Source organism: Dicentrarchus labrax, unplaced genomic scaffold (assembly GCF_905237075.1).
Source record: "Dicentrarchus labrax unplaced genomic scaffold, dlabrax2021, whole genome shotgun sequence".
NCBI classification, from domain to species: Eukaryota; Metazoa; Chordata; class Actinopteri; family Moronidae; genus Dicentrarchus; species Dicentrarchus labrax.
This window is the reverse complement of record NW_026136717.1, coordinates 14,459,552-14,664,230: the sequence shown is the minus strand read 5'-3', so window position 1 is coordinate 14,664,230 and position 204,679 is coordinate 14,459,552. Positions and strand designations below refer to the sequence as shown.

The following is a 204,679-nucleotide window of genomic DNA, read 5'->3' as shown; positions in this document are numbered from 1 at the left end:
GTGAAAATGCTAGCATGTGTGCTTTTGCACAATAAATGCATCACTAGACCTTCAGAGCATGTTTAGAAAAAATACTCAGCTGAAGGCAGAATCTTTGTAAGACACAATGTTATATAATTGTGCTATAAAATACTGGATTGTCTTATTTTAAATCTTACTAAAAACAACAACACATGCACATACAAAAGGCTTATTCTATTCTATTTACTGTATATATTACAATACGATTTTGTCTATGTATTTCTCATTCTATTGTATTTTATTGTATTTTTTACTACACTACCCTGTGCTGCTGTGTTAAATTGAATTTCCTCTTCTGGGGATCAATGAAGGTCAATATTATCTTTTCTTACAATACATGGCGGTTCAACATGGCGGACTCCACGGAAGGTAACCCACAGCATCTGTCGATAAAAACAGGTAACAAAAACACAACAATTCCTATTTTCAGGTGATTATACACTAATGAATATTATATTCCATTTCTGCCAATAGATCCTCCTGAATGTTACACACTGGACCTTTAAGGGTAGGAAAAGACTGCAGTTTCTATTTGATTAATTCAGTAAACAAGTTGTGTTTACTAGTTGTGACTGAAATCACTTTTCACTTTTACTGTATTAAACCAAGGCTGTGATGTTTCCCTTACCTTATCCAAGTGCTGTAAGTGTCTAAACATAATGATAATTATGCTTTAGGTCCAACAACCAGATATTGTAGGGTCAACAAATGAAGTAAACATTGAATATCAGCATTATGCGACTTTCTAGATTTTTTCAGATTAGTTGTACATAATTTCTAAGAGAGACCCTGTCTCTATTGTTCTATTGTTTTGAGTGTCAAAAGGCCTTTTTCAGAGCACAAATGTCGACTTGTCGTCATAGAAAAAAGCACAGGTGTTTCTATTAAAATGTTGACATTGAGCAACACCAGGACCCTGAAGCAGCTAAATGGGATTCAGCCATCATTCATTTGTGCTGTTGAACTGTGATGTGTAAAAGTGTCTCTCATGACAAAGGGAAGCTGAGGACAATTTACTCTTTAATATTTAACATGCATAACATACTGTAAATGTTTAATGCACACATTTCACTGCCTTCCTTAACATCGTGTTCTTCCAAACAATTCTTCTTTAATCGTCTCATATCCTGCCTCCTTTCCCTTGAAATTGCAGGGTTGTTTCTCTCTCCCTCTCTCTCTCTCTCTCTCTCTCTCTCTCTCTGGAAGATTTTTCAGGGTCGATTTGGTTCTCAGGAATGCAGCTGTGAATCTTTTCGGTAAGCTTAAGCCCGACTCTTGTGTGAATCGTGTCAAAACAAGCAGACATCACTTAGTCCACGAGAGCTGAGAGAGGCAGGCGGGTTTGGGGCCTCCACTGAGCTGTCCAGCCCTTAAGGTCACCTAGCAATTAACCTCTGACCGGGCAGCATGTCCCCGCCCTAATTTCTCAACGTGTCTTTTATTCTGTCATTTTACACTTCCTTTACATTTCTCTGCATATAGACTCCTACTTTTTTAAAAATTAGTGCACGGTACACTTTCATTTTGATGTTTTCCTTTCATTTTTGCTCAGCCAAATGGGGATAGTGAAGCTAAGAAACACCTGTAAATGGGTGGGACACAGCAGCGGGAAGAAAAACCTTAATTCATTCAACTTATATTTCTATGTTTCCGGTTGTCTTTGTAGCAAAAGAAAAAAAACAACAACATTAATTCTCACTGAAGTTGCTCAACTGCTGACTAACTTCCTGAATATAACCCCAGCAACAAGTCCATTTTACCCTTTCTGTCGTCTTGTTGCCTGCTGCTTTCCTCCTTTAACCCCTCTCTTCGTCTGCTCAGTCAAACTAATCCAAACCCTCCCTCTCCTCTCCCCCCACCGAGTACGCAACCCTTGACCCTGCGCACCTCTTTGAATGTCACATGACCATGCAGGTGTGGAGGGGTCTCTGCCCCGGCCAACCCCCAATTAGTGACCCTAATTAGTGAAGGGGCCCCCCTGATGGGCCGCTGAGCTGCTTTATAGGAGGAGGGGGAGAGGAAGGAGGGATGCAGGAAGGAGAGCAGGGGAGGGGAGGAAAGGTGGGGGTGGCAGGACAGTGATGCATTCCTAAAGGTCTGTGGACCCTCCAGAATCACACACAAACACATACGGTGCCTGTTAAAAGAAAAACAGAGCCAACGAGGAGCTGAGACTTCATTTGTTGATGCACAACAAACAGCTTTTGAGTGCTGATGTGGAATTGATCCGGTGCTCACTTACACACAAGACCTTAAACATGAGACTAGTGGGAAGCATCAGGTGCACATGAAAAGAAAACACATAACCCTTTCCTTTATTTATTCCTTCACTTAGTTTTGTATTATTTTGTTCATAAAGGAGTTTGTTACTATTTTACCGTTTTGTTTTTGTCAGCAGACAAATTTAGTTAATTAAAACAGTTTTTCTTATTCTGATTAAAAGTTTTTTATGTCAACACATAATAAAAGGAAAGAAATGAATAAATGCGGTCACAAAGACAAATATGATGAGCTGTGGTTATATTAAAGACATAATGAAATGTGTCTCAGAAATACTGGTTTAAATAAATGGTTTATAACACACTATAATGTAGTTACACGCAGCTATAAGGACATTTTAGGTGTTTATTAATGTACAGTATTCGTCAGCAATTATAACTTCTACAATAACATATTTATTGTCATTAATCTGTTTATACACCATCATCCACAAATACATTAATAAAGACTTATATCTGATTACAACTCATTTAAAGTGTGTTATAAATCATGCATTAAGAGTTAATATACTGCTTAAATAGTGGGACTTAAAATGAACTGTTTTACATTACCTCTTATTGTAGATTAAATATATTTTAAAACCTTAAAATACTTTTGTTGACATTTTTAAGACAGTGTGATCAGGCAAAATTATAATGCTTTTTTAACAAAGATGTTACAGGTTGTTTGGTATTAACATACCAAACATTAGTATGCTAATACTGGCGTTGGTATAAATCATGGTATTATCGACATATAAACTAACTTTTTTGCTGTTTTGCTACCAAACAGATGCAATTAATATAAGATAAATGTAATCTACAACAACATATGTACACTGGTACCTTGTAGTCGATGTGTGAGTAATTGTACTGAAATAGTGAAAAGTGATAATTGCTTAGCGTGAGCACTGATGCTAACACTTAGTATGAACTGAATTCCTGAGTGAATTGTTATTTCATTTTATTTTAAATTGTTCTGTTTCATTTTATTTTGTTCAAAAAACCAATATTTGCATTGAGTCTAGAAAAATCTGTTTCAAACAGGCACGAAGTTGTTGATCATGTATAATTGTTTGGTTTGTCGCAGAGTGACTTCTGCAGAACAAAATATCTTCAATACAAGTTTTCAGAAAAGAAATGTGTAATTTCAGACTAAACAGTCAGTCAGTTATTAGAGTTTAGTTGATTGTGTTGAGTTTCTGAGTTATTTTTAACTGATTATCAAGTTTATTAAGTGTGTTCTCCACATATGCTTGCTGTGCACTGACTAAAGAAAATTGTTAATTTGGAAATGTACCAATTGAACATTGTCTCCATTTTTCTTGCATTATTAACATTAGTAACAACATTTCTCTTCCCAATAAAAATATAGTTACATCAAGTCCAAAATATATATTATTAATATTATTTGTTTTTTACTGTCACCACTAAGTTAGCTTTTGTATTTTGAGGAAAATACAGCTTCTGCTCAGTATTTCTCTCACTGTTCGGCTGCGCACAGCGAGCTAAAGCACAATCCTAAACTGTTATTCTATTGGTTAATTTGGCTGCTGCCGAGAGATTACCAATTAAAACCACCAATAAAAACCCAATTAGCGGAGTTCTGTTGCTCCTCACTGGAAGCTGTTTACCACCACGGTTTCTTCCTCTGCCACAGGGCAGTTCCTCCAGCCATTGCCCTCCCAGCTCTCCTCCCCACCTCTAAAACAGGCCACCCATCTGGTCTCCTTTCTGCTGGTCCTCTCGCCTCTTCCTCACTCAAATAAAGGTGCCAATCACTATAATTGGCACCCCGCAGGTCAATTGTCCCGGCCTGGAGAAGTGCCCCTTGCTGAAGTCTGGGTTAACAAGGAGGATATATGTAGTGTGTTACCTTTACAGCTTAGTAAAACCTACACATGACTCGTTCTTTCTTTGCAGATTATTCTTCATTTGACATGACTTTGGGAAAGTTTTGGTAAGAAATCATCAAAATGTGATTTAACTAATACACATTTAAGGTTCGCCTTTTGAACACTGACACAGAGCATCAAAAGTGTCAAAGCATTAGCACCAAATACTTAAAGCACCACAAGTATAAATGTAGAATAGACCATTTCTGAATAATATGTATCATATTATTGGATGATAGTTATTGATTATAAATCACTTTAATGTTGTAGATGGTAACTGCTGGGTAGTTTGGGAATTCCCTCCAGGGATCCAGTCTTACCTTATCTTATCCTATAAGACGTCATAATTTATTATCAGTTATATTTTGTGCTATTAATCTGAATCTGCAAAGTAACTTGTAAAGTAAATAAATGTAGTTCAGTTAATGTGACTGAAGTGTAAAAAGCAGAAAATGCTAAATACTTTTGCACTAGAGATGGTATTTTATTTTTAATACCACTGATGTTTAAATCCGAGTTATACAGATGTCTTTACATTCTCTCTATGTTCTTCTTCTATTACAATCACAGCTTTAAATTAATGACTGTGTTGTTGTTCTTGTCTTGTGCAAAATTTACAGCTCAAACTTCAAGATCACATATAAAAGTTCCTCAGATGGAAACACAAAAATAAATTATCTAAAGGGACTTTCAGGCCCCAAATTAGTACCAGACTTTTAGTTTTTTGGAACTATTTGGTCGATATTGGATATGACCTGCTTCTGGCATATTTCAATATTGTTCAAACTAAACAATTTTAAGTTTCATTTTTTTATTTTATTGTAAAAAAAAAGAGAAGAACAAGGTCTTTTCTTGGCCATACAGACTCTGCTCTGATCACTTTATATGTAGTCAATAAAACTCGTAGTTTTGTATAAGAGAAAATGTTCTTTGACACATTTTTCATTCTAATAAAATACTTATTTTGTTGTGAAAATATCAGATTTATTTCTTGCAGACAAAGAGCAGAATAACGTGAGCCGTTCTGAAGTATATTCTCATATTTTCACCCAATTAATGTCCCAAGGGCACATCAATTCAGTCTTTGTGTACCACTATGCAAACCAAAACAGAAGTAAAAGTGCAAAGTATTTAAAGGTAATGCCTCCACAGAGAGACTTGAAAAGGTGAAATGTCCACTGCTTTGAGGTTTTTTTGCCACACTGATGGGAATAACAAAGAAGCCAAGGTTTTTAATAAAGCTGCGAGCAACCAAAGGCGAGCTCAAAACTCTTAGTGTGAATAGAAAGAGCGCAGACATGCAGATGTCAGTCCTGTTTGTAGATTCTGATGACTGATTAATAAAAAGAAACTCGTATTTTCAATGAATAGTCCTCTAAAAGCAGTTTTCCGATTCATTTCAAACACATCTTTGCGCTGTTATAAAATTTTTTTAAATAGATTATTTCTCTGATTAAAGTTTACAAAATAAATAAATAAATGTCCACACATGCATCTCAGATTTTAGGTTTCATGGCCTTGAGGCTTCTCACCTGCCTCAAGGCCACAAAATGAAGAAGAATCAAGGAAACAGAACACAGGAGGCAAATTACATAGACATATATTTATATGCATATGAATAAAAATACATATACATATTGTACAATATCTTGGCCGAGCGTGAAAACAGCTCTGTCAGCCCAGAAACAGAAGTAAGCCTCTTTAAATAAGTGCAAAATGTTAATGAGACAAAGAATTGTAAAGCATATATAAAGTCTTTTTTTCTGAATCTTCCTTCGCATTTTGTTTTTCCTGTTAAAATCACATGGAGCGGACATGGAGATAACTTGTGCAAAGACCCATTTATATATATTCATATATAAATTTATATATATGTACATAGAGTTTGTTCATCATAAGTAGTAGCTGGTGCCATTAGCTTGACATTAAGTAGCTTTTACTGCTTAAAGAAAGAAAAGTTATGGCCTATGCAGGACCTTGGCTGTGCATAAAGAAAAAGTAAACCATCAGTTAATTTTTTTTAAATAAAGGAACATTTCCAAAACAATCTCAAAAGGACTTTACCCATCAGAAAAATCACGACGGAGTAGCGCGAGCCACGCAGAGGGCCTTAATGCTTCTTGAGATGGTGGTAACCTAAACAAGTGCAAGATGTCACAGATTGCACACAACGAAAGCAAACGCTTCTGCTCAGCTGGAATGAGGAGAAACTTCCTGAAAAAATAAACTAAAGAAAGCAGAAGAAGTGTGGAACCAAAAGGTAAAAAACAAAAAGGCTTTGTTCAACTGATGCAAGGCTTTACAAAGTGTCTTTCTGTTGCCTGGAAGAGAAGCGGCATCTCACTTCTTTGACTGTCTCCCTCAAGCGGAACCGTGCCTCTGGTAGCTGCTCTAGGCTCGTCATGACTGAGCATACAATACAGTAACTGCGGATTTACATTACGAAACACCACCGTACAGTGACAGAATATGGAGCCAGTGCTGATTCTGAATGAAATATGGTGTGTGAGAAGATTTCTTTTGTAACCACCTAACCACAAAATCGTTTTATTTAACTGTCTGATATTCCCCTCCAGTCACATTGACAGACAAGTTTATTATTTCAGCTCAAAAAGGGGAACACAGACTGTGTTTTGCTTACGCCACAGAAGGAAAGCAACTTAGCAACAAGCAACACGACCCTGTTGTGAGCCAAGAAAAAAAAAAAGTGGGTTTGTGAAAAGGGTACACGGCCTTACACAAGAATCAAGCCTCCTGACCTCTCAGCTCCATCTCTCTGCTCAATATTTGATGCCCCAGCGTGTGAATTATGGATGGTGCTTATAGAAAATAATACAGTGTTCCAACAACAGCACAGGTGCACTGCTGCAAAGAGCCGTGAGTGGCTAACAGGGGTTTTTGCAGCGCTGCTGGGGTCTAAACACAACAACAACAAATCACCTGCTACCAGCCGGCACTACACGGGTGCAAAAAGGCCTGGTGAGCCGACAGACGGGGAAGTTTTCATAGGCTGAGGTCAGAACCTCTCCGTGCTCTCCACGAGAAATATATCTACAGCTGGAAACATGCCTGGCTGTTTCAGACGTAGCCTGCCCTTTACTTGTGAGTAGCTTTTTAAATTGATGTCATGGGATTTTTCTTAATAGATGTCGAGTCACCTTCAGCGGGCATGAGAGAAAGGGACCGGGAAAACATATTAAACCTCCACAATGAGACGAAAACCTAGAAATGAATAGATACATGGGGAAATAAGAGATGGAAAATGAGAGGCAGCACACAGACGAAAGACAGAAGTTATGAAAGGGGGCGATATCTCATCTGACACGTACAAATTGAGGGCAATCTGTTCGGATTGCAGGTTCTTGCAGGTGAATTTTGATTTTCTTTGGACAACAACGACACCTGGACAAATGGCATCATATGGGGGCAGAGAAAAATACTACAGCTGATCCTTCTTCTTCCCTCCTTCAGCCCTTTCCTGCATGAATTTCACATATGTTTTCTCTATCCAGAGCTGCAGAGAAATGTGTGTCTCAAAGTGGAATATTTTCAGATCTCAATGTCCATTTAGGTTCAGATCAATCAATTAAAAATGTAGCTGAAAAGAAATAACTGAGGGGTTTTCTGGCTTTGACTCTAAAAAATACCCTTTCTAAGAATAAATCAACTCTAACTAAAGCTGGGAAGGTTTTGGCCTGTTTGAGAGCAAAAAAAAAAAAAGGGGGGGGGGGATACAGAGGGAAGTGTAAAAACCTACAAACATAAAGTGCTTTTAAATGAGGGGCAAGCAGAGGAAATCTTTTCATTAAAGATGGAGCGAGGTAAAGTCTAACAGGAGGGCGAGCCAAAAGTTAATTCAAAGGGGAAACATGGAGCAAACACAGATACCAAAGAAAAATATCATTAAAAAAACCTAATTTTCAGGTGATTCTGCAGCTTATTGCATACTAAGCGTGTGCACACAGTAAATATTTTCTGTGTAAAAGTACATTGAGATTTCTTGTGGTTATGGATATGGCCTGATGACACAGTACCTCTGATGCTTATGATGCAAACCATGAAAATGGCCAACTAAAAATAAGACGAAAAAATAAAAGCATTGGTGTAAAACAGCAGCAGATTCTACAGGTGTCGTGGCTCATTGTGACATTACATATTCGTCCCAACTAGGGCTGCAACTAACTGATTAAACTGCCAATTATTTTCTGGATTCATCACAATTTTGAGGCCATAGTGACGTCTATTCAATTTACTGTAATATATGACAAAGAAATACAGTAAATCGTCACGTTTTAGAAGCTGGAACAGGGCAATGTTTGGGAGTTTAACCGTTGCAGGTCTAGCCCCAAATCTGATTCCCTAAATTAGAAGAATTCCAAAAACTCAGCCAGATGTTTAACTCTTCTTCAACTGTCTCCTAGACGTTTACTCAAAAGGGAAAGTGTGACATCTGTGAAGTAAAGACTGAAAAGTTAATCTGGGTTCAAAGGTTATTTTCTCTGCTTGACCTTGACTTGCTTCAGTGATTGGAGGGCACAAGTGTGGCACGTCCAAAGCTTAATCCATAAATGCTTTGGCAGAGTCTAAACCAGCTCTCTCACACATCTGTTCTCCTCTCTTCTCGTGTTCTTTTATATTAAACTATCGGATCTAGATATGTGATTTTTGCACCATTTGTCCAGATCCTACCACATATTATTTCATACACAAACACAACCAAATAAAGAATTTACAAAAACTACTGCTGGACACCAAACAGACTGATATTAAAATGCTACAATTCTTTTTTTTTTTTTTCTCTGTGTTTCTTCCATATTGTGATAGCACATTAACTAAAATCAAACATGGCCACTTGTACGGGAATATGTACCGAAATGTGTACAAACTGCTCTCTTTGAAATACCACTCTTTCTCCCTTCAGACGCTGATTCAGTCTGAACTATCCATGTCACGTTTTTAGTTTTTTTTTGTTGTTGTTTTTTTCCTGAACAGTAAATGAAGGCCTGTCTAAAGAGAAAACCACACACACACAAACTCACTGGACAAAAAAGTGAAGAGTCACTTGAAACCACTGCGAAGAGAGTGGTGATAAAAACATCTGTCTGTCAGGGTTCACACAACATACACACACGGCATTTTCGCAAAAATTCACAAGTTTTTTTTTTTTCTTTTTTTATGTGGGAGAGTCTCCTTCACATCACGTCCTTTTCACCATTTTGTGTCAGGGTGCCCAACAGTGCTGTGGCACAAAATGGCGTCGCAAGGAAAGCAACCTTGTCTTTTCTTCACATTTCTTATTATCCAGGGTGCTTTCTTTGCCCTGTACGCTCAAGTGTCAAACAGGCGGCAGTTTGAACAACTGGGGAGAAAAGTCCTTGTCCCCCTGGTGTCCTGAAAGTGGGACACATTACTTAAGAAACTGTCTTCTTCCCTCCCAGATCTGCCTCCTTCCTGTCCAGCCGCATGTACGGCTCAAAAGCTGAAGACCCGCAGCCGTAGGTGGATGTGAGTTCGTGATGAGCGCCCCCCAGCAGCGGCATGGAGAAGCAGAGGGAGTGCGGCGGTGGGACGCCCAACCGCGGTGAGGGCGGGGTGCCGCCCAGCGAGGGCAGCGACAGCCCAAAAGTCCCCCCTGGTAGGGAGCTGGGAGGGGTGCTGCTGCTGATGCTCGGAGAAGTGGAGGAGCCTCCGCCAGGACTGCTCAGCAGGGAGCCGTTGTGTCCCGGATGCGGAGGCCCCAGGAGGGAGTTAGGTGGTGGGGCGGGGCCCGATAGGAGGCGGCCCTGCTCCAGGAGGCGCAGGATGTTGCAGGTGGCCAATGACTCGTTCGTGGAGGAGGAGCGTTTGTCTGAATCCTTGGTGGTGTCCTTCTTCTGTTTGGTGCGGCGGTTTTGGAACCAAACTTTGACCTGTAACAACACAACCAGGAAGACAAATTCACGTGATCAGTTTTGGCCTCATGAAAACAACTCTTTCTGATTTAATGCCAGTTTTGAAGTGATTTTCGGTTTATAAAAAGGAACCACAAAGCTTCCTTTGCCAAAAGTGTTTCATAGCTCATGAGCTACCCACTCTGTTTACTTCTTTTTAACATCATAACGTGTGCAAATCACATCATGTTTCATCTTGCCTTAACTTACATGCCCAAAAGTTGTGTGTGGCTGACTTCTTTCTGACCTCTGCTTGATGCATCTATACTGTAGCATGTTTCTGTGCCCTCACTGTTGCGAGCGGTGAGCGCACGCAACACCTTAGCGGGGAACCAGCCACACACGCATAAATTCGTGCAGAACAAGGAGAGATGCTGTAATCCCCTGGTACCAGCCATCGGATCAACTCTGTTGTTTTTCTCTGCACATTTGATCATGGTTGGTCCCATGCACTTTACCTCCTCTCACACTTCATGGATCTAACAGGTTAGAAATGCACATATGGGGATGGACAGTGATATCCAGCAGAGTGGGAATATTAGCTCAGTCATGATGGAGACACAGAGAAATAGAAAGATACTCCTGTTTGTGTGTAGAAGGTCTAAAAATAGCCTCAGAAACTGGAGAGTAGATTCAATATATTCAAATGCAGCACAAATCGAGCTGTTGGCAGCAGAAAAAAGACAAAAAATCTTACTTTAAAAAATGAAAAAAAAACTCATAATGCTATTAACATCTGCACCATCGTCCTCTCTCACGGCAGCAACTTTCAGAGGTTTGCCACACGAGCCAGCACGCCACCAGCAGCAGATTGAGAAAAGCTCGGTGAACTCTGCCTGTCCTTGTCCACCATGTTTAATTGATGGACTGGCAGCGTAGCTTTAATGTATAGCGTGTGGAAAAGTTGGGGCTGGGTGGGATGTTGATTGGAGGGCACGGTGGGGTCACAGGAGATCGCTGCACGGAGAGAGCCCCCACTGAGAGGAATCGCACACATGAAAAATTTATACGAGCCTGACCGAGTTCCACTACAGCTGAATGGTGGATAATATTATAATAAATTGGTGTCATTGGGGAGAATTTTAAAATAAAATATTGGTACCGTCTTGACGTCATGATAAGAAAAAAAAATGCATAAAAATTGTCTCACAGTGAGATCAGAAACAGGTTTAGGAAGTTAGGAAGGTTTGCAGAACTTTCACTCTTCAGTTATTCAGTCTTCGCTGATGATTTTGTGAGGAAGACCCTGATTTTGTCATCCTGAGAATGAATTGATGATTTTTTTTCCATTTTCCAGATCTCTTCTTCCATTTTTAGTGGTTTAGTTAAGTTAAGGTGATTCTTTGGATGTGTGACAGTATCATGAACCATCACATTACAAGGTTAACATTAATGTACCATACATATATACGGAAGCTGAAATAAACCACCCAAATATATAACAAATAGGGCCTCACCTATTTGTTATACATTTGGGTGGTTTTTTTTCTCATTTCTGTACTTTTTCCTGAATTTTAAAGTAACATTTCACTGAATAACATATTTAAAATATGTTTGTACACATGTCTGGAGGGAATCTTCAAATAGGGTCAAAAAAAATTTCAGAAAATACAAAAAAAAAGCCATCCCAATTTCCTAAAGTCCAAGGTAATGTGTACAAATGTCTTAATTTGTTCCACCAACAGTCCAAACCGGAAACATGTTCATTTAACAACAATATAAAACAGAAAAGTAGCCACACTGACAAGCTGGAACAAGTGATTTTTTTTTTCGCAATTTCGTATCAAAAATGAGATTTACTTTGAGTATTATCCTCTGAGCTCTTTATTCGTTAGTTAAATCGCATTTAAATCACTCTTTCTTCATCATCCCCAAGTTTACCCAATGTTACTTTAAAAGTTATTTACACACACAGCGGACTTTCCGTCATCCTCTTCACGATTCTTTCGTAGAAATCCAGTAATCTAATCTGATAAGTGGGGATTGGCAGCAAACGACTTGAAAAGAAACTCCTGTAACAGCAGCATAAGCTTGTGAAGGTCCATGGCTTAATTTAATAATAATAATAAGTTTCATAACCATTTGTTGATTACACAACAGCCAGACAACACACGTAAACGAATGGATAAAAGGTACAATGCAAACACACAGCAGGACTATGTGAGCACACACACATTCACAGAGGTCACGTGTGACCTGAACACGCAGTGAGACAGTCTCTCTCTCACACACACACACACACACACACACGCAGTAATCGAACCTCTCACATGACCCCGTTTATCAGTAAGACCCACTGTTCTGTCAGTGGACCTCTGGGTGTCCAGATCCTAGTCGCTGTGTGGGTGTAAAACAACGGTTTGGGGTTAATATCACAAAGATTTTAAGGTTTCTAGATAAATACTTTTGTAGCTTAATCATGGTCCCGTAGTTCAATGCTTATCCAGTTATTTCCTGTATTGTTCCTGGATCACGACAAATTCACTGGGTTCAGTCAAACCACACACAATATTTGTTGTCCCTTCCTGTTTTGTGTAACACTTTTGCTGTTTACTGATTTGTTTCTGTGTTTCATCAAGTGTGTTTTCTCCCTCTCAGCCAATGTCTGCATGTTGGGGGTATGCTTTCTATGGAACTGTGAACAAATGGTAGCTCGAGGAGACAACAGGCTAACAAACTGTGCGTTTGATGGACTCTCACTGGGCATGTCAATGTAGAAATGCCATAATTCCAACCAGTCCTGACAATATGCCTACGAGCCAATCACAATCTGAAAGTCTGGCCACACCGACTACTAATAATAGTCGTACTGAACTCGCTCTGAACTCTGATACGGGGAAACGTTTTTCTGGTTATTAAGATCTGACCGGCATCATTGATTGACTGCTAGAACGAGACTAAGAATTAGTGTTTCTGACTTTATTTATTTAAAGTTAAGACACGTTTACTTCGTGGCAACATTATTGTCGGACAAGAACATCAATATTGGACGATGCTGCAGTTTCCCAGGGCACATTCAATGACGTTTTCTTACTTCCAGTGCCAAAGTCTTAAAAGCAGCTACAATGAGCTAGTGTCAGCTCATTGTTTAGCTGTCTGGCTGAAACTTACACTACCTGTTCAATCACCAAACCGCAGCCAGACACAGTTAGCGACTCGTTGGTGAACATGTTGGAGCATTTAGCTGCTAAAGAGACAAAGGTTCTCTCAAATAGTTGCTCAAGGGCACCTTGTTGTTTCCAAAGACAACTTCGACACTTCACATCCTCGATCCAACTTTTCCAAAGCACCTCAGTGATTCCTCTTATCCCTTTCAGTCTCTGGTGTGCTAACACACCACCTTCGTGCAGCTGGCATCAGCGAGCGTAAATCTTCTAAAAACACCAACATGACAAAGCGCTTGCCCAATCGGGTGACATAAGTTATAAGCCAAACGTAGCTGTGTTGATTGTGTGGTGCTAATCAGGCTGGCTGCTGTTTACTACACTACACTGTAAAGGCGGCGCTCAACAGGCAGCTATGGCAAGTGAGATCATAGCCTCAGCTACTGACCACGGCACAAATAATGGGATCGGAGAGGATCCCGCAGCTCAGAGAGGAATACTGACGCCAGCAAGTCTTACGGTAAAGACCCAAATGAGGCACAGAGGGAGATGGAGATAAGAGGGAGAGATGGCAGAAGGGTGGGATAAGCGGCAGAAATGATCTCTCTCTCTCCTTCCTCACAGTCTATATTTAGTTCGCTCACACACTTCCTCTCTAAGATCTCGGTCTTTTACTCATGCGCCGCGGCCTGCCAACATCTACATCCCATGGAAAGCTTTGACTACAGATGAGACACCCAACGAATCCCTCTCCTTTATCCACATTCTGTGGGTGTGGCTCAGATTTATGTTCACATCGTAGTCGTCCTATCTATTGCTCAGCGAGGGGGGGAAGCTCGCCGGTGTTTTACAGGGATTTTATTAGAGGCGGAAAATGATGAGAAGAAAAGAAAGCAAAGCTGCCTTTGGTACATCTACACTATTGGATGCAAATCCTTTTTAATGGGATCCCGGGTTCAGAGCTGGGGCAGAGATTACCAAGGGAGATCTGGATCTGGCGTGACCTGCATTTGCCCCGGCCTCGTCCTCTGCTGTACTCCGGCCTGCCGGGGCAAATGCAGGTCTCTCCAGATCCAGGGTGGGGCCCGGGTGAGGAGGTTAGGACTGAGGTGAGACAGGTGTGACAAAAACAGGGCAGGGAAGTTAAAATACACCTTATTAACTGATATCCATGTCATTGTGTTTTTAGGTCAAACATTGGATCATTACATAGTGGAAAACACTGACTGCCCTCTTTTCACAGCCTTTATTTAAAGCCCACCCCACTCAAAAATATGTTTTATTTCTTGTTCCTACAGTTGGATGTTTAATCTTCACTGTGCAGAGTTCAACTGCTGAAAGTGGAAAGTTTACAAATAGTTTGGAGCTCAATCCTGGTCAAGTATGCAACTTCTACAAGTACGATATAGAAAGCCACCAGTGCACATGTACTGAGAATGGACTGTACAGTAAGACATCTTGTCTCCAGCAGGAAAACTTTAGAAAAGAACAACATAGTCATATATTCCGGTATTTTTAATTAGGTAGAGTGATGTTGAAGTTCCACTTTTTTTACACATCAGACACACATTATTGTTCCAAGCAGACTATTTGTACACATGTCTGGAGGGAATCTTCAAATGTCAATAGATTTTATGTCAATTTAATGACATGGAAACAGCAGTCATTTAAGAAAAGGTCTGGTGTTATTGTCTATTTTTCTTACTGTCAATCACGTGAAAACCAGCAATGTGTTAGTCCGTCTCTTAATATCTTTATATGTACTGTATGGTTCTTAAATGGTTTAGTAATTTCCTAAAACAGCTGGGCACTGTTGTTTTTAGCAAACATTAATCAGACAGGTGTAAATAATGCATTTGTTGGGGACTATTTTAATCCGTGGAGGAATACACATTTGATTCTTTAGTGAATATTTATTGAAACAGGACGCTGTATGTGGGATTGACTCAAAATAAACTACACTGCTCGTGTTTATTGTAATGAAGGAAGCTGACCTGAGCTCTGTGGCACAGACAATACTTCTATTAATTCATGTTGGTTTTGGTCTTTCTAGGTGGTTTTTGACAATAAAAATAAAAAAATAATTCCTGCTGACAGCCTTATAATTTATTATAGTTCATTTTTTATATTGTTTCACATAAACTGCATCTGAAAGATATGACTGTGATCACTAATGTATTGACAATTGTCAATACATTTTTTATGATCTGCAAAGCAGCAGGAGGCGTAGGGGGAGATTTTTTTTTCTTTCCTTTTTCCTCTATTTTACCCTTTTTCTTTCCATTGTTTTCTTACTTTTCATATAACACAGTTAGTTGTTTAAACATGTCTGTGCCGCTCTGTGTTAAATGTGTGAAATCATAATAAAAAGTTGGTCACAAAAAAAGGAAAACTGCATTTTTCTTTTTTTTAAACAAGTGCAAAACAAAGAAATTGTGACGGCATAACATTTATGTGTTTATATGTGTAAAGAAGGGGAAAAAATACTTTAAGGGTAGAGCAGAAATATAATGTGATATTCTATTGATTTGAATTTAACTGCAGGCTTTTTGATTACTTTTGTGACGCTTGTATTTAATTTAGTTTTAATTTTCTTTTTTCCTATTCCCAGTAATTGTTTTATTTCTTGTTTGGATGTGATAAGCACTTCGTAACTGTGGTTTTGAAAGATGCTGCCTATAAAAAATAATGTTTGTTTACTTAATTATTACCTGATAATTTCAAGTAAGGCTAGGAGCTATGTTTGTGTGTTAGTGTGTTGAGAAAAGAAAAAAACATTAACAAAAAAAAAACGGAAAAATAAAAGAAATTGAACAGAAACTTTAACAATTACCACCCTGTATAATTGTAGGCAAGCAAAAAAACTTCTTTCACAATCCCTCCCTGCCCAGTTCTCCTGTTTTAGCTGATGAAGTGAGCAGCAGCAAAAGGTGAAGAAGACGAGAGTCACGTGGGACCTCACCGGACTAGATGAAGGACGAGGGCTACGAGACACAAGGCAGGGGATAAAAATGAAAGCATGGGGGTAAGTGCAGGCAGGGAGGGATAAATTCATAGTCAGGGAGAGATGATCAGGCCAGCATGCATGAATACACAAGCTGGGTGGGCAGAGGTCAGCCAATCAGAGGCCTGCGCTGTGAATCCAGACAGCTGCAAACAGAGCGGCAGGCAAACTGGGCGAGAGGTAGAAAGGTTAAGCCAGATCAAGACCCAGTGTACAGATCAACCCGGCATCCATATGTGTCTGTTCAATACATCAGCTAAGCTCCACCGTGTCTGAATGTGCCACCATGCCAAGTTAAAGATGAGCACCGGGAGAAAAATCAATTATTTTATATATTTATATTTGTTTGTTCATATGTTTTTATTATTGCGTTTCTTTCATTCTTGTATATACTTAACACTGTGTTTTTAATCACTTCTAAGCTTTACTGAGCTAAGCTGCAACGATGGAGAGCATTAACTAAAACATCTAAGTGATAAAAACACACTCTCCTGCCTGGCTGTGTAATGCCCATAATGCAAATGCAGGATTGTGGCGATAAAGTCTTTAAGAAGGACGCTTGGTGACTGTCTTTCACACCTTCTATGACCCCTCCAGCAGCTCCGTGCTCTCACTGTGACCCTGTTCAGACCCCCTGATCCCAGGCATGTGATGAGCAGCAGCACACAATGAAAACTCTTTTCCATGGAGATTGTACCAGGCGGACCAGTGGCTATTGAACTGCATGTAACAGACCAGTGGATACTCAACTGTATGTAATGCAACGGACCAATGGCAACCAGTGTGCGCTCGGCTGTATGTGACGGACCAGTGGTCGCCATTATTGAAGAAACCAATAAGTAACAAGGAAATGAGCTGAACCGATGACCTACTCAACTGTGTGTGATGGATCAACACATCAGTCTTTTATCAAAACTGCTACAGATTATATTAACAATCTCAGTTCCAATTATTTACAATTAAAATGATTGCCTTTTATAATGAAACTGGCTTCTGTTTTGGTTTATTTAACTTTTACTTTCAGGTCAATATAGCCATTTGACAGACCAATGACTCAAGAAAAATTGGCTTATTAACCTCGCAGAAAACGTGGTTAGCTAAAAAAAAAAAACAGTATTAAAACATATTAGTTGCTCTTCAGCAAGTCACAATTAAAACAAACAGGACAGGACTAGAAAATAGTGGTCTAACATTTGACAAACTTTGTGAAAAGCAAATATTTAAGTAATTTAAGACATTGTTTAAATAATTATTTAGGCGCTTGAAGCTGTATAAAAGTGTTTGGTCATAGGGACCAAATTTGACTTAATTACACCATTTCTTGGGTTATTTAACTGTATTAAAGTCTCTCAGGTCGGCTAACCAGTGTCTGAATATGAAGGTAGAGTTTATTTCCTGTCTGTGGAGTAGTTTACTTCTCTGTTAGATAATCTAATTCACCCTTTTCTTAACTGATGTTTTTGTCTCTTTTTTTTTTGCTCAGTTTATTCTGTTGTTCTTGTTACTATTGTGCCTTTCCAGACATTTGTGTATATAATTAAATGCTTTTATTGTGAAGAATATGGAAATTCTTGCCTTGTTGTATTGTCACACCTTACCACACTGACTTTAGTACTTCTCCTCCCAAATTATATATCTAACATTGTGGTGTTGGTTTTAAAGCAGCATTTAAACAATAATATAGGATGCATAAATATAGAGAATGTCAAACTTTGTAACGGTAGTTGGGTGGCACAGGGAGAATTTGGACTCATGATGTTATTTACTTATATCTGATGGCTGCACCGAACAAACCAGATTATGTGATTACAACAACCTTGGCGTATATTAGGTTCTTTGTCAGTAAAAAAAAAAAAAAAATGTATGTATTGAGGCATAAATAACATTGTAATGTATTAAAGCGTAAAGGGAATCTACAGTGGTAACACTCCCTCTTCAGCAATTACTTCTTCTTAAAGAAAAATACTGATACTTTTTGTTGCTAATCCATAGATCAGAAACACTCTGATGTTTCATGTGACATATAACAACCTGGTTCTGCTCTTCAAGTCGAGCAGCTCCTCCAGAACTTCCATCCTGAACCTCCATCATCCCACTCTGCCTCACACTGCACTCCTTACACCCTGTGCCAACACCATGACCTCTACCATCACATTGTACCTGACCCCTAAACCTCGAAGCACACCAGCCGTCCCAATCACCCAACCTTGCCCGAATAAACCCGATCCGGTCCTCCATCACTGCAGCACATGTCCGGCCAGGTTCAGCCGGGGGTTAACCCCGTCTTATAGAAGTGGTGGTAGATATGGCTGCCTAATCCTCCTTAGCAAAAGCACTTGGGACTGTTATGAGGCCTACCTCTTTCTCTCGCTCTCTCTCTCTCTCTCTGTCTCTCTCTCTCTCTCTCTCTCTCTCCCTTCATCCCTCCCCTCCCTCTGCCCCTCCCTCAGTGCATTCAGCGCCCTCTCTCCCCACGCCCGGGCGAACCCCACCAGGTTTAGATAACAGCCTTTACCTCCTCCCCTCACATACTGTAATGTCAGAGATGTGGCGCGCTCATCCGTCAAAGAAAAGCAGCAGGGGTTTGAATGTGGTCCATGACTTTTCTTGCATGTCCCCCCGCAGTCATCAGACATCATCATCCGACTCGATTTGGGTCTTTTCTACACAGCCTCATGATGCTCAAACCTCAGAGTAAAACCAACAAGGACATATTTATTTATTTTTAGGAATCTGATTTAGTTCTCACAGCTGGCAAAAGCAGAACAGAGGTCTTAAAAACCGGGTTTAACAATTGAGCCGCTCCATTTTTGATTTTCTTAAATGCATGATACTCTTTTATCCTCATGTTTTATTTCTGTGCACATCAAATCTATTTCATGTCTGTCCACTCTGGAGGAGGGATCCATCCTCTGTTGCTCTTCCTCATGTTTCTTCCTTTTTTTCCCCTGTTAAAGGATTTTTGGTTAAAGGTTATATATTTTTTTACCCTGAGGACAGAGGGTGTCATATACTGAACAGATTGGAATTGCCATTTGAGGATAATTTGAAATTCATGATTTTGGCAGTGCTGGAAGTAAGAACGTTTACTCGAAGGGATGTGAAGCTATATCGCGAGACAATTCAGATCCGATTCAAATCATTAAATGAATGATGATATCAATCGTGGTATCAGGAGGTTTTCCCTTTTATGAACAAAGAGAAATATGCAATGTTTTGCATAGTTTACATCCTACCTCAGAAATAATAAAGCTTCTATACGTCAAAGACGGATATACTTTGTAGATTTTGTTTGAGAAATTAAAGAGTCTGTTTCAGTTATAATTCTTCTTCAGTCTCATTTTGTTAAGAAAAAGAAAGTATTGTGATTTGTATTAAATCGTAAGTTGAGTGTATCATTACATCCCCATTTACTCAAGTGCTGTACTCCTACACATATTTGAGAAACTTATATACTTTATACTTCTATTCCAACACATTTCAGAGGGAAATACTGTATGTTTTACTCCACTGAATTTATCTGAGAGTCATGGTTACTAGTTTTTAGATTCAGATGAGTTTATAAAACATGGTGTGACTATAAAAACCAGTGTTTTTCCAGTGTATGTTGTTTTGTGAACACATGGTGTAGATTCTGCATTTTTCTGGCAGGTGTCTATAAACTCCCGTGCAGGTAATCTGCCAGTTTAATTGCATTACACATTTGCCTGGTGAATGACACAAAGTGGCTGCACAGACAACCTTCGACTACGCTGATTGGTCTGAAAACTGGGGGTCAGACTTGAGGCACTCAGAGTGTGTGTGCGTGTGATTGTGGGTGATTGTGTGTGAAAAGTGAAAACCTCTTGTGTCCAATTTTGCTGATTTTCACCTCAGTTCAAGGATTACATGTCCTCCATATGTTCTGGAAAATTACACCATCCTTGGCTTCACACACACACACTTCACGCTGCCAGAAGCTGATGAAACAAGTCAATTCAATCTGAGAGAGTGATTAAGGACAAAGGCAAATGCGACTTAATTGCTATTATGTTCCTCTGATTATCTAAACAGTTGATTAGATAATCAGAGCCTCGCTGGTTTCTTCCTGACCATCAGCGGACAAAAAGTTCCCCCCCGTTCTGAGGACAACTCTCTCGCTTTAGGTCACCGCAGAGTGAAGAGGAAAGAGTTTCTTTACAACACGAAGCCCAAACACTTTAACTGAAAGCACAAAGGCAGCAAGTGTCTGTCTGTCTGTCTGCGTCCCTTCCTATCTCTTTCTCTATTCGGAGTGTTTGAACAATCCCCGTACTGTGCGGCTGCCTTGCTGCTACATCTGCACAGCTATACGTCATGGCCGGCTCCTCTACGCTCCAGACAAGTGGCCAGACACCGTCTGTCTGGGCCGTCATGGAGAACAATACACACAACGAGGACATTCACTGTACGTAGACACATAAACACAACTTGTCATGTTGTCTCATTTCGCCTTGGCCTCCAGAGAGAACCACAGATAGATATACAGTACGTGGTATTAGACTCTTTTTTGTTTTGTTTTAGAGAGTAAAAAACACATATTTTTCAGTTTTATATTAATTTCAGTGAATCAAATTAAGCCCAGAGTGTATTTCCTGAATCTACTGACCACTAGAACAATGCCTAAATAATGTGATCATGTGAGGTCAAACCACACAAGCAGATGCAACTAAACATCTTAATGGGGGGATTTTAGATTTACAATTTCACAAGAGGTCATACAAGGGTCACCTAGTCATTATAAAGTCTGTCTCTCCGTCTAAAAGACGCATTACATGTTAAAAACAACCTAAAAACACACAAAATATGTGAGCAGGACAACATCAGCTCCAGGGGGACTGATCTGTAACCTCTAACCTCGCTGTCGTATAAAAAGCCACGAGGCAAAAAGTACAAGACAGCAACAAGAAGAAGCATCATCTAAAAGTTTTCACAGCCATCTCTAAACTGTGCTCGAGGCTGTTTGGTATCAAAGAAAGTATCCATCTGAGAGAGAAGACAGCAGGCAGAACATGAGAGGGAGTTTGACACTGATCTCAGATGACTTGCACACCTGTCGGGAGGTCGGTTGTGTCACAATAAGGTGGGTGGTGGTTTTAAAATCATATCAAGTAGCAGAGTATACTAACATTCTTATAATAAATGCCTTCATATAAAAGTTAAACGTGTCTAAACTTTAGCAAGGGTTTGTATATCTCTATAAAATGTATATATGTATATACTAACTGCAGGTAAATCCTAATTTTACTTTACAAGTTCTTGAGTCGGAAAGTGGATTCAGTAACATATGACTGATATACGTTTGCATGGATCTTAACCAGAGTTTATATAAAACAACATTCACAATCAAATCGTGGATCTCAGCTCAAGTTGGGCTGTTTAACTGTTGCTCATCCTCCTGTAAATAGATCGAAAGGAAAAGAAAAACCAAGAAAAAAACCTGCCAAAACAGAGCGAGACGAGTTGTTTTCTGTCATAAAAAACGAGAAATGTTGAAGAGCCTCTTCTGTGTTTCAAAGCTCTCCACAGGAGTTCAACTCCGTGTGAGCTTGAACTCTTCTGAGCCTCCACGTTAACATGAAAGTGAGTCTGAGTCTCACACACACACACACACACACACACACACACACACACACACACACACACACACACACACACACACACACACACACACACACACACACACACACACACACACACACACACACTAAATCACTAACACACCAGAGTCTGGATAAGAAAGTTGTGGGTGGAAGTGAGCGAGACCAAGGACATTTTTTAAAAACCACCATAAATACAAACACACGAGTACAAGCTGTAAATAGAAGCTGACAGACTTAAGTTCCAAATACATTAATAGACAAATTTCTCACCTTGTTAGCTAATTTTCCAAAACAAATCGCATGTTTGTGTGCATGGAAATTACATTAATTTAGCAAAAAAAGGTGTATTTATGCACATTTGTACATCCTTATCATCCTGAAAGTGGAGCATGTTTACCAGTTAGTTCACCGGGTACATCAGGAAGCTATATCATATCAGGAATTAAGAATATAAATAAATAAAACTGGTGCTTTCCTTCTCTACAAACACAAAACATGTCTTTGTTGAATATTTTTAAACTTGTGACGTATAAATATTAAGTTTGTGACATTTTAATCCACTTTAAAGCAGAAAAACGTCAAATAAAAAACCCAGTTTCTTCGTGTCAAACTTAAACAACCCAAACAGGAAAAAAAAGAGAAAATGTAAACATTTGCCCACATCTGTGTGTTGTTGTACCAGCTACACATTAAAGATTAAACATGATTCCGTCACTGAGCTCACTCCCATTTGCTGCGGGATTAAAACCAGTTTAACGCAGCCCAGAGACCATTAAATCTATAGCTTCTCCATGCAAGGGCTGCAAACAACAAAAGACTGATACAATGGCAGCGTATACGTCAGCTGCACTCAACTCAGGAGGACTGTGGAAGAGCTTAAAGTGACCACACAGCATGGTGTCCTAAAATCTCTAAAAGTCACACTGCTGAAACCAGTCGGAACAGGCGGGATGTGTCCAAGAATGTGTGAAGTTTGTGTGCAAGAGGAGAAAGCTTGCAGAAAAGTAGCAGAATAGAGTTTAAGGTGAACAAAGAGACACATCAACAAAGCCAAAAAAAAGAAGTTTTAGGAAAGAAAGACAGAAAAAGTATGTTGTATCTTGTTGTTAAAGCTTTAATTTAAAGTAGATTCACACAGTTTTCAGGCAGGAATTAGGAATTAATATTGTAAATGATCCTCCTCCACATCAATCAACCTAACATAGCTTCAAAATAAGAGCGGAAGCATCCTGAACAACCATGAGAGCAAACTGATCATAAAGGTAACTGAACTGTTCTGTGTGGTGTATCCTCTCTCTCACACTCTCTCTTCAGCCCCTCCTGCTGTGTTACACTGTAGCAGGGAGCCACCTGCCGGGATGAAGGGAGAGCTCAGAGCTGGTAACAGATTACTCAGTAACGTGTTACAGCAGTGGGATTACTGAATGCACGAATAGTTACCGCTTTCCTCTCACGATGGTGCAGCAACTAAAAGACAAAAAAACACGTTTCTACAGGCTGTTTTTGGTTTCTTTGACGCCTTTTCAAATTGATTTCAATTGAATTTGAATATGAACGCGGTGCTAATTTACGCATTCACAAATGTTTGGAGAAAAGTGCGCACACTAATGTAATTTACAGATTTTACATGACAAATATATTCATGTCATTAGTTCTGAAGGAAGTAAGGAGCGATATGAGGTGGATTGATTTTCTTCCAGACCAGCAGCACAGCCTCGGATGGGCTCCATTCCAGTTTTACGCACCGTTATGTGCTCATTAACCTGTTTTCATCTGTTTACTCTTATTTGTCCTGTTTATTGGACGCTGTGGGTCTTGGATTTAGTCTTTGCTGACTGAGCCTGAGTCAAGAGAAACGTTTTTGAGAGGAAATTGTGCGTGTTTTAGTCACTAAATACAAAAATACCATAACATTTGTGTTAAAGAAATACTTATAGAAGACTGGATTTAAAATACCATCGAGGTTTTTACGTTTAATCAAAATTATGTGTATCTTGGAGATATATTAACATTCCTAATAGTCAAATAATAATCTAAATTTTCAGTCGTTAGTCGTCTTCAGAAAACTCCATAAAATAACAATCTAGATTAAGATTTTAGGCCCCATTTTGCGTGAGTCCTTGCGCGTGAATATGGGCGTGTCTGTGTGTGTGTGTGTGCGTGTTTGTGCGTGTTTGTGCGTGTTTGTGTGTTTCCAATGTCTGCTGCCTCATTGCGTGATGAGTTTGAATACCTGACCAAACTAATTGGAGTTAGGCCATGGGTCAGTGACTAAATCCCCAAACATTGTTAAAAAACACTTAACGATCCAACCTCCCATATTACTGTAATTAGTATTTGTGTTTCATTCACAGATGAAGATGAGTGTCTCGTTTACACAAGTTTATAATAAAAGTTACGAGTAATCGTGCTTTGATCGGGGTTTAGGTTGCTGGAGACTTTGCTATAAAGTTCATTTGTTTGTGATTTTAATTCAAAACAAGTGAAATGATGTGACTTTTAACGTAATTTTCTGCTAAAATCGAGTCAAATCCATGTTAATGTTTAATATTTGTGTTGAATGTGAGATTAACGCAACGAAATTAAGTATTTAAAAGGCCACCGTTTTTTCTATATGTCTATTAAAATGCGACAGATTTATTAAGCGCCACTGACAGACACACACACAGCTGATTTTATGTTTTTACTGAAACCAGAATGCCGTAATTTCATCAGGGTGACAAGTTAATATTTAAATTGAAATTTTTATTGTGATTTACCCAAAAAACTTAAAGGTTTTTGTGCTCGAAAAGCATCGAAAAAAGCCCCAAAACTAGACTTTGTATCTAAAAACGAAGCTTATTCACAGTTATTCCGAGGAGAGGAAAGGTTTTAGAGAGATAGATAGATAGATAGATAGATAGATAGATAGATAGATAGATAGATAGATAGATAGATAGATAGATAGATAGATAGATAGATAGATAGAGAAAGAACACACTTTAATGGAGCTGCTTTTAAACCCAGCGGTCTTTAATCTGGAGATAAAAATTAAATTAGTTGCTGGAGACCTGTGAAAGCTTTGATCAGCGAACTAAAACCATCAACAAACACAGTAAGTCCCCTGAAAACCAGAAAAACAGCCCAAACAATTCGCTTAAAAAGACCTTAAACTTCCATCTTTCCTTTTCGTGGCCAGCCTTGAATGGCGCATTTGCTTAAAAATATGCAAACGCCACAAATAGAAAGGAAGGTAAGAATAAGAAAAGAAAAAAACTCCACTAATGCCAACTAAAAGCCTTTCGATCACGCGTAAAAGCTGCTTCAATAGCGCACAGCATTAAGAAATTTCAGAGCAAAAGGTTTTAATATTTCTACGCCATTACTGCGGAGACTTTTATTATTTACATTTTGTTCTCGCTTGAAGGTCAGGACAGTTTTCAGACGGTTTCATTCAGCCAATCATCTGCTGCCCTGCGTCTCCTCAGCAGCAGCAGCAGGAAGCTGAGGCCCTCCCATTAACACCCCTAGTGTCAGCACTAATGAGGGACACAGTGGCTGCTCTGTGTTCCCAAATCCACACACACACACACACACACACACACACACACACACACACACACACACACACACACACCTCTATGTTTGAGTGCGTTTTTTTGTGGTCACATATTAAGGTTGGTGTGCTCCACAGAGCTACCGTGGTGATGCGTAAAGTTCCTGCAGTAAAGTGTGTTGTTTTTTTTTTTAAAGAAGTGACGCAAACCTCCTGATGTGTATTTCCACACATTGTTGTAAATTTAAAACAAACAGACAAACAAACAAATTCAAGTACCTACTTTAATTCTGTGACTTTGTGGGTTTATTTTAAACGCTTTCTATCACACAGTCTATCACATAACTGCCTCCTTTTATCATCAGTGTCTTCAGACTGTTCCCTTCTTTTTTTTTTACTGGGAAGATGCAGCACACACAAGACATGTATTCTGATATTAACTTCGATCTGTACTTGAAGGTTATGGCTCTAATAGTAGCTTTAATGAACTGTAGGCAGGGTTTCTGTCGAAAATTAAATATTCTAAGAGTCTATTATAAACCCACATTGGGTAAAATATGGCTTTAAATATGACAAGATTTAATTTTCACATCAATTTATTTATATGTCTGTATTCCTCACAGTGTTCTTCATCATCATCATCACTGTTTACATTTATGATGTCTTATTTATTCTCCTGTACAGCACTTTGGTCAACTTTGGTTGTTTTTAAAGTGCTTAACAAATAAAGTTGGATTGGATTGGATTAGATTATACTATTAACAGAGTGTGTTGGCCAAATTCCATTTCTTGTTAAGATCTGCGCGCTTCAGTAGTTTGTGCCGTGATATTGTGCAACCCATTTTTATAGATAGATAGATAGATAGATAGATAGATAGATAGATAGATAGATAGATAGATAGATAGATAGATAGATAGATAGATAGATACTTTATTTATCCCGAGGGAAATTCAAGGTTGGCCTTCAAACACACTTCTTTAAATGAGACAGAAAATCACAGTTACGCATTTAAATACGCGGTGTTGTGTTGCCCCCTTATAGAGACTGTGTGTACGTGGTGACGCACATAATAAACAGAGAGGGGTTGGGCTCGTTGCGCTGCAGGAAGGTTTGAATGAAGCGCGCGGGGGTTAGGTGAGCGAGTGGCCACGAAATGTCTGCAGTGTTCAGAGGAGCCCGGATGGACAGGGACCGATGTACCGGGCAGCAACATGCCAGTTCCTTTCCACACAAACACACAAATGCAGAAGACAAAATGTTCTGAGGATTGTTGCTGCTGAGAGGTGTTTATTTCACACACACACACACACACACACACACACACACACACACACACACACACACACACACACACACACACACTCAGATACTGTGCGCAGATGAATCCAACAGTCCCGTGATGGGAAATGAGACAGATGATGTAGATTTTTGTGTCAGTCAGAGAGGTGTTGGCTGTGGTGTTGTATTCATTGGAACTGTGTTTTTAAATACGCTCCTATTTGTATCTGAATGTGAAGGAAATGTAACGTTTTTTTTAAAATGTCAGGCCTATTTAAAAACACAATGTAAGAATATACTATAGCCCTGTAGGGCCATAGGCTTCGTGCTCATTTAAGACCTTTATTGGAGCGTGCACACACCCCCGGGCCTTTATGGGAGGCTTTTTGTATCTGTGTGTGTGGAGTTTACATCCCAATTCAAATTTGTGTCGGATTGCAAACACACAGGATTTGGCCCCGGATATGCCCATTTAAAAACCCAGCTGGACAGTGCGTTTGGGCGGGGCAGCCCTTCTACTCCTCCTCCTCCTCCTCCTCCTCCTCCTCTGATTGGACCAAGGAGCCAATTAAAAGGCCCCAAATACACATGTGACCAAATTATGTTGAAATATTTGGCTAATGTAAAACGAAAATACCTAAAACACTGGCTTCGGCTACAATAATAAATAAAACAAATAGATACCAATACGGCCTACTTTATGAATTAATAAAAACATGCTAAATGCCATGCTAAGGCCCTTAACTAGCGCCCGGTTGCTTGGCTACTAGCCCGGTTGTCTTGCGCAATAATTTATTGTGTCATTATTCCTTTAATTATTCCTACAAATGGAGTATTGGCACCATTTTCCTTCGACTTAAGACAACTCTTCCTCTTACCTGAGTCTCGGAGAGATTCAGCTGCCTCGCGAGCTCAGTGCGCTCGCGGCCCACCACGTACTGGCACCGCTGGAACTCGAGCTCGAGCCGATACAGCTGTTCGGCCGTGAAGGAGGTCCGCGTGCGTTTGGGCCGGTCCAGGTCGAGGCCCTTCGGCAGGACGATCTCCCGGATGGTGCCTTTGGCGTCTGTCAACAATACAATAAATAAATTAATAAATAAATAAATAAAAACACAACAAACAACATTTTGTGAGCGAATGCAACGACAGCTACTCACAGTTCACACCTGAGAGTATTATTATTGATTACAATGTGATTACAAATTACTTTATCAGCAGCTTCAGGCTATGACAAACCGAGTCGCACACCTTTCTTTTAAAGGCTGGAGTGAAACGGGCCTCCGTGGTGCCAAACTGATGTAATATTCATGAGTTGTGCTATAGGCTAATGGCTTTAGAGAGAGAATAAAATGGATGGATGCGCGTCTGTGTGTCTTTAAGTAAAACAACCTTCATATGTGTTATTTTTAACACGAGGACACGGCCTGAAAAAAGGCCTTGTTGTCATAAATCACAGCAAACCAAATAAGACTAAACTGTGCTTCAACCTGAGGGTGTGGGAGGGATCTTGATATTGGCCCACCTCGTGGTCTATAGTCCATATTCAGGAATTTTATGGAATATTTGTAGAAATGTTGAGATCAATGTCCACAACTCAAACGCGTAAATGACGCACCGCCTGCGCAATGTTAGTCCACGTGACTGAAGACACAAGCTGCGTCAGTTTTTGCGTGCTAAAAAATGTAAAATATCTCGTGTTTCCAGAAAGTAAAAGTCAAATTAAAATCCTTCAATCGACTCCATTGCATCTAGGATACTTTAATGGAGACTCAGTCAGAAATAGAGGGTGATGGAAATATGCGCACGGGGAATTCTGCCAAGTTTTGCCCCAATTTCTGGGGGTTAGAGGCACTGAATATCTGTCCTGGTTATTTCGGGCTGTTAAGTGTTGATGAGCATAGCTTTACTTGTCTATGTGACATATAATTCACTCCAAACTACTTAGACAATAATTTAAAAGCTCCACTTTCAACTCCAAGGCTGTGCGTCATTATCCAAAACAACAACAACAACAACAACAACAACAACAACATAGTGTGTGGGTTCATGGGACAAACTATCATTAAATAGGGGACTTATCTTTTATTTCTTTGGTTAGCCGTGTCCGTCTTATTGGTGTTATTGTGCATTTTATTTATTTTTTGTAAAATCAGAACTCATTTAAATATAATAAAAATAAATAACATATATTATAAAGCTAATTAATATATTAGAGAGATATCCTGGATGGGGAGGGTCAGTCAGTCAGTCATTACACCCCGCCCTGGATCCAGAAGCCCTCAGGATATTGTCTATACTGTTTAAAATAAAGAAAAATAAATCACAATTCGTTGTTTTAATTTTGCTGTGAGCGAAAAATGTTGTGGGTTATTAAAGGCGTGTCCCTTTGTATTTTAGCCGAGAATATTTGTTCGTATTTATCACGTTCAATGGAAGCGCAGGCCAGACAACACCTCCTCTTTGTCCAAGGTTTTCAAGTCATAAAATATGCAATCCAATAAAATATGAAGAGCCCTGAATTAAATATGAAACAAAACTGATTGAACCGAAAAATCTATAGTGTTTCTATAGAAAGGACAAGAAAAACACTGAGAGTAAGTTGAATTATTATTATTTTTTATTATTTATTTTATGTTTTGGCTATAAAGGCAAATTGAACCTGGTCTAAAAGGTATATCTCCCCTCGTATTAACGTACTTTTAAAGAAGAGATAAACAGAACATTTGTAATTGAATAAGAATCAGTGCGTAAAAGGGAAACTGTGGGCTGTTTTTGCTACAGCAGAGGAATCAACATAGTTGATAAAACCCAGTAAATTAGTCAGTCCCTGGTCTGTATTAAACAGTTATTTCATTCTCGGTGTTTTAGGAAGTTATTCTGTTGTTTGGTTAGCCTACAAGCCTGGGCTACGTAATGAAACGAGAGTGAGAGCTCTCCATCTTTACGCACGCATAATGACTTTGCGTAATGTGTCGCCAGGCAAGTGAGGGTCTGCACCAGAGATACTAGAAGCCCCCCTCCTACTCCCCAGACATACAGCGGAGTGTGTTTACACACATTTTTTGGCCCCAAAAGAAGAGAGAGAGAGAGACAGAGAGACAGAGAGAGAAAAAAAAATAACAACAGTAACTGTGATGGAAACATTTGCAAGCAGAGGAGGGAAACCAGCGGCTGTACGCAGACCTGCTGACCTCTCGGTGACCCCGGCCTCTCTGCGGAAAAGCCCGAGCATCCAGACTCAGCTTCAAAAACAAATCCTGACACTGCAGGAGTCGCTCGCTCAGTAAAAACTGTACAGTACCTCCACCAAAAAAAAAAAAAACCGGCACACACCCTCTCCTGACCTTCTGCAGGCCACTTCCTCCATTAACGCAGCGTAATGACCGCATGTTTATCAGATGATTCAGAGGCTTTTACACAGAGTATACGAACTCCTGCCTGCCAGATCTCACATTTAAAAACATAGGGATGTGATCAGCAGTAAAGAAGAAATGTATTAATCAATAATAAACGTACACATTACCATTATAGACATCTATTTATACTGGAAGTGATCGACGCTCTGGTTGTTTTGTATTGTATTGGTCGATGTATTTATATATTTTTTTAATCTGCATCCACGTATATAATTTCTCTCCCTTTCGCCATTTTTCTTTCTCCGGATAAGCCGTTTACTATTTTAAATCGGTCTGGTTACTACACTTTATTTTCCTGTTCTCCGTTTAGAAGAGCTGCTGCTGTGCGGAAGAAACGCGACTAAACGTTCAATAGAAAGAAAACCAACCAGCAGCCATAACATCCGCAGCCTATAACCGAGAATTGATAGGCCGACATATTGATTCTGTCCTCAGAAACAGTCACACACACACACACACACACACACACACACACACACACACACACACACACACACAAGAAATATCCTCCACAAAAATACTAGTTGCAATTTAATTTGAGCCTTTTTCTTTATTATGAGATTCTGAATGGGAGGGAACCGTGTTGACTTTTTGTTCTTGGAAAGCATTTAAACAAATATCCCTCATGTAGGAAACTTCACAATGACTCCAAATATTCCTCATAATGCATTTTAAATACTGATTATTCCTATTTTTCCTCACCGAGGTTATACAAGTCTTTATTCTTCATTTATGTTCGGACACAATAATTACAAAAATCAAATAACGAGACAGATTTATGTGTTATATTTATGTTATTGGAACCCTTCCCTGCAAACATATAACACACATTTACTGAACAATTTAATGTTTTAATTATGTTGGTGCAATATATTTTATACATGTTTATACTTCACTGGTAGACCGTTTGCACTGTCACTGTTCACCTTTAATCCTTTAAATATACAGTAGGAAGAAACTACCTCTTCATGTTCATATTTATTAGCTTATTTATTTATTTATAGTTCTTTAACTTTATTTAGGTAAATAATTTATTTTGCTGCTGCTGGTCACTGAGAGTTAGCAAACAACATTTAGTTGTAGCCTACAATGATAAATAAAGTGTTTATGTCTTATATTTCTATAATTTAACGTGCAAAAAATAAATCAAACACAAATGTTTTGGGCTACTAAAAAGGACTGTAACACCACCTATAGCTTAATAATACAGAACTCAAAAATAAATGAACAAATTACAACAGATTTTTTAAATTCTATTTTAAGAGAGTTTATGTTTTCAGTGGTTTTATCTTAATTATCTGGAATTTTTTTAAAGAAGTCTCAGTCTTGCTCAGAGGCAGCTGGCCTCCTGCAGGAGGGCGTGGACACCCGGAATAATATTAAATTAAATATTATTCTGACGTTCAAGAATATAACGTTGGCACACAAAGGCTGAATTCACTGACAGTACACACAAACACACACACACACACACACACCCACACACTAACACCCACACACACAAACACACACACACACACACAAACACACACACTGCTTTATAGTGGCTGTTTAATGGAGAGCTACGTTATGATGTTTTCTATCTGCTCCTTTGTTGATAAAAGACTCAACAGCCTCGAGGAGTGAGTTTCACCTGATTATCCTCAACAGTTCAAACGTTTTCCTTTTTTCATCTCAGGTCTGATTTTAAACCTCCACACAGAGATGATGTGTTGTGGAGAAGTTATTCACTACATATGTGAGATAAATAATGAGCCAATATTTCATCTACTAGGTTCAGCCATTGTTTTGACTATTGATCTGACCAATAGACTTAATAAAGAACAAGAAGGGAGTTGTCACAGCTGATACAGCCTGGGACAAACAATCCTATTCACACCGATTTAATTTTATATTGTGATATCATTTTTATTTGAGAAGTAATACTTGCAGGTGTGGCCTGGTGTTACAATCATTTAGGTATCACGGAAGTGAAAGTAGGCTATTCATACCTCAGCATGAGTCCACCAGAGGTTTTGTATTGTGGACCACTTTGTTTAGAAATGTAAGTCATGTTCAGTCCAAGTTTTAGACACTTTGGGGTTTAAATAGACTCATGCCTGCCTTCTTTCAGTATATTATATTTGACATATATGACATTTTTTAATGTTATAGCTCATTTTTAGGGATTTTTTTTTTTTGTTCTTTTATTCTTGTAATTGCTGTGACTGTCAATACAGTGTGTGTTTAGCTAAAAGTGTCAGGTTAACTAATGTTGTACAGGTGTGTGAAAATAGTCTCAATTCCAGGTAACTGACAGATCCCCAGTCTCAGGATTAGTTTTACGCACAGAATAAATCAGTGTTTGGTTTGTATTCGTTCACTTACCCCTTACTAATATCCTCCGGCAGTAGTCAGGGTCCACTCCCAAAAGTTTGTCGTGTCCGTCTTCGCTGGAGGACGTCGGGGTAGAGGCTGATGTCCCCGGAGTGTCGGTGGAGCTCTGAACCGGGGACCGGCTCCCTATCTCGGAGCGGCACTTTGTCTCCATCCGGTCCGGACACAGCGGGTTGGGTCCACAGCGGTGGTTCCCATCGCCCATAGTCGTGGCCTGATCAAACATCTACAAGTCAGTTACACTCTCTAAAATAATCTCTCCCTCCGTCTGTCGCTGCTGCTCACCCTCGTCTTCCTACTTTCTTCTCCTCTTTGCAAGTGTTCTCCAGAGACGAGGAGAGCATGCCCTCCTCTCCCTCCAAAAAAAAAAAAAAGTAGATCCAGTTACAAAGGAACCATGAGGTCCTGCAACGGGACCGGGGTGCGCTTCAGGTGTCGTGGCATGACGCGCGGTCCGGAGTCCAAACCAAGGCAAGAGGGAGAGTCGGCTTTGGGGGAGGTGGGTGGAAGGAGGGGGGAAACCTCGGGATCCTGCTCTAACTATAGCAGCCAGGAGGTGCAGGAGAAATGCATGGTGCAGCCTGAAAGGTACAAGGGGGCAACCAGATCTATGGAGGAGCGGGGAGGTGCCACAAACACAAGCACACACTGCTCACCCACGTAGAAAAATAAAGTGAGAGGCGGCGCACACCAAAAAAAAAAAAAAAAACCACCTCACACAGCAGCACTGCGGTCACAGTTCACCGCGCACAAGCCAGGGAACAAAGTTTCTCCTGGTTTGTCCAAAGCAGCAGCCTGTTACTTCAGCCCCGGTCAGATGGAGCACTGCGTCTGCGGATCCGTGATTGAGTGTTGTTGGTGGTGAGATGGCCACATAAAAGGGGAGGGGGTGGTCGGTGGTCTTCTGCTTTTGGAGAGCCCACAAGAAAAGATGTCAGTGTTGAAACCCTGCAGGAAGGGGAACTGTCGGGAAATGGGGAAGTGGTCACATTGACTCCCAAATTAAAAAAGTCTCTTTGTTTGTATAATTTGCTTTACAGCCGAGACATCAGGTCTGAGCGGGGCGGCTGCTGCACCCTGCCTACACGAACAGAGGAGAGATGCTGCTGGTGTGTGGATAATATTTGTGGTGACACGGTAGACTTTACAGAGGCAGGAAGCCCGCGCGTCATTTCCTGTCCACGCAGGGTCGTCGCCGATTGGTCCGCCGGCAGAGGCACGTTTTGACAAGAGGATGAGCGGCGCTTGCAGACCGGGATCAGGCACGGAGACATGAGACGATGGTTTGTGTGCGCGATTCCGCTCTGGAAACAGCCAAGCGCTGCCCGGTCTCTCTCCCCCCCCCCCTCCCTCCCACACACACACACACACACACACACACACACACACACACAGCGGCCCAACATCGAGCGCTGGTCCACAAAACAGTGCAAACAGTGTAAAGGCGCACTGTAGTTCTGCAAGAGGTAGAAGCACCTCTGACCCAGTGAGGTAAAACTTATAAAATACATCTTAATCTCACTTCATGACCTTAAACATGAAAATAAAATCTTAAAGACTGAACTTAATAAACATGCATAGCTCCACTGGACGATATAGACCGATATAGGAGAGCCAATATTGTCTTTTTTTAATTAAATTTTAAATGTTAGATGTTAGATAAGTTTCTACTTAAACAGAAAGTCTGAAGTCACATTTAAATGTCTTTTACAGCCATGTGTTGAAGTGTATTTTTAAATATATTCATTAAAATGCCTGATGAGTTAATCGAATCAAGGGTGTAAAGATAAGTGGATGTCCTGTATTGTAAAACTGTTTAAGTTGAGATTTGGGGGCCATAAAAAGAACATTTTACTTTTCTTGTGCACTGGTGAGTCTCTCTCTAACCCTAACCTAGTTTACCTTGTACATACACTGATAAATCCACCTGCACTTTGACCTTATTTTAATCCTTGTGTCGTTTTGTAACATATGTCGTTTTTGTGTGTATAGATGAATTGTTTGTATACTTCTGTTCGCACACTCAAATTGCCACCTTTAAGGGACGAATAAAGTATTTTGAATTGAATTGAATAAATAGCTTTGAAACCTAAAATTCTGCAGTTGCATGTTTCAGAATCAACCTGCTGAGAACAAAATTACGGATAAAACGCAAAATATGTTGTTTTTTTAGCAGAATTGTCAATTTTGACAAGAAAATGTTCAAAATCAAAACACATCAGCCTAAAATATCACCTGTATCATCTAAAAATAAGACATCAGCTCATACTGGTGACAACCTGTTGCACGATAACATCCTCCAACACAATAACATCACAAACTAAAGCCTGAATAAAAGATCTAAACTCACTGGATTCAACAGGTGTTCCTCTTATTTTGACCACCACCTCCTCCTCCTCCTCCTCCTCCTCCACACAACTGCCTCAAGTCTTGTTTTATGAAATGTTGCTGGCAGCCTGCAGAAAACCTCGCCGCTCAATGAGCTGTTAACACATAATCTGCGAGAGGCACTGCGCGATAAAAGGAGCAATAAAGCGAGGTTACTGTGTGTATCCCGCTGCAGATAAAAAAAAAACAGCTCATTCACAGTCATTTACTGTATATATGCAGAGCCAGTCTTCATCCAAAACACCAGCCCACTTTCTTCTGCCAGCTTGATGTTGATGGTGCAGCCCGCAGTTTGTTGTGATTGTGAGATAATTTCGGTCGCAGGAAAAGACTGAAACACTGGGTGGAATTTCCTCTTTACAGGTGAAACATCTTTGAAAACACTGCAGGGGAAAAAGAAAGAGAGAGAGAGAGAGGAAGAGAAAAAAATTGGTTTTTGAGCGGGATTATATAATTATAGTTTTGCCTGTGTGTGTTTTTTCTTATTTTTCTTATCCGAGGCCCGTAATTACTGCTCACAGCCATGGGTCGTTACTCCTTTCAGCTGGCCTAATCTCACAGAGGATGAATAGAAACTGTCAATCAGACGCTGCACTCAGCAGCGAGACAAGAGGGGACTGATTGCTGCTGCTGTGCGGCGACACACACACACACACACACACACACACACACACACACACACACACACACACACACTTTTTCTTCCTCCTTCTCTCCAGTGTTTTCTCTCTCTCTCTCTCTCTCTCTCTCTCTCTCTCTCTCTCTCTCTCTCTGCCTTTACTGATGCACAACTAAAAACCCTCCAAAAGGCAGATTTTTTTTTTTTTTTTACCACGTTTAACTTTTTTTTCTGGAGACTGCTCATATTTTGATTTCAGTCTTTTTGGCGTTTTAGGAGACATTTTGTGTCAGTCGGTGATTGTTATTATGTATATTTATAGATTAAAAAAAAAAACATTTGTGGCTGCAGCTTTGGCTGCATAATACACCTCTTCTAATTCAGTCTTTCTTGGTAGCCTGATGCACAATGTAAACAGCTTAACATATAGATAGATAGATAGATAGATAGATAGATAGATAGATAGATAGATAGATAGATAGATAGATAGATAGATAGATAGATAGATAGATAACATGTAATGTAATGTAGTATTTTCCATTTTCTGCTGCTTTTTTACTTCTTCTATTGTACATTTTTGTACTTTTTTATTTGTTCTTCATCAGTTTCTGTTTGTTCTTCACACACATAAATATGGGACAAGATCAATATAGGGTAGTTATTAAAGAAAGAAAAATAACATGAGGTATATGGCATAAAATCATTTAATTAACAGCCAGTTTAATGTTGTTTAAAGATGTTTACATTACACCACATTGACTCATACACTGTATATTACACACACAAATGGTGAATTGCTACAGATTAAATTACCCAGAAGTGAATAATTGTTAAAATAAGCTTCATCTCAACCAGCTGCAACATATAAACAATGGTGTTTACATATTAAATGCATCAATCAGTTTGTTGTACAACAGTTTAAAAAAGGTAATTCTGCATTATGAGTGCTTTTGATACTTTATTATGCTGTTAATAGTCTGTACTTGTACCTGAGTGACATTCTAAAAGCAGGACAGCTCAGTTTAACATCATTTGACTGTTACTTTATTTCAACTTCAGTTTTAGTGAGCACATTTATCACTTCTCATTAATCGTCTGTCATGTTTTTTTAATTAATTCATCAGTAGGAAAAATTAATAACCACATTTCAATACTTTTGAAAAGTTATGTCAGTTCTCTCTTTGCCTTGAGGAGAATAATTTGATTATTGTGTAATTTAATGATGATCTGAATGCACTTTCAGCTTGAAACCAATGCAATCAGGGGTGAAAATCTGGGTCCTTGATTTGTTTTTCTACATGATGATCAAATCAAAACCCAGTTTTATTTGAATCATATTTCAGCTATATTCAAAATCCCACTTACACTACATTACTACAGATGTCCTGGCACATGATACTGATGCCTATAACCGGAGTTAAAAACCTCGCGATCCCCCTCTCTGCCTGTAAATGCCTGCAGGCCAAAAAGGGGAAAGAAAACAATGTTAGTTTGCACCACGCACCGACAGCCTCATCTGCGTGGCCCCCGTGTGCGGCTGGATTGCGGCCTCGTGGAGATGAATCTGATCAATCAGATCAATCAACAGAGATTACTGTAATCCCAGAGGTCAGCGCGAGGGCACCGGGCCACTCAGAGTTCACACATCCCACACAAGCTCCAGACAAATCTGTGCAGGAATGGCAAACATTTGGCCGCATGAAACTGGGATTTTATGTACAGATTCAATACGTTGTACTTGATTTTGATTTAAAAAAAAATAATGATTTAAACAACCAGAGTTCATCTTAAACACGGTAGAATTTCTATTTTATCACAACTAATGCATCTATTTATGATTTCCCAAGCTTTTAGAATATGCAGCAATACTGCAAATGCCACGAAAACTGTTGTGTGTGTGTATATTTTTAATAGCGGAGCGCATAATGTCACATATAAGCACTTACTGGGATGTGTGATCATTAAAATAAGTTGGTGGAAACGCGCTGTACCCGGAAAGAAAGCCGTAAAGCTGCTGCGTAAAACTGGACGCAGACGCGCCGACGTCTTTTGTGGGGATACTGAGAGAAAATGAGTGAGAATGCAGTTGCATTTATGGAGCTTTTGTTGAAATTAAACTTTTGGAAGGAGGAGGGGAGAAAATGTGGCGGAGGATGAATGTGAAATGTACGCAGGAGCGTGACGGACAACCAGCTTTACGCACCATTTATTGGAGGTTTATTATGCACCTTAAAGGACTGGCCTCGTCTTCATGGTGCATTCTCAGTCAGAATTTAACCTCTTTAAGTTTATAATAATAATATACATACTGCATTTATATTTTCAGTCTTGGTGTTTGTTCCTCTGACTCTCAGGAGATCAATAACTTCACGCAACTTTTGTTTACAGGCTGCAGTGAAGGTAAGATAACTGGAATAAGGTGAAATAATGTGGCACAATATGAGGCGCAATTTAACTGGCATATAAAACAAATTACACAGGACAAAAAAGGAAGCATAAAAACCTACAGAATTTATCATTTCGTTCAAAGAAATGGCAAAAAAAAAAAAAAAAAAAAAAGCCCGTACTTCGAAAGGACCATCGTGCAGAGCTGCACTTAATTTGAACGAAATTCAAGCCATTTTAGAAATATATTATTATTATATATTATTGTTAAGTAGCTACTAAGTGCTAATAAAAACTTGGCCCTGTTTTTTTTTTTTTTTTAGCGTATAGGCTATATCTGAGTATAATAATAATAATAATGAGCCTATTAGGTTTGTATTTATTGAGTCAGTGAAGTCTTCCGTCTAAAAGCTGCTGAGAAACACAAAATCAACTAAAAAAATGCTGATATAATATTTTATTTTACACTTTGAAATCATAGATAAACATAAAGAAAGTAACTGAACAAAATAAAGCAAAGTAAAACTGTGTAATTATGGTAAACAAGTAACACTTTAAAGTCACATAAAATATTTTACTTGTTATTTAAACTGCAGTTTAGGGTTCAATTTAATTTGTCTTTAAATTAATATGAATATTTTCTCTCTTTTAACCACCTGCAGAGCTCAAAGTTGAACTTTATTTATTTCCAATGCAAACCAACACGCGTTGTAACAAGCTCATAGTTGATGCCTGTTTACTGTTGATGAATCCTACTAACACTGCACACCGCCTCCAACACTACTAACAATAATCAAACTGTTTGTAGCCCAATAAAGAGACTGTAAACATGTTTCCTTCCACATCATACATTTAAAGCATTTTTTAGAACGACCAAAAATTTTTTAAAATAAAATCCCAATCAGTAAAAGAAATAATAACTGAGCAAGAGTGGGGGAAAAAAACAAATAAACGACGAAATTAAAACATATTTATTCCCTTTTTCGTACAAAACTGATCCCTCCGCAGATCCCCATCATTATCAGCCTCTTCTAGAAATGTTACAGGCGCTTAAAAAACAATAAATAATAATAATAATAAAAAAGGTTGTTTCTCGATCCTGCAGTGTAATAATGTTGCAGCAGCAGCGGTGCTAGTTGTGTCCCACAGGAGAGGAAAGGCTCTGCAGACTTTTCTTCTAACTTTTCCTCTTGATTCAGGCAGTTATTCGTGCTTGTGTCTCCCAAAACCTTATTCAAACAACCAATAATCATCTTTCCATGTCAAATGTGTAAAAAAAAAAAAATACAAAAGCAAAAGGTCAGTGTTGCTGATTACTGATATTCAGTGTTGCAGCATTTTAAACAGCAATAGTTATTTAAGGTTATTTATAAAAAATGAGCCAGAGTTAACTTCTCTTTTAAAGCTGCAGCTCTTATTTTTGAACCTTATCAGTAGTTTAAATAAAGTTTTAAATTAAACTTTGATTTATTTTCTTCATCATAATAGGATAGTCATGCAGCACAGCACACTGATATTGTTATTATGTCCCTAAATATTCATAATAATCTTTATAATGTGGCTTTAAAGGGAAGCGGGTCATTGAACAGTTAAAACTTCTTCTTTCCCCCACATACAGGCGGTTAGCCTGCCCTCTCTCGACAGCCAGTAGTGGAAAGAGTCCTGTTTCACTGTTACATGCTGTTTTAATGGAGTCTGAGTAAAGGTTTGTTGTTATTTGTTGCTCATGAAGCCCATAGTTGTTCACCAAACACCCCACAGATTTCACTCATGAAAGCCTTTTTGTAACTGAAACTCCAAGAGGAACCTAAATTCTGTATATATAAATATAAATATAATCCTTTATAAGCTTTGAATGCATTTATTCACATCAAATATTCCTTTATTTTCAAACAGCCGTGATTATTCAGGAAAAGAAAATGTGCATATTTGAAGCGAAGACTCTGCAGAGGAAGATAAATGCAAGTAACATAAAACTTTATTCTTTAAGGGCTCATCAGTAACACACTGATGGTTTCTATGTAAATCTAAAAGTATAAAACAGCAAAGGAATCTACACGATATTGTGATCATGAGAAAAATGTAGCAGTTAGAAGATAACATAAAAAAAAACTAATTTCAGTCTCTCTTATTTGTGGTAAACTGACAAGATAATTTTTCATTGGTGTGATTTCAAATATTCTTCTATTTTAAGTGACTCATAAATACTAAAAATGTATTTGTACCTGAATCAGATACAGTGACTGAACAGCAGGTCCAGTAAAATGGCAATGCATTATTGATAGTCTATTAAAAACAGGTTTATTCTCACACCTCTGGGGCTGAGTTAAAGTGAATATAGTGTTTTCTAGTAAGTTCAAACGATAATAGTAGTTTCTGCTCTTTAAAAACAGAACAGACTTGATGCTCTTGAGGTGAAACTACACAGCTCAAAGATACACGCAGGCCAGTTAATCTTGAAATAAACCCAAAGTCCAAGCAGACCTTCACATCCACCTGATGCGTTCATCGTGCATCCAAATGTTTTTTCGATCTCCACTGGATCCGCATGAAAAAGATATTTTGTGTAACAGGTGACATCAGTGTGGCGGAGTAGACTGCCACCAAGTGTTCCTGTGTTGAACTGACAGGAAATAAGAGACAAAACTCAAACATACAGACATTTTTTATTCAGTTTTTGACATTAAAAATATAAATCACACACACAGGGAGCAGATATCAACAAATAAACTGCTACATTCTTGAAACAGTAACCTATTGAGCACTTCATTTTTTACACTAAGAAGAAACAAACCGGACTTTGACCTGTATTACACACAAGCAAACATCAAATAAATCTATTTAATCTGCACTACACCAACAGCTCGTAGTAGAGAAATTACACACAGAATCGTTTCCTTTAAGGCTGATGTATTCAATCGGGTGTAACAAAAACAATAAAATGTTGATTCACACAGAGAAAATGTCATGATTTTGTAAAAAAAAAGAAAGAAAGAAAGAGGGAGACGACAGTGCAACGAGATCATGGCACTTTCTCTTTAAGTACAAATGTAAATGAAGAAGAGCGTCTGTCAACTCTCTCTGATCTGCACTCCTACTGTGATAACACCTGTTTGAAGCAAGCCATGGAAGAAGTGGGATTTAACACTGGAAACAACGTTACACTGGATGTTTATGGACGCTCCACACTGGTCTGTGTGTTGTGTGTGTGTGTGTGTGTGTGTGTGTGGTGGGTACAGTATGTGACGGGATGGTGAAACTACATCAGGCTAAATGAGAACTGGGACGGTACAACGAAAGGCACTTGTGTCGAATGTGTGTGTTCTGAAGGCTTCATGAAATCCCAACAAAGAGAAACAAAATCCTTCCCGAACTCTGCAGGACTGGTTTTCTTAAAGGAAAAATCCACTCAAAACACTTTAATGCAAGAATATTCTCATTGTTGATTAATCTAATGATCCTTGATTAGTGGATCTATAGTGAAAAGAATCAGTCCAAAAGCCAAAAAACATTAAATTTACAAAAATATTAAACAGAGAAACGCATCATTAATCGATTATTTTTTGTTGACTGTCTAACTAATTAATCGACTACTTGTTTCAGTTTGATTTTTCACCTTTAAAACAGCTTTCGGCTATGCACAGTGCGTAATATCTGTGTTTAAATCTTCTTTTTTTAAATTATTTTACTGGAAAGTGGCGAAACAAAACAACATGAATGAAACATTTGCAGCTTTACGGTGCAGAGAAATGTTTGCTAGACCTAAAACATGGACGCTAAACCTCAGATTTTGGTATCAGTTCCTGACAATTAAAGACAAAGCGCTTCTTTCTAGATGCACTACTTGACACAAATGTTTAATAATCATACCGGAGAAATCCACCACAGAAAAAGAAAAAGAAAAGAAATGTTTAGAGGCATTATTCTCTGTTTTTTTCCCCCCACACATACTCCTATTGAAATAAGTTCACACATGTTCTTTGGGATTTCCTGGGAAATGCAGAATAGAGCAAATTCAGTAGTAGTCAGGGCAGGTTGAGGGGTAACTAGGGGCGACACAATTCATGAAATTGTTGGATTTTTCCTTTAAATGGAGAAGTAGACCACACTCCATGAAACAGCCTTCAGATAGGAGGAGTGTTACACACAGTGGTCTGCAGTCCCCCCCTTCAGGTTAAACAGAGACATTACATGCTGTTAATCAGTTCCTCTCTTCCTCCCTGAATTGTGCAGATTTATTTATTTATTTTTGCTTACCTAAAGTTAAATTCCAAGCTACTTAATTAATAATAAAAAAAAGCCCTTGTTTACTCCCTCACCTGTTAAATCCACGTTGGGGTACAGTTTGGAAAAGAGTGAACCGGAGCACAAGAGGCAGTGAAAAGGAGCTGCACTGATATTCAAGGAGCGCTGCCGCCCTCTAGAGGTTCAGTGAGGAGAGTACAGATTAACAACATCACGGTGAGAGAAAGAGAGAGAGAGGAAAGACAAGACGTGGCAAATAGACAAACCGTCCGTTCAGATGCTGTCGATGGTGTGAAGGTCACAGCAGAGGAATGTTTTTTTTTTTTTATTTAAATTATTTTCAGCAGGCAAAACAATTCAACTTCCTCTGAATCCAAAACTGAACACTGAATCAAAACCCGAGGCTTGAAACATAACGTGGCACTAAAAATATCATCTGTGTGTGTACGCTGTCACTATGTGGGAAAATTACAGGTGTGTGTTGTGTTTAATTTAGTAGGTGTACGGTTCTATGATGGCCGCTATGTGTGTGAGTGTGTTTATATGAGTGTGTGTACAGGAGCTTCATCTTTAATCAAATCCTTGCCAGTCGCTCTGTTCGGAGTCGTACTCCAACTCCACCCCGATGCAGCGGACTCCCTCCAGCAGCATGGGTGTGCCGTGGTGACGATCTAGATAAGTGACAAAAGACGAGAGGAATAAAATCACACAAGGTGCTGAACTTTCAGACAAAGTGACTGGACGTCTACACAAGTACACAAGCATCAGATACCACCTGTATTACAACTCTGATACCATTCTAGTCCACCATCTTTCCAACAGTTTTCTAATATCCGTAATAAGGAGATACGGCCGGTACAGGAAGAACAACAACAGTCTGCTACCTTGGCCTGTCTGTAGTTATTGACCTGTATTGTTCATTCAGTGGAAATCTGCCACCACCACACTCTTATGTGGGTAGAAAGTGTTATGGCACATCTCAAAAACGTAAAAGGAAGTTAAGTGCTTGCCTCCTGTCTTTAACCCAACCAACTTCATTACGATCAATCAGAGACAATATTACCACAGAGAGAAACAATAAGATGAATATTTATATGCTTATGTAAGTGAACAAAAGGGGAAACATACTGCACAACAACCACGAGTGCTCATTATTAGCCGCAGTGGGATTAATGTTTGTACACTACAGTCATTAGTGTCTACTATTAAGAAATTAAAAGCACTTAAAGTGATAACACTGATCAAGGTTAGCTAGTTCCTAAAAGGTTCCTTAAAAAGCTCATAAAGCGGGAAAAAGGATCATCACTTTTCTAAACACGGTTGCAAAATGAAATAAACACATCAGGTTGATAAAATGGGTAAAATAAACAATGTTTTCTTGTGGCAGCATTTTGAATAAGCTGGAGAAGAGCAACTGACTTTTGGTTGAAATGAAGCTTTGAGGCTTAAAAACTGATGTGATCCTTTCTTTATTGTAACATTACATCTGAAAGTAAGTGACAGGGTTTGGTTCAGTCAAATATCGGCTGCAGACTGCAGGAATATAATCCATGCAGTGTTCACACACAACGTGGGTGAAAGAACTAACTGAGACGCTCTGTTTAGGGCAGCACTTCCCCCTCAACCCCCTCAATATGGGAGTATCAGATTACATGCGGTTCAAGGCCTTCCCATTCGGGGACGTGGGAGTCTTTCATTCAGAGGCCGTCAGTCACAAACGCTGCAGAGCCCGATCCTCAGGAGTTAAAAGTATTCACTCTGCACCGTTACAAACCGATCAACCTCTTCAGTTCTCTTTAGTACTGACTCATGGACCAGTTTTGGTGAATAGTGCGTTTACTCTGAATTTAGAACATACAATTAACACTTTAATAAAGGAACTTCTCACAGTGGAGCAGTTTAAACGGCCCAAAAAAATAAAAAATAAAATGTTTGTACGTCACTAGTGCAGCCATAGTTCACTATTCAATTTTGGACATGCGATGATGGTGAACATGTAAGCATTGGTGGTTCAGTGGTAGAATTCTCGCCTGCCACGCGGGAGGCCCGGGTTCGATTCCCGGCCAATGCAACACATCCCTTTTAACCCCTCGTTTCCATTGTGTAACACGCCGAGAGGACGCACAGACACACAATAGACGCTGTTGATAGTTCAAAAAGCCCCTACGATCATTAGGGTTACAACAAACAGCTATTTTTAACCTTAATAAATCAGTTTAGTGCGTTTTGATTTATTATTACTGATTATTATAATATATTGAGTTTTTTAATAAATGGTGTATATGCCCTTTAATTTTTTTTTTTTTTTTTTAATTGCCTGTTTTTTCCAACAAACAGTCCAAATCCCAAAGATAATTAATTTACTACAAAATAAACAACAAATCCTCCCATGTAAGAAGCTGGAACTGGCAAATACTTTTATAGTTTTCCTTAATGAAACACAAACAAACGATTAAGCGATTATTAGAACAGTTGTTAGTTTATATTTTACTCATTCAGTCGCTGATCGAAGAGCAGTCGCCCAGCTAAAGAATATCAGCTTAATCCTTTGATCTGGTCCTCATCCAGGCCTCAATTACACTCATACATCTGGACAGATGTTCAGGCCACGCTTTGTGGGTAAAAATAAACCAACACAACAGCCATTCATCATCAAACACACATACGCACAATTTCAAAACACACACACACACACACTAGCTGTACTATATTTACGCCAGCACAAATGGCACATACACCCTTTTACCTAATTCTCCATCTGCTGGCACAAATGCCAGCGTCTAATTCAGTCTTACTGACACTGATTTACGTGGAGATAATGCAGATTCATTACGTGCTTCTCTGCCTCAGGGAGCTTTACATCAGCAGAGGCCAGAAAAATAAAGTTACAGTGTAAGAGAACAATTATTATTACTGTCTTTGACTCATTCAAACTGCACCAAATGAAGGATTTGAAACTGAACAGATCAACTACATATGTTCTTGAGATTTTAAAAGAAACTACAATCATGTTTTTATTGGAAAACTTATGTAAACCATGTTTAGCTTCCTATTTTTAATGTCTGTTGGCGATGACATAAGTGCTGTGAAAGTGACTCTGACTCAAAGTAAAGAGTCACCAGCAGAGGGCAGCAGCAGCACACAAGTTCAACTTTTGGATTTTTTTCCTGTCACTTCTCACAAAGAGGCAGAAACAAGAAACTCCAAGATGTTAGGAATCAGCTGTTATTAACTTAATGGGCTTCAAAATGAATGCTGATTTTAAAAAGTGAGCTCCAATTAGTGTGAAATAACTTCCTAATAAAATACAACAAAATCGCAGAAATCTGATCACAAAAATGACATTTCTGAAATAAATTGAAATTATTATCAATTAGTCAGTTGACAGAAAATCTATTTTGATAAAGAATTAATTGTGAAGTAATTTTTCAAGCAAAAATGCAAAACATCTCTCGTTCCAGCTTCTCACTTGTATGTTTGGACTGCCATTTTTCATCTCTTTGGTGGACGTTTAAAGGTTCAGCGTGTATGATTTAGTGGCATCTAGTGGTGACGTTGCAGATGGAAACTAACTGTACACCGCTTGCGTTTGTATTTGACGACCTGGGAACGCAAAGTGTAGGTAGGACGGTACACAACGGACTCCATGTAAGGCGACCCGCGGCGTCTGTAGATAAAAACGGCTCATTCTACATTAACCAAAACACAATGAGTCTTATTTTCAGGTGATTATACACTATTGAAAACATACCTATGAGTATTATATTACATTTCTGCCAATAGATTCTCCTAAATGTTACACACTGGACCTTTAAGTCACATGCTTCATGATTTATTCACTAAGTCTGTTTTGCATTTTGTTTTCGACTTCAGCCAAGAGTTTTTTGGCAATATTTCAACTTTCTTTCAAAATTTCTAATATTTCCACTCTGGTTTTTAATGCACAAATTGAAAATGCATATAAAGAAAGTGTGTGGGAACGCACTTCATCTCCCCAACTGTCGAAAAGTTCACAAAAGGTCATCTCCAGGGTGCAGAGTGTCCTAAAGTAAACTGCATACGCAGGCACAGAGAAATGAGATTTTTACCACTTATATTGTAAAGTAAACTCACCCATGACTCGAGCGTGAACTTTGACTTTAACACAGACGTCCTCGTTGGTCTCGCTCAGCAGCAGCACCTCCTCACACAGAACTCCCTCCTGCTGCGCCATGTACTCGCACGTCACCTTCAGACCTCCTGGGAAACACAGAGAGAGAGAGAGAGAGAGAGAGAGAGAGAGAGAGAGAGAGAAATACAAAGAAGAGATATTGGATTTCCTCTTTATTGCAGAGCTGCCAAACACACAAACACACACACACACACACACACACACACACACACACACACACACTCACTTTCTTTGTCTCCCTGTGTGAGTTGATGTTTTGAATATGGATCAGACTGATACCAGACAGAAAATCATGCAGTTGAGAGAACACAATGTCAACACGATGGAAAAATACAGCTGACTTCTGAGTAAACAAATATATTAAACAAACTTAAACGAGCATCTGCCGCAGTTCATCACACACACACAGCTCCAGACACAGAGAGTAATATAAAGGGTGTGGCAGTAAGCTGAAAGTAAAGGTCAATAACCTGCTTCAGTTACAGGCATTTAATGGGCATGCTTCCCAGAAGCATGCCCATTAGAGGATCACATTAGAGGATCACCTTTAGCCCAAATTAGCAGGTTTAGTGGTCTAGACTCACACACATTCAAGTTCGCTGTTACTCTTCGAACAAAGTGCTTTTTTTAGCCCCACGCAGGTATCAGGTATTCAGGGTTCATCACGCAGAATAGCACAAGTGAAAGGAACTCAAGACCAACACAGGAAAGTGTTTGAAAGTCAGTTTTGCTTTTTTTATGATTCCTCAGAGACGGATTTCGGAGATAACACTATCTGAACTGTCTGTTGCTGTAATCCTCAGCCATCTGGTACTCCGTGCAGCCTTTAACAATGCCGCTGAGAATTACTTGCAAAGTATTTCACTTAGGTCCGCCTGCAACTAAAAACGGGCACACACTAGACTTGTTTGTGCATTTGTGTATTACACTCAGAATGAATGTTGCATTGTCTGCAGCTGAGGAAGATAATTCGAGATAAGGCACAATGTGATGTGATATTTTAAATAATGAATGCCATTTGAGAACTGTTTACAGCTTGTAGGAACTAGAGGAACATTCTCACAAGAGCAGATTGAAAATTAGAAAAGAGAGCAGACACGAACTTCTACTCTCTTCAACATACTGGAATAATAATATTTCTGTTCCATTTACATCTTGGCTTTAGCAGTACAGAGTGTGGGAGGGATTAAATGTCAGAAATTGAAAGCTTATTGCATATATATTAGTGTTTTAGGAACTATGTGACCATTACAAAGTTTGTCCACCAGAAAGTTGATTTTTTTAAACTGGAAAATGTCTAGTTCAGTTCATAATAATTCATGTTTGTGAAAAATGGTGCAAAGAAATATGATATATGCCATTATTGGACTTTTTAAAAAGTCTAATATTTCATATCAAACAGTATCAGTCGGGCTGCATTACTAAGAAATCCTTAAGTCTGGTGTTGACAAAGGATCTTATCCATTAGTGCAGATACAATAAGGGAATTTCGAGGCTTCAACAGTGGTTTCCAATACCTCTGCTGTGCGTCATCCCCTCTCTCTCTCTCTCCCCCCATTTCCTGCCATTCTTTAGCTGTCCTATCCAATAAAGGCAAAAGCCCCCCAAAATAAATATACATATACATATAAATATATAAATTACAACTGCCACGTGTGCTGTTACAGGGTGTAATTCCCACTAGCAATAGGGGGGGGGAACATGTGCCCCTCACTTTTACAGTTGCTGTTAATTTACTAAAATACCTCTAAACAGTGTTCTATTAGTGTCCAGATGGGAGAAGCTCTGAGTTGATCAAAATGTTAATATGCTTTTCAGTTATTAACGGGCACTCACAGCAATTAAGCTTTAGAGGAGTAGCGAGTGATTGCAGGTCATTTTTGCCCTGGATTTTGCCTCTCAGGCTTCACACACACACACACACACACACACACACACACACACACACACACACACACACACACACACACTTAACAAAACAGCCTCTTGTGGAACTCTGGAGCTGTATGCAGCCTAAAAGGAAGGCTGCAGACACTAGTCTTTATTGACAAATAATTCACCTAAAAAGAAGCTGTTTTTGGTATTATCACTACTACTATTACGGCATGATGTTCAATTGAATCCCTATTTGTTATTTGCTAGATGATTTTGGGGGGATTGAGAGCAATATCATTGTGCTTTTATTTAAGCTAATTAGTTGAAAAAGTAATAGGAACATAGGACACACAGTTCGAGTAGTTGGGTGATAACGGACAAATTTCCTCCTAAATTGATGACCTACCCAGTACTGGTCCTAGAGGTTGGGAACCAGTGCTAATCAAGTAGTAAAGCCAGTTTCCACCATAAGAACTTTCCCCAGAGACTAGGAACCTTTGGAGGAACACAGTGCGTTCCCACTTCAGGGACCAGCGTCTAAATTAACCCCCTAAAGAGTTCCTGCTCCAGGAGTAGATACTTTCCGATATATTTCAGCCACAATTTATAAAAGTCTACAGCTTAGACAAATTTACTGAATTTACAGACGAAAGCATACAACAGATGGACTGAGAAATTACGTGTAATAGCAGCCGTCACTTTTTCATAAAACAACAACAGGAAGCTTTTAGTGACACAGTTCTTCGGACTAAAAGTTCCTGGTACTTTGAGTGGAAATGCAGCTTAAGAGAGCAGCTTGTTTCCTTGTTTGTTAGAAATGTTCTGCTCCAACATTTTATATTTTGCAGAGGCTGTTTTAGTTGCACACTCTGTTGTGTTTATTCAGGTTTTGTTTTTTCTCTCTCTCTCATTATCTCTTACCCTCTGGTGCCGGTGTGATATCAGTGATCCGGAGGTGTGGACTGGGTACTGGTGCTGGACACACATCCTTCCCCAGAGCTGGGACCTCAGGCAAGGTGAACACTATTTCATACCGGTGCTGCGTCTTTAGGAAGCCAACCTACCATGTGAGAGAGAGGGGGGGGGGATATTTAGAAAGCTGAAAGGCAAAGGGTCAAGTAAAGATTTTGTGATTAGGAGGAAAAACAATGCCCCCCTTTCTCTCTCCCACAAACTTGGGAATAATCTGACTGTAACATAGGGAGAGAGTGGTGGGTCGAGAGGAGAATAATGGAGAGAGGGATTTATACAGAGGGGAAAAGGCTTTGGCTTGGCCTCACATTGAATAGTGTGAAGGGCATTACAGCTCAATAAATAAAGGATTAATTTTTATGAGTAACATGGATAAGTAATTCTCATAAGCACTACACTGTTGGGCTGGGTTTTCCTTGAGGGAGTCCTCTAATTGAAATCATTAGTTATTGCTCTGGTGATCTTAATCCCCTCACCTCTGCCAGATTGGCAATTTTTTGCCTGTCGGGAAATAAAACTAAATCACCTTCTGGATTTCACTCAACTCCAAAATCTTCCAATAATACTAATCCCATGTGAGTAGATTTGTCAGTAATTCAAGAGTTAAAATCGTATTCATGGTTTCACCTTCTACATCCGTTTGGAGGCTGTAGTAGGGGACTTTCCTAAAAACATGTAGGCCAACACGGAAGCCCCAGAAGAAGGAAGAAACTCTAGGTTTGTAAAGAGCAGAAATCTTATAAAAATAAGCAGTTGGCATGGATTTATCTGTGTGGTAGCAATGAATATGTTTGTTCATCTTCAGCACAACCACAGCTAGAGCTGCAGTTATTAGTCGATCAACAGAAAATGAACTGTACAGTCATTTCTCAAGCAAAAGCAGTCAAATATTCTGTGTTGTCAGGTTTTCCAATATAATAATCTTCTGCTTCTGTTTCTTATCATTATAAGCTGAATATCTTTTTTTTTGTGGACTGTTGCTTCAACAAAACAATCATTTGGAAGGTGTCACCTGTGAATTTTTGGCTGTGGTATGATTTTTTTGGTTCCCAATGTCAAGAATGAACTTTCATTCTCTCCATTAACGGTAATAATAATGTCCATGCTACTGTTTACCATCAATTATTCAAGTTAATGGGACTGCTAGCCACAAAAACAATTAGTTCAGAAAACTAATCAGCAACCATTTTCATGATTGATTAAACCTTTCCAAGTCATTTATTAAGCAAAAAACACTGAACATTATCTGGTTCCCAGCTTCTCAAATGTGAACGTGTGCTGCCTTTTCTGATTTATATCACTGAATATTGAATATCATTGGGTTTTGGGACAGCTGGTTGGACAAAACAAGTAATTCAAAGACTTTGGATCTGCATCTAGGAGCTAGTGATGGGCATTACTCACTGTTTTCTGACATTTTAGAATTAATTCATACAAAAAATCACCAACAGATGAATCGCTAATGAAAGTCGCAGCCCTATATAAGATCATCCATCAGGTTGTATGTCACTTATGTCCTGATACTGCTGCACACAGCACAATTCATGCTTTTTCAATTCATATTACCCATAGGCAGAAGCAAAATTTAAAAGTAGACTGGTCAGTAAGCGAGAGAAAGACCAACAGAGAGGCAGAGAGAGGGGATGATGTAGAGCTAGCAGCCTCATATATTGCAAAGAGAAAAATTCATGAGGGAATCACCACAGAGAGGAGTGTGGAAAGCCTCACAGAGGAGACAGGTAAAAAGAGAGACAGCGAGAGAGTGAGAGAAAGAAGGAGACTGCAGGGAAGTGCAAGCGAGGAGAGATAAACATAAAGCCCCTGCAGCTAGAGCTGCAAACGGCAGCTTCAGCCCCACACGACCCCTGGTTAAAGCAGTGTGCAGAGCAGAGCCTGCAAACAGCATGAAGAGAGAAAGAGAGGCAACAGTGAAGAGAACTGCAGAGAAAAACAAAAATCATTATGTGAGTGTAGCACCATGCATGTCCAGAGACTGTGAACTGTTGCTGAAAAATTCATTTAGTTTGAATTTAACACTGCAGACTTGGACAAAAAGAGGTTGAGAAAGACTTCAATGGTGCTGACCAAAACTGGAATGGAAATGTTTAAGTTAGTAAGCAATTTAAAGTATTTCTAGTTTACAAATCCACTGTGTGTATGTTAGGGCTGACCTGTATGATACGGAACTATTGCACTCTATGTCCAAATCAGGATTCAAATGCTTTGTTTTGTTTCTCAAAGACAGGTTAAAACCTGATCCCTGTGCTCTTGAGTGGTGGAGAGGAAATGAGGACTGTTATTCACAGCTGGCAACTGTAGTAGAGTGTTTGCTTTCCTGTTTGCATCCTTGACTCATCAACACCTTTGGAGTGCATCTCTTCTTCCTATGAACTTTAGACATTTCCCAACGTTGCCCTCGCTCACCTGAAATACTTTGTTTGGTTTAGGCAAGGGGTGGTACCTCAGTAGAGCAGGCAGGAGGAGGGGGACTCATCCGCAATGAAGACTGTTTTTGTGTTGAAAACCAAGTCTTAAAATGACCACAAACCACGAAAGTAAACTGTAACGGAAGCAGAGAGGTGTGATAGAAACGGAGGGCAGCGTGACTCCAGAGAGAGACACTGTGGTGTGCTGCGATTTTATAACTGAAACTATGAGCAGGGCGCAAAACTTTTACTTTCTCGGACTGTTTTCACATCACATTTGAATTAAAATGTGAGGTAAACAATGAGACTAATGTATTCCTGGGTTATTCTGACTGAAGCTACGAAGCCCCAGAAATGGTATTCTGGATAATCCAAACGACAGTAATGTGTAATTTCTAAAGAGGTACTATGTGTAACGCTGGAAGTTGGACACACCCAGAAAAGAAAAACAACTCAGCATTCATCCAAAACAATGATGCAATTCTTTCATCAACTTGAAGGGGAATACCACACATTTTATGAACTTGTACATCAAGTTCACCAAGACAATCCAGTCAGTATTTATGAACATAAGATTCTTACATGTGAGATGTCACTGGAAGGAAAAAATGACTCTCCATTGATTTCTAATTTGTGAGCTAAATTCTGGTTTACAGCTGTTGGCAATGCTGGAATATAACATTAATTTTGTTGTGACTCCAAATAGAAACATTCTTAAGCATTATCTAACTTGATTTACAGTCACAAGCAGGGTAAGCATAAATTGATAAACACACCAACATTACTGAACTTTCAGAATTATTGTGGTATGTAAACCCTTCGGTCTGATCTCTGTCAGCGCTCTGAGTACACGGGCCAAAAAGGTAATTGAGGGAACCAATGCAGACTGTATCAAATCAAATATACTAAAATAAGATTTGGGGTCAAATTTAATGGCTTTTATGTTGCATTTTATGTAGCAGGAACAGCTAGCACAGAGTACACTGTACCTTTACAGTCACTAGAAGCACATTCATGGCCATTTGTTCAAGTTTCCTTGTGGTGCTTCTGTAGTAGTGAAGCTAACAGCTCAGAGAGGCCAACCCCCCCATTATATGTATGTGTGTCTGCAAGTGAGTGGGATCAAGTCTGATGGTGCTTCTACAACTAGTTTAACAGACTTCCACTCAAAGCTGGGAGAGGTGAGCGGCCTCTAATTTTCTGTAAATGTCAGTATGTAAATAGGTTTCAAACTTGACTCTATGTCAGCATTGGCCTTGCAAGGTTCAGGGTGATTTAAAACAGTAGATGGTGTATTTTTATAAATTTGGTAAGAATTTAAATTTAAAAAAACACCTAAACCCCTTCAAAAATAAAAAATTTTTATTTAAAAAAAAAAAAAAAAAAAAAAAAAAAAAAAAAAAAAAAAAAAAAAATATAGCCTTTTTCAATTTCCATTGTTTCAATAAAGCAATCTGGTAACAATTATAGTTAATAGTGAATGTAAACCTACTGAAAAAAGTTCATAAACATGATCTGAAAGTTCATAAACACTTGCTTGGCTGCCCTGTGTCACGCAAATAATTTGAGTCACAAAAAAGTGTGGCCTCGGCAGCAACACCTCTTTAACTGATCTCTGTAGCACTGACAGCTGCTCATTTCCAAGCAGCTCTTCACGATCTTAATCAGACACCAGAACATAGACACTGAAAAATTAACAAGAATTTTGTGCCACGTGAACCCGCCTGCCGCATTTACACAAAGTTTGTGAAATTTAAATAACCTCCATCTAAACTGGTATTCATACAGCTGTTGTACGCATGCCGCTTCCATCCCACACACTCCCACCTCATCTTTGGTCTGTCTGCGAGGATCGCCAACCCACCCCAGCCATTTCCATAGCAACACCACCACCCCTCTCGGCTCCGCGATGAGCCACGACGCTGGGCTGACAGTATTCTGTGCCCACTCTCAAACACGCATAAAGAGCTTCGATAAACATGCACACACTCACACATAGAGGCTGCTCTGTAACTGTGAACAGCCAAGTTTGTAGTCCATCTACACACGCACACACAGCTTTTAAGCAAATTGATTTGGCTGTGAATTAGTTTCAAAGCTTGGAAAGGCTTAGTTACAGTGAGCATGTACAGAACTTTCCTTGTGGGGTTTTGGAATAACTGAGAAATAACAGAAGAGGAGGGCTGACCTGAAAGCCTTCTGAATATGTTTGGTGTCTGTTAAAGCAGATATACCATCTAAGTCTAGTGCACTCGTATATTCAAGCTGTGAAAGTCATATTTACATTTAAATGTGTTATTAAATCCACAGAAGAAAAGAAAAGAAAAAAGGACCGCCTGGGTTACTGAATTTCTCAACTAAAGCGAGAAGGTTGAGCTTATTCAGTGGCAGTGAAAAGGAGAGAACGAGAGAATAAAGACGGCTGAATTCATTCTGTAATATTGATATAAACGATTCTAGGACATTTTCTACCTGCAGGCAGGAAATCTTTTAAAAAGCCACTCCAAAAACATGAGCTACTTGAGATACACTTGATTTTGTGTGCCAACCACTCAAACAGAAACAAATCCATGACTTGTTAGATAAATCTTGTGGTCGGTCGTCTGCCTGAGTGTACGTCTTTTCTTGAACACTTAAATCAGTGCTTGTGAATTGCTTTCACATTAGGCACAATTATTCATCTGCAGACAATGTTCTCATTGTTAAAGTATTTAGTGTCCTCATCCAACATCTAAAAACAAGACTGCAGCCAAGCAACATCAGCACTCTAACAGGCTTTTTAGTGTATATAATGTCTACTATACTTACCACTCAAAGTTTAGCATGCTAACATCTGCTAAATATCCTTGAGGCTGAGAATTTGGTTAGAAAATGACCAAAGTAAACACAAACCAATGAGCATCTGTACAAAATCTTATGGCAATCAATCCAATAGTTGTTGGGGTATTTCTGTCTGGATCAAAATAGTAGAGCAACAGACCAACTTTGTATCCATACAACCATGCCACTAGCATAGTTAAAACCTGCACAGTTTCACAAATAAAAGAGGTCTTCGGGTACCACTGAAGTCTCAAAAGGCTCCTGAAGTTAAAACAACCTTCATGCCCATGGCTAAAATCCAGCCAAGGCTTTTTGCTGCAAAGTATTTCTCGTATTTCTCCTGATAATGTCACTGCTAATAATGGTGCAATGGTGGATGGTGCATGTTCACAACAATACCAATTTAAAAGATGTAAAAAGCTGTGAATAACTGCTTCTAGGACACGGTAGGATTAAAGAGCTGTAGAAAAAGAACAAATCTCTCAGAAATAAATGAGATATGTTTTAATTGTGCAATTAGACATACAGTGTTTCATCTCTGCAACCCTTCATTAGCATTATGATCATCAGCATCAACATCAATGTTAATTAACTCTCTACAGCTGAGACAAGTTAATGGTCACTGTCAAATTTTAGACACAGTAGTTAAGTTCTTCCACATCCTCCTAATATTACAGTTTAGTTTTTTTAAGTTTCGGAGCCTTTGGCACCTTCTGTTGCCGTTGTTTGGCTCCTAAGTTAAGCACCACTAGGGTTTAAGAGCTGGCAGCAGAGAACAGATGAGAAGTTTGATATCATTGTTCTCTGCCTTTATAGCCGACAGAGGAGATTAACGGTGATGAGAAAAGACTTTAATCTTCTCCTGGATATTTTGCAGATAAAAGCCTATCAATGTTCATAGAAACTGAGGGGACTGCTCCACTAGATCAAAGAGTTACCTTCTAATATATCTACTACCCAGGGAAGTCAAGCCCCTAATTATGACCAATTACAAGACGTTCAGGGTCAGTGGGCTATACAGTTTGTGAGTAGGTAGTGTTTGTTTTTCAAAAGAGAACTGAACTTATTTAATATCTGCTTCACAAATGATTACTTTCATTGCAGTAATACGTGTGTTTACATTTTTAGTATTGTAGCTTGGTTTGGCCTGGGCTTTTATTTAGATTGAGTACCACTAGATTGAATAATCTGAAGATCAAATGATATAAACTTGTCCTAACTGCCTCTGTTTGCTTATATTTATACAGTGTGTCCGGCGTTTATCCACAAAAATATTATTACACTGACAGGACAATTAACTTGGACTTGGATTAAGTTATCTGCTGTAGAGAACATGGTGTCCATGAAGCAGATGGAGACTGAATAATGTCTGCAGGCTGGGCAGAAAACTACCGCAGACCATTTTTGATCAGCATGTGACGATGCCAGATCATTATCTTATACAGAAACGCCCCCAAACATTTCCAGTATTTCAGTGCAACTTCTTCTAACTAAATTCATTCATGCCAGATCATTATGGGATAGCAACATTTGCAAGTACAGCAACACATTTCTAAACTTGACAACAATTAGATTAACATCACAGTTTTGCAGCTCATTTAAAGTCATGACTTGAGCTGCAGATGAAGGACCTTCAATAACAGTTAAACTGTTTTCATAAAACATATATTGATTATTAAAACCAGTTAGTTCTCTTGATTTGGGAGAGAATTTTTTTTTTTTAGTTTAGTAACTTACATCAACAACTTCAGTTATTTAAAAAAACAAACAAATGTGTCATAAAATTAATTATTAAAAAATATTTTGTCTATGTTACAACAATTCAACAAATTGTATTTACGCCCAGTTAACTGCACCTTCATAAGCTAAATCTAAACTAGCCAGACTAAACTGGGAATAACTATCTTATTATTTGACAACTATCTTGGTATTCTTATAATTTAACACTCCAATAAAGATCATAATTTTAGTAATAACTTCACTTAGATGTTGGCACAACTTGTGTCCAATGTTCAGTATTCACATGCTTGCTTTTTAGACTACAGCAGTCGGGTTCAAATAAAACCTCTGACTGTTACCATCCCTCTTGGATTGACTATTCTGCCCTGTGATCACATCACACAGCTGACAGGAACAGAAAACAGAGTACAAAATTGATTTATCTCAACCTCCGTCTGTCGGCCATAAACATTAAGCCCTCCCAGCTCACAGCATGTTATGGTGGGCCAACTGTAATATGTGACTGTGCTGTGATTGAAGATAACACTGATGGTAAGAGGTTGGAGCAAGGTCTTCTCTGTTACTGAAATCACAAATACATAGGGATGGAAATCGAGAAATGTCTGATCCATTGGAATCGTATGCCTCCGACCTTATCAATCCTGGCATCCTGGCGCATTTTAAAACAATAACGTCAACCTCATGCGTCTATGCTGAGCCGTGGTGGAAAAGAGAAGGAACAGCCCAAAGCTTGACTTCACTTCACACCAGCAATAGGCTGAAACACTTTCTATGCAACAAGGGCTTACATGCCAGGACTGTCATGTATTTGACACTCTACTCACAGGTGTAACTGAGTGACTGACTGATGCCCAAAATCTGTGTAGGCCTACTTTTTTTCCCCACACAGACAAATTAAAAAATAATCAACAAGGGAATTGATAAAGAATCAGACCAATAAGTAGAATCTATAATGGCATTGGTATCAATAAAATCTCACCAATTTTGATCCCTACAAATAGACCTAGACCTGAATTTCAAACAGAACCAACAGCAGAGACTGATTTTGGGGGGTGTGTTTGGTAGTGGTGCAGTAATCATCGTCATTATTAGTCATTTCTACTAGTATACCTGTTGCTATTATTATTGCTGTGCATCTTTGTCTCTGTCCTCTCTCTTCTTCTTCTTCTTTAATTTAATTAAGAAAGAGGAACAAGAAAACAGTCTAAATGTTCAGAAACACGTAACCCTGGAGAATATTAAACCTACAAGAAATGTTGTTATAAATGTGAAAATGTCTAACAGATCTTCTCGTCCACTGATGCCATCCAGTGTCAGGCTATTACTAGGTTAAACGCACCTTGACCATGAAGTTGCCGTCATCCTCCGGAGTCACCATGACGACGGAGTCATGCAGCTTTTCGTCGAAGTGAACATGTGATGGGGCTCCGGCAGCGGGGGGTTCCTCTGAGAAGCGCACGCCTCCTCCCTTCGCACAACCTGAGTGAGAGGGAAGAGCTGCTGAAGGTCGGACATGTACACAGACATTCTCACTGGATCCTTTTAAAGTGGGAAAGGACGCATTAAACTGCCTGTCCGCTCCTTTCAGTGATATAGTGGAGGGTACAGCAGAGCACTTTACACAAGCAATCACTCAGAGCTGTAGTGGTAGTCTGAATGCTCAGGGAGAGAAAGAGAGATCAAAGGTAAACAGAGAAAGGAGACGATAAAACAGAAGAGTTGGAGGAGAGAGAAAAAAGCCCAAAAATTTAAGAGGAGAAAAGGATAAAGAGAAATGTTGACAAAGTCTGAGACAAAGTAGATGATTTGGAGTGAAAAATGGTAGAAAGGTGATACCACACAGCCAATATATAATGGTGTTTTGGTAATATTTTTTATAAATACAAACAACTGTCTGATATGATGGAGTTTCCTCACTTAGCACAACTGCATAAAAGCTTTTTTGCTTTGCAACAGCTCGTTTAAATATTTACATATTGTATGTATGAGTATTGGCACCGGATACAGGCTACTGGTAGCTCTAGTAGATTTTAAACCCAAGAGATAAACAACAAAAAATACGGCCTTTTAAAGAAATTCATTCATGAAGGTGATCTCAGAGTGCTGGCAAATTCAATGTGCCATCAAACTTCCCTTTTCAATAAAATTAGATTACAGAGTCCCCTGTGCCAGTCTCCATGGGATCTCAGTGCCAAAATAAAGGAGCTAAACAGGTTTAGGCTTACAGGCTAAACATATTATTCCCTCTCCTATGACACCGAGACACACTGATATTTATTGTTCTTCTGCCCAGGCATTTATTCCCAGTGTAGGAGAATGGAAACTTCTTCTCAAAATAAAAAACCCTCCTCTCAAAGAAAAAAAAAAACCCAATAATTCTCTGTGACAACAAACAACTTGTCTGAATTTAAGCTCAAAGGGCTTTTGGATCTCATTATAGAACATCAATTTCCCAGACCTTAAAGGAAAGTAAAACGTGTAGAGAAGCTTAAAACCAAGGGATAGATAAACAGTACAAAGAATATGTTGTACTTATCTGCTATATTTAAACAAACTTTTTAAATGTTTATTAAATATTCTATTTACAGAAGGTTTTCCTTTACCAGCCACTGGGACTCATCCATCACTCACACCATTTTCCCGAGAGACTCTTTGTGTGTGTGTGTGTGTGTGTGTGTGTGTGTGTGTGTGTGTGTGTGTGACTATGACATTACCATATCCAGAGTCCCCCTGTGTCTATTTCACTCTCACTTCCTGGCCACCATGTGTCCTATTACCATCTTTCCAATTATTCTCAATTTATTCAAAAACTTCAAAAAGGTGCTTCACTCAGCAATATGTCCACCTTCCTGAAGCTTTGTTTTGTAGCCAATGTTACAAATTGCCAACTCTATCAAGTGCTGTGTGACAACGAAGGGTAAATATGTGTATCTAGCTCTGATTTTAAACACCTAATCACCTTCTGAAATAAAAATGCACTTAACTCTGGAAGCAGGTCTTTTGGCACTACTTCTCTGGCTCGTGTGTATTTGTGTCCAGACTCACAGGATGTGATAGCGAACACGCTGAACAGGTATCTGGATTCATCATTATTAATTCAGTAAGCTGGATGTGGGCTTAATTAACACTGGCTACAAAACAAGGCTGGTGCACAGCAGTCAAGCTGCAGATGGAACACAATTAAAATTTCTCATTTAAAAGACAGTGATGACTGGATTAAATCATTGTGTTTAAGAAACTGAAGTTATTACTTTAAATATACACTGACATAAGAGTTTTTTAATTATACCAACTTCATGCCTTCTTCTCCAAAAACTTAAAAAATGTATAACACGTTTCTTTTTCAAATATTAACTTGAAATGTCAAACTTCAAATTCAAAGTCAAGTCAAAGTTTTTACCTCCAATTTAAACTTTAATCAGGTATTCTTGCCAACTTTTCTTTCTTTTATGTATTTATACAAAAATAAAGCTTGAGATATGCCCTTCCCTTTATTCATATTTATTGGCAGAGGCATTTCTTCCTCTTCATATCTGGACCAGAAATATTCCTTGAAGTCAGCAAAACAGCAATTTTTTGCCAAAAAAAAGCATAATCTGACTTTCTCTGCCAACCCATGTCAGGTAAACATTAGATAAAACCGGTGCTGTATTAATTATTAAGATTAAAAAAGAAGAACCTGCTAATAATGTAACATTTATCCTGAAGATCAAACCGATAGAAACATAATGAATTTCCTATTCCAAAACAACAGCACATGAAGACTTTTTAATTAAATTACACATCGCTGGAACAATCCTTGCTTACTCTGAATCCAATAACGGAGACATGGAAGGGATGTAAAACTGTTCAAATTATGTTAAAGTTCATCATACCTCAGTGTTTGAAAGTTTCAAGTACATTTTAGTTAATACTGAAGAGTTAATTCCACCGTGTATAATTGCTCTAATGCACTTAATTGAATTCATATGTTAACATATGTCTCTGCATTACATGAAGCACATGTCCCACTTGGATCCAGTTCCATTACACTTTTATACGGACTCATATTAGAGATTAGAAATCCTTGCTATCAGCAATCTGGGTCACAATAATGAGTTCAGGAGTTACATAATGTTCCATATGTGCAGGATCACCGTGTTGAAATAGAAATTGGAAATGAGTGGTGGGGGATGTGTAAAATGTTGTTTAATATCTGAGGCTCTATATACAAAAGATATCCCAGAGCATCTTGCACTATTAACAATATATATGCAATGTAAAGTGACCTAAAAGACACTTTATGTCTTATTCCTATTATCCTAGACAGCGCAATTTCCCAGGTCTCCACCAAATCCAGATAAAGGATAACACGAGTCAGCGTAGGTCAATATCTGGAAATGAGTTTTCTTATCTGACTGTGTTTTCATGGAAAATTCCTATATTTAAGGGGGAAGTTATTAATAGGTGTTTTACAATTTTAGATTTTGATGCCTAACATTCTCTAGTTTCAGCTTCTTAAATGTGAGAATCTGCTGCTTATCTCTGTTCTATATTGTAATACATTTCATATGAACTATTAAAACAGTAATCTGAAAATGTCATCTTAGGCTCTGGGTTCCTGTTATCTATATTTTAACGATTGTTTAACATTTTATCAACCGAAGGATTAACTGACTTATCAAAGAAACAGTCAAAAGATTCAGTGATAATGAAAATGACAGTTATAAAATTATTACATTGCTACAGGATGGTATTTCTATCAGCTGCAATTTTAAAGTTATACAATAATTATAATTTATATCTCGCATGCTGGAAAATGTTTTCCACAGCCCAACAATGTATTTTGCCTGCCACAGTTTTGGCGCCACCAAAATATTTGTGAGACACTGCTCTAATTGCAACAGTTAGACCACAGCACTCATACTGCACTTCAGAGACAAGCTGATCTAAAAGCACCAAACTACTCACATGGGCGCCCTTTTATTAGGTGCACTTGGTGCATTGGAAAGCACTAGTGTTACTTTCTGCACTCTCGACACCTGTTGCCTTCAGTGCACCTCAAGTGAGCACCATCCTTGATGAATGGCACCATTAAAATAAAAAAATAAAAAGCTCCATCCAACAAAATTAAATTCTGTAGCAAAGTGGAAGGAATCAAATTCAAGAGCTTCTGACTCAGACCATGAGATGTTGTGATTTCCGCTGGCTCGCAGTGAAAGATTAAGTGAAAGACACTAAATAAGGAAAAGGTGATAAATATGAGTTTCATTATTAAACTTGATGAGTCTACTTTGTGCACAGTTTATGCAATCTCTTCCTGGTTTTTCCTTTGTGGCCAGCTGTGAGACAGTGGCTAAACCAAAAATTAAAAACATTTATCACCAAAAAAAGCAACTCCTAGTATGCATTAAACATCACACACCAATTAAAGTATCCACGAAGACTTCTACCCAGAGTAGAAAGACTCTTCTGATGACTGGATCAAGAGACTTAAGCTGTAAGTTCATCCAATCACATGACGGGAGAAATTATTTAAGGTCACTACTCCTGCTATACGAGGCTTTATGCATGAAGTCTAGAATTTCCTACAATAAGGCTCCATGACTGTAATTACGTTCACACACTGGGCTTAATAATGGCGGGCTTTCATACTATAAGCCAGTCTATCAGTAGTTAGATGTTAAAAGGGTACTTTATACCCTTTGGAGTTTGGAACATATAAAGAGATGTGGCTTTAATGTCTAAACGAACTTTCTTTCCAAAGTGAGAAATTATCAGTTCAAGAAATGTGATATTCAGCTCAGCTAATTTATTGCTTCCTTAAAAGGGAGAAATGCCCCGAAGCGGAGAGATTGCTGCGATACTGTGATTGTGTGTGTGTGTGTGTGTGTGTGTGTGTGTGAACCAGCATTACAGTCAACCATGTCTCAAAACATATGGTAGAGCAGCACACAGTCAACTCAATTGTCTCAACCAGCCATGATGTTGGTGGGTATAGCTGGTCTGCTTCTGCTAATCTTCTAATAATAATGATTCTTTAAGTCATAAAATTCAGAAAATGTATCTAAGCTTAATTAAACTGTCTATGTCCTCACTTTATTTTATTCTAATATTTGTATACAGTTGTAAAGAGGGAACACATTTTTTTTTCTTATTAACAACTCCAATTTCAAAGTTACTAATGTGCTCAACGGTCGTCTACAGATACACAGGGATTACCTGGATAATGTCACAATACTATAAGTTAATACATGATGGCAATTAATTTGAATTATTTCACCTAGTAGTTTCTGAGAAATTCAGTTTTTTCCTTCAGCCCGAGGCACGAATCACAGCTATAGCACATTCAAGGCTTGGCCCCATAATTCCTCCAAAGTTGAACCAGAAAGGAAATTCAGTGAAGCTGCAAATTATGTGATTTGCTTTGGAAAAAGGTAAGTTTTAAGCTACAGCTTGCTGTTATTTATTTTTTTGGCAGAAATAACTGAGTTTTAAACTCAGTGATCTGATGTTTCCTGCCAAAATGCATCAGAGTTGTTGTCTCTACTTGAATTTTTATGAACACAGTCTGAGAAAGGCAAAGATGCTCGTCTTGTATTGACGACTAAAGCCTAGAAGGTGAACAAGTCATCTAACTGTGCAATGTAAACAATATCATCTGCCTCCCTTTGGACCCTCCTACTACTACAGGGCTCATCTACATTGTCATCACTTTGGTTATTAATTTGTTGGGCAGCTGGTGGCTAACTTGTTTGCGCAGGAAAAACATATCTGTCACTGACACGCACTGCTTTATTTCAGTCCTTACTCTTTCAGCTCTGACTTTTCTTTACTTTTTTCACTATATATACACACAAACAGAATCAAAGCAGTAGCAGATCTCTGGGCCAAGACCCTGTGACGGGCTCATTATCGCAATACTGAGATCTGTGGCCTTTCCGATGGGTCAGATAATCTCAGACAAAGCCAGAGCAGGGACACACAATTACCCACACTTACTCTCTTCAGTAGTAGCAGACCCATAACCACACAGATGCATGTGCACACACAAATTAATATGCACTTGTGCATGTACACGCACGCCCCATTGAACTGGCTTATTTCAGATTAATCTCCATCTACTTCTGTCCCTCCACTAATCTGTCTGTCAGTATATCTGCCTCCGCTCTGCTGAATATTACAGTGCTCTGTTAGCTTTCTTCCCTGAACCCTGTCTAGGTTTTCTTCCTCTTTTGAGTCATCTCTCCTCCCACTGTAAATTCACAAGCTTCTCCAGCTGGTGAACACGTGAATTATTAAACACACCTGGGACTGGGAGCATTTGTAAAACACAAATTCAATTAAGTTCAATGCTTGCCAGCCTAACAGTCAGATCACACAAATCCATCTCTGTCTACCCTTCTCCTTTTGCATCTCTTCTCCTTCCTACCTCCTACTATTTAACACAAATGCATGTCAATGACACCCATAGAGTATGACTGGCTATATTAACATGCAAAATAAGTGATTACAAAGAAAGTTTAAGGTGACAGTTGACAGGAGTTGGTCTCATTTTACACAATGCTCTGTTTTCCCTGTTCACACTGAAAGTAATGACAGGCTGCTCAATTTCTCAACTTCTCCACTTAACAGAGGGTTTCAAAAATCTAAAAAAAAAGAACATGTTCAGATTTTTTTTACATTAGTGTGGACAACTGTCATGGCACTGGCAGATATATTTGCAAACAAGGAAACAAGAACAAAACCAAAGACTACACAATTGAAGCTTCTGAGCTCCCTTTTGTGAAATACTATTCTCCCAAAAGGTGGCAACACACTCCTACCTCTCCCTGTAAAAATAATTTAACAATACCTGTTCCTGTGACATTTCGGTCCATCCCAGACACATGAGAAACACAAAATGCCGCCAAAAACAAGTCAATAGAGATGCTCCCTTTTCACTGCCCTTCATTCAATGACCTTATCGAAGAGAACAAAGGCTTGAAGAGTGGTCCTTGAAGACAACAAGTACCCATACTCCACTGGGGACGACATGAAGCATATTCATAGTAGTAAAAATAACATGATGAGTCATTTACAGCTCTCTTCCAGGTCTTGCTTTCCCTCCCAGTGATTCTTTTTTTTGTTGAGCCCATCCTGCTTTTGAGGAAGTAAATTTGCTTGCCTTCACATAATCTGTCGTAAAGCTGTTGACATCATCTCACTGCAACCTTTTCCCAAGAAACCCAACTGAAAGGACAAATCAATTGTGAATTTAAATGTATTGATTAACCTTCCTGGAATGCCTCCAGGATGTCTCACTGGTGAAAAGGCTCATTTGGGGCTCTCAATCACAATACATAATACTGAGGATCATGCAAACCTGTTGTCCTCTTCACCACATCCGAGTCCATCGGAGAAACGTTAAATGCCGGGGGAAGATTGAGGAAGTTGAATTCACGTACAGCAGATTATATGATACAGCTTCAAACTTTATGATCACTTCTGGGTTTATATAGAGGAAGTAATCCATCCTGTGCACTACAATGTGCCTTTGACTTATATGTGACTGGATTCAGTATTTTGATTCTGATGAACTTTAAACTCAAATGTCAAGGAGCAGAGATGAAATAATTAATTAGATAGGCATATGGGAAATCTGGATTCAGGAACAGCAGACTGTTTTTCTCTGTTCCTACCTCCCTTCCCCTCAAATAAATGTATGCAATTAATTCTGTAGCCTGTTGCCACGCAATGAATTTATTCAACAAAAACACGAGACTTGATCCTGAGACAATCAGTAAGCTGCCTACATCTTAAATATTAACTACTGCTTGCCCCGTTTGCCTCAAAGCAGCATTAAATGGTTTCCACAGCTTCCCAAAGCTATAGAAACAAGTTAAGTACTACCAAAAGACTTAGAAGTTCCTCCGATGCTGCCTAAAATGCGTCTTGTGCAACAATCAAATACCACAGAATTTATTAGCCCAGTCATTTCCCCCCCAGGATAGCGAAGTCATGACCCAATCTACTCTGACTCTAACTCTGACAAAGGGTTTAACCTGAGCCAGGCCATGATAGCAATCATACAGGCTTAGTATACACTTAATAGAAACTGATATTATTTTTATGCAAGTTACCACAGGATTGGTACTTAGTATCGGGTGATAAGCAAAGTTCAGGTATCGGTACCGGGAAGGAAAAAATGGTATTGGAAATTCACAATAGGCAATGAATAGAATTTAAAAAAAAACACTCACTCTTCTTAGCAGCAGCCATGTCACAGGAATTAGTCCGGTACAGACACACTTCGACAAACACTATCACAGCCTAGTCATCTCAGCAGCGTGACCTCAGATCAACCCTGCAAAACAAGTTAGGATAACGGAGACAATGAGAGAGAAGCATTTAGCTCTATATAGAGATAAAGTGACAGAAAACAATAGGCAGTGATTAGATCAACAGAAGAGCACTGGAAGATAAGAAGGAAGGTGGTACATGAGAGAGAAATAAAAACAGGGATATAACGGCTCGCCACAGTAAGCTACCCAGGGTGTTTTTATTTCTAAATGCATGACCCCAGGTTAGCCAGTATTTCAGCTGAGAGCACAGATGTGCAGTACTAGTCGGGCCAGGAGTATCACAGACTCCCGACAGAGACTTCAATTAAAGGAAAACAACAAAACAGTCTAAGAGGATTAAATAGGGGCTGAAGCTGCTGTTTGAGGGCTTCGTGCAGATGGGAAACATTCATCACATCTCTGGGAGGTGCTTAATATAGAAAAAGAAATATATAGAAGAAAAGACACAGTATAGTGCATAATAACAATGTTATGGCAGCACAGAAGTAAAAGGGCAGGTCCACCAGTATTTAATCTTCTGCCACAATAATACTCAAGAGAGCAGCCTTACTTTCAGGCATTACTGCAGTTATGCAACAATAACAGGAGTTCAGTTGACAAGTTTCTCCAAAGCTGTCATTTTTACTGAATATTAAAAACCAGGTGAGAGCTTTACATGAACACAACACACACGCTTATTACATTATTATACAACCCTCACTTATGTTATCAGAAGTGCTAACTGTAGTTGGTGCAATACAACTAATGGTAGCAGTAGTATTTGCAGTAGTGACGCGAGTGAAAAACAAGAAATTTGCTATATCCTTACACGGTTACCACAAGAGTTCGGGCAGCAACTAATGCTATTATTAGCACAAAAGTATATCAACTGGTGCTTTGTGAGAACAGCCTGAAGGGCATCTTTAACCAATCAGGCAGCACGGATACCATTAACCATTAAACATCCACATGGTTGTTTGAAAGTGCCACATTTAAACAAGGAAAATTAGCTTGTTCACCTTGTGGTTGCATGCCTCCACCAACCAGTCAGTCTCCAACCATGTCTGTGCAGACTCATATATGTAGCAAAGACTTTGAATGAATTTGATAAAAGAGTCGGCTTCATCACATGGTGCAACCATCACCTGGAGCTCAATTTCAGCAAAACCAATGCTGTATGTCTATTTGTGTGCAAGTTCATTGAGAGAAACAAAAAACAGATTTCAAATTCCTTGTATGTGTTCACATGATGGCAATAAAGTCTAAAGTTGACCTGCTGACTTCCTCCTTTACATATAAAATGTATCTTTTATCCAATTAGCTATTTGTGTAAAAATGTCTTATGTATTTAGCATATAAATACTTGAGTTATGGACAAAACCACAGTGACTTTGACCTTTAACAGGTCAAAGTGGACATTTGTGCCAAATATGATGAAATTCCCTTCAAGGCTTTTCTGAGATATCACGTTCACGAGAACGGGAAGGATGTGAGGTCACAGTGAGCTTGATCTTTGACCACCAAAATCGTATCAGTTTTTAGTTGAGTCCAAGTGGACGTTTGTGCCAAATTTGAATAAGTTCCCTCAAGGCGTTCCTGAGAATTGGCCAGACAAAAACCGCAAGGAGGCATAAAAATACTTCTACGACATTCCCATTTTTGTGTTTTTCCCCCATGCATTCATTTTGTTTGCCGTACTAGAGAGAATAAAGATTCACAATTAAGATTTATTTATTGACTTTGTATTTCAATAGAGGATTGAATTCAGAACTAGAGCATCCAGCAATGACCTGAAAGAAGATTAAATATGTTTTTTCTCACTCTTTATGCCAAGATAATGTCTGATCTCAGAACATAAACTGAAAGATAAGGCTCCTATATACAGCCATGTTACAAACATTTTTTTGTTCAAGCTTAATAAAGGTTATTTTATTCCAATTGGGTGCTGCTTTATTATCAAAAACACCCCTGTAATGTTTCATAAATACAAAGTGTTCACAGGAACCACTCACATCTGGGAGACCAGTGACCCCAAAAATCCCTTGTGTGGTTTGCACTCCCTTCTTTTAAGGAACAAAGATACAGCGAGTGAGGATCAGCGCCTGAGTCTCCGCTTTGCTTGCAGCGAGACGTCAGGGAAGGAAGGGTGTCACATCACGAAACAGAAAACTTACAATGTCACATCCACTGAGGACAGAGTTGGAATCAGAGGATGATCTACTTTTAACAGTACGAAATATATCAGTGCTGTTTTGGGGCGCCTAAATGGGTCGCTATGATTAGAGAACCCACTGATGAGATTTAAATGTGCACGCCTGCAGCTGCAAGAGCAGCAGTGTGACATGTAAAGTGTGTCTCATTGGATGGAAGCATTGCAAAAAAACTTTGAAAGCTTACAGGTGTTTTTGTAAATGCTTTAGGAGATTGTTGCTGAAAGTAGTATCTTCTTTGACCACTACTAACTGTACACTGTAAGGATCATTCCTGTTTATTACAGAATCCTTAATACCTGGACTGTTCTCACAAAGGCTGAGAACTGGGGATCCAGTAACATCATTAAAAAGGACTCCAACAGGGCAAGATACATGAGAAGTCAGACAATCAAACAGGTTTTAAACACCCCTGCATTTTATTTTATGTATCACATATAGGTCAAAGCGACATTGTAGTGCAGGGGATGGATTACTTCCTCTATATAAGCCCAGACGTGATCATAATGTTTGAAGCTGTATCCTATAATCGGCATTTAACGTTTCTCAGATGGGCTTGGCTGTTGTGAACAGGATTGCATGATCCTCAGTATTATGTATTGTGATTGACACAGGTTAGTCACATTTATTTGGAGGAGTGATGACTCAAACTGTCCATCATAACCACTTCCTTGCTCAACTTAGACCTCCCATACCAGTGTCTAGCTTTCCTGTGCAATTATGGATCATTACAGACATCTTGGGTGCACCTTTTTTTCAGTTTTACCTCCGTATTAAGATCTGGATTCACAACCTGTCAAATCATCCGACTGACTGACAAACAAAGAGTGAAGTACAGGACGAAGTGGCAATGTAAACTGGGACAGGTGTAACCCAAAAAAATAAATGATAGTGATGGTTTGTGTGGTTAAAGATAGTCTTCCATACAAATACATGTTGTAAATGACCTATTTAACACAACTGGTAACAGCTTTAATTCTTCATTTAGTTGTTTTTGTGTATTCACAGTTAACTGCTGCATTGTACTGACGAGTACCTTCTACAGTAGCTTTTAAAGAGTGTGAGAATTGAGCTTAATTTACATGCATGACCACCTTATTTAAATCCTAAAGCCAGAGCGAGCTTTGTTGCTGACAGCTCTCCCTCCGCTCTGTGTCACAGTTGACAAATTAAAATTGGAGATGCCACAGAGAGCAGCAACAGGTACCCATCTCCTGCTTCGAATTTAATGCTTGTTATTTGGAGAAAGTGATTTGCTCTCCTCCATGTGAAACAGGCACACGCTGGGAGTGAGAGAAAATATCATTTTCACTCAAGTTAACATTGTCTCACTACACTGTTAACCCTCTCTCTCTCTCTCTCTCTCTTATATATATAGCTTTACCTTACTAGAGCTTAAACAATTAGACAATTTGATCTGTCAATTAATGGTTTATGTCATAAATGTCAAACAAATTCACTTACTTCAGATTCTCAAATGTAAATATTTGATTATTTTCTTCATCCTTTGTGATAGTAAACTGAATATCTTTGAGTTTACACTGTTGGTCAGACTTATAAAGCTATCTGAACATGTCAACTTGGGCTCGTTAGTCATTAGTCACAGCCCCAATTAACTATAAAGTTAATGTGACCATGACATTGTTAACCCTGTACACATATATGTACATACACTGTAACTCATGTTCTATATATCACCACTAAATAAACTGTAAACCCTGTCTTTATTCCTGCTCTATACCATAATATGTACATGACCTAACAAGCTAACGTTATATCATGAGTTTTATGTCTATTACAATATTTGACCCTCTGCCTACATCTAGCTAAAAATAGTGCAGTCTAAAACAACAGCCCTTCAATAAATCTTAACTGCATGAAGGTTACCATGTTCAGTTTTGTTGATTTAGAGGTGTTGATTCAACATTATGGTCATTTGGAGGCGGCAGAGCGCAGCGTTTCTAATATTTTGTCCAATACAGTAAACATCAGTAAACATCAGCCACTTTGGTAGCATACTGTAATGCCTTCTTAAACCAATGTATGTCATTTTCATTAGTTTAAACTCTATAAAAATGCATTAATCATACTTATTTGTTGTTCATTGTGCTTTAAATGTAAGAAAATAAAGTTGAAATGCTTTAAAAGTGACCCATGAATCAATAACACAACATAAAAACAACACAACTGAGACTGGTGACTATGGTAACACAATTAAAACAATCACAATTAACTTAAATTAACATTAACAACAGGAGCAACACGAACATAGATACACACAGTGAGCTGTGTCCTGACACGACTCCATCCCTGCAAGTCATTTCTCCAAAAAAAAAAAAAAAAAGTTCCCGCGTTAACACAAAACTGTCAACATAAACAAACAAACAACAACAAACAGTTTGTTTATGTTTTCCGACGAGCTTACCTTACTTTGTCCTCGACGGGTGAAACTCGGACACCGTCGTCGTTACCTCTGTGTACCACCACCACTAACACCAGCAGCAGCTCCCCGCCGACCGACAGACAGACAGACCGACAGACCGACAGACAGACCGACCGACCGACAGACAGACTGCACTTTCTCCAACGGACAATTTCCGCGTTCGATCACGTGGTTTGCTCGCGGCGGCGGCTGCTGCTGCTCGCGTGTGTGTTTCTTTACGCGTGAGGTTTAGAACGTGACGGTGGTTCCGGTGGTCGCGAGACACCTGCACCGGATCGACGGGGAGGAAGAGGAGGTCATCTCTCTCTCTCTCTCTCTCTCTCTCTCTCTCTGTCTCTCTCTCTCTCTCTCTCTGTCTCTCTCTCTCTCTCTCTGTGTCTCTCTCTCTCTCTCTCTGTCTCTCTCTCTCTCTCTCTCTCTCTCTCTCTCTCTCTCTCTCTCTGTCTCTCTCTCTCTGTCTCTCTCTGTCTCTCTCTCTCTCTCTCTCTCTCTCTCTCTCTCTCTGTCTCTCTCTCTCTCTCTCTCTCTCTCTCTCTCTCTCTCTCTCTCTCTCTCTCTCTCTCTGTCTCTCTCTCTCTCTCTCTCTCTCACCTATCTCTCTCTCTCTCTCTGTCTCTCTTTCTCTCTCTCTGTCTCTCTCTCTCTCTCCACCTATCTCTCTCTCAGCTCCGCTTTATTGTAGTGGGATGGCGCCATCTAGTGGAGAATTAAAATTTACATTCAAGGAGGTTTGACTTGGTAAATTTGTGCAAAGCAATTAAATGTAGACATATAGAAATAAAGATACAACTAGAGACAATGAAAAGAGACAATATACACAAATGTAATCTGTAATAATCTGTAACTTCTGCAAACACCACAATCTTTAAAACTCATTACTATTTCACATTTAAATTTACTTTGTATATAGGCTCTTATTATATTTCTTTTTCCATTTTATTTATTTTTTTACCTATAGGTATACACCCATACATACATTTCTATTCTATATATTGTGTTAGATATTGTTATGTAAGTATTATTTCTATTCTTTAATATCGTGTGAGTAAAACTGTAACAAACAAATTTTCTCCTGGGGATCAATAAAGTATTTCTGATTCTGACAGCTGAAGTATAATTAATTATTATTCGTAGTTATTTCCATTTTCTGATATAATTCTACTTTTCAGAGGGAAACATTGTACCTAGATACAAGTTAAATTGTACAATAGTTACAGTTTGTTGATTAACATTTTATAAACAAAACACATAATCTGCTTATAATAAAAATAAAGTGTTACATAATACACCGCCCAACAACATATAAACTCAACTACAACGTGAGAATGCTTCTGACACATTTATATAGCATTAATATTGATTATTCTGTTTGCATAGTAGTCCTTACTTCACAGATTATGTATGATGGGTCACAAATTACACTACTCACAAAAAGTTAGGGATATTCCACTTCCGGGTGAAATTTAATGACTTATTGCAACCTGCTGGTGACACTCTGTGACACTAAGCTCAGTGGAAACCTCCCTCTGAGTACATCCCGTTTGAAGCGGGCTCCAGGGACTGTGGATCCATTGTTAGGTGTCGTCTTGGTCTCATAATGTCAAAATGTGAACAGCGTGATGAAGAGGACTGTTTAAATACAAACTGTCATTGAACTTTTGTGATTTTTGTGGTTAATCACCTTGTTAGAGAACAGCATGTTATGCAGTAAGTACTGAGATATTGAACAGTTGGACACATGCATTCAAAAGTTTAGAGAAGGTCAAATTAAGATCACCTGGAAAGGTTATAGTGCATTTTATGTACATTCTGAAATTTCACCCGAAAGCCGAATATCCCTATGTTTTTGTGATTAGTGTATATCTTTAATACAGGTGCAATCACACCTTTATAACAATAAATAAAACAATTGTAAAACATTCAAATCGTGAGGATAGAGACTTGTCACTGATCAAAACCACCTTTTTAATGATTTTAACAATTAATTATTCTTGACTGCTGTAGATATATAGCTTTAACTTCTTAGTGTGTTGTTTTTAGCTTTTTCTTTTCCTTTTTAACTCATGAAGTGTATGAATTGAGTTTCTTGAAAAGCGCTCTATAAATTAAATGTATTATTATCATTATTATTATCATTATTGTTGTTGTTATTATATTAGCGTTATTATTATTATTATTATTATTATCATTATTATTATTATTAGTGTTATTATTATTATTATTAGCGTTATTATTATTATTATCATAATTATTATTATTATTAGCGTTATTATTATTGTTGTTATTGTTATTTGTGTTATTATTATTATTGTTATTGTTGTTATTGTTGTTGTTGTTGTTATTATTATTATTATTATTATTATTATTTTTATTATTAGTGTTATTATTATTGTTGTTGTTGTTGTTATTATTTTTTTTTATTATTAGTGTTATTATTATTATTATTATTGTTGTTGTTGTTGTTGTTGTTGTTATTATTATTATTATTATTATTATTAAAGAAGTTTGGAGAGCCCTGAATACAAAGCTAAATCTTTATTGTTTTGGATAAAGTTTACTTTGTTTGTGGTCTATGGTTGGCGGACAGAGACAGAGGAGAGAGAAATGTCCCCTACAGGCTGCCGTAGGTACTACACTCGCTCTTCGTCGAGCTCCGTTAGCCTCAACTTCAGCTCTCATCAGGTCGACGTCGAGCTCCTCTCGTCGTCACGGTAAGAATGTGACTAATATTAAAGTAAACTTCGTTCTTTTGTTGGGTTAAAAACATAAAAGAAAACATCCGTAGTTGTTGTTGTTGTTGTTGTTGTTGTTGTTGTTGTTGTTGTTGTTGTTGAACTGTGCTAGCGTTAGCTAACTTAACACGAGAGCGATATGCTAATGAGCTAGCATTAACTTAATGGTGTTAATGGATTAAAATTATCTTCTAACTGTAGTTATTATTGTTGTTGTTGTTACCAAGAATCTGACCACTTTCATGTTGTGTGTTTGTAAGTTTTAAATAAGTTGTGAGAAGTAATTAACGCAGGTTCACAAGGTCTGTGTCCAATAGATATATTTAACTTTATATTATATATTTATTTTGCACCTTTTACACAAATATGGAGCCCAAAGTGCTTCACATAGTAAATTAAACCGTATTAAAACAACCATAAATAAAAGTGTGCAAGGCAAATTAAGAATAAAATGTAAAACATGATTATTATATAAGTTTTTAACATAAAACATCATAAAAAATAACAAAATAAAATAATTAAAGTAACTGGTTTTCTCTTCTCGTTTACATAACACGAATTTTCAAGATAATTTTTAACATAACAAAAACATAGTTGACGGTATATTAAGTTTTCTTATGCTTTTACCACCATATATTTTATATCGATTACTCAAACTGTGACTGATGTTACATAGTTAACTGTTCAGGTCTCATGTTTGACAAGTGACATTCATGTTTTTTACTGATTATTGGTGCCCCCAGGTAGGACATTTTTTTGTAGGTCAACCCAGACGTCAATATCTCACGAGAAACACATCTAAAATGTAAGTAAAATAAATAATATTCCTGACATCAAACAGTCAGACATCAGTCAGTATCAATCCTTCCTGTCGTCCTCTCAGATTTGTGGCAAAGGATGAACACCAAGATTACAGATAGACAGCTTTCCTTTCAGCTGTGGTTAAAATAACAACAACTGTGGACAAAGCTGGTGGAAATATTACTTTTCTACTTTTTCTACTTTGTAAGCAGCCTCTCTACTATCTGCTCTTGTGTGTGTGTGTGTGTGTGTGTGTGTGTGTGTGTGGAGCTGAGAGACAGAGTGCAACCATAAATGACAGCCAAACTCGATAACACTTGGCACTGCTCCCTACATGATTATTATGATTAATGATCATTGCTTTGGTGCCCTCTCCGTCCTTGCACATGTCTGTAGTGGCTGTGCCGAACCCTGAACAGTGTCGTTCTGGTGGGGCAGTCGGGGGCATTGCTGGGGCTGTGTGTTATTGTGAGTGACTGATGGCTGTGTCACCGAGGGCTGGGAGGTTGGGAGTTAGGTGACCAATGATTTTAGAGGCATTGTGGGTTATTTTGAGGATGGTTCGGGCTGGCAACGGCAACCATGGTGACGTAGTAAGAGGAATAGTGGCATGAATTTAAACCCCGCCTCCGAGTGTTTCATCAGTCGCCCGGCTAGCTCAGTCGGTAGAGCATGAGACTCTTAATCTCAGGGTCGTGGGTTCGAGCCCCACGTTGGGCGCACAACTTTTTTTTTGTTTCTTGGTGGATTGTCAGACCGTCCTGATCTTATTGTGAATTACCTTTCAGGACTACTGGATACATTTAGTCTATTAAGTGTTAAACTAAAAGATTGATAGCTTGATTCTACCCAACTTCTTCTTCCTGTACTCTACACTTACTGTCTTTTCTCATGTTCTGCTTTAAAAGCACTTGTGTTGTCAAAATTACTGCAAACCTGTTAAAGGCAACATGTTAACAGAGCTTGTGTTTGTAAGTTTTCTGTGAAAAACTGAAAAAACTGCCGTCCCTGGGTGGGCTTGAACCACCAACCTTTCGGTTAACAGCCGAACGCGCTAACCGATTGCGCCACAGAGACCACATGCTCCGTGTCTTGTGACCAGAAGCCTGAATATGTGTGGTCTAATCAGTACGAAAGACCCTTTAGTGCAGCCACTTGGCGTGAAAGATTAGGGTATGGTACTCCTTTCCAATGAGCCAACCATTGACAGCATATATGATGGGTATTGTTAATGTTTCTGGGTCAGCGTTCTCTATTTCTCACTTAAAAGTTTCAGAAACACATTTTAGTGTACTGTTTCTCTGTAATACAAGATCGTGTGACCAGGTGAGCCACCATTGTTTCCTGCTACGCACCTTAATTAGTATCATTGGTAACACCTGTGTTTACCCTGTGTTTACCCTGTTAGAAAAGCACTATTGAGTGTGCATGCTGCCTCTTACAGTTGCTCCCGTCGTCCATTGTTATTCAAACAACAAACCTTTGGGTAACAAAGGACATCAAGGACATGCTGAATGCCAAGAAGAGGGCTTTTAGAGATGGTGATCGGGAGGAAGTGAGAACGATACAGGGGGATCTGAGAGTGAAGATCAGTGAGACTTTCTGGAGAGAGCCCACGGTCAAACCTCACTTGGACCCACTCCAGTTTGCCTACCAGCCCCGACCATCATCTTCCTGCTGAGTCACATCTACACCCACCTGGACAAGCCGGGAGAGCACTGTGAGGGTCATGTTTTATGACTTCTGCTAAGCTTTCAACACCATCCGGCCTGCTCTGCTGGGTTAGAAGCTGACAGCGATGGAGAGGTGGATGCTTTCCTCGTGTCCTGGATTGTCAGCTACCTGACTGGCAGACCACAGTCTGTGCTCCTGCAACACTGTGTGTCAGACAGAGTGGTTAGTAACACCGGGGCCTCGCAGGGAACAGTCCTTTCTCCCTTCCTCTTCACCCTCTACACCACAGACCTTTAACTACCACACAGAGTCCCAAGTTTTCTGATGTCTCTGCTGTGGTGGGGTGTATCAGCAGGGGTGATGAGAGTATAGGACTGTGGTGGGTATCTTTGTCACATGGTGTGAGCAGAACCATCTGCAGCTCAATGAGACAAAGACTAAGGAGCTGGTTGTGGACCTGAGAAAGGTCAAGCTTCCACTGACCCCTGTTTCCATCCAGAGAGTCAGTGTAGACACCGTAGAGGACTACAAGTACAAGCCATTTAGATTAGCTAGGAAGCTAAGTACAGCTAATAATATACTTTTAAATTATTCTTTTTTTTTAAAAGAAGTAAAATGTAGTTGTATATGACTTTAAAAATTGTATATGTCTAAAGAGAGTTGTACACAATTTAAACTCTACTTTCCAAAGTTTCCCATCAGCCCGGCTAGCTCAGTCGGTAGAGCATGAGACTCTTAATCTCAGGGTCGTGGGTTCGAGCCCCACGTTGGGCGCACAACTTTTTTTTTTTTCTGTTTCTTGGTGGATTGTCAGAGCGTCCTGATCTTATTGGGAATTACCTTTCGGGACTACTGGATACATTTTGTCTATTCAGTGGTAAACTGAAGGATTGATTGATTCTACCTAACTTCTTCTTCCTTTAGTTTACACTTACTGTCTTTTCTGCACTACCTTTGTTAACCGAGCAGTTGCAATCATAAAGGCACTTTCAGACAGAGCAGACACATCGTCAGAGGTTTATGTGTCAATGGTAGCACAATTCTGTTGATAAAAAGACTTGAAACTAGGGGTGCACGATAGTTATCGGGCCAATAACAGGAAATTATTACGTCATTCCGATAAGTCCGATATCATGATGAATAGCCCCGATAACATATATCATTTTGTCAACACGGCAGTGCCCCGCTCTCGTTGTGAGGCCTGAATGTCCTGCAGTGAATTCGGCGTTCAAGTGACGTTGGCATAATCAGAAAAACTTTTTCTGACTGGGAAAATTCAAGAATACCCCCTCATGTCGGAAAGAACATGTTAACTCGGTCATAATTTGGTAGTTGCTGACTTGAATTGATATCCACAGTATTTTTCCACGTTACACTTAAACAATAGAAACATGAACTTAAAAAGGCCGAAAGAACGACTAGCAAACGTTGGAACAGGGAATTACCATCACACCGGGAATGCAGCACAACGTGCTTACATTTGAAAACAGACAACATGGCGTTGATTGTGTGGGACTTTTTCAAAGTTTTTGAAGAAGACAGGTTGCTTGTTATTTGTAATAAATGTTCCAGTGCACACAAACACCAAGCAGACCAATCACAGTTGTTGTGGTCTCTGCAACATGTAATTACACACTCACACAGCGTTGATTCAATGCAGATGTATAAATAAGGGTTTAGCTGGTGCTTGTGCAGTGTTTTGACAGGATAACAAAACTGTTACGCCCAACGTGGGGCTCGAACCCACGACCCTGAGATTAAGAGTCTCATGCTCTACCGACTGAGCTAGCCGGGCGATGCAGGAGTGTGCCCCCCATTGCATCATCAGTCATTGTGCGTGTCTCTCTTTTGTGTATGTCCCATCCCCCGTTGCTGCAGAGCACATGAACAAAGACCCTGCACTGTGCTCCATGTGGCAACCTTGTCTCTGTGGCGCAATCGGTTAGCGCGTTCGGCTGTTAACCGAAAGGTTGGTGGTTCGAGCCCACCCAGGGACGAGTAGCTTTTCTTCCTAGTGCACTGTAATCCTAATGCGAAAGTCCTAATCCCCCCCACACTTCTGTTGTGTGATTTTCCCCCGAATGAAACATGCTTTTATTTGACAGGAAATGGGACATAGTTTCGAGGAGGAATGAAACTGGACTTGATTATAAATGAGACCTTCAGGACTGCAGTTTGAAACTGATTTTAGGCTTTTCTTAAGAGTTGTTGTCTGATTGTTAGTGATATATTTCAAAGAATCTGCCAGGTTTAGGAAAGATTAGGAGAGTGAGCAAAACAAAACAGCAGGATCAGTTTTCTAACAAAGCTGTAAGTCCACATATCTTCACCCACCCTGTTGTTCCTGTAACTTCCCCTCCCCCCCGTTGTCCCTGTTTACCTAACGGCTGTTGAGGCTGTACTTTGTCTTCTGACCAATTTTGTGTTGAGGAAAGGAAAAGAAAAGCAACCGTCCCTGGGTGGGCTCGAACCACCAACCTTTCGGTTAACAGCCGAACGCGCTAACCGATTGCGCCACAGAGACAGATGTCACTTTGTCCTCTATGTTTAAAATATGAAAATTGTGTGTGTCGTAAGGCGTCTGTATTGTGCATTTTTGGGGTTGGTATACAAGAGTGCAACATATACATGCATAGCTGTTTATACTAATAGAAAATGATGAATTGGCTTTCTTGGTTAAGTGAGGAACTTGCTCTTTAAACACATAAAGGTAAAGGGAAACAAACAACTATATTGTATGTGGAAATAAAGGAAAAATGTGTGACAAAACAAACCTGAACGACTTGAAACTTGAAACTTCACTACCTTTGGTCATAAGCAATACACCCACTGAGTGTGAAGTCTGTTGGATGAATGGTTCTTGAGATATGCAAAGAACACTTGTACACACAATGAATACTTCCTTTATAGTTTGATGATGCCACTACAGCGCCACCTATTGGGCAGATGGCACCAAATTTGTAATGGTCACTCAAACATCATATTTACACACGTCCGGCAAATTTTGTTGAATTAGCACAAAGTGTTTAAGGGATAGAACGTTTTTTGTAATATATGTCACAGCATTTCAGCAAACCTTGAAGGCTAACTATAGCCAAACTGGAATATAAAATATCTGAAAAAGTTACATTTTCCGGCAAACAAAAACCGGATTTGGGCAAAATTGAAAATGGGGGAAAATCAGTCTTAATGTAAATGCCTGTTGCTTATATGAATAGATTTGTCTTGACCCACAGAATCCAGGTATCTGAGACTTGCCGTTCAAAAATTACGGTCCATCATGGAAGTTTGCCACCATTGTGACCATCTTGGTCTTGTATCCAAAACAATTACATCAAAAGTCAGAGCATATTTGGAACTGACAGTTTAATTATGAACAAAAACACTTCAGTAGCTTCTGTAAGTATGTATAAATCTGTTCACATGTTTTAAATCTAGATAAATCCAGGAAATTTGGGTTAGCAGCATTATAACTGTTAATGCAGGAAATAGACCAAACAGGTAAAACGTTTAAGAAGAGAGACTATACATAATACACGTTTGCAAAGAAGGATTAAGGAATTAAAATTAATTTACCAAATTCATGGTCTGTAAGCTTTTCTTTGCCACAGGTGGGTGGAGCTTCAAGGGCGATGGCAGTGTTGCAATGTCAACAGGACTCATCATCCAGGTGTTATGTTAGCAGCATTATAAACAAAATTCAGGAAACAGACCCAAAAAGTAAAGCTTTCAAGGAGAGAAACTATAAATAATACACATTCCCAAAGAGGATTCAGGCATTGAATCTGTAAAATCAGTTAGGGATCCGTAATAAGTGTTTAAAATCTCTGCTTAAAACTACGCTGTAGTTTGTTATGATCCATTTAGTAACTGCTAACGGCATATGAAGACTCAATTCAAAATGCTATAGTTTCTACCATATTACTCGACTGACTTCGAGAAGTAGATAGTAAATATAGGTGGGTGGAGCTTAAAGGCCGAGGCCACGCCCCTCAAGGCCTTCTCACAGCGGTCTCTGTGGCGCAATTGGTTAGCGCGTTCGGCTGTTAACCGAAAGGTTGGTGGTTCAAGCCCACCCAGGGACGTGTTCGTCTTATCTAACCAATTAAAATCATGTAAATTTGTAAGCTGACGTCCATAATGAAAGATAAGGCTTCAAAAAATAAACAAAGAGCACATTTATAACATTGATGTCGATGTTGCAATGTGAACAGGACTCATCAGTGGTGTTACGTCCGTCTATCCAAAACAAGTACATTTAAAGTTTGAGTGCAATTTCAATTCAAAATGCCATAATTCAAGTTTCAACCATATTATTTAGCCTGATTTCTAGAAGGAAATAATAAATGTAAGGTGGGTGGGGCTTAAGGATATAGGCCACGCCCCCTCAATACAAGACCACAGTGGTCTCTGTGGCGCAATCGGTTAGCGCGTTCGGCTGTTAACCGAAAGGTTGGTGGTTCAAGCCCACCCAGGGACGTTTTCTTCATTGTAACATCATTATGAGGGTTAAGGCTTAAAAAAAAAAAAAGATCAAACGTATAACAGTGATGCCAGTATTGTTATGTGAACAGAACTCATCATCAGTAGTGTTATGGTCTAATCCAAAATCATTGAATTGCAATTGAAAAAATGTACACACCATGAGCATCTTCATAAATCAGCTTTCATGTTTTTCCAGATAAGAAGAAAAAAAATCTCATCAACGTTAAATGAATATATTGTAAAATATTTACGAAGAGAAACTATACATAATGAATAGGGGTGTAACGGTAGTCGTCCCGAACCGTCACGGTACGGGCGTCACGGTTCGGTGCATGCAGTCATACGACAAATACGTCTGAGTGAGTTTAAAAAAAAGTTGAGTCCTCACTTTAATCCAGGTGGCGGTAATGAGCCTAAAAGCTGCCAGAAACAGTCATTACAGAAGAAAAAGTAGTTACAAAAGAGGACGAAGAAGAAAAGTGATGGAAAGTGTGGAGTTGGAGGAGCCGCCGGCTTCATTTAAATCAGCTGTTTGGGAGCACTTTGGCTTCCCAGTACAATATAATGGTGATGGAATGCGAGGGGTGGACCGGACAAAGACTTTCTGCCGGCGATGTTTCACGGAGGTGCGGTATGTTGCTGGCAACACCTCAAACATGCTAACCCACATAAGACGGCATCACCCCGACATAGGGCTGCTCGATTATGGAAAAAATCATAATCACGATTATTTGGGTCAAAATTTAAATCACAATTATTCAAACAATTCTTTTTTAAACTTCAGAAACATGCTGCATTTAGTGGACATTTGTCAAAAAGACTTTGCAAGGAAGTCATCAGTTACACTTTCCTTTCCCCATAAACATTTGTAAGTAAAATATCTGAAAAAGTTACTTTTTCCGGCAAACAAATACCGGATTTGGGCAAAATTGAAAATGGGGGAAAATCAATCTTAATGTAAATGCCTGTTGCTTATATGAATAGATACGTCTTGACCCACAGAATCCAGGTATCTGAGACTTGCCGTTCAAAAATTACGGTCCATTACGGAAGTTTGCCACCATTGTGACCATCTTGGTCTTGTATCCAAAACAATTACATCAAAAGTCAGAGCATATTTGGAACTGACAGTTTAATAATGAACAAAAACACTTCAGTAGCTTCTGTAAGTATGTATAAATCTGTTCACATGTTTTAAATCTAGATAAATCCAGGAAATTTGCGTTAGCAGCATTATAACTGTTAATGCAGGAAATAGACCAAACAGGTAAAACGTTTAAGAAGAGAGACTATACATAATACACGTTTGCAAAGAAGGATTAAGGAATTAAAATTAATTGACCCAAATTACCAAATTCATGGTCTGTAAGCTTTTCTTTGCCACAGGTGGGTGGAGCTTCAAGGCCCCCCCCCCAATACCAGATGACAGTGGTCTCTGTGACGCAATCGGTTAGCGCGTTCGGCTGTTAACCAAATTGTGGTTCAAGCCCACCCATGGATGTTTTCTTCATAACCAACCAATTAACAGCACATAAATTATAGAGCTTGAATCCATAATGAGAGGTAGGGCTTACAGGAAAAGAGCTCCTCTACAATGGTGATGGCAGTGTTGCAATGTCAACAGGACTCATCATCCAGGTGTTATGTTAGCAGCATTATAACTCAAAATTCAGGAAACAGACCCAAAAAGTAAAGCTTTCAAGTAGAGAAACTATAAATAATACACATTCCCAAAGAGGATTCAGGCATTGAATCTGTAAAATCAGTTAGGGATCCGTAATAAGTGTTTAAAATCTCTGCTTAAAACTACGCTGTAGTTTGTTATGATCCATTTAGTAACTGCTAACGGCATATGAAGACTCAATTCAAAATGCTATAGTTTCTACCATATTACTCGACTGACTTCGAGAAGTAGATAGTAAATATAGGTGGGTGGAGCTTAAAGGTCGAGGCCACGCCCCTCAATGCCTTCTCACAGAGGTCTCTGTGGCGCAATTGGTTAGCGCGTTCGGCTGTTAACCGAAAGGTTGGTGGTTCAAGCCCACCCAGGGACGTTTTCTTCATAACTAACCAATTAACATCATGTAAATTACAAAGCTTGTGTCCTTAATGAGAGGTAAGGCTTCAGAAACAAAGTGCAAACATATAACTGTGAAGGCAGTGAGAGCAGGGTTCATCATCAGTATGGTCTTGTATCAAAAATGATTATGCATGTCAGTTGAAAGCTTGATTGCAATTGGGGGAAAAAACACATACCACCAGTGTCTACATAAATCAGCTTTTGCTTTATTCCAGATAACAAAAAATATTTTTGTCAACATTTTACAGGTGGGTGGAGCTTAAAGGTCGAGGCCACGCCCCTCAATCCTTTCTCACAGATGTCTCTGTGGCGCAATCGGTTAGCGCGTTCGGCTGTTAACCGAAAGGTTGGTGGTTCAAGCCCACCCAGGGACGTGTTCGTCTTATCTAACCAGTTTAAATCATGTAAATTAGTAAGCTGACGTCCATAATGAAAGATAAGGCTTCAAAAAATAAACAAAGAGCACATTTATAACATTGATGTCGATGTTGCAATGTGAACAGGACTCATCAGTGGTGTTACGTCCGTCTATCCAAAACAAGTACGTTTAAAGTTTGAGTGCAATTTCAATTCAAAATGCCATAATTCAAGTTTCAACCATATTATTTAGCCTGATTTCTAGAAGGAAATAATAAATGTAAGGTGGGTGGGGCTTAAGGATATAGGCCACGCCCCCTCAATACAATACCACAGTGGTCTCTGTGGCGCAATCGGTTAGCGCGTTCGGCTGTTAACCGAAAGGTTGGTGGTTCAAGCCCACCCAGGGACGTTTTCTTCATTGTAACATCATTATGAGGGTTAAGGCTTAAAAAAAAAAAAGATCAAACGTATAACAGTGATGCCAGTATTGTTATGTGAACAGAACTCATCATCAGTAGTGTTATGGTCTAATCCAAAATCATTGAATTGCAATTGAAAAAATGTACACACCATGAGCATCTTCATAAATTAGCTTTCATGTTTTTCCAGATAAGAAGAAAAAAATCTCATCAACGTTAAATGAATATATTGTAAAATATTTACGAAGAGAAACTATACATAATGAATAGGGGTGTAACGGTATTCGTCCCGAACCGTCACGGTACGGGCGTCACGGTTCGGTGCATGCAGTCATACGACAAATACGTCTGAGTGAGTTTAAAAAAAAGTTGAGTCCTCACTTTAATCCAGGTGGCGGTAATGAGCCTAAAAGCTGCCAGAAACAGTCATTACAGAAGAAAAGTAGTTACAAAAGAGGACGAAGAAGAAAAGTGATGGAAAGTGTGGAGTTGGAGGAGCCGCCGGCTTCATTTAAATCAGCTGTTTGGGAGCACTTTGGCTTCCCAGTACAATATAATGGTGATGGAATGCGAGGGGTGGACCGGACAAAGACTTTCTGCCGGCGATGTTTCACGGAGGTGCGGTATGTTGCTGGCAACACCTCAAACATGCTAACCCACATAAGACGGCATCACCCCGACATAGGGCTGCTCGATTATGGAAAAAATCATAATCACGATTATTTGGGTCAAAATTTAAATCACAATTATTCAAACAATTCTTTTTTTAAACTTCAGAAACATGCTGCATTTAGTGGACATTTGTCAAAAAGACTTTGCAAGGAAGTCATCAGTTACACTTTCCTTTCCCCATAAACATTTGTAAGTAAAATATCTGAAAAAGTTACTTTTCCGGCAAACAAATACCGGATTTGGGCAAAATTGAAAATGGGGGAAAATCAATCTTAATGTAAATGCCTGTTGCTTATATGAATAGATACGTCTTGACCCACAGAATCCAGGTATCTGAGACTTGCCGTTCAAAAATTACGGTCCATTACGGAAGTTTGCCACCATTGTGACCATCTTGGTCTTGTATCCAAAACAATTACATCAAAAGTCAGAGCATATTTGGAACTGACAGTTTAATAATGAACAAAAACACTTCAGTAGCTTCTGTAAGTATGTATAAATCTGTTCACATGTTTTAAATCTAGATAAATCCAGGAAATTTGCGTTAGCAGCATTATAACTGTTAATGCAGGAAATAGACCAAACAGGTAAAACGTTTAAGAAGAGAGACTATACATAATACACGTTTGCAAAGAAGGATTAAGGAATTAAAATTAATTGACCCAAATTACCAAATTCATGGTCTGTAAGCTTTTCTTTGCCACAGGTGGGTGGAGCTTCAAGGCCCCCCCCCCAATACCAGATGACAGTGGTCTCTGTGACGCAATCGGTTAGCGCGTTCGGCTGTTAACCAAATTGTGGTTCAAGCCCACCCATGGATGTTTTCTTCATAACCAACCAATTAACAGCACATAAATTATAGAGCTTGAATCCATAATGAGAGGTAGGGCTTACAGGAAAAGAGCTCCTCTACAATGGTGATGGCAGTGTTGCAATGTCAACAGGACTCATCATCCAGATGTTATGTTAGCAGCATTATAACTCAAAATTCAGGAAACAGACCCAAAAAGTAAAGCTTTCAAGTAGAGAAACTATAAATAATACACATTCCCAAAGAGGATTCAGGCATTGAATCTGTAAAATCAGTTAGGGATCCGTAATAAGTGTTTAAAATCTCTGCTTAAAACTACGCTGTAGTTTGTTATGATCCATTTAGTAACTGCTAACGGCATATGAAGACTCAATTCAAAATGCTATAGTTTCTACCATATTACTCGACTGACTTCGAGAAGTAGATAGTAAATATAGGTGGGTGGAGCTTAAAGGTCGAGGCCACGCCCCTCAATGCCTTCTCACAGAGGTCTCTGTGGCGCAATTGGTTAGCGCGTTCGGCTGTTAACCGAAAGGTTGGTGGTTCAAGCCCACCCAGGGACGTTTTCTTCATAACTAACCAATTAACATCATGTAAATTACAAAGTTTGTGTCCTTAATGAGAGGTAAGGCTTCAGAAACAAAGTGCAAACATATAACTGTGAAGGCAGTGAGAGCAGGGTTCATCATCAGTATGGTCTTGTATCAAAAATGATTATGCATGTCAGTTGAAAGCTTGATTGCAATTGGGGGAAAAAACACATGCCACCAGTGTCTACATAAATCAGCTTTTGCTTTATTCCAGATAACAAAAAATATTTTTGTCAACATTTTACAGGTGGGTGGAGCTTAAAGGTCGAGGCCACGCCCCTCAATCCTTTCTCACAGATGTCTCTGTGGCGCAATCGGTTAGCGCGTTCGGCTGTTAACCGAAAGGTTGGTGGTTCAAGCCCACCCAGGGACGTGTTCGTCTTATCTAACCAGTTTAAATCATGTAAATTAGTAAGCTGACGTCCATAATGAAAGATAAGGCTTCAAAAAATAAACAAAGAGCACATTTATAACATTGATGTCGATGTTGCAATGTGAACAGGACTCATCAGTGGTGTTACGTCCGTCTATCCAAAACAAGTACATTTAAAGTTTGAGTGCAATTTCAATTCAAAATGCCATAATTCAAGTTTCAACCATATTATTTAGCCTGATTTCTAGAAGGAAATAATAAATGTAAGGTGGGTGGGGCTTAAGGATATAGGCCACGCCCCCTCAATACAATACCACAGTGGTCTCTGTGGCGCAATCGGTTAGCGCGTTCGGCTGTTAACCGAAAGGTTGGTGGTTCAAGCCCACCCAGGGACGTTTTCTTCATTGTAACATCATAATGAGGGTTAAGGCTTAAAAAAAAAAAAAAGATCAAACGTATAACAGTGATGCCAGTATTGTTATGTGAACAGAACTCATCATCAGTAGTGTTATGGTCTAATCCAAAATCATTGAATTGCAATTGAAAAAATGTACACACCATGAGCATCTTCATAAATCAGCTTTCATGTTTTTCCAGATAAGAAGAAAAAAATCTCATCAACGTTAAATGAATATATTGTAAAATATTTACGAAGAGAAACTATACATAATGAATAGGGGTGTAACGGTATTCGTCCCGACCGTCACGGTACGGGCGTCACGGTTCGGTGCATGCAGTCATACGACAAATACGTCTGAGTGAGTTTAAAAAAAAGTTGAGTCCTCACTTTAATCCAGGTGGCGGTAATGAGCCTAAAAGCTGCCAGAAACAGTCATTACAGAAGAAAAAGTAGTTACAAAAGAGGACGAAGAAGAAAAGTGATGGAAAGTGTGGAGTTGGAGGAGCCGCCGGCTTCATTTAAATCAGCTGTTTGGGAGCACTTTGGCTTCCCAGTACAATATAATGGTGATGGAATGCGAGGGGTGGACCGGACAAAGACTTTCTGCCGGCGATGTTTCACGGAGGTGCGGTATGTTGCTGGCAACACCTCAAACATGCTAACCCAAATAAGACGGCATCACCCCGACATAGGGCTGCTCGATTATGGAAAAAATCATAATCACGATTATTTGGGTCAAAATTGAAATCACGATTATTCAAACAATTCTTTTTTTAAACTTCAGAAACATGCTGCATTTAGTGGACATTTGTCAAAAAGACTTTGCAAGGAAGTCCTCAGTTACACTTTCCTTTCCCCATAAACATTTGTAAGTCTCTGCGTTACCTGTTCAAACGAAAACAACGTGACAGAAGAAGACTGCAACTAGTGTCGCGACCACCAGCGCAAGTATAAATAGTTACAGCGTTCCGGGGCTTCACATTGTCGCACGACAGGTCGGGAACGGCGAGTATACTGAGCGCATGACTCGTGCTGTGCATGCTGTGGGGGAGGGACGATATACGCATGCACGAAATACGCAGACTGTGGCTGTGTCAGCCCCTGAATTGGGAAACAGCTTTTTTCTATACAACGTTGCACAACAGAAAATTTAAAAAAATATATCGTTTCCCCCCGATTTTATTAGTTTTGAGATTGCTTGGCCCCAAAATCGTAATCATGATAAAATTTCGATTAATTGAGCAGCCTTACCCCGACATATCTGTCACTGGTGCGAGGAAAAAAAGGTCTTTGGTGCAACAACTTATCCCCGCTGCTTTTAAGCCACCTCTTGACATTAACACTGACAGGGCCAAAAACATCACAGAAGCAATTGGCGTATATACATATCAACATCTATGCGCCCATATGCCGTAGTAGAGGAGCCCGGCTTCAAGTATTTATTAAAGGTGCTTGAACCACACTACAGTGTCCCAGCATCAGCAACAGCCCCATCAGTTTCTATGATCTTACCACTGAAAACAATGATCTTGAAATCTATGGGACAAAATGATGAGGCACAGTTTGAAGCAGTATCTTCCCCTCCACCAAAGAAGTCAGCCATGGCAGAACTTTTTAGCCCACTCTTCAGAACAGAGCAGAGTAACCAGCCAGATTGTCCAAAAAAGGACACAATACACACAATTCTAAACTTAGAAAATTCAGGTGAGGAAACAGACCAAAAAGGTAAAATATTTACGAAGAGAAACTATACATAATACACATTTCCAAAGAGGATTCAGCCATTGAATTTAAATAATTAAGCCAAGGTACAAGATTCCCGGTCTGTTAACTCTTTTTTGCCACTATGACGGATTTAAGAGAGATGATTGATGATCGATCTTACAGCTGTGTTATACTGTCGGTAGATCATTATCTGTCTGTAAAATCAGTTAGGGATCGATAACAGGTGAAGTAATAAATGTTAAAATCTCTGCTTACAGCTACCCTGTAGTCTGTAATAATCCATTTAGTGATTGCTAACTGCATATGAACACTTAATTCAAAATGCCATGATTAAAGTTTCTACCATATCATTCAGCCTGACTTTACATAATACAGGTAGGTGGGGCTTAAAGATCGAGTCCACACCTCCTAAATACTACTCCACAGTTGTCTCTGTGGCGCAATCGGTTAGCGCGTTCGGCTGTTAACCGAAAGGTTGGTGGTTCAAGCCCACCCAGGGACGTTTTCTTCATCGTAACATCATGTAACTCTGTAAGCTGGCGTCCATAATGAGGGTTATGACTTAAAAAAATAAAGATCAAACGTCTGTGATGCCAGTTTTGTTATGTGAACAGAACTCATCATCAGTATTGTTATGGTCTTGTTTAAAAAATGAAAGTTTGGTTGCAATTTTTTTCTTTTAAAAGTACCCACCATGGGTATCTACATAAGTCAGCTTTTGCTTTTTCCAGATAACAAGAAATAATCTCATAAACATTTAATGAATATATTGATGATCATTCATCAACATCAATACCCAGAGTAAAATTGACAGTTTAATAAAAAAATCACACTCCATTAGCTTTTATGTATGCTTAAATTAGTGTCCACGTTTTCCAGATGTCAAAAAAAAATTATATATAAATAGATCAGGAAATCTGCATTAGCAGCATTATTGCTCTAAATGTATGAAAGGCAGGAAAAACACCAAAAATGTAAAACATTTATGAAGAGAAACTATACATAATGCACATTTCCAAAGAGGATTCAGACATTGAATTTAAATAATTACATTCTGGTCTGTTAACCTTTCTTTGCCACTGTACAGTGGATTATAGAGATGATGATTGAGTGTACAGCTTGTTAAACTGTCAATAGATCATCTGTAAAATCAGTTACAGATCCATAACAGGTGGAGTAATAAATAGGGACGTCCTGATTAAGGTGTTTTAGCCCCAATCCGAGTAATTTAATATTGAGCATCTGCGGATACCGATGTCCTGATTCGATACTTGTAATTTCTTTTAGATCATAGCCTCCAGTCCACAGTGCACACGTAAAGTACATTGAAGTTGCTAAAATCAATCCAATGTATATGCTTGACAAACCCTCTGTAATCCTTTTGGCCTTGTCGCTGCCTGGAGGGAGATTCTCTCTCCAGTGTTTGGTGCTTCGATACAGCCTTTACCTGAGTTACCTGAATTAACTGTCTGTATTCTGTTGAGTGTTTATGTCCGTTATCTGTACATCTTTTGCGATGGCTGCACCGTGCATGAATGCTTTGTGTATAAAAACAGCTGAGTGATAACTGACGTAAAACAAAAGATCAGATCGGATCAATAAAGCTCAACAATTCCGATTAGTTAAAAAATGCCTTGGTCTTGACCAAACGCTGAGATCGGATTGGAGTTTAACACTTTTTAACACTTAAAATCTCTGCTTACAACTACACTGTAGTCTGTAATGATCCATTTAGTAATTGCTAACTGCATTTGAATACTCAATTCAAAATGCCATAAGTAAAGTTTCTACCATATCATTCAGCCTGACTTTTAGACAAAAATAGTAAACACAGGTGGGTGGGGCTTCGAGATATAGGCCACGCCCCCTCAACCACTGATCACAGTGGTCTCTGTGGCGCAATCGGTTAGCGCGTTCGGCTGTTAACCGAAAGGTTGGTGGTTCAAGCCCACCCAGGGACGTTTTCTTCATAATTAATCAATTAACATCATGTAAATTATAAAGCTTGTGTCCTTAATGAGAGGTAAGGCTTCAGAAACAAAGTGCAAACGTATAACTGTGAAGTAGAGATGGGGCCAATCCGATCCAGTATCGGTATCGGGACCGATACCAGCGTAATTCACGTATCGGAATTTCCCGATCCAACCTGCGCAGATATCCGATATCCATGAGCCATGTCTGCGTTTTAACGTTGTCTGCTGAAATGACTCCACAAGTGATTCCTGCCGGCCAGTCTGCTAGCTGGCTGCAAACTTTGGAATGGATTTCCGAACGGAGGCGCAGCTCAATGAGACACAGAGTTATGAGAAACGCCTCCGCTCAGGAAATCCCTTCCACAGTTTGCAGCCAGCTAGCAGGATAGCATTGTGTGGAAATACTTTACACTGCAAACACCGCAGAGCAAGACAGCAAAATGCAATGTTTGCAAAGCCGTAATTCAGAGATGCGGAAGCTCCCTTGCGTCGTACAACACTACGAACACAATCAAACATTTTAAAAAGCACCACACGAAACAGCACGAGGATTTTTTAGGCAAGCTGTCAGGAATCACTTCTAGAGTCATTCCAAAAACAAGTTAAACTCCAGGCAGACAACCTGAAAGCTAAAGGGATTACCGTGTGTGTGTGTGTGTGGGCGGCATGCATGTGTGTGTGTGTGTGTTCGTGTGTGTGTGTGCGTGTGTAAGATGTTTACACTTATTGCACTTTTCTTTTATTTCAAGAATTTAACAAATATTGACATGATAATAAATTTTAAATTTGAAACCCTTGACAGGATTTCCTGTTTTTCTGACTTCCTTTTCTGACCTTATACTTACCTCAAGTTGCCTTTTGGGACATACATGCATACATACGTACATATCATACTTGCCTGTTGAGAGGAGTTTATTTCAGCCTCATATAAAATCAACAATAATGATAATAATAATATTAAAGCAAACAGAGCTCTGGTATCGGAATAGTATCGGTATCGGCCGATATCCAAATTCAGGTATCGGGATCGGATCGGAAGTGAAAAAATGTGGATCGGTGCATCCCTACTGTGAAGGCAGTGTTACAGCGAGAGCAGAGTTCATCATCAGTATGGTCATGTATCTGAAATGATTACCCACGTCAGTTGAAAGCTTGATTGCAATTGCTGGAAAAAATACACGCCACCAGTGTCGACATAAATCAGCTTTTGCTTTTTTCCAGACAACAAAAAATATTCTCGTCAACATTTTACAGGTGGGTGGGGCTTAAAGATCAAGGCCACGCCCCCTCAACAGCTGATCACAGCGGTCTCTGTGGCGCAATCGGTTAGCGCGTTCGGCTGTTAACCGAAAGGTTGGTGGTTCAAGCCCACCCAGGGACGTTTTCTTCATAATTAATCAATTAACGTCATGTAAAATACGAAGCTTGTGTCCATAACGAAGAGTAGGGCTTACAGGAAAAGAGCTCCTCTACAATGGTTATGGCAGTGTTGCAATGTCCACAGGACTCATCATCAATGTTGTTATGTTAGCGGCATTATAACTCAAAATTCAGGAAAAAGACCCAAAAAGTAAAGCTTTCAAGAAGAGAAACTATACATAATACATGTTACAATCTATACCAAGGTACAAGATTCCCAGTCTGTAAACTTTTCTTTGCCACTACGACGGATTTTAGAGATATGATAGATGATCGAGTTTACAGCAGGGTTATACTGTCAATAGAGGATTATCTATAGAATCAGTTAGGGATCCGTAACAGGTGGAGTAATAAATGCTTAAAATCTGTAATGATCCATTTAGTAATTTGAAACTACATATGAAGACTCAATTAAAAATGCCATAATTAAAGTTTCTACCATATTACTCGACTGATTTCTAGAAGTAGACAGTAAATGTAAGGTGGGTGGGGCTTCAAAATTGAGGCCACGCCCTCTCAAAACAAGCTCACAGTGGTCTCTGTGGCGCAATCGGTTAGCGCGTTCGGCTGTTAACCGAAAGGTTGGTGGTTCAAGCCCACCCAGGGACGTTTTCTTCATAACTAACTAATTAACATCATGTACATTATAAAGCTTTGATGTCAATAGAGGATTGTCTTTGAAATCAGTTAGCGATCCATTACAGGTGGAATTAAAAGTGCTTAATATCTCTGCTTACAACTACGCTGTAGTCTGTAATGATCCTACATATGAAGATTCAATTCAAACTGCCATAATTAAAGTTCATACCATATTCGACTGATTTCTAAAAGTAAATATTATATACAGGTGGGTGGAGCTTCAAGATTCAAGAAAATACACACCATGAGCATCTACATAAATCACTTTTTTCTAGATAACCAGAAAATAATCTCAGCATTTAATGAATATATTGAGAAGTAAAAAAGAGATAAAAAGTGTCTACCATATTATCCAGCCCAAGATCAAGGCCACACCCCTTCAACAGCAAACCACAGTCGTTTCTGTGGAACAATCAGGTCAAATCAAAATGTCATAAGTTTCTACCATATTATTCAACTCAACTCATAAAAGTAGTAGTAAATACAGATGGGTTGGGCTGCAAGCTTTGAGTTAACCCTGTTGATACTGTAACACAGATGTCTCTGTGGCGCAATTGGTTAGCGCGTTCGGCTGTTAACCGAAAGGTTGGTGGTTCAAGCCCACCCAGGGACGTTTTCTTCATAACTAACCAGATGACTTCATGTATATTAATAAACTTGGTTAGAGAAACAAGGACCCAATGTACAACTCTGACAAATTGAAAAAATATATCACACACTTTGTGGACCAGCCTCTTCCCAGTGGTCTGCCAGGAGCCCCCGGAGTCCATCAACGTCCCCACCAGTCGGTGACTGCTGTCCTTGTATGGCAGGACCAAGTTAAAGCCACCATCACCTCCACATTTGGTCCCATCTCAACGACGGACTCAAAAAGGTAATAAATAATCTGACTGTGTAATAGATTTCCATGTATGTAATATATTCTCTCTCATTATTGTTGTCAGTGATAACATTACACATGCAGTTAATGATTAATGATGTGTGCTGTGTAATAAATCTACATACACTTGCTGTAATAGAAGAAATGCATAATCTTAAACCCCACTATTGTCCAATTCCAGATCACAAGGAAGCTGGCTGTCCACGGCAGAGGGACAGATCTCTGGGTGACATCCAACAGCAACAAGTTTGTCTGGGACCATATCCTCTGAAGGATGTAGTCTACAAAGGCAGGCCCAGGCTGAACTTATTACTTTAACCTCAATAACCTCTTATGTCCCTGTAGATTGTCAAAGTATGAATTCAATTATCATTGCATCAATCTTAAAGACTTAACAGTAAAGCATTAATGTAGGTTTGATATTCATCATCAGCTTATCTGTATTTCATAACATACCGTATTTTGTTTTAATATACAGTTAAATAACAACACAACAAACCTGCTGTTTTATCGTATTCAGTCATTTATTCATTTATTCATTTATTCAGCATGATTGTCATGAGTACCCGATTTTATAAAACATATACTGTAGATATAGGCCAACATGCAACAAGGCACCAAATGTTTGTTTTTTTAAAAGAAAAAATATATATATATAATTTTTTCACTTAATTTCCAACACTACTCATCGAATATTACTTCACTTAGTACAGCATTCAAATTTAAGTGGTGAGAAAAGAAGATTTTTCTGTTTATATTTCTGATTGAGAAATTATTCAGATGTGTCTTGATTGACTCAGGTCCTCTGTTGTACTCAAATGTTAAAGACAATAATGACTACTGGCTGGTATAATAAACCACATAAGCCCTCAAATTGTTAGTATATAAACTTGTTCAAAGTATGCAAACATGATTATTGACATGACTGAACTGTAGTGCTTGCATGTGTTTACATGCGTGCAAATAGATAATATGTTGCTGAAACACAAGGTCAATTTTTAATTAGTAAAACACACTGGCTACGATTTTGACATTTCCTGGATTCCACCCGACACTGCACGGCTTCTAAAATTCAGGAACCATCAGCAGTCTCTTGAAAAACTCCTAAACTAACAATATCATGATCTACAGTAGCTACTGACTTTGTCAAGCATAAACCGTCACAGTTCTCAGACCTCAAGCTTCAAACTACAAAACATTTGAAGCAAATCAAACAGTAGAGAATCAAATTCAAGGTCTGTAACCGATCAAACGGAGCCCTGCAGATGAGGGTGATGACTGCAGGAGAATTTGGAGGTCATTTTCAGAAGAATTTCGCTGTACCTCTCGAATCACACCAGTCTGATGGCTCAGGTCCTAGCTCTGATTTTGTCTCAAATCCTGTCCCTTCTCCCCGTCCGTGGCTCCAGTCTGAGCTGAAGTGGTTTGACCCTTCTCAGAGGTGTTCAGGGCTAGCTGCATGGCCCAGACGCTCAGAGGCCTCATATATGCTAGAGAGCGGTAGATGCCCTTCTCACAGTAGGCTTCAGGAGTCTGGAACGCCATGCCCAGCCTCTCCCACACAGTCCGGTAGCAACCCTCCGCTGTGCGCATACCCTCCTCCTTCATACCCTGAGGAAAAAGAAAGACAGCCACAATGTCACACAGTCAGCACAATCAGCCATACTTGTTATCAGCTATCAGTAAGTTACTTTTGGTGCAGTCACATTAAACAAAGTCATAAGTGTAATATTTCTTTACTTGCATTTTGGTAAATAGGTTTATTCGCTTTTTCGCCAACAGCTAGGTGAGATGATCCATACCACGGTGACATAAGTATTTATTTAAGTATTTTCGGACTCTTAACCATAGAAAAACTACAACAAAACTAGGCCTCCAAATAAATGCAACAGCCTCTTAATCATACAACAGTATGTAGCAAGTAAAACACTGAATAAATCAGTTTCACCTTAAAAAAAAACAAAGAATATCTCAGAAGGACTGTCAGCACAAGCTGCTGCTGACATTAGTTATCAGTTGGTTTGTCTGATGACTTAAGATTGAGACAGCCAATGACTAAAATCCTTCATCCGGTTAAAATATATGGTTAAAAACTAAAAGATCTAAAAGTATATCTTAAAAATGTGGCTTAAAACTGGATAAAAAATGTATTTATTTTTTCTTGCAGGCAGCCACAACACTAACGCATGTGCAAAAGGGATATGACGCGTATGAAATGCACCGTTACCTGAATAAAATGTCAGATTTCTCTGAGTTGGAACATTATTGGAAACATTTGCGATAATGTAAGTACACAACTCAAAATATAGAACATACATCTAGTGTTTATAGACATTTTAATGGGGAAATGTTACATGTTATAGCTTTAAAAGCGCTTTTGAAGTCTTGGCACTTCTTAATACTGATGTATACTTAGTCAACAATTTTATTACATATCATGTTGGCTAACCCTAACCCCCAGTTGCATATGTGACAACACAAAAACTCAGTCATTTACAGTATAATAAACAGATGTGGCAAGAAACACAGATCTCACCCCATCTCAACCGTAACAACACAGACACCAAAATTACAACAGAATGTATGATACAGCTTATTGTTTACACACACACTTACTTCATGGATCATGGTGGCTGCAAGTCCATACACCACCCCAATCCAGACCTCATCTGACTGGACACTGGAGCGGTCGGGCACTCCTTCAGGACGCATGCCGTTAACTGCCCCCATCTGGCCTCCAGCGAAGCTCATTACATTCAAGTCAAAGACAGATTTTAGTGCGCTCTGGATTTTTTCTTTTGGAAAAGCCTGGGGAGAGAGAGGAAGTGATGCTGAGACCACAAAGCTTTGATGTAAGTTAAAATCTGAAAACATTTAGTGATGTTTGTGTAATTTGCAGCTTAGCACTGGGAAAGGAAGACGTGTTAGGTCATGAACAAAAAGAGCAGTTCATGGCCTAACATGGACGTTTTCAGCTATTTTGTCACTACATTTGTACAATATAGGAAAAAAGTAGAGTTAAAAGATTTCATCATTCTTGTCACATCCTTTGAAGGCCCACTGGTACCCTGCGGTATTTGGATAGTACCTTATTTTTTACTGCTACAAAAAAAAAAAACCTGTGGGATTTAGGGCTTACAGTGCAAAGATGTGGGCTCATGTTTTAACTTGCCTGGTATTCTCCCTCTCCCAGCCCAGACGCTCTCAGGAACCAGTGGCCAGCACACTGATCTGACATGACACTATTAGAAAGGTCTCTCCCACTGCTGTCATAGTTATAGTACTTGCCTAAACATGAAAGGAAAATAGAAAATAAAGTGAAGTCATTTTAAGTCTCTGGCAACTTAGCTGTAGAGACAGCTTGCAGCCCTTCACATATACATACTGAACACAACAAATGGGTGTTTAAACTCACCGTTCCACAGCAGTTTGTCAAAAGCAGCGCTGCCCCTGTCCAAGAGGTCTCTGTAACGTTGGTATGTCTCCTCGTTGTCCACCAGTCTGGCCATCTTACACATCACACACAGGGACGCCAACCACAGCCCTCCACAGTACGCACTGTAAAATACAAATAAACAAAAAAGACAACAGGTTGACTTGTGACTTTTCTCACTGGCGCAAGTATAATTAGCATAAAAACCGTACGTAACATTTGAGTCAAATGCAACCTTGTTGTTATCACGTAACACTGGAGGTTGAGGACATGGAAAAATACATTTCAAGCTTAAACTAAACTTAATATTTAAAAAGGATGGACACTTGGTTAGATTGTGTCTTAAGATCCCTAGTTGGTGAATCTACAAGTCTTAACTGAATAACACAAAATAAGCAAATTAAACAGTATTCTGAAAATGATTTGTCCAGAATCTTGCAGTCTCAAGTTAATGTCCCAGCTTTGGAGCTTAATTTACTGTGAGCCCGCTGAGTCCACTGTCTTGCAGGATGAAGGAAGCCTTTCATCTGCAGCCTCGGCTCTCAGGTCATATTATTTAGAGAAGTGCTGCAGCTTTAGTTGACTCATTTTTTCCTGCTTTTTGTCACGAGTCATGCTTTTTTCCATTTCCATTTCCTTCCCTCCCTCCCTCCCTCCCTCCCTTACCCCTGCAATCCAATACAGACATGAATGCAAATATCACACAGTGTTTCTTTCTTTGGGGAGAGATCACTTTATTAAAACTGACCTGTTCAGGATTAGATCTAGTTTAATCAAAATAGGGAGGTTTGAAAATATCAATTGCTTCAAGGTTCTTACTGTGTTGACAGAATTTGAAGATTTTAATGGTGTAAGGTTTGGATAGTGACGGGGGGGGATCACTGAGCAAAGCTTAAACTCACAACAACTGAAAAGACTGGGACATAAGGAGGGAGGTCTTTGTTCTGAGATTAAGAGATAGCCTTTCACTCATCTGTGTTTTTCTGCAATTTCAATGTCAAAAAATCCTCTCACCTCGGTCCAGTCACTGTCCAACCATCATAGGTCTGATCAGCATATCCCGAGTTCTCTATCAGTCCATCTCCATCCAGGTCGAATTTCAGCTCCGACTCCATCACCGCCTAACACACCGACCAGAATACGACAGCCGAGTGAGAAATAATCTAGTATACCCAGGTTTTGTGTTTCTACTACAGATGGGATACACGGCCTGAACGCAGTACAATCAAGACTACATTGGTCAGTTATACCTGGCAGACAGGCCACATGTCCCGCAGGTACTGACTGTCCTGGGTGAGATGAAAATCCCTGTAGACCTGCAGGACAAACTTCAGGTTCAGGTCCTTCCAGTCTGCTGTGTCGTGAATGAGGTAGGCATTCACCCTCTGCCATGGCTCATCATCTAGGGACAGAGTCATCATGATGTACTGAGAAACAATTCAAAAATCGCTGGTTTTCAAGCAAGTTTCAAGTCTCTGGAAGGTGATTTTCATTAAGCACAGAAATGAACTGAAACCTACAGAGAAGAGGAGTAGTTACTGAGGATCTCCTACCTGGGTCTCCTATGTCGTGAGGCACCACATTTTTGGCCTTAACAGCAGAATACCGCCCACTCATCAGATGCATCCTCTCTGTTGGGTCCTCGTGAACCACACTGCCGGCTGAAAAGAGATTCCTGCTGTAAAACCTGGCCCTGGTGTTGCTTTCTTTCTTTTAATCAAATATGCATGCTTTAGATAAAACACCAGGATAACAGGACTTCACTTACCAATATCATATTGCACACTCAAGGCGAGTTTGGGCCACAGCATGATAAGTGCAAAGGAAGCGTAGAAGTGCACATCGTATGTGTTGTACATTCTGTACTCCTGACCTGGGAAACAACAATTGCTTAGTAATGTGAGTCATAAAACAAATATTTAATATACCGGTAGGCAGACTTTTCTTTTCAATTGAACTTTCGCCAACCCTGAATGTTTCTCACAAGTGAGCACCAAAAATAAGTGCATGAGTGTCATATTATTTTTAGTTCTGATCACATGAATGTTGTGGTATAAAACTGAAAACAGGGCATGCAACCATAACACTTGAGTGAGAGGAGTTTTGCTTAGTAAATATTAACATGAAGGACCAAACAAACTGGTAGGAAATCTAATTAGCTGTTTTTACTGGTACGTAGTATTTTGTTTATTGTTACACGTCACTTCCACTTCACATTTATATCATATATCTTACATTATTAATTAGTTGGGAACAGCAGTCAATGAAGGCTGCTGAAAGTTTCTAGACCTTAATATGATTATTTTCGTTATAGATAGATCTGCCAACTATTTTCTCCATTAATCAATCAATCAATCAATCAATCAATTTTAATTTCCCAGAGTTCAATGTGATGTCTTCAAATGTCTTGCTTTGTTCGACCAACAATCCAAAACTCATTGGAGAAGCTGGAACTGGGGTTTCAAGTTCAGAAAAAGTGATTCATGAATTATGACAATAGTGGCCGATTAATTTCCTGTCAATCAACTACTGGATTTAGTGTTTCAGCTCTAAAATGCCATGCCTAGCCACCTTTTTCCTTGTCATTTACCTTCTAGGTAGGCAAAACGTCCGTACTCCTTGACGACAGCGGGCTGAGCTGGCAGCCCCCCGTCTTCGCTGCGCACACCACCGCTGACATCAGCGTCCTCTGGTAGCTCCGTCCACACCGTCCCTCCGTCCACCACAAAGTACAACTCATTAAACAGGGCTGACTTATACCAGGAGGGGAGAGAACTGCAACAGGGAAGTGAATGTATAAGCCAACAATTCCAAGCATTCACAGATGGAAAACAGTATGTTTACATTATTGATTGGTATTGTGGTCATCATAATTTATCATCGTTGTTTGAGATAGACTAGTGTTCACTGAAGCTGCAGAGCTTTCAGAGCTGTGGACTACCTGTCCTGTAGTATGGGTCGTTGCCACTCCTCAATGCTCTTCTCCCACTGTCTGTAGTGGGTCAGGGCGTAGTGACTGAGCGAGGGGGATGCATCCCCTTTGGTCCCAAAGTAACGACTGTACCTCCTGGAGAGAGAAAAGCCACTAGTTTGTGATGGCAGCACAAGGGCGTTTGATTCATTTAACATTTTAAGTCTGTAACCTCAGTATTTCACCGTGAGGTCAAAAATTTTCATTTAGGCCTGAGGCTTTGAAATAGGACACGGCATAAACAGTGTATTTGTTTGGGTGTCAACTGCCACTGTTGTGCTTTGGCTGTTTTTCTTTTAGTCATTGAAGAAAATTGTTGGGCTGCAATTTGTGATGAATGCAAATGCATCTGAGACCGAGGCAAGAAAGGAATGAGCGTGGAAGCCAAACTGCCTTTGATTGTCCCCAACGCCAAAAGTGAACCAAACCAAACAACCACAGCAAACAAAATTAGAACAGTGGTGGTCGTGACAAACATCTCCAGCTTGTTTTCTACAAAAGCAGCGTTTCCTTTTGTACCTGATGTGTTCCCTCTCCCTCGAGCCGAAGGTGATTTTGGGCATGTCCCAGGACAGGCAGAACTCCAGGGTGTTGCGGCTCTGAGCCGACACTGAGCAGCCCACAGCCAACGCTGCCGCCACCTTCTCTCCCTTAGGCGTCGGAGGGCTGGATCCTGCAGAGGTAAGCGAGAGAGATAAAGAGAATTTTTTGCATAGCATATCATATATGTCATCTCTATCACACTGCACAAAAAAGGCAAAAGCATGGACTGGTTTATCCCTTGCTCATAAGCCTTTATGTCTTTATTCACCAGCCCACTGATGTAGGTCAACTGACTGATCTACTAGTTGTTACTTGTTTAACTTCTTACAGTGCATCCATTTCTTTTATTCTACTTCTTTTTCATGTTACTGCTTCATGTTAAGTAACTGTAGACATTTTTCTCATCCCGCCAGTGTTTCTAAGCACCGACCTGTGGGAGAGTCCAGTCGTCCGTCAGTGATGAGGTCACTCCACAGGCCGCTGCAGGTTCCCTTTGGACTGAACGCTGTCTGGTGACTGACCTCCCTGTCAGGCTGTTAAAATGTGCACACAAACACACACACGCTCTTGTTAAATCTAAAACCTCAGGCTCATTAACACAGATTTCACAACCAGCTGATTGTTATAAATCCACTTCCAGATAACGGTGGCTATTGTTACAAATCCTGTTTATTCCTTGGGAACTGTTTGTGCTGCTACAACCTACTACAAAAACCTCGAAGCCACTGAAATCATCAAACTCATAAATCAAACCTGTTCTCGGGCTGCGATGCACATAGTGTAAGGGTTCACTGTAGTGCAGTGATGTAGCAAGACCCCAGACACCGCCTCCCCCTCCTTCTCCAAGTGGAATGGTTCATTCCAGTGTCCCCCGTTCTTGTCGTCCTTGTGTCCCGACCCATTGACCACAGTGAACATGATGGAGACGTCCAGAGCGTAGTCATTCTTGTTCTCAATGTCCCACACAAATACTGCCACTGGCAGACTCGAGTCCTGAGAGGAAGGAAAAACGTGGTGGACCATCATGTCGGCATACACCATTTAAAATATGTCTTTCACCACAACCAAGTGTTTCTAATGTTTACTGTATACATTGTTGTAGTGTTACAACCATTAGGTGCTCTATCAGGGGCCCGAACAACCAAATGACTAATTTAGCTTCTACTTGATACTGCAAAAAACACACTTTTATTTATTTATTTTGTTATTAAAAAAATAAAAAATAATCCCCAAAGAAGGAACATTTTTGTAACAATTTTAACTTTTTGTCTTTTTGTGGATGCTCTTTTTAAACATGGATTATCAGTATAATTGTATAACTGTAACTGTAACTCGAACATATCCCATCTGATTGCTTGGCTTAAACTAGCTGTTATGTTACAGTAGGTGAAACAATTATCTTGGTCCACAGGTTCCAACATTTACTTTATGTGATTTTCAGCAACTTTCTATGAATTCTTTGGTCAAATTCCTATTGACTTGTTTGGGGTAAGACATGACATTCATCATAATTAGAAATCTTAACTATAGCATGACCAATTTGGGAGAAAATATATATGTATTTTAGTAATCTTTTTAACATTAACAACAATCTTGACGAAGATCCCATTTATTTTTAATTAATTATAATCAAGATACATACTAAACAGAATATTTTACAGTGTAAAAATCTGGTGGACAAATCAGCATATACACAGATACAGGTGTACCTGCTATAAGCTAGATGTGATTGTCTGGAATCTTATCCATTTTCAAAAAACAGTTTTACTTATCATATCCTCCTTCAGATATTCAAAGCATGCTGCATCTGAAAAGGTTTGACAAAAGTACTGTAACTCTGTTGGACTGTGTGAAATCCAGGGATGCCTCAGTTACCTGGTAGTCGTGGGGGATGACTGGGGAAATCTGTCTGCAGGTTAAGGTAACATTCTGTCCCGGCAGGTGGTAGACGGTCCAGGCACGGGGGTACAAGGCGTGATAGAAGGCATACTCTCCACAATAGCCCCAGTTCCAGCCTTGTAATGTGGGAGGACGCTCTACAGACAGCACCTGCTGGTAAACTGTTTGCCCCCCGCGACGCAAACACACTGTGAACTAAGAGAAAGAAGGAAAAGGTAATGTGGAACAGTCTTCTTAAATCTTTGTTTATGTGTAGGTTAGGAGATAATATATTAGTAATTATTAGAGATTTGTTATTAACTTTTTTAGTGACTGACAACAACTCTGGGAACATGTTTACACTTGAATGTGCATGCAACTACAGGTACTACATTCAAGTGGACAGCAGTGCAGTGATAAAGACAGTTCCGGCAAGAGAGCAGGTTTTTCCAGCTACAAAAGGAGTCACACCCTTTTCCCGCTATGCATTACATTATAGTCTACTGAGGCGATTGGGGAAAATAATGGATCCATTAAAGCAGCAACAAGGAACTTTTTTGGGTTGATTCTGGCGGCCCTTGTGGATAAAAGCGGTAGTTTCATAACCAGTTAAAACTGCTTGTCGTAGGTTTAATGTAGACTGTTGTTGGCTCTAATGTGATAGGGACTGTTTCTATGGATTAAGAGAACGATAAACCTAAAACAGACCCATAGAAATCTAGAAGTGACTTAACAGGCTGCAGTATTTGTTGGATTTGTTGGACGTAAAAGGGCCGGGGAAAAAAATCAATTCTTTATGATATCTTATGCTTTTACACAAATCTCAGTCTATTTAGGATCCAATATACCTGGTTAGCTGTGACAGTTTTGTAGTGGTACATCCCAGGGTTAAGTTGCCATCTGCAGAATTCCCCCCTCCAGCCTCTCGTGATGGTACCTCCTCCAATGCCCCCGAGAGGAGCACCTGCAAATTAGAGTATAGTGTCAACTTGGAGAAACAGTGAGGGGGCGAGCAGATTAATGGATAATCCAAAGCTATTTAAGACTAAAGTCTGTGTGTGTGTTCATCTTAGAACATGTGAGATATACACACTGATACACACTGCAGAATACTAAAAAAAACTTGCTTTATTTAATTATGTGTCCCTGTTAGACTGCTTGTCCCTATCAAAAACAAACAGCATGCTCTGCCATAAAATAGACCTGAACTCACCATATATTTGACGCAAGGGTTGTGCACCAAACATATCAATAAACGGGGCTTTCTTTTCCACCTGGGTCTTCTTGTACCACCATTTTAGATACCTGAATAAACACATATAAAGTATATAAATCATGAATGGAAGGACACAAGAGGGAAAGGGCACCAAGAAGGCTGAAAACAAGTGAGAAAATCAACAAATATTCAGTTAAAACAGAGTCAAGCATGACATGTGAAGGCAGCATGCAGCCCAACTAGAGTCATGTGTTAGAGGGCTATGAATAGGGATGCTCTTAAAGTTCTGATGAGTTCTAATGTGTAATTACTAAGCATGCTTTTTCTTCTTGCTTGTTTGAAGGCAGCTATAGTCGTTTCCAAGGATTTAGCACTCTGAAGCAAAGCTGGAACCAACAGCAAACAATCTGCACGCTGTCCCTCTCACATACACACACACACCGAGGCAGAGAGAAAGGAGGTAATTGTGCAACTACATGAAGGAAGCACCAGTGAGACGAGAGGGAATGAAGACAAAGTGGCAGCTCTACTTTATCTGAGTGATAGTATCAGTGAGTATGTGTGTGTATGTGTGTCTACATGCAGCCCAGCTTAGTAAAATATTAATTAGGCTACGTTACAAAGGGTTTCAAACAGCTCCTGCCCGAGGTCGGAGGCTCAGAAGATCATAGTTAACGTCAGTAATCTGTTTATGCTCTGATCACCAGCATGGTAGATTTTCTGCTATTATGCTGAATACAGTATAAAGCTGCTGTTTTCAGTTGTGGTGTTCAGTAGACAGTAGCAGTTAGTTCAGCACAAAACAGGCCGCAGTGCTAATAAAGCCCCAAATTACATTTAGCCTGCATCATTTCAGCCGACACTCTGAACACACAACAGCTTTTACTCCAGGTGAAGCTCCTGGACTTTGAATGGTCCTTTAAGAGTCTCGAGGGGGGCCCCAGCAAAATGTGGGATGCAAATAATGTGCTCACTGTCCCGCTGCACAGAATAATCTGCAGCAAGCTGAGGTTGGTGAACAGCACCAATGACTAAGCACTTACTTTGCAGGTGCTGCGGTTTCTGGTTTCAGAGTTCTTTCCTGTTACATGCTCAAAAATCCCAAACCATCACAAAAAGTTGACGATCCTCAAGAAACGAGCAAAAAATATGTACCTCATTCCTTCAACTGAACAACCGGCGTGTTATTTTGACAGATATATCAATAAAATATGACTCGTGATTAGAGGGAATGATCATTTTTACATCACAAATTTCATGTTCACGTTAAAAGAATTACAAAAATCATGATTTAAGTGACATTTTTGGGGGTCTGTACCAAGCAAACATGTTTTCTTACATCTGGAGAACAGGAATTGTTGGCCACAGCCCCTTCTACGGCCCTACAGTACCTCCTTATAATGCTGTTATGTCACACATTTTACCTTTAACAAAAAATAACACTTAGCCATAGTGCGATATTGATAATATTGTGACTGATCGTGCAGCCCTAACCTCTAGTAACACCACCAGGCATCATGATGATTGTTTGTGGTCTAAGGCAGATTTATCTGTGCTGACATTAAAAGAGTAATGGAACTGCTCGACTTGAGGAAACAAGCTTTTCAAAAACCTCCGTACGAAAGCTTCAACCACCATTTCTCTGCTGCTTATATGACAGGTGTTTCCCCAGAAAATTGCTAAGCAGGTGTTCAACTATCGGTTCAAAGAAGCTTCTCCTCTCATGATCGACTGTGAGTGTAGAAGACGACCCAAACATTACCATCAGATAGATCAAAGATTTGGCATTAGCAGAGTGAAAGAGCAGCCATGTTATTTTTCCCTAACATTTACATTTTATTCCGTAACTTTTTTTATGGTGTTGGTGGAGGTGCCAGAGTCCAGATTTAACACCTGCCGAGCCCCAGATGCAGGTAAATTCTGGTTTGGCGGGAAAGTAAGTTCGGGTCACCGGCCAAGTGGATTAAACCACCAAATAAAAAATGTAAAAAACAAAGTCATGGAGGTGTTCATGTTCTCAGAGATGCTGGTAAAAATATGAAGTTCAAAAGGTTCAGAAAGGCTCAAAACTTTAGGTCATTGTTTTTAGTCAAATAATGCAGTTTTATGGCCATAAAATATATTTTTCCCTGGCAGATTTTTTTATGTTTATCATGAAGAAGAAGTACATTTTGGACCTGGTAGATGGTCTTTATTTCAAATAAGGTGGCTGGTATAGCAGCTGGATAATAATGTAGCTCTCTACAGGATCTACATAACCAATAGTCAAAACAGGGATGGACGTAGCTTTTTTTGCTCAGCATTATGACTTTGTTCACACACCAAAAGGGGCTTTCCGCCCGCTGTTAGGACGATCCCATGCAACTGCAGAAATTGCTGTGCGTGACTGTACTGCAAACAATAACTTCACAGGAAAGCTCTGTCCAGATAAACAATAATGTTCCACCAATACAGCTCCACACGGGAGGAGATGAATGGGATCAGTTGAAGGGAGTTATTTGAGGCCGTGGCACGTTAACGCTATTGTCACAATTTTGACGTTCTGCAGCTCAGCTGGAATGCAAACAATGGTCCCCTCCCTGATCGTCTCTGTGAACACGGACTAACCTGTATCTAACCTGTGAGTGTTTGAACTGCCATCTTGTCCAGCACCACAGGCAACACATTTTCTAGCATTATAGTAAATCCTACATTGCCTTATCCTCTGACACAGATGATGAAGAGCTCAATGTGTGTCTCTACCTGGGTTTAATGATTACAAATGATAATCTGAGCAATCATTAACCAATGTTGCCATGGCGATTGAGCTGACAGAGACACACCTTGGATGAGAAACGGGGGAAAAGCTTTCGTTATTTGCAGTGGCCTTAGCTGAGAGTGCAGAGCGTTTGTTTCACAGCATCATTGCAACAGATTTTATGGCTCAACACTAACCGTTACTTTTCTGGGAACTCTCAGTGGAGCTGTATGTCATGTAACAAGGAAATAACATGCCCCACTGTTGGTTACCCACAACTATAAAGGAAATTACATTGAGCTTTTATGAGCGGCGTTGGTACATTGTAAGACGGGGAGACAATGTTAGAGAATAGAAGCTGTAATAGTGTGGATCTGAAGGAGTTAGTCAGTCAAACTACACCAAGTTATCACCAACAATTCAGTCCCGATTACCAAAGAGCCGACTGTCACACCACACTCGCTCCGACACACAGCCACTCTTCAGTCCAACCACGCTCTCGGGACCGAAATGATAAGTGAGAGAAAGTGTAGCTGGCTCTGCGCCTCGACAATCCACTAAAGCTGCAGAATGTATTACTCTGCATCTCGGATGTCAGCAGGTTGTTGGGAAAATAAACACGACGGGATCAACAGACGTTGAGGTTGAAGCTGTGTTCGCAGGCAGCTTTACAAGCAGACATATAACATTTCTGCCTCTATTGTTGGGGAGATTTTGAAGTCATGCAGGAGCAAATAAACGGTACCATGAACTTGAGGCTTACCTGGGACCAGAGCTCATAAATCACTTAACATAAGTGTCAACTACATATTTATTTAAGTTCACCTCACCCTTTTGATTCAACAGAACATTAATAGAGAACACTTTGTCTAATCTCTACTTGAATAGACTGTCACAAAATGACAGAGCACATTGCAAGATAACCTCCTCCCCCCTCACATGCTCTCTGTTTGTGGGCTGGGAAACATGACAATATAGGTTAGTGCCCCACCTTGGAAAGGTGCTGCACCTTGGAAACATGCACATGGGGTTAATGGTATAGGCGAAAGGTTGCTGTCTAACAAACGCCAACAAAGGAGAAAATCTCTAGGGTGTGATCTGAGTGCACAGCCTTTTGAACGTCTCTCCTCGTAATGAGTGAGACATAAAAAGTAATATCTCACCTCAGTCTAATGTATGTAAACACAATGCATCTGTAGTGTTGTTAATAATATGAATGTCTCACCTGATTCCAAGGCCGATGTGCTCCAAGACGTTGGACAGCGAGACATCTTTTGCTTGAAAGGGCTTTCTCTTCTCCTTGAACTCATGTGCCAGGCAGATACGCCAACCCTCCTTGGGCACTCCGTATCCCATTTCCTTGGAGACATACCTGCTCATGAGGTCCGCTGAGGATTTCTCACCCCACTCTGCCGTCATTTTTGCAGGACACCCTGACGATAGGGGAGCTTGTAGTTGTGAACGCGAGGAAGAAAACACTTCACAGGGAGGTGTCACCACCTTTTGTCAACAAGAGTCAGTTTATCCTGCCTTCACCGCGGAGCAAAGTGATCTGAAAGTGAATCGGAAAGCTGCAAAGAGGCATTCCTGTGGCAAACCGGTTCTCAACAGACAGGCTGTGAATACCTGCTGGACCGGGGCAGATAGGTGAATAATTGCTCCTTCAGGTAGGAGGTCCCAGGGCCATTATATTATTACTACTGTCCACAAGAGCATTTAGCCTCTACAGCTCAACATGCTCATATCCTTGGGGGACTATATGCAGCGAAGTGTTTCACCATCACCCTCTGGATTCCTGTGTTCAGAGAGGGCAGACCCCCCTGTTGCCCCCCTGTTGCCCGGATGTGTCTGCTGTCAGCAGATGTGGCTGGATGCACGGATGACAGCTTGAGACCAACAGGAAGTGTCGAGGATGCTGAACTCAAGTCATTCAGCCGGCGCAACTAAAATAAGACCAAAACAGGAGAGAGCGAAGAAGTAGTGATCACATTTACCCCCCGGTGCAACCAAACAGCAGGGCCGATATCAGCAACATCTCAGCCACCGGCGCTCAGCTGCAGAGCCGCACACTGATACCATTAAATTACCGTGATAAACAATGTAACGTTATGGGTTTTTGTTTTGCTCTAACGCCACAGGATAACAGCTGGATTTAGCAAAAAAAATAAGTCGCCAGTAAGAAGAGTTTATTATCTTTTAAATACCGGAGAGACGGCGTCATCCCGCTGCGGCTCCGACCCGACCTCTGTCCGAGCGCTGTAGCTTCGGCTAGCGCGGCGCTCAATACGCAAAATGCTTTACTTTGTTGCCTCGCCCCCTCGCATTGTCTCTCAGGCGACTATTTCTCTCAGGTTGCTATTGGATTCCGCCCATTTTTTTTTTTTTTTTTTACAAGATTTGCAGATCCAAACCTCAACCAAGCCGCTAATCGTGATTTAATAAACAAAAAACAAACAGTAGCTGGTTGTTGTTGTTGGAGTTTTACGGGACGCAGCCTGGCGGTAAATGGTGCCTGCCAAACGCGACTCAGGGATCCTAAAGCAGAGAGGTCAGCAAAGCCGCTGCAGCCTGTACCATTTGGACTATGAAGGGGGGGGGTATTCAACAGGGTTTATTATTTTGTCTCTCACTTGACAGGCATCGGCATTTTTTTAGATAAATTCCCAAGTGTTATAAACCCGAGTGTGTACAATGTGTGGTGTTAATGCTCAAATGTAAAGGGTATTTATTCGCCTTCATGCCAGTTACCATAGCAACAGTCCACCTCTCGTTAACTGTGCCACACGACGTCTTTTCAGTGGCCGACCAAAAAACATTACCTGGAACTTTAAACTCCTGTTTTAATTCTTTAAAACGTGTTTAATTTACATTTAGATACCACTAAGACTTTAAACAGGGCATTAACACTCAAAGCAAATATACATTTATGATATGTGCTTGTATTATTTAGGAGTTTTGTTTTCCTTGGTTCGTGATTGGTCGTGCAGCAGTGGACGTGGTATATCTACGTATAGATAGACTTGTTTACTTGTAGCCGGAATGCTAACTAGATAAGCTATGCCTAGTTCTCCTGGAAAGACGGCCAACTTTCGTATTGTTTCATTCAAGAACTACATTTAGGTGCACCTTGGGATACGGCAGCGTCGTTTTCTTGTCGCAGCATCGTTTGAAGCCAAGGTACGTGTTTAAATGACCCCTGTAAACCCGCAGCCATTAACAAACAGCACCAAACCAGTGAAGTTGTGTCCGCAGTCTGACTCACATTAGCGGGGTGTTTATACTCGACTGCGGTGTTATCTCGCTGGATTAACGCGTGGAAGCGTTTTTGTTCTCCGTGTGAGCGATCGGATCTGTGATGTAGTAACGTTGTTGGTTGCAGATGATCGAGGTGGTGGCCTCCATGGCCCGAGGCCCCGTGTTTCTGGCCGGGGAGCTCATGGAGTGTCTCATAACATTCACCAACCCGATGTCCCACCTCTCCACCTCTGCCAGCAGGTAGGATTTAACTCCTGTGACTCCTTTCACCTCTTCACTGATCGTAGACTTGAACATAGATAGGTCGAGGCCACAATCTGGGTAGTTCACAGAGAAAGCTAGTTGTTTGAAATGGAAGTGGGAGTTATCTTAAATAAGCCAAGTTAGAAAGTACATCAGAATCAACAAAGATTACTACATAAAACCACATATTAAATATAATCTACATAGGTTGGCTCATAACAGACTGCTACCATGTATATCAGATATTTTTAAATGTTTCTATTTTTTAATTTGTGGATCTGTACATCATTATTTTTTCATCTTGGTTGTTGTCTAGTGTATTGTAACCCCATATGAACTGGGACCATGTAATGCAAGACACTTAAATCAATCATTTAACTAATCACTCTGCAAATGCCCTTGTGTAACCTTTGTTTTCTGCCTGTGTCCCAGTGAGATGCTGGCATGGGCCAGTGCCCAGATCCACTGCCAGTTTCATGCCAGTGAGAGCAGAGTGGCCCTGCCGGCCCAGGGCAACAAACAGGACGTCCAGGCTGAGAGCGACACAGTTCTTATTCCAAGCAGAGGTTAGTGGGGGGAAGAAAAGCAGAAATCAAAATCATTATCTGCTCTATTAAACATTCATAAAAATAAATGTAAGTTTGTGTTGTGTTTTAAATGAACAAACAGGGGTTGCTGCAAACTGAACCCCATTAAACTAACTAGTCTTCAAACAAAGATTTAAGAGGACCTGTATGTGTAAATATGTAATGTGTCGAATCACCTCAACACTGATTCTTTTCTTCTACAGGAGAGCGAGGGCAATGTGTGCTGGACACACCACCTAAGATATTATTCTGTGACCTGCGCCTGGATCCCGGGGAGAGCAAAACCTGTATGTGTGTACATGTGTTTAAAAAAAAAAGAACGAAAGAAAAAAAGGTTATGATCCATAAAAATGAGAAGTGAAATCTACTATTTCAATAAGTGTCATAAAACTATGAAAAAATATCTTTTAAAGGAGAAATGAAAACCGTGGTGCTTTTTTAAATGACAACACTTTTACATTATAGAAATTTCCCGGTGGTCATATTTCTGTGTGTGTGATTCAAACTGTCTGACTCACTCTCACACAGATTCATACAGTGAGATCGTACCCATAGACGGTCCTCCGAGTTTCCGTGGTCAGGCAGTGAAGTACGTCTACAAACTGACCATCGGCTGCCAGAGAGTCAACTCTCCCATCAAACTGCTCAGAGTTCCCTTCAGAGTGCTGGTTCTGCAAGGTGAGATGGAGATTTTGACTACTATTTATTTCAGTTCCTTTCATTTGGCACTGCGCATCTTCCAGTGCTAATGAGGTATGTCACTTTGAAATGTTTATTTCTGCTTTAACGTCGTTTTTTGGTGAAGAACAGAATAAAACTACAGCAACAACCAGATGAATACTGGTAGAAAATCTACTTCTGTTACACTGTGAAATCTTGAATGTTGACATCTTTCCATCTACCCTGTAGGTATGCCAGAGCCTCCGTTTCCCCAGGATGAGGAGGTCTCCCCCTCCAACCCATTCCTGGAGGAAGAGGAAGCGAGCCGCAGGGATGCTCGGCCGCTGGAGAGAGCACTGGACATGCTGATGATCACCACCTCAAGACGCTGCCCCCGTGAGTCTTTGTTATAGTTTGAAGCACTGTTTTTTAAACACAAAGCCTTTTATTGTTGTTTTTATTGTCATATTATTATGTGAAACTGTAAAAATCTGTCATCCACAGAAGGAGATTACATTTGTAGCAAGAAATAAAATAGTAGTTCAGTAACTGCTCGATATCCCTACTTTTAATCTTCTTTTCTGAATGGTACTTTCCTGTTTTTTGTTTGTGTCCACATTTGACATGTGTTTATTTTTTTATTTTTGTGTCCAGACATGTTTAATATCACCAATATGCGTGGGAAAGTGGCAAAATTCTGCATCTTCAAGACTGTTTACAGACTCGGGGAGGACATCATCGGCACATTCAACTTCTCAGAGGGAGACATTCCTTGTTTGCAGGTGTGTTTGTTGAACAATGCTGCACTCTCAGTTTTTGTTCAAAATGATTAATTCCTATCTCATCAGTGTGTAAATTATAATGTTCTCTATATATTTGTATATGATTTCCAGTATTCAGTAAGCCTTCAGAGTGAGGAGGAGATCCAGCAGCAGTACCAGCGGCGTCCAGGGCAGGCCGTCGGTGTGACCGGACACGGACGACACATGGAGTCCTGCCTCCACACAGCCTCCAGTCACTTCTCTCTCCCCATACCCCTCAACGTCACGCCGGGTTTCAGCACAGACACAAGTCAGTCACCATCAGACACAACATTTCAGATATCTTTTTACCATTTTTGCCTGCTAGCATTTAAAAATGGCACTGGTCTAATGGGACAGAATTACTTTATGTTTGGGGTTTTTTTTGGTCAAACATGAAATTAAATGTATTTTCTTTTTGGTTGTTAGGGCTTTCATTAGTAGGATGTTTCATGAGCCATTGTTGGACTAAATGTTAATAGAAATCAGTCACGCATTAATATGGAATATTTTACTTGTATAAAGTGAAAACTTAACATGTGTTTAACTACAAGTGAAAGCACCCTGTAGAGATTTTGACCACTAGTAGCACTATGGAGCAGTGATTTTTTTTTTTAATACACAAGACATGAAATACATGATACACATATTTTTAGATTAAGTGCAACTTACACTTCCCGAGGATATCGTTATCTCTGGTGAATAATCATAAATCTGCGTATAAATCCTAGAAAAAAGCTTCTTATTAGTCCAGAACCTGCCTAACAATCATGTTTTTAAGTTTATTTTTTTTTTGTATCAAAGTAAAACAGTTATCTGTACATCCCTGACTGCTTTGCAAACAGGAACTGCAAGTAGCTACTTTAGCATATATTTAATTATGCTAAATTAACATTTTAATTTACTATATGTCTGTGGGGCCCCTCTGAACTCATAAAGAAAGAAAGCTACCTGTCCAAGTATTCTGTTTTTCATTAAATATTATGTAACTTGCAAAGACTCGGGCATCTAATTTATCTCCAGAAAGAACTCGTCTTTTAAAGGTATGAAATTAGTATTTATTTACAATATTTAAGATATTATTTAGGCTAATATTAGTGCCTTTTAGTGACTGTGTGTGTGTCAGATGCTCCTTTCTAATTCCACAATATGCAGAATAAACTGTTGTTCGTTACTCTGCCTGTACAGTGATCCTCAGGTGGCGCCTGCACTTTGAATTCGTCACCGCCCGAGAGCCGATGGAACCGCCCACAGTTCTGCAGAACCAATCAGAGGTCACAGTTTGGACCGGGGCGGAGCACGTTGACGTGGATACCTTCAGCTGGGATCTGCCAATCAAAGTCCTGCCCACCAACCCGGCCTTGGCGTCCTACATGTCCCATTTTACCGGGACCAACAGCATTAACATTTGACTGCTGTATGTGTGAGACTCTGAACACGAGATCATCAGGAGTTTCTGAGGGTATCATCGTGTGTGTGTGTGTGTGTGTGTGTGTGTGTGTGTGTGTGTGTGTGTGTGTGTGTGTGTGTGTGGGTGTGTGGGTGTGTGTGTGTGTGTGTGTGTGTGTGTGTGTGTGTGTGTGTGTGTGTGTGTGTGTGTGTGGGTGTGTGTGTGTGTGTGTGTGTGGGTGTTGGTGTTGGTGGGTGTGTTTTATGCATTTTATGCATTTTTGTGTGTGAGTGTGAGAGAGGGACACTTTTTTTTTCTTTCCAGATGTGAAATTTTAGCACAGACGTGCAAATTTCAGTATTTTTGTTGTTGTTTCTGTTGTACATGCAGAGCCACTGATGGATTCCAAATTTAAAGTATGCAATCTTTGTTTTGCCTTTTCATATGCATTTTTTCCGTGCATCTTAACTGCAAAGTGCAACTCTCTCTGTGGTTTCTGTGCAGTTCTATATTTATTTCATTTCCTTTTATTCACCCACATTTATGAAACGGTTTCTTACTCATATTTTTACTGTTTTTTTCCTTGCAGCTTGTGAAACGGCTGAATTGAAATGTAAATACTACAAGAGAAAAAATAATTAAAAGTGTGATTTAAATTTGATAGATTACGTGTGAGGAAGTCATTCTTTACTTCACAAAACCTTTTTCTCTTCGTAAACAAGATTTTTTTTTTATTTGAAGGGTAAATGAGTTACAGCAGAGAACAGGTCAAATTCAACAGGTATAGCTATATATATTAATGTATGTATATATTTGCTTATATTTACAATAAGTCTTTATTGGATTAACTAAAGAAATTACATTTGGCTCAATATAAATGTCCTTCAAAAAGAACTCCCCAAACAGTCTGTATAAGTTCTTTCAGTATGTACAGTAGCTCAAATTAGCCACGAGCAGACAAACAACCTACTATAACAACTAATATCAAACGTATACTGAAAATGAAGTTTCATTTGAAGAAGACTGTTGCCTAAATGTTCTAAATGTGTTTACATGGTACATCATCTGGGGCTCAAAAAATCTCTGCTGGAAAATCTTTACTTAAATATATTTTCACAGACACATTTCACTCACATTTCCTTCATTGATGATACAATCCAAACGTTTCAGATGCTGTTAAAGTCTTTATATTATTACAGTATGTGTATAAAGTGGTTACTGATATTTAACTATAGTGAGTATTGGTTTCACAGGCAGAACAGATTGAGCAGATAGTTGCTGGTCTGAGCAGTTTTCTATCCTTCGAGCTGGTGCTGCAGCTGAAGCGATCCGTGGCTGGGGTCCTTGATCTCCTCACCTGGAGAGCAGGGCAGGCGGGGGTCGGCTGTCTGGACCAGGGACACTTGGCAGGTCACTGGTTCTACCCGCACCTCGCACCACGCAGGGAAGTCCACCGGCCGATGAACCCTGGACGGTTATCAAGGTAAAGGAGAAGAGTTTTTCAGGTGCTCTTACAGCTAGAAAAGCACTTTTTCTTACAATCTCCACTTTATTCGTTGTGATGTGGACTGTAAACTTTTCACTGGTTCAGTGTCACACAGTAACAAAATCAACAACCATCCCTGGAGATTGCGGGCTGTGGTGTTGATCTTCCAAAACAAACAACATTTAAAGAAAAGGACATGAATAAAAGCATACAAACTGATCTTGAGCCCTTATGCAAGTGGTTTAAAGTGAGTACATTTATCCAAGTACTGTGCTTAAATAGAGTCTGAGGTACATGGTACACTTTATACTTAAGAAATGTTGCAGTTTTTGCTTCAGTACACTTATTTTACTTATTTATAGTTACTAGTTACACTGCAAATTATGACATGTATTGTAAAATATGATTATTAGATATGATATAATATTATGTGTGTATAGTATATAGGTCCAGTGAGCCTACAGCAATAGTAATAACACAATAATATAATGAAACACTCACAAACACTGTTCATCCATACTTTTACTATTTGTAGGTACATTTTGCAAGTAGTACTTTCTAATTTTACTAATTCTGAATGCAGTTCTTGTAACAGATTGTATTTAACTTGTGATATTGCTAGTTTTAGTCAAGTAAAAAACATGAATATTTGAATCAGAATCAGCATTGGGTTTATTGCCAATTAAGTTTTTACACATACAAGGAATTTGTCTTGGTGCATTGGTGCATAAGAATCACAAAAAAATCATATCTATCTTTATCTTTATCAAATATAAATAAAGATAAAGATAGAAAGATCTAAGCTGTACAAGTACACAGACACACAAATTTCCCCAAGAAGACTCATGAATTTAGATCCACTCCTATGAAGTAAGTTTTAATACTTTGTTCAGTCCATCTGAAGCCAGCTGCAGTAGAGTAACTGTGGGCATCTGGACACCAAACCATACAGGTTGTTTGTGTACTCACGTCTCGCAGCAACCGACGCCGACAGGGTGCAGACAGGTGCACTGCATACAGGCGTTGTCCATCCAGGTTTCACCCAGTGAGTAGTGCCTCCCCTCAAAGGAACACAGGGCTGGAACACAACACAGTTTAAAAAAAAAGATATATTAGATATATATGTTTTATTTTTAATGTCCAGATAAGATTTTAGAGCGTAGGATCTCACCTCTGGAGTCGAAGTGGCACTCCATGGGTGCAGCAGATCCACCGCTGGTCCACAGAAGAAACCCTGCAGCTGCGAGCACAAAGTGAACCCCGGCGAGCTCCATCTTCATTTGGTCTGGTCGGCCTCTGGTCCCTCTTCTCCCTTTCTTCCCTTATTTATACATCCTGAGGCTTTACAACCGCGGCGTGGAGGTGTGGTCAGCACTGTCATGTGGCCCACAGGCCTGGCTGAAGAAGGTGTCAGCGGTGCCATCCATTGGGGAATGAGGAGGTGGGGAATCTTGTATCTTGGCGCTGTTTTTGGGCACTGTGGAGATCACCTCGCTGCGCTTCAGTGGGCATGAACCTCCAAAGTGATAGAAACAATGACACATCCAATGCAATGACTAAGAGAGGGAAGGGAAGGAGAGAGGTGAGATGGAGGGCAGGAGAGAGAGAGAGAGAGAGAGGTGACGTCCAAGGAGAGTAGGAGGAAGAGAGAGAGAGGGAGAGGGATGGAATTATCAAACATGATTCATCACCATTCAAACTCTCATATAGTTTTATCAGCCAGGTCCAGAAACTGAAGATGTGGCCAGTGCACATGTAAAACACATGCCTAAATACTGCTGTATGACATCACTTAACTTAATATATATACATACAGTGTCGCTATGGTTACTGAGTCACACAGGAGACAAATTAAAGGAAAACACTGATTAAATTAGTGGAGAATCGTATCATATACAGATGCTTCCGTACAAGGTACAAGGAGTCACTGAATGGTTGATGAGTATGAAAATGTTGTGAATAAAATGCGTTGAGCAGGTCTGATCCCAGTTGAACGCCTGTGGGAAATTTAGGTTGACCTGGAGATCTTCATCTTTCCAATTAGAGACTAAATGACAAGGAGCACTGAAGCTGTTCTGTTTGTTCACACACAATAGCCTGTGTACAGTATATTTATATGTTTACCTGTTGCAGGGGCTTTAACCTCTGACCCTGTCTACCCTGGATTCACTTCATATTACTGATTAACTCCAGGCTGTGACCTCACGTGGTTCCTATCTAAAGGAATGATGGACATGCAGTGTCTCAGAAACATATAAAGACCTATAATTATATATTGAGTTATATGTTTTATAGTCTATCAGAGGATCAGTATTATCAGTCAGTTTGGGGTTTTTATGAGTACAATTAAAAGATTAAAAACAAACATATTGCAGGACAAAAAGCATTTTAGTAGAAGGTTTCGAAAAGGGTACTTACACAGTTTTTTTTTTTTACAGATTAAACAAACAAGAAAGAACTTGTTAATGAACAAACTTTAGAGAGATGCTGGATGGAAGACTGGTTTAACTTTGGCTTTGCAGAGAGCCAGGCCAGCTGTTTCCAATCTTTATGCTAAGCTAAGCTTTTTACCTCCTGTAAAAGTGGTATTGATCTATTGAACTATTCCTTTAAGGATAAAGTTAACCAAAAAAGATGATGATCACAAGGTTGCTTGTTTTTACTGGGGTGTTCAGCAGTAGCTCACATCATCATCTTCATTTGTTGATGAAGGACATGAGATTTGGCTGAAAGCTCTGGGAAAAAGTAGGTGTACATTGTAATAAAAGTGTTTTTTCCAAGGCCAAGAATGAAACTTTAAGCTCAACTTTAAAGACATAAAAGTATGTTGCTAGCATTTTATCACAAGAGTGTACCAATGTACATATCTGTACATTATAATTTGGTCAATATATCCTTAATTTCAAGAACTGTTGTTGTTGTTGTATCCAACATCAGCCCCAAAAAATCCATTATCTTGGACTCTAGTAAACTGTATGTGTGCCTTTCTGTGTGATCTTTGTGTCAACTCTCACAAGTTCATCCCCAGAAAAACATAAAAAATATTTGACCTGACCATGTAGCGCCGTCTGGGCCAACAGAACATTAGCTCATCTTCTTCCAGTTGTTTGCTGTATGCAGCTTGAGGTGCGAGATCATAGGAAAAATCCTCTCAAGCCTTTCACAGGAGGCCTTGGGGCCTCATAACGTGGTGTTTTACGTGCCTTTTCTCTGGTACCTCCACAGTAGTCCGAGAGTGTTGATAGTTCTCCCTCATCAGTGAGGGATGCTTCTTCATTCATATGACTCATACTTTCCTCTCTCAAGCTGCCTTTTGTTTTGATGAAGACCTTTTGTTGTTCAAATACTGCTGTTATTAATATGATCAATATTCAGGTAACAATAAATAATAACACCTAATAGCAGAGATGGTTAGAGTCTGTTTTAGGTCGGTTTGGATCAGTCAGATGTTGTTATTCAGATGCTGATTCAAAGGATGGAAGATGTTTTAATGGCAGATGTTCTTCCAGAAGTTCAACTCGGGTGGTGTTGACCTCTTCCCCTGTACAATACACAGACGATGAGTTCACACCATGTTGTCGTCAGCGCTGATGAAAAGGGAGGAACTCATCAAAACAAACTATGAGGATTTTCCTGTCACACGCCTGTGGCCCTTCACGGACGTGCACTTAATTGGTGACAAGTGCGTTTTAATTTGATAAAAGTTAAAAGGGCTGTCATCATTTTGGGATCTTTAATCTTTAATAAGAGAACTGCTTTGTTGGGACTTCTTAATAATAAATACATATCTTCCATCTAGACAAACTGTACCTTAAGACTTACAACTGAGCAAACTCACTCTGCTGATGATTGGGTTTGATTGTTGAAAGCTCCAGAGAAAAACAGTAAGTGGACCTTGATTTGGTAAACAGAAAGTGTAAAGTCTTCCTTTACAAGCTCTACAAATAAGATAAGTTAAGATGAAAGATAAGATGTACCTTTATTGATCCCTCGTGGGAGAAATTCAAGTCAGACACAGCAGCATGGGCGAATGTAAAGAGTGCAGAAGTGGAAGTACAATAAGGATCACAAAATAAGAATATTCACAAAATATAATAGAAAATATAAGTGAAAATATATATATATTTTTAATGGCTTTATTAGATTTTAAAACAGATATTATTCCTATTAGTACAAAACACTGCATCAGTATTATTTTATATATATTTATATAATAATAATATATAATTTATATAAATATAATCATATATATTATATATTATAATATATTATTTATATAAATATAATCATATGTATTATATATTATAATAAAATATTATTTATATAAACATAATATATATAAAATATATAATAATATATAATTTATATAAATATAATCATATATAATAATAATAATATATATAATTTATATAAATATAATCATATATATTATATATTATTATAATATATATATAATTTATATAAATATAATCATATATAATAATAATAATATATATAATTTATATAAATATAATCATATATAATAATAATAATATATATAATTTATATAAATATAATAATATAAATATAATAATAATATATATAATTTATATAAATATAATAATATATAATAATATATATATAATAATAATATATATATAATAATAATAATAATATATAAAATTTATATAAATATAATCATATATTATATATTATAATATATATAATTTATATAAATATAATAATATATATAATTTATATAAATATAACCATATATAATAATAATAATAATATATATAATGTATATAAATATAATAATATATAATAATAATAATATATAATTTATATAAATATAATTTTATATATAATTATATTTATAATAATATAAATATAATAATAATATATATAATTTATATAAATATAATAATATATAATAATATATATATAATAATAATATATATATAATAATAATATATATATAATAATAATAATAATATATATAATGTATATAAATATAATAATATATAATAATAATAATATAATTTATATAATTATAATTTTATATATAATTATATTTATATAAATATATATAATAATAATATATATAATTTATATAAATATTATCATATATAATAATAATAATAATAATATATATAATTTATAATTGCCAGTAAAAGTCATTACACTCTCAGGTGGTACTGTCCCTTTAATAAGCATGCTGTAAACCCCGCCTCTTTTCTACTTCCGCGTTGGTCCCGTCAGACTCGACCAATCAATCCCCGATACAGCGATCGTCCGCTCAGTTCCCTCAATCCCTCCCGTAACATCCGCGATCCTCCCGCATCGACAACCGACTCCTCTGGCCTTGGCTGTAGATGTTGGCCGATGCTGTGTTGTTGTGTAGCTATCAAAAACATCAAATCATGCCCGGTGCGACAGCCGCTAAAATAATGCCTTTACCGTGAACGTAGCCACTTAAAGTGATCTTTTTAAACTTGTGTTAAACTTATAACGCAGCTATCCGCGTGAGGAGCAGTTGAAACGGGGTTTCCCGAGGACCGCCGTGGTGCCGAGGCCTTGTCGCGAACCCAACCGCTCACCGAGTCTCACACAGCCGTCCGGGATTTCATGTTGAAGTCGTCCGGTTTTTGGTTAGGATTTAGTGTTTTCCCCGTCGGAAGATGGAAACTGATAAGTTCAACTATGCCTACAGCTGTGACCTGGACATCAACGTTCAACTTAAGATGTGAGTTTTGTACTTGAACGCGTCGCTTTCAGTCGAGCGGTGTAACTAATCTATCTTGTGACTTGACAGGATGCTTCCTATGTTTGTCTCTCTCTCTCTCTCTCTCTCTCTCTCTCTCTCTCTCTCTCTCTCTCTCTCTTAACATTAACATGTCTGCATTAAGCTTTAAATCGTGTCTAAATGTCACATATATGTCTCTAACTCCCAGAGAGATGTGTTGAAATGTGTGTTTAAAGATTTGTTTTGACCTTGTACTGAAATAGTTTGTCAATTAATCTCCTGCTTAATGGACAGACAGGTGGTTAGTGAAGATTGTTTTGCTGGTTCTTTATGATTTACAGTATTTCATCAGCTGACAACATGTTGAAGATGTCACTTTAGGCTCTGGGGGTTTGTGATGGACATTTTATAGACAAAATGAGTGATTATGTACAAATGAATCGTCAGTGAATATAATCTGTAATTGTATTTCCAGTCAGACATACAGCTGGAAGAAAAGTTGTGTCCCAAATGTGATCATAACTAGTTATAAAATGAATTATCACAACTGGGATACATATCTAGAAAGTCTCACTATAAGTAAGTGATTTGAATTAATTGAGTATTACACCTTCTTCTTTACAAAGTTTTACAAAATAAATAAATAAGTGTTTCTGTATTGCTGTATTGGTAGTTAATTATGATCCCTGTTCCAAACTAAACTGAATCCAATCATTTGAATGAAGCTGAGAAACATGTTGGATGTTTACTTTCTTCACCAGAGGGTCAGTCAGTCTGTCTCTTTACCAAAAGCATGTGCAAATCTCATGAGTCTAATTATTGTATTATAATTAATTAAGCCGATGTGATCTTTGTCCAGCTCTTCTTCAGTCTCTCGTCTGACTCGCAGCAATCATCAGTTTTAATAAAAGACATCTTAATCATCTGTATTCATGCGGTCAATCTGCATTAAGGACAAAAGGAAAAGAAGGAATGTAGATTCTGATAATGTACATTGAGGACTTATTTGTCCAGTCATGTGTTACATATTAGTAGATTAAACAGTATTAAGCCAAACAGAAAGTTCTCAGTACACATGAAGCTGTTTTATAAGTTGTTATAATCACCCATTTCTCAACTATCACAGACTCTAATCTTTATCCTTTTATGAATTAAAATAGAAATAAAAATAAAATCGACCCATTCTGTCAAAGTGAAAAAAAGAAAATACTATAAAAACCCACAAATTTTACTTATTTGTGAGAGGAATACAAACCTGTTTCTCCCCCTTCCTCACCTCCCTACCTTGTCTCTGCTCTCCTCTTCCAGAGGCAGCTTAGAAGGAAAACGAGAGCAGAAGAGTTACAAAGCCCTGCTCAAAGACCCGATGCTGCGGTTCTCCGGCCTCTACCAGGAGAACTGCTCCGACCTCTACGTCACCTGTCAGGTGTTTGCTGAAGGAAAACCTCTCGCCCTGCCCGTTCGCACCTCGTACAAAGCGTTCAGCACACGTTGGAAGTGAGTGTTCATCTGTCTCCTCTCTTTGTGACATAAAATTAAGCCACTTTTTCCCACATTAAAACCTCTTTCTTTAGAATATTTTCACCACCAAAAATAATTCTTCCTCTCAGTATGCCCTGTGTCCTTCTTCAAAGCTGGAAAAAAGCTTCAAATAAGTTACATTTCAGCTCCTCAGACCTTTATCACCTTCTTCTTACACTGTCCCATACTCTCTCTCTATCCCCTCTCATGCTGTCCTGTGCAGCTGGAACGAATGGCTGCGGTTGCCCGTCAAGTACCCAGACCTCCCCCAAAGTGCCCAGGTTGCTCTCACAGTGTGGGACATCTATGGGCCCGGCAAAGCCGTCCCCGTCGGGGGAACCACCGTCACCCTGTTTGGCAAATATGGGTGAGACTAACCTCGCACTAGAGAATAAACGGTGTTAGGAAGGTCTGTGTTTTGCTAGACAAGATATTTCTTAACCTCACAGATTCAAACCTTCTCCTCTCCGCCTGTAGTATGTTCCGGCAAGGGATGCATGACCTGAAGGTTTGGCCGGGTGTGGAGGGGGATGGAGGGGAGCCCACCACCACACCAGGACGCACCAGCAGCAGCCTGACAGAGGACCAGATGGGCAGACTCGCCAAGGTACTATACTGTATGTGTGTGGACAGGGGAATGGGGCTGAGGATTGGAGAGAGAGGGGAACTGTAAAGGTGTAGGGCAGGAGGAAGGACAGGGAAGGACTGAATGGCTGAAAGGATTGGGGGGGGGGTAGTTGTGTGTTGGATAAAGAGAGAAACCCTCCTATACAAAGTCGTGTCTAAATCATCTGTTCCAGGGCCCTGACCTGGAGGTACTCAGTGATGTGAGTACAAGCGGAGTTAGTGTTGACAATGCAGATTTTTTTTTTTTGTGTGTGTGTGTGTGTGTGTGTGTGTGTGTGTGTGTGTGTGTGTGTGTGTGTGAGAAGAAGACCTTGGTCCAAACGTATTTGTAAATAAATTTCACTATCTTCTTTTCATGTTCACAGTAGAACAATTCAGACTGTGTCAGGGAAGTTCACATTAAATAAACTTATAATAAATCCCTGAACACTTTGCATTGTTCTATGTGGAAACCCAGTTTGTTGTATAAACCCATTTAGTGCATTTACAAATACATTTTGATCCAGGTTTTGGTGTGAACACTTGTCTGTAAAGGTGTGCGGCTGAAAGCATCACACACATTGGTTTTTAAGTTTTCTGCTGTTGCCATACATTAGTGCAGTTTGTGTAAGTGTGTGTGCATGTTTTTCTTTATGTGGATAAAAAAGAAAATTATGTTTTGTCAACTTGTTGCAGCTTTTTTAAATATTTAGAGGATGCTGTCAGGGAGATCATTGCACTTTAACATCTGATTGGGTTTGAATCATTTATTTCCTAAAACAGACTCATTGATTCACATTTTTTTACTCATCCAGAGTGCAGTCGACTTAATCCGTCTCAAGTTTTTTTCTAGGCTGCTACCAGTTCGTATGTTGTATTAAAGACTGAGTACTAATTCTAACCAGCTGAGTTGTGGGCTTCCTGTTCATGGCCACATGTGTGCTTACATTCCCGACACCCACACTGACTGATGAGTGGATTGGCTGCGAGTGTGACCAGAGATGCTGGATTGGCTGCTGGCACTGGATTTGTGCATGATTGGTCGAGCTGTTTGCACATCAGCCACCATGCTGTGACCAGTTCTGCTGCAATAGAACCTCAACCTCTATATTTTTTTTTGTTTAAAACCTTTTTTCTCTTTCTCATTTTCCCTACCCTCTTTCTTCCTCTCGTCTTTCTCTGTCCATCTAGCTGACAAAGGCCCATCGACAGGGCCACATGGTGAAGGTCGACTGGCTGGACCGTCTGACCTTCAGAGAGATTGAGATGATCAACGAGGTGAGTTGGTTGCCCCCATCAGTTAGTGGAGGTTTACCTGTTTGCACATGTCATCTGCACATATTTTCTAATTGTCTGTTACTAACTTTTTTGTTGTCTTTTGAGTTCAGTTTCAAAGTTTTCTTCATGTATGTTTCTGCAGAGTGAGAAACGCAGTTCTAACTTCATGTACCTCATGGTGGAGTTTCCCCGTGTCAAAACAAATGACAAGGAGTACAGTATTGTCTATTATGAAAAGGTATTGTCATGTTTACAAGCACACAACAAGGTGCATTCTAACATATAATATCCATAAAGGATATCCGGCAGCGGCCTGTATTATAACACTGAATGTGCTGATTGGTGTATTTCACCATGTCCCCACTCAGGATGGAGATGACGCGTCACCTGTCCTTACCAGTTGCGACATTGTCAAAGTTCCTGACCCACAGATGGGGATGGTGAGAGGACACGCACTCAAACATATAAACACACTTACAGTGTAGAAAAAAGTTTGCAGTATTTTACAATTCATGGACACACTCTCTCTCTCTCTCTCTCTCTCTCTCTCTGTCTGTCTCTGTCTCTGTCTCTGTCTCTGTCTCTGTCTCTCTCTCTCTCTCTCTCTCTCTCTCTCTCTCTCTCTCTCTCTCTCTCTCTCTACAGGAGAACCTGGTTGAGAGCAAGCATCACAAACTGGCTCGCAGCCTCCGCAGTGGACCCTCAGATCACGACCTGAAGCCCAACGCCGCCACACGTGACCAGCTGAATGTAAGTAACAGTCTAGTTTCTTATTGTTAAGGGTCCGTATATAATCAAATCCAGTAGTTTTCAACAAGTTCACATATATAGCATCTCTCAAAAAGAGATGTCACACATTGCTTCCCAATAATGCTGTAAAAACAACAATAATACAAATAAATAAACACACAGAGGCAACCCCTAAATTGCTTGTCAAAGGTGTCCGCATTTTCAGTCTCCTTTAGTTTAAGGCTGGAGCTAAAAAACAACCAGCACAGTCAGTGGGAGACAATATATTGCACTGACATCCACAGTGTCATGTGAAACTAGTCTAAACATGATGCTGAGTGAATCATTGCTTCTATTAAATAAAGCAGAAGAGATTCCCAAATGTTGAGTAAATAATTTATGCTCTAGCAGTATCACTGCTGATAAGTTGCTTCGATTAACAGCCCTGGTGTTACATTCATGGGCTCGTTAGGAATTTTACAGATACTTTGAATGTAACTCAGCTCAGTACCTGAACCGACTGTTACATACACAGACAAGAATCATTCCTCTGGGTGTTAGGTCTATTTGATTTTAATGATTGAAGAAGGATATTAAGGCATTTCAACTCGCAGATAAAGCTGTTATTTAACATTATTAAAGCACATACAGGGTTTCTTTCCTTTTCCATGTAAGTCAAAGTGTCTAGTCTTTGTTTTCAACATATTATCCTACATGTAAGATATTCATAATCAACTGAAATCAATTTCATATCTGTGTGTCTGTATGCATATAACAGATCATCGTGAGCTACCCTCCAACCAAGCTGCTGAGCTCTGAAGAACAGGACCTGGTGTGGAAGTTCAGATACTACCTCACCACACAGGAGAAGGTTTGTTTGTTCCTCCAAACTCAAAGCTACTCAGGTTTCTATCTCAATCCTCAAAGATTAAAACGATATGTATTCTCTTGCACATGTTCACTGCTTCCTCTTCTCACCACAGGCCCTGACAAAGTTCCTCAAGTGTGTCAACTGGGATATGCCCCAGGAGGCCAAGCAGGCTTTGGAGCTGCTGGGGAAGTGGAGACCGATGGACGTGGAGGACTCCCTGGAGCTGCTGTCCTCCCAGTTCACCAACCCCACAGTCAGACGCTACGCTGTGGCACGCCTGCAGCAGGCAGATGATGAGGTAGGAGGACGGAGGATTGATGGCTCTGTCTGTGTATGAACTTGTAGAAATGTTTTTAAGAAAATGACAGCACTTTTTTTACAAAAAATTACACTGACAGAAAAGATCCTTAAGTTATTTAATGATAAACCTGAGCTTTAAATCCAAAATATTAAGTGCTTAGCAAAGAAAGTCTTGTTTAATTATTCTAATCCTCTCTCTCTCTCTCTCTCTATCTCTCTCTCTCTATCTATCTCTCTCTCTCTCTCTCTCTCTCTCTATCTCTCTATCTATCTATCTATCTATCTATCTATCTCTCTAGGACCTGCTGATGTATCTTCTCCAGCTGGTCCAGGCGCTCAAGTATGAGAATTTCAGTGACATTCAGGGAGGCCTGGAGCCAGGCAGCAAGAGAGACAGCCAGGGACTTTCAGATGACTCCGCGCTGGACAGGTCAGTACTTGGAGTACAAGTTAGAACAGCTACTCTGGCCGTGGAACATAAATAAGTCAACACTACTAGCAGCTTTGACAGAAGCAAGGCACATGTGGAGGCTCTTTTTGGGGTCAGTTGACGAGTTGTAACTAAATCCAAATTTATCCCAGAAATTCTCACTGCATGGGAGAGTATTTGCTTCTTTGTGGAATTTGATTATTTTCCTTTCAGAAGCCGTAATGAACTCTTAGGGTATTATGATGTTACTGGCGTAACTCTAACCGGCTCTGGCCAGAAGCTCAGCTGGAGACAGCAGTGACTAAACCTTACTGAACACACCGTCTCATCAGTTTAAGTGAAAGTTCACCTACAATTTTAATTGCTGCCTTTTCTAACTGTTAATTTGTGTCTCTTTTTACTCTTTCTGTAGTTCCCAGATCCTGTCGGGCACATCTGGACCTTCCCCTGCTCCACAGAAAGGCAAGGAAGGAGCCGACAGCGAGAATCTAGAGGTACGAAAGGCAAAATGTCTCTGAAAAGAAAACACAGGATCTAGAGAAATATTAATGGGTTGAAGAGGGATGGAAACTTTTATATTTGCTGATTTAACTGCAAACATTTATCATTATTTGCTTGGAAAAGCCCCCAAATTGCAATATTTTAACTAAAGAATTTACATTATTGTGGTACACAGAAATATCTAAAAGTGTCATTAGAAACTAATAAATTGTTTTTATTTCCAAATATTCAAACATTTTTTCATTGAACTTAAGCCTATCATTAAATTAAATGTGGTCATAATGGCTCATTAAATTAATTTCCGTTTTTTAACACATCTAATCTAAATGAATGTGTTAAATTTGTCAGCATTTGACACCAAACCGAGGCGGCACCCTCAAGATCCACCCCTGCTCATAGGAATACAGTTTTAATCAGTATTAATCCTCACATGGCACATAGACAAACACAAGTTGATGAAGCAACAGGGAGTCAGACTCAGTATTATGTCAGAAACAAACAATCTATTTGTCTCAGCCTGGCACTAACATGTCATTGTGTCTCTTTACAGCAGGATTTGTGCACATTTCTCATCTCCCGTGCTTGCAAGAACTCTACACTTGCCAACTATTTGTATTGGTGAGTACAATTCAAAGCTGCTTAGTGACTGAAAGTGTATTTTGTGTTTGCACATCTGCCACAAAAAACCTGTGTGTGTGTGTGTGTGTGTGTGTGTGTGTGTGTGTTCTTCAGGTATGTGATTGTGGAGTGTGAGGATCAGGACACACAGCAGAGAGATCCTAAGACCCACGAGATGTACCTGAACGTCATGAGGAGGTTCAGCCAGGCTTTACTCAAGGTCAGGACTCAGTAGAGAACATTGCACTGTATATACATTTGGGAAGAAACTTACTGATGTTTATTCATCAGTTTATTGATGTAACAGAATATGTTGGCCGAGTCCCTGCACTGCTGCTTGTCTGCAAATAGTAATAAACTCGAAATAGTTTAGCACCAAAATTAAAGCACTTTGAAGAGAGAAAATAGTCCTTCGATAACCAATTTTAAAATGGCAAGTGTCATTTTTACACTTTGGTTTCCACTGGAATTAACCACACAAGCTGTAACGTGGTTTTTAGTGAGCTTCAAGGGCAGATTTTGTTACCTTTGGACTAAACCAGGCTAGCTGTTTCCAGTCTTTGTGCTGTAGCTTCATATTGACCACACAGAAAACTAATAAGCCCATTTCCCAAAATGTCAAACTATTCCTTTAATCTTTTCCCACTCTGATAAATGTCTGAATTGTACCACTGTCTGTACTACTTCTGCAGCAAACGGAACTACAACGTACTGTACACTATACATTTCCTTCCCCTGTTATTACACACACTTTCTCTTCCCTCCAGGGCGATAAGAGTGTGAGGGTGATGCGGTCACTGTTAGCAGCCCAGCAGACGTTTGTAGACAGACTGGTGCAGCTGATGAAAGCTGTGCAAAGGGAGAGCGGGAATCGCAAGAAGAAGGTAACAACAATACCTGCACATGCAAAAAATAAGTTTTCCACTACAATAAGACATGATACAAAGAAAATATTTTGGGCCCTCACATGGACACACACTGTGTTTATTGATTAACTGTAACCGCACATGAACACACTGATCCTGCAGAGTTGTGTTAACAGCAGCCTTCCCCCCCCGTGTGTCTGCAGACGGAGCGGCTGCAGGCTCTGCTGGCTGACAACGAGAAGGTGAATCTATCAGAGATAGAGCCGATTCCTCTTCCTCTGGAGCCTCAGATTAGGATCAGAGGCATTGTCCCCGACACAGCCACGCTCTTTAAGGTACAGGAAAAGTAACTTTCATCCATATAAATCATTTTCTTATCTTCTGTCCAACGGAAGGATCCTTAAATACAGAGGCAACCATGATATTCAAGGCACTGAACCATTACTTTGCTTACTACTGTTTTTGCATTTAACATTTCTTTCCACTTCGCTTTGTCTCAAATGAAACCAGTATCTGTGTGACACATTGTTCATGAGTCTTTTCCCTCTGTGTGTGTGTTGTGTGTTGTTGTTGTGTGTGTGTGTGTGTGTGGTGTGTGTTGTGTGTGTGTGTGTGTGTGTATCAGAGTGCTCTGATGCCAGCCAAGCTGATCTTTAAGGCCGAGGATGGAGCCATGTACCCAGTTATCTTCAAACATGGAGACGACCTGAGACAGGATCAGCTCATCCTTCAGATCATCTCGCTCATGGACAAAGTAAGAATACTCTTCTGTTAGTGAGTGTATGGAGGGAAATTAATGCTTTTCTTTGTGGTTCTAGTTTAATTTGATTAGACTTCATTGATTGCTTTGAGTTTCCTTTCCTAGAGTTAAAGTCTTGTCAGCTGAAGTTCATTATAATGTCGTTGGTCGTGCAGCTACAGTACTGTAATCTTTGGATTAAACAATAGCTTCTCTGGCTTTATAATTAGGGTGCAACACAGAAAATTCAGTTGTTGCTCTTTTTAGAATGTTGTAAAAAGTATGGATTTGTTTTTTTAACTAAACCTTTCGTGTTTTCTGTTTGGGCGTATAGCTGTTGAGAAAAGAGAATTTGGATCTGAAGTTGACGCCTTACAAAGTATTGGCCACCAGCACCAAGCATGGTAAGAATTCGTCACCACTCATCACTCCGTTTGGTATAAAATAGGCTGAATAAATACAGTAACACCGGCTTTATTAGCTAGTTGAATTGAAATAAAGAATCTCTTTATGAAGAATATCTAGCAAAAACAGCAGGAGCACATTCAGTTACTGAAAGAACAAAAAAAAAGTGTTTGAAAGTATTTCAAAAAATCATTTTTATTATTTGCAGATACACTTTAAATTTATATATAATAGAATTTAAAATAAATAGGACAATGTGCAGGAGAGGTTTAAAGCCAAAAATTGTTTATGAAGATAATATCCCCCTTATAATCATACTTTAAAAAGAGAAACAGATAAAAACAATGCGATACATTTAAGCAGCTGAACATTAATAGAAATTTACAATTATTTTACATACATACATTATACTGAGATCCATGAAGTGTTCTTTGACTTTTTAAATAAAGATATGGTCGATATTGATTGTAGTGATGGAAGTAGATTGTTCTAAATAGATGGTAACTTTGTATTTCAGTGAATATTGATATTATAAAATGTGTTTCACTAAAGTATATCAGGATATCAGAGATTCTTTTCTTGTTCCAGGTTTTATGCAGTTTGTTCAGTCTGTTCCTGTCGCTGAAGTCCTGGCCACTGAAGGAAACATCCAGGTGAGCAGAAACAATCAGGTCGCTGCTGACATTTAGTTCTAGCTGACAAACACCGACTGTCTTTTTAATCACATCATGTGTTTTTCGACAGAGCTTCTTCAGGAAGCACGCACCGAGTGAAAAAGGACCCTACGGCATCAGCTCGGAGGTGATGGACACCTACGTCAAGAGCTGCGGTGAGTTTGAATCAGTTGGTCTGCTCCACCTGCAGAACACAGTTGGCGATCCCAGCGGTCTAATCAATGTCTCACCGTGTCGTTTCAGCTGGTTACTGTGTCATCACGTACATCCTCGGAGTAGGAGACAGACATTTGGACAATCTGCTACTGACAAAGACAGGTGAGACGTCCTTTCAGGTGCCGGTTAATTAACGCCCTAGTTTACGGAACAGTTTTAGAATATTATCTCTGCATACAGGAAAGCTGTTCCACATCGACTTCGGCTACATCCTGGGCCGGGACCCCAAACCGCTGCCTCCGCCCATGAAGCTGAGCAAAGAGATGGTGGAGGGAATGGGGGGCATGCAGAGCGAGCAGTACCAGGAGTTCAGAAAGCAGTGCTACACCGCCTTCCTGCACCTCAGGAGGTAAGAGACGGGACACACAAATACACAAGCAAACAGAAATAATGTTTCTAGTCTCAAACTGTGAGTGTGCGTCCACTGAGCCAGTCTTTGATTTGAAAGACTTTCTACTAGAAGAGTGGCTTCATTGGAAGTTTTGCATTGATCAGCAAACAAATAGTGTTTATTTTACATTATCACTGATCATTTTCTAAAGCATTTAATTGATTTCCTACCTTTTTATGCAGCGATTAGTATCAATTTATGTCAGTAGAACATGAAAATAACCATGTAGGGACTTTAAACTTGCTTGATATAGATAATTAATCTGCTTCATTCATTGTTGATATTGAAACTTTAATGTTCAAGATATAAACTTCTTGGACTTTGAGAATCTTGGCCACTAAATGTGTGCTGTGATGAATTATTTGTGTTTAATCTTCATACTTTACTGGCATGAATTTAAACCAAAGACTGAAATCCATCTAAAACTGATACACAGTCATGGGAAGTTAAAACATTGGCGGAAATCTCCAACTCCAAATAAAGGCCTTTTCAGAAGCATCACACTACACTCCCTCACATATTTAACCATCCTGGTAACATATCCTTCTTCACTCCTTTTTCTTCAGATACTCCAACCTGATCCTGAATCTGTTCTCTCTCATGGTGGATGCCAATATTCCTGACATCGCCCTGGAGCCTGATAAGACCGTTAAGAAGGTAAGTTTGTTGTTACTGGAAAGGAAACCTCCCCTTAACAAGTACTTTTATAATTGATAGGTGTAGAGACTAATTACACTGACGTATCGTTTTGAACAATGTACCTCTGATTGGGTGAATGAGTGAAGAGTTTTTTTGCCTCCAGGTGCAGGACAAGTTCAGATTGGACCTATCGGACGAGGAGGCGGTCCATTACATGCAGAGTCTGATTGATGAGAGTGTCGGCGCTCTGTTCGCTGCTGTGGTCGAGCAGATACACAAGTTTGCTCAGGTATGGCTACTCAAACAAACATACATTAAAAAAACTAAAGAAAGACGTTTGTGGACTTTTGATGGACTTTACAATTTGTCCAGGGAACCACAGTGTGTAAGGCCTTGCTAAATAATTTCCATTTACTATGAATTGTTTACCCTTACGTCAGTGCTGCCCATTTAACATACCAGTAAAAAACAAATAATCTGCTGCACAAAATTAAGCAAATATGTCTATTTTAATGGTAATTCTTGTTTTTCTCTGTGAAATATGGGATGGGTTTACCTCGTTGGTCCTCTCTTGGTGCCCTTGCTTTGTTTTAAAGCTAAACATTTTAAGTGCACATTGTTTCTCTAGAAGGTTTGTAGAGAAACACTTTCACATTCTTATGGATTATCTGTCTAGAGCTGATTTAATCTCCAACACTTGATTTTAACTCTGCAATACATTTTAGGAAAACCAGTGCTGTTTAACTATGTAAAAATATATGTGTTACTCTTTGAACAGCCAGCTGTAATGATAACAATAAACAATTTGGAAAGAACAGGCTAAAACATGCAGCACATGTTAAAAAGTTAATTTCTTTCTGATGTGTTCAGTATTGGCGCAGATGAGCAGAGCAGAGCGACTGCTGAGACGAGGCTGAAGTGGATCGAAGTTCTGCAGCGGGAACACGATCATCGTACGTCTGACCCGACTGACGTCGTGTGTGTGTGCGTACGAGGGGATGAAAGAAAGAAACCCAATGACACTGTTAAAAAGGCCAAGAATGCACTGCCAACCTTTACTGCAAGATGGCTAAACAAGGACATGGACGTCTTTGTTTGCTTATGTATATATAATGTATATTAATTATTAAATGAATGAATGAAATGTATGGCCAAATAAAAGACTATTGATACAAGTGAACGTACAGGCTATTTGTGGGTTGCTGTATTTCTAAAGCAGTGTGTATTTTTCATCATTTAAGCCCAAAAAAGGTGCTGCTATGCAGCGTTTATGGCGCGCAACATGTTTCTTAATTGAGCATTGCTGACCATCTGTGGACGGTCATACAGTCAACGCTGGGGGTAGAAATAAGTCGAACCCCCAGAGGGTTGGTGAGTCACAGAGCGAGTGACTAAGCATTTCCTGCCAGACACAGAAAGACGAGTCAGTTCGTGAGATTGAAGCACAAGCTATACGTTTCTTAAAGGTACTGTCTATTCTGAGGTGTGGGCTCTTTTATTTGTATAAACTGACTCTGGTGGGTTCAATGCAGCCAGCGATTAACAGAAACAATTGATATAAAAAGCTTATTTAATGCCTTTACACTCAATAGAACTAAGACCACAGCATCGAACAGAAAAGTGACACCTAAGAAGGCAGTTTGTAAAATGATGCACCTGCAGCAGAAGACATGTTTCTCCTTATATTGAGCTTTAGTTGCTTTAACATGCTTTAAGTTAAACCTCAATTTAAAAAGTCCAGTGAATAGTTGAACACAAACATTCAAGTCTTTTAGTGGAACATTACAATTCTTAAGCCATTATGGGAGGGCCAACTGTCAGTCACCTATTATAATTCTTTAAGTTGTCAAATTAATTTAATCAATGTATAATTGGTAAAAAAAATAAATAAATAAAAATACATAATACAGACACAAAAATGTATAAAAAGTTCCTAAAAATAAAAACAAACTCCTCTCTGATGCTCACAGGACATAATCTGCATCCACTTTTTACAAACTTCCTGAAATGACTGTGTTCACTATCTGGGTTACTTGCACAGTTTATCAATATTATTACACATTGAATATAATATACAATGTCCTAAATATACATCAGTTAGTCAGGGGTTATCAGTTTACTCAGTGGTAGAAAAGAGTTCCCTTAAGGAAAAAGGTTGGGAACCACTAATGTACATGATTAGTTATTAGCTTTAAAGTTGGTAATTAGTGTTGGCATAAACCTTCTTCCTCCCTATCGTCATCATCTTTAAGATCATGAAGGAAATTATAATAAGACAAACCACAAGTCTAACGAGTTCACCTCAGGAATCAGTGAGCTAAAACCACAAGAACAGTGCCTGCCAAAATACACACACACAACCAGAGAATCAGCTAAATTAAATCCACCTCAGTGGATATATTCAGACAAATGATAGAAAATATAATAAAAAAAGGTCAAACGTGTACCGCTTGTGGAGGGAACAGCAGCTCGACTGTTGTGTAGTCAGGTGCTCATCCACACGAGCCAGCTTCTTGCTTCACATTAATCATCTTCCCACAATGTAAGCACTGTGCTTATTAATAAAAGCCATACCACTGGCTTGTACATGGAAGCTTTGGATAACCCCCCAGGTCTCTGTGGACTCTGGAAAACGCAGAAGGGGAAACAAACAATGTTGGATGGCCAAACCCCCAAAGCTCCCCCAATGTTGCGGAAAGAATGCAACACCAGCAAAACAGAAGGCAGAAAAAGCGAGATGTCAAGATGTTCCTTGTTTTCATGCAGGAGGCAGAATGAGGCGTCAGTCACGGGTAAGAGGCAGCGATGGGGCAACTGTGAGTCAGAAACATTTCAGAGCAATGAATGATAGAAAACAAACTACCTTCTGTTATCACTCTGAGGGGGGAAAAAGCAGCATGAAGGAGCTGCTGGCTGCATGTGGGGGGTCAGACCTTTTCTTGGTTCTTGTTTATGAAGCTTATGGTTTGGACTGAACTGGACCTCGGCACTAAAAGGCAGAAAGGGGGAAGAACCGCAACCAGATTTAGATTTTTCACTGAATCAGTGGTACATACGCAGGAAAAACAGGCTCCTTTTGGACTTGTTGGATAAACTATTTCCGTTTCATTGGTAATTCTCACTCACCAGTCGATTCTCTGACCCTCTGACTCATATCAGACTCCGACGAGCCTTCAGAGCCAGAGGAATGTGCTTATACGTTTAAAATTGGAAGCCGCTCTTCTATCACTTGATGACAGACTTGCATGTTAGAGGTCATCTGGTGGCGGCTCACAATAAGCAATTCAACTCGAGTCACGACCTTTGTCGCACATCTTCTTCATTCATCTTCCTAATAATGGACTCAAGTCCACAGGAAATTAACGTCATAGGTCAGAACAACATATTCAGAGCTGGAAGTTCAGCGTTATAGAGTTTGAAACCCACTGCACGAGATTGTGGTCTACTGACCTTCAGGAGTCATTATTTTCAATATTGATTAAAGGACCAGTGTAGGATTTAGTGGCCATCTAGTGGTGAAGTTGCAGATTGCAAATAACTTCTGTAACGTCTGTATTTGATAACCTAGGAATGAAAACAGGCTGTGCAGTGTGTGAGAGAAACTACGGTGGCTGCAAAACTTGCGATGAACTAATGAATATCATATTCCATTACGTTCTTAGATTTTACGGTTGAAAAATAAACTTATCAGCGCTCTCTGGAGGACAAACTAGGTAACGGAGGCACTATTTCTTAAGTATCGCCAACATATCTTTGACATTTCTGTTATTTTTTCTTACTTACGGCTAATTTCAGCATCTTTATTTCCCTTTTTTTATGTTGATATCGAACTGTTGGACAGACTAGAGCTGCACTTGGTAGGTAGTGGACTTCAGTAGCTCACACACAGAGAGGTACACAGTGATGGTGTGAAGCCTCCATTGACACCTACCTTTATAGAGCAACACTCATGGCAAGATGGCTCTCAGTCTTTAAGTATCAGTCTCCATTTGTCCCACATGTCTCTTCCGAAGAGCGAGACACAGGTGGGATGCTGATCCCAGAGAGTCCAGTCCTCATCCCATTCCACCGCTGTCCCAGTATGATGCACCTGAGCTGGAGTTACAGTTTAGAGGATTACTGGTGTTTCCCAGAGTCAAGGTCTGGTCCTCGTTGGACGGGAGACTAGAGGAGGATTCGGTGGAGATTTGCTCATCAGCGAATTCCAAGTGGATGTCACAAGGGTCGACAGGGACCAGGGAAAGAGGAACTAAAGTGACTTGATCATGAACGGACACCTTAATGAAGGAAATATTGGTTCAGATATCTTTCAAGGACAAACAGGCAGTTGTACTATTGTATTAGTGAACAAAGAAGTGTAAGAAAATAAAGTTATACCGGAGCCTTCGGTTGACTTTCAGTTGATGGTGCAGCAGCAGCTTGTCTTGGTCTTCGCAGAAACACAGTGAGAAGTGGAACAAGGAGCAGAGAAGTCAGCCCGATTCCCAGCCACAGCACAGGCAGCAGCCCTGAGGAGAAAACACGTACAGGTTAAACAAATCACCGCTCCAGCTAACACACAAGCAAGTTCTACGCTTTTAAAGAGGTAAACAGAAGGAGTCAATAACCATTCAACCCAGTGGTTCCCAACAGTTTTGTCTCATGACCTCTTAAAATGAAACAGTGTCTTCTTGTAATCACATGTTATATTGTCATTGCTGTGAGCACACAAAGAATTTCCCCCTCTAAGATTATTACATTTGAATTATTAAATATTATATATAATTATATATAAAACAACCAGAACTTAACAAGAAAAAGGCAAATGATTAGATATGTTAGAGCATTATTTCATTGTCTATGCAGCTGATAAATTGTTCAAGGTTTCTGGACAAATGTGAGTATTTTACCTTATCTTATATATGTAAAGTCACCTGTATGCCCTGCACCATGAACCCTTAAGAGCTTCCTTAAGAACACTTCAGGTATATGCTAAATGACTTAACAACCTCAAGCTTCAAAATTCTTCTTTTCACCTGATTTGGAGACGGTCTCCACACATTGAGGAGCAGATTTCGGGGAAGCGGCCAAGGAGAAGGTCGGGAAGGAGAAGTTGGCCACAGCACAGTAGTTCTGACCTGGGGCCAAACCCGGAGAACTCCACATAGGACATCACCTCCTGGGTCCAAACTGTACGGCTCTGCAATGACACAAAACAGTGGCCTTCTCAAAATAAAAGCAGAGATTCACAGTTCACTGACACTAAGCTAAGTTAGGGGGCCCTTTGCTTACAGTTACACATTTTATCACAATCTCAAAACCTCAAATTTTAACATACAACTTATGGCAACATCAGTGTTTCCGTATTTGCAAATCATCTTCAGGAAGTGGAGTAAGTCATATTTGTTTCCTCAATGAGAGTTTTGCAGGAAAGAGCAAGAGCTTAATATATAACGGGACAACTGACTTTAAATATGGACTATTTGTTAGTATAAAGGCTTTTTAAAATAAATATCAACACAAAAAAAACAGTCAAAAAGCAAGTCAGACCTGGTATTCAGAGTGATTGAGCTTGTTGTACACAGTCACTGTCGTCCAAGGGTCAATGAGTTCAGAGATGGGACAGCACCTCTCCAGAGAGCACCTCTTGTTGGCAGCACATGGGAAACTGCACCTTCACCAACAGCTGGTCTTCATTCAAAGAAACTGAGACAGAGGGAGGGCTGAAGGCTGCGGTGGGCAGAGGAGACAGAGGAACTGTTAATTATCTTAAAGCTCAACATTCCTAATCTTTATTATACATTAAAGCAGATTATTCTACTTTTAAAAAAGTGTCAAACAATGTGCAACAAAGAGCCAAAACCTGCAGGCTCTCTGTATCACTGTTGTATCACAGTCCTGTTGTATTAAACAAAATGCAGACTATCACTGACTGAAGTCACTGTAGTCGAACTTGCGTGGCTCGATCCAGACGGTGGTGCTGGGGCTGAGGTGGACGCCGAGACGAATCATGTTGTACAGCTCAAAGTTTGAAAAGGCCAGAGAGACGTCACACCAGCGGGACGAGACCCAAACGCACCACGGCACGTCCTGCCAGGGGTCCCTGCAACATGAGTACACATTATGTGTACGTATGAGCAAAAACAGACAGATTTGTTTAAGAATTTAGCAATATTGTCCAATCACAGGCAAATTCAATTCAAATGTCAGTCTGGAGTCATGTAAAAGTCTTCTAACATGACTGTTCACACTGAGTCAGACCTGTATCTGATTTGGAAGTGAACTGAAAAGATCAGATTCTTTATGATTGGCACTGTCATGAAAAAAAAGCATATATTTGCAAAGAAAGCCTTAGTGAATGCTTCTTTAACCTGAAATAGTTTATATTTCATTCTGCCCGAAAAAAGCAAAGCAAAGCCTCAACTTAATTTAGGAACTTCTGTTGTGGTTATATTGTTCATGAGTCTCTTTTCAGCGTAGGTGGAAAGACATCAGTGCTGTATGAAGCTCACAGAGACAAAGAGACTGGAGAACTGACAAGGCTCAGGGTGTGAAATCAACACCTGTCAAATTCTTTGGTAAATAACATTTTTGTACACTAGCCTGACTTATAGTTGTATTGTTGTTTGCACAATATTGCCGTCATGTCACCACCAGATTGGCTTTGTATGATCATGTATTCATTCTCTTAACTTAAGAGTCCTATATACACACATTACTGAGCATCTATTATACAAGCAATGAAGCATAAAACAAAATAAATGTATATATAAATAGTATAAATAATAACCATGTGTGTTTTAAGGAGAAAATTGCCTCAAATAAGTGAAGAAACAACCAAATTAAATACAAAAACTGTACGTGACAGCATTAAATCTCTTGCGTGTGCGGATAATTCCAGATATTGTCCTTGTAGCAGCTAAAACTAAATGTGTGAAGTTACAGCACATGCACACACACACACACACACACTCAGACACAGACAGGAGGACTTACCCCTGAGTCTTTGTCTGCACGGTATAGGTGGTATTAGGACTGGCATTGGGACAATCCCACCGCAGGAGGCAGCCTAAGTCCAGTGATTCCACTGCAGTGTAGCAGACTAACCCAGTCGACCCTGGGAAGTTCGCACGAAACCCGTACACCAGAATAGCTCACTTACACAGATGCTTATTGACCCGTTAAGTCTGATTGTCACAACATTGTTAACACTTGCAAGCATGGGCGACCACAAGGGAGAGGAGGCTCAGTGAAACACGGGAAACAGCTACAGTGAAGTAAATGAAAAACAACTTTAACTGTGAGATTAACTTCAGTACTCACCCCTGATAAGCAGGACGACCATGACACACAACCCCACCGGTGCCCTCAACCGATCTGTGGGTACACCTGGTGTCTCCATGGCAACCCTGGTGACCTCTGATTCAAGTGAGCAAGACTGTGGTAGTCTTAACTACAGGCTGTACACAACTGAAGGTGACTGACTCCCTTTAAAAGCAAGAGAAATGCACCTGTTAAAAAAAAAAAGGACACACCGCGGATGAGCTGGAATAAGCCTCAGTGGGGAATGATAGTCTGGAGTTAGAAGGAGGGCTGGAAGGGGTGGAGAGATAAGGATTTAATTGAAGCCTGTTGATTTTGTAAGAGAGAGGACAGGCTGTAATCTACTTAGAGGAGACTGATAAGTTTGAGAGACCGAGACTGTTGGAAGCAGAAGATAAACTTGTTCCATGATTTGAAAAAAAAATACATAAAATTGATGTCTCTTCGTACCAGAAAAAGTGAAAATATTGAGAGCATTAACTTTCATTACATTGTTATTGAGCAAAAGATAGAAAAATATGGAGAAATGCTTTTTATGAAGAAGCTCATTGGGTGGAAGGAGTTCATCATTTTAAACCTTTAAAAATTTCTGTCAGGTCACTCTTGTCTGTCTTATTATACTCTTGTCAAATTGGGGTAAATGGTATAAATAAATGTTTTTAAAAAAAAAGGGCTCAAAAGAGGAAAATATAGATAAAATACGAAACATAGAACATGTTTTTCCCCACTAAAGCAAATTTTTATTTTTAGCATATGTTAATGAGTTTTGCCACCAACTGAATTTCATTTGAAATGAGAAAACCAAAATTGGGAAAACTTGCTGTTTCCCCATATTTAGAAATAAAGTTTAAAACGACCCATATCAACCTCGTGGTGAGGAAAAGTCATGAGTACGTCCCGGCACCATGAATGTCTGAACAAGACTTCAAGGCAAACCTAATAGTTAATTTATTTCAGTCGAGGTGGACCAACTGTGTCTCTAGTGCTTAAAAAAGTAGATATCAGGAGAACATGACTGCATTCTATCTTTTTATTCAATGCCATCTTTAAATAATAAGAATCTGTACATCTCTTAAGCAGGTCTTTGACCGTTCATTCCCAAAAGTAATAATGACATCAATATTTTCCTTATTAACAGTAATACAGTTTGAAGTGCTTAAACCAGGCAACCCGAAGGGCCAATAGAGATCATACAGCAACGAAAGAACGGTGTACAGCCCACACTCTCTTACCCTTCGTCTCACACACACGTTTCACACCACACACACACACACACACACACACACACACACACACACAAACACGTCCACACCCCACACACACACACACACACACACACACACACACACACACACACACACACACACACACACCCCGCACCCACACACACAGCTCTGCAGTGCGCCATACACCTCTTGATAATTAAAGACATTAAAGCAAAACTGCCTGTTCATTCAGAAACAGCACCAAACATCAAAGAAATCATTGCAGCAGTAATAATACTAAGCTTAACATTCCTCATTTCAACATCATCATCATCATCATCATCATCATCATCATCATCATCATCAGTCAAGGGAATCTTTACATCTGCGAATATACAGGATCTAGCCAACTGGGGCTCCAAACTGGAGTGTTTACATGCTGAACAGTTCTGGACGGGGCCCATCATCAGTCAGCTCTACACAAGCAAACCGCTGACGTCCCGAGTTCATGTCGCCCTCAGCCCAGCAGAGGGCGACATGCAACAAGTAGCCAGCAAAGACACCAGTTCCTCGTCCCGCAGGTTTCATGGAGAAAGTCATCCGGAGTGTGTTTTAGCGAAACCAATCTGGACACTCTGAGCCTGCTCTACACCAAAAAGTGTGTCTGGAAAACAAGCAGGGTATTGCTGAGTTAAAATCTGTGCAAATTTCTAAGAAGACCCACTTAATTTCCAGGGAAGAGCTTTTGGTGCAGAGTTTACACACTACTTTTTTCTGCCTGTATTTGGTGTTGAGAAGCTGGGTTGTTTTTTGTTTTTTTATGTCTGCGCCCCCGGCAAGGCGAGTCCCGGCTCCAGGCTGGTGGTGGTGGTCGTTGGGGTGGGAGAGGGCGGCAGGCCCTTGGGTCCGGGACAGAGCAGCCCACGTGAGGCTGCGTGGTCCCCGTTCAAGTTCTTGTAGGGGTTTCTGCGAGGTGGAGCTCTGAGACACATTGAGGGGAAGCGAAGGCCGGCGAGGCAGCAGCCGGGACAAGAGATCACCTCCTCCTGGTCCAGAGAGTGTCCGCTGCTGGAGCCAAACGGGGATGAACCGGCAGGGTCGCTGAGAGGGGAGTGGTAGCCGTTGTTGTTGGTTGAGGTGGGAGGGCTCGTGGTGGCGCTCCAACCCAAGGGTCGACTCACAACCACATTGTTGTTGTCCAAATGAGAGAGGGGAGGCAGGCACGGGGGCCCGTTAGAGATTGCAGACCCCCAGCCGTTTGACAAGGGAGGTGTGGAGGATTGGAGGGGAGTCGAGGACTGGGACGGAGGCGGGGAGAGTTTGGAGTAAGGAGATGAAGTGCTGTCTTGTGTGTCTGGGGAGCTGGTGCAGTCCATGGGCTCCTCCTCCCCTTCCCCCCCTCCTCCTCCTCCTCCTCCTCCTTCTCTTGGTCCAGCAGGTCCAGCGACAGGGGTTCAAGGGACAGAGGAAGACCTGAATCGCCGCCCTCCCTGATCTCCTTCTCTTCTGCCAACAGTCTGTCTTCTTCACTCGTTTCGTTTGTTTCACCGTTTACAATGTCTACCTCGGACGCGGAGTCCTCCTCCGTGAGGACAGTGTTCGGCGCTGATGTGAGGTGCGGAGGAGGCGTACACGGCAGTGAGTGGCAGCGCCTGTGCCTCCTGGGTTGGTCACAGCTGTCTGTCTCGGACGTGGAGGGGTCATCGCAGTCTGGTAGAGGGGGAAGGGTGAAGGTCAGGGAGATGACAGACTTGCTGGGAGTGTCGAACAGCTTGATCTTGCCGCCCTTGAGGTCCTCCCTCCGAGAGAAGGGGTTGATGCGAGCAGGAGTTGCCAAGGCAACAGAGGGGGGCGTGTCCGGAGGGTGGAGCATGTCGGATTTGCTGCGGGAGAGACGAGGATCTGATGGGAGGCAGAGGGATCGCCTTCGTAGAGAGCCGATCGCTGGAGAAACAGCTTTAAAGATAAAAGAATGAATGATTATTCATTTGCAGGAACAAACTTTTACCATTTGGTGAATGCGGAGCGTTTGATGACTCACCTTTGACTGATGATTCGTCCTTCTGTTTCCTCTCAGCCTGTCTCCTCTCCAGCTCCACCACGATTTGGGAGAAGGATGGACGGGCCTTTGCATTCATCTGGCAGGAGGAGGAAACCAACAGATTGAAAAAGAGCATTAAGGAAAGACTGCTTTGGTCATTTATAAACTCAAATGAAATAAAGGAGCTAGAGATCTCGCTAATCTGACTTCATCTATCTGTTATAATGAAGACTTTCAGATGTTTAAACATGTCAGGACCGTTAAGGATAAACCTACAATGTTCCAGCAATATCTGTCAGATGAATGTTTCTTACATTACAGCAGGCGATGGCCAGTTCCAGGAACTCAGGAGGACAGTCTCCAACCATCTGCTGAAAGGCCTCCACATCCAAACCAAAGTCCTGTACGAATAAAAAAAGATATCACTCATGAGGGCGCACATTTAATCATTATTTTTTATATTGTTAAATATTTGTTATATTATATATTTAATATAATTTTTTTTTTTTTAAAGAGCCCTTCAAGCACTACCAGACAGTTCAGTGGCTACAAATGCTGTACTATTCAATGGCCACAAGGGGGAGCAATGCACTTGTGATTACCTCAGACTGTCACTTAATGTGTCCTAAATCCATACTACATACTAACTACGCATGGTATATCATTATCATAATCATTTATCATTATAAATGTTTTTAATTTTGTATGGCCCTACAAGAGATGATGCAATATGGAGATTTCAATCAGTCTGCCTAAAGAGAAAGCTTTGTTTAATTTTATGTTGTTTTATTTTAAAACTACATATTTAGGGGAAATAGTGAACATCATAACTATACTATATAGTATAGTATTAGTATAGTACTATAAAGACTGTTTTGAATATTAGTTAATATTTATAATATTATAGTTTGACACACAGCAAACCAGTTAAGAAAATGTACGTGAAGTTGAACAGGGTGAATGATAATAGTCTCTCACACACTGTTTAATATACAGATCATAAAAAAGGCACTACATGCATTTTATTTGATGTTTGGCTGTTTTTTTGGGGACATGCAATCGACTCAAGATAAGAAAGTCAGCTTCCTGTTTGTCCAAGATGACAATCACCAGTTAGATATCCACCGTATTTTTCAAACTCATCTCTGACAGGATGAAAACTATTGCTTAAAGTTATGAGTCATTTTGACATCGCTCCTTACGCAACAATCTGCTTTTGAAACACCGACTGACTTACAGAAACCATCTTGCATATTATCAATAATATTATTTTATTATAAACATTTTCATTATATAACAGGGGGCCGTATGAAATGAGACGTGCGTGAGATGATGAGTATGTGATGATAAGGGAGTGGGGGGGGATTTGTGAGTGATGAAAACGCCATCGGTACCTCAGTGCGCGGCAGGATGTCGGGGTCGGCCTGTATCCTCGCAATAATCTCACACAGGATGATCCCGTATGCAAACACATCCACCTGCAGAGAGAGGAAGACGAGTCAAAGAGCGATACGCATCAAGAAGTAAAGATTAGATCAAATAAAAACAGGAAGAAACAGCTTCCATATGTCCTTTATACTTTATTCTAATGTGCTTGTATGTCTGGATTGTATCTTTACTGCTCTGGTGACTGGGTTTATTGACCTTCATTCAACCAAATTTCATATAATTATCATTCATTTTTTAATGCAATGCCTTAATAAAACACTCAAAACACCAATTTTTATACTTTCTAGTTAGTTAAAAAGAGGGCAAGAAGGGCTATTTATTTAGTCTTTAATCTATCTTGTAGGTTACACTTGCATATATACTATTAGCATTGATGAGCTAGTTACTCAAAAAATGTAATCTATTACTCATAAATCATTGCTCTTTTAAAAAGTAATATGACTTTACTTATAACTCCATGGTAACAGTAATTATTTACACTACTAGTTATAGAACTTTTCTGCTACTCCCCATAAAATTGGTAATTGTGTCCCTTCAAAATTCGGACTTACGATTATTAAAATACAGTTTTGTTTGTTAAAATCAAAGTAATCGAGTATTTCCAGCTGCTGAATGTTTCCATCTTCCAAACTACTTTACTCCACGATTACAAAAAATTAATCCAAGGATGTGATTGTTGGATTTCAAATCAGTAGGACGTGAAAAGTAATGTTGTAACTAATTATTTTTTTGGAGGAGTAACTAATATTTTTAATGAAATGTATTAGTAATTAGTTACACTACTAGTTACTGTGAAAAATATTATTACTGTAATATAGTAACAAGTTACTGCCCAACACTGCTTATTAGTAACACAGCTTACATTTATTGTCACTATTTTTAGTTTCTATTTCATTAAATTGTTTATATTTTTTTGTAACATAATAAAATAATAAAATATTTGCTACATTCTGGATCTAGTTTAGAGTAATTTGTTGTTTTATTGTAAGCCCGGTCAGACTGCATAACACATAAAATGTCATCAGCATCCCTTAAAAGAAACCTGAACAGGCAATCAGGTTTTCCACTGAGCTACGCAGAAAAAAAAAAAAAAAACAAGAGTAACCCAGGCCAAGAAATTCACCTCTTACATAACTAAATCCCTGTTTGCCTTTGACGTAATAACTGATTTATTAAATATTTATTGCTTTACTTCACTGCCTGCTTTATTTGACTGGCTTTCATCACACCCACAGTGGACCTTGAACTCGCTGCAGCTGAAAGGGTAATGAGGAGAATGATCCGTCAGTACCTTCTCATTATACACCTCTCCTCTGAGCACCTCCGGGGCCATCCAGTAGGGGGAGCCGACCACAGCCAGAGGCTCCTGGTCCTCTTCCTCACTGCACACAGAGAGAGGGAAGAGGAAGGGATTTGATGGGAGGAAAGATTTTCATTTCACAACAGTTCCCCAAATGATCTTGTGATTGTTTGGGGAAGCTTGATCTAAAAAAAAAAAAAAAAAAAATATATATATATATAAAATAATCATCGGTCCACAGAATAAGAAAATAGAACTGAAAGAACTTGAAGATCAAATTATTAGTTGAACGACACAAAAGCTTTAATGAACAATTAATTAATCATTTAAAAATCAGGCCGATATTCTCTGGTTCCAGCTGCCTTTTGATTGGTGTCTTGTACATCATATTTAATTAAATATCTTTTGGTTTTGGACCAGACAACAAGACGACAATTGAGGACGTCGATTTTAGAACCAGTGATGAAGATTTTTCACCGTTTAACATTTTATGACTAAAATATTAACAAATAAACAATGGACACATCAAAATAAGAGTTTCTTTTAAGGGCTTGAAACCTAAAAAAGGTCCCTTTTCATGTCTTATATAAACAGATAACTGAATATATATTTGGGTTTGGGACAGTTGGCTGGATAAAACAAACAATGAAAATGTCCCTGTGGGCCATTTTTCACATTTGTTTTAGAATTAAATGAGAAAATAATCAGCAGATTAAAACAAAGAAAACATTCAATAGTTTCCATCCCAGTAAAAAGGCTTTGGGTCAACAACTACATCAAATATTCAGATATGTGTGCATCAGAATTAAATAATAATAAAGAAAAAGTCCCAACAGTGATACAGAAATACATTTTGAAAACATATTTTTCCATTCAGGAAAGATGTGTAAGAGACGACAACAACAACAGATAAACAAATGCTTAAAAAAAAAAAAAAAAAAAAAGGCACAGACAAGCAAGAGAGGCATCACGCTCCATTTCATTAACGCAGAACTAAATCAAGAGGGGTTTTATGGGGTGAAACCCGGGTCTGTGCGGCTGTTTGTGTGCACTTCATTTGTATCTAAGAAACCGCAGTGTTTTTCAGTTATGTTGAGATATCGTTGTGCAATTTTAGCTGAATAAAAAGGAAGGAAAAAGAATGTGCAAGGACGATGTGCTTGTGTACACACACGTACACACACGTACACACACACACACACACACACACACACACACACACACACGTACACACACGTACACACACACACACACAGAGCTGGCAGATACTTCCTCTCTGTGCTATTTCCATCTGCTACTGTGGGCTATGATACTGCAAAAAAAAAATACAGCAAGGGAAGTGATGGCAGAGGGAGAAATGAGGAGTCGATACGTCGCGGCTCCCAACGTAAACACCATTTGGAGAAGTGGACTGACAGAAAGAAGAAAACAAGAGTGTGCACAGATGGTAACGGAGGGACAAAAACAGCTTAACGGACAGCTCATAATGAACAGAAAGAGTTAAGCAACAGCACCAGAGGAGTGACAGGAGAGTAAAAGGACAAGAGTGACTGTTATACGAGGGGCAGCAGAGATCCAGTAAGGCAGTAAGAGCAAGAGGAGGATGACTGGAATAGTTTGACCTTATTTGGAGTGCTTTTCCTAAACCCCCTTCATCTCCTCTCCTTCCCTCCATCCTTCCCTCCCCCCCCCTCCCTCCTTTCCTTCATGCCACAAGCACACAGTGGTAGCACTCCCAACACAAACACACATCCGAGAAGGGTTGTCAACATCGTCCATTCTCTGTTAACGCTCCGCTTACGGATACAACAGTGTTTGACTAAAATGTAAAAGCAAACATGCCCTTGAAAAAAAGTGACGGAAACACAATTCACCAGCTGCTATTGAAACAGAGGCGGGAGCAAACATAAGGCTTCATGTCCGATAGCTGCAGGTATGCAGAAATACACAACGACACAGACACATTCAGGTAGAAGCCTTGCATGTTTAAAAAAGTCACTTTTTAGACTGTTTTTAATGCATTTTTCAGCACAGTTGATGGAGTGTAAACACAGAAAGGTGACAGTGCAAAAACAGAGCCAGCAATAACACACACACGCCACACACACAGAAAAAAGGGCAGGCCAGCTTAGAGTGGCAGCTGTCTCGCCTCAGAGAGAGTTGTGTGTTTACTAAATGACTGCAGACAGAACGACGAGGGGAGTTAATGGGACGTAACTGTGTGTCTATACATGTGTGGGCAGGGGGCTCGGACATACTGGCAGCTGCCTTTTTCCGAGTTTGTTCCTTTTTTTTCATAAGATCGGCCTCGACGTCCCACTCCCAACAATGCAGTTGATGCTCTTTATTGTTATAAATTGACTGCCTGAGTGTTGATCTGTTGATGGGAAACATAAAGAAGATAAACTGTCTAATTTGAGTCATGGACTTATATGGATGCGAGGAGGAGAAAAGTCAAGTTGTAACATGAAACACTGGAAACGACTGAGAAAGACAAACAAATTTACTGAAGTACTTAATTTCAATTTCACTTACTGGCACTGGAATATTTCTATTTTGGAAGACTAGATAGATGAGCCACCAGTCTCATTTCTGTACATTAAAGTGGCTATAATCAATATTTGTATGATAACAATGGATCACTACGTGTGTGTGAGAGAGAGATGAAACCACAGAAGCTCTGCAGAGCTTTATAGCATCTTAGCCCAGTGGTTTTCAGACTGCGGTCCTTGAGTGGGTTGTAGAGGGTCCGCAGCAAAAGGAGGAATAGAATATTTAAACTTTTAAAGCTGGAACAACAAGGGAAGAAATAGGGTTGGTTTGGGTCCGATTTTATTGAATGTAATTTATAGTGATCCCAGTTTGATCATAGACTATGAAGACTTTATGATATTCAAAAATATTACAAAAGAAAATACTCAGACAAAATCCTCTCAAATTGGGGGTCAAGTCCCAAAACAAGGGATTCAAGTCCTTTTATGCTGCCAGGATTTCCACACTTTGAGACAGTTGGAGAGTTTTTCCGAAGGACATGGCTGATAAACTTTATTTTTTCCAGTTTGGGAGAGCTTTATCATTTCCCTATTTCAAAATTTAATTTGCACAAATTGTATTCAAAGGGAGTAGTTACTTTTTATGCATGGGTATATTACAGCCAACACTTTTAACTTGAGTAAAAAAGTTCCCTTTCTTTCCCACATTGTGGTATCGCTGCTTTTTATGATGTGATGTCACTCGAGAAACCAGCTGAAGAAAATAAAAACTGGAAAACTTTGCCGGTCATTTATGGAGAGTAAAAATTTATGTCAGTGAATAAAATATGTTTCATAAATGTCACTGCGTATTAAAAAACACACAGCTGCGAACACAGAGGAGGGGAACGCATTAGAGACGACGGCAGCAGAGCGGCAGGTCTGTGGAGCATTAGATTAAATATGGACACAACCTCTGAGTCGAGCCGCTGCCGGTCAGCCATCCCTCATCGTCCTTGAAACGACGCTTCACAATATTAATAAGAAGTTCCCCAAAGAGTGAGCGGTGGTGGAGAGAGAGGGGGTGGGGTTAACCACAACATTCAGAGGGGGAGGCATACTTTGGAAAAACCTGACTTGTGCTTTGGTGTGAGTAATGGGTCTCATTTTGTGTGTGATTGTGTCTCATCTCCAAGAGAAACGAGAAGCTGTGGGAGACATTAGCGAACACTCGGTTCAGACAGATATGGCACGAGGGATGAATAAGAGAAAAGAGAGAAGTGGAGGAATGTAACTTTTACGGAGCGTGACTTATCTAATCGCGTAGAAGTGTTGATGAATGGACTGTTATGAACTGACCTGTAATCTGGGATTTTCTCCGCCAGGCCAAAGTCTCCCACCACGGCCGAGCACACGCAGCCCTCCCAGCGCACCAGGCAGTTCTGCACAGAGGGGGGGCGGTCAGAGGTCAAACACATCACTATTACTGCTGTTAAAAGTGTGTCCAGTGTGTGTGAGCATTTAGGGATGAAAGATTTTATTGTCCCAAGCTTTTTATTTGCTATAAAAAAGGCTTTTAGGTCACCGTATAGAAGTCTTGAGCTCTGGACCAACAGTGGCTGTTTCCAAACTTCGGCCAGTTCTGTGCCCTTTTCAACTATAAAGAGATTACTTCACCCCGTCTACTGCCTAGCAACTACATGACCACAATATCTCCTCAAATCTGATTTGTTGGAGCCAATGGTTTCCAGTATGTCAGCATTTCCTTTGCAGACTGTAGATTGAGAGTTTGGGACACTTGTCAGTCATCACAGTCAACGCAGTGCACTGTGGGGAATTGTTAGATAGAGATGATTTCTGGATTTTCATCCTAGAATAAGTGCCAAAACAGTGATCCATAAAAAGTTACCAACAAGGCAAACCCAGATACCCAGATAATGTAATTAATTGCAAATGTGTATGCACGTTATAAGTAATAAGGGCCTAAAGGTGACTGCATTATTACCTAATCGAGAGGCCCCGTCTTGTAGGTGGGCAAGAGTTAAAATCAAGGCCTTTATTTTGTACACAGTGTTTAATGGCACATTTTCCTCTGGCTGCTTTAATGGTTTAGAGCTTTATATTTTGTGGTTTGTGCACTTTATCTCCAGGTTTTCATTCATTGTCTCCTTTCTCCCTCCTGTAAAAATTCTGTTTTAAAAAAGTGCTCCATAAACGGCTGATTGCTTGCTTATGATTGTGCCGCTCCCACCTTCTTTCTTTGGAGGTCTACCTCTGTTTTTCAGCACGTCAACATCAGCATTAGCTGCCTGCTGCTAGGCCAATTAAGCTGGAAGCTGTTTTGGAGTTTAGCCAGCTGTAAAATTACATATTCATTTTTTATTCAAAACTTAACTGAACTGACCTAAATCCACTGCACAACATTTCCCACAGATCCTTTTTGTAGATCTGTGACGCAACTGCAAAGCCTCTAAATCTGCACCAGAGCTTTTTAATGTTTCCAAAATCTACATTAAAAACAGAAGATCACCAAATGTTTGCAGTTACGGGACTCGCGTGTTTGCATTGACCAAATATCTGTGTGTTCCTCGTGCTAGTCATGTTTTTGAGGAACATCCATAGATTAAGTAGTTTACTGTGTATGTAAGACACATGTATCACTACCTGAGGAGCAGAATCCCTGTGGAAGACCCGTCTGCGCTGATGTTCAGTGATGTGTGTGTACTGTACGTGGGCACTGATGCGTATGTGTTTGTGTGTGTTGTCACCTTGGAGGTAAGGTCCCTGTGGAAGATGCCCTTGCTGTGCAGGTACTGCAGTCCCCGAGCGATGTCCAGAGCCAGGCTGAGCCGCACGCTCCACGACAGGTACACGTCGCTGCCCAGCAGCTGCTCCAAGTTACCGCCGTTGATGAACTACATCATAAAGAGGATAAACGGCAACAAAAAGGAGTTAAGTACACAACAATCTAAGCACAATTAGTTCCTTCCATTTTTAAATTGTTTGGCTGCTGATATGAAAGCTGCTTCCATTATTGTTTGGGGAAATTGGGACCTAAATGTCTCCTGGTGTTGTGCAGTAACACACTGTACTTATTGTGCTGTTAAACTTGGTGAATGTTGCTGCCAGTCATTAAATACACGTTCAATTATACACTTAGTCCATTCTCATTTTATTGTTATCGTTGATCAATCCAATTTTATTTCACTGCCCAGACTTTTTCACTCAAGTCTTTTGTCAGAAATGCCAAATGTTTGTTGGCTGCAGCTGCTACAATGTGAGGATTTACTACTTTTCTTGGTTTTATGTCACTAAAAATTGAATATCTCAAGGTTTTTGAGTGCTTTCAGAACAAAGCAAGCAACAAGTTGAAGAGGTCCCTTTGAGTCAAGGGATATTTTGTGTTATTTTGCTTTTTTTTGGTAGTGATACTAAAAATAGAAACAGGAAACGATGTATAAAATCTATATTATACAGCTTAACCACAAAGTGACTAGAAGTTCCCTTTTTCTGACATTTCATAGACCTTTCAAATCAATACATGACACAAATACTACCATTACACACACCAGAACAACAAACCCTCCCCTCATCTACTGATCTTTTTTGTCCTTTTCCCTGCTTGAGTGGATCAGTTACCACAGCAACGTCAGGTAAACCCATCATATGTAAGAAACAGGTGAAAGGTCATGAACTGCCTGATCTCAGCCTGTGTAATACAGTCAACTGAGGCCTCATTGGGCAGATAAGCTCTCCATGTGTTTGTATTATTAAAAAAAAAAAAAAAGAGAGTTGATAAGAGAGCTTTAATTCTCTTCTAGCAGGTTAATTAGCGTCTCACCTCTGTGAGGGCGTGGAGTTGCCCCTCATGGACGCACACTCCTATAAACCTGGAGGCAGAGCAGACAAACACACGACTGTAACAAGAGAAGGGGAACAACAGTTGCAAGACACACAAAAGATATTTTCATGACAAGTCAAAGCTCTTCACACCGACCAGACAAAGCAGATCCAGCGCAGGAATTTTTGTAATTTAGATTTATAATGAACACCAGGATCCAAGTGTAATGGGCTTAGCCAGCGTACACCAGGCAGGAGTAGACAAGGACAGCATGTCGGGAATCAAACGTTTCAGTTACCTGAGTATGTTGGGGTGCGATAGTCTGTTCATGAGCTGGACCTCCCTGAGCATGTTGGCCTTGTTACTGGCCAGGATGTTCATCTTCAGAGCCATCACCTGACCCGACACACGATGCTGCACCTGGATCAAACAACAACAAGAAAACCCACACAAAATATACTTTTAATTTGATCCACAATTGACACTAAAACCGTAGGTTCAACATTGTTTGTGTAGAAATCGAAAAGCAAAGGAAATTATGCAATTTACCACCGGAAAATACACTTATTTTTTTAAAAACACAATCTGGCCCAACAGACTCTCTGGAGCAATTAATGCTTGTTCCACTTTTTAAAAAGAAACATGACAACCGATGCAAAGTATTATTTTAAGAACACCTCACAGTGCACGTGAGCAGACATAACTAAACAGAACCGACCTGCAGCAGGTGATTTATGATGATAATCTATTATAAATACATTAATCACATCAGTTAACGCCATCTGAAGTAGTAAAATAAAACCGTGACATAGCGCTGAGTGACATAAACGCTCAAGTGCTTTTGGAAACTGGCCATAAAACGTTAGCAGGTCAGTTGCTTCACTTGTTTTGGCTGATTCTCTGCTGCAACCTGCTGCTATGGCAATGGCTCCGTCTGGTATGGTAACCATGGGGATGCGACATGCTCCCCCACCACCCCCCCTTTGAGCTACATGTTACTGCATATTTGCTTGGCAAGTAGTTTGACTTCCAAAAAGCAATGCACACAAGCAGTAAACACTGCGGCAGAGCGTGCAGAGAGAAGAAGTGAGAGGTGTCTGAGCCTGTGTGTGTTAGTTTGTGTGTTTTATACGGTGTTAATACCGTGTATGTGTGGCTGGAGTGAGAGAGAGTGTGTGGTGTGTGTGTGTGTGTGTGTGTGACTGGAGTGAGAGAGTGTGCAATTACCAGTGTGAGATACTGTAAGAACAAGTGAAGTCGAGAACTTCGGCATTATGCAACAGCAAGAAAAAGTAGTGCTGCTTTTTTTATTTTTTTTATTTCTTATGTTTTTATTCACTTACACTTATTTTAAATATTTGAATACATTTCACAAATGTTTCATCTTTTGTATCAGTAGATTTCTGTTTAAAAAGGGCCTAATAAAATTGTTTTGAAATGAGAAATTACAGATTTATTTGCATATGTAACACCTGACCAAAATTTAAATTTAAAAGGCCTGTTTTGTGTTTGTGTCTGTCCCACTGAATATTGAACAAGAGTAAGCGATGCTAGTAGCTCTACGGAGGCTGTATTCAGACACACCAATGCTTTGAGCATAATGCTAACATCAGCTCTGCTAACGTGCAAGGGACTATTTTTTGCCCTTTTATTCCATTCAATTGTAGTTGTTGTAAAGGAGACATTTCACAATCATTTCGGTATCGCTACTAAAGCTCCAGTGTTGGGTCGGCACTAGTACTGAAAGTGTTCAAGCCTACTAAAACGCCAATTTGTGAATAAAAGCAGGTTGTGATCTTCGGTTTTGGATTTTGGTTGTAGAGACACTTTTGTTTTCATTCACGACCAGGAATCAGGCTTTTAATGCCTGACTGCAAACCAAATCTCCCTGAAGCTAATAATACAGATAACATGCATGGGGAAGGTTTCAGGTTGTGTCTTCATGAGTGAAACAAGTGTAATGAAAGACCGAGAGGAGGGAAGAGGGGAGTGGGTGAGCGGTCAAAGTCTGGAGCTGAAGTCAGTGTGACACTGGCCTGGATCTCAGCTGGGCTCTGGATCAGAGTGGGGATGGAAAAACCACAAAGCTTATTAGAGACCAGAGTAAAGTTCAGTGAGTAATGCTATTAATACTCACTCACACACACTCACACACACGCAGACGCACACACGAGGGCTAAAGCTGCCCCTCTTCCTCTTAACAGCCAGTCAATGAAAGTCAATCTCTGCCACACTAAATCCTTTCTCCAGAGCCACTTGAGGACTTCAGCCTGTGGCAAAGTGCTGCACACATGCATGGATGCACACATGTAAATCGCACACATAAAACTGTGTACAGTCGGTGCTTCCTCTTTGCAGAGAGGAAGTTGGTGCTAGAAATTTAAACACGCAGCAGGAGTGTAGAAGCAGCGCAGGACTAATGTCTTCTTCTCTTTATATATTAAAGCACTTAGAGGATGAGGTCGACCTCTTTATACACATCCTCCTCCTCCTCCTGCGTCCATTAGCACAGATTTATTTGGCAAACACAACTGTGGGGCTTCTGCATCGCTGTGGATTTACATCACACTTTTCCCCTGCACACATCTGCCATCTCACTTACTTGAAGAAATTCTTACATGCTCGTCTGGCATCCTGTGAATCTAACAGCAACACACACACACACACACACACACACACACACACACACACACACACATATATATAAACACACACACTGACTCATATAGGCAGGTTACAGTGCCAACGTGAGCCAACTGCTGACGCAGCAGTGGTTGGAATTGCAACGCTGCTTGTCCCGACTGTTTTGTCCTGACAGTTTTTAGCCTCCAAATAAACAACCTCTCACTCATCATCATTACAGGCTGTCTGACTCACCACAGGCCAACATTTTCTCAGGTGTGTGTGTGTGTGTGTGTGTGTGTGTGTGTGTGTGTGTGTGTGTTTTTGCTTTCTGAGAAGCTTCACCCTGAAATCCACCACAAAGTATAAGTAGTGTTTTTTTTCTCCCAAATGCTTTATGCCACTTTATTGGTCATCTCCACGGACTTGCCACTGGAATGCCGATGTTCCACGCCTACATCAAGATTACCCCATGATATGGAGCAATTACACACACACACACACACACACACACACACACACACAGCAAACAGACACACACACACACATACACCCACGACAGACTTCTACTCACATTCATGCGCCCGGACACACCCTAACGCTCTCCTTCAAACACACTCGGCCTTGTAAAGTGCTGCTGTCAGCAGAGGAAAGGTCACAGGCATCTTTTGCGCTCGCTCTGTGCAGCCAACATGTGCAGCGATGTCTGTCATTAGCCAGCGGCCCGATGGGGACGACTGATGGGCAGCAGAGAGAAGGAGGATGTGTCAGAGGCTGCAGATGGAGGATGCACACAAGGGCAAGAGAAAGCTCTGAGACTTCAGGCTTTATAATATGAAGACGGTAGCAAAGAAACTGCAGTTTAAAGGATGAAACTGACGGATGGAAATGTCTGTAGTTCTAGAAACAAACTGAATCCGTAACATTTATATTTTGTTATTAAGTATTAAATGGAAATACTGAGCTCAAGAGTCCAAAGAGTTTCACATTTTTATGCATTTTCTGTAAAAATGTAACTCCTAAAATATATATTTTGGCCTATTAAATTTTGTTTTTAAGCATTTTCGAGAATGTCAAGAATCAAATTCTGGTGGAGAAATACGAAATCCTGACGTTTTAATCCATATTTTCACCTAAAAAACAGTCAAATTTGAGGGATTTTGACTCAACATTCAAAAAAACATGTTAAAAATTGTGGAATATAAACTCCTCAGGATGTTAAAAACACCCAAATTTCCTGCAACAATATCAAGGACATGAACTCAGTGGCAGCCACTGGCCTCGGTCTGTCCATATGTATATTCCATTATTTTACCTCCACTACATGGCCAAAAGGTATGTGGACAAATCATGTTCAGGTGTCTGACTGTAAGCGAAGAGAGGAAATCCAGTCTGCAGAACAAATCACGTTACTGCAGTGTTGCACACAGCTCAGTGACTTTGCCTCTGGACACTGGGTCAACTCAAAGGCCTCTTTTCCCTCGTGGATGTCACGATTACTCCACAGCTTCCCACCAGCAGGGGCCACGGTTAACATTTCTCCAGCTGAACGTATACTTTCATAACTGAGGGTCTCCAGATAAACTGCAGTGGATTGTTATGTGGAAATACATCAAGTCTTTAAACATTTAGATCTTATTGTTTTGCTTTGCAGTCAGGTTACTGTGGTACTCCCATGATAAAGTACCTTACAGTCTTACTGGTCTGTAGCCAGAGCACATAGAAGCAGAACAATAATTAAAAACGTGCAACTTTTGCAGCATTTTTAAAAACAGACCGAAGCAAAATTTGCCCTGCAATCAGCATTTCAGGCAGTCACTTCAAGACAAAAACAGGAGAGCTTCAACCGATTTGACAAGCGGGCTTTGAGTAGAAGTGTGAAGGGACTGTGAGTTAAAGTCCCTGAGGGGGTGGACTCCACTCACTCTGTATGTGTGCTGGACAATCGAGAACATTAGGCTCTTCAACAAAAACAACTCGAGGCCTAAGCTGCCGCCTCAGGCTCTTAGTTAAAGCGCGAAGCAGCAAGAAAACCGTGTGAGTGTCAGAGAGAAAATGCTCATGTGTGCAAGAGACTTTAAAAAATAAAAATAAAAAAAAAAATAAACTAGTCATCCAGCCAAGCCAGGTCCATCAGTGAGCGAGCAGGGAGGTCCAACCCCCCACCTCCCGCCCAACTCTGTGTGGTCGAGCCAGGCTCAGAAACACAACCTGATCCAGGAGGTAAACAGTCCAGGTATCTGACAAGCTGACACACAACACTGTGTTGCACAACAGCAACACTGAGCTGACCAAGCCCCCCCCAACCCTCCTGTTGCACAAACTCATACACTGAGGGGGCACTGGAGTTCATACATGTTTATCATCACTGAACTGTTGCTCATTAAATGTCTGTTTGGTTGTTGTTGTTGTTTTTAAAAGAATGAAAGTCACAAAACAATCCAGTTTCCTCGTGTACCTCGAGCGGTATCTCCTCACGCAGACAGTTTCGATTTAAAGGACCAGTATGTAGGATTTAGTGGCATCTAGCAGTGAACCAACTGAACAAAGCTCAGCCTTCAAAGTGTAGAAAGGGAGAAACTACAGCAACCACAGAGCTTGTTAAAAACACAAAGGGCCCCATCTAAAGCGAGCGTTTGGTTTGTCCTTTCCGGCCTACGGTAGAAACATGGCGGTTCAACGTGGTGAAAACACAATGATTCTTATTTTATGCTGATCAGATACATGCATGAATTATTATATTAATTTTCTGGCAATAGATCCTCCTAAATGTTACACACTGAACCTTTAGAGAGGCTCTCCACCGACTGTACATGAATCACTCTTCACGACGAGTACCACTCAGTCTGTGAAACTGTCGGATAATGTATTCTACTGACCTTATTAAGTTGATCAGATATTTGCCGTAACGTGACTGAACCACATTAAAATACAGTTTCTCAGTGTAATTATTTAATGTTCCCGCTGCCTGGCCCTATTTTACTTTACAGAATCGGATCAGGGCTCGAGTTGAGGTAGGAAACTATATCGGGAGAGAAAAAGCTGATTGTTTATTGATGTTCTTCCTTAAATCTGAGGAACTAATAGCTTAAATCATAGATTGAGCATGGGACAGAAAGTCTGCGTAACACACTGGGTTTGAAATAAGTCAAACATGGAGCTTATCTACCATGCAGAGGGGGTATAATGAGAGACTAATGAGTTGCATTATGGGAAATGGAGGATACAGGGTTACTGCATTAAAAGTCAGGTTCTCGGCCTGGGCGGTTTCTATTTCATTCACCTTGTTTGATCCGTTTCTTGCAAGTGTAATGATATAATTAATTAATTTGCCCAGGTTTTGGGAAACAGCTCTCAAGGTTTTCTTTGAACTCTGAACAGTGAATATCAGTAGTTGCATTGAAAACCTTTGGCTTATACCCAGAGGAACCAGGGACAGGAGAATAGATGGTCCTGCTGTTGAGTCATTAAATTCCATTCACTTCCACTCAATGAGGGAGGAGGCAGAGATGTCAGAGAAAGATATCTGAAACCTGATAACTGATGTTTTCTTTTGGCCTCTTTAAACCATGACGCAACAGGGATGACAATAAAAACAACGGTTGAGCTCTCCTACGCCACAAAAACATTTCACCATTTATTGTGAGACCGACTAGACATGCAAACACTTGAGCCATTTGTTTACTTTCTCGCAGGGGAGCGGCCTTCCTCGAGGTTTAGCTACAGACTGCAGCACTGCCAACATGTGGTCGGGAGGAAACACTCATTGTGCGCTGATGTAAACACACATACACCGTCTCTTGAGATACATTTATAAATACACTTTCAGCCATGATGGAAAGGAGGCGGGCTCTGAAAACAGATAATAGTGCCACTCTTGCAAACACTTCTCTATTTTAAAACCCTGGTTCAGTGGAAATATTTTAGGCAATAAACTCGGTGGTTCAAGTGAAGACATGCATATCGCATGCTCAGCGCCTTTCGTGTTTGTGCGGCTGTGCAGAACATAAACAAAACTAAATACTTGTGCAGAGAGACTGCAGGGAGAGGAGTAATGAGGGAAAAGTGCTACACTAAGCCGCTGATGTTCAAGTCTGAACTGGCTCTCCCCATACCAACACCACAGTCCAATGGCAACATAGACACACAGAGCCCCCTAATCCTGAAACACTGAAACTGATCACAAGCACACGGATGACAGCTGATGATGGATCCTCGTTTTGTGTGCGTTTTCAACTCTTTTTTTCCTCCTTTGTTGTTTTTTTTATCTCCCCAGAGCTGACATTTTCCCAGCAGCCAGGATTTTCTAAGAACTGGTCACATCCCAACACGTCCTGATGGGAGAGTCCCACAATCAGCGTCTCTCTCTCTCTTTCAGGAAGAGTCGCGGCTGAAATGAACACGAAAACTGATACGATAAAGAACATTCTGTTTTCTTCAGAAAGATTATGTGATGACTACTACCTTAACCCAATCCCATGATTAGTGGGAATTGTGAAGAAAACTATTAAAATGAGTATGATGTGACATTTGTTGGGGTGTGTACCAAACAAACATGTCTTCTTAAATCTGACTGAGATCTTTGTTGCATGTCTGATCTCGGTCCTCATTTAATCAGCTTCTCCACTGTTCACTATCAAATAAAAAATATTTTTTTAAAAGAGGCATAAAACGGACATAAATTAGTATAAAAATGTGCCGTTTTAGTCCAATCAACAGTCCTAAACCCAAAGATATTCAGGTTTACACGGATAAGAAAATAAAGAAAAGCATTTAAGATGCTAAATAATCCACATTTTTGCTTAATTAATTATTGATTCTATGAATTTCTTTTGATAACCTAATTTTAGTAAGAAAGATTGTAGTGGTTGATAGAGTTGGCTGAAATCAATATTAGGATATATATCAACAATTTTGATAATCCAATTAAATTAATAATATAAATATAATAATAATAATAATAATAATAATAATAATAATAATAATAATAATAATAGTTTGGGGTTGTTGGAGAAGGCAAGGAATTTGCAGATTTGGGAACTTGGGCTCGCTCGAGGAAATTATGTTCCTTTCTCACTGTCGACTAATGATTATAGGATATTATCTTTATATACCAAACAGTTAATCAATATGATAATGGTCAGATTAATTGATAATGAATTATTTGCTGCAGCTCTAATGATGATATGGCATGCAAAATTACATGATACGCTATTAAAAAGAACAACATTTATTTTATTATAACTCTTCAAACAGGTAAAAAAACTGATTTTTTAAAAAAGTACCCATTTAGTAGGTTAGTTATCTTATCTTTAAATTAGTTTTAAAAGTCACAATATGATTTAAGTTAATGTACAATAACACCAACTGTCGCTGTAGTCGGTGGCAGCACACAAAAAATGGACATACAGTACACAACACATGATAAACACACTGTACACACAAGCAGAGGCACCACAGCAGTGTTTGGCAACCCATTTCCTTCACATTAACGCTCTGTCATAAGCATCTGCCACACACGCACGCACGCACGCACATCAACCCTTCATTCAAGTTGACAGTATTTGTCCTCTGGAGACTCCAGTCTGTTTCAAATCCCCTCTTTATCTAATTACTCTCCTTCAGCTTATTATCATCATATCTCATGTGTGAGCATAAAACGACCCAACACACACACACACACACACACACACACACACACACACACACACACACACACACACACACACACACACACACACACACACACACACACACACACACACACACACACACACACACACACACACACACACACACACACACACACACACACACCCCATCAGTAGACTCTAATCAGGGTAAATCCCAGTCACTATGATAAGTAGGTTTGTTATGGAGAAATCTTCACTAAGTGACTCATGGAAATTTATTTCAATTTTACTTCCCACTTTTCGCAACAACCACCAAAGACAAATATTGGTATCTGCCCTGAAATTCTCAAGAATATGAAGCTACGAGACAATCAGACTATCTCAACCTACGAACCCGGGGTGTGACCAGACTAACAACAGATCTCTTTATAGAAACGTTACAAAGGTTTTGTTAGCAGGCTGTAAAATCCCTGCATTCAGGAAACAGGACAGACAAACTACATTTATTTATTAGTAATGGACTAGTAATGGAGTAGTGCAATATTAAATGTTACTGTTTGATGAAGCAGAGCCAGCGATTCTGGAGAAATCACAACGGTTTTCATACAGATTTATCAAACGAGAAGTGTATGAATTAATGAGCTTTAGAGGTGCTTGTAGGTGGAACTTCTTAGCTTTGACTAAGCAAACAGCTGCTGGCTGTAGCTTTAGATTCAGGGAATAAGCTGCATCAATCTTCTCATCTAGGCAACAAGACAGTGAGTGTTTTTTCCCCCAAAATGCCTAAAAATATTTATTTTAAACCCACAAAAAAAAAAAGGTTTGTGTGATCTGATTGCAGCTTAAAAAGGCCGAAACGGATCCAAACAGATGAGACTTCAAATTAAAGACACTTTCAACCAAACTGGGACGCTGTAGAAGCTTTTGAAAACAATGTCGTGAGATTTCCATGTCACATGTAAATGACAACCAAATCTGATAAGAAGCCTATTCTGTGTGTTTCTTTGCTCTTAGACAGCAGGTGTTATCTGTATTAGCAAACATACAGAGTGATTATCTGTAGAGAAAACAGCTGGAATATGACGCAGGAACAATCTAATTAGAAATCAATTCAACCGGTTTGTCTTTAGGACACCGTGAAGCTCTGAGAAACACACAGAACAAATAAATAATTGCTTCCTGTGGTTGAACTGAACTGTTGAGTGATGTTGCAATTTGTGATCGAGCGGTTATTATCGCTTTTGAGCTTTCAGGTTTTCAGATTGAGTTTAAGGGACCGACAGAAACAAAAGCAGGAGTTATTCACAAGGACACACACACACCAGGAACTTCCCTTTGAAGAATATTAAAGGAAGATGAAAAACAGCACCTGAAGGATTTGTCTCGACACGTGTGCTCCCTTCCTTTCTCCTCTCTCTTATTTTTTTTGGGTCGCACAATTGCACACTGGAGAGGTGAATGGCTGCCTGTCTGCCTGCCTGCCTGCCGCGAGCCTCCATTGATCTGCACTAAAGGACTGAAGCTCAACAGCAGCACACACACGCAGTAGGAGGCCAGAGCCTTTGTATCCATGTGCAGGACATCCATTTAAAAGCCTGAATGTAAGTAAATGTGCCATATACACGTTTAGGACTGCTAAATTTAATAAACAAAACATCTGAGAGAGGTTTTTTTTTTCTCCTGCAGAACAGTCAGGGGCCTTGTCCTCTGAACCAGACCAGGATACGAGAATAATGGATCAGTCAGCATTGTCAGCAAACTTTAAATGTGACTGATAGCTGCGGTAACAACTTTGCATTTATATGGCGCTATCAAAAGGGCAAGAAGATCCAAACTTGAAGTGCAAACTTGACAAGCCAGCCATAAACACAGTGACATTTGCATGCTCATTGGCCATTCAAAGGGCAAAGCTGTGGGAGTGGCTTCGGGAGGACTGGAGTCTTTTTTTCTGTCACAAAGCACCCAAGAGAGGAGTCACAACACAAAACGTCTTATCTAATGGGAGGTGGGGGTCGACTTGGCCTGGTGCATTTTTAAAACTCGATTGTCCATTTAAATTCATACCTGTTAAACTCTCTCTCTCACAAGGCTTAAATATGGAAGTATGAATCACGGTCTCCACACCTGAAGGTGATAGTAAATTTCTATTTACTCGTCATGCCAAACATTTGGCTCATCCCACATTTGGGTTACGAGACAACACTGTGTCAGAGATCTAAAATACAGCGAGACATCTTCCTGGCACATTTACAGAAAGCAGAGCTGAACTGAAATAGTCCATTAGTCCAACTGATCCAAAGGAAAATCAATGTAGACTAGTGTAAGTTTTTATGCAGAAGATTGTCCGGTTACAGTCTCTAAAATGTGAAACATTGCTTTCCTTTGTTATATTTTGGAGTTGTTTAAGCATTTTGAACACATCCACTTTGTCTCTGGAAACTTGTGATGGTCATTTTTCACAGTTTTCTGACATTTTATAGACCAAGCAATCAATTGACCAAGTATTCAGGAGATTAATCTGTGAATAATCATTAGCTTCAACAAAAAGCCAAAACAAACAGATATAGCATTATGTGCATTATCACATGTTTTCATGTCACTTGTTTATGTGCATAATTTCACATCTGTGCATGAAACAGCAAAAGAAAGAAAGAATCCATGTTTGCCCCCCCCCCGCGCTTTCTCTGCTTTATAAAAACCTTCCAAATCTCACTGTCCTGAATAAAACTTGGTGTTCAACCTAAAGGCCAGAACACCTGATTTTCTTGGGAGATGCATAAAACCACCTCATGTACCTTGAAAGAGGAAGCAGGAAAGACACAGACACACAGACACACACACACTCTTGGCAGCGCTCCTACATCTGTATATGAAGGAGCTCCTAATAACCTCTTATTGACTACCTGGAATTATCCTAGGTTATACTTCTTAAGTTTGTTTAATTTAAGAAGGTATTACAGCTGAAAGTAAAGAGTAAGGCCTCCTGTCAGTTTGATTATTTACATGACTGATGACTACAACAACGACGCTGGTGATTAAAGGGAAGTGAACAAAGAGAGCTGGACTTTGGTCAGAGTTCAATACAAGTTTTTTTAATGCCTTTAAGTGTCTCCTCTGGGATTCATTTAACACATGTTAGCAGTTTTTTTTGTCATTTAAATCTAGTTTCTGGGTCTAAGAACCCTAAAAATAGAAAAAATACATCAGACCTTGAACTACACACTGAAACATGAACTCTGTACAACACTGACACCGTTGTTTGAAGCAGGAGTGATATGAGGAGAAAAGATCCAATTACACTCTACATAACAAAACACAAATTGCTCTAAATTTCCCCCCAAAAAATCCAGATGTGCACATGTGGCTACTAGTACAATAATGCCAACTGTCTTCATTTCACATACTGTAGAGTCACTGCCAGACATGACATGCACGGTGTGATTATAGCGAATGTTTTTGCCACATTTTTGCACAACAAGGGCGGCAACTGACGATTATTTTAATCCCAAAAATTGTGAAAAATGTACTTAAAACTTTCCAAGAGCCCAAAGTGAGAATCTAATAGATTTCTGTCCAGTCAACAAAACAAAACCCCAAATAAAAAAAATCAACCTATAGTGATAAAAAAACAAAACAGAAAAGCAGCAAATCCTCACATTTGCGAAACAGAAAACGGCAAATGTTTCTATTCTGAATAACTTAATTGATTACAAAAACTGTTCACTTATGTCTGTTCGATTGGCCAATTGATTAATAGTTTCAGTACTTATTTAAAAAAAAAAAAAGGTTGGTACATGTTTTGACTCAACTCCAGTAGACTGGAGAAGTGGACTAATCACAGTAATATTATAAATGTGTGGTGTTCATTGATCCTGCCTGGCAATACTGAAAAACATTTGTGTGCTATGCAAGTTTGGTGAGCACCAATATAAAATAATAATTTACAAAAATCCATCTATAAACCTGAGCGAAAGAGTTTGTGTTTCAACATATAGTGGGAGGCAGCGCTTGAAAATCCTCCTTTATCAAAACTATTGCATGTAATCAGGCAGTTTATCAAAGCACAGCCTGATATTTAAATATTCAGAGAGAAATTCAAACAATGTCCCAATATTCATATTTTTAGAAAACCAGCTGCCTACTTCATATCCAGCAAGTCTAAATATTGTTCGAAAGATCCACATTTGATAGATTAGTCGATTGAAATACATTTAAAACTCAAAGAATGATTTATTTTTAAGCAAAAATCCCAAATATCTTCTATTTCCATTGTCCCAAATGTGATGATTTGACTTTTTACACACTTTTTATATCCTTGTGATCCTTTACCGCATCCCAATCAGAGAATTCAAATATTTTCTACTAAATATTTCATCCTTCTTAGAATAAAATGCAAGTTAACCCCTAAAAAAGTGATGCACTCCCTGGCCAGCTCTCTTTTGGTGCTGTGCCATCTCTAACATCATCACACTGTATCGGGCTGTATGTGGCAACTCAGGCGACCCTGAAAATGAGTCCCTGTGCAAGTGAACAGCGGCGTGACAAAAGGGAGGAAGGCGGCTGGATCTGAACAGAGATGGAGGAGTATAGAGTTACCAAACACGTGTGCCAGATCTACCTGTCCTGACCGTATCCACTTACACACCAAAAACACTCCCATGTCCACTTCGAGCAACATGTGGGTCACTGCAAACACACGTGTGGCGAGCAGAGGACCATTTAGTTGGGACGGTGAGGTGTAAGTTTCCACCCTGACGCCAGACTTTGAAGAAGAAAAAAAACTCACATCACCAACTTCCTCCTGCAATTATTCAGCATCTTCTTGTTGTTGGTTTAGGATGCAGGTTGCCATGGATACCACTTCTGTCATATAAAGAGAGTGTCAACAGGACGTCAACAGCTCAACTCAGGGGCTGACAAGAAAGTTTCGATCAGTTCACACTCTGTGTGATCACCTTCAAATAAAAATCAAACAAAACCCCCCACTTTAAAATATGATGTGTAACCATGGAGACCTGGAGGATGTGATCACTAAAAGTCTGCCCTCAAGCCAGCTTGTGCATAAAATCATTCACCCCCCCACATACACACTTAATCTCACCTTGAAGACCTCGGAGAAGAACCCGGCGCCGATCTTCTCGCAGCTGAAGTCGTCTATGCGGGCCAGGCTGGACACGGCGCTGCGCAGGGCCCGGTAGGAGGACGGTCTGATCCGGTTGGTCCCGTGGACGCTGTGCATGGGCGGTTCTGCGTCTCCCTCCTGCTCCGGCTTGACCCTCTCCGTCTCCATCTCGGACGCCCCGGGAGGAGAAGGTGGAGGAGGAGGCGGGAGGAGGACGTGGGACGTGTGCGTAGTTTAAAATCCAGCCCGACTACTGTTTACATTTCCCATGTCCGCTACAAGGCCACAGCGCAGGGCTCTCTCTCTCCCTCTCTCCCTCTCTCTCTCTGTGGAGGGGAGGGATGATCAACTCTCAGCGGGGAAATGTCGCAGCTGTGGTCAGCGACCGGTTAGGCCTAATTCCTCCTGTCAAATTCCTGCACAGGTCCGGAACAAGGTTTGCGTCTCTTGAGTCTCTTTAACAGAGCACGCAGCTGCAGCGGTGCATCCTGTAGAGTCGGTGCGCAGTTTGGGTGAAGTCCCTCATGCCGTGCAGCAGAGGAGGCTGTGCCGTTTTCGAAACTGCGCAGGCTGCTGCTGTCTTGGCAGCGGCGTCTGTCTCTCTCTCTCTCTCCCTCGGTTTCCTTAACTCCGCTGCTCCTCCTGCAGTGGAAAAGGCCGGGGCTCCCCTCCTGGTTCCACCAATTGAATCCCGGGCTTCCAGTGCGCACAGAGCTGCCTCACTGACGCTGCAGCCTATTAAAACTGAAGAGGGAGAGTGAAGAGAGGGGCGGAAACAGGGGGGGTGTTAATACACTCAATCATAAAGTGTGTGTGTGTGTGTGTGTGTGCGTGTGTGTGCGCATTTGCTTGCACCGACATCTAAACCCAACTAGAGGAGTAAACCGGCGGAGACATAATCTGATCAGTGTGCGGGCAAATGATTATAGATCACACAAACTCTCACTAACAGTGCTTCGAGGCGTGATTAAGCTTGATTGCAGCTCCTCTCAAATTGTGTTTTCACGTTTTTATCTGCAACCAGCGTCACATTGCGGTGCGCGTGATAAAAACATTAATTGCATTAAAAAAAGAGAGTTGATCGTAAATGAGGCTGTTTAGACGCGTTATCTGTTCCCCCGGTGATAACAGCCGCGGATGCAGCAAGATATCTCCTCTCATTGTTATTGCCTGCACTTTGCACACACACACAATCTTTTAAACACTGATCCAATCACTCGGGCTGTTCGTGGTCGCTCGGTCACACTGAGGGTCTCGCATGCAGCCTGCGGGATGCTGTGCGGGAACCTGCGTGTCGCGGATCTCCAACGCAGCCTGCAGACCGCTGCGGATTGTAAATTATGGATGCCAAACTGAGCTGAGTTTGCGAGCTCGTCTGTCACGCACTAAAGTCCCCTCCGGATACACAAACTATCTCACATACACACACACATATGTAGATATACACATACACACACACACTCAGCTTTTATATCAGCTTCATGGTTCAAAAAACGCTGACGCACAACTGCGCCGAGAGGATCGGACTCACCTGGCCTTCTCTTAATAACATAACCTCCACATGCGCCGGTGTCCTCTGCTGAGCACCGAGCTCAGATCAGCTGCGGCGTCCAGTTACCGAGAGCTTTATTTTTACTAATTAATCATCTTCACACACACTCACTCACACGCACGCACGCACGCACACACGGGCTTCAGAGGTTTCGTTTTACGTCCCCGCTGCTGCTGCCGCCGCTCCTCTGCGCCTGCCTCGCTGTGTGTGTGTGTGTGTGTGTGTGGGTTTGGTAGCATGAAGGAAGAAGAGCGGTGACTTTTGCTTTATTGGAGGCGGGAAAGGCGGGGCGGGTCAACACGTGATCACCGCAAAAATGCACCTGTGGGGGCGCTTTGCACTGGCACAGTCCTCACCTTTATGTTTGGTTGTGCCACAGAACCCAAACTCTCTGTCGTATTTGTGCTGAATATAATCACAGTTTACTGAATACAGAGCCCCTACATAGATACTATTATGTATTATTGATTAGATCATCTCTGGATTTAGTCTCCAGGAGGATGGACATTATGATCTTTAGTGGTCTGGGGGCCCCTGTTGACCATCACATCATAATATGTATAATTACTTTAGTTTTACTTCGATTAAACACAACTTTAATTAGGACTGTGTTCCACATAAGCACAAAAACTATATTATTAATTTGTTTTAATTGTCTTACATTGTGACCGAGGGGCCCAGCACACAATGCACCTGCCTCAGTTGATATTGCACTTTTACTAACAAATGTATGATTATTAAAATAAGATGCATGCAGTGCGTCTACAGCTTTTAGCCCAGTAGGCTTTGGTCCAGCCTCAGTTAAAGGGTCGAGATGCTCAATTTTTCTCTGTTTTGGTCACAAGATAAATCTGAGGGATTAACATGATATTAACGAGGACTTGTCTGAGCACAGACATGATGTCTTGTAGATAAATGTAGTCAAGCTGAAGTGGTATTTATTAAATTAATTGGAGGGCTGAGACCAAAAACACAATAAAAAGGACTTTTAACTCTACACCTGACTTTCTATGAATCTGCAGAGTGGACACTTTCTAGTTGAAATAAAGGAAATGAGCCTGATGGGAAACAGTTAGGTGGTTATTAAAAGAGGGTATAACAAATAAATGGATAGTCCAGCTGGGATGTGTTGGCTGGAATTAGTCCAAATTGTCTTGATCCACAAATTCAGCGTCTAATATATTTCATACAGACACTCAGCAGAGTTCAGATGAAGCACTTTTAATGGCTGCGAGACATAATAATAGTTTTATAGAGAGCACTTTAAGGAGGCAAATTGGAATAAGCAATTATACAGTCAAATGGAGAACATAATGAGGGACATTAAGTGGACCAGAATAATATAATTCAAGTTAGAATAAAATAAATAAAGTTGATCCTGACTTGTGGACATTGACATTAATGCTCTTTACACAGCCATAAAAGAAAGTGTCATACAGCGTGCAGCCATCTCACACCTCGCAGCTACATACTGACACACCATCGACACATTCAGCTGGAGGTGTGTGATTCTCTCCGAGCGGCTCAGGAGGAGGTTCGTGTCCTCCTGAGCTGACATCACATCTGCATTATTTATCAGTCGGTTTTATTGGCTCTGTCCTAAAGCCAGAGGAAAAAAAAGACACTAAAGTCACACCATTGTCGCCGATAATAATATGTATTTATTATTTAGTGCTGCTGATCACTTATTTATCACACTGACTGTTATATTTGGGCTTCAGTGAGCATGTGTGTGGGGATTATGTGCAAGCATTCATGCATTGTGTGTGTGTGTGTGTGTGTGTGTGTAGATGTGTAACAGGGGGGATTATGTCGACCCCCGCTGACCTTTCTGACCAGTCTGAGGGTAACTCAGCTAGAGGGGCTTTATATTGTCGGGCGGAGATTTTCCTTTGATGGCTTTCTGTTGTCTTTATAGACCGATCACTCAAGTACCTAAACTATGTGTGTCAAGAGCAAACAACAAGACAAACTCACCAAATTCTCCCAAACTTGAAGGCAAACACAACAATGGCTAATAGATTGTATTCTCTAAGACAACATGGATATCTTTATTTGTTTTTTTACTTTTTTTATTCACTGAAACATTAAATAATGCATCCATAGCAGCCATATGAACAACAGTCAATCATTTTGTAACCTCTTTGGCCCAGACTGAAATATCTCAACAGCATGATGCTCAGAGGATGAAGACTGACAACCTCATTGATCACCTGACTTTTCCTCCAGCAGGTTAAACACATTCAGGGCTTTTAGTGAAATGTCTCAGCAACCACTGGATGAATTACCATTAAATCTGGTGCAGACATTCACGTCTCCTCCAGGATGAATTGTAATAACTTGAATGAGGACTAAACTCTTCATCCAGCACATGTAACATTCCCATTCGCCTCAGCTCTACTTTGTGTTTAGTGCCAGTGAGTAAATGTTAACATGCTTATGTGCTAAACTAAGATGGTGAACAGCATTAAGCTCAAAGCATGTACAGCCTCACAGAGCTTTTCTTTAGTCTTATTTAATTTACAGATTTTACACCACAAAGTCTGTTTACAGGTCTGCTCGAGACTTTAGGCTGAGGATACATTAGTCGCTGCTACCATTAAAGTCTGTGACCGAACTATCAGTGGTCAAGTTGCATTGTGGGTAATGTAGGCACCAGGTTTGGACAGATTAAGAAGAATGTGCAGAATAAAAAACATGATTTATCTGTTTCTGCTTTTTTTTTTAAACTGGCCCTCCAGAGTCCGATGATGTTATTGGAGATAAAAGGAGAGACATTGTATTTTATCACTAAATCAGAATGTCAGTAAATTAAACCAAACCAATATATGATTTCAACAGTCCTGTATTTGTCTCCTAACTGAAGATACAAGAAAACAGTAGTTTATTTTTCTACTTACAAACCTTCTATCAGTTATATATATTCATTTTTCCATCATAGTAAGACTACAAGCTGAGTCCATCTTTCTCTTGCTCTCACCAGGGACAACAAATGTATATTATAAAGAGGCTGGCTCATGTGGTTCTCAATCAGCTCCCCTGCTGAAAAGTTTTAACAACAGCCAGTAGGAAGGGAATCAATAGCGCGTTCCGGCTGCATCCAACACCTCAGCTGTTCAGATTTCCTTCACAACACAGATCAATCAGAGCACAATAATAAAACACAGGACTAAAACTGAGCTCTCAGGTACGGTGACTGAAAGGAAATCTCACCCACTTAATGATCAAACCTGTCTTACTTCATATTGTCATTTATATTTTTGCATACAAACAATCTGTGATATATATATCGAACACTGAGCTCTGCCTCATTAAAAACATATGACTGTAAAATCTGTACACCGCTCTGGTCAGGACCCCCAAACTCTCAATACAGTGTACAACGTAAATAAAACATCAAGCCTCTCCTGCATCTTAAAATTCCAATTTCAACCTTAAACATCCAGGTCTGGGACCGGACAAATCTATATCCCGAAACCTGCTGTGACTCCCATCTGACCGACCCAGTGGCGGCCCCTCGTTAAGACTCATCTGTGGGTGCTAACGATCACACTCTGCCTGGCCTTGTAGGCAGCCAGGCGGGGGGCCAGGGGCCTCTATAATTGGTTTTTGGAGCACACCAGCTGTTTCATGTGCCCGCACATGGCAGTCCCCAAAGGAGGAGCAGAGGGGTGCTCCCCCATCACGCCCCCCCACCACCTCCGTCTTCCACCTCCCCTCCTCCCATGGTGGATGAAAGACTGCTGCCAAGGAGACAAATAGACAAGTGGAGCTGCTGCTGATGGGGGAAGCCACATGTAACACACTTATAAATACACAATATAATACAGAAAGCCTCATATTTTTTTCTTTTAAAAATAGGCCCCAATAATTAATGACTATTAAGGCTTTTAAAGGTTAAAGGTTGTCTTCTTCTTCTGGTTTTTTGGGGAATATTTCCATACTTAATAATAAAAAATAATTAAAATAAAGCAAAGAAAAACATAAATAAGATTTTTTTGTATAATACAACTGAATAAATGAATAAATCTTACATCTTAACACACTATTTAATATTCTGAGCAATTAAAAGAAGGGGGATATATAGAATTAACAATAATTTACAGGTCATATCTGTAAATGGTTCAAAACATCCGACATGTTTTGCTTTGTACTGATGGTGTGATGATTATTTGACCAAAGAATCAAAGTAGGAAAATTAAAATTAAAATGAAAGTAGGAAATTATATCATAAGAAATCCACAGAGCTAAGAGAAATTATTTAGTTGTTTTTCTTCATACTGTTTGTAAACAATGTTTTTCATGTCCCAGTTTCACATTAATTTCAGATATTGATTGAATTATTTTAAATTTTAAAGGTCCGGAGTGCAACATTAAGGACGATCTATTGTTGGAAAGTGAATATAATAATAATAGGTATGTTTTTGTTAGTGTATAATCACCTAAAAATAAGAATTGTTGTGTTTTTGTTACCTTAGAATGAGCTGATTTTATCTACAGAGGCTGCAGGTCCTCTGCTACAGCATCCACCATGTTGAACCATCATGTTTCTACAGTAGCCCAGAACAGACAAACCAAACACGGGCTGTAGACACACAGCCAGAAAATGTTACTTTCTTTGCACATTTTTGCACAAACACTGAATTGCATTACTAAGCAGCTGAAACCTCTCAAAAATCTTAATTAAATGTAATTTTAGTGTAAAATTCCCCAGGATGTTTTACACACTTTTCCCACTCTGTGAAGAACAATCTGGGTAAAACATTGAGTACTTGTACTTTTAAGTAATGAAAATTGTCGCTTAGGCACACAAACAGACACACACAGTAAGCTCTTTAACCCCAAGGGGAAAACATATCAGCCTACACTGGTCTCCAGGGCAGAGTGAAGGTGCAGGAAAGTGGATCATCGTTCCGTCTGAAGGGAACAGTAAAGTAAATTACTGTCCACTCAGAGATGACTGGAACCAGACGGGGGGGGTGTTTCCTCTGTTATCTCATTAGGAGAATTAAATATATGTGATCCATTTGGTTGTTTCCAGGGAGAACAGTGAGTGCTGGAGTTAAGAGTCAAAATACTGAGCTATAGGTGGATTGCATGTGTACGTATATCCTGTGACAGAGACAGGAAGAAAGATGGAGATCAATACAAAAGTGCCCAAAGCCATCCTCTGTTGTTCCCTGACCCAGTATCATTTTACCCCGAAGGCTCTGCATTCACAAAGGCTTTACCTTCCCATAAAGGCACATGCTAAAGACACAACATAATCTCTAAATAATGGGCCGTTAACTGCAGTTACATTGGCTTCATGCACTTTCCCAGACAGCATGCACGTCTCCTGCAGCTTCACACAGGGATACAAACATTGTCGATTGCGTGTTTTCTGTTTTTTTCCCCTCTTGTCTCTACATGCCCGGTAGTTTTCTGAGCCTCGGGTTTCACCTTACAGGTGAGGAATGATCTGTTTTTCTCCACTTGGTTGGGATTGTGATTCCGAGTAACCCTTTGAGGAGTATTTATCTTTTAATTCTGTGACTGTCACTTCATGTTGTCAACAGAAAATACAGTTTATAGGTAAGTATTGCCTCTCAGCTATGTGATAATGGGTTAACAGGCAGTAAGTCACAAAACGTTGCAACATTTCAAAGTGTGCAAAACATCCACTTCCTTCAGTTGGCAGGATTTTAACTATAATTTCCTGCCTCTATGGGTTACTTCTTAATCTCAAAACTGGCCGTGAAATGAGGTCCCTCCTGAAATAAGAGGATCAATAAATAGCTCAGCAGGGTGTTGACGCCATTCTGTGGATTTTATTGATTTCACATTTCTTTTATTCACATAGTTTCATGACTAATGCACAAACCCCCTCTCATTAGTTATTAACACTTTTCAGGCCAGTGTAGTGTTTTCTATCACAAAGATGCTATCAAGCAGCTCCTTTACAAGTTTTTATACAAACATGCATCAGTATATATATATTTATTTTATATTACTATTTTTCAGTGTACTTATTGTTTTCCACCACTGATCTTTAACCACGCTGGGTCTGTTTATTTTGGAGGAAGAAGAGAAATGAAGCAAGAGATATGAGATATGAGATAAAAGGCAAGAACGGGCAGATAAGATGTTATCAAAAGCTGCTTTAGGTAAAGTTTAAAATGCAGTTTTAGTCTTTCAGTCGGTTAAACAACATAATTCATTGGATGTGCACAGTGTGATGATTGGGTTGGTGGTGCAGGATGAGCTGACTGTAACAAACACTGTCAGTATGGATTCTCCTCTAACCCACTGACCTGCATTGCAGAGGCAGTTTTTTCTTCTTCTTTTTGCTACATGATCTGCATGTTCAAGTAGGAATTAAAGTCTTTATCAATGCTGCCCTCTAGTGTCGACAGACTGGTACTTCATTGGAGCCTATTTTGTCTAAATAATGTGTATTATATTGGATTATAATTATTATATTAATGTGCAAGCTAAAGGAGGATCTACTTTTAATATGTCATACACAGCTGGACACTCTCTATTAAAAGTAGAAACACTATAGTCTAAAAGTACTCCATTACAAGTAAAAGTCCTGAATTCAAACTTAAATATTATCAGCAAAATGTACTAAAAGTTAAAGTCAACTGTGCAGAATGGATCTTTTCACAGCGTCGTATTATTACAGAATATTATATTTTTTAGCGTTTTAATGTTGTAGTTCACTCATGTGGGGCAAATGTTAGATACTTCTATACTATACAGCGTAGATTTATAATACTGCATCTATCATATAAGTAAACACAGGTAATGAGTTGCCACACACACACACACACACACACACACACACACACACACACACACACACACACACACACAGTATGGTCCTGTTATTCTGTGTGGGCGAGGGGGCTGTACTAACTAACTACAACACACACTACAAGATCACAGGTTGCCACACGACTGCTCCTTCCAGGTATAGAACAACAGGCTATAGAAGGGAGTGGCGCTCTGGTTATACAGCCTGTACCTCTCAAAGCAATTGGTCAGTGCTGTTGAATGACAGGCTTGGCTCCGGCTGACCTACAAAACAAGTGACTACAAGTTAACCCACAGGAACAGAAGCAGGAACTTCAAACATGTCCAAACTTTTACGCACAGAATCAATTAGGAGTTTGTGCTCGGACTTTATCAGTGGCAGAAATATTCACACTTTGAATAAACACTTAGTCTGCTGCACTCACATTGTCTCTTATCTCTTATTCCAAAAGTAGGAGTGTTCATGGTGATGAAGGAGCACATCAGGACATATAGCCAACGTCCAAATTAAATGTGTTTGCATGTATGAGAGAGAAATGTGTCTCTTTTGGGTTATTATGTGGAACATTATAAGGTTTGTATGGAGATTCTGGCTTAAAGCATGAAAGAGTATGAAGAGTTGGAAACGTGGGGACGAAGGAGGCAAAATGTAGAGTAAGCTGGGTGATTAATTGCATTGCTTGAGTAATGGCTGGGAGCTAAACTGCATAGCTGTCTTAACTTTGCATGGAAATAAGCCCAAAGCTGCAGTAGGTAACTAGAACATGAACACAATGTACAACATTTTGCATCCCTCGCTTCTGCTTGGATTAAACAGGTCACACCCACAGCAGAGCAGAGGGAGTCGGCCTCCCCTCATAAATTACTCCCCCACTGTTTGTGATGTTTTAATCTTATATTTAATTGTATTTTTATTACAGTTTAATTCTGGTCTGTGTGAATGTTATCTCTAAATGTACAATGCAAATACCAGTTTAACACAGACAGTAAAGCATTCATACTTTAAATTCATAGGTTACACTTTAACTTTAGCTGTAGGCTGATATGGGTCATAGTCATCCTAGACAAAATCAATCATATACTGTATTCCGGTCTTAATTTTCAAAATAAAACTCAACTATTCCTACTAATGCTGAGCAGTTGTTTAAATGAAATGTCTCTTCAACAACTCATGGTAACAAGCCAAAAAGGTTGCTTTAATCCATAAAAATGTATTGTATTTTATAAGCTTATCTAATGTTTTATCTTAATCTTAAACGTAACTGATAACTAAAGCTGCGAAATCAATTTAGTGGAGTAAAAACTACAATGTTGGTGTCACGTGTTGTCAAATTTCGCATATTAAGTCGGATTAAATTTTAAAAAAAAACGAGTTAAAAAACAGAGATTAAACCTATAATTTGATGATCTGTTATGGCCACATTTTACACTAAGTGATAGACGTAAGGTAAGTGAAACAAGACATGTATTTGTATGTATTTCTATGATGGCAAAGGCATCACATAGTTGTCCAATATTCATGAGTGGATGGAATAAGGGATACTTGTAGTCGTCTCACCCTGTAGTCTGTGAGCCAGTGCTGATTCAGAGGAAGAGTCACTGAAAGGGAAGACCTTCTGGACCACGAGCAGAAAAGTTGAACGCAACAAGTTGATCTGCAATTAAGAAGACAAAGACTTCCTCATTCAACACAGGAGAAGACACAGCCTTAATACACCCACACCACATCCGAACATTGACATATCACAGAACAGACTTCCTGCTTCATGTCACTGATATCAGACACATCCTGTATCTCATTAAAACACCATTAAAGTATATAGCAGGGCCTCTACTATCTGTGTCTGTCCTTATGATACAAAAATGACTACAACAAGGTTACTAACATCCTAAAAAAAACATCAGGGCATAAATCAAGAGTACATCCACTTCTTCAGGCCCCACTAGAAGCATACAAAGGGGGGAAAAAAATAAGTAAAATCTAATTATACTTTAATAAAGTACTTGAGTAAATATACTTGTTGCATTTCACCACTGACCAGCAGAAATAAACGTCGCTATGCTTTTATTTTGAAGGTTCCGGTGGTCAGCCTCCCTAACCTGCGCTCACTTGCTGTCTCACGCTGTGCTGACATATATATCACAGCCTCTGTCTCACCAGGAGGACGTCTTTCGTTGACAGCAGGCTCTAAATAAACCCCCCTGTCTTCCTCTCCGCGGTGGAAACATGTCTCAGGGCCTCCTGGACAAGCTCTATGTGTGGTTCAGCCGGGCGCTCCTCGGAGCCTTTTCCCTGCTCTTCCAGCTGTTCTCCCCTCGGAGACCGGCGATGTCCGGGAAGAAGCTCCCGGCCGTCAGCAACCCGCTGCTGCTCCTGTCGGCGACGCAGCTCGCCAAGAAGATCCGGCGTAAAGAGGTGTGTACCCGAAGTGGCGACTGCTGCAGGACACACACTTTGTTTACCTGCAGTAGTCTCTTCTTTAGGTTATTGTTTGTTTAGAATCACTAAAGTTGCACAAGCTGTTGTTGTTATTAGCTGGTCTGTAGATTTCCAATAATAAAACCCTCTTTACAGCCTCTGCTCAACTCTTTGGAGGTCTTTTTCCCCCTGGAGTTTATTTTCTTGTGCAAACCTCCAGCTGTGTAATAACATACAGCTTCTTATCATTAAACACACAACATAAAGTGGGGATAATAAAATCCTACAGTGACATACAGTAACCCGGCTGCAGGTGCTATATTAATGTTAATAAAACACAGGTATATGTTTAATACTGCATTATTGTTGTAAGGCATCCTCAGTATATTGCAGAGGGGGAGACAGTCGATTAATCAGTTAATCAATCAATTAGTCGATCATTTTAATAATAAATTGTTCATTCATGTTATTTTTAAGGCACAAATTAATTCATTTCAGCTTATAAACTATAACCTTATGTGATAGAAAACCTTCTGGATGTCACCTGAGATGCTATTTATTAAATATTGTAAACTTGTTATTAATCAATTGATTAAAATTAGAACAGTAATCTACCTTAAAAGAGTCTAAATCTACTCATTTACAAAGAATAATCTTTTCCTTTTCTTCCTCCCCATTTGTAGGACGACTTGTTTTTCTGGTCTGTGACTCTATTGTGTGTGTGTGTGTGTGTGTGTGTGTGTGTGTTTGTCTCACCTATATATTCTATATTCTGTGTTTCTGCAGGTGTCAAGTGTAGAGGTGGTTCAGGCTTACATAGACAGGATCCAGGAGGTCAACCCTCTTGTGAACGCTGTTGTAAAAGACAGGCAAGAAAGACTCATTCCTCCCAATCTGATGCTTTTACTTTGATCTTTTACTGTTTGTTGAGTCGATTAATCGATCGGCAGAGAATAAATAATCGTTTTGCTTCTCAAATGTGAGGATTTGATGGTTTTCTTTGTTGTATAAGATAGTAAACTTAATATTTTTGGGGGTTTTGGACTGATGTTTGGACAAATAAAGACATTTAAAGACGCTACATTGGGCTGTTGTAGATTAAAACAGGCATTTGTTACTATTTGAATCTAGAAAATAATCATTAGCTGCATCTCTATTGTGCTCTTATGTTTATTTATTAATAATTATTTCTTATCTCCTTTTAACTTTACTGTGCAAAATTTACTTATTATTAGTATTAGTTGCCACATTTACAGTTTCCACTATAATCAATTTAAAATTTAGCCTTTTTAATCAGGAATTAAACAGAATTGGGTCAAATAGTTTACTTCTCCCTCCGTCCAGGTTCGATGCTGCCCTCCAGGAAGCGGCTCAGGTTGACAAGCTGATCGAGGAGGAAACTGGTGGAGAAGAGGTGCTGGAGGACCGACTGCCTTTACTGGGAGTCCCACTCTCTGTTAAAGAGTCTTACTGCCTCCAGGGTAAATTCCAGAAATCTTATCTCCTGTCAGTCATTTGAAACCAGGTGCTTTGACTACATACAACAAATAATGTGACGTGTTTGAGCCCCTTGACCCAGTTTCTGTTCAGTGGAGACATCGTAACTTGAACATGTTGTGCTCGAGATGAAAATCAGCATTTCCAACAAATAAAAAAGACTTTTATTTTCCATTTTACAGGCATGCCCAACACTACAGGTGTGGTCTCCAGACGAGGAATTGTGGCCACCGTCGACGCTCCGCCGCTGGTCCAGCTGAAGAGGGCGGGGGCCATCCCGCTGGGCGTCACCAACACGCCTGAGCTGTGTATGTGGTGGGAGACCCACAACCACCTCTACGGCATCACCAACAACCCGTACGACCTGGAGAGGATGGTTGGAGGAAGTTCAGGTTAGCAACTAGTTGGTTTAACGACTCAGTGGTGAGTTGAAGGGTCGAGAAGCATTTATTCAGAACTGCTTATTGTTGGAGTGGCCCTCCCTGATAATAATAAAACACTGCAGACAGACACACAGACAGACACACAGCACACACACACACACACACACACACACACACACACACACACACACACACACACACACACACACACACAGAGGCTCTGGTTCCTTAAAGGGGAAATCTGTTTACAGGTCTTGCTTTAGGTTTAAGAACAGTCCTCAAGTTTGAAGATGGAAACACTTTTAAGGGTGTGGAAGTAAGAATTGAGACCTCTGTAGCCCATTCCTCATCTCTGCTTGAGGTTACGTGTGTGAACAGCGGGTTGGACAGCTCGAGGCTACATTAGCTGTTATAACCATAGTTCACCCAAATCTCCAACCGGTCTAGTTGCATTTATTGACAAGAGTGTTGTGGGAGCGCAATGTTAAAGCAGTGGAGTACTCCTTTAATGCTGACATGTTATATTGTGTTGATTAAAAGGCCAATTTAATATTGTTTGTCTACTTAAATGTATAGTTTATTTGAGTCAGTTATACTGTAGATCTTTGTGTTTCTCAAGTGATAATAATTTAAAATATAGGTCTCTCTTTCTCTTTAAATGTATTTATAAACAGCATTGAGACAGAGTCCCTCTTTTGGATTGACTTTACTTTTCAAATGTGAAATCACCGCAGGACAAACTCTTTTCTGAAAATCTGTGTTTTTATCCCTTTGAAGAAAGCAGGGAAGGCTCAGCTGTCAACACAGGACTGTATTTAATGTCAGTCAAACTGCATGTACATGGGTCAGAGGTCAATTACCTCACTGTTTCTGCTACACTTTACGCCCCACGGGGGAAAAACTGCAAGTCATGACAAAGCCTCAAGATGTGCAGATTTAGGTGGAACATACCATAAAGAAGTGGCAGTGCAACAAACAATGGAAAATGACTTAGAGACCATAATAAGAACTGTGAAACTTAAGCTTCTTTCTCATTCTTACTGTATTTCATTAATGTTGGAGTTGGGAAAGTTGCATTCAAATAAAATATACTTAAGTCCTTCACATGTTAAAGAACCTAACCCGAGGGGGAAAGCATGGAGAAGTTAAATCCACCAACGTATCTCCTCTTTCCTCTGCCTGCCTCAGGTGGGGAGGGCAGTATACTCGGAGCAGCGGGCTCGGTCATCGGCGTGGGCTCGGACATCGGCGGCAGCATCCGTATGCCGTGTTTCTTCAACGGAGTATTTGGCCATAAAACCACTCCTGGTAAGAGAAAGTAAATGTTATATTAATGCAGCTGTTTTTCCCCCCCAGTTATTGAAGGTTTAAAGAACACATTTATATACCAGAATTCACTGTAACTGTGATGTGTTTCTGCAGGTGTCATCACCTGTGAGAACCAGTACCCTCCTGCCTCTGGCAGGGACAAGGAGTACCTCAGCCTCGGTCCCATGTGCCGCTACTCTGAGGACCTGTTGCCCATGCTCAAGATCATGGCAGAACCCAACACTCACATGTAAGTTTAAACCTCCAAATACACCCTCAGTGCTCCAGAGAAGCTTTTACTGACGTGCCTTTGTTTGCTCTTCTCTTAATGAAGAAATAGTCTCTGATATAACTGGTTCTAGCCTTTAGCAGCTGCCATTGTTGTTTTTGCACTAACAGTCACCTCTCACACACGTCGTCACACACACCTAGTGTTCCTTATAGGACGCTGATCAGTCTGATCTGTTGTTTGGGCACAAGTGCTGAAGTCCAGCTGCCCAGCAAGGATGCAGTTACACCACTGAAAATTCCCTAAATCACAGCCAACAGGGAAAAGTTTTCATGCATCCTGGAAAACCTGGAACTTTAGAGACTTTCCAAACAACACCTGGAAATGTTTTAATAAATGTATAATATCCTGGAAATAACCTTTTTTGTCCTGGAAATTTAAAATTATATTTTAACCTGTGCTGTGGCCAAAATAATGTTACGGTTGAAGGATCGTGTATTAACTACATTCAGTTACACCACTAACACACACACACACACACACACACACCTCAATACTTGCTCCCTCCTCGTGTTTCACATGATGATTTTAAAAATAGAAAATAAAAATGGGAGGCGTATTTTCGCCTCCTAGTTATAAAATTAGAAATACCGTCTCCAAAAATGGTTGCAAAATGCGGCTAAATGGTGGCGGTCTGGAGGCCTGACGCAGCACACACTGCTATCATAGGCTTACTTGCAGGCAACGGGAGGGAATATATATCCTTTAAAAGCCTACTATGAGTTTTTCTCATACAAGCATTTCAACTGAGATCCACTAAACCCTTTTAACCGGACAGACTTGTTGTAAACTTCTTGATGAATGCAGAAAGAAAACAGACGGGGGAAAAAACAAGTTTAGCAGAAAGTGAAATGCAGAAGTTGCCGTGCTTCATTTCAGTGTCATATTTAAACTCTAAATTCCCCAAGATTCACTGTGACTCGTCCAGCAGGTCTGGACCACTCTGTTGTTCCCTCTAAAGTTATTTGTTTACGCGTGTACACAGGTTGTCCTTAAACACTAAGGTCGACCTAAAGAAGCTGCGGTTCTTCACCGTCCCTGACGATGGCGGCTCTCCTTCCACATACCCTGTCAGCAGAGAGCTGGTTGAGATTCAGAGCAAGGTTTGTTGAATCCATCGCTCAAACACTGCAAAACGAGGAGGAACTGGAAGGTTTCTTGGAGTTAAAACCATCTAAATGTTCTGCAGGTGGTGGAGCGTCTGGAGGCCGACCTCGGAGTGAAAGTCCAAGAAGTGCGTTTCCCTGAGCTCCACTACGGGTTCAGGATCTGGGACACCTACTTGGGTCTTTCTGACGATGAGGGCAAGGTAGGTCCACCGGATCCAGAGCAGTGTGACCCTGCACGTCTGTACAGAACAGTGATTGGCAACTGACAAATCTGTGTTTGAGTAGTTTTTCTGGTTGTAGAATAAAGATAAACAAACATTACTTGCTTTGCTTCTGTCAATAAGACGTCAAAGTGAAAGAAAACAGGCTGAGTCTTAGTCACAGCACCTATTGTAGTCGGCTGCCCAGAAATGGTTCACTAATCTGTTGAGCTGCGCCACACACACACACACACACACACACACACACACACACACACACACACACACTTCAGTTAGTCTTATTACTACTGCCATGCTATTACTTATTCATGGTTTCTTGGTATGAAATATTTAACTGCAAGTCTGTGTTCAATTTAAGACAGTAATAGACCTTTTTCACAGCGGGCCATTTCTGACGTGAAGTAGTCGGGTAGAAACAGTTGTTACCGATGCTATTAATAAAGGCTCTGTTCCATTTAGTGTAGCACAGCTTTTCCAGTGGATCTCTTATAAAAAAAACTTCTCAGATGGTTTTAATTAAACATTTTGAGGCTCAATACTTCACCAAAGTAGAAGAAATTAGTTTTCTCTTCTTTCCTCTCCCATTAATCATCTCATGACCCCTCAGATACATTGTGTGACCCTCTGGAGGTGGTCGAGGTTGACAACCACTGGACTCACTGCTACTACAACTGTATATAATGTAGTTTTAACCAGCTCCACCTCAACTAACTACAGTTAAATGTTACTTACACACTGAGTCTAATCATTGAATATAAAATGATATGTCAATCTACAGAATGGGCACTTGATGCTTTTAAGTACATCAATAATACTCCTGTACTTTAACTTAAAAGGTCCAGTGTGTAGGATTTAGTTGCAACCAACTGAGACCACTCGCCTAAACCCAAACGTGTAGGAGAAAACATAAGAGGCTTGGTTTGTCCGTCCTGGGCTAGGACAGGTCAGGTGATTATTCATTAATGAAAACATCCCTATATAACATATATGTTTTAGATCCTCCTGAATGTTACACATTGGACCTTTAACCTGTTTTTAATGAACACCTGGTACTGAGACAACACACTCACAGTACAGCAAGGACACTAGCACAGTTTACTTTTACCAGTGTGATAATAATCCCTCTACAACAGCCAGGACTCTGCTGGCAGCTGGTCCCCACATGACTTGTTGGTGAATGGGAACGGCGCAGCAGCAGTGTGTGGCCTCTGAAATATAATACACACACACTCAGTGGACTTTATGTGACCTTAGAGACAATAACCGTTTAAAATGTTTCCTTCCCTTAGCCTCCAAAGCCGTTTGCTCAGCTGATGGGGGAACCAGGACGACCCGCGTGGCCTCTGTGGGAGCTGCTGAAATGGATGGTGGGAAAATCAGATCATACGATTCCTGCTATCGGTAAGATGGGGAAAAAACTTTTATGATTTATTTGAGCTGGTATTAATCAATTAACTTTGACTTTCATTTTTAGTTCAAGATTTAAATTTGATGGGTGCAGTAAAATGTCCATTGTTGCTTAATGAAGCTGCAATATGATGCAGTGTTCAAATTAAATAAAGGAAAATATGCATTATTAAATAAATTATCATATGAATAAGTTCTGGAATATATAAATGAACCAATAATTTGTGAAATAATAAAAAAATGATTGATATCCAACTCATTATGAAAGATTTTATCAGTTATTTTCATAATGTGGTTTTATTGGATATTTCCAAAATAAAGGCAATAAAGTAGCTATAAGATTTTCCATTAACTGAACTGTGACTGTCTTCAGTTATGGGCCTGCACGACATGCTCCGCGTGTTCAAGCCCTCGCCCTACATCATCAAGCAGAAGGAGAAGCTGCAGAGGGATGTGGAGGAGCTGCTGGGGACTGACGGTGTTTTTCTTTACCCGTCGCACCCCAGAGTGGCTCCCAAACACCACCACACACTCTTCAGACCCACAGACTTTGCCTACACAGGTCAGTCCCGCACTCAGGTGTTACATACAAGTTGTTCTTTGAACATTTCCTACAGGCTGAAGCTTGATTTAGGAAGCAGAATGGCTCTTAATTCTCAATTATTACACATTATTTGACAACGGCCAGTGAATTCTGGAAGAACAAAACTAATTTAGGTTCAAGGGTACTGATTCTGGGTTGAGTATAAATATACACAATATTTCCAGTTACAGGACATCTGCTGACCTCCAGTGTCAGACAGCACTCCAGTCCAGCATTAAACCACTTCATCTTCTCTATCCGCAGCTATAATCAACACCCTCGGCCTGCCGGCCACGCAGTGCCCTCTGGGTCTGGGTAAGGAAGGCCTCCCACTGGGCGTGCAGGTCGTTGCTGGGAAGCTGCAGGACCACCTGACCCTCGAGGTGGCTCTTTACCTGGAAAAGACGTTCGGAGGCTGGAGGGACCCCGGAGCCAACTAAAAACAAAAACCTCACACGCTAACAGCCGTCACCAAATCTCCAGAGTGGAGCTGGTTGGATTGATGGCTGTCAGACTGACACACTGTCTGCCTCGCTGCTTTCTGTAGTACACAAATACCAAGAGGTATAATCCGATCGCTGAATGTTGATGTGGAAGAGATTGATTGTTGCACTAAAGAAGAGTCGGTTGTTCCAGTAAGTGTTGGTCATGATTTTATAATTTAGGTTCGGTGACTGTTACGTCATGAGAACATTTAAAAAGAAGGTCGACTTTTAGATTTGTGAAAATAGCTTTAATTGAGCATTCACATTATCACACAAACAAGGCTGTTTAGTTATCTTTTATAGAACTTGGACAATTAATTATTTTAATTCTGTTTTTTTAACGACTGGTGCCTGTAAAGTTACATGTGTATTACTAACAGTCGACCTACTGTTGCCGTTTTTGTCGCTTTACATGAGAAGTACAAGGTTTTAAATGTCCTACACACACACACACACACACACACACACACACACACACACACACACACACACACACACACACACACACACACACACACACACACACACACACACACACAGGTGTTCATATTGTTCTAACTAATGAGACTCAGGTTCACACTTGGCGGAGCTCAGCTGGGAGTTTCCTAATGTTACCGGACGCCATTAAAGAATCATAAAGGTGTAATTTGACCTGCGTGAAGAACCCGGTGTGGTCGGGACATGCTCACACATCCAGAATAATCAAACACCTGTGTATTGAGTGGTCAGTACAGGACAGTAAAAACAGAAACATGCAAAAAACAACTTAACTGTGTGGTAATGTGAATGTTGCATAATAGCAGTTAATCAATTGTGGTGCCTGTTATATGATGAGACTCATTTGTTTCAGTTCATAATTAAAAAAGTCTGAATCTTTTTTTCTTTCATTTGTCTACTTTTTATAATTTGGTGCCGTTTTTTGCAGCAGGTCTGTTAAACACACTCCCGTGAGGACGTGGTTGTTGTTGTTAGACGTGTGTATATTAGGATAAATGGAATGTAATATTCATTTTGAAAACGTTTTTTAATCTACACATCGCCTTCAATGGAGCCTGACATGTTTCTACAGTAGCCCAGAATGGACAAACCAAAAACTGGCTCTATATAGTGTTATTAGTTTCACAGCTACTGGGGTTTCTCTCCTGTGTTTGGAAAATGAGGGTGAAGTGAGTGAGTTGCAATCTGCAACTACAGCACTAGATGCCACAAAACCCCACACACTGCACCTTTAAATACAATATTAAAGTAAGCTGGTTCTCACTTCAGCAAAAATTTACTTCAACTATTTGTCAGTGCAAACCATTCAACCATGAGCTGGACGTCACATATTTTCCTAATTTAAAAGGAATAGTTTCACATTTTGGGAAATATGCTTATAAGCTTTCTGGCGGAGACTTGGATGAGAGGATCGATACAACTTATGTCTTTGTGGTAAATATAAAGCTACAGCTTAACTTAGCACAAAGACTAGAAACAGGGAAACAGCTTGCTTGGCTTTGACAAAAAGGTAACAAATCCACCGACCAGATGCTCTACAGCTCTCTAATGAACACATTTTTTATCTTGTTTCATCTGCACAAAGAAACATAAAAAATCCACCAGGATGTTGTTTTATCAGGGGTTATGTGTGGGACTAGTTCTGGTCTGAACTAGACCTTTAAACCCAGCAGGTAAGTGTGATCACAAGGACACAGTTTAGTCCCATTTGGGCCAAAATGCTGATGTGAACCTGCTACAAAGGGTCTCTCTTCATGTTGATGCATGAGGAATTTAATACACTGGTCAGCATGTGATTATTCCGCTGTAATGTAAATGTATTGAGGGAGGAGGCACACAAAAAGCTCAGCCTTCCCCCCAAAAAAACCTTAAAAGTTGGTAAGAAAGATAAGAAAGGCCTCCTGGAGTCTGTTGTCACTTTATTTTCTTCCCTTCTTTTGAAAAAAGGATGAAAAATTATTAAACATCTACCAGAAGGCTCTAAACAGAGCTTTGACAGCATTGAGAACTACTCACCGCTCGCTTTTGGTCACCTCTACGATGATACGATTATTGTTCTCTTTCTCGTGCGTCTCACAAATCATGATTCTGTTTCTAAAAGGTCGAAGATAAGCTGCGAAACGTCACATTCATACAGAAAAATACAGACAGCTCGTCTTTTTTCGTCGCTCTAGACACGAGACATGCTTGTACCTCAGAGTACAAATGTTGAAAGGGTTTTTTTTTTTGCTCAGACTCGTATAAGTCTCTCTCTCTCTCACCCCTCCTGACCACAGCATCATTCAGGAATCGGAGGTGACTTAAAAACAGAAACAATAAAAGAGGTATGGGAAACAATCAAACAAAAAGTACAGAAATATTCTTCAAAGAGTCCTGCATTTTGGCGGTGCAGGAGAAGGGAGGACCTTTCTCTCCTTGACGATCCCTCACCCGCCCAGTGCTTGATTTGGCCCAAATGTGTATGCAAATACTTGTATGTGTGTAAACATGTTTTTTTTTGTTTTTTTTTTAAGTGGATAAGAAATATTTTGGGGTTAGTGATTCTGAGTGCTCAGGAGGTATTGGTGATGGGTTTGTATTTCTTGAGGCGGGTCCACTGTCCTGTGGAGTAGTTCATTTCGAAGACTGTGTCCACCAGCATAGTGGTGCTGCCGGTGCCGTCGGCTTTGGGCAGGACCTCCGTGTGTTCGCTCAGCTTGATCTGGATGATGTCCCCCTGCTCCGGGCACGGGTTCTCTGTAAGACAGACAGGAGGAATCAGACTGGTTATTATTGGTTCTACAGGGTTTCTGTATGTGTGTGTTTAGGAATCATTAGTAAATTACTGTGATTATGACTGTGTATGCTATTATTTTCATTTAATTCAATGAATGAACTCTTCAAAAATGACATGACTCAGACAGATTTATAGAGCTGCAACGATTACGCGATAAGCTGTCAACTTTTAAATTAATTTAATTATTTCATCTAAACTATTCTGATAATCGATTAATTGTTGCGAGTCATGTTGGAAATAAAAAGCTTCTCAAATGTGAATATTTTCTGTGTTCTGATGACTGATGATATCTTTGGGTTGTGGAAAAAACAAGACACTTCACCTCCAAGTTTTGGGAAACTGATCAAATCTTTCACCACTTTCTGACATTTTCTGGACCAAACAACTAGTCGATTAAATCGTAAAAATAATCGACAGATTAATCGATAATCTCTGTATTTACCGGAAATACTAAAACTACGATTTTCTTCAGTAACTGACCAGTAATGTGCTTCAGAATTTGTGAGTTGTGGTTCATTTGTAAAAGAGTAAAACGGGACTGTAAACAAACCCTAACCTGTCACGGTGACTATAACGACAAGATAAATATCATTTCAACAACGCGTGTCAGTCACTCAGTAAGGACCAGGCATTGAGAGGAAGATGAGATTACAAAGGCAGAAGATTTACACAAGTTAGAAATTCGTTTTGTGTTTTTTTAAGAGAAAGCTGTTCTATTTAATCATTTTCATCATTAGGCAGCTTTCCAGATTATTCCTGTACCTCTGGATCCAGCCATGAAGCCCAGGATGAGGGCCTTCTCTGGTCTGGTGACCTTGTTGGCCGTCTTGAACATCTCCTGAGCAGCGTACATCTGGTCTCTCTGAGTAGCAGAAACACAGCAGAGAATTTAGCTGGCTGAGGAGAACACTGACGACTTAAATACATAGAACTTAAACTACATAGAAAGAGGAGTTTACATAATGTTTGTGATTTTCAGCTACACACGCTCTCCATCTCCACCTTACCGTGAGTGACAGATTCTTTTTGGGCTGGGGCTGTGGTGCTGTCGGGGTTGGTGTCGGGGTTGGTGTCTGAGGCGTGCTGGGAGGCTGGGTGGGGGTTTCGGGCTGGCTGGCAGTCGCAGCTGCTGGGGGCCCGTTGCTGGCGGGGGTAGAGGCTGGCGTGCTGGGGGACGTGGGGGTTGCCGGATTAGCTGTGTTACTCGCGTTGTACATCGTCCTCTGTTTGTACTGGCCTGGTAAAGTGGCGGTGGCGCCAGCGCCCGCTGTTGCAGACTCCTCTGGTTGGCGAGCCGACTGCAGCGTGTCCCGCCCCGAACCACCAGCGTTCGCTTTAGAGGAGGTGGGTGAAGAAAAGACATTGTGAGATTGACATGATGCCTGCAGGGTCTTCGCCTCCTTGAACTGAGCCGTGTATGAAAGCACTGCATTGAATCCTCTGAGTGAACAATACAATGCTATTTGTCTAACCTGGCTGTGCCTCCGAGCTGGGAATGTAAGAGGAGGAGGGAACCATACTGGGTGTGGCTGGTAGGTAGCTGGTTGACGGCAGAGGATTCTCGTTCAATGCCCCCAGTTTCTGAAAAGAGGAAAAACAAAGCATTATTTGTTATGACAGCAACAGAAAAACTGAGCAAGACAGAAGATAAGGGAGGGGTACGATATTGGAGTACCTGTGCAGAGACGAGGCCGGCAGCGTAGTCGGGTGTGGTGTTTTCCACCACTGCTGCTTCTTCTTTGGCTGCTTTCTCTCCGGCCTCCGTTTCTACAGCAGAAGAAAACAGCAAGCATGTTTCAGTATAATTACACACTTTCTTCACTAATAAGTTGATGGTGTCCTGGGAGTGACGGAGGACTGGAAATATAATTACCCAATGTCTTTCTTCTCCTCTTGGCTTCTCTTCCAGCTCCGACCATATCCAGCTCTGAAATGTCTAACAGCTGAAAAGGAGAGGAAAAACCAAACGTCAAACACACAAATGTATGCAAGAATTAAATGACAATAAAACACAACCACACAAATCTGACATTACCTTGACTCCCCTCTCCTTACGCAGGGGCGTCCGTGCAGGGGCAATAGGTGTGCGGTTACTGGGAGGGCTGAACATACTGGGGGCAGTGGGGCTGCGGAACGGGGCCTTCGGGATCCCCTTGAGAGGAGCTGTGATGCAAATATTGATACATGCATCAGTAACAGTGACGGAAGTGAGAAGTTTCTTTTCTATCATTTCTTAAAGTATCAAACTTTTGACTGATATAAATTAACGATGGTACCTTCATTGCCAGAATGATAACACTTTGAAAAGAGTAGACATGTGGGTGCATTTATTGGTCTTCAACTCACTCGTAGTGTCAATCTTTTTGACCAATCCTCTTCCTTTGGCGTGAAAAGGCACTCCGGCTGTCTTTTTCAGCTGTTGGGCTGTCTCTGTGGCTAACATAGAAAGGTACATACAACAGGATTTAAATAAAAAAGGCACAATTGTGTTTTTTTATATTTTAACTTTGACATCACAGTTTTATGCTCCCAGTCCTTCTGGGTTGTAAACACACATAAATAAATAATCAACAAACACAACTGTGACAAAATGCTACAAGCCACAGAAGATAAGAACAACACTATTCCTGGTGAGAAAGACAGTGTGTGTATGTATTAGTTGAAGTTTAAAGTAACTTACATTTCTGTAGCAGCTCTGCTCTGAGGGTTGCACTCTTGGGCTTCCTCTTCAGCTGGAAATGTTTGACTGGGGGTGTCAGGGGTCCCACCAGAGTGGTTAACGCACTCTTGTTCAGGTACTGGCACTCCAGAGGAAGCATGGCAGACGCCTCGCACTCGCTCACTGAGAGAGGAGGGTAAGAGATTAACTGGCTATCATTTGGTGCATATTAAAGAGGAAAAATACATTTCCTATCTCAACAAGGAATCTATACAACTACGGTGTATTTACACTCTTTACATGCAATTAAAATAATTCAAATGTATGCCCACCTGCTCCATAAAATCCCACCTTACACAAAACTAAATAAGGCCAGATGCTCATATAAGTACATATGAATTACATGCATCTTAGTAACAGCACATTATGTGGATATCCACATGTACATATAGGCCCAAATGCAATTAACGAGCAGTTCTTATTTGTTAAATTCAATCATGTATACCACTCTACTATATTTACAATAAGTCAGTAATAGTGTGTCGTTAATGTCAGCGAGGGGCTAAAACAGCTAAACGGGTATAAAATAAACACATATCACACATTTCCTACCTTTCTCCCGGAGCTCTCCCAGAATATCCTGCACATTGGGATTCTGTTCCTCCAAATCCAGATTGAGAGAGCCAGTCTCTGGGAAGGACTTGAGGATGTCTGCAACCATCAGCACCCAGGGCTCTGAATCCACTGTAGCCAGCTGGATAATCTCTGACAGGGCCTCCTTCATCTGGCGAGAGAGGAAGACGGTGTTAGTGAAACAAAGGATGAACATCTTACGCTGCCTGAATGGTTCACAATCAATAAGTTATTACTAATTAACAAACTATAATTATACTATTGTCATTCACTGAAGCTTTTCATTAAATAAATAAATAAATAAATGTATATATCTATAAATATCTAAAATACATTATAATTAACAATATTAAAATATAAAAAGTCACTTTTAAGAAGCAAGACCTGTTTTGTGTCATTTTTTGTTGACATCAATTTGTACAGTGATTACTCACAAAGACTAAATTTTTACTTAACCCTGTAAGACCCAAATATAGAAAAACCTTTAAAAAAAATTATTTTACCTTTCAGATGTTGTTATAGTAGGCCTTTGATGCAGAAATTAAAGAGTTTTAAAAAAAAAAATTTTTTATTAATTTTTAGAGAAATATTATAAATATTGCAACATTTGGGTTAGGTGGGAGCAAATTTTTTTTTTTTTATGTTGTCTGAACAACAATTAAACAATCTACATGTTAATTTGCAGGGGTTGATTGCTTACTTAGCCCCATAAAGGTATATAACATGAATAATAATCACACATTAGTCATATTTTTATGAAGTCATTAATTTAAAAAAATATTAAACAGGATAAAAATTTATCTTTTATTTTTTTTCTGGCAACTTTTTTTTTCTTTTTCATGACTGACTTTCATTGTTAGTGAAAGTCCCAAAAAAATTTTTTCCCCTCAAAAAAAAAAGGAAAACATCACACTTGCTGCATTGGTGTTGGTGTATCCTTTATTTGCAGTGTCTGCAGCGTCCCTCCCTGTCTTCACTGGGAAATGTGCAACTAGGTCCTTTGGTACATCCAATGTAAAGGTGTGCACATCTCTTGGATGGTCTCTTCTGAGCATTCAGAGGGCTTTCTGATGTCACTGTCTGTGATGCTGGGCTCCCTTTGCCTGAAGATGGTCGTCCTCTCTTTGGAGTTGAAGTGTTTGTGTTTACCAGGATGAGAGGGGATGCTAGCTGTGCCTGAAACTGTCTCCCTGTTCATTGTCTCTTTGCTAGACATCTTGAGAGCTTTGCCGTCCCTGTTTGAGGGGGGCAATACATTGACCACAGCGAGGGATGATGGTGTGCCGAAGATGTACAAATAGGGATTGAAAAAAGAAAAGATGACATAGGCACCAACAATGTAAGGCCTCTCAACTTCAATGTAGGTTCTGGTGGCTTTGTCCCAGCGTTGAATCTTCTGCACAGGTTCAGTTCAAGCAAAGGATGTGTGACGGCCCTGTTGCCATACCATTTGACAGCACAGATATTTGGGATCCCCCCCCCCCTAACGCAAAAGCTTCACCCCCCCCTTTTTTTTAACCTCTTCCCTTTTAAAAATTACAGTAGGGTAGGCGCACCTGCCTGGCTGTTCCCCATCGTAATGAATTCCCGATCAAGGAGTTTCACTAATAATGGAACACAGGTGAAGTAGTTGTCTGCATACATTTTCTAGTTCTGACCTTTCTGGTGTGTGGAAGCAAACTTTGAATCCCCCAACATCACCTGACAATCCAAGTTTAAATTTGGCTCTTTTTCCTGAAAATACCCTTGTGAAGAAACAAAAAAAACAAAAAAAATTACTTTTCTCACCCACAATTCCATGGGTTTGGCTTGCCTTGCATATATTGCTTGATGCTGCTGAATTTCCCTTGATAGGATACTTTTATAATTCCTTTAAAACTTTTTATGCTCTCTACTTATCATGCTAAAAGAAATATAAATCCAACTAAATTATACATTATAATTAACTACATATTAAAAAATAAAACTTTTATAAAAAGTCAACTTTTACCAGAACACAACAAAGGTAGAAATAAAAAAAAAAATTTTTGGGGGGCAAGAAGCCTGTTTTTGTTTCACCCAGTGTTGTAGAATTGCAACAAATATATAACAAGCTCTAAATGATTGATGCTATCAATTTGTACATGTGATTACTCACAAAGACTAAATTTTTACTTAATCTGTAACTCGTGGTGAGATCATGTCACAGGATTTGTTAGCCATCTGTCAACTTTTGTAAACAAGCTTGTTTACATTTACACATATGAAATGTAGCCAATAGTAAAGTCCAGAGTGGGTTACAGAATTTACAGCTGAGACAACAAGGAGGTTACAAATAGGATGAGTCACCTTTCTACTGATTTTCTAGCACCGACTTGTAAAAAGGTGCACGAGAGCCACCTGTTGACTGCACGAGAAATACTTTGCTTACTTTACAAAATACTGCACTGTCTCTGTGAACACACTGAACAGAGATTTTATATTTACAATGTAATTGTTAACTGCAGTAAAACCTCTGGAGAACAGTTTGATCACTGATAAAGACCCTCAGTGAAGCTCATGTTTCACTAAACTGCCAGTGCAACTTATTAAAAAGAGTCAGTTCAATGCAACTGTCTTAGTGTTATTGCATGGTGACAAAAAAATGAGTTTTCTATGAAATAATTTCCCATAATAATTTCTAAACATTTAAAATAACTGAAGTGATTATATTCATAAATCAGACCCCGTATCTACCTCTTTATATAAGCTTTTTTTAAATAACAAAGATGTTTTGCACTGTTTGGGGCGTACATGGCTGAAAAAGTATTTTATAAAAAAGGACATCTTAATGATAACTGAGCTATACTCACATTAATCTAACAGTGATAATGCAAAACAAACTTTTCAACAGGAGTCTGTTTACAATGGTCATTCCACTACTAGTTAGACTAAAACAATATTATCAACTCCTCCCTCAGAGCGTCAGACACTCATTCATCAGTCATTAAAGTGTTTTTTTTAATGTGCAATACTCTGATTAATGTGCAATACTTTGGTTTACTCATTAGTACTGCAATTATACGGTATATTAGTAATAGGCCTATTAATCGGGCTGACTGAAAATGGCATTTTGAGACAAAGGGCACCAGCAGGGACACATGAGCAGACAGCCTTGTTGGTGTGGAACGATGTTAAAGCCTTGTGAGCTTTGTGAAGTTGGAGTAAAAGTTAGTTTCGAAGCCCTGTACTTTAACTTTCATGCATCGTGCTGTAAACATATATCTGAATATCCTGTAGAATAGAATCGAACTGTCTTTTGTTTCAATATCGGCCACTGACAATCCCATATCGGTCGACCACTACTGCATACTGTTCTTTACCACACCTATTTAGCATTATTAATACTTATCATCACACTTCTGTTGTACTAAACACATTTTGAACGTCTTATTTTCTACATATTGTCATATAATATACATAAAATTACAAACTCTCATATATAATATTAATTATATCTCCTACATACATTATTATTATTATTTCTACTTCTTCCAATGCCTTGTCTGATCCTGATCTAATAATATTTGAAGGAGTAGACACTAAAACAACCTCAGGTCAGCTTGTGTTGTGTTTTAATAACACTGTCTGACGGCTGTGTAACGTTCACGGCCGCCGTACAACTGATGTGTCGGTAGTGGATGCTGGTACCGCCCTCCAGCTCTCCCTGTGCCCATCCCACCATCATGTCTGTGCGAGAAACGCTGGGCTAATGTTTCCCGTTGTAGCTGCTGAACCACGGCTGGAATTAAAAAAAAAAAACAACTAAAAAAACCCCGCAATTTAACGAGCTAACGTTAAATTAATCCGTATAAAATGTTGTTCTCTAGCAACGGCAGGGTCACGCGCAGGAGTAACGTGCACCAACGTGCAGTTTCAACCGTTAGTTAACGTTTTTTTTTTTTTCCTCCCCAACCGTCGCCCAACTGTTAAGAGACAGCAAGCTAACGCGAACTAAATAGATTTAAAAGCGGGACTGGAAAACTCACAGAGAGTCCGAAAACACTTACAGCAACAGCAAGGAGATTCTAGCTCTTTTTTTTAATTTATTTTTTTATTTTATAATTTTTAAAACTCTACTGTGCGAGTTAAAAGCGTACCTTACCTGTCGTATCAAAAGCTAACGGCTATCAGCTAACGCTTAGCAACCCACCTCGTCAACGGTCCGCCGGGGAAGGTGCAGCATCCCGAGCAGCAGTTTGAGCTTCACCGGCGGCGACAGGCTCGAAAAGCACAGCCGTATGTTGTCGATTACGGACACGGTGAGGAGGGAGGCGATGCTCGGAGGCGTCCAGAGTTCGTCCGTGGATCCCAGTTTGTTGTGAAGCCACAGGCCGGTGTCGCTGTCCTTCATCGACGCCATCTTGGAAAAAGAAGTGTTTTGAGTTCGGGCATTTTAACGGGCTACCTAAAGAAAACAGTCAGGACCCCGCCCACACCCCGAGAGAGGGGGGGGGTCATTCATTCATAAACACTGAACAATTAAAAGTTTATAAAAACAAGAAACAAGATGTAATCTCTCTTTTAATACTGTGGGCTGTGACATATCTTTGTTTAGAACAAGGTTGTTTTTCAGAATAAAGTAACCGACAGAAAGGTTTCTCACTTAGCTAATTCTTTTCAAAATAAAGTGAGTCATTTATGATATAAATATGCTTATATTTATTATTTGCACTACACAGCCCCACAAAAGCCCCAGGTTCAGTGTGTTGTGGCAATTAAATGTAAATATGCAGCACTGTTTATGACCTGATCTAGAGACCATGTGTTGGAGAGGCACTGCCTTCATTAAACAGGTATAAGTGTATTAAAAGTGGCTGTGTTTTCCTTTACGTTGAAATAATTCAGTGTAGTTTTGTGATGTCTCAAAATATTACTGCAAAAAAAAGTAGAAACATTGAATTATCTCTTTAAAAATACGCACAAAGGATATTAATCTACATATTATGATGAACAGTACTCAAGTACTGCAATGTAAAAACATTATACTTGATTTACTTCAGTACAAATATAGTATTATAATAAAGTATAATGTATGTACATACTATATATTATGTTGAGTGTTATACATTAAATAAATAATAAATTATTACTTATGTATTAGCATGTAAGCATATATAAAGTATAATATATAAAGTGGGTATCCTTTTTCAATCTACAACATATATATATATTATAAACTGAATGTTTTGTATCTTAATCTGAAAAGAGTAAAGAAAACTAGATTATTATTATTAAAAAGGAAATACTAGTGCCTCATGGTGTGCGTCAGTGCAGAAAAAGTATTTATTCACTTCGATATTATATTAAAACACAAAGATGTATGAATTAATTGGTGGTTTATCAAGACCTTTATTTTGAATGTTGTCACCGGAAGTCTTGAATCTGGTCCCCAAAGCAAATATTAGATGATCCACGCGCATGCGCGCTCCCCGGATCTACATAAAACAACCCTAGGTGGGCATCTTGCGCTGATCTGGTGCTCTGCAAAACATCATCGACTGATTCACGGTGGGTTGACATACAGGGTTGTTAAATAAACAGTAAATCTTCTGTGTAGGTTGTATTTTTAATCACACACTAATCTTTACCGATGAAAACTGGACTATTTTCCAAACAAAGCCCTTCAGATTGTGTTATTTCAGTGACTGGCGGCCGTGTAGGACATTTCCCGTTGTTGTATTTCTGCAAGCCACACACCTGTAATTTTTTTTATTTCTAATTTTAAAAAGGTAATAGATCACCATCAGTATGGCATCCAGTGGATATCTGCAGGCAGCGGTGCTGCTCCTGGCGGTCCAGCTCCTCTCTCTCGGTGCTGCTGATGCGGACCAGGAGACTGGGACTGTCATCCCTGCCGAAAGTAGGTGGATTTAAATATGTGGTTGGGATTTTATTTTTCCTGTCTTTTCAGTGCAGGTTAGGTGGGAAATCTGTGTGATATAGTGATGTTTTCATAGTCTGTAGTGATAAGCAGGTCCCCACGGAGGTTTCTTACTGGGAATTGTAGGTCATCCTAGTTGGTGGATACATCACAACATGAAAATGGGCCTACATTGCTACTTTAAGACCCATTTTATCATCTCTACTGGTTCAAACAATGTGGAGATTTAAACACAAATACCAGTGCTTTTGTTTTGTAGCCACCATTGGTGATAAAAAAATCAAGTTATATTTACTACTGTCAAGATGGAAAAAGCTCCTGAAATAACATTTACACCAAAATGTAAAAGCTCCTTAGTGAATGAATAAAAACAACACAAACAGCTTCCTAAAGTTAGACTGTGTGGATTGTAAGAGGAATATAACACAATCTGCTTATTACACATAAAAAAAAAGTTGGATTCAGAAGCAATAAAACACATTTTCTCTTATTTAAATAAACTCTACTGCTGCTAGAGCGTGGTTCAGGATGACCACGATCTTCTGGTGGCTAATATTAGCTGACCTTAGGTAAATATTGCTGTGTAGCTAACTGACATCTCTGAGTCACGTCCATGACTGACTGTACTTGTGCTTCTTAATATTTACCCATCATCCTGTGATACTCAGCGTACTTGTGGCCACCGCGGGCACTGTCCCGAGGCTCGCTGTGAGGTTTACAACAAGGGAATCTGCTTTGAAATGAATAAAAATCCACACAAAATAATGAATTCAACCAAGAAAAAACCCCAATGTAATAATATTCTTTGCTCTTATTTCCAGGTCGCCCATGTGTGGACTGTCACGCGTTTGAGTTTATGCAGAGGGCACTGCAAGATCTAAAGAAGACCGCTTTCAACCTCGATGCCAGGGTAGGTGAAGTCTGATGAAATCATATCATTTCCTTGTCAGAGGCAGAAATTCTTCCATGTCTCATCCTATCAAAGTGTTAAACGCTCATGATTCACCAGCTGATGAGTCTTTCATATAACAATTGGTGTGTGATGGTGGTGACTTTGTCTTTGATTATTGGGTTGGATTATAATGGCTGGATAGACTGGAGGCTTTATGACATGCTGTCATTTTACATACATGATCTTTTAGTATATGTTTTATTTGTTTATATCTTATGTTTTATGTATTTTATTATATATTTTTTTGTACCGGCTGCAAGGTGTTTATTTGTTGAGTTTATTCAACGAGGACAGATCAACGTGTTTTCACAGGGAGAAGCAATGAAACAGACGTCTATAAGGTGTCTAGCTGAAGCTAATTTCCTGCCCTCGTCCCTGGTTAGGTTTTTAAAAATTGAAGTTGAGAAGAAAGAGGTAGTTTTGTAATCTTTACTTAAAAAAATACAAACAAAAATACAAAAAAACAACAACAACAAAACAGCTGAAAGCAATTACAGATGTGGTGTGAAACTGCTGGCGTAGTTATAAATATTATATTAATAATACACTTTCACATCTAACCTTGTTAGAAAGATCAAAGCTTTCTGAAATATTTTTCATTATATAAAAATCATTTACAATATTATGTAACTAATTAATTATAATGCACTAACCCATTAAATCACCACTCAGTCTGTGGACCACACTTTTGATAAAAATTCTCATGTTATATAAAAATGTCTGAATTTCCAAATACCTTCCAATGTCCAAACTAAAGGTTTAAACTCATTAATTAACTAAGAAATAACGTTTTATATCTTTACCAAACAGAGTGCTGCATTATCTTCGACTGATGCTCAGTTCCAGCGTCTTTATCTGTAAATAAAAACAGATGAAAGTGTTGGAGGATATTTTTGTAGCGTCTGCAGTGTTCCTCACAAATAGAGCATAGTTCAGTTAATGTGAAGACAACTTTTTAAAACATTTTTTTACCAACTCAGAGTCTCTCCGGTCTGGACTTTGGACTACTTTAGCAAATGAATCAAACTGAAACTGTAAAAATGTTCAGCTCCATACGGTGACGTGTTGTTTTGTCCGTTGCAGACGGAGACGCTGGTGCTGAGGGCGGAGAGGAGGGCTCTGTGTGACTGTATGACCACCAACTCACTGCGCTGAGCTCCAGTACACCCGAGGACACTTCCACCTGCCATCACACCCCCGACACACTGACAACAACAACAACAACAACCCTGTTCTGAAACCTCTAATTTCATCTTAACTTATAGGCACTTTATTTTATTTTCTCTCATATCTTTGTTGAGTGGAGCTTTGATTTGACGTCATGCATCATAAGGGAAAGTTATTGTTTTTGCCTTATTTGGGACGACTTTTATACCACTGATGTTTTTACATTGTGTCTCCATCGACATCGTCGGTTCTCATGCGTCTCCTGAAGCATAAACTATTTTTTGTACTTTTTAGTATTTTGACTGTATAATGTAGATACAGTAGAATGCATCGGTAAACTTACTTGTTCAATGTGTTGTACGAGATTAATGTTTACGACGATTATACACATTAAACTGTAGCATCACATGGAGTTTTATTTAATTGCTCTGAAAGAAAAAACAGTTTTAATTAGTTAAATTAACTTGAGGAATCAGTAAAAGTTCACTGATCAGAATGAATTGATTTGAGCCTGGTTGGGTGACTTATTAAAGAAGACTTTCTTTGTCATAACCATGATTTTTTTTTTTTTTTTTAAGGAAATGAGCAGAAAGAAATGTGTTTTCTTTAGTTTCACCAGAAGTTCAACAAATATTATTTTCAGACTTTTCGAGGCAGAAAAAAGCGTACTTGTAGGTCTTGATTTAGCACAGCACTGTAGCATGAATTTACAGCACTTTTTGTTAATCTACTGTTAATATAGATTGTATGTATAGATTGTATATGTACACGGTAAATGTAAAGGAGATGTCTACAGACCGTCTCCTCTGTCTGACAAAGGTGTATGCAAGAATAGTATTGAACGATATTAAATGAACCGCAATATCGGCCGAGGACGTGTAGAGGAATGCTAGCTGCAGCAGGGCACACAGAGATAGAAAAAATAATTGTCTTTATTGTTGCTTGTTCATGAACAGTGTACTTTGTTAACATTATGTCACAAGATGCCCCTTTTATTGTCTTAATGTTGTACCTATCAATAAAAACAATGAATGATCCCTTTGCTGCTTTTACTATCTTCTCTGGCTGGATCATCAGTGTGATAAAGAAGCGCAGTGTGGGTTTTTGCTGGCATTGATAAAGACACAAATTCATTCATTGGTTCATTTATTGTGGTCTCTGCTAGGTCTCACAGCTCAGTTGTAGGTGTAGCACTGCGATGACTATGTGTAACAAATGTGTAAAAAGTACTTCCACTTGGTTCAATGTCACAGAATAGAGAAGAGAAACAGGGAAACATTCAACATTTGAGCAACAATAACCGGTGAATGAAACTATTAATTCACAAGTACATTTTTCTTCAGCTTCTTTCATTCACTGCCATGAATCTTATTTTCTCAACTGTTATCAATATGCGAGACAGTATGATGCCTACGTGCTAAAAGTCTCTTTTTTAACCAAATAAATTGCAAATATGTTCATATATAAGTTAAATATTGAACAAAAACCTCATTCTCACGCTGAATTGACAGAAAAATCAACCACATCCAATTTTTAAACCCAATTAATCATTTAAGTCATAATTTAAGCAAAAAAAAAAAAGCCAAATATTTTTTGCTTTTGTCTATTTTTTATCATTAAAAGTGGTGGAGGTTTGGACTGTTGATCAGATCACATTGAGGTCTAGGACATTGCGTTGGGCATTACTTACTACTGACATTGACATTTTAGACTAAATGTTTTATCCATTCATCATCGTGTGTGATGTTATAAGGTCCTACTGTTTTAGCTGACCTCATCCCCGCCCATGCACACTAGTCTGTATTACAACATGGAATTAAAAAAAAAAAAATCTGCAATACCCGTGTTACCACCAGCAGGGGGCGCTCTGAGTAAAGGCAAGCAGCCAGCTGTGCCGCAGAGATGCAGCACTCTCGTCACTTTTCCCATGGCTGCAAATGCATATGCGGTGAAATCGAAACAAACAGGCAGTGGATTAGCAGCCCCAGAGTCACCACCATGTACTGCCTAATCTTCTTATACAGGCAATCTTGTGACACAGAAACACCCACTTACACAGAATATAAAGAGGCAAAAACATTTATTGGGTGTAACTAATGTTTAGTGATTCACCTGTTGACTGTTTGAACCCAGCTATAAATGTACCTACTTCACTCTAAAAACAAATGTTTTTACCAAAGTTGTTAACTTCTAATTTTACGTTCAACACAACTCAACACAAAATACTGTTTGCAACTTAAAGGTTTATCTAAATCAATAAATTAGAACTTATATTTTGTGTCGTGTTCGTTATTTTGAGAAAGGACATTAAAGCAAGAGTTGTCCTCAACACAGCTGTGGGTCCGATCCGCTTCACTCGAAAAGCTCCGCCGTATCAGGGGCCCTGAGCACAGTCTGCTCCCTCCTTTTATAAGTTTGTTATTCTGGGTGTCATCCTTTCTGATTGGCACATGAGTCACTCCTCTCATTAAACCTTGTATTGGGCAGATAATTATTCTTTAAAGACCATTGTCTATATTTTGCTGCACTGTGTATTATCCTAGAATAAACACAAAAACAGATCACTTCCCAGGTTTGAGGTACTACTCGGAGTTTGATCCAAAGGGGACGCTTGCTTACAGTGTGTGCACCATTAGTTATTGATTCTTTGATTTGATTGAGTGAGTGATTAAAGAGACTGTTCAGAAATCCTGAGGACAATGGTCATTAAGATGAACAGGAAGGATCTGTAATTGTGTCCTCAGATTATCTCTTTGTATAGTGTTTGTTATGTTTTCACCACACCCAGTATAACAAACAGGTTACACTTGCAACCATGCCCTGAATTAAGTTGCCTCCCTGAACTCTTTGTCTTGGCCCAGTGTCCAATATGGTGACACGATTATGGAGGCTTCAAAATCAGCTGAAAGCACAGAGGCCACCTTAATTAAGGCCCTTTCAGTTTACTTTATATTGTACCACAGTGATGAATATTCGGAAATGAAATCTGAATCCAAAGCAAACATGGATTTAAGTGCAGCTACTAAATTATTGATGTAAATGTGAGAGAAGGGTTTTAAGAACAGACCCTTGTGGTTTTCAGATGTTCATCCATTTACCCCCTGAAATCCTCTACGTTGGAAGAATTAACAAGGATTTCTTTCTGTTTTTATCTGATCCAAAAGTGCTTTGATCAGCAGGAGAAACTGCATATGCCTGGATGTTGTAATACATTCTGTTAGTGGGGGACAACAAGTATGTTATTGTACTGCATTCTGGTGGTTAGTGGAAAAAAACTAAACAAGTATGTTGCAAGACGTCATTCTTGGTTGTCTGTGTTCTTTATTCGTCATGTCAAGGGTGTAATCGTTCAAGAGTCCTGAGGCTGGAACAGTTTGCTCTTATCCCCAGTGTCCTTACCATCAGCTGTACGTGCACCACTACCTTCCAGCAAAAAAGCCACAGTCCACCCAATTGGGAATGGCTCACTGAGGATATGGACCCAGTTTAGGTCGCACTTTAAACAGGCACTCACTTTGTTATCTGTTGTGTTCAATAAGGCTGTTTCCACCCTCATTAGTAGACTCTACTTTCCAGTTAGGGTTCAGGGTACTTTGTCAGAGAATATGAAATACCTAAATCCCAGTTCTTTAGGTATTTCCAAGGGCACAGTCTGGTCAAAAAGCATTTTGTTTCCTTCCCATCTTTCCCCAGAAGGTTGGTTGGATTGAGTGACTTTTAGATTGGGATCCTCTTGAACGTGGTCTAACATCTAGATTGTGCACTGCAGTTGCATCTCAGGGAACACCAGAGTTAAGAGTTTGGAGTTCGTGTATTTTAGATGAAGTTTTGAACAGAACCCGTCAACAACTGTCTGCGTATGACACAGGTTATTATAATTTAACTTGTAACTAAAATGTTACCAGGAACAGACCCAATTTGCTCTCCCTTTATGTACATGTTCTGGACCCGGTTTGATTCTGGTCTACTATCTTTGAGACCTTTTCATATATCTGTGATGAAGAAATACAGCCAGCTATTGCAATATTTAGGGGAAACCTTTACAGAAGTTTCACCACACTATTAGCACAACTAGTTACAGTGGAAATATAACAAGCCAACAGCGCGTTCTCGATGGATAGAAAGTGTTATGGCACATTTAAAAAGGCAGAACAACCCCTCTGCAAGAAGTTAATCTAAGAGGATTTTCAAAGTTTGGCGGCCATTTCATTTCTTTACTTTGAACATGAATTTGCACCTCAACAGTAGACGCAGGTTATGAAATCAAATGTGAATCAAGAGAGTACAAAGTACCTGTATTTTATCTTCATTTATTAAATCCACAATGTTGTACACATAATGTAACAAACAAAGTTAGTTTAGATCAAAGCCAATTTCTTATATCAATCAGAATTAAAAAGTAGTCATCAGGTTTTAATTACATTTCAATCTGTTGTTAAGACAGTCAATACATAGACTAAACTGACAGGACTATAGTATGTCACCAATTACATGAGTGGAATGAATTATTATTTCCTGTGTGGAACAGAAGACCGGATAGTTACTGTACATACAGTGTGTACAGAGGGCAGCGGTGGCTACTGTGGTTTTTATGTTCTCAACTCTTCCAGTTTTTTCACCAGTGTTGGCTCGTCAGCACCAGAGAACTCGAAAACCTGAAAGACAGAACAGACAGACAGTTAAAACAGCTTTTAATCAGCAGCGTTGGTGGTGAAAGCAAATTAATCTGGTCTTTATTTTCCTTAAATACTTTTCCTTTTTTGGATTTAGAATCTATAGCTGGCTTTGAGTTTGAGAAAATATATTGAAAGAGGCACCAGGACATTAAGTATGACTCATATTTTAGTTGACGCAATGTTAAAACTTAAAACTTTTTTATTTTATTTGGTGTGTAATAGCTACACAATTTTACAATCGGAGAACTGTAAAATAATGGAGTCACAGGGACTACAGAGCAACATGGGCTGGGCTATGTGAACCAAATTCAGCAGCTCTACGCAGCCTTTTCTCTCTTTACTTAATTGTTTTGGTTTTACAGACCACAAACATTTTTGGGGGATGTGGCCTTTCTAGAAATACATTATGGATTGCATCTTCATCTTCTGCTGAACGTGTAAATAAAGCAGCACAATACACAGAATATTAGCTATGTTCATGCAATCCTTACCTTCACTCCATTCTTGTAGAAGTGGAAAGTGGGCATGGAACGTATTTGGCAGGATGAACTCACATCCTGAAAAAAGAGCAAAGGGAACAACAGTGAGATGGAGTCAAAAACAACACTCTGCTCAAACTAACATGCACAAGCCAAAAAGACCAATACATGTGTGAAGTATGAACTGTAAGGTCAAGACTTTCTGTGAGTGTGAATTTAAGATATTAAAAATATAATTACACACTTAAGCCAGGAATGTGTGTAGCCTCCCCTCAAGTAAGCAGTAGAGCCAGCTTTTAAATGCGGGACTATAAAACTGCATGTGCACTGATGGGAACTCTGCCAGACTTGTTTCATGCAAAGTCATCCAGATACCAGACAAACAGGAAACTATTATGACTAGTTTGATGAGGACACCTGAGCCTCTCCCTTTTAGCCTTCTGTGTTTCCTACAGTACCTGACCCGAATTATTGGTTGTCACTGTTTTCTGTTTAGTAGAACATGAGTACAAACCTGCAGGTTTTATTTGTTTAAACCACTGACAGTAAGTAAATAGCGGACAGAGCTTCTGGGTCTTAGAAGTAAACAGTTTCCTAACGAATTTATGGTCTTAATAGCTAGTTTATGGTCTTCTTCCACGCAGCATTTGACCATGTTCATTTTGTATCACTATGATCACATTTAGAGTAAAACAGACAACAAAGCGAGGTATGCTTTCGGGTGTGGCTTCCTCATGAGTCATTCTCAGTGAATGTGTCCAGCAAAAAGCACGAAACTCCGATGAAACTGAAACTGTTTTTGTGTTGTTTTATTGCTTTGCCTATTTCTCTCCTCAGATCTTTTCAGAAAAATATTTTAGTGTTCTGTTAATGTGTAACAAGACAAGACAAGTGTGTGAGCGGGCTGCCATTGTTTCCTGCAACTATGAGTTGATCCCAGGCGCAACCAATGAGCGCAGTCCTGCTGCTGGCTGCAACAGACCAACACGGCGATGGCCATAATGCCAAATGAAATGGTACTCCACAAAGCAATAGGTTGACGTTATGGCTGCAAATTTATCCAGGTAATTCTGTAAACATGTTCTTTGAACAGCTCCAAGTAGCAGGATTTTAGGTCCAAAGTATTTTAACTTAACTGGTTCAGAATAACTTTAAAGGTAAGATTATGAACTGGGTTCTTAAGGTTACTTGTTTGGGAATGTAACAGGAATGTAGTGGGAGGTATAACATGCTCATACAGTCTCTCCAGGGAGAATCAAAGAGGGTTTCAAGGTTCATGTTAACAGCTTCACAGATCAGATACTACCTGCAGCCAACAGCTGGATGCCCTACATATGTAAACATAGTCCTTATATCACAATGTGTGTCAGAGGGTTACCGCATGTGGTTACAATAAGCCACCATATCAGTGGTCTCCCTCTTCTGTTAATGTTAAAAAGGCTCACACATTCATTTTGATTTTTTTATCCCAGATTTTAAACATCAAGCAAGGTTTACTCTCATTTCACAATGTTGTAGCACTGAGACAGAAAACTCTGCCCTTTGGTCACATGAGCCAGCTGTGGTTCCACATGGCCTGGGGAAATGGATTTCATGACTAGTTCACATTGCTTTCAGTATTTTGGCAGGTCACTGTATGTGTAATGGTGTGTGTTGACATCTCTGTACGGGCAGCAGTTGTGGTTAAAAAACACACTTACCGAAGCCTCATCTACGTCCACCTTCAGGAAAATCACATTCTTGTTCTCAGGCTTTGACGACTGTTCCTGCAAGACGGTTAATCAATGAGCACCGAGGCATTACACACAGATGTACAATATATTCATTTCAGTTCCTCATTTTAAAAAAGTCTAACAGGAGAAAACCTCAGTTGTATTATTTATTCAAGTTATGTACAGCCATTACATTTTCCTTCTAAAAACATGTTTTTTTTAGCTTAAAAATGATTCTAGTCAAGATTCCTTTTCTTGCTCATCATCGAGCGTACCTGTCTCTTTTTCTCCCCTAATTCATACAGACATCAAGTGGTTTCCCAGCCCTTTCCTTTTCCCAATTATTTAAAAATTATTAACTTACTACAAATACTGGGCCAATCCTATGACAGGGGCCACACCAAGAGGCTGTGAAGTCCACAACCACCAGCTTGTCTCCGGCTTCCTTCAGGATGGCCTTGAACTCAGCCTACAGAAAATGAAAACAGATAGTTGACTAACCTGAACTCTTATATTTGGAAATTTACTCACATATTTTATGTCCAACTTGGAAATAAAGTCACACAATATTGCAAGAAAATAATTCTGAAGGATTCAAATAGTTATATGCCATGGTGAAAAGAAATAAGAATAAAGTTATGAAGGTTTTACACGATGTATCTTCAGGACACTTAATAATATAGAGTAATACAGACTGTAATGACCTAGGGACGGAACATTAAGAAGTTATAACCCCGAACTTTGTGAGTGTCTCTCACATATGCAACATTAGAGGTGGAGATAAATAAATAATGATCTCTTTCCGTGGGTGTGAGACTTTACCGCTCATCACGTGGTCGCTGATTGCAACAACCAGAAACCCGCCCTAAAACACTGCAACCAGGTTTTAAGAGACTGAAACAGGAATACACCTCCACCTTTTTTTTTTTTTGGTATCATAAGAAAGTAGGTGTTTAGTTTTTTACGCACAGCTCGAACCCTCATTAGTTTATTTATATTGTGTGTAATAATATAAATCTGTAAAGTAACTAAAGCTATAAAATAAATGTTGTGGAGTAAAAAAAGTGGAAGAAGTGGAAATACTCGAGTAAAGTACAACTACCTGAAAACTGTAGTTAAAACACTGAAATAAATGTATTTATTTATTCCAACACTGGCTCCTAACATTTATAAACAATAAGAGCTAAAAATAAATAAGTAAACAAGACTTACCAGGTTCTCCACTTCACGGACCATGATGACTGTTGAGTTGTTTGGGACTTTCCTCTTCAAGGTAACAAACACCGTGCCTTTAAGTCAGCGGCTGCATCAAGCTCCACAACATCCGTCCCAAACCACAGCCCACATCCTTTTGCTTTTTAAAGAAATAAAAGTACATCGTTGCGTTGCCAAATCATAAAAAAAAAAAAAAACAGTGGTAATTGTACACGGCATTAAAACAATGGGTCTGCTCTGCCTGTGAATTTATTTATATTTTTATTTCGGGTTTCAAAATGAATGCGTTTGTTTCAATTATTTTATTTCTCTGAGGAAGACTTTTATTTTGACGGTCGTCAGTGACGCTAAACTGCGTTGCTGGCTGTAATTTGTGTGGAGGAGAGAGTCTGAAAGGTGGGGAAAGAGTTTCATTAGTATGTATTGGATTTAAAAGTTGGATACAACCCATAATGCATTAAAATACATAGATATCATAGAGTTTTAAATACTGTCAAGTATTTATTAGCCATTGAGGTATCATGAGATGCAGCCGAAGGTCATTATCTGATCAGTCACTAGAAGTGTCAATGTCATTTATGTGAAGATAATTTGCATGAGGCAGCAGAGATGACAAATATAATTTAAATATGGAAATCTGTAATAAGGAAACACAAGTTCAACTAATTCTAATTTCTAGTTCTAATTGATGAATTATAGTAGATATATTATATAAAAAGCTTATTTATACATGGATCTGACAAACAAAAAATATATAAAAAGAACAATTTTAGAAAAGTAGCCTTTTAGGGAACTGCTGGCAGGATAAGAAACTGCAAGATGGTTGCGTGAACGCGTGAACAGGTGAACATAGAGGGCTGCATCATTGGTTTCAATGAATGCATGAACCTGGTTCTAGATGATGGTGAGGACGTCCATGTGAAGTCTAAGAAAAGGAAGGAACTCATGTTCAAAGGAGGCCACATTACCTTGCCGGAGAGTGAGTTCAATAGGACAACGGATGCCTACAGATCTTTCCTTTCCCAGAGATAAATAGTTTTTATATAACAAGAATATTTCCATTTTGAGAATAACACTGGTTCTTCCTACCAACCCCCCCAAAAAACTAACCTAGCTTGACTTTATATTAACAGAATCATTTTGCTGCTTTATCAGATGACAGATGTTTTCTAATTTCTATAAGTTTGACATTGTGGGATGATAGAAATATATCCAGTAGAGGGTTTTGAGACCACTGAATCTAAGTCCTCTCTTCTGGATATTACTCCTTCTCTAAAGTCTAGTTTCATATATGGATTGTAGTTAAAGGATCTGGACATCAAGCGGACTGATGAAGAAAAAGCCCTGACTAAGAAATGAAGAAAATCAATGTAGACCTTCTTCTTGACAGTCTGCCACACTCACCGGTCATATGACCCCAAGATGAGAGGTCCCATTAGGTAACATCCGGTATGAAAACATTTCCGGTGGCACCACTGCTCACATCCTTTTATTTATTGACAACAGGGATTACAACATTGGGGGGAAAAAATCTGCAATATGTGTCTACACCAGCAGGAGGAGCTCCAAGTAAAGGCAATCCGCCAGCTGTGTCGCAGCAATGCAGCACTCTCATCACTCTCTACTCCCCCCCCCCAAGCTGTAAATGCGGATGGGGTAAAATACTGTAAATAGAGACAAGAACAGGAAACTGAGGCA

The 204,679-nt window shown here is 39.7% G+C and overlaps 12 protein-coding genes, 1 long non-coding RNA gene and 20 other non-coding genes across 38 annotated transcripts; 21 read left to right on the top strand and 12 right to left on the bottom strand.

The window, feature by feature from the left end:
- Window positions 1-5,762: 5,762 nt before the first annotated feature.
- Window positions 5,763-33,557, bottom strand: vax2 (ventral anterior homeobox 2). Its single transcript, XM_051429541.1, has 3 exons — window positions 32,431-33,557; window positions 27,526-27,713; window positions 5,763-10,083 (listed from the first exon to the last, which is right to left on the bottom strand). The coding sequence occupies exons 1-3, from the start codon at window positions 32,663-32,665 to the stop codon at window positions 9,586-9,588; spliced, it is 921 nt and encodes a 306-aa protein (XP_051285501.1). The 5' UTR covers window positions 32,666-33,557; the 3' UTR covers window positions 5,763-9,585.
- A 6,921-nt stretch (window positions 33,558-40,478) lies between these two features.
- adissp (adipose secreted signaling protein) lies at window positions 40,479-70,604 on the bottom strand. 3 transcript variants are annotated; one of them, XM_051429056.1, is made up of 6 exons: window positions 70,018-70,604; window positions 65,302-65,405; window positions 57,420-57,559; window positions 49,044-49,182; window positions 46,190-46,315; window positions 40,479-42,747 (listed from the first exon to the last, which is right to left on the bottom strand). In XM_051429056.1, exons 2-6 carry the CDS (start codon window positions 65,318-65,320, stop codon window positions 42,647-42,649), a joined length of 525 nt encoding a protein of 174 aa, XP_051285016.1. In that variant the 5' UTR covers window positions 65,321-65,405; window positions 70,018-70,604; the 3' UTR covers window positions 40,479-42,646. The 3 variants fall into 3 exon arrangements, with proteins under 3 accessions (XP_051285016.1, XP_051285017.1, XP_051285015.1); XM_051429057.1 differs by having other exon boundaries at window positions 70,023-70,604; XM_051429055.1 differs by lacking the exons at window positions 65,302-65,405; window positions 70,018-70,604 and adding an exon at window positions 63,915-64,053.
- On the top strand, window positions 44,077-44,147 carry trnag-gcc (transfer RNA glycine (anticodon GCC)). The gene has a single exon. It is a non-coding gene; the product is annotated as a tRNA-Gly (tRNA).
- A 3,611-nt stretch (window positions 70,605-74,215) lies between the features above and the next one.
- On the top strand, window positions 74,216-74,288 carry trnak-cuu (transfer RNA lysine (anticodon CUU)). Its single transcript has one exon. It is a non-coding gene; the product is annotated as a tRNA-Lys (tRNA).
- A 283-nt stretch (window positions 74,289-74,571) lies between these two features.
- trnan-guu (transfer RNA asparagine (anticodon GUU)) lies at window positions 74,572-74,645 on the bottom strand. Its single transcript has one exon. It is a non-coding gene; the product is annotated as a tRNA-Asn (tRNA).
- Window positions 74,646-75,943: 1,298 nt separating this feature from the next.
- On the top strand, window positions 75,944-76,016 carry trnak-cuu (transfer RNA lysine (anticodon CUU)). The gene has a single exon. It is a non-coding gene; the product is annotated as a tRNA-Lys (tRNA).
- Window positions 76,017-76,964: 948 nt separating this feature from the next.
- Window positions 76,965-77,037, bottom strand: trnak-cuu (transfer RNA lysine (anticodon CUU)). The gene has a single exon. It is a non-coding gene; the product is annotated as a tRNA-Lys (tRNA).
- A 128-nt stretch (window positions 77,038-77,165) lies between these two features.
- On the top strand, window positions 77,166-77,239 carry trnan-guu (transfer RNA asparagine (anticodon GUU)). Its single transcript has one exon. It is a non-coding gene; the product is annotated as a tRNA-Asn (tRNA).
- A 453-nt stretch (window positions 77,240-77,692) lies between these two features.
- Window positions 77,693-77,766, bottom strand: trnan-guu (transfer RNA asparagine (anticodon GUU)). The gene has a single exon. It is a non-coding gene; the product is annotated as a tRNA-Asn (tRNA).
- Window positions 77,767-79,253: 1,487 nt separating this feature from the next.
- On the top strand, window positions 79,254-79,327 carry trnan-guu (transfer RNA asparagine (anticodon GUU)). The gene has a single exon. It is a non-coding gene; the product is annotated as a tRNA-Asn (tRNA).
- A 321-nt stretch (window positions 79,328-79,648) lies between these two features.
- Window positions 79,649-79,722, top strand: trnan-guu (transfer RNA asparagine (anticodon GUU)). The gene has a single exon. It is a non-coding gene; the product is annotated as a tRNA-Asn (tRNA).
- Window positions 79,723-81,707: 1,985 nt separating this feature from the next.
- Window positions 81,708-81,781, top strand: trnan-guu (transfer RNA asparagine (anticodon GUU)). The gene has a single exon. It is a non-coding gene; the product is annotated as a tRNA-Asn (tRNA).
- A 326-nt stretch (window positions 81,782-82,107) lies between these two features.
- trnan-guu (transfer RNA asparagine (anticodon GUU)) lies at window positions 82,108-82,181 on the top strand. Its single transcript has one exon. It is a non-coding gene; the product is annotated as a tRNA-Asn (tRNA).
- Window positions 82,182-82,502: 321 nt separating this feature from the next.
- Window positions 82,503-82,576, top strand: trnan-guu (transfer RNA asparagine (anticodon GUU)). Its single transcript has one exon. It is a non-coding gene; the product is annotated as a tRNA-Asn (tRNA).
- Window positions 82,577-84,558: 1,982 nt separating this feature from the next.
- On the top strand, window positions 84,559-84,632 carry trnan-guu (transfer RNA asparagine (anticodon GUU)). The gene has a single exon. It is a non-coding gene; the product is annotated as a tRNA-Asn (tRNA).
- Window positions 84,633-84,958: 326 nt separating this feature from the next.
- Window positions 84,959-85,032, top strand: trnan-guu (transfer RNA asparagine (anticodon GUU)). The gene has a single exon. It is a non-coding gene; the product is annotated as a tRNA-Asn (tRNA).
- Window positions 85,033-85,353: 321 nt separating this feature from the next.
- On the top strand, window positions 85,354-85,427 carry trnan-guu (transfer RNA asparagine (anticodon GUU)). Its single transcript has one exon. It is a non-coding gene; the product is annotated as a tRNA-Asn (tRNA).
- A 2,158-nt stretch (window positions 85,428-87,585) lies between these two features.
- Window positions 87,586-87,659, top strand: trnan-guu (transfer RNA asparagine (anticodon GUU)). Its single transcript has one exon. It is a non-coding gene; the product is annotated as a tRNA-Asn (tRNA).
- A 1,385-nt stretch (window positions 87,660-89,044) lies between these two features.
- Window positions 89,045-89,118, top strand: trnan-guu (transfer RNA asparagine (anticodon GUU)). Its single transcript has one exon. It is a non-coding gene; the product is annotated as a tRNA-Asn (tRNA).
- A 1,319-nt stretch (window positions 89,119-90,437) lies between these two features.
- On the top strand, window positions 90,438-90,511 carry trnan-guu (transfer RNA asparagine (anticodon GUU)). The gene has a single exon. It is a non-coding gene; the product is annotated as a tRNA-Asn (tRNA).
- Window positions 90,512-91,084: 573 nt separating this feature from the next.
- On the top strand, window positions 91,085-91,158 carry trnan-guu (transfer RNA asparagine (anticodon GUU)). The gene has a single exon. It is a non-coding gene; the product is annotated as a tRNA-Asn (tRNA).
- A 569-nt stretch (window positions 91,159-91,727) lies between these two features.
- Window positions 91,728-91,801, top strand: trnan-guu (transfer RNA asparagine (anticodon GUU)). The gene has a single exon. It is a non-coding gene; the product is annotated as a tRNA-Asn (tRNA).
- A 772-nt stretch (window positions 91,802-92,573) lies between these two features.
- Window positions 92,574-107,182, bottom strand: gba2 (glucosidase, beta (bile acid) 2). The gene is made up of 18 exons (XM_051428667.1): window positions 107,051-107,182; window positions 106,072-106,789; window positions 102,107-102,198; window positions 101,742-101,857; window positions 100,891-101,109; window positions 99,769-100,008; window positions 99,446-99,548; window positions 98,992-99,145; window positions 98,443-98,568; window positions 98,092-98,276; window positions 97,270-97,374; window positions 97,055-97,162; window positions 96,752-96,903; window positions 96,516-96,622; window positions 95,484-95,626; window positions 95,241-95,356; window positions 94,685-94,876; window positions 92,574-93,679 (listed from the first exon to the last, which is right to left on the bottom strand). The coding sequence occupies exons 2-18, from the start codon at window positions 106,263-106,265 to the stop codon at window positions 93,425-93,427; spliced, it is 2,607 nt and encodes an 868-aa protein (XP_051284627.1). The 5' UTR covers window positions 106,266-106,789; window positions 107,051-107,182; the 3' UTR covers window positions 92,574-93,424.
- Window positions 107,183-107,861: 679 nt separating this feature from the next.
- Window positions 107,862-112,442, top strand: rgp1 (GP1 homolog, RAB6A GEF complex partner 1). Its single transcript, XM_051428669.1, has 9 exons — window positions 107,862-108,023; window positions 108,226-108,341; window positions 108,777-108,910; window positions 109,135-109,218; window positions 109,460-109,609; window positions 109,841-109,987; window positions 110,246-110,373; window positions 110,485-110,662; window positions 111,580-112,442. The coding sequence occupies exons 2-9, from the start codon at window positions 108,226-108,228 to the stop codon at window positions 111,801-111,803; spliced, it is 1,161 nt and encodes a 386-aa protein (XP_051284629.1). The 5' UTR covers window positions 107,862-108,023; the 3' UTR covers window positions 111,804-112,442.
- A 53-nt stretch (window positions 112,443-112,495) lies between these two features.
- On the bottom strand, window positions 112,496-117,416 carry msmp1 (microseminoprotein, prostate associated 1). 2 transcript variants are annotated; one of them, XM_051428670.1, is made up of 4 exons: window positions 115,392-117,416; window positions 114,439-114,823; window positions 114,237-114,345; window positions 112,496-113,248 (listed from the first exon to the last, which is right to left on the bottom strand). In XM_051428670.1, exons 2-4 carry the CDS (start codon window positions 114,545-114,547, stop codon window positions 113,077-113,079), a joined length of 390 nt encoding a protein of 129 aa, XP_051284630.1. In that variant the 5' UTR covers window positions 114,548-114,823; window positions 115,392-117,416; the 3' UTR covers window positions 112,496-113,076. The 2 variants fall into 2 exon arrangements, with proteins under 2 accessions (XP_051284630.1, XP_051284631.1); XM_051428671.1 differs by having other exon boundaries at window positions 116,318-117,416.
- A 1,158-nt stretch (window positions 117,417-118,574) lies between these two features.
- pik3c3 (phosphatidylinositol 3-kinase, catalytic subunit type 3) lies at window positions 118,575-130,956 on the top strand. Of its 2 annotated transcripts, none has more exons than XM_051429161.1 (25): window positions 118,575-118,992; window positions 120,301-120,489; window positions 120,737-120,880; window positions 120,991-121,120; window positions 122,311-122,397; window positions 122,540-122,635; window positions 122,766-122,837; window positions 123,043-123,147; window positions 123,905-123,997; window positions 124,110-124,295; window positions 124,597-124,727; window positions 125,140-125,221; window positions 125,782-125,846; window positions 125,961-126,066; window positions 126,614-126,730; window positions 126,916-127,047; window positions 127,338-127,466; window positions 127,786-127,855; window positions 128,445-128,509; window positions 128,601-128,685; window positions 128,774-128,848; window positions 128,927-129,095; window positions 129,704-129,794; window positions 129,940-130,065; window positions 130,647-130,956. In XM_051429161.1, exons 1-25 carry the CDS (start codon window positions 118,928-118,930, stop codon window positions 130,659-130,661), a joined length of 2,625 nt encoding a protein of 874 aa, XP_051285121.1. In that variant the 5' UTR covers window positions 118,575-118,927; the 3' UTR covers window positions 130,662-130,956. The 2 variants fall into 2 exon arrangements, with proteins under 2 accessions (XP_051285121.1, XP_051285120.1); XM_051429160.1 differs by having other exon boundaries at window positions 118,576-118,992; window positions 125,779-125,846.
- A 4,700-nt stretch (window positions 130,957-135,656) lies between these two features.
- On the bottom strand, window positions 135,657-137,157 carry si:dkeyp-75h12.7 (uncharacterized). Its single transcript, XM_051375468.1, has 3 exons — window positions 137,079-137,157; window positions 136,752-136,872; window positions 135,657-135,858 (listed from the first exon to the last, which is right to left on the bottom strand). The coding sequence occupies exons 1-3, from the start codon at window positions 137,155-137,157 to the stop codon at window positions 135,681-135,683; spliced, it is 378 nt and encodes a 125-aa protein (XP_051231428.1). The 3' UTR covers window positions 135,657-135,680.
- Window positions 137,158-138,094: 937 nt separating this feature from the next.
- On the bottom strand, window positions 138,095-164,553 carry tesk1b (testis associated actin remodelling kinase 1b). The gene is given in 12 exon segments (XM_051429050.1): window positions 138,095-139,682; window positions 139,685-140,239; window positions 140,325-140,421; window positions 140,639-140,725; window positions 141,719-141,802; window positions 143,065-143,155; window positions 146,904-146,986; window positions 148,313-148,459; window positions 149,386-149,434; window positions 149,684-149,805; window positions 162,742-163,506; window positions 164,294-164,553. Coding segments are annotated over 11 exon segments (2,085 nt in total). The 5' UTR covers window positions 162,931-163,506; window positions 164,294-164,553; the 3' UTR covers window positions 138,095-139,101.
- A 5,549-nt stretch (window positions 164,554-170,102) lies between these two features.
- On the bottom strand, window positions 170,103-174,323 carry LOC127379180 (uncharacterized). Of its 2 annotated transcripts, none has more exons than XR_007888266.1 (4): window positions 174,288-174,323; window positions 173,131-173,551; window positions 172,671-172,767; window positions 170,103-171,376 (listed from the first exon to the last, which is right to left on the bottom strand). It is a non-coding gene; the product is annotated as an uncharacterized LOC127379180 (long non-coding RNA). The 2 variants fall into 2 exon arrangements; XR_007888267.1 differs by having other exon boundaries at window positions 173,271-173,551.
- Window positions 173,340-181,690, top strand: faah2b (fatty acid amide hydrolase 2b). Its single transcript, XM_051428456.1, has 11 exons — window positions 173,340-173,528; window positions 174,318-174,400; window positions 174,876-175,012; window positions 175,211-175,420; window positions 176,600-176,719; window positions 176,834-176,969; window positions 177,994-178,111; window positions 178,198-178,317; window positions 179,628-179,739; window positions 180,119-180,307; window positions 180,593-181,690. The coding sequence occupies exons 1-11, from the start codon at window positions 173,340-173,342 to the stop codon at window positions 180,766-180,768; spliced, it is 1,590 nt and encodes a 529-aa protein (XP_051284416.1). The 3' UTR covers window positions 180,769-181,690.
- A 1,022-nt stretch (window positions 181,691-182,712) lies between these two features.
- Window positions 182,713-191,354, bottom strand: nelfa (negative elongation factor complex member A). Its single transcript, XM_051428455.1, has 11 exons — window positions 191,050-191,354; window positions 186,858-187,029; window positions 186,267-186,428; window positions 185,933-186,022; window positions 185,622-185,749; window positions 185,460-185,529; window positions 185,262-185,353; window positions 185,059-185,167; window positions 184,594-184,919; window positions 184,349-184,448; window positions 182,713-183,546 (listed from the first exon to the last, which is right to left on the bottom strand). The coding sequence occupies exons 1-11, from the start codon at window positions 191,257-191,259 to the stop codon at window positions 183,362-183,364; spliced, it is 1,644 nt and encodes a 547-aa protein (XP_051284415.1). The 5' UTR covers window positions 191,260-191,354; the 3' UTR covers window positions 182,713-183,361.
- An 894-nt stretch (window positions 191,355-192,248) lies between these two features.
- On the top strand, window positions 192,249-195,936 carry cunh4orf48 (chromosome unknown C4orf48 homolog). Its single transcript, XM_051428459.1, has 4 exons — window positions 192,249-192,407; window positions 192,629-192,759; window positions 193,602-193,690; window positions 194,816-195,936. Exons 2-4 carry the CDS (start codon window positions 192,648-192,650, stop codon window positions 194,885-194,887), a joined length of 273 nt encoding a protein of 90 aa, XP_051284419.1. The 5' UTR covers window positions 192,249-192,407; window positions 192,629-192,647; the 3' UTR covers window positions 194,888-195,936.
- A 3,257-nt stretch (window positions 195,937-199,193) lies between these two features.
- LOC127379178 (thioredoxin-like) lies at window positions 199,194-203,120 on the bottom strand. Its single transcript, XM_051428458.1, has 5 exons — window positions 202,979-203,120; window positions 202,131-202,235; window positions 201,755-201,820; window positions 200,067-200,132; window positions 199,194-199,554 (listed from the first exon to the last, which is right to left on the bottom strand). Exons 1-5 carry the CDS (start codon window positions 203,000-203,002, stop codon window positions 199,489-199,491), a joined length of 327 nt encoding a protein of 108 aa, XP_051284418.1. The 5' UTR covers window positions 203,003-203,120; the 3' UTR covers window positions 199,194-199,488.
- Window positions 203,121-204,679: the final 1,559 nt, after the last annotated feature.

Coding starts and splice junctions, on each gene's coding strand:
- vax2 (XM_051429541.1), bottom strand. CDS start 32,665: ATGTTTGATCAGGCCACGACTATGGGCGATGGGAACCACCGCTGTGGA. Junction 27,714..32,430: donor CCGGAGGATATTAGTAAGGG/GTAAGTGAACGA, acceptor TATTGTTGACAG/ACGCCAAAGGCACCATCCGG. Junction 10,084..27,525: donor TGAATCTCTCCGAGACTCAG/GTAAGAGGAAGA, acceptor GTGTTGTTACAG/GTCAAAGTTTGGTTCCAAAA.
- adissp (XM_051429055.1), bottom strand. CDS start 63,939: ATGGACCGAAATGTCACAGGAACAG. Junction 46,316..49,043: donor TATCACACCGGCACCAGAGG/GTAAGAGATAAT, acceptor TGTGTTTCCCAG/GAGGTCTGAAGGTGACGTGC. Junction 42,748..46,189: donor AGTTCACGCTCGAGTCATGG/GTGAGTTTACTT, acceptor TCACTTATCTAG/ATCGTCACCACGGCACACCC.
- gba2 (XM_051428667.1), bottom strand. CDS start 106,265: ATGACGGCAGAGTGGGGTGAGAAATCCTCAGCGGACCTCATGAGCAGG. Junction 101,110..101,741: donor AAACTGTCACAGCTAACCAG/GTATATTGGATC, acceptor TCTTTCTCTTAG/TTCACAGTGTGTTTGCGTCG. Junction 94,877..95,240: donor TGGGAGAGGGAGAATACCAG/GCAAGTTAAAAC, acceptor CTCTCTCCCCAG/GCTTTTCCAAAAGAAAAAAT.
- rgp1 (XM_051428669.1), top strand. CDS start 108,226: ATGATCGAGGTGGTGGCCTCCATGGCCCGAGGCCCCGTGTTTCTGGCC. Junction 109,219..109,459: donor TCCCGGGGAGAGCAAAACCT/GTATGTGTGTAC, acceptor ACTCTCACACAG/ATTCATACAGTGAGATCGTA. Junction 109,988..110,245: donor CACCTCAAGACGCTGCCCCC/GTGAGTCTTTGT, acceptor TTTTGTGTCCAG/ACATGTTTAATATCACCAAT.
- msmp1 (XM_051428670.1), bottom strand. CDS start 114,547: ATGAAGATGGAGCTCGCCGGGGTTCACTTTGTGCTCGCAGCTGCAGGG. Junction 114,346..114,438: donor GTGCCACTTCGACTCCAGAG/GTGAGATCCTAC, acceptor GTTGTGTTCCAG/CCCTGTGTTCCTTTGAGGGG. Junction 113,249..114,236: donor GGCGTCGGTTGCTGCGAGAC/GTGAGTACACAA, acceptor ATAACCGTCCAG/GGTTCATCGGCCGGTGGACT.
- pik3c3 (XM_051429160.1), top strand. CDS start 118,928: ATGGAAACTGATAAGTTCAACTATGCCTACAGCTGTGACCTGGACATC. Junction 123,998..124,109: donor ACCTCACCACACAGGAGAAG/GTTTGTTTGTTC, acceptor TTCTCACCACAG/GCCCTGACAAAGTTCCTCAA. Junction 129,096..129,703: donor GCCTTCCTGCACCTCAGGAG/GTAAGAGACGGG, acceptor CTTTTTCTTCAG/ATACTCCAACCTGATCCTGA.
- si:dkeyp-75h12.7 (XM_051375468.1), bottom strand. CDS start 137,157: ATGGAGACACCAGGTGTACCCACAGATCGGTTGAGGGCACCGGTGGGG. Junction 136,873..137,078: donor GGTCGTCCTGCTTATCAGGG/GTGAGTACTGAA, acceptor CGAACTTCCCAG/GGTCGACTGGGTTAGTCTGC. Junction 135,859..136,751: donor GTGCAGACAAAGACTCAGGG/GTAAGTCCTCCT, acceptor CTCATGTTGCAG/GGACCCCTGGCAGGACGTGC.
- faah2b (XM_051428456.1), top strand. CDS start 173,340: ATGTCTCAGGGCCTCCTGGACAAGCTCTATGTGTGGTTCAGCCGGGCG. Junction 173,529..174,317: donor AGAAGATCCGGCGTAAAGAG/GTGTGTACCCGA, acceptor GTGTTTCTGCAG/GTGTCAAGTGTAGAGGTGGT. Junction 180,308..180,592: donor CACAGACTTTGCCTACACAG/GTCAGTCCCGCA, acceptor CTCTATCCGCAG/CTATAATCAACACCCTCGGC.
- nelfa (XM_051428455.1), bottom strand. CDS start 191,259: ATGGCGTCGATGAAGGACAGCGACACCGGCCTGTGGCTTCACAACAAA. Junction 186,429..186,857: donor GGGAGAGCTCCGGGAGAAAG/GTAGGAAATGTG, acceptor CTCCTCTCTCAG/TGAGCGAGTGCGAGGCGTCT. Junction 183,547..184,348: donor CTTCATGGCTGGATCCAGAG/GTACAGGAATAA, acceptor TCTGTCTTACAG/AGAACCCGTGCCCGGAGCAG.
- cunh4orf48 (XM_051428459.1), top strand. CDS start 192,648: ATGGCATCCAGTGGATATCTGCAGGCAGCGGTGCTGCTCCTGGCGGTC. Junction 192,760..193,601: donor GACTGTCATCCCTGCCGAAA/GTAGGTGGATTT, acceptor TCTTATTTCCAG/GTCGCCCATGTGTGGACTGT. Junction 193,691..194,815: donor CTTTCAACCTCGATGCCAGG/GTAGGTGAAGTC, acceptor TGTCCGTTGCAG/ACGGAGACGCTGGTGCTGAG.
- LOC127379178 (XM_051428458.1), bottom strand. CDS start 203,002: ATGGTCCGTGAAGTGGAGAACCTG. Junction 201,821..202,130: donor GGATTGGCCCAGTATTTGTA/GTAAGTTAATAA, acceptor ACCGTCTTGCAG/GAACAGTCGTCAAAGCCTGA. Junction 200,133..201,754: donor TGGACGTAGATGAGGCTTCG/GTAAGTGTGTTT, acceptor CTCTTTTTTCAG/GATGTGAGTTCATCCTGCCA.